The 288,358-nt window shown below is 42.8% G+C and overlaps 2 protein-coding genes across 7 annotated transcripts; both read right to left on the bottom strand.

Moving 5' to 3' along the window:
- Positions 1–23,092: 23,092 nt before the first annotated feature.
- Prps1 (phosphoribosyl pyrophosphate synthetase 1) lies at positions 23,093–45,143 on the bottom strand. The gene is made up of 7 exons (NM_017243.2): positions 44,908–45,143; positions 34,128–34,311; positions 31,963–32,061; positions 30,333–30,457; positions 27,411–27,584; positions 25,408–25,567; positions 23,093–24,099 (listed from the first exon to the last, which is right to left on the bottom strand). Exons 1-7 carry the CDS (start codon positions 45,027–45,029, stop codon positions 24,007–24,009), a joined length of 957 nt encoding a protein of 318 aa, NP_058939.1. The 5' UTR covers positions 45,030–45,143; the 3' UTR covers positions 23,093–24,006.
- An 18,269-nt stretch (positions 45,144–63,412) lies between these two features.
- Frmpd3 (FERM and PDZ domain containing 3) lies at positions 63,413–213,295 on the bottom strand. 6 transcript variants are annotated; one of them, XM_039100596.2, is made up of 15 exons: positions 212,693–213,295; positions 133,924–134,078; positions 130,381–130,483; positions 126,954–126,999; positions 112,221–112,325; positions 107,680–107,787; positions 104,847–104,978; positions 102,611–102,730; positions 97,454–97,590; positions 96,990–97,116; positions 94,804–94,893; positions 92,619–92,798; positions 79,686–79,830; positions 69,989–70,810; positions 63,413–68,357 (listed from the first exon to the last, which is right to left on the bottom strand). In XM_039100596.2, exons 2-15 carry the CDS (start codon positions 134,069–134,071, stop codon positions 65,311–65,313), a joined length of 5,310 nt encoding a protein of 1,769 aa, XP_038956524.1. In that variant the 5' UTR covers positions 134,072–134,078; positions 212,693–213,295; the 3' UTR covers positions 63,413–65,310. The 6 variants fall into 6 exon arrangements, with proteins under 6 accessions (XP_038956524.1, XP_038956523.1, XP_038956525.1 ...); XM_039100595.2 differs by lacking the exon at positions 212,693–213,295 and adding an exon at positions 152,758–159,052; XM_039100597.2 differs by lacking the exon at positions 212,693–213,295 and adding an exon at positions 128,592–128,697 and having other exon boundaries at positions 133,924–133,948.
- Positions 213,296–288,358: the final 75,063 nt, after the last annotated feature.

Genomic DNA, 288,358 nt, shown 5'->3' with positions numbered 1-288,358 from the left:
TTAATCCCAGCACTAGGGAGGCAGAGGCAGGTAGATCTCTGAGTTCGAGGCCAGCCTGGACTACATACCGAGTTCCAGGATAGCCAGGGCTACAAAGAGAAACCCTGCCTCAGAAAAGAAATAAAAACCACAACAAACAAACAAAGAGGCTAAAGAGATAGTTCAGTGGTGCGAGGAGCACATACTGTTGCACAGGACCTTAGCTGTCACTACAGGTGACCCAGGTGCCTGTCACTCTGAAACTCCACCGAATTCAACACCCTGCTCCATACCGGCGCACACTGACACACACATGTACACATAATTAAAAGTAAATCTTGAAAAGCAATCTTGTTAGAAACAAAGCAAAAATAAAACCATGGAATAGTTGCAGAGTACACACCGTGGGCTAACTGTTCGAAAGCATAAGAAACCCCACACTGACTGCCAACTTCCTGTTCCCAGTCGCCAACAACAAGAGGAGGGAACGGCAGCAGGAGGAGGGAGCATTGTTTCTGCAAGGGTTTCTTTCCTTTTTGGAGGCGAAATTATCCAAGGAATATGGAGCAGGTTGAGTCTGAGGAGGGGCTTCCTAGGTGACTACTAGAATGAGTCTAACCCTATTGCGTCATGGTGAGGAATGGGTTAATCCGTCTTAAGTGCTTCCGAAGGAGGGCACATTGCTATGACCAATAAACACAAACTATCTGAACCCACTTCTCTCATTTCTGCACATTGCTGTGTGAATAAAAACTTCATTTTTTTCACTCCTTTAAAAACTTCATTCTTAAAACATCTCTTCGGTACTCTCATGTTAACTGTATAAAATAGTGAGGCTTTTTTTTTTTTTTTGGCAGTTTCACAATGAATGTAACAGACTTTGCTCATTTAACTCCCTCACTGATTTTCTTGACCTTTCACCTTGACTCCCTTTGTTCTTCCAAGTGCCCTCCCTTGTGCTTCCAGGATTTCTAACATCTACACATGAGAGATGAAAACATTGAATATTTACCTTTCTGGGTCTGGCTTACTTTGCCTAACATGATCTTCGGCTCTGTCTGTTTGTCTGACCACACATGCCATGATTTTGTTCTTCTCCATAACTGAATAAAAATGCTCTCTCTGTGTCTGTCTCTCCATCTTTGTCTCTCTGTCTCCATCTCCGTCTCTCTCTCTGTCTGTCTCTGTCTGTCTCTGTCTCTGTCTCTGTCTCTCTCTCTCTCTCTCTCTCTCACACACACACACACACACACACACACACACACACACACACACACACACACTTCCTTTATCCATGTATCTGCTGATGACTCCTAAACTGATTCTGACTTGGCCATCATAAATACTCCCCAATAAACACTGACATGGGCCCATTGTTGTAGCACGCTGACTTACAGTCCTCGAACATTACAAGCAGAGCAGCTGGATCATATGTCTGCTCTAGTTTTGTTTTTTTAAGTAACATCCGTACTGATTTCTGCAGTAGCTGCCCTGAATTTATATTCCCCTTTCCTGCATCTTGGCTAGCATTTGTTGTCTTTTTTTTTCTTTCTTTCTTTTGTGTGTGTGTGTGTGTGTGTGTGTGTGTGTGTGTGTGTGTGTGTGCTGTACAAATGTGTGCATTGTAGAAGCCAGAAGATAACCCCATGAGAGTCACTCCTATAGTTGGTGCCACCTTCTGCAATTTTTTTTTTTGAAACAAGGTCCCTTATTGGAGCTCATCAAGCAAGCCTATCTGGGGGACTAGTGAGCCTCAGGAATCTGATGTGCCTCCACCTCTCCATTTCTAGAATACCACTTAAAGAAAACCTTGGGAATTGGAGAGATGGCTCAGTGGTTAAGAGCACTGACTGCTCTTCCAGAGTTCCTGAGTTCAAATCCCAGCAACCACATGGTGGCTCACAATCATGTGTAATGAGATCTGATGCCTTCTTCTGGTGTGTCTGAAGAGAGTTACAGTGTACTTATATACATAAAATATAAAAAATTTTAAAAAAACGTGGGTTTTGGTCCTTGTGCATGCAAGGCGAGTGCTTTACTGACTGAACTATCTTTTCAACCAGCTTTCCTGATGACTGTCATTGTCTTTAGACGGAGGCAGGATGTCAATGTAGTCATGGTTTACATTCCCGGATGAATAAGGATGTTGAGTATTTTCATGTATTTACTAGATTTTGTATGTTTGAGAGGTGTTTGTATTCCAAAATCTAGCTTTCTTTTTTTAAACCAGATAGGGCTTCCCAAGAGGCCCAGGATAAACTTGTTGTTTAGCCCAGGGTCATCCTGAACTCCTAATCTTCCTTCCTCCACTCTCTAAGTGCTAGGATGACAAGTGTATGTCACCAAGCCCAACAAAACACATCAATTTAAAATAAGACTTGCAGGTTGGTGAGATGGCACTTGGGTATAACGATATGAGTTTCATGGAACTCGCATGGTAAAAGGAGAGAAACAAGTCTCATAGATTCTCTTATGATTTCATGGGCTCCTCTGCATGTGTGTGCGCGCACGCACGCACGCACGCACGCACACACGCACGCGCGCGCACCCTCGGGGATAAGAGAAAGATTTTAAATGCAAATTTTCTTGTATAGAGGTTTATTCCTACAATCTCAGCACTAGGGGGGCTAAAGCAGAAGGATTACTGGGAGTCTGAGGGCAGCCTGAGCTACCATGGCAGGTACAAAGCCAACCAGGGTTGCATTGAGAGATCCTGTAGATGGAGGGAAAAAGTTGCCGTCATCCTCTAACTTCTGAGCACTGTCGGGCTCTATTGCAGCTGGTGGCTATTAACAGGCCAACAGCGAAACTGTTTCATCCTGAGTCATTCCATCTGCTGTTGCTAAGGCTGTTGGCACCCCAGAAGGACAAAGCAAACAGCTAAGTGCTGGTCCTATCAGAGCCTTGAGCTGGGCTTTCCTTAAACTTCAACTTGAATTTGGATCTGGGAGAAGTTACCAGTTTGGAAAATTTATAATTGCACAAAGCTCCCTTCTATGGTCAAGAAACAGAATCGTGAAGTTGTTTGGAGCCTGATCTTGCAAACAGATGGAGCTTGGGAGCTCACTCCCCTCATAGCAGGGCCCAGGCAGGAATGGGTAGAGGCAATAATGGATTGATAGGGGCTACTGGACATGGCAATACCAGAACGTAAGAGGTGAAAACAGGAGGATCAAAAGATCATCCTTGATTACACAGAGTTCAAGAGCAGCCTGGGATATATGAGACCCTGTCCCAACAACCCAAAGAATGCTATGGAGCATCTGTCTGTTCATAAACTGTCAAAGCCAGAAGGGCCCTTGGAGATCCTCTAACTTTGTTTTGTTGTGGTGGTTGTTGTTTTTGTTTGTTTTTCTGAATTAAAAACCCGAGGACCAGAGCTGGAAAGATGGCTCAGAGGTTAAGAGCACTGCCTGCCCTTGCAGAGGTCCTGAGTTCAATTCCCAGCAACCACATGGTGGCTCACAATCATCTGTAATGGGATGTGACTCCCTCTTCTGGTGTCTGAAGACATCGACTGTGTACTCACATAGATGAAGTGAATAAATACATAAATATACCTTTAAAAAAACTAGGGGCCAGGGGCAGAGAGGAAAGAGTAGATATGGCCTTGCTGCTCAGTGACAGGGCCTGGGAACACAAAGAAACATTACTGTTTCTATAGGATCTTCGTGCTCTTTTCTGCAGGGTACTTCATTTTCTTCATCATTCTAACTTTAGTTTCCCTGGAATACAGTCCCTTTCAAACACTCACCTCAGGGTTGCTGGTTTGGACAGATTCTTGTTGTGAAATTCAGGCTGACATGGAACCTGTGATCCTCTGCTTGAACCTTCTGAGAGCTGGCATAGCATCGTGGGTATTAAATGCATATGGGTTAGGAAGTTAAGAAAACAAATCCGTCTCTTCAGTATCAGTGGAAACTGGATCCAGCTTCACTCTGCTGTCCCTGTCCACTGCGGCCTGGCTGCAAGCTACAACCTTCACCCTTGGGTGGGTGGTAAATAATCCTAACCAGTTGGGCACTGGGGAGATGGCTCAGCAGTTAGGAATGAACACTCGTTTTTCCAGAAGACCTGGGTTTAACTCCCAACAACCAAATGGTAGTTTCTATCATCCATGACTTTAGTTCCAGGGGGTCCAACATCCTCTTCTGACTTCTGTGGGCACCAGGCTCACATGTAGTGCATTCACATGCATGCAAGCAAAACACTCATATATGTCTTTAAGCAAAATTTTAAACGTGATCCTAATGTAGAGCGAAGCCCCAGAGTCTCCCTTCTACAATGATGAAAACAAGCACAATTGTGCACAATGAATGTGGAAGTGGGTACAGGGGTGGGGAGGGGACAATGACAAACATAATAGTCCCATCAAAGCCTCAAAGAAGTAAAGGACAATTGAGATAAAATTTGGAGAGTAGATATCATAGCTAAGCAAGCCAGAGGGGAATGCGAAGAAACTGCTAGAAAGATATGGTGGGGTTAACGTAGGGGAATGTAGATAATGGTGGTAGTGAGCAAATAGCCAGGAAGTCATTTCATTATTCCAACCTCATCTCCCTTCAGAAAGTACTTCAGATACCTTATAAGGACACACATGATATGGCATAAATTCAAGGGCGGAAAACAGGAGGTGAACTCAGAGCACAGGCAAGCACAAGGCTCCAAACGCATACCACGCTGCCACCAAAGGGTGGGCCCAAAAGTTGGTTTTAAGCTTTCTAGCAGCCAACAGGAAAGGGGAAACCTTGCTGTTACACAATTCACAATGTCCAGGAGATAAAAAACAAACCTAATTGCTCAGAGGGTAACTGTTCTCAGTCTTAAGATCAGACAGGAATTCCTCCCAGGGGCCTCGGAGAGGATGCTGCGGGATACAATGAACAAGATCCTTGACAACATCCTCCCAATAGCGGCAGCAACACGTTTCAAAGGGCTGTTTTTCATAAGGGCCTTTAGGATCAGCCACTGATCAGTAGTCCAATAAAAGCAGGCCGTTAGAAACTAAAAATAGCATGTGAAGGTACAGAACAGAGACTCTAGTCCTCATATGGGTGGGAAAAAGAAGGTTTTATATATAGGCACATGCACACGTACAATGTCTCTGGAAGAATAAATTGGCAATGGTGGTTGCCTGGATGGAGAAGAAGTAGAGAAATGTGGCCTGGAACAGGAGAGACTTCCTTTTCACCCCATACCAGCTCATATTGCCTGGATTTCATTAAGCATGGTTTATCTTTTTGTCAATAGGAGCATTGATTAATCGCTAAAACAATAATGGCATTCAAGGGTCAGAGGGTCAGAGGCATTTTATCCCTGGGCTGCAAGCAGGGTGAAGATGTTCAAATATTAGCTTTTGTGTTCAAATAAGGAAGGGAAGTGAGATGGGCTGTCAAGCATGCCTCTATTTTCAATGCTTAGGACACTAAAGCAGGATGATTGTGAATTCAAAACCAGTCTGGACTGCGTGGTGAGATTTTTGTTGAGTAAGGGGAGGGAAGAGAGAGGAGAGAGGGGAGAGGGAGAGGGTGGGAAGAGAGGCAGAAGGAGGGAGGGACAGAGGGAGGGAGAAAGAGAAGGAAGGAGGGAGGGAGGGAAAAGGAGGGGAGGGAGGGAGGGAGGGAGGGAGAGAGAGAGAGAGAGAGAGAGAGAGAGAGAGAGAGAGAGAGAGAGAGAGAGAGAGAAAACGAACTCAGTGTCCTAGTGGTGTGGCTCACATCTGTGATTATCTGAGACCCCACACTCAGAAGGCTAAGGTAGGCTAATCAAGAGTTCCAAAAGAAGATCTTGGCAGAGATGAAGAGAGGAAATTGTGATCAGAATATACTATATGAATTTTCAATTAAAAAATGTTCCAGGAAAGTCTGGGGCTACAATAAGAAGGAAGAAAAGCCATATTTATTGAGAAACTCTGGCCACGAAGGGGCTTTTAATAATTTTTGCTTTATTTCATTTCCTCCACATAGTAATCCTGCAAGAGACATTTACCTTAGCAATCTTCCTTGGAGAAGTCACAGGAGTTGAGCTGCTTTTTGTGTTGCTGTTCTTCCCATAATTGATTTTTAGGATAGATGACCAAGAGGGAGCAAAATATGCATCTGCAAAGAATCTTAACAAGCTACCATGAAGGTGGAGGTACCCAGGAACTCCTCACTTGGTGCTGGCTCCAGAGAAACTTCTTTCCATTTCCTTGCTGGGGCTTGGAGTGGTGACAGATCACTAGACTTCAGGCTCAGGATCAGAATTCACTGAAAATTAGGAGAACCCAGTGAAACATTGAAAACAGGAGGTCCAGTGTTAAATGCATTTCAGAAAAAAAAAACAGCAAAGGTAATGGGTGTTGCCTGACCTTGCTACTTTAAAGCTACCTGCATACAAGGCCTTTTTCTAAAACCTGGTGTAGGTGGAAGAACAGATCCTGGTTTCCTGACCAGAGTGGAAATCTTGGTTTGTCATTCCATCCATGTTGGCCTGAATAAGTTGGGGCCATTTTTCTCTGTGCTGCTTGGCTGCAGCAGGGCATTGGTGTTGAAAGTGTTCTGTCTTGCCAGTGTGCCTCTTTCCTGATCCTTTGCCTAGAGAAGCTGGATTCTGTTCGACATTCTTCGGTTGGCATATCTGGAAACCTGTCTAGCACCCAAGCCAAGATATATGAAGCAAAAAGAGAACCCGAGGTGTCCACATAGTGAAGTTCCAGTGTCCCTAGTTAATCTTCCTTTTTCTTCCTGTCTTTAAGAATATTACATGTAAAAATGCATGATGCTCAGTGTCTTTATCTGTAAGTCCTGTTATCTTTATTTTCCAAACCTAGCGACCCTACCCAGGATCCTGATTACTAGCTGAGGTAGTGAGAACAATTTGGGGATTTTAGAAGAATTTTCAACCACTAAGAGGGGAACAATAAGAACGTTCTGTACAACCCCCATTGTCCTTTTTTTTTCCTAAACGGAATTGAGCTGACCAGTCAATTTTCTTGCCCAGTTCTGTTAAAGTTTTACTGAGCTTTCAGAACCTTGGCTAACTTCCCTTTTCATGTATTTTGCCAGTGACATTGAGTTTGTGCTAATGAGGCCCTCTGCTGTCCGCAGAGAGTAGGGCCCTGCCATAAATCCTGAAGCAGGAGCATTTTTCTCTGCAGTGAAACAAGTTCATGAATTATGTCCAATTATTAGAGTAGCCGATTCCCAAAGTCAGGAGATTTCTAATGCCCTGTGCTACTTAATTTCACAGCATTAGTTCCTTCTTCTCACAGAAGCCTGTAGTGACACACTTGGAAAATAAACATTATTTCAAACTATGTTTTAGACATTAAGTGACAAGTTCTTCCCTTAATATCCAAATGAGGATCTGGGGGGCACTTTGGGGTCTCACTGAAACATGACTGGGTGTGGTAATCTATACTGTTGGCCAAAAAGACGGGAATACTCAGAGATATAAAGCTAGGGAGACAGATAGCTCTGCTTGCCTGGACCTTTCTGGGACGTTTACTTCAGCATACCAAGACGAAAGTTGAATGTAGTTCAAGCTCAAGGGCAAGGCAGGCTTCAGTCTATTTGGAAGGGCATGGTTTTCTGATCAGGAGCCTCTTCTGATCCACTAAGGTCTGCATAGCATCTGGAGGAAGGCAAGGGTAACTAAGTGTCAAATCTCAGAGGCCCTGATAAGGACGCCAAGATACGGGCACTCTTCCACACAAGCTTCTGCCCATCTTCTGCCAACCTTCAGAACACAGTTATCATTGATGTTGACTCCCTGTTGTTCCTGAATAGGGAGGACAGAAGGGAACTAACACTTACTCTGGGTAAGGAATCTTATCGGGTCCTCTACACGATGTTTTATTATTTACAACCATCGTAGTAAACAGTACAAATGGAAAATCTTCCATGGACTCTTGGCCTGCTTCCACACTAGTGCTTCACATTGGTTGCATGTAACCTTACAGCGTTGGGAAGGTCCTCTTCTCCCACCTTGGGTTTCTGATCTTGAACCTGGGCTTGCATGGCACATATTTTTACCTGCTGAATATCCTGCTTGCCTGTGTGTGTCTATTGGTGTTTGACATGTTTGCAGTGTTTACTCGCCATCTTATATCATTTTTTTCTGAAGTTTCTCTGTGGGAGCTCTTATCTAAGTCTTGAGTTTTAGCTGGCTTTTTCTGGCTGTTCCAGTGACGGAAGTAGGGTAATGCTTCAGCTTTTCCACGTTCACCTGTGGTGGGATGAACACTATCTAAAAACTTCTCCGCAGGAGCACCGTGGCTCATGTGTGTATATGCACACACATGCCATCTACATAATCAGCAGCAGCAGCATCACCATCATCCCATCATCATCATCCTACCACCACCATCATCATCCTATCATCATCATCATCCCATCATCATCATCATATCATTATCATCATCATCATCACCACCACCACCACCATCACCACCACCACCACCACCACCACCACTACCACCTAAAGGTATTTAGGATTGGGAGTGATGTGTTAGCAGTTCAGAGCATCCCCTGCTCTTCCGAAGGACCCAACTTTGCTGTCTAGTACCTCTATTGGGCAGCACCCAACCTACATTTCTATTTCCAATGGATCTTATGCCTTCTTCTGACCTCAGTGAGCAACTACACACAAGACATACCTCACACAGACACACATATCTGCACACAGATGAAGAAAACCAGACAATTATTTAAAAAAATAAAAGAGAAAGACTTGAAAAGTATCCTGTCAGCTCTGGCAGTTAGAGTGAAATAAATAAATAAATAAATAAACAAATAAAAACTTTAAAAGCGAAAGAGCTGAGGATGTAGGTCACACAGTAAAGTGTTTGCATGGAGGTAGAGGCAGGAGGATCAGGAATCCAAGGTCATCCTTTGCTAATAACCAGTTCAAGGGCAGCCTGGCTACAGGAGACCTTGTCTCAGAAACCCAAAACAAATCAAAGAAAAAAACCTAAATTGCAGTGAAATATCACTGCACCCCTGTCAGGACCGTTGCGATGCACACAGTGGCCATAGCCCATGGACTGTGAATAGGAAGCATGCGCAGCAGTCTCCCTAGCTGGTGGGAATGCACCACATGAGCTGTCACTGGCACTCCTGAGCTCTAATCCCAGAGAAACATGACATCTTGGCAATGAATTCTCTTAGCAAGGTTTCATCTGTTGAGACAAGGTCCGGGAATGCAGCCCAAACTCTTCTCCTGATCTCAGCGATTCCACTGCCTCAGTCTCCCACCCTGGAATTCTGGGATTATGGGCATGACCTTCCTTTCATGTTTAGTTTCTCTCTCTCTCTCTCTCTCTCTCTCTCTCTCTCTCTCTCTCTCTCTCTCTCTCTGTTGTGGTGTGCATACATGTGTTTCCACATGAGCATACTATTCTATTACACTTTGCCTTACTCTCTTGAGACAGAGTCTCTCACTGAACCTGGAGCTCAGTGCTCTAGTTAGGCTGGGTACCTGTTGAACTCCACGATCCACCTGGTTCTGCCCTCCAGTGGATCTCTCTGGATACCAATGTGCTTTGTGTGTGTGTATGTGGGGTGGTGTTGAGGATTTGAACTCATATCTTCATGCTTACACAGGTAGAAATCATATCATTGTGCAATCTCTCCAAGCCCTTTTAAAACTTGACATATATTCTTTGTACACAGAAATGGGTTCTATAGACATTTACAGAGGCTCTTAAAAAACAAAAGTAAAATGAGAACTAAAACTGGACTGGGCTATGGTGGTGCATGCCTTTAATCTCAGTACTCAGGAGTCAGAGGATCTCTGAATTTGAGGCCAGACTAGTTTAAACAGCAAGTTCCAGGAGAGCCAGGGTTAAACAAAGAAATCCTGTCTTAACAAAATATAGCAAAACAAAACCTAAAAATGGAACTACCATATGACTCTGCTATACAACTCCTACACATATACCTGACGGACTCAAAAATCAGCTCACTACAGAGAAATTTGTGTATCTATCTTTTTAAAAGATTTATTTTATGTAAATGTGTTCCTGGTGTCCATAGAGATTAAAAGAGGGCGTCAGATCCCTTGGGAATAGTTACAGACGGTTGTGAGCCTCCACTAAGCCATCTCTCCAGTCCCGAGCATCCAACTTTATTGCTGCACTATTCCCAATAGAGAAACCAAGGAACAAGTTTAGATATCCTTCAATAGATTGAATAAACAAACTATGATATGGTGGCTGGAGAGATAGCTAAGTGGCTGAGAGCACGTGATGTTCTTCCACTGGATCAAAATTCAGTTCTCAGCACTAACACTGGGTGACTGAAAATAGCTAATAGCTTTGGTTCTAGGAAACTGACATTAGCTTCTGAACTCATGAACACCTGCACTCACAACACACACACACACACACACACACACACACACACACACACACACACACACAAATACATATATATATGTATAATCTTAAAAATTAAAATAAAAATGAAGAAGAAAATGTGGTGTGTACACATAAGAAAGCTTTGTTCAACCATGAAGAAAAAACTGTCCATTTTTTTCTTTTTAAGGAAATGGACTTATGATCATTGTCTTTGTCAATTTCACACAAATGCAGACATACTTGGGAAGAAGGAAATCTCAGTTCAGTCATTATTACATCAGTCAGCCGGGGCTGTGGGGCATTTTCTTGATTGAAAAGCCAAGCCCTTTATGGGCAGTGCCATCCCTTGGCTAATAGTCCTGGGTTATAAGAAAGCACGCTGAGCAAACCATGGGACGCAAGCCAGTAAGCAGCACCCTTCCATGGTCTGTTTCAGTTTCTGCCTTCAGGTTCCTGCCCTGACATACCTCAGTGATGGACTGCGACCTATAAAATAATAAACCCGACCTATAAAATAATAAACCCTCTTTCTCCTAAGTTGCTTTGGGTTAGAGTTTTATCCCAGCAACAGAGAGGCAAAGTGGAAGGATAAGCCAGACTTAGAGAAATCCTGCATGTTTTCTCTCATTTGTGGGCCATTGATTTTATAGGCACATAAAATCATGCATGTTTATAGACCATAAAAGTTGTATTCTCAATTGCCACAAACTGGAAGCATGCATGTTTGTCAGCAGGTGGATGTTTGAGCAGACTGTGGTGCACTCACATTATCCCGCTCGTTTAGTAAAAGAACAAACGACTGAAACACACCCCAACTTCAGTGTAGGTCCAGACAATCAGGCTGGGATGTAGCTCAGTGGCAGAGCACTTGACTAACATAAGCAAGGCCCTGGACTCAGTCCCTCACATTAAACAAACAAACAAAGACACAAACCAATAAAGCTATCTCTCAAAAGTCACGTGTTGCTCGATTCAATTCCGATGATTATATTTAGAATTAAAGAAGGGGCAGAGGTGGCTATAAAGGGATCTTTGTGTCTTTTTCTCGTTTGAGATAGGTTGCTCTTTGTAGTACTGGCTGTTCTGGAAGTCATTATGTAGATTAAGCTGGCCTGGAACTCACAATGATCTGACTCCTAAGTGCCAGGATCAAAGGTGTGCCCCACACTATCACCCAGCTCTGTATCGGTCTTTTTTATGTCTATTTTCTACATGTGTCTGGTACCCATAGAGTCTAGAATAAGATGATAGATCCCCCTGGAACTGGAATTATAATTACAAATGGTTGTGAGGCATCATGTGAGTGCTGAAATCAAACTTGGGTCCTCTGGAAAGAACAGTCACTGAGCCACCTCTTAGACCTGGGTATCTAGTATTTTGCTTATGCCATTTGCATAGTGCTCAATAATTCTTCAGATTAGTTACTATTTAGCCCAAGAGTCAATCAATGAGACTACATGATATTAAAGTTATCATGTAGGCACGGTAGCACACACCTTTAATCTCAGCACTTAGGAGGCAGAGGCAGGTAGATCTCTTAAGTTTGAGGCCAGCCTGGTCTACAGAGTGTGTTCAGGACAAACAAAGCTACACAGAAAAACCCTGTCTCGAAAACCAACCAACCAACCAACCAACCAAACAAACAAATCTTGATCTCAAAGAATAGAGGATCAGCAGGCATGATGCTTCCTGCCTGTGTTTGAACCTGATGCCGGAGGATTGTCAGATGGAGGCTAGCATTCACTACATAGTAAGGTCTGGGCCAGCCTGGAATACACGACAAGAACCTGTATCAGAAAAAGAAAGAAGGAAAAACCCAGGAGAAACTTAAGCCAAGAATGTCTCAAATTTAAGGACATAAAATGAACAGGACAGATTACCTGGGAAAGGTATGGGGGATTGAGGATGGTTAACAGAAGAGGGACCAATATAAGGAATCGCTTTTATTGTTCTGAAGCACAGTGCCTTCGGTTGACAACCACTCGTTGACTATTTTTAAAAAGCTAAGAGAGGATTGTAAATGTTCCCAGCCAAAGTAATGCTAAAGCTCTGAGGTGGTGGGTGTATGTGAATTACCCTGGTGTGACCGGTACACATTGTAGATCACCTCACACCTGATAAATAGGTACCAGGCTTATATCCCAGTTAAAAAAAGTAAAGAATGTCTCCCTTTTGCAACAAGAGTTCCTGTTTGCCAGTCCCCATTTGGTTCCTGGTGGCACCTTCTAAGTGTGGCTCTTGACTCTGTCAAGCTGTTACTTTAGATTATCTATCATTTCCTCGATGCTGCTGTGGTCTCAACCATTCATGGCTCCCAAATGCACGGAAACCATCATCACTGTGATGAGATGACAGGTTCTGAGAAAGGCTTCTTAGCTTCCCTTCCCAACATTTTTTTTTGTGACAGTTTAGTCCGGCATTTTGAAATGATGGGCATGTTTTTTTTTCCTTTAGAGCCTTCTCCATTGGTCTCTGTTTCTCCTTTTCTAGTAAATACCTCATAACCTCAGTTTTTAATCATGCTCACTTAATATATGCATTTAAAACAGTGCCCCACATTCCCTTGGTTTCACAATTTTCCTGTCCTTTCCAGACACTTTCTAAAGCCAGGCATGGTTGTATACACTCATACTTTTGAGAGGTAAAGGTAGGAAAATGTGTGCAAACTCATTCCCAGATACATAGAACATTTTAGGGCAGCCTGGGTTTCATGGCATCCTGTCTTTAAAAAGGCACAAACAGAGGGTGGGTGATGGCTCAGGGGTCAAGAGCACTGGCTGCTTTTTCAGGAGATCTGGGTTGGATTCCCAGAATTCCAATGGTGGCTCATGACCCTCCATCTGTACCTCTACTTCCTGGGGATACTCTCTCCTCTGGCCACCGAGGACACCAGGATTGCATGTGGTATTCAAACATGCATGCAGGCAAAACACTCATATGCAGAAAGCAAAACAAACACCTATGGAGATAAGGTAAAAACAATAAAACTGATAATCACTAAGTATACTTAAGGTTGGCCTGGTTCAGTAGCTCAACTTCACCTTCATGAATATCTGTGTGTATAAGCTACCTGTCCAAATATGGACAGCTATGGTTGCTGTTGTCCCAACACTCCAACACATGTATACATAGGCTTGCTATCTTTCTCTCTCTTGTCCTTGTTTTGTTATCAGACCCTAAGTCATAATCTTCTTGCCTCAGTTTCCCAAGTGCTGTGTACTGCAGGCACACACTACTATGGTTATTTTTAGCTATGACTTTTGCACCTTCAGTTCCAATCAATCTCTGATTAAAAATATTTAGGGGGGTAGAAATTATTCTAGAAAAATGCTTCTCCACAGAGCATGACGGTGTATATACTTTTACAATGCCAACCCTTGGGAAACTGGAGCAGGAGGCTTGAGGGTTCAGGCCATTTTGGGCTACAGCATGTAACTCTTAACAAACAACAATACAAAACAAAACAAACCACCCCCTCAAACCAACCAACCAATCAAAAAACAACTTGAATACTGAGTAGCCTTTTCCCCCCCTCTGCCATAAAACCCTCCATCCTGTAGGGTTGCTCTTTAACCTCAGGAAATAAGACACTCAAAGGCATCAAAAGTTCTGGAAGCTGACTAGATACAGTAGTAGGCCCCTCCCTCAGCAAGCGTATATAAGCTGGACTATGAAAGACATTCTCGTGGGGCTGGGGATTTAGCTCAGTGGTAGAGCCCTTACCTAGGAAGCGCAAGGCCCTGGGTTCGGTCCCCAGCTCCGAAAAAAAAAAAAGAACCAAAAAAAAAAGACATTCTCAGACCAGGTGAGCTGCCTAGATTAGGCTCAGACCAATCTAGTTTCCTCACCAGCTAAACTGCCTCCAAGAGTCAAATTAGCCACACAGCCGGAAGAAAAAGACGCTCTCCAGCACCTTTAGCTGCCTGCACACTGTGCAGTGTGCTCCAGAGTTCTAGCTTTCATAAGCCATGACACATGCTGGGGTGGGCTTTTGTGATACAGCTATTTCTGCCATTTATGCTCCTGTAAACCCTGTAGGTAACTCCAATAAAACTCATTGATCCACCAACTTGGATTTTGGTTTAAGTTGTTCTGTCATTGGTTCCCTATCTTGGATGAATAGGCTGTTTTCTTCACGTCTCCACAGGAATAGTATTACACAAGAGCCAACAAGATGATTCAGCAGATAAAAAGCACTTGCCTTTTGTCTGGCGATGTGAGTTTGAGCCCCCAAACCCATGTATGCTTGCTAGTTTTATGCACACTTGACAAGAAGCTAGAGTTACGTTAGAAAAGGGAACCTCAGAGGTTTGACAGATGGCTCCGCAGTTAAGAGTACCTCCTGCTCTTGCAGAAGACAGGTTCAGCCCTTAGCACCCACATAGTGGCTCACACCCATCTATAATCCCAGTTCCAGAGGATTTGATCTTTATGGGTACCAGGATTATATGTGATTCACATACACACATGCATGTCAACACTCATACACATAGAAACAAAATAAATAAATCTAAAAAGAGAACCTTTAAAAAAAAAAGGCTCCGCACCCCCAACTGCACTTTTGCTCTCCTTCCCCCTTTCTCTCTCCCTATGGTAACTTCCCTGGCTTCTGTCCTTGTAGCCAATGAACTCGCTCACCCAAGAGCAGCTTCCCAGAAAATCTACATTTAATATAAAAAAATAAAAGCGGAAATCTCAAGAGAGAATATACCCCTACCAGATAAGCCTATTGGCAAGCCCGTGGTATGTTTTCTTGATTATAATGTTTGATATGTGGGAGTGCCCAGCTCAAGGTAGATGGTGCCACCCATGGGCTGGTGGTCCTGGACTGTGTAAGAATGCAGGTTGTGCAACCCATGGGGAGTAAGCTAATAAGCAGTATCGTCTATGGCCTCTGCTTTAGTTCATGTTCTGATTTCCCTCAGTGACGGACTGTTACCTGGAGTGTAAACTGAAACAGACCCTTTCCTCCCCAAGTGGTTTTGCTTTTCAAGACAGGTTTGTCTGTGTAGCCCTGGCCGTCCTGGAACTCACTCTGTAGACATGACTCAAACTCACAAAGATCCATTTGCATCTTGCTGGGATTAAAGGCAGGCACTGCTGCTGCCCAGAAGCCATAGTGTTTTATAACAGCAATAGACACCCTAAGACACCAAGTAAAAGTAGAAAGCAAAACATATACTCCATAAGGTTTTCCTTGGTCATGTACATCACACACACACACACACACACACACACACACACACACAACATCCACATACATACAATAATAATAAAGATAAATAATTTGTAAAAATTTATTAGAGTGCTTGACTCCTGTGAATTCTGACAGAAAAAAAAGTTTGAGGGGGAAAATAAAAAAGGATATTGACTTGGGAATCTCCATCACTGAGCTGAGCAATGATTCCCCCAATGGAAAAATCACCAACGATTATGGATGAAGTCCAAGGCTTAGATCGGGTGAAGAACCACACAAGAAATGGTAGCTGACGAGCAAGCCAGAGACAAGGGAGGCAGAGCACCAAAGGAAAGGGTGAGGAATGTTGACAAAAGTGCCAGGTGATGGAAGACGGAAGCAGGAGGGTTGAGGGTCTTGAGTTCAAGATTCTGTCTTGAAAAAAATGGGGAGGGTGTCAAAATAATTGTCTCCCGGAAGCAGGAAGTCTTTCCTGAATCCTAAGGTTTAGGTACCTCCTCCAGGGTTTCCATAGCACCTGGTTTGCCCATCACTGTGTTCCGTATTATGGCAAGTCCTAATAATCCATTTACTTCTTTGTAGACAACAGCTTTGTAAATTATAGGTCTTGTGATCAAATTCAGGGTTGTGCAAGGTCTGACAGCAATTGTTTAGTGAACGTGCAACAACCCCAAATGAATTCCAAAAGGCCAGTGAGCCTGAGATGCTTTTGGTGACACTTGTCTGTGGTGCATTCTGTACCCTCACTGTAATCTTGGCACAACACCCACAAGTACACTTTTCACTGCTGCACAGGTCACCATGCTACACAATGCCAACGAACACTGCCTGAGCCATTCGGACTCAAATCTGAGATCACCGTAGGATATGAATTGCAGTGCGTTTACTGGACAGTTTTCTGTTCTTCCAGAAATGCAAAGGTTTAAATATGAAGAACAATGTTTTAATATTTTCCTGCCCTCGTTCCTTAGAATGTTAAGTATCATATTAGGGGTTTTTTTTTTTTTTTGGATGTACTGGTCAAAACACTTGATTTTTTAAAAAAAGTCCTTTGAGGCTGGAGAGATGGCTTATCACTCAGCTAGGGTCACTGTCCGTTCTTCCACAAGTCTGGCTCAATACCCAGCACACACATGGTGCTCCCAAACACCTATAATTCCAGTTTCAGGGACTCTAATGGCCTCTTCTGGCCTCACATTGCATCAGGCATACATGTGATACATGAAAATATATGCAGCTAAAACAGCCATACATGTAAAATAAAAAATGCAGAAAATCAAAAGTTGCTGTCTAAATTTCTGACTTGAGTCTTATAAACCCTTATTAAATAAATCTGGCTCGGAATTAGAACAGAATTTCAGGCAACCTCTGAAACGGTATCAATATGCTTGCCATTTTATGCCACATATTTAAGAAATGTGGCATTCTCAGTGTGACTAGCGTACAATCTAAATATCACCCCTGAAAAACCGTAAAGGTAGTCTAGATTCTGTAGTACCAAATATTTAGTTAAGTTTAATTCATGGAAAATGAATAAGCAATCTACTTCATTAATATTTAAATGTTCTTTCATCTTTAATAAGCACACATGCCTTGATCCTAGTACTCAGGAGGCAGAGGCAGGCAGATCTTTATGAGTTCAAGGTCAGTCTAATCAGAACAGTCAGAAAGACCCTGTCTCAAAAATTAAATAAAATTGTATGTAAAGATAAATTGAAATAAATTTATTATCATTATTACTTATTCTTAGTAAATATTTGATTTATATACTTATATACCCGGAGTCACCTAAAATTATTTTTCAAGGGCTGCCAGTGGAAAAGAAGTTTAAATGACCTGCTGTTAAGTCACCCCATCTACCATCCTGCCCAGTGGGTAAAGTGATGGTATAAGCGCATCTCTCAATCCTTGCCAGAGAAGCTTCTTCTTAGCTCGTGACTAAATACAGATACTCACAAATGTACAAACTGAGAGACTACAGAATATGCAACCTTAAATAGGCTTACATTATCATACCTCTCCTCAAAGCCTCTGCATCTTCACAGAAGAGGGGGCAAGAAAGTGTCCCAGACACAGGTGGTAACTTCAAAAAAAGTGTTTCCAGACACAACAAGCAGAGATGCGCATAGGAACTCGGTGTTTGTGACACCATGCAGAGGTGCTGCACAAGCTCAGGGAGGCCAGACCAAATCTCAGTAGTGTGTGTGTGTGTGTGTGTGTGTGTGTGTGTGTGTGTGTCTGTGTGTGTCTGTGTGTGTGTGTGCATCAGGGGTGGGTGGGCATGAATTAGCATTTTCTGGCTGCTAGGAGAGGGAGGAGTCAGTTGTCATTAATAGTATGACCCTTGGTAGTCAATCACACTCCAGGACAGCCCCCACACAGAAGGCAATGCAGTGTTTGATAGTGGACTTGAATTACTTGTAGATAACACATTGGTAACTCTGGCACAGCCACTAAAAATGTTGTAGGCAGATTTAAGTTCAAGGACAGCCTGCTCTACATACTGAGTTCCAAGACAGTCAGGGCTATGCAGAGAGACTCCATCTCTACCATCCCCTTCCAGGAAAAGAAAACTTGAAGATTGGTGGGTAATGAAATGAGAGTGGAGAGGGCGGACTTGGGAGGAGGGGTGGATGTGATTAAAATATATCAAATCCTCAAAGTTAATTAAAATGTTATTTAGAAGCCTCTGGGAGACTGAAGGTGCCTCAGGATCTGGGACCCTGTCACACTCACGCATGCTTATCAGCCAGCACACAGCCTGCTTATGACGATACTTTGAGCTAGTCACCTAAGGTGTTTGCGCTCAGTGTGTGTTCCCAGTGAGCATGCACTGGGCACTGTGTTGTTACCATGACTACTGGGGCCCTGGAAAGCTGACAGGTGCTTAGGCTATCTTACATCCCACTGCTGAGCCTCCAGTCATAGTGACTCCAAGTTGTCTGTCTCTTCCTTCTCTAAAACGGCTGCTTTACTCCCCCTGGTGGTAGCAGTTTTTGTTGCTTGGTTTGGTTTGGTTTTTAGAGGTAGGGTTTCCCTATGTAGCCTTGGCTGTCCTGGAACTCACTCTGCAGTCCAGGCTGGCCTTGAACTCAGAGATCTGCCTGTGTCTGCCTCCCAAGTGCTAGGACTAAAGGTGTGCACACTACTACTGCCCAGCACATTTCTTGAATGCTGTAAATGCAGCCAAGGATGACCTTGAACTCTTCCTGTCTTAACCTCCAAACTGCTAGGACTATAGACCTCTGCTACCGTACTCAATTTTGGCAATTTTCCCCCTATGTTCAAACCCAGGGCCTTGCGCATACTAGGTAAGCATTGAACCCACTGAACCATGTCCCCAGCCTGGAAGTTTTAAATAAGCAGTGTCCAGTTGCTCTTGTCACAAACAAGCATATATGAGACAATGGATGTGTTAATTTGCTGTACTGTAGTAATTTTAGAACTTATATGCATTTCATAACCTATATGTATCCGTATGCTGTAAAATTAAAATATATACAAATTATTTTTTAAAATTAAAATCTTATTTATTTTGTGTGGAAGGGCATATGCTATGGCCTGTATGTGGCAGCCAGAGGACAATTTATGGGCACAAAGCAGCTTGGGAGCAGACACCTTTACCTGGTGAGCTATTTTGTTAGCCCTATGAGATCATTTGAAAATTACACACATTTTGTTTTTTGACACAGGGTCTCCCTATGTAGCTTTCAATGTACTGGAACTTGCTATAAATACCAGATTAACTCAGAAATCTGCATGTATCTGCCTCCTGAGTACTTGGATTAATAGTATGGGCTACCACAGCTACCTTAAAAATAACCTTTAAAAAGAAAAAAAAAAAAAACAATTAAGCCAGGCATGGTGGGACCAGAGGAAGGATTGCCAGAATTTGAGATCCTACCTCAAAAAAAGCTGCCCCCTCTCCAAAACCAAACAAAACAACCCGAAAAACCCCAAGGGAAAAATTTTATAATAATGAGAAAACTTTTATAAAGTTATATGTTAACATGATTCCATTGAGCAGCATGCTTCTACCTGACATATTACTTGGCAGGATTTGCTTTTTCCTTCTCTATCACCTCTTCCTTCTGCCTCTCGTTTGTGGTTACCTTTTTGTTTTCTAAGCAACGGAACACTGGAATTACAGGTGTATGCCACCGTACCTGGATATTCTTAAACAAGGAATCTCAGGTGAACAGATTTACAAGAGCAAAATAGATCTCAAGGCATGGAGAGAGAAAGAGGCATTTCAGTCATTCAGATGCTTGCTGCTCTTGGTAACCTATCACTCCAACTCCAGGGGACCTGATGCCCTCTTGTGGCACCCATGGGTATCTGCATGTAAGTATGCAAACCGACATGCTCACACAGTTACATATAAATTAACATCTTAAACCAGGTGTGCTGCCACGTGCCCTTGATCACAGTACTCAGAAGTGGAGGTAGGCAGATCTCCAGGGAGTTCCAGGCTAGACAGGACTACATAGTGAGACCGTGTCTTAAAAAAAACAAAACACCTTCAAAAATGTTTTAAAGAGACAATCATTAGCTGTAGTCCATGTCACTAATGCCCCACTGTCTCAATAGCAGCCTTTTGTTAGGTACAAGACTATCAATTCTTGGCTTGGAAATGTGACAGGAATTAATTTCAAGTGTGTGCCTGCCTGTCACTGTGTTATCTGTTTCTTCTCCCATTTGCAGTTCCCAAGCAGTCAGCACATAGATGACTAAGGTGACATTACTACAGAGGACTCCAAAGAATCATGACCCTCTTGTATCCAAACTTGAGGCCCTAATATGCATGGGTTGCAAGAAGCCCGAGGAGGGTTAAGTCTTTCACAAAGCCGAGCAAAAAGCCAGGTGTTGACTTCAGGATGCTAATCAACTGAGGCTTCTGTAAAGACTGAAATAGAGACTAAAGTAAGACTCAGGAGCTGACTGCACTTCCGCTCCTCAGGTAATGGGTTCTCCACATAGAGCACTGTATCCCAATGGTCTCTAGACTGAGGACTTGGTCAGGGTGTGTGTGAAGCCACCTTCTCCAGCCTTAATTCTGTGTGTAGCGGGGAGCACCCATCACTGGATTCCCTTCTGCAGACCACTTCCTCAGCAGGGAGAGGCAGGAAGGCTAGCCAATAGACAGTGCTTTTCAAAATCTCAATTCTTGGATTTCCTAATAACCCTCAGTTTAAGGGTCATATAATATTAACTGACCCTAACACTTTTAAAAGGGAACACCTTTTTTTTTCTGAGGTAGAAAAGATGGCTCAAATTGATGGGAATTTTCCTATCTCAGTCTCTCAAGACTAGGCATACACTCCCACCTTAGTCTCCAGCAGAATACTTCCAGATCTGGGAGTAGGAGTCCCCGGCCTTATGTCTTACAGAGAAGCATTGGCTTTGCAACTTGTTCGTTCAATAGTTTAGGCACCTTTTCTCCTGCCAAATAACCAGTTAAGAAAGAACCCACTGCCAAGCCAGGTGGAGCACTGCCCCCTGTAATCCAGGACTCAGGAAGCTGGAGCACGATTGCCACAAAAATCCCGAGACACTGTTGTGTTCTAGGTCACTCTGGACTACAAGACCCTGATTCAAAAACCCAAAGGGGCTGGCCAGGTGGCTCAGCTTCGATGTGTGATGACCCAGTTTGATCCCCAGGACTCACATGGTAGAAGAATTCGAGAGAGCATGATTCAAAACAAAACAGAGTATAAATGGGAGCTGGGTACAGGATACACACACACACACACACACACACACACACACACACACACACACACACACACTCCCAGCACTCAAGAGGCAGATTTATAACTAGCCTGTTCCTGGCCAGCCAGTGCTATAGTGAGACCTTGCCTCAAAAATATGACAGATCCCACCAAAATAGGTGTTGGGGTGGATATAGGCACTCGCTGAGGAGCCTGACTTGAGTTGGATTCCAGAGACCTACATGGTAGGACAATTTTCGAGTTGTTCTCTGAGCTCCACATATACATGACATTTCACACACCCACGTGCACATAGATGGAAAAATGTAATTTTAAAATAAATTTAAAAAAACAACCATATAGTTGGGCACAAATAGTACATGACTTTAATCCCAGCATTCATGAGGAAGAGGCAGGAAGAACTCTTGAGAGGCGAGCCAGCTGAGAACATATCTCAAAAATCAACGAACAAATGTCCAAGTCACTGGCACTCACCCCTGCTCTCGCTTACAGCATTTCCCTCATTGTCCTAGGCACGGGCATGGCTCCAGGCATGTTTCAAAGTTGACGAGTGATGCTTTCTCCTGATGACCTCAAAGCTTCACCCTAAGTATTAGATTACAGAGTCCTATGTCTTATGTCAAAACCCCAAACTAAAGCAATTCTTAACATTTTAATTTGTGTTGTATGAGGTGTCATGCTATTGCAAAATCCTGCCCAGGACATAGGGATCCTTTTGTCCTGGACAGGCACAGTGCATATGCTAACAGCCTATTAGTTATTACACCAGACATATCTTACTTCACTTCATGGACCCAAGGTGACCAATAGTCCCAATGGAACAATAGTAATCTGGACAATTTTACTAGTGGAGCTATAATTGCTCTTACTAGTACCTAGTTTATAAATATCATAGGTATGCCTGTGGAGGGAAAAACCTAGTTTATATATAGTTACATATTACCTATGGTTTCAGATATTCAGTATAGTCTTGGGTAGTATTTGTGGAAAAGTAACCACTGTATACTAAAATGATGAACCTTGACCCACTGATCCAACACTTCAGGAAGTAGCACAATTACCTCCCTGCGCTCTTTCCAGGAAAAAACAAGATGTCATCCTTCTTGATTCACTTTTGTCAAAAAGTCTAAATAACACAGCTATCCCCATATTCAACAAAAGCACAATGAAATAAAAGGTAGATCTAGAGGTAGGGTGTGGTAGGTAGTGCATACCTTTAAACCCAGAGGCAGAGTCAGGAGAATCTCTCTGAGTTCTAGGCCAGCCTGATCTACAGAGTTCCTTGATAGCTAGGGCTGGTGCACAGAGAAAACCTGTGTCAAAAATCAAAAAACCCAAAACAAAAAAGCAAAACAAGAAAACCAACACTCTCTGGAAATATAAAAGTAGATCCTAGTTTAAACAAGGGAGTACTGTCCAAGGTCTATAATCAAGGAGTCTGAAAGGAAACTGTACATCTTATCCAGGCATGGACGAAGAACCTGACTTATGGTCTTGGAATGCATTATAATTTATGCTTAAATTCTGCATTCTTACAATCCCCAAAGTTTTATTTAGAAATTAAGCACTGGTGAAAGAAGAAAATTATCACATTAGACAAAATCAGCTTAAAAGAAATAGGAATTTAGATTTCCAGGAATAAGTGGCAGAAACCCAGAAGGCATTAATTATGCTTCATATAATTCAAGTATACTATACAGAATTAATTAGTTCTAATTCTCACTAAACCTCGGATACTTTAGTCTTGCTTTCTCTTAAGGTGGCTAAAATGGTTGGGAAAGAAAGAAAAAACACCTAAGACAAATGTCAGTGGGGAAATCAGCAGATAAGACAGCACACCCAAAATTGTACACATGACAGACATTTTATTAAGTTTCTTCTACATGAGACAATAAGATCAAATTGTTAAGCCAAACAGATCGAAGGAAGATAAAAATTAAATACTTAAATTAATCAAAAGGCACTACGACACACACACCACCTAAAACCCACTAACTCAGAGAGAGCGGGCTAAGGAAGATTGTGCTATAGCAAGTTACCTAATGTCAACGTTAGCAGTTACATAGCAAGAAGCAAGTCTGTCTTACAGAAGATTTTGTCACAAACAATGATCACTGAGTTCAAGATATTTGTCCAGGAAAGGGTCGAGATAGCTGAAGGTGAAGCCAACAGGAAAGGAATAGGCATAGAGGATCCAAGCTACAGAGAATTAAACAGATGATAATAGATCAGGCTTCTTCCTCCCAAAAATTAATTACTGCATTGAGCTACCCGCCCCTGCCGTACAGGGTGCTCAGCAGTGAACTCTGTTTAAGGATGCACAGGGAACTTGCTGCAGTGTAGCATAGACCTCTGAAAATGTATCACACGAGGGCTGGCTTTGTCGCTAGTTATTCTGAATGAAGGAAACTCCAAAGCCTTCACATGCAACGGAGTATGAGCTCCACAATTCCATCCTAAGGACCTTGGGGAATACTCTCTCTTTTAACAGTCTATGCAGCTTTCAACAGTGGAACTCAATTTAAAGCTGCAAGGATCACAAAATAAACAAGAAAGCCAGGCTGCAACAATGCACGTAGGGTGTCTTAGCAGTTAATAGCAGTCTGTCTTTCTCCAATTAGGATAAATCCTAATGTAGCTAATGTGGGCTGTAAAAAGCTACACTGAAGCAAGCCGGCTCTTCTGCCCAACTCACCAAATACAAGAAAAACAAGGGGTGGGGGTGGTTTCATTTTGAAAACGCTTCAGAATTTATGATATTATAGAGGAACATGGCTGAACAGGTAGGAGACAGATTCTCCATTGTGGGTTCTCCTGATGGCTTCTGCAAGGATCATAGAGATGTCGATCACCTAGAGAGGCAAAAAAATGCACGAGGTTAGAGTATGCAAGAACAGAGTCCATGGGCCTCTCTGCAGCCTATATGAGCAGCCTGGAAAGCAAACCTAACTAAGGATCTAGCACTCACCTCCTCTCCTTTACCATATCACTTAGGAAGGAGTTAAATGCTTAATATCACAGGACAAACCCTGACTCAAGGTCATTAAAAGAGTGATTCTATGCAGGCCAAGTTTATACTCTTAGCAGCTGACGAAGATGAAGATGGTTCAGCAGTTAAGAGCACTCACTGGCTGCTTGTCTACATGACTAGAGTTCAGTTCCCAATACATGTGAGGTGGCTCACAACCACCTTTAACTCTAGCTCCAGGGAATCTGATGCCCTTTTGGCTCTCTGCAGGAACCTCCCACACGTTGCACGAGTGCACGCACACACACCCACAATCAGTCGCTGGTGGTGACCCACACCTTTAATCCCAGCACTCAGGAGTTAGAGGCAGGCAGTTCTCAGAGTTTGAGGCCAGTCTGGTTTATGGAGCAAGTTTTAGGACAGCCAGGCTACACAGAAAACCCCTGTCTCTAAAAGCAAACAGATACTCACAAAAAAGAACATGCCTAGAATCTTAGCCCTGGGGTAAGAGATTGCAGTGAGTCTCAGGCTACCCTAGTCAAAAGCTGCCTTGTTTCAAAAGACCAAAGCAAAAGCAACAACAAAAATAACAAAGAGCCTAGGGAGGGGTAGCTCAACATTAAGACTGCTTACTGCTCTTCCTGAGGACCTGAATTCAGTTCCCTGCATTCCTGTGGAAGCTCCCTCACTACTACTACATTTAGCTCCAGTTTCACACAAGCACATACATACAAATACTTTTTAAATGGTAATTAAAAAGCTTTCAAAATATACAAAGTTGGATGTGGTTAGGCATACTCTTGATTCCAGCATTCAGGAAGCAGAGGCAGGTAGATTTTGAGTTTAAGGCCAGCCTGCTCTACACACCAAATTCTAGGTCAGTCGAGGCTACATAAAAGGACATTATATCAAGTAAGCAAGCAAAAATCCAAAGAGAGAAGCCAGGCCTTTAGCTACTTTAGAGGCTAAATAAAGTACAATGACTCCAAGTTCAAGGCCTGTCTGTATTATAGAATGAGTTCAAGGCCAATCTGGGTAACTTTTGAGACTATATCTTACCTACAGAAAGAAGACTTTGGGTTCCATTCCCAGAACAAAACAAAGGAAAACCCAAAGAAGTTAAGCTTCAGTATTGACATATCATCATCGAAACACTTAATGGAAATGTGCTTTTGCAGCAATGTCATCTCACCTGGATTTTGGAGCAGTGTTTCATCTTGTCCTCCTGAGGTATGGTATTGGTAACTACTACTGCTTCAAAGCATGCATTGTTGATGCGAGAAATGGCTGGGCCAGAAAAGATCCCATGCGTCAAAATGGCATAAACTCTGGTAGCTCCAGCTGAGAGAAGTCTGGAGGAAAAAAGATCTGATTAATCTGACATTTAAATACAGAATCTGAATTAGGAAGAAGGAAGAGTATTAATTTGTCATAGCAATATCACAGACAAGTTTGTTTCACAAACAAGGCTAAGATCAAGTATCTCACAGGACCTTCTAGTATATGTGTAAATAGTGTATCAAGCATTTTCTTCTAATAAGGTCACTAATCCTATCATGAGGGTTGTGCTCTCAAGATCTCACTATTTAAGTCTAAATACCTACCCCTCCAGGGTGAACCCACAAAATCACACCTGGGGCTAGAAGTCAACATGAATTTTGGGGGACACAGTTCTGGACTCATTAAAGAATAAAGCCTACACTAAGCCTTATTGTGCTAGAACCTATAAAAAAATTCCCAGGGGTAATCTGTGTCTTCTTTCTGGATGGCAAAAAGAGAAATGCTCTTCAATACGATCTGGAAAACTATATGATAAAAACATGTATGGTACCACAAGACTGAAAGCTTAACCCTGAAAGTAAGATTAATCAGAATACTTTGTGCTTGCTGCTCAGCCTGCTGACCTAAATTTGATCCCTGGGACCCACAGGGTAGAAGAAGAGAGCCAGTTTCAAAGTTGTCCTCTGACTTCCGCATGCTTGCCATGGCATATGCACATATTGAAAGACCCCAGCTTAGCAGCAGTAACGCCATTTTGCAAGGCTGTACTTAAGATGACTGGTTCAGAGAAAGGTTAAAACACTGAGTACAAAACAGCTGCCAAGCAGGATGTGTTTGGTTGAAGGCCTGGCAACAGGACGACTGCGGTTGAGCACCTGACAATGAAAAAAGCCCCGGGAGAGGTCCCACACCCTGGTGGGGGGCCGAGTCAGCCGTTATGTTCCAAGAAGGTAGCTAAGAAACTTGCCCCTGGGCTGAACCCTTGGGGGGCCGAGTCAGTCGTTATGTTTCAGAAAGGTAGCTAGGAAACTTGCCCCCGGGCTAAACCCTTGCCATATTAGAATCCACCAATTATATCCCTGTAACCATGCATCTGCTTCTGTATGCTTGCTTCTGCTCCCCAAAATCCTATAAAAGCCCATCCTTGGTTCCGTGGGGTGCGCCAGTCCCCCGAGTGACTGAAGCGCCCGCAGGTGCCTGTGCCTGTGTATCCCGACAATAAACCAAATCCTCTTGCTGATTGCATCCTGTGGTGTCTCGGTCTGGTCTTTGGAGTTGGAGGGTCTCCATCCCGAGGGAAAGTTCTCCCTGAGAGCTTTTCAATATGACACATACAAAATAAATAAATATATGTAAGGGATATCTAGGGATTCCTAACTCATCAAAACAAAAAGTGAGCAGTGTAAATATAATTAATGTCATTGAATTAGATGGTTAAAAGGGCAAACTTTACCTGCTTTACCTGAACTTACGATTTTGACTTTCTAATGACAGGAACATACTATGTATTCAGTAGAAAGCAGGTGTAGAATTTTGATCTTTCTCTGGTCTAGCATTCAATATGCAATCAAAATACTGTCTCAGCACAGCTTCCAGGCAGCCATGTGATTGTGAGGGGAGACAGCCCAGTCCATGGGAGATTGTGTTACTAAGTAAGGGCTTTTGAAAGGTAAAGCGCATGTGGCGGACTTAACTTTTGCTAACTTATTAAGGATACCCTGTATGTAAAAGCAGTGTCTGTTTATAAAAATTAAGAATCTGAAATGAGAAACACTTATTAACACTTTATATGCACTTAAAGCTAGCATGATCAAAATATCCCAAAGCTATTTCCCCCTTCAGCTGTGTTTCAAAAGGAATCAGTAAAGCATTAGTTTAGCTATTTCTAAATACTGCCCCCTACCCTGTACTCACTTGTCAGCAGCATGACAAATTGTACCACAAGTGTCAGCCATGTCATCCACAAGTATAGCCACACGATCCTTCACATCTCCTACTAGTACCATGCGGTCCACTTCATTGGCCTTCTTCCGTTCTTTGTGAATCAAAGCAAAATCCACATTCAATCGGTCTGCAATGGAGGTCACTCTGTAAAATAGGAGATGTTCAAAGTTAAGTTAAGGACAAAATCCAAAAGAGGCAAAAGTGGCTTCCAAGGCTGGGAGGAGTGTCTTTAGTGGTAGACAGCTGGCCTGGCATGCAGGAGGCCCTGGGTTCCATCACTTGTGCCCACTTGTACAAAATAATGGAATGTTTTTCCTAGGGGAGAATACTTCTTGAAACTAAAACAGATCCCAGAGCTAGAAGAAAGCAACTATCATTGACATCCCAAAAAACAAACATTACAAACTGGATTTTGTGGATTAATACTTCTCTAATGCCAACAGTAGTATAGGAATATAATACTTAAACTTTAACCATTCATTGTGTGGATGGGGTAGACATACCCTTCACCACTCCTGAGAAGCAGTATATACTAAGGTATATTAGTTTGCTAATTAAAAAGCAGAAGAGAAATCTTATTAGTTAGTGCAGGGAGTGCAGATTTCCATCATGGGAGACTTGTGAGTCTAGAAGTAGCAACATGTGAACCTGAAGGCAGGAGGAGTGGATTAAACCCTACCCTCTCCCATAATGGTGGTAAAACCCACCACAGATGGTACCTGGTCACCAACCTTGAGATTCCTTCTAGAAGGAAAATTAAGCCAATTAACCAGACAAACAAGGGCATGTTATTATGTTGCCAAAATTATCATCAATTGAAGAACACTTGTTTTCCAAAGGCAGGTTAAAAGACAAATCTGACGACAAAAGTACAAGATAATCCACTTATGCAGAAAGTCATTCAGTGGTTTTTGCTTTTCTCTCTCTCTTCCCTTTCTACCCCTTCTCTCCCCATTACCCTCCCTGCTCTCCCCCATGTGCTCATGGCCACTCTCCTCTCCTCTGCCTTTCTGTCTTTACTACTCCTCAACTCCCCTCCCATGCACTAAATAAACTCTATTCTATACTAAACTAAGAAAAAGAAAGCCATTCAGTGTAAATGACAATAGGCTACCTATGCGACACGTGTGCCCAGGCACCACTGTAATTCCTTGTCATAAAAAAAAGATTCATGCTTTACATGCTTTATGTTTTGTGGTATTAAGTGTAGCATTGATCAAACTTTAGCATTATGTCGTATTTCCCTTGTAACCATAGTTTTTGTTGAACAGGTCAAGAACTTGTGACCATATAAAGTTCGGACCACAACCCTAGGCAAGATTTCTACCTGGTTCTAAACTAACCATACCTTGTGTTCTCTATTACTACTGGTTAGGCACCTAACATCAGAGGTAACCAGTTTACTTGGAATGATGACAAAACAAATGCATCTTATCAGTTAAAGTGTTCCAAATTATTCATGCTCACTGGCCAAGACTCGAACACAGCAGAAAAGGGTTGGAAAAATACCCCGACCCCCTTGAGTGGAATGCTGTTGTACAAAAAAATAATCCCACTAGGGACCTTACCTACTCCCTAACTCTGCCAAGATACAAGTGAGTATCGCTCACTTGGGAAATACTCCATCACTATGAAGTAATTAGAATGTGAAAGAATGACAAAGAATAGTAAGTCATTTGCAGAAAATGGCATTCTTACACCAAGCTTTAAAAAAAGAGCAAAGCTGTTTGATTATTTCAAGTTAACTAATTTTTAAGTCCTGAGAAAGACATGAAGATAATGCTTCAGAAGTTAAACCAAATTGTGACAACTGTTGTTGACACAGATGGCAACTGCGGATTAAACACCATTAAACATGCATCTGGCTGGATGAACCAAGTTCTCAGTTTATTAATTCTACTGAAGTTACTGAAATTAAAGAGATGGTTGAGAAAGATTTGAACTGTTTGAATTCTTCATGATCTCTTATTACTTTGGAAAGGTTTACGCTGGTTTTATCTAGTTTATCTGAGTTTTGTAGCCCTTCACTCTATTTCCACAAGAACATGTGTTGTATTTCTATGTATTATTAACACACAATCCACTAAGAAAATCAAATCTGCACTATTTGAGCTATTGTAACCGCTAAACCCTGGCAATAAGTTTGGTTTAAAAGTTTAAGGTAGAGGGGCTGGGGATTTAGCTCAGTGGTAGAGCGCTTACCTAGGAAGCGCAAGGCCCTGGGTTCGGTCCCCAGCTCCGAAAAAAAAAAAAAAGGACCAAAAAAGTTTAAGGTACAAGCTTTAAATTCAAATACCATACACTTTATTTCCCTCTTTGTTTAATATTTTAATCCAGGCATCAAATGGTCTAACCAACAGCTTTGTAAAAGGATTTTAAACTTTAAATTTTTTATTAATCATTCCATTCCTTTATATCAAATGATATCCCCCTTCCCAGTTACCCCTACACAACTGCCCCCCTCCATCCCATCCACCCACTTCCGCCCCACTGCTCTCCAGCATCTACCTACGCTAGGAAGAACACGGGGTGGGCTGACCGGTCCACCCAGAGCTTCCAGGGACTGGACCACCAACCAAGGAATGTAAAGCTCCCTTATCTATTAATATTGGGTTTAAGAATAAATGCCTTTCATTGCAAATCTCGATAAAATCCAGCAGTGTTGTTTTGCTAATGTGGTAGTCAAGCATAACGCAAGGACTGTTGGTTTAAGAAAGGCTTTTTTTCTCTCTCTTTAACAGCTTCTCTGTCCTCAAAACCACTCTGTAGACCAGGCTGGCTTTGAAATCAGACATCCACTGCCTCTGCCTCCCAGGTGTTGAGATAAAAGCCTGTACTGCCAATGCCTGACACAGTCCATTATTTTAAGAACAACAGTAATCATTACCATACCTCTTGGCTCCGCCAGCGTCAGGTGAGACAATAGTACAGTTTCTCCACTCAGATATGTTCTCCCGAATCCACTTCAGGACAGCTGGCTCTGCGTATAAATTGTCCACTGGGATATCAAAGAAGCCCTGCAGAAAGAAAGTGGGTTAAGTTTTGTCTTATTTTTCTTTTCTTCCACTTATGAATGTCTAAAAATCAGATCCAGAGAGATGGCTCATCTGACAAAGGTCTCTGCTGTTAAGTCTGATGTCTTGAGGAGTTTGCTCCCTGGGACTCACACAGAAGAAGTGACTACTCAAAGTTATCTTCCCGACCTCCATTCACACGCTTTAGCATATGTGCACCCAATCAACAATCAATTAGTCAGGATAATAAAAGGGGGGGCTAGTGAGATGGTTTAACAGGTAAAGGAGCCTAAGTTTGATGTTGAGGACCCACTTGGTTAGAGAGCTCTTACAAGTTATTCTCTTACCGCCACAAGCATGCATATATCCATGTATACAACACACAATATACAAATGTTGAAACAATAATTTATAACTTACTACAATATTCAAAGTAATAGGAAGGCACACCCAAAGTGGTACCTATAAAAAGAGCCTCCTTCCTGGCAAATTCAGCAATATTAGCCATTAGCCAACTCATACCTGACCATAGGAACAGACATGGGCCCCTGTAAAGTTAAATTCAGCTAAGTACTATGAACTGCCAAACCAATAATGATCAGACTCCCAGTTTATATACGGTTTATACCACTTAGTGTTTGTGCTGGTCCAACTGATAAAGCAGCTAGAGTATGGCATATAAACTCAGTGGCAACTATTTATATTCAATGATTCTAGAGAATAACTAGAAATCATGAGACATGTGTCTTAATTCTAGTCTACATAAACAAGTTGTATTTCTCAATGAAGTTGTTGCTTTTTTATAAGACAAGTATATCCCTCTAGCCTATAAACATTATTGTATTGCCACAAGATCCAAATGGCATTTACTGGGAGTTTATATATACCCCCCCCGCCCCCCCGCCCCCCGGAGCTGGGGACCGAACCCAGGGCCTTGCGCTTGCTAGGCAAGCGCTCTACCACTGAGCTAAATCTCCAACCCCTGGGAGTTTATATTTTTAAAGTAGGTTTTACTCTCTAGGTCTTCCAGATGATAAGTATACACTACCATACGTATCAGAAAGTTTCTTTATATAATGTAAAATAAATGTGGCAGTTGATTTCCTGTGCTCTGGGCTTGTATGAAAAATCCCTAATGTCTGTAGCTCTAAATTTAAGACTTCTAGGGGGAAAATCCTGATAATAGCTACCATTATTAACAGCTACATCAACCAAGTGTATCACAGAGTTAATATTTTATAACCATAATATTGAACATACATTATGCTCAGAATCAATCTACCATGGTTAAAGTTAACGTGCTAGTATGTTTAAGAAGAAGCATCCACTAGAAATGTAAATAAGAAATACTCAAGTTAATAATAATAAAAGAAAAGAAGCATCCAGACTCGTTCTAATCTTAAAGCCTATGCTCTTCCCATACTCGCAAACCCTAAACTTCTTGCTTCATCTTTCAGCCTCCAGTTGCAGCGCCCTTCTAACTCTCGGTGTTTAGCTGTAACTTATACCTGAATCTGAGATGCATGTAGATCCATGGTGATAATATGATCCGCACCTGCTACAGATAGCATATTTGCAACAAGCTTAGCTGAGATTGGAGCCCGGCTCTGAATAGAAGGAAAGGAAAAAAAAAATCAAAAACCAAGATGAAAACAATTCATTTGCTTGAGAAACATTATCACTTACCTATATGCCACATATGGCATGTAAATCAGTGGTAACTATTTATATTTAATGATTATACAGAATAATTCTAATAATAATAACTAACATTATTCTACAGAATAATAATTTATACAAACTAGTTGTATTTCTCAGTTAAGTTGCTTCTCTTTTTATAGGACAAGTATACCCCTCTCCCCTATGCACATCATTGTATTGCCAGAAGATCCAAATGGTATTATTTGCTGGGACTTTAGACTTTAAAAACAGATTTTACTCTATAGCTTTTGTGTATTTCATGTATCTGATTTATTTACAGGAGGAGGTATATACATAAAGCTTTTAAGCTCTTTCTAATTAATTTTTACAAATGACACATACCTAGGGGGAATGCTATAGATTTTTCTGTTTATCATGACAAAGTATAGAGCAAAAGCATAGACTCTGTAGTAGTCTCATACTGCCAAAGGTATGTCAAGCTGACCTTCAGATGATTCATATTTAATAATTTTATTGTAATATAGGTTTTTAAACTATGATGTTTTAGGTGGTATAAGTACTGAGTATGTATGCATTAAAATATTTCAATAAAACAATTTTTAGAAATAGTGTGATTGAGCTTAATTGACCATAGTAAACACTTGAATACATTGAAAAATGTTTAAGAAAACAGCCAGGGACTGGCGTGGTGGTGGCACATGCCTTTGATCCCTGGAAACAACAGATCTCTTATGAGGCCAGCCTGATCTACAGAGTTCCAGGACAGCCAGAGCTACATAGGGAGACCCTGTCTTGAACAACAACAACAACAAAACAAAATAGTAGAATAAGACATGAAGTGGTGTCCCATACCTTTAGTCCCAACACTGGAGGCAGAGACAAGAATTCAAGGCCATCCTGATCTACCCAGTGAAAAACAAAACAAAATAACAACAAAAAAGACTATAAAGTCAGCAGTAGAGGGATGAGGTCACCAACCCATCTTCAAAAACTCTGACTAATCTGTCTGGAAGAACTGCAGGGATAAAAATGAAGATAATGAGAGAAAGGAGGTCCAGTGACCTGCCCAACTTGGTTGAGATCCATCCCATGGGTAGGTACCAAACCCTGACACTATTACCAAAGCTATGTTGTACTTGCAGAGAGGAGCCTAGCATGGCTGTCCTGAGAGGCTCTACCAGCAGCTGACTTGAGACAAATGCAGGTGCCCGCAGCCAAGCATTGGATAGAGGTTGGGACCCCTATGGATTTAGGGGAGGGACTGAAGGGGGTGTCAACCCCATAGGAAGAACAACAGTGTCAACTAACATGGACCTCCGGGAGCTCCCAAACACTGAGCCACCAACCAGGCATCATACACAGGTGGACCAAGGCCCTAGGGACATATATAGCAGAGAACAGTTGCCTTGTCTGGCCTTAGTGGGAGAGGATCCCCCAGGGTGGGAGGGATACCCAGGAAGGGGACATGGTCTCAGGTAAAGGGGAGGGGAGATGGGGGAAGAATTCTACAAGGGGGAACTAGGAGGAGAGGCAACCTTTAGGATGTAAATAAATAAGATAATGTATAAAAAGTAAGGCCATGCACTCCAATGTCAGTCATTTAACAACATTTGCTTACAAATGGATTTCTGTGGGATTTGAATTAAACTATCATACTTTTAGCTATGAAAACAATTCTTGTCATCTAACTGAAAGTTAAAATACTTAAGTAAAATATATAATATATACATACGTACTGCTTTTAAAATCAATTATATGACATTGATGTAAAGATAGGGAATACTTAAGGAAATATTTTGGAAGGCAGCAATATTCACCACTGTAACACCAATGGTGCATCTAACAAACATGTATATGTAACTGATAGCTAGGGACTTTGTGACTTTGGAGGATGTTCCTCTTTCCCCTACATTAGAAAGATTCTGAGCTGAAGGTATAACTCAGTGGTAGAGCACTAGCCTACCATTAAGGACTAGGTCTGATCAACACCAATAAAAAAATTCATTCCTACCTTATCCTTCTTATCCTGCCGGGCATAAGGGAAGCATGGGATGACCGCAGTAACCCGGCTGGCAGAAGCGATCTTGCAAGCATTGATCATGATCAAAAGCTCCATTAGATTGTCATTTATCTCACCGCAGCCACTCTGAACAATGTAGACATCCTCTCCACGAACACTCTCCCCAATTTCCACACTAAAATAGAAAAAAGGAGAATGAATATAAAGAACAGATTCTTCTAAGCACCATGGTCATAGGATCAGCATTAATATATGCTATGGGTGGGTTACAGCTACATGTGGGTATTGATTACTTCAGACTTTGGGAGAACACCTAAAGGAACCTGCATAGCAGAAGGAGCTTACCATCCAGTTCATTACAGCTCACTATATATATATTCTGAGTTTATAAGTGTGGCACAGATTGAAAAAGACTGGCTGACTTTACACATACTAAAGTATTTATAAAGATGTAATTGTATTGTAATTTTTTATGGTGGCCATCAGATATAATACCAAATCCGCTATTAATAGTGACTATTATAGTCCACACATAAGGAAGAAAATCCTCAGAAATGAATCACCACTGTTCTGTAAAGATGCTGCATATAGAGAAGACAGTACCCCTCTTATCAGAGTGTATGTTTGCTAAAGTATTCAATATTCACGTCAAACTAAGTACTCTACTAGGAATATGTAATGGTGAATGAAACAGATGTGGGCCCTGCCCTCTTTGTGCTAATTACTCTCAATTAAGCAGAAAGTCTTGCTAACTACTATGGTCTGGAGGGATGAGGTTGGTCAGTCTTAAGAACAGGAATTGGCTGGATGTGGTGGTCCAGTACTTGGGAGACAGAGAGACGCAGGCAGATCTCGTTATGAGTTTGACACTAGCCTGGTCCACAGAATTCTAGGACAGCTATAGATACATAGAGAAACTATCTCAAAAAGCCAAAACAAAACTACAAAGTTGGGCCAGTGTTGGTGGTATACATCTGCAATTCCAGGACTAAAGAAACTGAGGAAGGGTGATGGTGAGCTCAAAGACAAGGTAGCTACATAAAATTTTCTGAAAAAAAAAAGTCAAAGACTTTGGTGTAAAATGAAGAAAAACCAACAAAATAGAAGGCTAGTTTATACATGAGTGAGAAAAATCAATAGCATTGACAGAGAACCCTCTAAGATAACCAATGAATGCAGCTTTGTAGGTAGGGAGGTGGGAGGGTCTGGGAGGACTTGGGTGAGGAGAAAATATGATCAAAATATATTGTATGAAAAAAAGTAGGCAACAAAACTAACACCCAGCTAACCTGAGAATTCTACCAACATTTATACAGAATTAATGCTAATTTTGCAGTCTTTTCCAGAAATGGCTAAGAAGGAAACAGGTTCCAACTCAGTTGTATTGAGGCCAGTATTACTTACATACTAAAACCTGCCAAAGGCAGTATTAAAAGAAAACCATTGAAAGAAAAAGAGCAGGAGGAAAGTAGATGTAATCACCTCAAAGCATACAGAAAAGATCAATAGGGGTGCTTTATATATCTTGACTTTTGTTTGTTTGTTTTCTTCCTTTCTTTTTCCTTCTTGAGACAGGGTTTATTTGTTTCACAGAGCCCTGGCTGTCCTAGACTTGTTTTGTAGACCAGGCAGGTCTCAAACTCAGAGATCTGCCTGCCTCTGCCTCTGTGATTAAGTGGGGAGGGCGGCAATGGGGGGAGGGTTGGGAGGGGAACACCCATAAGGAAGGGGAGGGGGGAGGGGGATGTTTGCCCGGAAACCGGGAAAGGGAATAACACTCGAAATGTATATAAGAAATACTCAAGTTAATAAAAAAAAAAAAAAAAACAATGACACCATGAAATTCTTAGTTAAATAAATGGAACTTGAAAATATCAAAAAAAAAAAAAAAAGTGTGTGCCACCACTGCCCAGCCTCTCTTGACTTTTATCAGTGTAAAAATACTTATTGTTGCATTTACCATAGCTTTACAAGAAAACTATAGTTTGCAGAAAAAATAAACTATAATCAGAAAGTTATAAAACACAGTAAGACATATATTTTTCTCATTTTTTCCAACTGCTCATACGTCACAACTCAAAATTCATTTTTGTGACACAGGGAATAAAACTCATCATTTTCTACCTGCTGGGCAAGTGATCTACCACTAGCTATACTGTCTACTCTCAAAACTCAATTTTTTTATTTTTATTTTCTTTTTGGGGAGATAATAAAGGACTCATGTAATTCATGATGGCCTGCAATTTACTATAGAGCTGAGGATGAGCTCAAACATCTGATTCTCCCAACGCTACCTCCTAAGGCACCACCATGCCTGGCTCCAAATTCAATTTTCATGGCACACACTTATAATTAAGACAGAGTATGCTGAGGGCGGTTTAGGATAGACAGGGAGCTCCAGGGCAGTCTGGACCAACTAAACAAATAAATAGTAAAGAAAAGAATATAATTGTGTGCCATTATACCTGTGTATACTCAAGTAAACCATTACTGCATCTCTCAATTAAAGCTGAGGTAACAGAAGTATAAAAAATGAAAGACACTTCTGTGGTCAGTCAAAAGAATCTACTTTAATTCTGTATTTTCTGAGAAGTTGTAATGCTATGAGGGAACCTAGGAAACTTCCAATTTCTAGAGTTAGCATAAGAAATTGTCCATCTCTGAACCAGGTTTGGTGGTACACGCTTAGACTTCTATCCCTTAGGACATTGATGAAAGCCAAGGTTACATACCTTTTCTCAAAAAAAAAAAAGGGAAAATAGTTTAAAATATTTTCCTCCTAGCTTGTCATGCACCATTCTGTGTTTTTTTTTAATATTCTTTGGATATATCCTTTCACTTCCTGGCCTCTATGCTTCTTGCCGGTATCGGGAATATCCTTTTCTATAAGGACTTACCCATTTTTAGGTCTCCAATTACAATTCCTTCTCTGATAGTTCTTATTAAACTGTATTCAGAGAACCATTAAGAATAAAGATTCCAGCTAAGGTTGTAGCTCAGTTGGGAGTGTTTGCCTGGGAAGTCTTGGATTAGATCCTATCTAGGTGTGGGTACAGCCTTTAATTCCAGGTTGAGATAGGAAAATCAGGTTTTATAAGGAATTTGAAGACATCCTGAATTCTGTTTCAGATCAAAACCTAGTGTGTATGTATGCATGCATGAATGCCTGCGTGTATGCCAGTCTCAGTGGATAAGAGTACTTGTTCCCAGCTCCCACATACTGGCTCACAACCACCCCTTATTTCAGTTTAGGGATTCAATGTCTTCCTCTGGCCACCATAGGCACTGATGGGCATAGCATGTGTTGCATAGGCAGACATGCAGACAAACCCCTCATATGTAGAAAATAAAAGTGAAGAAAAACCATAAAACTAATATACTCAACTAGATCTTAATTTCATTCTAGTTCAAACATATTTAAAAATATACATATTTGCTGTATACCAGTAAATCTAATACTCAAGATGCTGCAGCAGGAGGATTTAGTTAGAGGCTAATCTAGGCTACAAATTAAAGACTATCTTAAATCGAAAGCAACAATAAAAATGTCCAACAAAGCCATGGTAAGATGGTTTAGCAGATCTGCTGCAGAGTCTCACATCTTGAGTTCAATCCCTAAACTGACCTGGTACAAGAAAATAGCCAAATGCATTATGTCCCCTCCTCAATAAATAAAGAAAACATAATAAAAGTTTGTAGGTGTCAGCAATAAAGAACTGTTAGTATCCAGCTGAGAAAGGTGCTTGCCATAAGCACTTCAATTCCATTCCTGGAACCCAACTTCCAAAAGCTGTCTTCTGACCTCCACACTTTTATTGTGCTACATGACATTCACACTGCCAAATATTTAGAGTAAATTTTTAATTTAATGATAGAACTGAACACTGACTAGCTCTTCAACTAGTATTAATTTTTATGTGTATAGGGTGTGCATGTAGTCAGGTCAGAAGACAGTCTTTTTGCTGTTCAACTGCTATGTACATGAGGCAAGCTAGCTATAAGCTTCCAGAGGTTCTTTGGTCTCTTACTTTTCCAGAGGAGCACTTGTGGGTGCACTCAGCTTTAAGTGGACTCTGGGGATTCAAATTCAAGCTATGTATATTTGGAGAGTTCTACCACAAAAAGTTAAATAGGGGTTAGGGGGATGGCTCAGTCATTCTTAAGAAGGACCGAAATCAAACACCTGTAGCTCCAGTTCCAGAAACATTCATACTCCCCCTCAGTTATTCTTACCACTCTGGCTATACCCTTCAAAACATTTGATCAGCATGCAACTCTTATTAATAATTGCATTTAAAAAATTCTTTAAAGTTCACATACGTCAGAGGTCCAAGGAAACCTTTCTACGAGAAGTACTTGCATGTTTTTCAAATAAGACCTAGAAAGTCATCGTTATTGTGCACTTGAAATATGGCTAAAGTAGCATTTAAGGGTCTGAGGCAAAAGGACCCCTGGACAACCAGCCTGGGCTACACAGCATGTTTGAGGCCAGCTTAGACTACATGAGACCTTGTCTGAATAAAAAAAAAAATTCCAACAAAACAGGACTCATATTACTAAGGAATTGAATTCATATGTGCTTTAAATGGAAAATACATACTATATCTTAAGGACAATGATACAAGGGAAAGCATTTCCATAATTTCTATAATGAAAACTTCTGAAATTATAGGTACGAATGAGGGTAAATAAAATATATTAAGACTAAAAGACCTTAGTGTTCTAGTCCACCACACCTATATTCCCAGCCTGAGGGAGCCTGAGGCAAGAGGATCACAATCTGGAGTTAATCTGTACTAAGCAGGAAAATAAAAAGCATTAACCAGGAATGATGACACACACTCTTGAGGCCTAAGTGTGACACCAGACTGGGCTACACATAGTGGAAGAAGGTTGTGGTGGTGGTGATGGTGGTGACAATGATGATGTTGATGATGTTGATGATGATGATGATGATGATGATGATGATGATGATTGTTGATGGCCAGGACAGGTTTAATAAATACCTCAAAGAATATTTTCTAAGTTACCCAATGTACTATGCCCCAAAGCAGCAATGATGTTTTAAAAATTAAATAAAATTATTTTCTTTTACTTATTCACTTTACATCCTGTTCACTGCCCCCCATCAACTCCTCCCACAATCCTTCCCCCCACCTTCTTTTCTGGGTGCTAGGTATTCCCCCCCTCCAGCACTTCAAGGCTCTTCGAGGTTAGGGGAAACAGGGATTTTTAAAAATGAATTCCTTGGGTCTTTTGGTATTCCTTTTCAGAGACAGTGTCTCACTGAGAATTCCTGGCTGGCCTGGAACTCCCTATATGGACCAGGTTGACTTTGCATCGAGATCAGATCAGCCTGCTTTATCTGGCTGAGACTAAAAGTGTGTTTTTTACTCTCACTTTCCTTGAAAGATTTCCTGATAAAAAAAAAAGGGCTTCTGTTTTGTGGCTCATGCAGTCTAGACCAAGTATTTCCAACAATTGAGCAACTTCAAACAAATGGCTAAATCTGTCTGCACTCCTCTTACACATCTCACCTCTTTGACCCAGATCTCTGTTCTCCTGGGGAGAGTAGAAGTTGGGTGCACTGATTTCCAATAAGGTCAGGTTTGTCTTCTACATGGTGCCAGAGGTCTAGCTACAGAGGTAGTTTCAGTAAAGGGCAGAGTAGCATGTGCTTCACAGATTCACTTCCTAGTGTTAGGTTGTTTGATTAGGAGTTAGAGAACAAATACAGAATTTCACAACTAACCCTAGAAAGCCTTACAGGCTTAAATTCCTCAAAGCATTTAGACCAAAGTGGCTTCTCACCTTATACAAAACTTCAAATGAGCTAGTAAAAAACCCCTAAAACATTATTATATTTTGCTCTCTATTCTTTATCACTGTGTAAAGGACCCATCCATAAAAACTTTAGGAGTTTGTAGTGTCTCTAAACAGCTGTTATTCATTACGTATAATATGCCTCTATCTTTCAAAGTACTAGAAGAAAAGATAACTCTAAACTTTAGCTTTTTTTGCGAAGTTCTTGGCAAAATTACTATAGTCCTCAGTTTTGTAAGATTTACCGATTTAATATATAATATATATATATAAATTTGTAAGTATATATATGTAAGATATACCGATATAATACCGATTTTAACAAAGCAGTTGCTTTTGTAACTACAGAATATATATATATATATGTATGTTGTATGTATGTATGTATGTATGTATGTATGTATGTATGTATGTATGTATATGACCTCACTATGTAGCCTGGAACTACTTCTGTAGATTACGCTGGCTTCTGACTCAGATCCTGCCTGTCTCTGCCTGGAGAGAGTACTAAGATTCCAGGTATGTGCCATCATGCCTGCATCAAATCTTTGGAGATCTGTGAGTTGGGAGGTCAGCCTTATCTACAGAGTGAATTGCAGGACAGCCAGGGCTAGAGAAAAATCTTGTCTCCAAAAAACACGAACTATTCTGAGGTCAGGCAGGATGGTGCAGGCTTAATTATACGGAGGAAGAAGAAACAGGTTTCTAAGTTCCAAGGACAGACTGGTCCACATAGCAAGTTTTAAAGCACCCAGGTATACTCACCACCCCCAGCAAAACACTTTAGCAACTCACCCAACTGTTACGATTTTTAAAAACTTTGCTTAATTACCAAAATTTCAGCCGTTTGTCAAAGCCAAACTTAGAGCTAAAACTTATATTTAGGGTTTGAGAGCCTGTTTATCAGTTAAGATCACAGGCTGCCCTAGTAGAGGACTGGGGTAGCACACAACCATCTGTGATTCCAGTCCCAGGCTAACACCCTCTTTTGACCTCAACAGCTAACATTCGTGCACAATATGCAGGCAAAATACCCATACTCGAAATAATTTTAAGAAACCGTAAAAAGCCTTATTATCCAAGTTGGGCTTAATCAAGATAAATCAGTAGAAAACTACATTGTTCTCTTCTCCCATGACCACCACCACAAATGTAATCCCAGTTTTTGGTGTGCTGCATTTTGCAGAGGGCAGAGGATTAACACAAGGACAAAACAGTCCTCACATTTTTTTTTCCAGAAAACAGAAGACTTAATAACCAGAGCGGTTAAAAAAAACAAACAAACAAACAAACAAAAAAAAACCTCTAAATGAGAAAAAAAATTTTTTTAACCCCCCCCCCCCGAGAAAAAAATTCTTATCCCTTAGCTAAGTTTTTCTTAAGGTCTGGGGCTGTTCTGCTTTCTTTATTGAGGCCCAGGAGTAATAACAGTATACCAGAGATAAAAACAGCAGCTTGCACACCTCTTTTGACTAAGGTATTGCCTGGTTACAGATGCTATCAGTGTTTGCCCTACCATTTGCATCACAATTAACAGCATACTAATCCAGGAAGAAGCCACCATTACAGACCAACTTTAACTAGCTAATACACACACATTTACAAACCATTTTAAAGGAAAAACATGAAACATTTAGAAATACCAGAAAAAATAAACCTTAGGTAATTTAATTGATCGTTGGCTTAAAAAAATTTGACCTCTAACAGGGGATGACTGTAAAATTGTAGGCTGTGAAGGTAGTGGTGGCTCATGTCTGCAACCCCAATACTAAGCAGGCAGAGAGAGAAGAGGATAAATGAGTCCTTTCGGAGATTACCCCTCAAAAAAGAACACTCAAACTAATAGAAGAAAAAGTGGGGAAGAATCTCAAACACATGGGCACTGGAGAAAATTTCCTGAACAAAACACCAAATGGCTTATGCCCTAAGATCAAGAATTGACAAATGGGATCTCATAAAACTGCAAAGCTTCTGTAAGGCAAAGGACACTGTGGTTAGGACAAAACAGCAACCAACAGATTGGGAAAAGATCTTTACCAATCCAACAACTGATAGAGGGCTTATATCCAAAATATACAAAGAACTCAAGGAGTTAGACCGCAGGGAGACAAATAACCCTATTAAAAAATGGGGTTCAGAGCTAAACAAAGAATTCACAGCTGAGGAATCCCAAATGGCTGAGAAACACCTAAAGAAATGTTCAACATCTTTAGTCATAAGGGAAATGCAAATCAAAACAACCCTGAGATTCCACCTCACATCAGTCAGAATGGCTAAGATCAAAAACTCAGGTGACAGCAGGTGCTGAAGAGGATGTGGAGAAAGAGGAACACTCTTCCATTGTTGGTGGGATTGCAGACTGGTACAACCATTCTGGAAATCAGTCTGGAGGTTCCTCAGAAAATTGGACATTGCACTACCTGAGGACCCAGCTATACCTCTCTTGGGCGTATACCCAAAAGATGCCCCAACATATAAAAAAGACACATGCTCCACTATGTTCATGGCAGTCTTATTTATAATATCCTGAAGCTGGAAAGAACCCTTCAACAGAGGAATGGATACAGAAAATGTGGTACATCTACACAATGGAATACTACTCAGATATCAAAAACAATGACTTCATGAAATTCATAGGCAAATGGATGGAACTGGAAAATATCATCCTGAGTGAGGTAACCCAATCACAGAAAAACACACATGGTATGCACTCATTGATAAGTGGATATTAGCCCAAATGCTTGAATTACCCTAGATGCACAGAACACATGAAACTCAAGATGGATGACCAAAATGTGAATGCTTCACTCCTTTAAAAGAGGAACAAGAATACCCTTGGCAGGGAATAGGGAGGCAAAGTTTAGAACAGAGGCAGAAGGAACACCCATTCAGAGCCTGCCCCACATGTGGCCCATACATATACAGCCACCAAAGTAGACAAGGTGGATAAAGCAAAGAAGTGCAGGCTGACAGGAGCCGGATGTAGATCTCTCCTGAGAGACACAGCCAGAATACAGCAAATACAGAGGCGAATGCCAGCAGCAAACCACTGAACTGAGAATGGGACCCCCATTGAAGGAATCAGAGAAAGGACTGGAAGAGCTTGAAGGGGCTCGAGACCCCACATGAACAACAATGTCAACCAACCAGGGCTTTCAGGGACTAAGCCACTACCCAAAGACTATACATGGACTGACCCTGGACTCTGACCTCATAGGTAGCAATGAATATCCTAGTAAGAGCACCAGTGGAAGGGGAAGCCCTTGGTCCTGCCAAGACTGAACCCCCAGTGAACGTGATTGTTGGGGGAGGGTGTTAATGGGGGGAGGATGGGGAGGGGAACACCCATATAGAAGGGGAGGGGGAGGGGTTAGGGGGATGTTGGCCTGGAAACCGGGAAAGGGAATAACAATTGAAATGTAAATAATAAATACCCAATAAAAATGAAAATGAAAAAAAAGGAAGGGGGCTGGAGAGATGGCTCAGCGGTTAAGAGCACTGGCTGCTCTTCCAGAGGTCCTGAGTTCAATTCCCAGCAACCACATGGTGGCTCACAACCATCTGTAATGGGATCCGATGCCCTCTTCTGGTTTGCATGAAGACAGCAACAGTGTACTTATATATAATAAGTGAATAAATCTTTTTAAAAAAAGAAAAAAGAAAAGAAAAAAAAGGAAGAAAAGAAAAATCTAAAAACAAAATTAAAATAAGCCACGGAAAATGATTATGGCCAGTGCTCTGATTTCATCTACTAAAGGAAAACAATAAAATACAGTGCATGAGATCCAGAAAATTCTGAATACAGCTGGAGGGGGTACTGGAAGAAGGATGTAACCAACCCTCTCACGTGGTCCAATAGTGCATGTGGACAAAGATTGAGGCTAGGAAGAGAGTTCTGTTACTAAGTTTACAGAGACCATCTCACTATGTAGTCCGGACTAGTCTAGAATTAGCTATGCAGTTCAAACTTGTGGCTATCTATCCTCCTGCTTCTGCCTAGTGGTCTGTGACATCATACCAGTGCTGGGCAACGAGTTTTAAGGCAAAGCATCAAAAAGAGGACATTCAAATTTCACTTCGCTGTTTGAGCTAGTTCTTTCCTTGCGTGTATTTTATCTTCCGTTATTAACATTCACGTATAAGCCGTCCCCTAAATCCTCACGCACTTAACACTGAGAAGAAGCTACAATGGAGGAGGGGCGGAGCGCGTGTATTATCTGTGCTAATAGCGGCATTGGAAAAAGGTCAAAAATTCCAATTCTACAACTAAGGTTTCCCTTTTCTTTTCGGGATGACTTAAGCTGATATGCTGCTGAAGATAAAGGATGATGAGCTAAAAAAGCAACCACTTTACCCCATCAACTGGATTTAACTTAAGGCTGGTTCAATTCCTCGACAGACAGGATAGGAACAGCCGACAGCGTGTCAGTCTAAGGGACCTGGTTACACATTTTCGCGCCTTCAGAACACAATGTTACCCTTAGGGTCAAACCAGAACGCTGCCATTTCCAACCACAAAGCTTCTCAATTCTAGAAAAAAGAACGTGATAGGTTCCCTGATGAACACCAGTCGACGCGCCGAAAGCGAACCGAATCCAATCTACTGTCTCCACAGTGAAGCGACAAGCCACGTGTCCCCACGCCGAAAGCTAAGCGCCCATACCCCTCCAGACATCCCAGGAGGCCATTTCCCCTCGACATTAGGTCCTCCATCCCCAATCTTCAAACATAGCGGCCTCACGTCCCCCCTCCATCTTGGCTCCACCTAACCGAGCGTGGGGAGGATGAAGGCGACCCTCCTAGGAGGTAAAATAACGGATCAGCCCGCTGGGCAAGCTGCCCCTTTCTACCCTCCCCCTGCGCCGGGAAATCCCAGGGTCGCTCCATCCCTCAAGGTGCCACTGCTTGGGGAGGTCAGGTACACTCAAGGTGCCAATTGCGTCCTTACCAGGTCTCCTGGTTGCTGAATTTCTTAGTCACCACCTTGCCTAGCTCCAGGCCCAGGCGGTCAGCAATTTTCTGGGATAAGTCCTGGTGGGAGCTCCCGCTGAAGATTTTGATATTCGGCATCTTGGACAACTACCCAAACGTGCTCAGTGCTTGCCGCTGCCGCTGCCGCCTCCGCCGCTGCCACTGGAAGGGAAGTCAGTAGGGAACCTGAACACCAACAGAACCGCGTTGCTACTCCGCCATCTTACATTCCCGCCCAGCGCGCGGCATTAAATTACCCAGGGGGCGGGATTACAAAGGAAGTTCTCCACCCAGCCTTTCCGGATTGGCTGGACCCGGGTGGGGGCGGAGTCTTCCAGCATTGTGCAAAGGCATGAGAGGGGTTAAATTAAAGCACTTTCACATCACAAAGACAGCCACAACGCAGGCGCAGCCCATCCTGAGGGCTTGTTTACTGACTCTAATTACCAAGTGTACGTCTTACCTGGAGGGCAAGCCCCAGGGGAAAGTGACTGAAGGTGAGTCACCCTGGAACAAAGCAAGAGAAAGTTACATTTCGTTCTTATCACTGGAATCTAGTTTGTTGAATTAGGGAAAGTGTGTGGCTTTCCCCCAAATATCTGGGTGATAATTCTGATGACCTAATGCCTGGAAGAAGTAAAAATAAAGTATTATCCATGAAGAGCACTGAAAGAATCAGCATAGTGTTTAAGTCTTCCACAATCACAACGTAATATTACTAACGTAGCCTTTTACACATGCTAACTGGACCAGTGCAAACCTGTATTTTTAGACTCCGTTTTCTTTAACAGTATTCTAGACGGCCATGAATTAGATGTCAAGGAAAAGTCACACAAGTTTAGAATAAAAATATCGGGACCAAGCTACTGGTGGTGGCATATACCTTTAGTCCTAGCACTGTGAGGGGGCAGGCAATCAGATCTATGTCAGTTCTAAGCCAGTCTGAAGTTCAAAGGGAGTGAACTGAAGTGCCAGAGATATATAGTGAGATCTTGTCAAAACAGCAACAATCCACAAAATCAAAATAATGACTATCAGGTATGGTGGTCCATGCCTATAATCTTAACACTGTGGAGACTGAGCCAGGGGGATCAGGAGTCCCAAGCTAGTCTCATACACATAATGAGAGATCCAGGGCAGTCAAGGAGACACAAAGAAACCCCAGTTTCTAGAATTAAAGGCATACGGCACCACCACCCAGCTAGAAATGAGGCTTTGAGAATTTGAGAGGCACATTGGAATTACCAGCACTTGTGAATTGGGATTATCTCTGTGAGTTCAAAGCCAGTCTTGTCTAGTGAGTTCCAGGACAGCTAGAGCTACATAGAGAGTCCCCTGCGCTCTCTCTCTCTCTCTCTCTCTCTCTCTCTCTCTCTCTCTCTCTCTCTCTCTGTTATTGCTCTTAAAACTGTCCAGCAAGGAGCTCTCCACAGGGCTGAAGAGATGGCTCTGCAGTTAAGAACAAGTATTGCTCTTGCAGAGGACCCACATTTTGTTCTTAGCACCCACAGGGCAAGTGGATCATAACTGCCTGTGATATCTCTGCCCACCAAGGGCATCTGTATTCATATGACATATTGAAAACAATTTTTAAAGATTTTTTATTTATATGAGTATATTGTAGCTGTCTCCAGACACACCAGAAGAGGGCATCAGACCTCATTACAGATGGTTGCGAGCCACCATGTGGTTGCTGGGATTTGAACTCAGGACTTCTGGAAGAGCAGTCAGTGCTCTTAAACGCTGAGTCATCTCTCCAGCCCTGGAACTAATTTTTTAAAAATGAGTCTTAGAAAAAAGTGGGGCTGAAGAGATGACTCAGTGGTTAAGGGCACTCGCTCCTTTTCCAGAGAGCCTGAGTCACAGGGCAGCTCACAACAGCCTGTAATGCTAGTTCCAGGGAGTCCAACAGCCTGACACAGACATACATGAAAGCAAAAACACCAATGCACATAAAATTTAAAAAAGTAATTTTTTAAAAAAAGAAGCCTTTGTGAAGTATAACAGTTATAGGTATGTTTCAGTGGGTTTTGTAAATTTAACATAATTCAGAATAAATGCTCTGATCACCTCTGGAGCATGCCCCTCTGGAGCATGGTGACATTAAAAAAAAAAGAACAATGCACAATCCTCTTCCTCTAAAAAGCATAAGATATGAAAAGCTTAATAGCCTGGTGTGGTGGTGCACCCCAATAATCCCAGCATTTGGAAGTAGGGAAACAAAATCAAATTGAGGATCTAGAAAGGAACTTGCAGGAAATGGGCTGGTGTCCTGAAGAGAAATAACAAAACAAAGCAAAAACAAAATCAAAGAAGAGGCTTGGCAAAGGCCAGGCATGGTGGATGAATGCATGGAGCGGAAGTGGGGAAGGGAAGGTGTGTTGAGAGCTCAGGCAAGATGAGCAACAAGAAGCACATATGACAGCTATGCTGTACTTCCTGTTACTAAAGCCAATGTAGTCTTAAAACTGAGCGTGGTGGCCCATATCTATAATCCTGCTGGCAAGAAGATTGAGTTCCAGGCCGGACTAGGCTCTATATAGTAGTGAGACCCTGTATCAGAAGGAATGAGGGAAGCAGCAAAAGAGGAAAAGAAGAAACAAAAGAGGAGGGTTGGGGATTTGGCTCAGTGGAAGAGCGCTTGCCTAGTAAGCACAAGGCCCTGGGTTCGGTCCCCAGCTCCGAAAAAAAAAAGAAAAGAAAAAAAAAAAAAGAAACAAAAGAGGAGAGCCAAACAAGTTGGGTGTGGTGCATGTGTTTAATCCCTGAGGTGGGGGATTCTCGAGTTCAAGGCCACTCTTGGCTTCTTAGCAAATTTGACACCAGCTTGAGTTACATGAGACACTGTCTCATAGAAGAAAAAGTACCTGTCAGATGGCTCAGCAATTCAAAGTGTTTGCTATGCAAACCTGTGTGATGGCTACTCCTGGTTGTCAACTTGACAATATCTGCAATGAACTACAATCCAGAATTGGAGCATTCACATGTGATCCAGATCTTGAGGCTGGAAGACACAGTTTCTGACCTGGATCTTGGCATGGAGATCTTGAGGCAAAGTGGCCATAAAAAGCTTAGGCACAGGCAAGATAGTACAGGCCTTTACTCCCAGGAGACTGAGGCAAGGAGATCTCTGAGTTCAAGGTCAGCCTGGGACAAAACAAGTCCCAGATCCAGGCGTGGTGGTACATTCCTTTAATCTGGGCCACACCTTTTGCTGGAGACATTGGAAAAAGGCAGATTCAATCTTCTTCATCTGCTTGCGTTTACTTGCTAGCACATCTGAGGGACCTCCTTCTACAGAAGACCAGCTGAAACGACTAGCCTCATGGGACTGAGCAACTACTAGAGTCTTGGACTTCCCATCCATAGCTGCCCATTGTTGGGGTAGTTGGACTACAGGCTATAAATCATCACAATAAATTCCCTCAAGATAGAGAGACATTCCATAACTTCTGTGACTCTAGAGAACCCTGACTAGGACAACCTGATTCTGCATTTTTGTCCCTGGAGCTCAGGGTAGAACTCCTAAAAGTTGTTCTCTGACCTTCACCCCGCACAAATATGTCTGGGTGTAGGTTTGTGCATTGAGTAAGGTGCTGATGGAATCCAGAGATGTTGGATCTCCCTGGAGCTAGAATTACTGGCAGTTGTTAGCTGCCCAGTGTGTGTTCTGGGACTGGAACTCTGACCCTTGCAAAAATCCACTTAACATCAAACTAAGCCATGTCTCTAGTCCCTAAAATTAAAAATTAAAAAATAATTATAAAAACATATTTGGGTGTTACAAAGGTAATTTATAAGTATGACTAATGACCAGGGTGGTTGGACATTAAGAAAAGTTTTCCTATTTCTGAATGGGCCTGATTTAATCAGTTGAAAAACCCTCTTTTAAAAGAACTAAGGTTTCCTTGAGGGGAAAAGCAAAACTCAGGTCAGGATTGGAGGTACATGCCTTTAGTTGCAGCACTTGGGACACTAAGCAGAGAGATTGTTAGTTTGAGGCCAGCCAATGCTATATTGTAGCTCTCCCTCTCAAACAAACAAACAAACAAACAAACAAACAAACACAAAACAAAAAACCCTGTAAACCCCTTAATATACATCTATCTGTCTCTGGCTGACAGTAGTTCATAAACCTAACTAGTGAAAGAGTTTGGATGGTTTTGATAGTGTGAATGGTTAAGAACTGGCATTTTTATGAGGGGAGATCTGATCTCTGACCTGGAGGGAAAAGGAGAGAGGCAGGGCAACTCATTTTGTTCTAGAAAATGCTAAGGGGTCCCCTCTAGCCTACATTTCATATTTCCAGCTAATTGCAAGGCTCAGGGCCACTGAGAGAATTGTGTAAACAGGCTTCCTTGAAAAAAAAATCTCTAACCACCCCCACCCAAAGGAGTGTTTTTGTCTGGTTTTACTTTGCTCTGGGTGTCAGATACCAAGGAGAGTCTGAATCCCTCTGCTCAGTCATTTCTTTTTTCTTTTTTTTAAACCTCATTTATTTATTTAATGTATATGAGTACACTATAGCTGTCATCAGATAGACCATTATAGGTGGTTGTGAGCCACCCTGTGGTTGCTGGGATTTGAACTCAGGACTCTGGGAGAGCAGTCAGTGCCCTTAACCACTGAGCCATCTCTCCAGCCCCCAGTCATTTCTTTTATAATCTTGCTATTGCTGTTCTTTTGAAACAGGGTCTCAATGTGTAGCTCCAGCCTGCCTGAAACTCGCTGTGTAGGTCAAACTGGCTTTGTACTCAACAGAGATCCATTTGTCTGCCGCTGGAGCTCTGGAATTAGGTGTGCACTGTTATGCCTGGGATTTCTTTAAAAATATTTGTTATAATCTTTAATAATGTGTGTGTGCCTTTGTGTGTGTACATCCACATGAGTGCAGGTATCTGTGGAGGTCAGAGGTGTTGGGTCTCCCTGGAGTTGGAGTTCCAGGACGTTGTGAGACAGCTGACTCAAGAGTGCTGAGAACTAAACTCAGGTTCTGTGGAAGAGTAACAAGTGCTCTCTCTCTCTTTTATTTATTTATTTATTTATTTATTTATTTATTTATTTATTTATTTATTTATTTAATGTATGTGAGTACACTGTCACACTGCCTTCAGACAGACCAGAAGAGGGCATTGGATCCCGTTACAGATGGTCGTGAGCCACCATGTGGTTGCTGGGAATTGAACTCAGGACCTCTGGAAGAGCAGTCAGTGCTCTTAACCACTGAGCCATCTCTCCAGCCTGTGCTCTCTCTTTTTTAAAAAAAAGATTTATTTATTATTCATAAGAACACCGTGGCTATCTTCAGACACACCAGAAGGGGGCATCAGATCTCATTACAGATGGTTGTGAGCCACCATGTGGTTGCTGGGATTTGAACTCAGGACCTCTGGAAGAGCAGTCAGTGCCCTCAACCCCTGAACCATCTCTCTAGCCCTCAGTCATTTCTCTTTTAGGCATCTCGTGAAAAGCTTTGGATAGAGTACAGCTGTCAATCTCTGGACTACAGATATAAATAAAACATAGCCTTCAAACTGAGCACTGTGATACATGCCTGTATTCATTCCCCAAACTCAGAGGGCAGAGGCCAGAAGATCACAGGTTTAAAGCCATCCTGAACTACATACATGGTGAGACCTCATATAAAAGAAAACAAACACAAAAACAAAAACCCCACTACCACCAACAGAAAACCAACACCAGGGCTGGGGCTATATAGTTCAGTGGTAGGACACTTGCCTAGTATCTGAGAGGCCTTCTTCCCAGTCCTGCAAAATAAAACAACACTAAAGCATGCCACCAGGGGCTGGGCAGATGGAGGGGTAGGGAAGAGGACAAACAGGAAGACCTAAATTTAAATGACCATTTTTCCATGCAAAAACCTGGAAATTTGTGATTAACCCCTAGATCAGATGCAGGTCAAAGGGCAGACCATTTGCCATATACCAACTTTACTGGAACAGTGAGGTTCCTGTTAAGTGAGGAGAGCCCCTGCCTAAGGCAGCTAGGCAGAAGAAGGCAGGTGATAGGGATAAAGACACCTGAAACTCCCCCAGGGGTCCACATGTGTTTGGTGGTCATATGCACCCACACAGTGATGTCCATAACCATACATACACAAACAGCTCTCATAGAGATAATGTTGAAAACAATCCCATCAAGCCGAGGCATAGCCCTTTCCCTTACAAAGCTTGCCAAACAGATTTGCAAATGACCAACTTTAACAGCTGAGAGGAAGAAAGCAACTCGCTACACTTTGCAGGACTAGGAGGGGGTTGACGAAGAACTTTCCTTTTCTGCTGTGGCTCTGGCTCCATGGTACAGTGCTTGTCTAGCATGAATAAAGTTCTGGGTTCCATCCCTGGACACCCTCAAACACACACACACACACACACACACACACACACACACACACACACACACACACACATACACACACACACACACAGACACACGTGTGTGATGATTTCTCCTGCAATTCCAGCATCCAGGTGAAGGATAAGGATATGGCGGACCAGCTTTAGCTCTATGAGACTCTGTCTTTAAAACAGGCAAACAAAATAAAATCTCCCTTTTGGGTGTCTGGTCTTTTGGCCCTAACATGCTAGCCTTCTTCCAGAATGTACTGTACTCGCTGGACTTTGGAGTTACCTTCTGGTGATTATTTCTAGCTTCTTCTGGTATCAGAATTCTTCCTCGGTTGTTCCCTCTTCTAGATCCTGTCTATATCTGATTTCTCACTCCTGAGGCTGACATGACCTGACCATTCTCAGCCATCTTAATTCAATGACCAAACTAAGGTGGATGTCTTACTTTAGTAAACTGGGTGTGGTGGTACACAGCTTTAATTCCAGCAAGTGTGAGACAGCAGCAGGTGAATCTCTGAGTTCAAAGCCACCCTGGTCTACATAGCAAGTTCCAGGACAGCCATAGCTACACAGGGAGAGTCTGTTTCGAAAACAAACAAGCAAATAAATAAAAAAGTAGACATCCTAGAAAGCTTTCAAAGGACACAGTCACAAAGCCTATCACATTTGTGGAAACAAGGAAACTTCAAAGACCCCTTTGAGTGTGTTTTCTGTTGGCCATCTACCATTGGGCATGTAGCCTACACTTCGGAGTACTTTCTTTCCCCTGTGAGACTCTCTTAGAAAAAAAAATTAATTTACATTTGCAAGTGGTTATCACAGGGAGATAGCTTCTAGTTTAGGGATGGGGTTATATATCCGCTTCTATTTCAGCTCTCGGACCTATTTTATTTTGTCACTGACTCTCAGAAGCCTGTTTGTTTTATAAGGAGAGACAGAAATGGGGTGTAACTAGATGTGAGTGGAGGTGGGGAGGAACTGGGAGAAGTAGAGGGAGGGGAACTCTAATGAAGATGTTTACCTGCTACTTAGCACAACCCTAAGCTCCTTTCCAGGAACCCAGAAGCCCAAGTTCCATCCCCTACAATGGTATGTGTGGGGGAAGTATAGAAGTTTTTTTTTTCTAAATAACAACAAAAATCATGGTTTTACTCCTTTTCTTAAAATTACTCCTGTTCTGAAATATTTGTCTCATATGCCTAGTTTTTTTTTTTAATTAAAAAGTGTTTATCTCAGTTGGGATTTAGCTGAATGCATTTTGTTCTAGGTTCATGTGAGTTCATTTTTCATGTGTGTCTGGGTCACTGTGTGTGGTCAGGGAGGGAGGGTCATCTCAGGATTTAAGGGATGACAGCCATAGTTAGGTGAAAGCAGCAGGAACAAGAGAGCTTTGCAGTTTGTTCTGGTGTTTTAATTTTTATGAACTGAAGGATTGTCCCGGGATAATCACTGACCTGTGGAATATTTGAATGATGTTCTTCTGACCTACCCTGGCACATGTGTGAACACGGTTTATTCATACATTCAGTCAGGTACCCCATCATATACATAAAAAAATAAAATAAGTAAAAACAAAATTAAGCACTCAACTAAGCAAACACAAAGACATTAAGAGTCATAGAGAAGCTAATGTTCAAAGCCACACAACTAATCCTTGGAAGAGCTTCAAGGATAGATGTCTGGGATTGGAGAGTTAGCACAATGGCTAACTCATCTGAGCCCTCATCATCTCCTTGGCCGCTTACTTATTACCCACAATTCCCTCTTCTTTCTCTCTCCTCCAGCCAAACAAGATGCCCAAAGAAGGCCAAGGGGAAGAAGGTGGCCTGGCCCCTGCTGTCGTGAAGAAACAGGAGGCCAAAAAGGTGGGTGGTCAATCCTTTGTTTGAGAAAAGGCTGGAGAACTTCAGCATTGGACAGGACACCCAGCCCAAAACATACCTCACTCTCATCGTCAAATGGCCCGGCTACAGGGCCCACTACAGGCTGCAACAGCAAATGGCCATCCTCTAGAAGCCGCTCAAAGTACCTCCTGCTGCTAACCAAGTTCCCCCAGGCCCTTCACAGGCAAACAGCTACTCAGCTGCTTAAGCACGCCCAAAAGTACAGGCCAGAGACAAAGCAAGAGAAGAAGCAAAGGCTGCTGGCCCGTGCTGAGAAGAAAGCTGCTGGCAAAGGGGACATCCCAACTGAGAGACCGCCTGTCCTCTGAGTCCTCAGAGCAGGGGTCAATACAGTCATCACCTTGGTGGAGAACAAGAAGGCTCAGATGGTGGTGATTGCCCATAATGTAGACCCCACTGAACTGGTGGTTTCCCTGCCTGCCCTGAGTCGAAAGATGGGGGTGCCCTACTGCTTCATCAAGGGAAAGGCCAGGCTGGGGCGCCTGGTCCACAGGAAGACAAGCACTGTTGCCTTCACACAGTTTAACTCGGAAGACAAGGTGGCTCTGGCTAAGCTGGTGGAAGCTTTTAGGACCAGTTATTAATGACAGATATGACGAGATCTGTCACCACTGGGGAGGCACCGTCCTGGGTCCTAAGTCTGTGGCTCGCATTGCCAAGCTGGAAAAGGCAAAGGCTAAAGAACTCGCCACTAAACTGGGTTAAATGTACACCGCTAAGTTTCGTGTACATAAATATGATTACAACATTAAAAAAAGAATGAATTCTGCTCTTGGAGAGGACTTGATTTTGGCTCCCAGCACCCACAAGTGCCAGCTCACAACCACCTCTGTGGATACTTGCTCTCATGCTCACACAAACACATTTCTTTAATATTTAAAATATATACAGCAAAATAAAAGAATCAAAGTTTATTTCTGCTCTAGGACTCTTCCAGGTCTGTTTCTGAGCTAAACTAGCTGTGGGCCAGCACTACAATAGCTGTGAATAAAATCAGTCTCTCTCAGCCAGGTGTGGCCATGTATATCGTAAGTCCTGTCTAAAACAACAACAACAACAACAACAACAACAAAATCTGTCTTTCCCACTGCTCAAAAATGAAATCTGTCATTTTCTACTTTGTTCTTTTAATGGAGGCCTTGTACATATCCACTGTGCTAGCTTGGTGGTCAAGGCCATGTAGCAATTGAGGTTTGTAGGTCATAACTGGAAGTAGGAATTGCATTTTCCTTCCAATCACTCCAACAGCTTGTCCATACTGAAAAGTGGCTGTCAAATGTGTACAGTAAAAGGGTGAGGCACATGAGAACTTAAAATCATTTTTATTTTTAGGACTTACAATTTTGGGGGGCTGGAGAGATGGCTCAGTGGTTAAGCGCACTGGCTGCTCTTCCAGAGGTCCTGAGTTCAAATCCCAGCAATCACATGGTGGCTCACAACCATCTGCAATGGGACCTGATGCCCTCTTCTGGTGTGTCTGAAGACAGCTACAGTGTGATCATAAAATAAAATAAATCTTTAAAAATAAAACAAAGGTCATAGGGCATGCATATTAGTTAAAAGATCAGATTCAAAGCTGGTGTGTTGGTGCAGGCTTATAATCCAGAACTAGAGAATTAGAGGGGTTGGGGATTTAGCTCAGTGGTAGAGCGCTTACCTAGGAAGCGCAAGGCCCTGGGTTCGGTCCCCAGCTCCGAAAAAAAGAACCAAAAAAAAAAAAAAAAGACACCCAAAGCTCAGGGCTGGAGAGATGGCTCAGCGGTTAAGAGCACCCGACTGCTCTTCCAGAGGTCCTGAGTTCAATTCCCAGCAACCACATGGTGGCTCACAACCATCTGTAAAGAGATCTGATGCCCTCTTCTGGTGTATCTGAGGACAGCTACAGTGTACTTATATATAATAAAATAAAAAAATAAATCTTTAAAAAAAAAAAAGAGAAGTAGAGGCAGGTAGATCTCTGTGAGTGGGAGGCCAGTGTGGTTTGTCTACCTAGTGAGTGCCAAGTGTTCTACATAGCAAGTTCCAGACCAGACAAGGCTGTGTAGTGAGAAACCTCACTAATAACAACAGTAGTGATGATGATGATGATGATGATGATGATAACAATAACAAATAATTGCACTTTGTAGGACGCTCTTTGTCCCAGTTCCCAAATGTCTTATTTAGCTAATCTTGTGGCTCACAACCTAGTGAAATTCTCTGCTTTTTGCTCAGAAAGACAAAATGGAGACATAAATCAGCTTAGAGGGAAGATAGGCACAGAAGGTTATCACCACAATGTTATTAAGAAGTTAGAGGAATGTCCGATGACTAGGAATGTCCTACTGAGGTAGGAGTAGAGAGAGCAATCAGTGGTTCTGAACTAAAGCTGAATTTGCTATCTAGGAAACTTGGCAGTGATCTTAGGAACACAATTTTCCCCCTCCCCCCTTCCCCATAATTCCTTGAAAATCATTATCCTACTACCATTTTACATAAGGCCATTTTGTTGGTAAACTGCCTAGATGAAAAGGGAAAAGATTTGAGGTAAACCATGACAGAATGGGTAATCTCAGGAAGTTGCCCTCTGAGAAGCTGATACTGATTTAGAGTTTAATTGGGTACAGTAGCGCATACCTATAATTGGTGAGGCTAAGGGAGGAGGATCACAAGTTTTTAGGCTAGCCTGGGCTACAAAGTGAGGCTGTGTTGAGAGAAAAGAAAGAAGGAGAGAAGGAAGTAAAAATAATGGATTTTGAGAAATTTTTTTTTTATCCGTGTGATTTAACATTTCCTCTTCTGGATTTATAGCAGAAGGAGTCGAGTGATCATACTGTAAGAATACTACATTTCTGTCTTCCTTACAGCCCTGTTCACAATATCCAAGCTATAGAACTAACCTCGATGTCTACCAATAGACAAATGAATAAAAATACCCTGCACAGGCACAATGGAGTGTTATTCAACAATAAAGAATAAGGATATTATATAATTTATAGGAAAATTAATTGACACAGAGATCACTACATTTAAAGACACAGAAATCACCATGCTAATTGAAATAAGCCAGACTCAGAAAGACACATGTCACACAAACATACTCATTAGGGGAAACTAAAACAAAACAATTCACTCCCAAAAGATAAAAGCCAAAACAGTGATTGTCAGGAGTGTGGAGTGGAGCAGAACTGCAGAGATGTTGGTTAGAGGTTGCATATAGGTAATATGTCGGATGAACAAGTTTAGAAGTCTAATACACAGCATACAGACCATTTAGTTAGTAAAAGTATACTGGGGTCAACAAGATGGGTCAGTAGGTAAAGGTGCTTGCTGTCAACCTGCAGACCCAAGTTCAGTCCACAGGATGCACGAGTTGTCCTCTGACCTGCACACACATGTTGTGTTATAAGCATGCATTCACACACAATTTTTTAAAATTTTTCTTTTTTTATTGGATATTTTATGTATTTACATTTCAAATGTTATCCCCTTTCCTGGTTCCCCTCTCCCCCTGCTTCTATTAAGATGCTCCCCCTCCCACCTCTACACCCTGGCATTCCTCTACACTGAGGAAAAGAGCCTTCACAGGACCAATGGCCTCTCCTCCCACTGATGCCAGACAAGGCCATCCTCTGCTATATATGCGGCTGGAGCCATGGGTGCTACCATGTGTACTCTTTGGTTGGTGATTTAGTCGCTGGAAGCTCTGGCGGGGGTCTGTTTGGTTATATTGTTGCAAACCCCTTCAGCTCCTCCAGGCCTTTCTCTAACTTCTCCATAGGGGTCCCCTGCTCAGTCTGATGGTTGGCTGCAAGCATCTTAATCTGTATCAGTAAGGCTCTGGCAGAGCCTCTCAGGAGTCATCCAAATCAGGCTCCTGTCAGCATGCACTTCTTGGCATCAGCATGAGTGACTGGGTTTGGTGGCTGCATATGGACTGGATCCCCAGGTGGAGCAGTCTCTGAATGGCCTTTCCTTCAGTCTGTGCTCCACGCTTTGTCTCTGTATTTCCTCCTAAGAATATTTTTGTTCTCTCTTCTAAGAAGGACTGAAACATCTTCACATTGGTCGTCCTTCTTCTTGAGTTTCATGTGGTCTGTAAATTGTATCTTGGGTAATCCAAGCTTTTGGGCTAATCACTTATCAATGAGTGTATATCAAGTGTGTTTTTCTGTGATTGGGTTGCCTCACTCAGGATGATATTTTCCAGTTCCATCCATTTGCCTATGAATTTCATGAAGTCATTGTTTTTAAGCACACACAATTTCTAAAACTAATAAAATATGCTATTTCAGAGAGGTAGATTTCATTTACCTGTAAAACACACACACACACACACACACACACACACACACACACACACACACAAATGTTTGAAAATGTGAGTACTTGGGGCTGGAGAAATGGCTCAGCACTTCAGAGAACTTGCCTGCTTTCTTATTGTTTTGGCCTGAGTTTGGATCCCAGCGCCCACACTGGGCACCTCAATCTGATTCATTCTTCTGAATTCCTCAGATGGACACACATACAGACACACAGAAACACACACACACACACACACACACACACACACACACACACACATCTATTTTTAAATGACTATTCTCTTTTTAACTAAATTAACACCCTTCTCTACTTTGCTTTTCTTGGCAGTGCTGAGAGTTGAACCTAAAGCAGCACTTGTGCTAGGCAAGTGCTTTGCCAACTGAGAAACCCTTTCCAACCCACCCTTTGCTTTAAGCCTCCATGTTGAAGTAGGCTAAGAAATTCAAGTCTCCTTCAGTTGAACCTGCTTCTAGCACAGGAAGAAGATGAAGAAAGAGCAGGGGTATGGGTGTCAAGGAAACGAGTCAGGGTGTTGGCCAGGGGCCAGGAAAAGCCTCCAGTCTGCCTGCCTGCTCCTGAAAGGTAGTAATACTCCACTGGGCTGGAGTCCCGGAGCTTCGTGGTTTCAGAAGAAAGGCTGGGAGGGCGCAGGTTGTGAACGTTCCATTTGAGGGGAACTGATAGAAGCCAGTTTTGCCTGACAGGGATGGATATGTGAAGGAAACAGGCCCTCGGTCTTGTTCGGGCCAAGTTTCTAGTTCCAGGCATTTAATGGAAGCATAATTAGTTTCTGTGGTCCAACTGCAAACGGGGAAGCTTGATTTGCACTTGTTAAGCTTGTACCACTAGGAAGGAGGATTTTTTAGAGCTGCTTTTCAGCACCACCTCATTAATCCTCACAGCCGCAGAGGGAGGCTGAAGACACAGTCATCTTCATTTTAAAGACGAGTTCCGACGAGGTAAAATTACTTGAACCCCATCATACGGCAAGTCAGTCAATGTGCTGAAAATAGAGCCAAGCTATGATTCCGGGGTGAACTGCTCAAGTTAGTCTACAAGTCATCCTTGCTTTGTTCATTGCAGATACCACAAGCTCCTTCTTGCAGGGGACCAGTATCACCTTACTCTCTGCCCCCCGGCTGACCCTCTGCTTAAGTACATCATAGAGCCAGCATGATGGCTATATAACCCTTTATATAGCATTAAGGAGGCTAAGGCAGGAAGGTCAAGAGTTTCAGGCTATGCTCGGCTACATAGAAAGAGGGAGATCTTGTTTCAAAAATGGGTCGTAGGTAACACTGGGGTTTAGAGCAGTGGTTCTCAACCTGTGGGTTGTTACTCCTTTTGGTGTTGAATCACTCCTTCACAGGGCTTGCCTGAGACCATTGGACAATGAAGGTATTTACATTACTACTGTTAAGTAGTAGTAACAAAAATGACTTTATGGTGGTAGTGGGGTCACCACAGCATGAGGAGCTGTATTAAAGGGTCGCTGCATTAGGAAGGTTGAGAACCACTCACCTGGTCTAGAGAGTGGAGAGAGGGAGGCTTGCTTTGTGTTAGCATCTGTTGCTGGTTCATCCCTCTAGCCCCTGTATCTCTGAGGTTTTTGATGTCTACTTGGGTCCAGATTGTCAGAAACAGGACAGTCCTAGACAGCCTCCCCTTGGGGTTTGTGCCACTGGCTCATCTCGTTCATCTGATAGAAACAGAGCATCTACACCATTCCTGTCAAAGCATGTCTAGGAGTTGAGAAGAAAAAAGGCGGATGCCAAGTAGTAAGGAAGAAAATGTAGCTGGAGTTAGGTAACACAGTTGGGGTATATTTGAAATGCTCAGTAGTCTTTAAAAGTATGCAAAGTAACCAAAATGAAACAAAAGGAAGAAAGAAAACCCAAAATCTGTCAGGGTTTGCGATTTCCTCCATGATTTTGTTGTCGTTTTTAGTATTTGCTGGGTGAGTTGTTAGTGGTGACTGAGTCTCGCTCCTGCGTCCACTTCCTGAGTACTAGGATTATAGATGTGAGCCACATCTAACTTTTTTATCTCCTGTTACTTTTGGCATCATGGTATCTCTATTTATAAAAATATTTAAGATGTCACATAAATGATCTTTTTCTTCTAGATCTTTTGAGACAATGTCATGTGTTAAGAATATGAGCCTCACTGTGGTGCTTGAACATGTCAGTCAGCATGTACGTACCCTTGGAGACTCAGAGCCTAGGTTGAGGATCATAAACTCACATGCATATTTTGAGTGTGGCTTTGGAGGACAGAACTATTGAATTCATGAAAGAGCAAATATATAAGAAGCTTGCATCACCCCTGGCTCTGTGAAAGACAACTGGCACAAGCACAGGCTGGTGGACAGGGGTCAGGGGCACATTGGCTCCCAGCAGTCTGCATTTCATAGTCTGGCTATCCACACCCGCTGCAGTCTGCCTGGACCCAGGACATTAATTCCACTTCCAATGAGAGTGACTCTGCATCCATGAGAAGGAAGTACTTTGAGGCTGAGTACTGTGGAGTAGCCATTGAAAGCATGGACTAGGTAGAAAAACTCACTGGCTTGTTACCATCTGCGGGATCTTGAGATAGTGACTAAACCTTTCTAGGATTCAGCTTTCTTCGCTGAGACGTGGAGGTAGATGATGACCATCACCTCTCTCCTCAGAATGTTGTGAAGATTAAAAGAAATCATGCATGTAAAACTCTTAGGTGAGTGCCCAACATATGACAAATGTTCATACACGTTTTTTAAATTTAAGGGGAGGGGTAATTTTGTTACGTGTGTGTGTGTGTGTGTGTGTGTGTGTGTGTGTGTGTGTGTGTAAGAAGGAAATAAGAATAAACCATCAACATCTAGAGGATACGGTGTCACAGACAAGAAAGCGGGGAAACTGCAAGTGAGCTCACCCCTGAGGGCTAGGTCTGACTGAAAACTTCATGCTAATCCACCAGACACTTGGTACGTGGGTATGTGGGTGCCTTTGGTAGTCACGGGCAGTACCAATGCCAGTAAAATAAGGAGTCTGTCCCTGTGAGAAGACATGCCTTCACCATTCCCACCTAATCGTGGCATGCAGCAGGATAGAGTTTTCCACCTGAGAAATCCTTGTAGACCTATAGTGCAGCCCTCAAAACTCACATCCTCCTGCTTCAGGGAGAATGTCCTCCTTGTTCCAGATGCATCCACAGTCTGGCTTTCAGGCTGCAGGATGAGGAATGGGAGAGTTATTTCTCCTACCCTCTTGACTGCCGGGAAATATTTGATCCTAAGTTATAAACGTCCACCCCTTTCCAATGCTGGCAATTGATTTTCTCCTATCCCATTGGCAGCAAAAATTCTGGCTGAGGCAGGTCTCTTCGATTTATAGCTGATGAAATTGCCTATTACCCACAATGTCTTGACAAAAATGTGATTGTGCCAGCCCCACCAGGACTCTGGGCTTATGCCAACATTCCGAAGCCATTTTCAGTTAATGGGCTGAGGTCAGAAAGGCTCTGGGGAAGTTGCCTTGGGTGGTTGGAAAATATCAACACCAGGTTCCAGCTTCTACCGGAGATGGCCAGGAAGATGCTACTGGGGATATGGCCTCTCTCAGTGCTCCATGTTCCTGCAGGGAATGGCCTTGGGTCCACAGAAAAGAGAGACCAATGACATCTCGGGAGAGCTTCAGAAGCTTAGGAAAAATACTTGTTGAAACTCAGCTGAATTGCTGGGATGCTGGGTTCCAACACCTGTGTTGTTGTGTTTTCAGCAGGGTTAGCTATACATCCCTGATTCACCGTTTAAACTAGGCTAGCCTCAGGTTTGTGGTTCCAGCTTCCAGAGTGCTGGGATTCCAATTGTGGTCCACCATGCCTGGTTTCCAGCTCCTCTCCTCTCTTCTCCTCTCCCCTCCCCTCCTTTCTCCTCCCCTCCTATCCCCCCCCCCTCTGAGACAAGGTCATATATGTTCCAAGCCTAGCATACTTCCTTTGTCAGGATGACCCTGAACTGATTCTTCTATCTCTATCTCCCACGTGTTGGGTTGAGATTACAGGCAAGCAACCACCACACCCAATTTTTTTTAGAGATTTTTTTTTATTTCTCTGCATGCCCCCTGTATGTGTGTGTGTGTGCTCTCGCATGCGCATGCATGCACCCCCACGCCCCCACACCCTGTACCCTCACACCCCTGCGCCCACGAGTATACAATAATGTCCACAGAGGCAAGAAGTGGGTGTCAGATTCCTTGGATCTGTAGTTGCAAATGGTTGTGAGCCACCTTACATGGGTGCTGGGAACTGAGGTTCTTTGGAAGAGCAGTATTGTGCTCTTAACTGCTGAACCATCTCTCCAGTCCCTATGCCCAGTTTTTATGCAGTGCTGATGATTTATCAAACCTGGGGGTTTGTGCATAATAACAAGTACTCTATCAACTAAGTCATAACTTTAGCCCTCCCCTCTTTTAATAGGATGCCAGGCTGCACAGCCATGCCTCAATGCACTACCCTGGATTACTGATTCCCAGAAGAGAGTGTGCCCTTCTTACATTGTGTAGAAGACTGAAGGGGTTCTTTCATGATACTCTTCTAATTTGACATCCATTTACACGACAAACATTTTGAAGACTTACTTTGTGTCATCTCTATGCGTGCAAATACCCAAATATAGAGCCAAGTAAGGTTATCAGTTCCTAGCAGCATAATTGGTGTAGGGCTGTGTGTGTGTGTGTGTGTGTGTGTGTGTGTGTGTGTGTGTGTGCATGCGCGTGTGCGCACGCATGCGCAAGCGCACGCGTATGTATAGTCTCAAACTCTGGATTATTCATTGTGTCATTTTGAGCATCAGCTCACTTCACTTTATATGAGCATTCCAGTAAACTCAAACACAGAAGAGTTCTGCTTTCGGGGTCCATGACTTCGCCCATATATGCACTGGGGAACTTGCATAGTGGCTCAAGGTGACTTAGCCTCTGGCTCTTCCTCTCTCAAGCTTTTGCTTCCAAGCTGTTTAGCCGGACCTTTGCAGACAAAACAAAAGTACATCGTTGTGAGAAAGTGACCCCTTAATGAAGCAGTGGGGCTGGATGGAGCTGAAATTACCGTCATGTGCCCTTAGGGTTATCATGACCCAGGATTTTTTTTTCTACCTCATTATGAGTGAGTGTGCAGAGAAATAACTTGCCTGCATTTGCACAAAGGCACCTCAGAGACTGCTGGGAACCTGGGTTTAATGAAAGAAATGAAGAGAATGGGAGGAGGGAGGGAGAAGGTAAGGAATTCTTTTTTTTTCTTTTTTTTTTTCTTTTCCGGAGCTGGGGACCGAACCCAGGGCCTTGCGCTCGCTAGGCAAGTGCTCTACCACTGAGCTAAATCCCCAACCCCAAGGTAAGGAATTCTTAATGTAAATACCTCTGAAAAGCTAGAGAGGCTGACCATGTTTGGGGTCCTGATGTTTCTATCCTCTCTAAATCAACCTCACCACCACTGCACAATCCGCTGGAGACTGTTGCAGAGGATTCCCCATCCTAAAACATCAGAAGACAACACTAACAGTCCGTTTCAGAACTGGCGCCCTAACTCCCAGGCCCTCTGGTGCCCTAGAAACGGAGCACATTGTGATTTTTGTCTAGCCTCAATCCTTCACTTTTGAGGTCACAGCCATGGTGTCCAGGTAACCCAGAAGTCCCATGACCAATAGAAAGGGATAAACATCTCACCCCATGTGGCGGGTGTTTTCCAAGAGAAGCAAGGAGGATCCTCTGTGTTGGAGGAACATGGGAGAAGTGGAATCCTTAGCTCTCATCACCCCTATGAGCCCATGTATCAGGGAATGAAGGCGCAGGTGGAGCGAAGGACTGCTACTAACCAATAATTCAAAGACACAAGGACATCCACAGAGAGACACTCCAAAGACTTATTGGGAGAGTAAGATGAATAGATTTAATCATTCTTGTTCGAAAAACAAGACATAAATTAGTGTAATATATAATTTATATATTTATGTAGTATATATACTATATACAGACATTAGAAAATGTATCCTCTCCATGAGGCTGAGGGAGAGGTGAGTGAATGACAGCGATGAAATGACAACAGGCAGGGTCTGAGTGGCGAAGGTGTAGGATCAAGAAGTTGGGAGAAGAGGAAGACCATGCCAACATTCTGAGGGCAGTGGTCGTGGGGGAAAGGGTTCCCCACTGGCTGCATCTCTGGCCCATTAAACATCTTGGTCCTGTGGGAGGAGAGGCAAGGAAGGGGGGCTGGCTTCTGTAGAAGGATACCCCTCCTCCTTGCTGGGAGACCTTGCCACTCAGGAGGCTTTATTGCGCTTAGGATCACCAAGGATAGGCAGGGGCTCTGCACAGTGTACATCTTATAAAACTCACATAAGAACGAGAGATTTCACACAGGCCTCTCACACAGTGATGAAAAAGAGACCAACGCTGGCTGGGAGGGTGTGGGAAACAAGCAGCTATGGAGAAGTGGACAAGAAGCAATCTATACAGAAGAAACATTGGCTTTCTTTGTTCCCTACAGTGGGATAACTGTAGGGGACTCCGTGTCTTCACTCCCAGAAGGGCTGGGGAAGGGGTGGTGGTGGTGATGGCAGCAGTGGCAGCAGCGGCGGCAGCGGTGGCAGCGGTGACAGCGGTGACAGTGACGGTGGTGGTGGTGGTGGTGGTGGTGGTGGTGGTAGCAGCGGCAATACATGAGTGTCAAAGAGGATGCTAAACAGTGTGAATTCCCTTCCAGATGGTTCCAGAGAGGGAGAGAGGTGCAGGACTGCACCGGGTAAGGCGCTCAGCTTCTTTTCTTAGAGAGACAAATCCACAGGGTCAATACACAGCCAAAAGCATATACTCAGGATTAACATATCACGCTAGCTTCCAGAAGTTTAAGATATAGTCATCAACACCCCCACCCCTCCCCCCTCCCCCCACCCCCCATCCCAATCCATAGCTACATCGAACTCCTAAAGACAGTCTATCTGGTAGAGATGTTGAGAGAGGAGCCCATGCCTCTGGCAACAGCTCCTGCACAGGGCTGGACTGAACCGGGCAGGCTCTGATACCTGCGCTGGGTCTTCCCAGAGCAGACATTTTCACCAGGTACCTTACCCAAAACACGTGATCTCAGAGGCTTGCTCCCTAGTGGACTGAGCTGCCCTGCCCATCAGTAAGGGGCAGGGCACTTTGGGGATGGCTGGTGTGGAGCTACTGAACCTGGGGGCAAGGGCTCCCAAGGCTGCCAACTGGTTGAGCCAGCCCCTGACAGCCGGACATGGCTGTATTCTGCGCATATCCAACCTGGGCATTGGCCCTTGAGGTGGCTCCTGCCAGGTACAAGGGAGCCCCTGGTGGGTGGGCGCATCTGGAAGGAGCGCCCTCTCTCCTTGCCTTGGCGCTATGGCCTACCGCTACTGCTACTGCCCTCCTTGGGGCAGCAGATGCTAGGAGGAGCTCGAGGTCCTGGCTCCCCCGGTGCCCAACTCAGAGCAGGAGGTGAACTTGATGTCACCTATCAGCCCCAGAGTAGAGATAGATAAAATACAGCTCTGTGGTGGGCATAATGGCAAGGGACCTTTGCCCTCACAGTGACGCCCAGAGGCCAAGAAGGGGTGAGGACACCCAGGGCGGCAGCTAAGCCTGCAGCCCTTAATAAAGAGCCCAGTCTAGGGGTTAGCCTTGGAGACTGATAGGCTCTTGGACCCTGACTGGCCCAGCAGAAACACACAATCACCACGAGATGCAAAGACCACAAAGCTCAAACCTGGGACCGTGGATGGGGAGGGGACAAGCCTGGGCAAGCGCCCTACTTAATAAGGGTTTTTAAGGAGCGTGAGAATGTGCTCATAACAGTCGATGACGGGGAGCCGGGTGGGTGCCCTGTGGCTGCTGGCAGCGGTGGTGGTGGCAGCGGTTGCTGCTGCTGTTGCTGCTGTTGTTGCTGCTGCTGCTGTTGCTGCTGCTGGTTAAGGTTCCGGGCTGTGGACTCTTCAGCGGCACGCAGCAGGAAGGTGTAATTCCTCACTACCTCTTCTACTTTGGCCAGCAGCTCCTGGCGCTGGGCCTCAGAGCGCACGATGAACACTAGCCGCACAAAGGTCTCAATGAGGCTGCTCAGCACCTGGAAGCTGCCTGTAATGGCTGCCAGCATATGAGTCGGACTCTTGTCCACATTGGCTACCCGGCGGCAGGAGGCCCGGAGCTCCTTGAACTTGAGAGCTAGCTCTAGCTTGTACTCGGAAATCTGAGAGACATAGGGCTTGGGAGCACGAGCCTCGGGGCTGGCCACACACTGCCGCAAGACTGTTAGCAGCTCATTGGTATCCAGACGGGCAGCCAGGAAGCCATCAGGGAGGCCGTAGGCATGGGCCCGCAGGGCATTGATCTTAGCCAGGCTCCCCTCAAAGGTGGATACCCGAAGGTCGATCTCCTGGGTGTGAGGGGCCTCAGGGCTGCTGCTGCAGGTGGCAGCATCCAGTACCTGCAGGGTTCTGCTCACTACAGGCACCACCTGCTCATCCAACTTCATGCCAGGCAGGATCTTCATGGGGATGGAGTAGGAGAGCTCATCTTTGCCATCGCTGGCATCATCTGCCATGTCGCACTTGCGGTAGTAGAAGCAGTAGCGGATGGAACAGCACTTGCTACTTTCACTGTCCTCATCCAGATCAGCTGGCCTCCGGTACACCTCCTCTGGGAGTGAAAACACAGCCATTTGTCTGGGGCCTTTGCTCTCAGGGGCTACTTGGACGTAGGAGGGCTCTCCTAGAGTTGGTGACTCTGCACACTTGGCTTTTGGACCCAAACCTAGTGGGAGGCCTGACTCTATCTCCTTGACCTCTCTAGGCAGCATTCCCAGGGGTGGGTGTGGGTAGACATCAGAGGTCAGCGACACCGTGTCACCCTGGTCCAGCTCACTGATACTGTAGTGGCGCATCAGTTTCCTGTAGTTGGGATCTCCCAAACATTCACCCCCTGAGGCACACGTGCTCAGGCACGAAACCCCACTTTCAGGGTCTGACCGGCACTCACGGGACTCCAGACTGGTGGAGCGGATGCGTTGGATGTTGATGGGACTATTAAGGCTCAAGCCTGGGCCAGCCTCTGGCTGCCTCTGGGTAGGGGCGACCCTCTCCCTCTCCCGGAGGCCAGGTGCAGGGGTCTGGGCAGCCTGTGGCCGTCCCCCTCGGCAGATACGCTTGCAGTCACAGCTGCGTCTCTGTTCGCGAGACATCCCTGGTCCCTGCTGCACGGGGCTACTGCGTAGCTGGCAGCTGCAGCGGCCAGGTGCTGGAGGTTGCAGGTACTCTGTGCCTGGGAGTTCCCCCTGGCTTGGTGGCTTTAGAAGTTCCTCAAGGAACTCCAATTCATACTGCTTTACCTTCTGCAGCTGAGCCTGTCGCTCATCTGTCTCTTTCTTCTGGCGGGTAGGGAAGGTGGCAGAAAATAAGTTGCGTAGTCTGAAAGGACCTCGGGATGACTTGGGCTTTGTGGGGCCTTCAGAGGCCGAGTGGGCTCCATCCAGGGTCGTTTCAAGCTTTCTCGAGGGCATGGTGCTAACCTGCCGGCTGGTGGCCAGAGGCCTGAGTGGGCTCTGGCTTCTAGGTTGGCAGCTGGGGCTCTGGCCTCTGGACTGGCTGCTGGGGCTCGGCCCACGGGGCTGGCAGCTAGGGCTGTGGCTTCGGGACTGGCAGCTTGGGCTCTGCAGAGCCATGGGATAGCCAGCTCGGGGAAGCAGGCTGGCTTCTTCAAGCTTGCTGCTTTTAGATATGCTCTCCAGCTGCCCTTTCTCCCCCTGGCCAGAGACTGTGCTCTGCTTGTTTGGGGGAGGCTTAGCACCCTCTGGCCCACCCTTGCCTGCCACATCTCCAGTAGCTTGCTTGCCCATGGAGTCTCGACTCATTCTGGATAGATAGCTCTTAGGAGGGAAACTTTGAACAGGAAACCTGTCCTCTTGTAGGGAAAGGTGGAGGTTATCACCCCTGCTGCCTGTAGATGCTCTGGGGCTGGCAGAGACCTCTGGGCCCAGCTGCTGCTGAGAATTTCGTGTGGTCTCCAGAGCACCAGGGCTCATTTTAAACTTCAGATTTTTGCTGGCACTGCTGCTAACTTCTGGCCTGCCCATGGTGACCTCAGGCCTCACCATGCTAGCCTCTAGCCTTCTCTCCCCCCTATTGGAGGGTGTTGCCAAGGCTGTGCCAGGAGTGGCTAGACTTTTACTGTGTACCACCTGCTGTAGGGCAGCTGAGATTATAGCTGGGGTCACACTGCCTTTTGGGTCCAGGATAAGCTTAGGGCTCAACCTGACTTCCTTGGGCAGGTTTTCCCTAAGCTCTGAGACCTGCTCTTCACTGAGGGATGGTGTGGCTGACCTCAGTGACATCTCTAGGCCAGCCCTACTGTGGCCTGGCCCTCTGTCCTCAGGAACTGGAGGAAGCAGGCTCAGATTTTTCTGCTCACTAAGCTGTGGGGACAGCGCTGGGTGCACTGCCAAGGAGTATGTTCTGTCTCCCTGCACCTGGGCTTCTGACTGAGGTATCTTTCTGCGAGCGCCAGCAGGGGCAGGACTCTGGCCAGTGACAGCTGGCTGGAGGGATGGGTTGGGATCTGGGGGCCCGAGAGCATACGGAGCAGTGAGAACAGCCTGAGCTGCACAGCCCTGGATCCTGAAGGGCAGGTCCTTTCGGGCCAGGAGGCTGTCCTTGTTGAGGTGCTGGGCCAGGAAGTAGGTGGTGTTTTGGTGCTGCTTCATGGCCGACATCATCTCGGACATATCTGTGAGCTCTGACGAGTTGGTTTCATGGCCCGAGTCCAGTGATGACTCAGGAGTGATTGTGGCCAGCACAATCAGACCTGGAAGAACAAGAGTGGGGCTTGTTATGACATCAAGGTCTTCTCCAACTGTATCTAGAGTGTTCAGGGAGAAATGTTAGGTAGCGGCGGTATTTCAAGCTGGGCAAAAGTAGTCAAGGAGGAGAAGCCAAGAGCACACAAAAAGGAACAAGATGTGAGAAGGGGGTGGGAAAGGTTGGAATCCAAAAAAGGAATACCAAAAAAGAAGATCTGGGCTGTTTTGGTGGGAAATTAACATGTAAAACAGCATGCCAATCAACACCATTTTTAGATTCAACGGCTAGGAAATTTCTGTTAATTGTCCTGAAGAGAGCTGGCAAAAAGAGGTGCTGTTCTGTTTCTCCTCATCTGGCCAGCCCTTGCAGCTGAAGCTATTTAGCTGAGCCTCTTCTCTCTCTGGCAGCCACTCGGGCCTTGGATGTGAAAACAATCAGTATTGGAGCACCAGATGATGAGAGAAGACAGATGCCAGCCTGGGTAGGGGGCAGACATACAGGGGTTGCCCGATGATAAGGCATCCCTTTGGTATAGAAAAGACAGGCTTCCTTTGATCCCAGTCCCTTTTCTTGCTCTGTCTATCCTTGACCCGGACTCACATGCTTGCAAATATTCCTTGTGCTTCTTTATTGATTTTTGTCACTGTTGTTGTTGTTGTTGTGTGTGTGTGTATGTGTGTGTGTGTGTGTGTGTGTGTGTGTGTGTGTGTGTGTGTGTGGTACATGTTGTGCCTTTCAGAAGATGGATTTTCATGCCTCTATAATAGAGAATAGCAAGCATATTGCATGATTCTATTAATTAACAGGTAAGAGAATTACTGATTACTGGGCTTTCACTGTGTGTGACGTAGTGCTTAAGTATTTTGGCTGAGTGATGTCATTTAATCTTCATGTGATGTGAGTACTGTTATAAGACCAGTTTTGGATGACAACAGTGACCCACAGAAGAGTGTGTCTTGCCATGAGTTCCACTGCCTGTGAGTGAAGGACTCTGGTGTATCTGCCCAAGAGTTTATGTTTGGGGCTGGTTAAGAGCACTGGCTGCTCTTCCAGAGGTTCTGAGTTCAATTCCCAGCAACCACATGGTGGCTCATGACACCTATAAAGGGATCTGATGCCCTCTTCTGGCATGCACATGTATATACAGATAGCACTCATACATAAATAAATTTTAAAAATTATTTAAAAATGAGTTTATGTTCTCAGATAGCCTAAAGACCCCAGCTCCGAGTAGAGATGGCCCATGGCTGTCCTGATCACAGGCCATTTTGGAAGTTAGTTGGCTTTTTGGAGCATGCTGAGATTCTTTGTCTATTTCCATGTCTCTTCTATATTCCTATTCCTCAATCCTGGCCTTGATTTATGTTACGGCTCCAAATCCTTGGATTTCATCTGCAAGAACTGTCCAGAGGTATGGAATTATGAGGAATAGAGCTCTAACTACAGACGAATCACATCTTTGGTGCACAGCTTCCTTGTTCCTGAGCCTTACTGTGAACTATTATTGCTGCCCAGTTATTGCCTTTGATATAGCAGTCACTGTAGCACCTGCTTGAAATGAAGCAGTGCCGCCTAGTGGACATTCCTGGAGGAGAAGAAGGAAGAGGGCGAGAAGGAGGAGGAATGGGCTATTACCTGCAGTCTGTGGGGGTGGGGGATGGGGTCCATCCTCTGAAGCAGCCAGGGCCTCCAGAGCCTGCAGAGTAGACACGAGAGCATCATCCAGCTCCTGGGCATGATCGCGTACTGTCCGAGTCTGTACACTGTCAATCAGTGTTACAGGAATCTCATCATACAGAAGTCCACGCAGGTGACGTCCTTGCTCCTGACTTTGAACAGCTCTGCGCTTGGGATCATCCTCATCAGAGCTGTTGTCTCGGAAACCAGGGGGTGGGGCAGCGATGGCAGGCAACAGAGAAGTTGTCTCATCTTCCTCTTCCTCCTCTTCCTCACTTCCTGGTGGTGGGAGGGACATTAAGTCTACCATGTTGTCCCTAGAGGAACCAGGCCTCCCACCTTTGCGAGGCCCCATCTGCTCCTGGAGTTTGACTTTGCAAGAGTCACAGTAGAAATTCAGGGCTTCTGCCCCAAGGGAATTGTCCAAAGTATAAGACCTGGCCCTGCTGGCACAAGGCTCATGGTCTAGGCTGGTTGCATCAAAGTCATCAGGAATCACCTCGTAACCTTGGCCAGAGCTTTTGGATGTGGGGTCAGATTTGGTCCGGGGCCTGGTTTCTTCAAAGAAGATTAGGTTCTCATTGACATCTGTCCTGCTTTCTTGCTCCTTCCTTTGTTCCCGCATGTGGAGGTAGCAGAAGCTGACAAGCTCAGAGTCGGCAGGTGGGGTCGTGCATCGGCTCGACTTCCTAGGGCTGGTGCCCATGCTGCCCACATAACTACTCTCCTTTTTCCCCAGGTGGCCCCCAGTGACAGGGCGGTGGGCACTGTGCATGTGATCTAAACCCAAAAACAGAATGCACAGGTAAACCTGCTGCTGAGGACTGGAGCAAAGCCCCTTTGGCATCTCTGGCCCATAGGCAATGGGACTGGGTGACAGATACCAAGAGAGAGCTTTGCCTGGGTGCTAGAGATTAGGGGGAGGGGAGCCAATGAACCATTCCATGGCTGAAAGTGCAAGCAGAGTGAATAGAATGTGATGGCCAGAGATGCAAAAGCCTCATCACCTCTGAAAAGGGGGAAAGCATGGTCTGATGAGGTTTGTCTTGTGCTACTTTGTTTCTTCCTGTTTCTGTCATTGTCCCCACACCTTTGTGGCCAGTACTCTGGAGCTCCTGTGTTACCTTGGATCTCTTCTAGTCCAAGAACTTGATATGAGAAATGACTGTGTTCACCAAGAAGGTGTTAAATTGGCTCGTGAAGCCGAGCGTAGTGGCTCACACTTAGAACACATGGAGAAGGACTGAATGTGTTTGAAGCTAGCCTAAGCTACACCTTAGACTCCAGCCTGGGATATGGTTTGAGCCTGGGTCTCAAAAAATGGACTGACGAAAATCAAAATTAAACAGACAAAACCCCAACCCAGCTAGTACAATTCCTGAGAGTTTACATTTCAAAACTGCTTATTGCCAGGAGCACAGCGTTCCTAAAAGGATAGTTACCTGCTGGGCAAATTTTAGGTATCTGAATGTGTAGTGTGTACAAGAGATATGGTGGATGTGCTATAAGGAATGAGCATGGGACATGATTCTTATGACTCCTCAAAGCTGGCTACCATCCTGTATCCATACGGTGGCAAAACGCTCCTATCAACAGCTCTTGATAGTGGATGTGTACATCTGAGCCCTGACTACAGCAAATTTCATCTTCTCTATCAGGCTTCCTTGGAAGCTCATCTCATATCATCTGTGAGATTATACTCAGATAATGCCAGCTTGATCTGCTATTGGCAGACAGACCAAAAGCCAGCACAAAGCTGGGCATGGGAGCCTGTGCCTGTAATCCCAGCTCTGGTGAAAGTGTAGACAGAATGCTTGGGGGTTCAAGGTAGTTCTCAGCTACAGAGTGAGTTTGAAGCCAGCCTGAGATTCAAGTGACCATGCTTCAAACGAACACAACAAACAAAATAACAACAAAAACAGTCAGGATAAATTCCATATAATCCCATTCTATTTTCACAAACCAGTATTTGCAAAATAGTATCAGTATGTGGACAGGTATCAGTATCCCTATTTAGCAAAGGAAGAAACAGACATAAATAGTTATATGATTTCCTTAAGGTCATATGGGTTGTAGGTGGCCCCTGGGATTGAGTCTATGTTGGAGAAACCATGGTGGCCAAGATATTAGAAAACAAGACTTTAAATGCTTTCAAACTCCAGTTTGACAAGGCTAGATCAATGTGCCAGTGTTACTTTTCACTAGCACTTAGGGCTAGGACAAAAACCACAGCACTGGCACCCAGCAACTGAGTTCCAGATACATGACGTAAACACCAATCTGAATTGAAAGAAGTATATGCAATTCAACCGTGGTTAGAGCCTTAAGTATACCACTTTCTTGAAGACATAACCTGACCATATTGCCCTGGCTAGCTTGGAATTAATAAGGTATGTCAAGATGAACATAAACTTATGGTGATCCTCCAGCCTGTTTTCTAAGTGTTGGAGTTGCAAGTATATAACGCTATGTCTGACTCTAATACTCTACCTTTTTATTTGAGACAGGGTGTCTTATAGCCTAGGCTACCCTCTAACTCACTATGTTCTGAAACTGGCCTTGAACTCCTGACCCTCTTGCTTTTAGCTCCCAGAATTTCAGAGATTGAGGCAGGAAGATCACCATGAACCAGAGGACAGGGCAGTCTTGGCTATAGCAAGGCACTGTTTTCAAAACAAAGAGAGAAGAATACATTTCAGTTCATTCGGTGGCCAGTATTATCTTAATATAAAAGAGAAAGGAAAGACACCACATTAAAAATACAGACAACTGGGCTGGAGAGATGGCTCAGTGGTTAAGAGCACCGACTGCTCTTCCAGAGGTCCTGAGTTCAAATCCCAGCAACCACATGGTGGCTCACAACCATCTGTAATAGGATCTGATGTCCCCTTCTGGTGTGTCTGAAGACAGCTACAGTGTACTCATATACGAAATAAATAAATAAATCTTTAAAAAAAAATACAGACAACTGGGGCTGGAGAGATGGCTCAGTGGTTAAGAGCACCGACTGCTCTTCCAGAGGTCCTGAGTTCAATTCCCAGCAACCACATGGTGGCTCACAACCATCTGAAATGGGATCTGGTGCCCTCTTCTGGTGTGCCTGGAGACAGCAACAGTGTGCTCATATACATTAAATAAATAAATAAATCTTAAAAAAAAAAGGTGTGTGCCAACATGCCCAGCTGGCAAAAATAAAAAAAAAATACAGACAAGTATCTTATGATTGCAACGTCTATAAATATAGACACAAAACCCTAACAAATGGAACCCAGAAACACATAGAAAGATTTTCATACTAGTAATTACGTATCAGTGGTGGATTTGCTACATTCATGCAAAGTTGTTTTGACATGGAAAAATTATTTAAAAATTTTACTTTTATTTTAAGTGTATGGGTGCTTGCCTGCATATGTGCCTGTGTATCATTTGAGAGCCCGGTATCCATGGAGGTCAGAAGAGGGTATTAGGTCCCCTGAAACTGCAGTTACAGATGGGCTTAGGATGTAGATGGTAGGCAATCGCTTTGCATGTATGAAACTCTGGGTTTGATTGCTGGCATCACATTGAAAAGAAACAGATAGGGGCTGGAGAGATTGCTCAGTTGTTAAGAGCACTGACTGCTCTTCCAGAGGTCCTGAGTTCAAATCCCAGCAACCACATGGTGGCTCACAACCATCTGTAATGAGATCTGATGCCTTCTTCTGGTGAGTCTGAAGACAGCTACAGTGTACTTATGTACACAAAATAAATAAAATAAATTTTTAACAAAAAAGAAGAAAGAAAGAAAAAGAAAATAGTTAAGGTGACACATGCTTGAAATCCCAGAAGTTGGCAGATAAGAGGCAAAAGGATCAGGAGTTCAGAGTCATCCTGTTATCTTTGGCTATCTAGAGCAAGTCAAGTTCATTTTACAATATATAAGACTGTTCTCAAATGGAGAAATTAAATTACATTTATACCTCCATTTGTGCATATGCATGTGCGTGCGTGCGTTTGTGTGTGTGTGTGTGTGTGTGTGTGTGTGTGTGTGTGTGTTTGAGATGGGGTCTTTGTACATGTCCTTGGCTGTCCTGGACCTCACTAAATAGTCCAAACTGGCCTCAAACTCAGAGATACCCCTGCCTCTGCCTTTTAAATGCTGGGGTTAAAGGTATGAACCACCACACCTGACATTAAAAACAATTTTTAAAAGTAAAATATGTGAAAGTATTTGGTAAATTCTTAAATATTACACATGACCCATATAACCCCAGATATTACAAGGCTAGTGGAGAGGGAAGATAGGTTCGTGAGACTTTGCAAGTGAGCGAAGAACTCAAGTTAGGAAATCTGGCCTAGGGCAGGAGGTGACTTTACTGGAGGAAGAGTTTGCTACTCTTGTGTTTGTTTATGTAGTTTAGGCCAACCGTGAACTTGCTGTAAGGCAGAGGATGGTCTTGAACTCCTGGTTCTTCTGTCTCTTAATTGACGAGCTCACTGGCATGCATACCTACTTTTGCTTGATTTAGGATTTCAGTTCTCTCTGACTCCTAAACCTCTGTGTGTTTACTGTGCCCCTTCATCATCCCACAATTATTGACCATGATATTATTGTTGCCAGTTTCTTATAGTCTGCTATACTTTCTTTTGAGACAGTGTATCATTATCCAACACTGGCTGACCTGGAATGTGCTGTGTAGTCTACTTTGGCCTTGAATTCATGCAGATCTGCCTGCCTCTGCCTCCTAGGTGGAGGTATTAATGTTGTATCCCATCATTCAGAATCTAAAATATATTATTTATAAATTCACAGCAATATAAGAAAATGATTTTTGAACTCATGGTTCTATGAAACTCTGAGCTCAAAAGTTCAGAGGATAATTAAATGACTTAATAGACACAAAAAGAGTTTCAAGCACTAATATAAATTTTAAAAAGAAGAGCAAGACATGTATACTGAATTCTGTAAAACATTTGAGAGATGCATTAGAGACTTAAATAAGGGAAAGACTCCATGTTCGTGGACTAGCAGGCTTCATACTGCACACAACTTATGATCACACTATTTCTCACACTGATCTATTGACTCAACATAATCGACATCAGAATCCTGGCTGACTTTGTGGAAAATTGCTAAGTCCATTATAAAATTCACATAGAATCTCAAAGTACCCAGAATAACTAAAAACCCTGAATAGGAAGAAAAAATAATGAAGATAATTTATATTTCAAAGTTTGCTACAAAGCAGTAATAATAAAGATAGTGTAGTATTGGTATAAAGATAGGTGTATAGATCAATGCAACAGAATTAAATGTGCAGAAATAAAGTATCATATTTATGGGTAAATGGTCCAGCTTAAAAATGGATTTGAATGGGTATTTCACTAAAGAAGATATACAAAAGGTCAATGAGCACATGAAAGATGTTCAATATCATTGGCCATTCATAAACTGTGAATAAACATCAGGAGATCCCTCTTCTACCCACTATGATGGATGTAACAAGACAGGTAATAACAAATACCGGTGAAGCTATACTTCTCCACTATTGATGGTAGGAATATATAAAATGGTGGAGTCAGTTTAGAAAATAGGCAGTTCCTCTAAAAATTCAACATAGTTATCATTTGACTGACTGCTCTACACCTAGGCTTATAATGAAAAGAAACAAAAAATCTAACAAAAATGGGATATGAATGTTTACCATCATTATTCATAATAAGTTAAAAGGTAAAAACAAACTCAAATGTCTGTCAACTGATGAAATGATAAATAATATGTATTCTATACGTAGCATATTATATGATAATTAAAAGAAACAGTATTTCTATATGCTATAACATGAATAACCCTGGTATATTTTTATAGTGTTTTGTTAATTGGTCATGATCATGATATAGAGGCCCGGTGAGGACCTCCTGATCTTTCTGAATCCTAAAAAAGAAAGAATGCTGTGCTCAGTCTAACTTGTTGCTGGGTGTTTTTGGGGGATGGGGGCAGGATCTCATTTTGTATTCTATGCTGGTCTTGAATGTGTAATCCTCCTACATCAGCCTCCTAGGTGCTGTGATTACAGACATGAATCACTGCACTTAGCTTGCTAGCTTGTATGTACATGAAAACTGGTGAAGTCTGCATATACATATATACACATGTATATATGTATATAAAATAAGAATATTCTATTCAGTACAGTAAACTGTTCCTAAACATGGTAGACTATGTATAGTTTCTCTAACTGAGGTCGTAAATGGGGTCAGCAGATACAGGGAGTTCATGGCTGGGGAGAAATTGCAGCTGCTACTGGATCTTTCTTGCTGTCTTCTTTTCCTGTTCTTATTTCTTTCCACTATTTATTCAGTATGTGTGTGTGTGTGTGTGTGTGTGTGTGTGTGTGTGTGTCTGCCTGCCTGTCTGCCTGTCTGTCTTTGTACATACTTGTGTGCATTCATGTAGTTATATGGATGACCATATATCTGCATGGTGGGGGTTGGCTCTCTCCTTCCACTTTGTGGGTCTTGGGGGTTTGAGTTAGGTTATCAAGCTTGGTGGCATGTTACCTATACTTACTGAGCCATCTTGCTGGTCCTGCCTCTGGATTTTTTGCTACCTCAGGGTATTTTTGCTTCTCGAATACAGGTGCTATTATGACTGATGCACTTTCTCCGTGTTAATGACATGCTGCTTTACTATACTGGCATCATTGAGGAATTATCTATCCATATTTCCCCTACTAGACTGTAAGCTATGTGAAGGCAACTACCAAAAGAATCATAACTGTTATGCCCAGCTGAATTGCCAGTGTCTGTCATGATGGGTCCTTGAGAAACATCTGTTTAGTAAATAAAGTAAAATACTTGCTTTGGTGAAGCACTGTGAGGGCAAGGTTCCCCTCCCCACTCCCACCCCCATTCTCCGGTTTTCCAGGTTTGCAAGACATGGTGCCCTTCCATTGTTGCTGGTTTAACAGCATCGCTTTGGCCTGATAGGCTGAGCACTGAGCTGGGCTACCAGGCAACAGCTTCCATGAGGCAAAAAATATAGCCCTGACCAGATGTCTTCTTCCTTTCCATGGAGACTACGGCTGGAGTGGATTGTGGCTTTGGTCCCTGGGAAAAACTCGGCTGAAGATGTGAGATACCCCTTTTCTCTACAGCCCTGGTGTTAAGGCAGACTTTGAATCTTCAACCTTTGTGCCTCTACCTTCCAAGAAGCTGGGATTTATATGCCTGCGCCACCAGGATGGCTAGGTGCCTGTCTACTATGGCTTTAGCTAAAGGACTGGAGCTCCTGTTCTAGAATGAAAGTGAGATATGATGGAGGAATGTCGTCTCAGCTTTGGATGGTGATCAAAAGTGGGAAGGGACAGGTAATCCACTACAGCTTGGGCTGAGGCCTCTTCAGTGGCACTCTTCTATTCTTAGGGGGCACAAGAACAGATGTGTTTATCAGCCCAGCACTTTGCTGGATTTGAGCCAAGCCAGGAGGGTTGGTTACCTTACACAGCAAGAGCATTCTGTCATGGGCTGCTATCAACCTGGTACCCAGCAGTTTAGAAGGCCACCCCCCCCAACACCTATATAATCAGCCTCTATAGAGGCAGTATCAAACTCAGAAGAGGAAAGAGAAACAGATAATTTTTCTAGTTGCTTCTGCCTCCAAGCTGATCGATTGTTTCCACGTTAAGAAGCAGGTGTGATAGGCAGTGACACTACAGTGGTCCATTTGGCTCCTAAATGGAGACAGAGACCCATTTGCTAGCTTCTGCCACTCTGCAGGTGTGTAAGGAGCCTCTTGGGGCCTGGAGCCTTGGAAACGGGTTGTGAAAGTCATGCCTAGCTTCAAGAGAATATAATAAAGCAGACCTAACTTTGAAAAAGCAACAGGGGGGCTAAATGGAAGGCATTCAGTGAGGCCTCAGGAACACACGCAACCCATGTCTTGGGCTCCGTGCCACAATCTCCACAGTAGGGAGGATACTTGCAACCAGCATTGGCTAGGGTGCTGCTGGCATGGCTGATAATTGTCCCACAGAGTGGGACTACACAATGCCTACTGCTCTCTCAAAATGGACTCCTAAATAGCTCTCACTGTTTCACCTGCTCTTTCCTTGACCAGCTCCAGGTTCATCCTTCTGCCTTCTACTCCCCCCCCCCACCGCAGCCCCCCACAACCCAGTAAGAGGTACAGTTTACTTGGATGTGATTAGCCAGAAGATCACAGATGACACTGAGAATGCTAATAAAGGTTTTTCTAACATTTGACCATCTGTAAGTTTGCAAAGCACAGCTGCGTCTTTGAGTTAGTCATCTGGAGCCATGCGAACTCTCACCCGCTAGTGTCTTCCTGTTCCAATTCAGTTCCTTTCATCTATTATGTGGCCAACCCTTCCTTTGGGACCACCAATCCTTTCTCAAATCTGCATAGGATGAACTGCCTTTCAATTGCTGAGAACAGTGATGGGAGGTCAAAAGTTGGGCCTGCTGTGCATGGGATTGACTCGTTCCTGATAAAGAACACTGCTTAAAGTGGGTGTTACTCAGCTTTCTGAGGGCTGTGTCATCTGCCAGGAATGTGTTTCTGGTGATGCTACAAACAAGAGACCTTCAGGGGAAGCTGTCCAGCCTAGGTGCTCCTGCCCTGAGGGTGCAGATGATGATGACATAGGTACCATAGTCTCCATCAGATAGAGTGACCCGAAGCCAAGAAAGTCTCGAAGGTTTAATAATGTTGTCAAGTGGCAAGGGGCACGTGGGTTAAGTGTTCAGTTTATGACAAGGGTAAATCCTGGGTGCTGCTCCCATTCTGTCTGTGATGCTTGGGGTTAGAGAGACTTCCTGTGCATAGTTGAGCCTGAGAACTACCACATGAAGGATATAGTTCTCTGTCATCGTCATCTGCACCCTCAGGGCAGGAGCACCTAGGCTGGACAGCTTCCCCTGAAGGTGTCTTGTTTGTAGCATCACCAGAATGCTTCTGAGTCGTCATACTACGTAGACTAACTGGGAAGCCATTTGCTTCACGGCTGCATTTGCTCTTTACTGGCCTCTCCCTTTTATATTCAGGCTTTCTTTTGGGCATGCCCAGTCTCCCTCACCCCTAGCCTTCAGTGAGAGTCAAATTTCAGACTCTCTGCCAATCCTGCATGTGATGAACAAAAAAAGGAAGTCTTATTTAATTTTCAACCTTACTTCAGCAAAGCCAGAACAGGCCGAAATCTCTCCTAGACCACCAAAGCTCTGCCTTAGAATCAATATAATCCTTTTCAAGAAAAGCTTTTTTTAAAAAATGTAGCCTTGGCTGACCTTGAACTCTTTCTGCTGCTACCTCCTTGGTAGCTAGCATTGTAAGCATGCGCCATTACAAGTATGTGCTATCATACGTGGACAATGCAATTCTTTAATTGGCTCTATCACATGATTGCTACTTTCATCTTACATACATCCACTGATTCAACCGTAGCGTGTTCTCACAGGCATCCTTTGTGGAACAGGGGCATGTGGATGCTATACGTGCTCGACAGTGAGGTGTGTCCATAGGGTATATGTTCTGGCTGCTGCCACAAAGTCTGGCGCTGCTTGAACAGACTATGAACAAGGGTGGTAGAACCCCTTCCTCTATGACTTCAGAGTCCAGAGGGCCTCAGACACACCAAAAACCGAGGCTGAGCCCTACCTGCCTTTATCATTGGAGGTGGAAGAGGCTGGCTGGCAGGCCTGGAGAAGATCATCTTCCTGGAATCCAGCAGAAGGCGGCAGTACCCCGCAATCAGGCAGGCAAAGTTGGTGGCTTCAGGCCACTCCATCAACAGCACCAGAGGCTGTGGAAGAGATGGTTCAAAACATAAAGACATGAGAAGGTAGAAGGGAGACATTTCTGGGGGGAGAGGAACAAAGAAAAGTCAGTAGTTATAGTTACCCAAACCATACATTCCCAACCTACTTGAGGTCCATGGCCAGGCAGTTTCCTCTGACGTGGACATTCCTTTGTAGTATTGGCATTAAATAAACCTTTCCTTGAGCATTTAATGAGCCACCTTTACTGAAAAAGACTAAAATTATGTAACATCATGTGACTGCTCTGTGGCTCTTTTTGCATTTGTCAGAGCTCAGCAGATGTGTGGGCCAGCTGGGAGAGTGGGGGTGAAACTGCAAATCTAGGCTAGGCTGAGGGATGGCCCGGAATATCCTTGAATGTAAGCACCTTGGCTGCATGAAGTCTCCTTTGCTCTTCTCCATATGTCCTGACAACATCCAAATGAGTTCCCTGGATACACACTCCATAGAATGGAGTCCTGTGACTTTAGGGACAAAACTTTTCTGATAAGCCCTGCTTGGACATTCCAAAGTGGCCTGGAAATGGCCCCTGTTTTTGTTTGTTTGTTGTTTGTTTGTTTCTGTTTTGTTTTGACACAGAATTCTCACTTTGTAGCTCTGGTTAGCCTCGAATTTACTTTACTTTTTGCCTCTTTTTTTCATTCATTAATTAATTTATTCACTTTACATCCTGATCGCAGCACCCCCCTCCCCTTTCTATGAAGAAGGGGAGGCCCCTGCTGAGTACAAACCCACCCTGGCACATCAATTCTCATCAGGACTAAGCACATTCTCTCCCACTGAGGTCAGACAAGGCAGCCCAGCTAGGGCAAAGAGATCCAAAGGCAGGCAACAGAGTCTGAGTTCGAGACTTTATAACCCAGGCTGTCCTCAGACGCCTTCTGTCGTCATTTTAAAAGTGCTGTAAGTACGTGCATGAACCACTGAGCCAGTTTATTGATATTTTTATAAACAATATTTATGTGTGTATATGGATGCTTCTTCTACACACCAGAAGAGGGCATCAGATCCTGTTACAGTCAGTTGTGAGTTGCTATATGAGTTCTTCAGGATTGCTAAAAGAGCAACCATTCCTCTTAACCTTTTCTGTCTGGTTCTCTCTCTCTCTCTCTCTCTCTCTCTCTCTCTCTCTCTCTCTCTCTCTTTCTCTCTCTCCCTCCCTCCCTCCCTCCCTCCCTCCCTCCCTCCCTCCCTCTCTCCTCCCTCCCTCCAGGTTTTCTCTGTGTAACACTGGCTGTCCTGGAACTTACAGTGTAGACCAGGCTGGCCTTGAACTCATAGATCCACCTACCTCTATGCCCCCCAAGTGCTGTGATTAAGTGTGTGTATGACCACTGCCCTGCTGTATATTGGTGCCTCTTAAAAGAACTTCCTTGGTCTGGAGTTAAGGGTAGTAGGTAAACAAGCTATGCAGATAATTTTGTTATGGGAATTACAGATCTTATGGTATATTAACTATCATACTCCATGCAATGTCAAAGGAAATTTTAGTATTCCAAATTCATTTGGCCCCAATGATTCATTTTTACTGAAAATCTCATGTCAAGAAAGTTCTTGTTATTTCTTTTTCAGTGCTAGAAATGGAATGTAGGACTTTGTGCATTCTGGGCAAGCACTCTACTATTGAAGTAGTTCTCTGGTCCCAAATGTTGCTGTTTTTAATCCACTTTGGGAAATATTATCACACTCTGTTGACTGATCCTTGAGTTCCCTGCTTAACTGTTTCAGAGATTCCTACAATGATAAACAAAACAGAAACCTTCAGATTTCTCCTACCATTTTAAACATGTCACTTAGGTAAGTTGGAACAAGTCGAAGTGAGAGACTAATTTGTGGAGACTGACTGAGAAGGGAACCATGGACTATGGGGAGCTGTGACCTTTGGGTTAATAGTGGACTTTCCTAAGGGCTAAGCTGGAGAGATGGCTCAGAGGTTAAGAGCACCGACTGTTCTTCCGGAGGTCCTGAGTTCAAATCCCAGCAACCACATGGTGGCTCACAACCATCTGTAATGGGATCTGATGCCCTCTTCTGGTGTCTGAAGACAGCTACAGTGTACTTATGTATAATAAATAAATATTTTAAAAAATGAAGGGCCTTCACGAGCATTCAATAAAACTCAAGCAACAAGTAAATCATCTGCCTTTGGCTGTTACTATCACCTTAGGAACAGTTTTGAATCCAAACTAGTTCAGCTGGAGCCTGAAATCAGATCAGTTTTCCTTGCTAATTCTCAGGGAGTCAATATATATAGGTTGAGTTGAACATATCCTAGTTCATTCAGACCAGAGATCAGCACTTGTTTGTATGTTATGTTTTATTTATAGATGTATTTAAATCTTTCTTTTATTTTATGCATTTGATTGTTTTGCCTGCATGCATATCTATGTACATCGTGCTTGTCTGATATCCTTGGAGATCAGAAGGCTTTGGATCCCCAAGAACTGGAGTTATGAATTCATTTTAAGCTGTCATGTGGGTACTGAGAATCAAACCTGTGTCTTCTAGGAGAGCAGCCAGAGTTCTTAATTTCTGAGCCATGTCTCCAGTCAATTTGTATGTATTGTTCATACAGGATGATAACTCAATTTTGTTTCTGAATTGAGACCCTCCTACATCAGCCTCCACCACCATACCCTACTTCATGCATATTTTTTTAGGGTTAGAGTAAAAATATTTTAGCACTTACAGGCCACTCAGGTTTTGTTGAAACAGCACTGCCACCACAGTGTGGTGGAACTGAAATTGCAAGCTATGAAAATAGCCATAGATAATCTGTAAACCAAACAAATGGCTATGATTGTGTTATAATAAATATTTATAGAGGAAGGTGGTGGGTTAAAGTCAGCTTAGTTTGATCTATTCAACACACCTTTTAACTTGCTACATTTTGTTTGTTTGAGACAGTGTTTTGCTATGTAGCCCAGGCTAGCCTCGAAATCCTGGTAATTCTCATACTTCAGATTCCCAAGTGCTGGCACTAGAAGCATGCACAACCATTCGTGAACATGATACATTTTTTTTTGTTGGGTTTGGTTTTGAAAGAAGATTTCACTATGTAGCCCAGGCTAGACTGGAATTCATAATCCTTCCCCTTTAGCTTCTTGGGAACCTTTTGCCAACGGTGATTACCCTCTGCTTTCAACCATCTTCTCCTGGCTTCTGTTTCTGTGAGGTGTTACTACGCTTTGGTTCTGTGATCCCTGGCCATCATTGCATGGAGCTCTTTGTTTTTAAAATTTATATCTATATGTCTGCATGATAGTATTCACTCATTTGTGCAGGTGTCCAAGGAAGCGACAGAAGATGGAACTAAAATTACAGGTGGTCATGGCCTGTTGCCTGGTGTGGTTGCTGGGAACTGAACTCAGGTCCTCTGGAAGAGCAGCAAGTACACTTAACCACTGAGCCATCTTTCCAGTCCAGCCTGCATTGCTTTGTAGCTGGCTTTTCTTGTGTAGCTTTCTACCTTCTGTAGGTTGCAGGCTTCATCTCCTACCTTTGATTCTCCCCAAGGCGAATGAGCTTTTATTTCTGGGTTGGGGTCCCTGGATCAGTGTTTCCTTTAACCACCCCTCCAAGCTCTTACCCTTTCTCACAACACATATAATGCCACGAGTCAAATACCTTTATTTTGAGATAAGGTCTCATCTTGTAGTCTAGATTGTCCTGTATTATGTTGCCCATACTGGTCTGATATTGCAGCAGTCCTCCAGCCCCAGTCTCTAGATTGCTACCACATCCAGTTTCATTCGTTAAATAGTTTTTGAATATCCAGTTCCAATGCTTGTCACAGTAAGGCATTTGTACTGTCACTGAAGGAGCAAGTTAATGACTAATGATGCTTCTATTAAATTCATGAAATACCATGGGGAGGAAAAAGGAACAGTCTATATACATGGAGGAGAAATGGCTCTTTTCTCATGAGAGGAACCACAGATTAAATGTTATCCAATCAAGTAGAAAATATCATCCTGAGGGGGTAACCCAGACCCAAAAGGACATGCATGGTATGTACTCACTGATAAGTGGATATTAGCTATAAAGTACAGAATACCCAGGATACACCCCATAGACCCAAAGAAGGTAAACAAGAAGGAAGTCCAAGTGAGGATGTGTGAATCCCACTTAGATGGGTTGGGCGGGAGTGACAAAATAGTCATGGGAGGGAAGAACCTGGGTAGGAGAGGGGAGCAGAATAGGGGGACAGGATCAGGTATGGGAAGAGACAGGAGAGAGCCCCAGAGGGCCAAGAGAATGAATAGAAATCTGTAGCTGCTGAGGGTGGGAGTGTGGGGAGGAATCTCTAGGTACTCCCTGAAACCTGAGATGGGGAGGCTCCCAGGAGTCAGTGCGGGTGACCTTAGTAGAGATGTGTAATAGTGGGGACATAGAACCTGAAGAGGTCACCTCTTTAAGCCTAGCAGGACCCCCAAGTGGAGGAATAGGAACACCAATCCATCCATAAAATGTTCTACCTAAAATCTGTCCTGTATTATGCGCCTGAGTGGGAGCAGATGTGCCTAAGCCTGCAGTGACTTCATATGACGTTTCGATTAACTGAAGGAACAAACATCACCAGAGTCCCTTCCTAATAATGACTGGAAAACATAGGTGAATGGGAGTGGATGGGGGAGGGACTCTGTAATGGGGGACCAGAAAAGGGGGCAGCATATAAATAAATAAATAAATAAATAAATAAATAAAAAAAAATAAACGAATATTTTCCAGTCAGAACAGAATGGTCAGCCATATATAAGACAGACAGAAAAAAAGGTAGAATGGGGGCAGGGGAGCCAGAAAGACTTGAAGAAGTTTGGATGCTGACAACTGCTGCCATCATTCCTGGGAGGACACAGGAGTCACTAGGTCTGCCTCAGGGCATTCATGAACATCATGGCAAGTCCCACTGCTATGACCGTAGTTTAGGACTCCACTGACTTCTTCATATTGCTCAAGATATGTGATGATGCTGAGAAAAGGGGCAGGGGAGGCAGGCTTTCAGCCTTGCATTGTATCTTCGGTCTCAAATTACTTCATCTCTGTGTGTTTATGCCTCATTTGTAGGTGTGTTTTGGCATTTCATACTCTGGAAGAGGTTGGATTACGATAAGTTAAGGGTCTCCAGTAGCCCCCTAATTGTCTTTATCTGCCTCTAGTATTTTCCTATTTTACTTCCTTACTACCAGCTAAGGGTTTTTTCTAATGCACAACAACTGAACACAGTCAATAATGATGACATCCAACTATCTTACAACAGGATGTGGACCTACATCTTCCTACTACATGGGCCCTACCGCATATGTCTTAGCTTGGCTTATGCCTTCTTCCCATATCACCAGCACCCACTTTAAGGTCAAACAAAGACATATAATTTAATTTGCCAAGCTATTTCATCCCTTTCATACTGTAACCTGTGCTGTTCCCTCTAGCTAAAATGTACCTCTTACTAAAATGTACCTGTGTTTTGTCCTGTCACCCAGCAAGCCATGATACGTTGATGAGCCCCTCCTGAAGAGCAAGGCCAGCTGCCAGCTATAGCCACTCATTCCAGAATAGAACTACATGGTCCTTGCCTTTCTGGAGCTTATGATGTAACTGGCAATAAATCATATGTCAAATAATCTCAAAAACAAATATGACCACAAGGTGTGAGAAGAACCGTGAAGGGAAATTACAGAGCTGTCAGAACATAGATTGTCCTAGAGCAATGTGGGGTGGGCATGAACATGTGTATATGTGACATTTGGTTTTAGAAGCTAGAAGAAGCTTCTTTGAGGAAATGATATTGGCTGATGATTAGAATATAGAACTATTTTGCCCAGGATGAGGGACTGACTGATGGAGCGATGAACTGATGTGTTTCCTGACCCTGGCTGACAAACTGGCAGCAAGAATGCCAGACAGCCTCACAGTCCCCCCACCCCCCGCCCTCTGTTACTTGGCTAGTGGGTTGGCTGACTATGGACAGAATTACTGACTGGAGTTTGACTAATTGGTTTAACTGATTTCTCTTCAGTTTCTCCTTACCCCCAGGTAGTCCAGTATCATCAATAAAACAGCAAGAGGCCAAAATCTTGTGCTTTAAGAAGGCCAAGCACATCAATAGGTGGCTTGAGAAGCAATGCCTGACCCATCAGTAGCTTTTCTTCCAGATACCCAACTGGGCTCCACTGTGGGCTAAGCGTGGCGCATGAAAAGGAACAAAGATAAGCTTTTGACAACAGGTAGAAATTGAATTAAGGAATGCTAGAGCTATGGCTCAGAGGTTAAGAGTACTGACTGCTCTTCCAGAGGTCCTGAGTTCAATTCCCAACAATCAAAGGCAGCTCATAACCATCTGTAATGAGACCTGGTGCCCTCTTCTAGCCTACAAGCATACATGCAAGCAGAACATTGTATTCATAATACAGAATTTTTTTTAAACAAAGAAAGATGTTTGTAAGATAACATTGAAGTAAGGGAAGGTGAGCAGGGGTTGGATGGGTTTCTCAGAAAAGTTTGAAAACAACCATTTACCTTTAATAGAACTTCAATGATCACGATACCTCATGTAACACTCGTCCATACAGAAACCAGAGCAATAAAGCTCAAGCAGGAGAACTGGAGAAGTGCTGGGCCACAAGAGACTCCACGGGACATTCCTCTGATTGTTTCCTTTTTGACCTTATGTGCTTCTATAGTAATGGAGTACGGTTATGGCCCAGAGGTGTCTGTTTCAGTGTGTTGTCTCTGGGAGAACAATTTTTGAACACTACCTCATGTTCTCTCTACTATGAACAAGGAAGCTGAGGGAAAGCTGTAACTAAATATGCCCAGGCCATCTTCAAGTGGAAAATGAGATAAGGAGAATGGAGTTTAAGGCATTAGGCAGCCAGGAGAAGCTACAGCAGGGATTAATTTGACATGCTCCAGCTGTATCTCCTTCCTGGGGTGCCCTGGTATAGAATTGGCTCACTCCAGCAACTCTGACAAGAGAAAAAGGATGGGAAGCCAAGTCCTGAAGAGGCAAGGGTACCAGATGGGGGTCCTTGACTGGTCCCTCAGGGAACCAGTCCATTTGAGTTCTTTCCTCCACAGCACTAGGAAAGGCTAATTAGGCATAGCCAGACAATTTTGGGGTGAGGCAGAATATCACTTTAAAGCAATGGTTTCCAAGCTGGCTGTACAGCAGAGTCACCCGGGAGCCTATAAAGACTTAGCTATCCCTGCATCCACCTCTAGCAGTGCCAACTTAAATGGTCTGGAGGAACAGTAGGAGTAGTCCGAGAGTTTAAGTATTTACAGGAGCCAGGTGTTGGCGAGAAAGGCCTGCCCATGACCCCATTATTTGAGAGGGTAGAAGAAGTAGGATCGGAAGTTCAAGGTCATCCTTTGAGGTCAGTATGGATTACATTTCAAAAACCAAACCAAAACTAAAATCTTCGGACATGATTCTTACAGTTAGTTATGGGTGAGAAATATGGCTTCAAGTGAGTAATCTATTTTAGCAGACCCTTCCAGAATATTCTCAGGCCAGAGTGGGATATCTAGGAGGAAATGGGCCAAGTTTGATTTCTAACTTCCATCTCCACTGCTAAGGAAATTCAGGCAGCTGAAATAGATGTATAATCGATGTTTCATGGGTAGTAGTAGTGTACTGGCCTTCCAACTGGCTGCTCTCCTGTTTGTTTATTTTACATTTATTGATTATGTATGTATATGTGTGTGCCAGGACATGAGGGCGGAGGTCAGAGGACAACTTACAGAAGTTTGTTCTCTTTTTCCATTGTGTGAGATCTGAGGGTTAAATTCAGGTCCCCAGGATTGGACAGAAAGCTACTTTACCTGCTGAACCATCTCACCTGCCCTCCTTCCTTCCTTTTGAGCTAGGATCTCCCTATATAACCCAGGCTGGCTTTAAACTCCTGATCCACCTGCATTGTAACCTAAGTGCTCCATTGGATTCTAGGCATCTGTTCTCATGCACAAAAGCAACCCGCTCTTTTAAACTGTAATAAGTGCATGTGTTAATTTCTGAGGTATCTATTCTCCAACCAAGCTATTAGTATGATATGTAATTCATTTTTCATTATCATGTAGAAAAAGATTGAATGTTGTTGTGTCCATTTTTTAGAGCATGAGTTAGTAACCCACACCGCAGACATCACTGATGCCTTTTGGTAACAAAAGCTGGCATTGAATAGCATGCTTATCAGTCAAATAATATCTTTATGGTATCGTATGAAAGCTGGGAATGTACCTCAGTTTGTGGAGTGCATACACAATTTGCCTACCATACATAAGACCCTGGGTATGGTGGCACATAAACTGTGCATTGTGGCACCCACTGTGATCATAGCACTTGGGAGGTAGAGGTAGGAAAATCATCAGTTCATGGGCTTCTTGTTATCTCGGCTGTATAGCAAGTTTGAAGCCAGCCTGAGTGAGATACACGAGACCCTGTCTCAAAAGTAAAATAAAGGAAGGAAAGGAGGAAAAAGAAAAATGTAATGAGTACTTGCTATTTTAAACATTTCCTGGCATTAATTTCTTATTGTTGCTATAGCACATGACTCCAAATTTAGTAGCTTGAATAATATACATCTATTCCTTTACAGTCTTGGAGGTCAGAGGTCCAATACAAATGTTACTGGGTTAAAAGTCTGTTTGTGTCATTTTTGGTGGTCTAGAGTTGAATCTATTTCCTTGTCTTCCCTGGTCCTGGAAGTCACCCCCACTCCTTGGTCCTTGACTTCTTCCCTAATCAAAACCAGCAAGGGTGAGCTGAGTCCTCTCATTAAATCCCTCCAACTTTCTTTCCAGATTCTCTCACATAGAGCAACTCTATTGACTGCATTAGTCCCCCTTGACTAATTCATGCTAATCTCCCTATTTTAAGGTCAGCCGATTAGCAATCTTAATTGCATCTGCACTTCTTCTTCTTCCTTTTTTTTTTTTTTTGGTTCTTTTTTTCCGGAGCTGGGGACCGAACCCAGGGCCTTGCGCTTCCTAGGCAAGCGCTCTACCACTGAGCTAAATCCCCAGCCCCGCATCTGCCCTTCTTATTCCATTCTGTCATAGCATATTCCCAGGTTTGGAGGATTATGGAATAGACATATTTAGGAGGGGATTATTCTACCCATTGTATGTGGTAAATCCTATTACAACTTATAACAATAATGACACCTAGTGGATAATTTTCTCCAAGTTTTCTTTTGCATTATGTTAATTGTTCCTAATAGGGCGTACCTGAAGCATTTATCACGTGGCTACGCCTTTGAGCACTCATATCATCTACCTGGCCATTGCTCACAGCTGACTCCTAAACTGCAACCTTTTAGCCCCATCTACTCGCCAGTACAATCTTCGATTTATCCCCAAAGGTAGTGTTATCTCACCACCTACTCATGCTCTGTCAGCGTTCTCGACACTGGGACTCTGCTCTTTCCTGCCCATTGGATATGTGCAGTAGGCAGCAGTGCTGGGAATGAGAAAATGCACGCATTGTGTGCAACAAAGAAGGGGACTGCCCATGCCCATCCCGCATTTCACATCTGTTCCTTGGCCTCGCAGCTGTCTTGTTTCTGCTCATCTTTCATGCTGGTCCAAATCAGCCTTCATTCTGTTACCCCTCTGCTCAAGAACTACAGGGAATTCCTACTAATCAACCACATTGAATCGAAATTCCTCAAACTGGCCTGGGAGGCTTTTAACTGACTTGCTCTGCCTGCCCCTAATCTCTCCAATCTCTTCTCTCCTTATTTTCCTCTCCAGCCAAGCAACTATGCTTATCGACCTGCACATATGGCTTGCTTATTTCCGTGCTTGCTCCTTGTCTTTGAACACATCCCACTTCTCTCTGCTAATTCATGCCTATCACTTCAAGATCCAGCTTAAAACACCCTGTCGAGAGAGCTAGTTCTGGTTAACTCCTTCTTGTTCTTTTCCTTCTATATTCCATACCACATTTATCTCTGACATTTACTTTGTACTGCTTTTTTAGAAAGAGACTTTAGTTTTTTTTTTTAATTTGTGTGCATGAGTGTGCGTGTGCCTGTGTGTGTCTTCCCCGAGAGGGTGGACATTGTTTGATTCCAGAGTTATGTAGGCTCTGATGCTGTGTCAAGTTGGGTCATGTGTCCTTATGATTCTAGAAATATTCATTCATGCTCACTGATATGGGTGGATCACCCCACATAAGCAGATGGCTCTTCACTCAGGAGAAAAAAAATATATATATATATATACATACACCCTGGTTCAGCCTCTTTCCTCCCAGGCCTCTGGTCATATAGGTATGCTCATTCCAATTAGTTATATTACAAAGTCATTTAGAGAAAATGAAAAATTAAATAAATCCTGAAAGTCAATGAAATCAGTGTTTGTTGAGCAGTGGTGGCATGCATACGCCTTTAATCCCAGAACTCCAGAGGCAGACTCAGGCAGATCTCTGTTGAGTTTGAGGTCAGCCCAGTCTACAGAGAGAGTTCTAGGACAGCCAGGGCCACACAGAGAAACCCTGTCTTAAAAAAATTGGCACTTTTCAGAGTAGGGCACAGGTGTGTTTATTTTTAAAAAACCTCTTATGGAATTTCTATTGTGCTACTAATGTGGAAAATTCACTCATGGAATATTGAAAGGTTAAAAAAAAAAACCCAAAACCAACCTCTGTTTTAACCCCCTTCTATATCTCTCTGAGCCACACTCCCCTGCTCACTCTATCTTTCCTCCCCTTTCCTTACTAGTTCATCTGGCTTTTTACCCAACAAATATCTGAGGAGAGTAGCACCAAATGGTTGGGAGAGTGGCCACAGCCAATTAAACAGCAGCACCAGGCAGGTTCCCAAGCCAATGGGGGGGCCTGTGAATCACAGGTGGAAAAATTAACATATTAAAGCTTCCTGGGTTTTCAAACACAAAAAAGAAATGATTGGCTCTTTTTAGAAACAGCAAACACTCCACCTCTTAATCTGTTAACAACACGTCCTCCTGGGAGACCCTTTAAGACAGGAAAGCTGTCCCTCCTCCTGAGTGTTTTTGCCAGCTGGCAGGCCTGCCCGGGCCCACAATGGTCACTGTATTCAAACAGGAGAAGCTCTGGAGGGGGTGGCTGATCATTCCTGCCAGACTTGCAGAGGCAATGACAGCTGCCTGCCAGTCAGAAAGTCTCGGTCTATGGCGGAAAATGCTGAGGTTCTAAGAGAGCTGGGCTCTGGGAAATGAAACCGGAAGTTGGCTCGGTTTCTTCCTCCACTCCCCAGACCCCCTGAGTCTATGCTCAGACACTCCTCTTCCCTAGTTCAAAGAGGGTGTTCCCCAATCAATATACCTGTGGGATGGGCAGAGGTGGGTTAAGGCATTCATTTCTTTAATTTCGGAGGCAGACCGGCAGGGTCTAGGGGTGGTCAGATTCTCTAAGGCTGCTCCATTTATCTTGAAGTTCCGTGTGAGTGGGATTGTCTTTTTTTTTTTTTACTTTTGGCAGTGCTAGGAATGGAACCTAGGGGCTGGCTCAAGCTAATTAATTGCTCCATTATTGAGCTTCCTCGCCAGCCCCAAGAGCTGGGAAGATGGCTCAGTTAGCAGAGTGCAAGCAGGATGACCCAAGGCCCATCCCTAGCATCCATGCAAACAGTTCGGTAGCAATGCACCTGCAAGCCAAGCACTAGGAAGAGAAAGACAGGATTTCTGAGCCTTGCTGGCCAGAAGTGTCGCTGATTAGGAAAGCTCTTGGTTTGGTAAGAGACCCTATGTCAAAAAAGTAAGGCAGAGAGCAATTAAGGAGGATATCTCTGGATTCCGCTTGCATGTGCACATACACCAGTATACCTTGAATGCCCACAATCATTTTGAGACATGGATTCCCTCCTTATGTAGTCAAAGAACGCTGTGAAATTTAATCATTCACACGGCCTACCAAGTGGCTATGAATACAGACAGGTACACCACACCATGCCCAGTTATATGAATTTTATTTTCTTCCTTTCTTTTTTCATTTGAAACATGAGCTAGCTACATAGCCTAGGCTGGACTTGGACTTACTGTGAAGGCAGTCATGCTTCTGCTTCAGCCTTCTGAATACTGTGTTTATAAGCACAAACCACCATGATATGAATAAATTCAAATTTCTCTGCGTGGTGTGACAAGAATAATTGCAAAACGATGGCTTGGGTTGCACCCAGTGCTCCATTTTTCTGTGGAGTACTGACTCAGGTTGACCTGAGAGTTCTTAGTACTACATAGTGCTGTGTGGTAGTTTGAATGAGAAAGGTCCCCCTATGTTTGAATAGGTGGTCATTTCCAATTGACAGAACTGTTTGGGAAGGATTGGAAGGTATGGCCTTCTTAGAGGAGATGTGTCATTAGGGGGTGGATTTTGAAGTTTCAAAAGCCCACACCATTCTCACTTAGTTCTCTCTTTCTTGTTCTTGTGTCTCAAGATGTAAGTGTTCAGTTACTGCGATAGTACCACACAGGCCTGCCTGCTGCCATGTTCCACGGCATGATGCTCATAGACTCTAGCCCTCTGAAACTGTAAATCCCAAGTAAATGAATTATTTTTATGAGTTGTCTTTGTGATTGTGGTGTCTTAATCACAGCAATAGAATAGTAACTATGGTGTGCTGAGCATCTTAGGTGGGCTAACTCTGAGAAGGGGCAGAGGAAGACAGGGAGTTCTAGGGAGAAGCCACTTCAGAATCTCCAAGCCTCACTTCACATGCTCCAATTCTTTTTCCTTGCCCCTTGGGGCTGTTTCTGGAGAGAAGCAGCACATCAAAGCAGGGCTTACCTTGGCATCCATGATGCTGGTCTCCACACGGGCCACTCCCTGGTTCTCCCGGAACAGCTGGATCTTGCTGATCTTGCTGAACTCGGACAGCACAGTGGTGAGGTTGGTTTTGAGGTCAATAACATGGCTGATGCCGTGACGGGGTCCCACCAGCAGAGTGGTGGCTGACTGCTTCTCGTCCTAGTGCCCAAGTGTGCAAAGCAGACAACATTCACAGTTAGAAGTGGAGGGAAAGTCCAGTAGCAGAAGAGGCATTGAAAAAGAGAAAATATGTGCTATGTTGGTTCTTAAGGGGTATGTGAGGAGTGAGAGTAAGGGAGGAGGAATACCTGGGGCTCAGTGCCAGGGTATAAAAGGTAATCTTGAGGGGAAAATGGTCTGGAACTTTCCTAGTACAGAATTCTAGATCCTCAGTCTAAATCACATCTTAGCTACAGCAGTATGTTAAGTGAGCTGCATCAGGGCTGGCTCTAACAAAATTGTGAGGTAGGTGAAGTATGCTTTATTCTGGTGCCTTTGGAGAACTTTCTCTTATCAAGCCTGGAGGTTCTTTCCACAGTTGCTGTGAGCCAGTGCTTTTGCCTGGCTAGGCAGCATTATGCCTGCCTTTTTCTCACCCTTCACCAACTTGTCCTAAGGCCTTCACTGGTTGTTTAGTTGCTTAATGAACCCCAGATTGACACTTTAATAGGTGGGCTAGCAACTTGGACTCAAAGGAAGGACCAATAGGCATCTGAGCAATGGCAGGATGGTGGAAGAGAGATTTGAGGGTGTGTGAAGGGAGGAGCCAGGGGGCTTTTCAGTGTTCTACAAATTCCCCATGTTCAAATGGCTGCTTCCAGATCTGACACACTGGATTCCCTTCAATGGAGCTGACAAACTCCCTGAAGCCATCAAGACTGAGCCTTCTGCTGGCCAAGTCCCTGCAATTAGCATCACCCCAGGAACCTCCTATGTCTGCCTACAGGCACTTCCATAAGCAGATTTTCTCCAGTATGCCACGCTAGCTCGACAGCGTGTTCCACAGAGCATGGCAAGTACCTGGAGCCAACCAGTAAGATGATTTGATTTTCTTTTTACCAGGGTCAACTAGACTGGAGCAGTCTTAGGGATTGTGCCAGCTGAGCTCTGCCCCAGAGCATTGCTCTGCAGTTCAGGTGCTGGGTAGGCAGGGGGCAGTATGGTCACTCAGGAAACCTGGGCTAGAGGACTGTGGGAGGATGTGTATGTAGAGGCAAAGAGACAGAGCGAGGGTTGGCACATTATGGCCCATGGGTCAAATATGGACCACATCACCTGTTTTCTATGTCCCCATGGCTAAAAATAAGATTTCAAAACATTTTAAGAGGTTGGAAAGAGGTCAAAAGAACCATATTTCTGACACATGAAAATTCTAGGAAATTCAAATATTTTTGTGCCTTTAATTAGTTAGTGGCACAGGGCAACACACATTTGTTAATACAGTGTAGTTTTTTTCATGCTAAGACAGCAAGGCTGACTGGCTGTTACAGATATCCATTTGCTCTATCAACAAAAGGCAAAAAATTTACTATCTGGCCCTTTATAGACAAGGGTTATCGAAGTCTGGAATATAGGAAGAGGGGCAGAAAAGGATGGATAAGGGTCACTGAAAGCAGATTTATCTGTAGGGGATTGGTTTCAGGACTCTGTTGTACATACTAAAATCCATGGCTGCTTAGTTCCTTTTATAAAATGACAGAGTATTTGCATATCATCTGCACAACATCCTTGTGTACTTTTGAGACACAGTCTTATATATCCCAGAATGACCTCAATCTTGAACTCATAATCCTTGTTCTTCAGCCTCTAGAATGCTGAGATTCCAAGCATACAGCATCACATCTGACTCTAATGTATGCTTTAAAATCACCTCAAGATTACTTACAAAGCCTAACGCAGTGCAAATATTGTGTAAATAGCTGTTATACTGTTATGTCTAGAGAATAATGACAAGAAAAATGTCTATACATGCTCAGTAGGAACACATTTTTTTCCTTAGACTAATTTTGACTTGCAGTTGGTTGAATCCATAGATGTAGTGGATGCTTTGAATATGAGAGCTGACTGGCATCATCCCTCCAACAAAGAGCTGGTCCCCAGCCTCAGCCCCCACCCCATGCAACACAGATACTTTGCCCCTCCCCCATCCCACTGTCTCACTGACCAGGCCTACAGTGTTGAATAAAACACCAGTGAAGGTCGGAAGTTCATTCAGAATTCGAAGGTACTGGAGCTTTGCTTGAATTGCGGAGCCCTGTGGAAACAACCCACCCTGTAATGAGAATCCAGAGGAGAACAGAGAAGGAAGCCCACAGCCTCCAAGCGGAGTCTCAGCTTCTTATATGGTAGGTACCAGTCATCAGCCTACTCCATAGAAATGAGAAGGGGCCTGCGTAAACCTGAAAGGAAGTTCCAGTTTGGGTGGTTCTACTTCTAGTATTCTACCTGCCTTTCTAAGCCAGCCTCACATCTCTGGATTCCTCATGCCTAAAGCATCAGTTGACTCCATTTATTCTTGTATTAATTCAATCATTTTCCCCACACTCTGACACCCACCTAATCGATGCATCTCTCTTAAGATCCTTAGAGTCCTACTGGCACTGCCACATGCAATCTTGGGGTCCCACTCTGTGCTTACATACTGAGCACTCTCAAGCCTCAAGTCTGTTCTTCCGCTGGACTTCCAGGTTTCTGGAAGCGCCTGAGCTTGTGTGGGGCAACTGAGCCAGAAACCTGTGACCTCTTCCTTTGTCCTCTCATCTGAGGGCCACCAGTCACCAAATCATGTTTATTTTACCCCTTGGTTTTTCTCTTGAATGATCTGTCTGTATCATTTGTCCTATACCATTGCTTTGACATTCCTTTCTATGCCAGGGCTTTGGGTGCTCTGTTTCTTTCCCTCAGTTACCTCCACCTAGTGCTAGTGGAAACATCCTAAAACATAGTAACTTCAGTCACATCAGCTTCCTGCTTCAACTCCTCCATGGGTCACTGCTACCTGTTAGGATTACATGGAACCCTTTCTATGGTACAGAAAGTCCTTCAATAACTGGTTCCTGTGAACCTCCCTAGTCTCCTCCCCGTCTCTACCTTCACCAGCTCCATATCTTTAATATTCTGTAGCTTCCATGGGCTCAATTGTCTTGTTCTTTTCCCTGCTATCATGACTCTCATTTCTGGGCTTCAGTAGAGATGGCTCTCCCAGCTCAGGGACATCTTCCTTTTAGTACTGTTTCTAGCAATTCATCTAGACAAGCTCCTATCTGTCCATCTTTCAAGTCTCAGCTCTGGCACTAAATATACCAGTTCTTCCTCTCCTAGCCTGGGCTTGGCACCTGTCTCTCCGGAACATATTCAGAGTGCCAGTGCCTGGTGCTTTGGGTAGCGGATGATAGTTTTATTTCCCTGCTTGACTATGTCTGACTCAAGGGCTAAAGCCAGGTTTTCTTCAGCAGAGCACTGGGGATGCATAGAAGAAAAAAAAATCTTTGCTATGGAGATGGTGGTGAGCACTGGTGCTCTCAGCCAAGGGGGTGGGGGTGGGGGTGGGGAACCAATCTGATTAAACATGCACAGTAAGGTGGGAATGGCTTAGCTCTCTGGGGAAATTTGCATCTTAAAAGGGAAGCTAGTTGGTAATTCAAGAAATCTGGAATGGGTGGCAGATATGGGGGTGATTGTGTCTCCTGTCTACATCTGCATGCTGATTCTAGTATTTGTCACCATCCTCCAGCCTCTTGGGCAGGAAGCACAAGCAGATGGAGTGTTAGCAGCCTAAGAAGGCTCAGCAGGGCCAGGAGAGGTGGGGAAAGAAGCCCCTTAAGAGGTAAAGACTTCTGTGTCCGTGTCCTAAAATGCAGAGGACAGTGCAGTAGTGGCCCCAGCTCTATGTTGGGCTTTTATCTCCTCAGATTTCTTCCTCTAGGACTGGTAGGCTTGAAAACTAGGGAGGGACAGTGCAGTCACTCGCATGAAAAGCATGTGCATCCCTTTGGCCAATGCCTTCCATAGGACAGGTGTTCAATTGGCACTAATTGGTGAAAGACCCCAAGGAATGACCTTCCTCATTGCTTCTTTGCTTCAAGGACACAGTGGCTTGCAGTGACGTGCTGCTAAGCCTATTTGGGCTAAGTTTGGATTTGGAGCAAACTCCTTTCTATAACTGCCACATCCCTGGCTAACCCAGATATGTACCTGAGTCAGAAAGAATAATGGATTGTTCACCTAAGTAAGAAAGAGTGACAGTGTGTGTACTTAAGTCAGGAATGGTGGGGATCCCCAGAGTACCACCCAGGACCCTTCTGAGGCCTTTAGTTTTGATCATGGTACTCGATGGCTTCCTCTGGATACCTTGGTGCTGCTAGAAGGATGCATTTGGTGGGCCTTCAGCTGTTGAGAGAGAGACTTCCGAAGGTTCTTCTCTTTGATGCCCTGCAGGAGGGAGGGGGGAAGAAAGGGTTCCAAGCCCCACTCCTTCCTAAAAACAGAAGAAATTCAAGAGATTAGTGAGAGAGACAAAGTGTGATCAAGGGAGGGAGATGATCAGAGAGATGCTGAGCAACTCTGAGAGGCAGGGATGGAGGAACAGAGACTAGGAAAAAGAGAAAGAAGGATAAAGACAGGCAAACTGTGGATCTGTACACAGAAGAAACTATAGCTCTAAAGTATGGGACTTGGGTGGGGTAGAACTCAGGAACTCGAATTCCTATCCCCATAGAATGCCCATGACTTTGAAAAACAGAACACAGCTCAATAATTGCACCTTCTTACGCAAAGCTATTTGTCCCCTCCAGAAGGACCCTTTCGCAACTCACTCCACATTCTTGAGTGTGATCTTCTGACTAGGCCGAGTGGCTGAGACAGTGATATAGATGTGAAGGGCAGCAAGACCCAAAAGCATCTCTGGCTTAGGGTCCATTCCAAAGCGTTCTCGGATAACATCATTACGACTCTGTGAGAGAGGGCAGACCAAATCCATCAGTTAAAGGCAACATCCCTTCCCTGACTGCTTCCCGGCTATGCCCTTGGATCCCAACAAGGCATGGTAGATAAAGGAAGAGGGGGCTACTGCCCTTGGGGAAGAGACAACAGGGTAGCCTTGGGCCACAGGGACATTATTTGCTTGGTTTAGCAAATATTAGACACTTTCTAGTGGCAGGTCACATAACAAGACACAGAGTGCAGAAAATTCTAGGTTACTGTGCAAGTGGGACCTGGTTCATTCCCTTTCATTTTTCTGTTATAAGAGATACCTCACCTTTTCAGGGGTCCTGTACTCAATCACAAGCCATACCAGGCTCTTCTACTAGTCCAGATGAGAATAAGGACAGAAAGACACTGGGAGAGTATCTCTGTGGGGCTCTAATTCAGAAGCCCAGGGTGAGAGGTTGATTGCAGGGATGGATCAAACATTGTTTCTTGAGGTCCAGAGGACAAAAAATTGATGAGTCAATATTTCCTTATACTGACTTAGAAGGAATACCTTGTAGTTCATAGTCAAGTGAATGGCAATGTTCTAAATGCTAAGGGTACCCTAGCTATCAATGACTCCAACTTCACCATTGTCCTTTGGTTGAGGTTGTAACACAATGGGCAATGGGACTAGGGAGCCATAGTACTACTGCTATAGCAAAGGAAAAGACACACACACACACACACACACACACACACACACACACACACACACACACTAAGGATACTTCAGCTGAGAGTGAAGGCTCATGCTTGTAAATCCAGTAATTTGGAGGCTGAGGCATGAGGATCAGAAGGTCAGCCTCCTGGTCAAGATCAAGACTGTATCCAAAAAGGGGAGTGAGAGGAAAACCAATAGTCAATATTCATCTATACAGAAAATCCAGTAGAGTCTACAAAAACTTACTAAAACAGTTCACTGAGTACAGCAAAGTTGCAAGGCATAAAATTACAATAAGAGTGTATTTCTACATGCTACCCATAAATGACTGGATATTGAATTACAAATCTAAATTATTGCTGGGTATGCTGGCTCATAGCTATAATTCCAGTACTTAGAAGGCTAGGGTAGGAAGGCACGGATCTCAAGTTCAATAATAGTGTGGACCAAACAGTTCCAGACCAGCCAGAGTTACAGAATCAAACTGTTCAAAAACAGTAGCAGCAGCAGCAGCAACAAAAATAAAAAAGTCATTTATAATGATATCAAAATGAATAATAATTTGGTATAAACCCGACAAAATATGTGAAAAAATTATATGCCACAAAACTTAGGAAACGTCACTGAGAAAAATTAAAGACACAAATCAATGTAGAAATACTTTGCTCATGGGCTGAAAGACAGTATTGTTAAGCTATCGATTCTATCTTAATCAATGTACAGCTTCTGTGCAATTCCAATCCAAATCATATTAAGATTTTTAGTAGGAAACCAACAAGCCAGTCCTACAATTCCCATGAAGAAATGCAGAGGACCTCTAATAAAACCAATTTTCAAAAGAGAGCAAAGTTGGGTACAAATGCTACTTGATTTGAAGACTTATTATAAAGCTTTAGTTATCAACAGAATGTTTTGTTGGCATTGGGGTAGACAGGTAGATCAATGGAATAGAATAGGGGTTGGGCAATAGATCTACAGATACACAGATAAGTGTTTTCCCACTAGATTTAGGTGTTTTATTACTTATACAGGCTGCTTTTAAATAAAGGTATGAAGGGAATTCATTGAGGAAAAGACATGGTTTTTAATGAGTGGAGCCTTAACACACTCACTCTCTCTCTCTCTCTCTCTCTCTCTCTCTCTCTCTGTCTCTCTCTCTCTCTGTCTCTCTCTCTCTGTCTCTGTCTCTGTCTCTGTCTCTCTCTCTCTGTCTGTCTGCCTTTGTCTGTCTGTCTCTATCTCTCTGTCTGTCTGTCTGTCTGTCTGTCTGTCTGTCTGTCTCTCTCTCTCTCTCTCTCTCTCTCTCTCACACACACACACACACACACACACACACACACTGAATGACCATATATTTTCTAGATATGACACTTGAAATGCTATCCATAAAAGAAAAGAATAACAAACTGGACTTCATCAAAATTCAAACATCTGCTCTGTGAAAGACACTGTTTAGACACCAAAAAGGCCAGACACAGACTGGGAGGAAATAATTGCAAATAACATATCCAACAAATGACTTGTTTCCAGAATACATAAAGAACTCTCAAAACTTGATAATCAGAAAACAAATAAGCCAATAAAAAGACAGGCAAATGAGTTGGACACACATTTCATCACAGAAGATACACAAAAGTGAACACATGGAAAATTATCCAATACCATTAGTTACTAGGATAATGCAAACAGAAAGCTTAGAGATACTACTATATACGATTAGAATGACTAAAGTAAAAGAAAAAGACTGACTATACCAAAAATTGACAAGATCGTGGAGAAGCTAGAACTACAACTACTTCTATACCTACATGATGGGTAGCAATGTTAGATGGTACAGCCACTTGGAAAAATAGTATTAACTTTTTTTTCCAGAAAACCAATCACATCATTCTGTTATTAGCTATTTACCCAAGATCAAAGAAAGCACATGTCTATGTGAAGACTAGAACATGAATACTCATACATGTTGCATTTGTAATAGTACAAATCTGGAAACAGCCCAAATGTCTGTCAATATGTGTAACAAATTCTGGTACCATGACTATTACTCAACAAGAAAAATAAACTACAGATACATTCAACAATATGGATGGATCTCAAAATCTTTATACTGAGGAAAATCAGCCAGATCAAAATAAGTAGACATATTGTATGGTTTAATTTACATAAACCCTTGGAAATGAAAACAAATCTATAGTAACAGAAAACCAATCAGAAGTTGCCTGGGGGATGAATTACAAAGGACCCTGAGGAAATGTCAGTGAATATTGGAATTTTCAATATTTTGATTGTGGTGATGACTGCGGGTGAAAGTTTATCACAGTATTCACTTTAAACATGTGTAGTTTATGTGCTAATTAGACTTCAGTAAAAAAACACCTGATTTTTTTAAAGAAGGAAAAATCCAGATGAAGTCCACATTATCACAAAGTGGAGAAATATGCTGGGCACAAACTTGTCATCAAATTCCAAAATATTAGAACCAAGGCAATCTCCAGAAGGTTGAATGAATAAATTCAAGGCAAACAAAATGAGAACTAAACTATACAACCCATTGTCCCCCTAGAGGTTTGGCAAAGGAACTTGAGGCTGAGAAATGTTCCTAACATTTTAGGTTGCCAGAAAGGGCAGAAAGGACAATCACAATGTCCCTCATCACACAGTCCCAGGTGTCACCCTCAGAGACAGATGAAGTTTTTCTCTTATCAAGTGCTGCATATGTTCTGTGTGCACCTAAAACCCAACATGACCTAAAATGGACTTATTTTAGCTCCAAATTCATGAGATTTTATTCACTTACATGATGACGGATACCATCTCTACTGATACTTAGGAAATCAAACCTTTAAACTTCCCTGGGACCCCACTCCATATACCCATCAACCCCAGCCTTGATTCTGGACATCATTTTTCCTTGGGATGATGACCAGGTGACTCTCCTTTAAGTCTTCTTACCCACTCCTCAGTGTGATTTCTTTACCTTGACTGTATATATCCTAGATATTCCCTAGATATGTGTGCTTTGCCTGCATAATTGTTTGTTCTCCACATAAGCTAGGCCTTGGATCCCCTGAAATTGGCATTACAGATAGCTGGGCACTACCGTGGTGGATACTGGGAATTGAACTCAGGTCTTCTGGAAGAGCACCCAGTGTTCTTAACCACTCAGCTATCACTCCACCACCCTCCCAGGTAATTATGATGTGCAGACATGGTTAAGAAACCACTGTCCTGAAGTAGTTCCACCATCTCAAAGGCTTTGGCAGGGAGAGTACAAAACTCTCACAGGCAACTGAATGTGGAGATGCTTGCCTGTAGACCCAGCACCTGCACCTGGTCTACCTGGTGGCAGGAATATCAGAGGTTCGAGGTTATCTTCAAGGCACACAGTGTACTTGTACATGAGGCCCTGACATTTGTTTTGTTTTGTTTTTTAATTTCATTGAGATTGTTAAAACAAACAACTAGGATAAGGACCAAGAATTTGCATCTCTAACTAATATCCAGTTGATGATGATGCTATTGGTTCAGGTCCCACATTCTGAGAAACACTGCCCAGCTTCCAGAATAAACTCAATTCTGTCCATGGCCTACCAACCATTCACTCCCCGTTTCCTAGCTCTCCGATTTCATTTTCTATTGCTTCTTACATCCTGCACTGAAGCTGCAATAAATCACTTGCATTTTTTTTCTTGTCAGCATTGCCTTTGGAAGTGCAAGGGCTCCTGCTTGGAATACTTCCCCTCTTTTCCATCTTGCTACACCGCAAACATTTACCTCACAGCTAAGGGTATACACATAGCTTTCCTTCTGTGACACCTTCATTGCCTCTCTCTCATGTAGGTCTGGCAGACTGCTTCTTGGATGTCATTGACACCAAACCCTGTTGAGGTTATATCTATAGATATATGAACAGTAGTGAAAGAAGTCTATCCTTTCTTCATCTCTGATTGTCAGGACTTAACCCAGAGTGTGGCTTCCATAAATGTTTCTGGATTGAGTAAGCTCAAAACCATCTCCTTCCTCATCCTAGGTATTGGGAATTAAGGGTTTCTGAACCCAAAAGAACGTGTCAAACCTTGGAATTCTGTGGAAGTACCAGAGTTACTGGGGTTTGCTTGTTTCTGAAAACAGATGGGCTCTGGGTAGACAAATAGACAGTATTTTGACAGTCAAATTCAAGTCAACAGATCAGCTAACTTGACCATGGACCTTCAGAAAGGAAAGGGCCTTTAGAGCAAGCTAAAGGTTGTACTTACATAGCAACTTCACCGTGACGACAGAACATAATGTTTGTTTCCTCACTGGTCTAACTTTGTGTTCCCAAGTTACACCCTACCTGGATGTATAGGTACTCGAAAGCAGCAGGATCCCGACGTAGCAGCTCCACTGGGTCCTTGGGAAAGAAGCTTATTCGGAAGAGGCATTTCATTCCATGGTAGTGTGTCCGCTGCACGACCTGAGACCCAGTGGGGAGAGGGTGGGGGAGAAACCACAGAATCAGTAACTGGGAGGTGGCAGGCAGCTTGGTGGTTTCTTAAAGCTTATAGATGAGCTAGGCTATTGTTTCCTACTCTTATCTCAAGCATGGCAAATTCATATTGAGCATTCTTTCATCCTGGGTTTTACTTTCCCAAGTTTGAGTTATCCATGGACAACCTCAGTCTAAATAGGAAATTCATAACTTTTATTATAGTATAGCTTTATAATTACTCTATATTTTATTAACTTATCAATGAAGCTGGGGCTTTTTTTTTTTTGCTTGTTTGTTTTGTTTTTTGGACAGGAACTCACTTTATAGACCTGGTTGGCCTGGATTTTGCTATGTAGATTGGCTGGCCTTGAACTCATAGAGATCTCCCTTTCTCTGTTTCCTAGGTGCTAGAATTAAAGGTGTGTTTTACCATGCCTGGCTGTGCCTAGTATTTTTTTAATCATTTATTTAGCACATGGACTTTATCAAGAATGGGGTCGATGTGGTAGCCCATGCCTACAATCCCACTGGTGAGGATCATCACAAGTTTGAGGGCAGTTTGGGCAAGAGCCTGTTGTCTCAGTGCCCCTAAAAAAGAACTGAGTCTAAGTGCCAAGATGAGAGGTAGGAAGAGAAGGCTCCTGAGAATTTATCAACTTCCTCCTGCAGATATGCTTAGTGTCTAACAGACTATTTGGTTTCTAGAAAGTTCAAAGAGTGAAAACCACATTCGGAGATACAGATGAAACCTGCTGTCAACACACTGGTAATTGTTGAACCTGGAGAAGGATGATATAGTCCATTATACTATATTCCATATATAGTGTTTATATACAAATTTTCATAATTAAGAAATGTGAAATCCCATTTGGAACAGGAAGCCAATTTGGCTCAGAGGATTATTTATTGGGTATGATAGGAGGTGCTTCAGCTTTCTAGTAAAGCCGAATATTTCTTTGGAAAAATGCATTCTTTTTCTGTGTGTCTCTGTCTTCTTTGTCTTGAGACAGGATCTCATGTATGCCAGGCATGCCTTTCGCTTAAACTCAATGTCTAGTCAAGGATGACCTTGAATTTCTCATCCTCCTGCCTCTACCCAAGGGTTGAGCTTAAGGTATGTGTCACCATACCCAACAACAGGAAGATCAATAGGGTCTGGTACATGCTCATTCCACCAACGAGCTGCATCCCAGCCTTGTTTCTTCTTTTTGTAGTTCAGGCTACTGTAGGTAGAGCCTAGGCTGACTCCAGATGATCCTGCCTACTTTCTCAAGTGTGCTATCGTGCTGGGCTAAGTTTATGAGTTTTGTTTGTCTTCTACACTTTCTAAATGGTATATCTATATCTTCCTAATTTGCCCCCTTCTGCTCTTTCCCACCCTACCACAGCATACTGACTGGCCCTGCTCACCTCTGTGATGTTTCCTGGTGGTTTGCTATAGGTGCAATCCCAGATTTCAACAGTCTTTTCCCATACAGTGTAGCTAGGGGGATGAGATAATTTTTTTCTCTTCTACTTTGGAAGATGATGGAGGCCACCTGTTCTTGATACTATGCAGTCCATTCCTAATTACCATTTGATTCTAATTCTGACCTTTCTATCTCACAACCCTCATCTAAGAGGCCAAGTTTCTTATTAGGAATCAGAAGGGTCTAGCAGGCAGTATTTCTCGGAAAAAGGACAGTGGCCAATAGAGACCAAGACAAATGCCTTTGTCGGGTCACAAAGGGCATCAGGGCTCTCTGGAGATGGATAGTAACTCTCTCAGGTGAGGCTAGTTTGTGGCTCAGAGGAAGAGTGATGTACAAGTCCTTTGGTTCCATTCATAGAAGAACACATACACACATAAATACATATATACACACATATATATATATAGGCACATACATACACACATGCATACACAAATATACATACACACATGCACATACATACATATGCACACACACATACACACTCATACACACATATCCACATATACGTATACATACATGCCTCCCCCTCAGATTGGAACTATGACTTCTGGGAGCCGGCTAACTCCATCATGATAAATTTTCCAGATAAGCAGTGCCATAGATGCTAGAATAAAAGGGTGACTTACATAAGCCAGGGGCTGCTTGTCCTGGAGAATCAGGAACTTGTGGTTCTGTTCTGGCCCGGTATACTCAAGCACAAGAGCAAAATGCTCAATGTACCTCAGGGAGAGACGGTCCTGCAGAGTCGCCATCACATCCTGTAGAAGGAAAAGAGTCTTGAGGAGGGGATCTTTTCTGATTCTAAGTCACTCAAAGGAAAGAATAAATGAGGAAATATTGGAGATGAAGCACAATAGTCCTGCAGAAGCTTTTGTGGTGGCCCAGCCACTGAGTTATGGGACTAGTAAATGGCTTCATGTTACACAGTGGCCTGGGCCCTGAGGAGCACCAAAAGTTCAGGAAGGGCAAGTATGTGTTCCTGAATCCCCCCATCCTGACATATGGTAAATAAAGGCTGCTTCCTTCCTCCTTCGGTACCCTCATCTCTCCATCTTCCCACTCTCTCCTCTCTATTAGATAAATCATTTCCTGAATGCTTATGGGGGGGGGGCTGGCACTGTGTTGGTTCTCCACTCACCTCTCTTAGGTCAGAATGTCCATTTGAGTTCATTTGTCAATGCTTAGGAATGAGCAAAAGCCAAAGCTACATTTCTGTGATTAAAAAGTATACTATTTCCAGATTCATAATCTAAATCAAATGACTTGAGCTACTGGCAAAATGTTCATTTTGGGCCATAGCTAGCTTTTATAGACGATCAATTTAGCAACTTGAAAAATGTGTCCACAAAGAGGAACAATGTCACGTGTCTGGAGCACAGTCATAGATCTGACTACTTTTGGGCTCCGTCTGCTCTGCTGCCCTACTTTTAATACTAGGGCGTCTGAGAGCGTATTCATGGGGGCTGCTCAAATGTCAGTTTTGAGGCTCTTGCCATCTATTTGCTGTGGCTTCAGCATACACACTGCAGTGTGTACGTTTACACAGTCAGCGTGTCTCAATCCCCAAAGGCTGGAGGGAAGCAGGCTTGGGAGTTCAGAGCTCTCTGATGGCCAGAGCTGCCAAAGCATCCCTTCTGTGTGAGATGCTCAGTCATTTGAACAGAGGGCTGCAAAGTGCTGGGTACTTGAGAGGATTTCTTTGTGCTATTCATGTAGTTACAGAGGCTCAAGTGTTACTAGAACCCTGGCATAGACAGATGCGATTTTCTTTGCAGTTAAGTTGCATTGAGATTGTGGACAGCCAAGCCAGTGATTGTCAACTGGTGTTAAATGAGTAACTGCCACCATACCAGACTGTCATTTCATCCAGGCTCTTCTTCAGGACAAGTGGCTTGGAAGACGGTCAAAGTTCTAATGAATAGCCATGCACTTTTGCTGAAGTTCAAAGTAAGACTGAGTGACAAAGGTTGGCACTGCCTAGATGCCACAAATGTAGTAGCATTGTGAGGTAAGGAGTGCTCTGAGCTCTATGACTAAGAAAGGTTGGTCAGTGTACTTAAGGTATTGACAAATTGACAATGGGTATAGTAACCTTGAATGAACACCAAGGGAGATTCTGGTACCTGGATGGCCTATTTATGTTTCAATGTTTCCTTTCATAACTTAAGATGTTCATAACCAAGAGACCAAGTCATAGCTTCCTAAGGAGTACATTTGGGTCTTACTTAGGCTCCTTAGAGATCCCTACATAGGTCTAAGTCTTTCAAAGAAACTTTGGGCAGGGCAATTAATCATTCAGGAACTGTTCTGTTCTCTGAAGGACACTTAGCACCTCTGACCTTGAGATACTAAGTGCCAGTAGCATGATACATCATGGGATGACCCCAAAACAGACTTAGCTATTCCTCAAACCGATATAAGAATGATCAGTAAACTCTGGTAGAAAATACTGGTAAGGCCATTCAAGCACCTGATCATTCCTCCAAACAAGAGTTTTCTGGCTAAGATTGTTCCCTCTCCCCTCTCTCTTATTTCCTTCCAAAAGGATCTCCCCTTGTAGCACAGGCTGATGTAGAACCTGTAATTCTCCAGATTTAACCTCCTGAGTACTAGGCTTACAGGCCTGTGTCACCATACTTGATGGTATACTTTACTTGTAGTGTCATCTTGATCCTTGCATGGAAGGAACTACAGGACAACCGTGGAAAAGGTAAGTTTCCTGCCCAGCAATGTGGGCAGCCTTGGTTGCAGAAGAACATTCATTCTTGCAATGGTGTTCTCCTTCTGGCAAGAGTCCAGAAAAATCAGGGATAGATATTTACATCCCAGTGCAGAGTTAACCTCGGGTAAAACATATCACCGCCTCTACTCTTCAGGACTGAGAATCGCTAGGACTTTTTGACGCCTGGCTGAGCTGTTAAGAATCACAGTTCAGTAATTGCTCTTCCTGTGAAAAGAATAGCCAAAGGGCTGTGACTGGACTTCTCAAATCTTGCTTCAGTGCCCAAGATTTGGTTGTTATTTAAAAAGCAAGACATGGGTAAGCTAATCTCCCAAGAGATCACATTTGTTTATTTCTCTGTGTAAACTTGTGTAGGTGTTATTGTATCAATATAAATCACTTTGGCTTTATAAATGGCTTAATGATCTTCCTATTGCTTAGCTCCTAAGAGTCCTGAAGGACCCGGTGTATGAACATAAAGTAGTTGACCAGCAGATGTGCATTCATGTGCACGCACTTGCGCGTGTGCGGGCACACACATTTTTACAATAATTAGCCCACAGCTGGCCATGCAATTACCCACTACCAGCCTCATCTGAGGATTATGCTTGTGCAGCCGTGCACTCCAGAGCATAGAGAGATCAAAAGCAATCCTGTTCCAGCAGTGAAGCCATTGTGGGCCATCTCAGAGGAACACAGACAAACAGGTACCCCAGGTAAAGGGATTCCTTATGTACCTTAACAGTGGTCCGGCCATCAAATGTGAATGACTTGATCTGCCCATTTTCTAGGAAAACCTTCAGGACATTGGGGATGAGGAGGAGAGCTTCCTTCTTCATCATTTTCTATGGATACATAGGAAAGCGGGAGGAAGACAGGGGGATTGTAAAAAGGAAAGGAAAGAAGGTGATGGAGGTAGGGGGCCAAAAGGGTATGAGAAGAGACAGAGGAAGGACCAGATCAATAATAATGCTATGTACAGACAAGAACAAAATCCCCAAGATGCTGAGCCTTATCCAAAACCATTCCTCTTTTTTTCTAGCATGGTATATTTGCATTCTACTGAAGCTCTGGATCAGTAGAGACCATCATACATAGTGTGGATTACTCATGGAGGGTTTTCTTTGGAGACCACTTCATACACCCCAGTCTATCTCCAGACATTTTTCCCTACCAAGCCCTCACACACCCATCCTTTGCTTTTCTTCTAACATTCTCTGATGCTTGCGATGGTGTTCAAAGCCTCTATGCTAGGCAAACACTCTACCATTGAACCACTTTGCTAGCTTCTTTGGGTCCTTTTCTTTCTTTTCTGCCTTTTGGAGACAGGTTCTTATTAAGTAGCCCCAGTCTGGAACTCACTGAGTGGAGCAGGCTAGCCAGAACTCACAGAGATCTACCTGCCTCTGCTTCTCCAGTGCCGAGATTAAACGTGTATATCGCCAGGCCTGGTTCTTTAGGCCGTTTTTAGATCTGGATCCTGTCTGATTCTCTGGCTTCATGTGTCACCATTGCTAGAAACCGCACTTCTTCCATTTCCCCATATCTGACAGTTCGTCATTCAGGGACTGCCTTACTAGCTTCAGGGCTCTCAGTGTCTCCTACACTGAGACGCTAAGTGCTCATATCATACACGCACAAAAATCATTGTGATAACCAAAAATACTCTGAAACACTTCCAAAAGCCTTTGAAAGTGGGCTGCATTGATCCTGGTTCCAAAGCACTCACTGGCCAAGCTCATTTTTGAACGACTGAGAATTCCTTAGCGGAAGTGTTCCTGGAAATGGGGGTTCATTTATAAATAGTGAATGCGAATTTCTCAATTAACAAACAATCAATTAAATAATGGCCATTTTTTCCTGTCTTCTTTCTCTTCCTGGCAAGCACAAATGGGTGTTTTATAAAACTGTGAATCTAGTCTTCCCATGTTTTTCTATAGTAACCTATATACTCCTTTCTTAGTCTCTCTCTCTCTCTCTCTCTCTCTCTCTCTCTCTCTCTCTCTCACCCACACACACACCCACACATACACATACACATACACATACACATACACATACACATACACATACACATACACATACACACACACACACACCTCCTTTTTTGTTTTTTCAAGGTAGTGTTTTCTCTGTGTAGCCCTGACTGTCCTGGAACTCACTCTGTAGACCAGGGTGGCCTCAAACTCACAGAGATCTGTCTGCCTCTGCCTCCCAAGTGTTGGGATGAAAGGTGTGTGCCACCAATGCCCAGCAACACACACATTTTTTGTGAGTGTCACAGGGTCTTCCAATGTTGCCCGGGCTAGCCACCAACTCACAACTCTCTTTTTTTCTAACTCCCAAGTACTAAGATAAAACTATTTGCTACCAGGCTGGTTTCTTTTTCCCCCTCTGAATACTAGGACTACAAACAAGCATCACTATGCCTAGCTTTCAACAATATTTAGAAGATCTGTCATTTAGAATCAAACAATAAACTCAGAGCAGAAAGACCACCACATCTAGTCATCGTTATGGTGCCAACAACGAATAGCATGCCTGGCACATAGTGTTAAATAAGTGACTGCTAAATGAATGAACAGTAGGCTCTTACTATATGCTTACTTGAGTAGACTCACAAGGAGGATGCACACATTTCCTGGGCCAGCATCATCTGTTTTATGGGTAATTGCAGTGTATAGGTGGCCACAGTCTTTAACTCAGTGGAAGGCACGGGGCCTCTATTGTACACTTAGCTCATGCTAAACATCCAGAGAGATGCAGGAAAGTTAAGAGTCCTAAGATGGTCCTGGTGGGTGGCATACATCCTTAGTCCCAACATTGGAGAGGTATAGGCTGATAGATCTCTATGAGTTAGAGGTCAGCCTGGTCTACAGAAAGAATTCTGGGACAGCCAGGGCTACAAAGTGAGACCCTGTCTCAGATAGATAGATAGATAGATAGATAGATAGATAGATAGATAGATAGATAGAGATAGATAAGTAGATAGATAGAGTCCAACTTGAATTCTTGCTGCTATTCCATGTCATATATGAACATTATGAACCTCAAACAAAGTGCCTGGTATAAGGAGGGTAAGGCTACTGTGCAAGGCCAATTGTGTTCTGAGTTTTGGATGACATAGATTATCAGAGAAGTCTGAGTAGGAAAGTTCAGAACCAGCAGCTGTTGTGGACAAAGCATCAGAGATGCAATTCCTGAGCTTGGGTGTGGCTGACAGTGATGGGGAGCTAGGAGGCAAGTTGGATGGGATCCAATCAAGGAGGAAAGTCATGGATGTCAACTTGGAAAGGTGTGATGATGATGATGTCCAGGCCTTGCTGCTCCTAAGGCGCCCCACTCCTGCCAGGCCCAGAGGCCCAGGCTCCCCAGGCTGATGAAGCTCAGCAGTGGCAAGTTTTATTTAGCACACTGGTTCGGACTCAGATAATTACTTAATTGATTTTGCTTAAAAATAGAGTTGGCAAGGAACGCCCACAGGATTTATTTTTGTTCTGGCTGCTTAATAAAGCCTTGGAACAAAAGGGGAAGGGGACGATGGGGCAGGCTGGAGTCACCTGGACTTGGTCTCTCCAGGTCTGAACAGACTGCTATGGTCCACACAGGCAGCAACTGAGAGGGTTGGAAGATGGATGTGTTTTCTCTCCTAGACAAAGAGTCTCAAAGCAAGCTTGGGGCCTGTCCGAGAGATAGGTGAACTCTGGGTAGGTTCTAGCTGCCCTGAGGCACTCAGTTGCTATTCTGGTTGAATTGGAGATAGCTTTTCAATCTGCCTGTGGCCTGTGAGGTATGGAACTTGAAGGCTGGTAGGAAGAAGAAGGAAGAGCCACAGAAGAGAAAAGAGGTAAAGGACGGCAGGGCATTGTGTGTCCTGACCTTGACTGTGATTTAGAGGTGGGATCACATACATCTGTCCATATTCTGCAAACTCAACACTTATGTCCTCAGAATTTTCATCACTTCAGGACCCCAAAGTCTCACTGGTGAGTTGGACCTTGTGATCTCTTTCACTCCGAGCCACAGGGACTCAGTCCCGTTCCCTCTTCTCTCTGAGCATCAGTCCTTTAACCATTTAACGGTCTCTTTAACTGTTTCTCTTGGGATTGACATCGGATCCTAAGTGTTAATTATTTAGACAGGCTTTGAGGCGTCATTTGAACTTCCTAGTCTTCCTCGCAAAGGGATGCATGAAGGCGTAAGCTGGGTTTGGGGAAAAGAGGCAGGGAATAGATGGAAGACACCTGTGTTCTTGCTCCTTTTTTCCGGGTGGCTCTACCTCAGAGAACTACAAAAATGCCTGGCATCCTGTTGACTTCTCTGCTTAGTCTGGGATTGCTGTTATGTCTCACAACTGCAGCTGTGTCTCAGTACATAAATGATCAGGCTTCCTGACAGCCCAGCCCATCCTACAAAAACACACCAGTGCCTTTTTATCTCTACTCCCACTAGGACATCACCAAATTCTGCAGATTTCTGCCTGATCAGAATTCATGACTGCACTACACACTGACTTCTGCTCTCCACCTACCTCTTCTCATCTGCACATCTAGCTAGGGTAGGGCTCACTGCATGCATTCCTGAAGAACAGCAAGAAACCTGTGGCCTAGCCAGGAATCCCTGGATTGGCAGTTGCATGGCATGGGGTGACCTAGCTGCTTTTTGAGATGATATCACACAGCAGAAGATTTGCTATAGTCTCAGTCTATACCACTTGGCCCTGTAACTCTCACACTGTAGAAAGGTTGCCGGTAGCAAGGAGCAGGTCTTTCTTTTAGATCCCTTCTGGTGCCAGGGGAAAAGTGACTTAAAGCAGAGTCTGTATCATTGCTGCTAGGCAGCTACCCATCAGCACAGTCTTCTTCAGTCAAGATGTGGAATTGCAGGGCCACTTAAATGTGAAGAGAGTTCAATTTCACCAGCCACTTGTTCTCTGGGTCTTCACAAAACCATTACTTCCTCCCTGCTTCTGACAAGCAGCCAAAAGATGTTTATGGAACACTTGCCCTGAGTGTACACTATTGTGCTAGGGACGGAAATTTCTCTAAGTACCGTGAAGATTCAGAAGGAATCAATATGTTGTTTTTCCTTCTCCCTCCCAATCCACTCTGGATGTCACACACTCTTCTCTCCTCGGTACCCACTCACTCAGAGCACCAGGATCCTTGTGCTACAACCCTTTCATAAAAGCATCCACTGCCAGAAGCCCCTGATTGAGACTCAATAGCCAGGTTGATTCTGGCCAAAGAGAGAGGAGGGAAGCCAAGACAGCACTTACTGCATCTGTTTCTCCAATTGCCACCTGCTCAGAGAATCGGACCTTCACAGGATTGGACCTCAGCTTGGCCTTCTTTGCAGCACTGATGAAGGCAGATTTAGGGGACTAGAAAAAAACAAAGGACTGGTTAATTCTCAATTCCTATGTAATATTAGAGTTAAGATGTCTCTTTCAATATAACTGAATCTGGTAGTTCGCACCTGTAATCCCAAGACCTCAGGAGTCTGAGCCGGCACATTGTGATTTTGAGACCAGCCTGAACTACCACTGTGAGACACTATCTCAACAAAAATAATATACCAGTACAGAGATATTTGGGTTTACTGATCAATGAGTCAATAGACAAGTATTGATTACCTGTTAAGTGCAAGGCAATGTGCTAATTATCTCCCTGTATGATTGGTGTGTTGTGTAAAAGCTGGGCATGAATTGAATTTGGATAAAGTGAATCCCATTATAAATTCTCTAAGCTTAAGGTGGTTTGAAAAAAAATCCTCAGTAATCATATACATTAAAATTTTACATATTCAGTTTTCTTAATATGAGATTGACTTGAATAGTAGACTTCGTTGTATGTGAATACAAATGTCCCACAGGATCTCCAGAAATAATCTTATTGTCTCACAAGTATGCCCCTAGAAAAAAGACTTATAAATAATATTTTTGAGATCTGAGTGAGAGTAAGGCCAGCCCTCCAAAATGACTCATCCATACTTTCTGAACTATTCAGGAATAGAGCGATGAGCCCCTGGCTTTAGCTCAGTGCTCCTGGCTTTCTACTTCCAAATGCTGCATCACTTTGTGGATTCAATTCTGCATGAAATGCCCAAAGAATCAGTCAGGCTCTCTTATTCTTGAAACCTTTTCCAGAAAATTCAGCAGGAAGCATGATTAGCAAACACTGTAAACTACAGTTAGCCTTTGTTACCCACAGCTTTGCATCCGTGTGTTCAACCAAGCCCAGATTAAAAATACATGAAACAACAACAATACCAAACCCTCTGTCTCCGTGGAACATGCACAGACATTTTTCTCGCCTCCATTTCTTAAAGAACACAGTGTAACAACTATATGCCTGTAGCGTTCACCGTGTATTCAGAATCTTAAGTCATCTAGAAATGACTTGACGTATTTGGGATGACGTGTATAGGTACCATGTAAATACTATGCCAATATATAGATATATAAAGAACTGGAGAATCCATAGATTTCGGTATCTATGGGGGCATGCTGGGCCCAACCCCCCTATGGAAAACAAGGGAACTGTTCTTCTGATTCTAGTCTTCCATTGAGCTGCAGACAGCCTAGCACTTAGGAAATGCAAGAGTCATGCTGAAGTCTCTTGTCTTTAGGAGGACTTATTTATGCATTTGATTAATTTAACATTGGTTTACTGCATGTCTGGCAGTGTTCTAGATAATGAGGGATACAGGAGCAAAACTGGCCAAATTCCATGGCATTTCGGTATGTCTATTTTATAAAGAACAAAGAGACAATTATTAAAAATAAGGTTTTTTTTTAGATAGAGTCTTGCTATATATTCCAGGCTGGCCTTGAACCTGTAATATTGATACTCTTGTCTTAGCTTCCCAAGTGCTAGAATTACAAATGTGCAGCACTGTGTTGGGTTAATAAATATTTTTTGTAGCACATAACTACAGTAGTACTCTCTTCTGTAATTTTACTTTTTTATTCAGGGCCTCATGTAGCCCAGACAGGCCTCGAACTCGTAATGTAGCCAAAGATGACCTTGAACTTCTGGTCCTCCTAACGCCACTATCTAAATTCTGGGATTATAGGCAAGTGCCACCATGACCAGCTTGCAGTTTCACTTGTGGTTTCATCACTGATTATTAACTTTAGTTTAAGAATGACACATGAAAAATTCCAGAAACAAATAAATGCATTTTAAAATAAACTTTATTATATAGTACATTGTTATAATTGCTCTCTCTGTCCCTCCCTCTTTCTTCCTTCCTTCCTCCCTTCCTTCCTTCCTTTCTTTTTTTCTTTCTCTTCCTGTTTTTCGAGATAGTTTTTCTTTGTGGCCCCACCTGTTCTGGAGCTAGCTCCTTAGAGCAGGCTGGACTTGACCAAAGAGATCAGTCTGCCTCTGCCTTCCCAATGCTAAGATTAAAGGGGTGTGCCACACCTAGCTCTTTAATCATTTCATTTTATTATTTTATTGTTGTTGTTCTCTTACTATGCCTAATTTATAAATAAAACCTTAATATATATATATATATATTACACACATATGTATATATATATCAGTACTATGCATGAGGTCTTGGAATATCCCTGCAGATCAGGGCGGGTGGGGGGGGGAACTACTGTAAGAAAAGAAAAACATGGTAAAGGACTACACAAGAGAATGACAAGGATGGACTCAGTAGGATTATATTTTAGCAGTTTTGAAAACTCCAATTGCATTATTATTAACTAGTAAAATGTCTTTGCAGCAGATCTAAAAAGTAATGTATTCCACCTATCTAAACAACACTTTGGAGCCGGAGAGATGGCTCAGCGGTTAAGAGCACTGACTGCTCTTCCAGAGGTCCTGAGTTCAAATCCCAGCAACTACATGGTGGCTCACAACCATCTGTAATGGGATCTAATGCCCTCTTCTGGTGTGTCTGAAGACAGTTACAGTGTACTCATATACATAAGATAAATAAATCTTAAAAAGAAAAACACCCACAACACTTTGTTCTCTGAACAGCATCTCCCCACCCACCCACCCACCCACTCTTCTTGCCCCCAGCTTTTGGTAACCACAATTCCACTTTGCTTTTGTAACTCTGCTGCTTTTGGATTTCATTTATCAATGAGATCATGAGGTTTTTAATCTTTCTGTGCCTTGCTTATTTCGTGTAACACAATGTCCTCCAGGTTCATCCATGTAACAAATGACAGAATTTGATTTTGATTCTCCTTGCAATGCTGGAGACTGACCCTCGGGTCATCTGACAGTTTCCTTCTTTTAGAACCATAATAATATTCTGTTGTATGTAGGTACCATATTTCCTTTGCATATTCCTCTGTCTATAGTCTCTTAGATTGATTCCATATCTTGAGTATTGTCAACAATTCTACAGGGAACATGGGTGTGAGTATCTCTTCAAGACATTGGTTTCAATTCCTTTGGGGACCTATGTATTGGTTACAACCACATATGTACACACACATACACAAACATGTTTTAGGGGAGGAGGAAGTGTTTACATATTATAGTTAGGGAGTGACTATCATGGACCCAAAAGAAAATAATGCTAATGAGGCTACCTGGAGAGTGAAGCTTCTGGACAAAAATAATGATAAAGTCCGTAGGGCAGGCATAGGATTGAGGTGTATAGGAAACCCCTGTACCTGGAATACAGTGATAGAATGGGGACCAGAGGGAGTGTGCTCTAAGAAACAGCTGAGAGCTGAGTCGTGTAGGGCCTTGGAAGTCATGATGAGGACTCTGGAATTCATTCCACTCATGAGTTTTAAGTAGACAGGTTTTTATGTGTGTGTGAGCCTCTGGCTGCTGTGAGGAAAATAGAGTGTAGGAGGTTAATGGTAAGGCCAGTTAGGTGTGTCTTAATGCAGTATTTGTGATTGCAGTGAGACACTTAAAATAGAATGCTGGCATGGGCTAGGGAGATGATGGTAATGAAGATGACCAAAGTAAGTACATTCTGGAAATACTTTGAAGACTGAATCAAGATCATATACTGATGGGTTAGACATGGGAAGTGAGAAAAAGAGAAGTCCATAGGAGAATCAGGGTTGCTATTTACTGAAAATGAGCTCTGAGGGATATACTAGGTTTGGGGGCATTTTAAATGACCTCCTCTATGGGCCTTGCCTTGCCATAAAGCCTGTGAATCCTTCAATCAGGAATTGCTTTGTATTAAGCCCCTGAAGGTTCAGACTAGCTGGAAAAGCAGTGCATTATACCACTATTTGCCATTTACACTGTGGCTAGGATACTTTTACTGTATCAGCCACAGGAGGGCTGGGCCCTGAGATAAAGACACATCAGAAACAAATTGTCCTCATCAAGTCAGCCTTGGACCTAGCTCCGTCTGATGGGGTCAGCAATCACATCTCCCACAGAGTACAGATTATGAAAATTCACTTGTTCTACCTGAGTCCAGCAGGAACTCCAGCACTGGGACTTGGTTCTGGCTGCAAAGAAGAAATACTTGCAAGAGCTTTTAAAAGCCTCCAAGGACCAGGCCCTACCATAGGCCAATTACATAAGTCAAGGTGGAGCATCAGTGTACGTGTGTGTGTGTGTGTGTGTGTGTGTGTGTGTGTGTGTGTGTGTGTGTGTGTATGGTGTGTGTGTATGGTGTGTGTGTGTATGGTGTGTGTGTGTATGGTGTGTGTGTGTATGGTGTGTGTGTGTGTGTGTGTGTGTGTGTGTGTGTGTGTGTGTGTATTTTAAAACAGGGTCACATATCCAGGATTTTTATTAAACCTTCTGATGTTTTTAAACTACAGTGAAGACTGAGAACCATCAAGCTGAAGGTATCCTGGACTTCTCCTCATTGGGCACAGGGGCGGGGCCCAGTTTGTTGGCAGCAGACAATATAAAATCCAGGACTGGAGATCTCCGCCGAAAGCAATTACAGTAGTGATTGTGGTGATTGTTTAGGAGGTCAATGGCTTTGTATGTCGCACAGCTGGATGCTCAAATCCTGGGTGGGGGATTCAGGCAGAGATGGAAGCGAAAGGAATGGGTCAGCCAGAGCTATAGCTCTCTCTGTTTGGGCAACTCTGCTTGACTCAAGTTTTCAGTCAGATATTTTTGCACTAATGCACCACAAACACAAAGATGGTGGACTCTTTGTTCAACCTGATAGTCTTCCATTCACCTTTCTTCTCTATAGTCATATGCTGTCAGTTTTCTGCATGGCTTAGTGTGGAGCAAGGCATCCTAGGGACTTGAGTGGGCCATGCAGTCCTCCATTCAGTTTTACCTGTGAAACAGGGGCTCAGAAAAGGAGGATAAGGCTCCCTTGGTATAGCCAAAGAAGCTGAACTCCAATGTCCTGAATCCTGATTTAATGACCATCCTCCCTACAGCAGGCTGAAGTTGGCAGTCCACTCCTGACCTTTCATTCATAGATTCCGGTTCTACCTTAGTCCTGGGCAAGGAACAAACTGTTTTATGTATATATACACTGTGGAGATGACGACAATTTTGCTGTACCTACGAGAATCTACATCCAGTCCTTGAAACATTTATACCACCACAAGGAAAATATTCAGGTATTTACAGCCGCAAACCCACAAAGGAAGTAGAACGGCTCGGGCTTTCAGGGATTACCATCTAGTCGCTGTGTCTGTTTCAGAGCTATTTTCAGCTTGTTTATGCCTCATTCCTCATCGACCTTTGTCTTCTCAGTCTCGAAGCCTCCGTCCTATTCTCAGTCTTCAGTCTCCGCTGCTGATGGTGACTCACTTATTGCCAGCTGCTCTCTGCTAGATGTCACAGAGTCATGTCTAGCCTGATGCTCACATACAGGTGAGGTCTGATTTCCAGACCAACACAAAGTGGCTCTAAAAGGTCTCCATGACCCCAGTAGAAGAGTTAGGGGAAGGACTGAAAGAGCCAAAGGAGATTTAAACCCCATGGAAAGAACAACAATATCAACCCCTCATAGCTCCCAGGGACTAAACCACCAACCAAAAGTATATACATGGGTGGGGTTCATGGCTCCAGTTATATATGTAGCAGAGGACTTCCTTATCTTGCCTCAAATGGGAGGGGAGGAGCTTGGTCCTACGGAGGCTTGTTACAGAGAAGGTGAGCTGGGCACCTTCTTAGACGCAAAGGGGAGGGGGGTGAGTGGAGTGGGATGTTTGTGGAGGATAGACATGGAAGGGGGACAACATTTGAAATGTAAATAAATAAAATAATTAATAAAGAAAAGAAATAGAAAGGGAATTTAAATTGACAGTCTATGAAACAGTAATATTTATGACTATCATAAGGACTGAGTTAAATGGTAATATACCATAATGAATTTCCTTGATACATGTAGAACTCCATTCCACAGTTTTTCACACCATAGACACCTGATGTGGAAACTTCTAGTCTCTTTGGAAAGTCAGTTATGTCAAATGATGTTTTACTGGGGCATGCACTTGAAGGGATGTCTTGCTAAAGCAGACACGGGAAGGGTTGTCCTGAGGCAGACACAGGTGAAAGGAACTTTGGATACAGCAGACATGTGAAAGGCTACATGATGAAAGAGTATAAATGTTACCCCACAGACCGTGGGGGCAGGATCATTGGTTTGATTTGTTCAACCTTGCAATTCTTTGCTAACACCAGGTATGTATTGGCTCTGCTGTAGTAACACCATTGAGAGGAATTCGTCCAAGAATAGCTCCTGAGGTTCCTTTGACTTCTTGCCACTTCAGTGGCCTTGGACCAGTTGGTCAGCCTTGTGGCTCCTTCAGGATTGGACTATAGTTGCTGGTTCCTGCCTGGTGTCTGCCTGCCTAGAGGACTGGTCTGCAGCTGTTAAATCATATTTGTTGTTTGCTATGGGACTGAACTGCTGCCAAAGAAGACCGAGTTTGCCTCCCCCCTTTGAAGAACGATTGCTAAATATGTCCACTTCCCCCATATCCTAATAACTTTTCTCACCCACTAGTGGGTGGTGGGCAAGAGGAGAGGTTGAATGTTTATTAAAATAGGCTGTAAAAATTTATGTCTACAAACACCAAAATCTCAGATGCTGAATTCTCTTAAATGAAATCTCATAGTAACTGATTATAACTTCTGGCCATCTTTCTGCCTTCTTGAAATACTTTTTTTTAACTCACTTATGATAACTAATGCAATGCAAATGTGATAGAAATGGTTATGCTGCTATATTCAATTAATAAAAAATCTGTGAATCTTCAATATAGAAAAATAAATAAATAAATAAATAATCTCCCTGTCTAATGTCATCTTCAAAGCTTAGCTGTGGGGCCTGAAGTCTTTACTAGTGTGATCCCTTTGACCTAAAACACTGCAACATGTAAACCAATGCTTTAGGGCCCAGTGAGTTACAGGCGTGCCTGGGCCAAATCTTGTCTACTACATGTTTTTGTAAATAAATTTTTATTTACAAAGTCATGATTCTCATTTATGTACTGCCCATGGCTGCTTTGGGGTTACTATGTTACAAATATGAAAATATTTACTAGATAGTTCTTTACAAACACGTTCATGCCTTTAGTAACATTAGCATGTACTAACTCACCACTTCTAAAACTGTACCCCCAATAAGAACCACTGGAGAATGGTTATTAAAATACAAAATCCGAGGCCCATTCCCACACCACTTAGAAATCAGAATCCCTCAAAGATTGGGGCCCAAGAATCTATACTGGTGAAGATGTCCTAACCCATTAAACATAGATTAATTGAGTACCTTAAAGTTGAGACATCTGATCTCTTCACTGACCCTATTTCTCCTCCTAGCATCTGGGAGGGTAATTTTGCAACAAGCACCCTTTCTGGCTAAGATGAATTTTGGCTTGAAACACGGGACTAGAATTGCTAAGTACCTCTGGGGCTACTGCAAGCCCCTTGAAGCACAAATGAAGGCAGAAGCTAGGTGAAATAAGGAATCGGGAAGAGAGCCTGCCTTTCCCTCAGGGCTAAATTCAGCAGCTGCTGATTCTCTGAGCATTTTTTAGTTTGGTGGCTCTATTAGCACAGATTTCAGGGCTGTGATCACTCATATTTTGGTTGAAGTCAAGTATATAGGGCCAAACATTAATATTTCATGGCAAGATAGGGCCCCAATCTTGTAAAATTTTATTCTACTTGATGCACAGTAGTTATACATATTTAGAAGAGCCATGTGATAGTTGATGCGTGTATATATTATATAATGATCAGACCATAGTAGCCAGCACCTCAAACTCTTGTCATTTCTTTGTGGTAAACCTATCATGTATTGTACTGTGTTGCAATGTATATTATTATTAACTATAGTCACTCTGTGCAATTGAATGCCAGAACTCATTACTTCTGCATAACTACAGAATCCAAAAAGGTTGCCGTCATAGGAGTAGAGAAGAAACCAGTGGCTACCATAAAGGCTGCATTTCCATACTTGCTTCAGGTTCTTTACTGGTTTCCTGATTGGCCTTTCTGTTGCCTCATTGTCTTTGACACCCCGAGCCTGCTTACAATCAATTCCCATAGCAACGGGCTGTGGACTCCTAGGATAAAGGAAGGCCATCTAGGTTTCCCCAGATGGGAACCACAATGCCAGCCTTTCAGCATCCAGGATAACCTAGTGGTTAATATACCCTCTCCTGACCTGCAAGTTTCCTTCAAGCTACATTTTATCTAGCCTCATCCCTCACCTACCTCCAATATCAACACTGGTGGTACTTGGTAATTCCGCTCCACTTCCTGCACACAGTGGGCTTGTCTCTACTTCTAGTCTCACTTCATACCATCCTCTACTTATCCCTACCTTTAGAGCATCCCAATATTCCTTTTGACCAGCTAAATATGATCCCTTCATCAAAACCTGGTTCCAGCAGAGTATGAAACACATACCTGTAACTCTAGAATTTAGGAGGCTAAGGCAGGAAGGAGGGTGGTTAAGTTTAAGTCCAGCCTGTGCTACATAGGGAGAGCCTAATCTTAGCAACCAAACAAAATTGGAAAACAAGACAAGACAAAACAAAACAAAGCAGTAGTGATAAAAATCATTCCAATTATATGTTCTGGATTCTTCCTTGGTTCATCTGTTTACTTCAGTATTTTGGTTGATACACACTGCCATAGTTTATCTGCTCAATCAGGTTATAAGAGGTAGTATTTAATATCACTATGTCTCTTAGCATCAAGTTCAGGTGGACTTAGCATAAAAATATTAGTTTGATTGTTTATTGTTAATAATGAATTAGTTCATGGAACCAGAAAGTATGTCTGGGTGCTCACCATCTTTATACCTTAAAAACAGGTAAGTCCCTCGGAGTGCTCTGTGGGAAACCATTTCTACAGTCATTTTCAGCCTTCTGAGTTTTCTTGGGAAAATGACTCTAAGCAGATGTAATTCTTGCTCTTTGGTTTGCTCTGATTTGGCCCTACTTTGGAGGGGACTATCTTTCCTTGTGGCAGCTTATTTAAAGTACTTTATTTAAAATCTAACATTTGTTGAGGACCTACCATGTGATAGAGTCAACAGATACCATGATTAGTAACAGTCATGGGGATATAGTTGATTACCAAAAAGGTAAAGAAAGCCTTCATACATGGCTATACATGCAGACTAGGTGGAAGGGTGGTGGTGGCTGAAACTACTTCCCACAATGGCCTGTTGTAGTACAATTCATTCTGTTATTCTGTTAAGAGGAAAATGTCAAATGAACGAGATTAGAATCATTTGGGCAGCCTTTTCAAAAGTCCAATATCAAGGCCCCATCCCCAGAGCTTGTAATTCAATTAGTCAGGGCTAAAACTTGAATGCAAATGTTTTAAGAGCTTCTCTTGTAGTTCTAATGAATAGTTAGGGCCAGGAACCATTACCAGGTACCAAATGACCATTATCATCTGGAGCAGGGAGGACCCTTAGAGATTATCTGGTCCACTGTTTCCTAAATCCCATTGACCATCAGAATCACCTATGGGATTAGTAAAAGTACTGAATTGTCTGCCACATCTTGATCTATTGGGGAACTGTCTCCTGGAAGATTTGGTCATCAAACTTTAACATGGCAAGATTCCATTAAGAAGCAGTAGCCCCCTGCACCTACAAAATGTTAAATGCCTGCTTGATATGGGGGTATAATATTGAGTATATATTGGGGTCTCTAAGAAATTTTCTCGATAGCTTGAGAGAGGATTCTCTCAGTTGAATATTGTTACATATACAGTTCTATACAGCTATAAACACTGAATTAGTGCATGGCAAACAGTTGCTCCAATATTTCGGAGATTGTCCTCTTAAAATCTTAAAATAACTCATTCTGGTAGAGTCTATTTTCTTTATTCCAGGAGGAGAAACTGGGAATCAGGACTGTTAAGTTTCTTACTTGAGGCTACCTCACAGGTTCCTGACTTAGGATGCAAACTCTGATTAAGTAGTCGTACAGCAGAAGCATTTCCCAGGATGCACTGTGCCCTTTCTTCATCCTTTAGAAACTCTCTCACTCTCACTCTCTTTCAGCATGTCTCTATTCCTATCTCAGGGTCTCACTTTGTAACTCATGCAGGCCTAGAACTATGTAGTGAGGGCTGACCTCAAACTCAAAGTGATCATTCTGCCTCAGCTTCTCAATACGAAACAACGTGCCTAGTTTCTCTGAGTACCTCTGTATGACAGCTGACTTAAGGAAGAAGAATGTTCATTGCCTTGCTTTACCTCAGTTGGGAACCATGTATCAAACAATTCAAACTTTTTGTGTCCCATGCATGGTCACAAGTAACCAGGACAGCACCATGGATATTTGGGAAGTTACAAATAAAAATCCAAGCACTGGACAATTTTATGTACATAGAGTCTTTAGGAAGGATGAAATGTACATGTATGTATGCAAGGCTGCCATTCAGTTGGGATGTACTAATTTGGCAATACTGGTTGTCAGATATTTAGGTATTCTTTTACACTGGTTGGTAAGTAATAGCTTCCCTAAGATTCCTAGGCGTCACTTGACATTTCCCATGAGAACATTTTAAAAATGTAAACCAGATAAAGGGTTAACAACTGACCCAACTAGGAGGCTTCCAAGACTGGTTGGTTCCTAAAGGTTTTGATTACTATACCACCTGTGTATTTGCCTTCCCACTTCTATGCTCCAAGGATCTGGAGAGAACAAAGCGGAGAACTAGAATGTGAGCTACCCGAGGGCAGGAGCTTTGCAGCCATACCTGTTTTATGAACCACAATATCCCTATCCTATACAAGTGGCCAGAATAGCAGGAATTTAATAAATGCTTCATGAATTACTGAATGAGTTAGAAGCTCTCAGCAGGGCAGGTAATTCTGTTTGGAAGATAGGCATAATCAGCTAGGTTTTAGAGGAAATGGACATTATTAGAAAGCATGTCAAGTAACATTAAGAACGCTCAAAAGGCAACAAGAACTAAGAAATGCACAAGGAGAAAGAAAGCAGCCTAGCCATTACAAAGGGGCCACGAAGTGGAGAAGTTGTGCCATTAGATGTGGGAGGGATGGGAGGGGAAGGTTAGGATGGATATGACGAAAATGCTAGTTTCTTTGTTCTGCACATCGGTCTAGACGGTTGGAACCTGGGCTTCCTTCCTTCGAGCAGTATTTATGAATACCTCTTCTGTGTCAGCTGTTGTTCCAGGTACTTGGGAAACAGCAGTAAAGAACAGTCACCACCATTTTTGAGGTGATAGTCTAATGAGGGACATAGATAACAAACATATTAACATAACGTTTCAAGGGAATTTGAGATGATAAAGGCATTCTGGAAAAACAATCTGGCAGTTATTTAAACTGAACACACACTTACTATATGACCCAGCAATCACGCTCTTGAGCGTTTATCCCAGAGGAATGAGGACTTATGCTCACAAGAAACACAAATGTTTATAGCAGCTTTACTCATAATAGCCTCAAATTAGATGCAACCCAGATGCCCTTCAATGGTGGATGATTAACTAAACTGGTGCATTCACACCATGGGATACCATTCTACAATAAAGGCAACAAAATATTGCTACACACAATTTGAATGAATCTCAAGGGCAATATGCCGAATGAAACAGAGCTAAGCCCCAAAGGTTCCACGTAATTTTATGCCATATTGTTCCATTTCATAGTATTATTAAAAGAACACAGATATGGAGAACAGATTAGTGGTTAACAGGGATTTTAGATGGAGTGGGAGGGGTGAGTGTATCTGTTTAAGGACATCATAAGGAATCTTTTTTGGTGGTAGATCTTTCCAGTGTTTTGATCATATTGATGGATGTGTAAGTATACTGCTGATAAATTCACATGAAATTGTGTATATGTATAAGATCAATGCTGATTTCTTAAAAAAAAAACTTATGTGTTTATTCTTTTTGGCACAGGGTCTCCCTATCTGTGATGACGACTATTGGCTGATAACTTGAGCTCATCTAGAATGAACTAAAACACAGGTGGTTGATTACACACCTGGGAGGTTTCTTTCCTTAATGAAATCTTTTGAGGTGGGAAGACCCACCTTTAGTCTGGGCCGCATCTTCTGTTGGCAGCCTATAGAAATGACATGGAAGAAGGAAACTTCCTCTTTTTGCCTGCTTGCTCTCACTGGCAAGTCTGTTCTTCACTGGCATTACAGCCTATGTCTTTTGAGATTCCAGTGTATACTGAAGACCAGATGAGACATCCAGCCTCAAGGGTTGAACTGAATATGTATATTCATATATATTATATATGTATATGTATTCATTCTATTAAGTCTTTTCCTCTAGGGAACCGTGACTAATACATCATGCTGCTCGCCTGTTACTCAAGATTTCTTGACTTTTGAAGTGCTGAGGCTGCAGGCATGAGACATTGCTCTGATTTCCTGACTATGATATTACGTTTTATACTTACGGAAGATGTACCCATTACTAACAACAGGCTATAGAATACGTATGAAGCGTCTCTATACTAATTTTGCAACTTTCTGTGGTTACAATTAGTTCGAAAGAAAAGCTTTTAAAATACAGTTGTTTGAGCTTTGAGGAAAATTAATCAGTAGCCAGAGATAATGATGGATAGATGCTGATTCAGAAACAGGAGTCAAGCCAGGCATGGTGGTGCACACTTTTAATCCCAGCACTCTGGAGGCAGAGGCAGGGGAATTTCTGAGTCTGACAACAGAGTGTCACACTCAGTGTCACACAGAGTGAGTTCCAGGACAGCCAGGACTACACAGAGAAACCCAGTCTCTGAACACCAAAAAAGGGTCAGGGGTAGTCAAGAAAAGCATTTTCGAAAAGGTGACATTTGAAAAGATCACATTAACAGAGCAACCGTGCACCTCTAATTGTAGACAGGGCAAATGGATACAAGATCTCATGTAACCCAAGCTGGCCTAGAAAACACTATGTAGCCGAGACTGCCCTTCAACGGATCCTCTTGTCTCTGCCTTCTGAGTGTTGGAATTACAGGTGTGGCCTACTATGCCTCAATCATCATAATAAATGTTAACCTTACAAAATGCCTGTTTTGAGTTGTTATTTTCAAGACAGGATAGGTAGGGATTGACTGCCCACTGCTCACTAGGCAATACACATTGTGCAGTAAAGTGGGGGAAAGGACTATTCTTAATGCTCACAGAGGCCCAGGGCTTGTTTTCTCAGAGGTAGAGAGATGCAAGAAAGAAAGGCCTGTTTGCCTGGGGTATTGTGCACATTGTTGTAGTGTGGGAATGCTATGTGCAGGTGCTGAGTGAGTGTGTATATGCAAATATGTGTGTTCATATATATGTGTAAGCCTGGAAAGAGCTGCATACCATAGAGCAAGGTAGCGGGTTCCAGGTTCGAGTTGAACCATGCTTCTTGACTTGTGAGCCCAGGCTTGCCCCAGTGCTCCATTTCTGGCTTTACAGAAAAATCCTCCCCCCTACCCCCATCTGTATCTGGTGCCTGGGTATCTGAGAAGGAAATTCTGCTCTTCTCTCATGGTGCAGATTTGGTTCTGTCTCCTTCAATGGGGTGCACCATCAGTGCTGTGGTACCAGAGAGTTTTGTGACACTAGAAAAGGGCATACAGGCTGGAGGTAGAGTGAGGTTTAGAAGTTTTGCATCTGGGTTGATTTAAGTCAAGGTTGCTATCAAGATATATGCTAGTAATGGACACTGATCTAATCCAACATCTAGGAGAGGGAAATTGGAGCTTTTTACTTCTAATAGCAGTAGTGTTGATTATTATTATTATGATAATGCATGCTTAGGAAACATTCAAAACTTCAAACCTCAATTTACAGATTAGAAAAGGGGACTCACAGAGCCAGTTCCTGAATGTATCAGGAGAAAATGGAAGCTCTGGTCCAACAGTGTCTCACTAGATAACTTTGGCTGGCCTGAAATTGGCTATGTACACTAGGCCGGCTTAGAAATCTCAGAGATCTACCTTCCTCTGACTTCCAAGTGCTGGGATTAATGGTGTGAGCTAGCCCATCTGGCACAACTTTGGTTTTTAATTAATTGTGTGATACCAGGAGTCTAACCCAGGACAGTGAGCATGGTAGACAAGTATTCTATTGTTTTCATCTCCAGCCATCCCAACCATTTTTATGAAATGCTTCAATGTAGTATCAGGTCTCACACATCATAGGCCAGCCACTCAGTCTTCATGTGGATGAATAAAAGTAGTACCCACTGCTTGCCAGGACATTATGGGAGATGGGCGCATTCAAGTGGAGCATAGCAAAAACATGGTGGGAAACAGACTCTAAACTGTGGCAGTGAGCAATTTAACTTGATAAAGCAGAGGACATGTTTCTAGAGCACAGCTCTACCCAGCTCTTCAAAAACTTCAGCCTTGGGTATGGGAGTAGATAAGCATGTTTAAGTTCACTCCTAAATCCGTGCCTCTCGTGTCTGCCCTACTTTCTGACCCCTCTTCCTTCCTAGATTTCTGATCTCTCATCCTTCCTAGGTTTCTGATCCCTCTTTTCACCCTAGAGTGCTGATTTCCATGATGGAGTCATGTCTTCTTAGGCAGGAGGCAGGATGAAGGGCAGATGGCACAGAGGCTCACTCACCTGATGAGTGTGCAGAACTGTAAGAACGATGGATTCCTTAGCACTCCTACGGAGAGAAGAGGGAACAGGAGAGCAGTATATCATGCACTAGGTATTCATCTAGTACAAGAAGCAACACCGGAATGTTCCCTTGGGTTGCATTCAGGTATATGGATTAGGACAGAGGGTAATCTGAGGATCTGCATGGATGCCTCACTTCTCATCATTTGTGGAGGCTGACACAAAAACCATCCATATTGGTTCATACGGGGGCTCAGCAACGGTATTAGCATTACCTCTGGGTTTGACATTTCTCAGGTTTTTTTTTTCATATTCCTTCTTACATGCTCCGTAGAAATCACCAAACCTTAGGTACAATTTTATCTGTAGACTAGAAAATTCTCAAGGAAAACTACAGACCTGAATTATAGAACTCAAAGGGCACACAGCCAGAGAGTCCTGGGAACCATGTACGACGGTTATTGGCAATTTGGTATTTAAGTGAGAAGAGAAACTCAAAGAAAAAACCCAAAGGAGGTCATTTGGTCATTGTGACTCATACTCAGCAGATTTGTTTTAATTGAGGGATGAAGAAATGAGAGCCAGGGAGCAACAGATGGAAACCCAGACTCTCCACATAGCAAATATTCAAAAGGATGAAGAATCCAAAACTCTTCCGACAAGAATTATGCCAACATTCAAAGAGGCTGTGGGTTATGAAAATTCTCTCCCAGGAATATATAATTTTTTAAAATAACTGAGTGAAATGGGACTAGTTTTTCCTGAAGGAGTTTTCCCTCTTCTTGTTGGCCTTTTTCAAATGTTTATTCAAAGGCATTCAAGGAGAGTCATGCTGGGTCTAACCCATACACCTATAATTCTAGTGCTTAGGTGGCAGAGGCAGGAAGATCATGAGTTTGAGGCCAGCATGGACTACACAGTAAGACCCTCTTTCAAATACCATCACTACCACAACCAGCAGGAGCAACAATATGAAATCTATCTTGATTTTGGTTATTCATGTTTTGCCTAAGACTCTTGCCTAAGAACTTCTAGTGAACATTTCCCACATTTGTTGAGGCAAAGTCCATTGACCAATCAACTCTGAGATCTAGAAAGTTACCAGAGCAAAGATCTGGATTATAGGGAGAATCTTCAGGAAGCAGTTCATCTTGAATAGAGAAGGGACATTTGGTCACCTGCTCCAGTCCTTGCCAGGTCTCCCCATTCCATTACAAAGAAAAACAGTTTTTACAGTGAATTATAGGACTCTCCACAATCTTGACTTTTCTTCCACAATGTTTCATCCTTTATCTTACCAGATTCCTGGGGCATCTCCCCTGTTCCTCCTTCAGGGATGACATAGTACTGTCTTAAGAACCTTTACACTAGCTCTTCTTTCGCCAATGGCTTTGCCACCTCCAAGTCTTTCTTCACATGACACCTTCTCCCCCTCCCCCCAGAGCTGAGGACCAAACCCAGGGCCTTGCACTTGCTAGGCAAGCATTCTACCACTGAGCTGAATCCCCAACCCCAACAGCTTCTCAATGAAGCCAATAGTGGACACCATTTAAGTTTACATTCTTCACTCTTGTGCCCAGAAATCTGACCTTCAAAATCTTTACTTATTTCTTATATATTGCACATACAATTACTTACCCTGTTCACTGTTAGTGGAGTTTCTTTTCACTAGATTGCAAATGCTAATGAGCCAAGAAGTTTTGTCTCTTATTCATTGCTGTGTCTTCAATGCCTAAAGTAGTATCTGGTACATAGTAGACAATAATGCATATTCATTGGGCAAATGGATGAATGAATGAATGAGCCATTAGCACCTGAGTTATCAAAAGAGTAAGGTTTGTTTTTACACTGAAGGAGCTCCAGAATTCCTCTCAAAATTGGACTACTTGGCTCTAGGGTATGAAGATATCTACTAGAAACAAAGAAGGACTTCTGAGGGGCCTGGCTGAAAGAACTCCAGCATACGTAACAATGGGGTAAAGGGGAGTTCTCTCTGTACTGGTGTAGTAGTGGAGGGTGAAGGGGATAGTGTGAGGAGTAGGGCAATATAAAAGAGAGTTGAACTTGAAGAAGAGACAAACAAGGGTCATTAGGGACCAGAGGTATTTGGAGCTACAGGGGGTATATGACAAAGAAGACAGAGCCCAGAATTCCAAAACCCATCAAGCAGATAGGAGCCTGTTGTATTGTACACAGAGTGCAAAGTCAGCCTCTGAAAGTTAGGGAGTGTCTCTGGGAACAGGTGGGCTGTGGAGACTTTCGAAAAGATAGAAGAGAAGAAAAACACTCTGAACCAAGTACAGGAGAAGGCAGATGCAAAGATGAAGGAAGATTACATACGGCAGAGAGAGAGAGAGAGAGAGAGAGAGAGAGAGAGAGAGAGAGAGAGAGAGAGAAACCAAAGTTCTCCAAACTGAAGTTAGTTCACTGAATTTAGTTAGTCCTCACTTTTATCCTATTTCTTATGAAGAAAACTATGCAAAGGTGTGAGCATGTAGTATGGGACAAGGTGTGTGTGTGTGTGTGTGTGTGTGTGTGTGTGTGTGTATCTGTATGCACATGTGTGAATGTAAGGGGTGGGCAAATAGATTGATTACTCTGAATTCACGAATGACTGAGACTTTTCTTTCTCAGTGGCTCCCATCATCTGTTGAAGACATTACGGTGGCATGAATACTGAGGACAGAATCAACCAACCAACCAACCAATCAATCAACCAACCAACCAACCAACCAACCAACCAGACAGCCAACCAATCAACCAACCAACCAACCAACCAACCAACCAACCAACCAACCAGACAGCCAACCAACCAGACAGCCAACCAACCAACCAACCAACCAGACAGCCAACCAACCAGACAGCCAACCAACCAACCAACCAACCAACCAACCAACCAACCAACCAACCAGACAGCCAACCAACCAACCAACCAATCAACCAACCAACCAACCAATCTCTCTCTCTCTCTCTCTCTCTCTCTCTCTCTCTCTCTCTCTCTCTCTCCACCCCCCTCTGGTGTGTGTGTGCATGTATGTGTGTGTGTGTGTGTGTGTGTGTGTGTGTGTGTGTGTGTGTGCGTGTCGGATTCTCATCAATCACTTGGCACGTCCCACTGCACAGTAACTCCAAAAACTTCAAAATTCCAAAGCAAAAGGGCTTGGGTGCAGAGAAAAGTTGGGTAGAACAGAGCAGCAAGGCACATCATTTTGTCTACTCATGTCACTGGCAGAGTATATGAGGCCTGTGGTGACTTCTATTGGCTGATACCCACAGTTGTAGTTGGCCAGAAGCTCTAGCTGGAACTGTTCTTCCTCAGAGGGTTTTTCCCTAAGGCCTTGAAGAATACAGGTAGCCCTTTGCTACTGGTGGGACCGGGGTAGAGACACTGCTCAGTTCCTGTCAAGGCCCCAGAGGCCCCTGTTACCTGATGAGTTCTATGAACCTCTCCCTGGGGGCTTCACTCACGTCCTCCTCATTAATAGCCACAATCTGGTCACCAGCCAGGAGCTTGTCCTCAGAGGGGCCTCCTGCAGAGGAGAGGAGAGAGGCATGAGGGCTCAGAGCTACTGCCAGGAAAGTGCACATCTAGGCAAAAGCCATGGTGCCTGAGGGAGTCAAGCCAATAAAGAGAGAGAACTCCAGTGGAGGAATTCTGAGGTGATGATGGAGACTGAGGTGTGGTGGCAGAGCTGTTCTACTTCTGGCTTCTGCCCATAGAGGACAGAGGAATGAAGAAAGAGAATGGAGTATAGCTCCTTTAGCAAAGCGTGGTATCGGAGCCCATGTCTCCAAACTCACACATGGTTGGTAAGTGCCTGACTGGCTCTAAAGAGGAACAGAGACTTGTGTCTCATTTGAAAGATTTACTCAGGTACAACGAATGGCTTCCAGACTGCTAGAGGTGGGTACAATGACAAGAGCAGAGGGAAGAATATTCTCACTTCAATATTATTCATATTTATTCCTATGCTTGGAGAGGGGGAATGGATTTTGAGACTTATAGGGTTTAACAGTTTCCAACATTGAGGGACACTATCCATTACAAATGTGTAAACAAAGTACAGGTCCCTTAGGCAGCAGGAAATCCGCTTGCTGCCTTTCCCAGTTTCCCTTCCTGTCTCCTGTGGTGAGGTTAAGAACAGATCTGTGGGGAAGCTTTATGCCTTGGTTAGGGTAAAGTGTGGGACAGAGCGGTATCATGGGCTGTGCTGCCTCTGCTATCTAGGAAAATGTTCTTCCTTCCTTTTTTTCCTTCTTTTTCTTTCTTGAAAAAAAAATCTTTTCAGAAACTGGGAGAGAGTAAGGAGTCAGATCCAGCATGACCTTGATTGTTATTTATAGCCATTTTAATAGGCCAGCTTCCAACTTTTCTCTCTACAAGGAAATGTGCTGCCTATTTATCCCCCCAAAACATACACACAGCAAATATGTCACTCAAGACCAGGTGTGATGGCACAGGCCTACAATCCCACCTGCTAGGGAGGCTGAGATGGGAAGATCTGAAGTTCAAGAGTGCCAGAGCTACTAAGTAAGTTCAAAGCCAGTCTGGGAAAATTAGCAAGACCCTGTGACAAGACCCGGTGTGAAGACAGTCGAGAATTAAGGATTTGTTCTAGCCCAGCATAAGTGAGGTCCAAAATACAAGTACAAAAATAAAAAGAGTCACCTGAGCATATATCAATGGCTCTGGAGCCAGGGACTCATGTGCTGGCACAGCAAGAAGGAGTCACCAATGGAACAGCGAGGGAATTTAGTAGGGCATGCGTCCTGCCAGCTCAGTGACTTCAGGAATTGTAGGCGTGCAGTTGACAGTCATACTCTTTGCAGCCACTGAACTGGACTCTAATCCTGCAGTTGCTAACTGTGTGACCTTGAGTGAGACTTTGAATTGTCTCCTAGTCGCTTATCTGTTAACTGAGAAAATGACAGCACCCATACATCATAAGAATGGTGGGAAGATAAATGAGATGATGAATGTCTAGTACTTAAAATAGCTGACTAAGCCAGGTAGAGCAGCTCACACCTGCGATCCTAGTACTTGGGAAGTGGAGGTAGGCAGATCAGGAGTTGAAGGCCAGTCTGAATCCCACATCATGTTAAAGGCCACCTTGGGCTGCATAAAAGGTTGTCTCACCAATAGAACAAAACAAAGGTTACAAAACAGATGATCACTGTTCGTGAGAAATGGATAAATGGTGGTTATTGGATCTTCCATTTGCTGTATTCCTTCTATCCATTTCTGTCAAAAACAACTATTTGTCTAGGGATATAACTCTGTTAGTAGAGTGTTTGTTTAGCATGCACTGGGTCCTGGGCTCACTCTGCAGGACCACATCAACTGGATGTGGTGGTGCATGCCTATAACCCTAACACTGGAGAGAGACTGAGGCAGGACAATTATTTAAGTCCAAAGCCAGTCTGGGCTACATAGCTGATATCAAGCCATCCAGGGCTGTGCAAGACCCTGTCTCCAAAACAAACAAAAAGCCAATAAAATGAAAATCACAGTCTCTTAGGAGGAGGCTACTTTAACCTATTTCCTTTCCTTTTTCAGGGATGGGATTCAGGGAGGGCTTTTTTCCAGTCTTGAAATTCTGTTAACTTTGAAGTTAAAGTAGGGTTTCCTTGTGGTCTGTTGTTATACTAAGATTTACCTATGCCTTCTTTCCAAGACAAATATGATTCCCGATCAGAAGACAAAACCATTTTTTGCCAAACTGCATGACTGACTCAGGAGCCGTACGTTACCACAAACTCCTGTATTGAATTTTGTTTGCTTGTGCCCTCCAGTTGAAGAGAGTTTACAGAAAAATATTTTTTCCTTTCCTTTGAGGATAGTGAAATTCATCAAATTTCTGCAAGACCGGTTCGTACTCTGGCTGCTCCTTTTGACTGAGTGAGAAACCATTGTAAACATCTCAAGCCTCAGGCCTAGCAAGGGAGAAATAAAGGTCTTTTCTGTCAGTGCATAGGAGATTCAAACAGAACCATGCTCTGGCTCTATTTCATTCATGATAGCAGGGCTTACTGCTTGTGGGCAGGGTGCTCATTCCTTTTTCTATCCCATGTGGTCCCTTTCAAGCCCAACTTGCCCCTCACCTACTCGACAGACTCTGAGCAAACACTTGTCCAGCTGCTTCCTAGGTGACCGATCCTGCTCTGCCTCAGTTTCCACATTTTTAAAATGGTAGTGGTGCCTCTTACCTTGTAGATTTTGCCCTGAGAACTAAAGAAAAAGAAATAAAGAATATGGGAGATGCTTCATCAATGGCAGCTTTTGTGCCAGTCTGGCCTGGAGACAGTTGGTCCTGCTTTCCTTTTCCCATCCCACCAGTGGTCTTGATCTTATTTTCTTGTCTTCACTGGCTCATCTTTCTCAGTCTTCACAGACTAGAGACTCCTCCTCACCCATCTGAGTCTCTGTCTCTCTCTGTCTCTCTCTCTCTCTCTCTGAGTGTGTGTGTGCATCAGAGAACACAGAGACCATCTTTGTGGAGTTGATTCTTCCATGTTTATGTGGGTTCCAGAGATCAAACTTAGGTCATCAGCCTGCACAGCAAGTGCTTTGATGCACTAAGACATCTCTCTGGCCCCCAGATTCTTGAGGACAGGAGCTGTGTCTTGCGCTTCCCTGCAACACTGCTGGGCTTAGAGTAGGCATTCTATAAATACTCATTGAATTAAATTGAATGGTACTTTCTCGTCCAAGGTATGACATCTCTCCTATGCATATTCAGTGCAAAGGGAAGGTTTGTTTTGTTTTGTTTTTCCTCAAAATTTCTTAACTGCAGTTTTCGTCTCAGGCTCCAAGTCACCTCAGTGGTTTGTCATTAGTTGGTAAATCTTTACCTACTCTTGGTAAATTACCCTGTAATCCCATATACTTGGATGCTCCGCTTTCTTGGAAGATAGGTAGGTATCGAAGATAAAAGCCAGGGGCTGGACGTACCCTCTGAGGGACACCTACCTGGCCTCACAGATCGAACCACCACAGGCCTCTCACTGCCAGCCACGAAGCCAAAGCCATTTATAGGGTCTCGGTGAATGGTCACTTGTCGCAGTGTCTTTGCTGGCAGCTGCACACATTCCATATCATTTGCGCTCTCTTCCTGCATCACATGACTGGGGGAAGGGGAAGATGGGAGCAAAAAAGATGCAAAGGGAACTAAGCCTCAAAACCAGCTGGGAGGGACATCAATTATGGTTCTGGCTATGATACCTGGGAGATCACAACTTAATTTCCTACATGCTTTGGGACAAGCTGAAGCGATGACTACCATCATAGCTCATACTGGAGTAAGAGGGAGCTAGGAAGGAGAAGCTACTTGTCTTCAGGAGAAACTGGTGCCACGGGAATTACAAGTCACACTCATTCTCTATGGTGTTGGGACTCTAGAAGAAGCCCACATGCACATGTATTGTTCTGAAGTTAACTGGTATCACCTATCTTAATTGGCTATTAACTCCCTAAAGAAATCTAACCCCCCCTCCAGGGAATAGGCCACAAAAGCAGGCAAATAACTGGGGAAGGAAATGTGAAGTCATTCGAGAATAGGGAACATTTCATGAAGTCCTTGTGCAATTTTAAACTTTAATGTCTATTAGGTAATATATAAAAAGGAACTATTTAGGTGGCATATATAAACGAGCGTGCTAATGTTCGGGACCATTACTTTACACAATGGTATATAATGCCAACTTATTTCACTTAATGGGACAGCTGGAAAATGGCTCCTGTGGGCCAGAAGCGGAGGTTCTTGAGGCTCCTGACAGATCTGAAACCCAGCCAAGGCTGGGGAAGAGGAAACACTTCCCTCACACCTGGGGAAGATTCCAGGTTGTTCTCTTGACGCTTACAACGTAAGCTCCTGGAGGTTATCACTTCACAAAGCTGAATAAAAGCTTCTACGCCAAGGGCTAGAGTGACCGTACTTCAGGCTGATAGGCCCAGGTGTAGCATTTGGATGAAGAGCCCTGAGGAATGTGGGTTTAAGGACAGTGGAGTTTGTGGAACACTGGGTCCCAGGGACAAGGGAGTTAGTAAGACAGGAAATGAGGGTCTAGGAGAAGGACAAATCAGGCAGAGATGGAAGAGAGAGGGCCAGAGAGAAGGGGCGCTGCATCTTAGCAACCTGATTGGTTCCCCTGTATCCTCAGAATTTCAGGCATAGCAGATGAATCTAGGTTCCTTACCTCAGTATATCTATTCTCTAAAATTCTATCCAGGGTCCTTCAAAATAGAGGAGTAGGAGTTAATTAATCAAAACTAGTACAAGGTCTGTAAAGGATGTGGGAGGCTTTGACATTGTAAGAGCGATGCATTGTTGACTGAGAATACCAAATACTTCAGTGGCAGGTGGGTTCAAGCAGTTAGGTTGTTTATCAGGAACCAACTAATTAGAGTAAGCTTTTGACTATTTGTGGAGGAGATGAGATCTGGAACAATTGTATACAAGGTAAATGATAGTCCAGCAAAGACCTTGCAGCTAGTTCTCTCCGCCACCAGGGTTGATATGATTGCAGCCACATGTACTCTAACTGTACCTAACATGGCCTGGAGACCATGGAGGTCTCTTATCCCTTATGGAGGTAGAAAGGGATGCTAGGATAGGGCAAGCCTCTACAAGGCAAATCTAGAAGCTGGCTCCCTCCTTTCTTCCTACCATAGTAAGACGAAATGAACTCTTTCTAACTGAAAGGCACAAAGCAGCAGTGGTTTGGCTATTGTCCTGGATACGGATGTTTTGGAGACAGGAGCTCTTTGAGAGTGTGACCTGAGTTGTTTTTCTGACTTCAGTGTCTGCTGGTAGGCACAAGTTTGGATTTAAAGTGAGCCAGAGAACACTGTCTTGGGCTACCATCTTGCCTCAGTCTTGAGGTTGCTGCTCAAATGAGCCTTTGTCTCCCGTCATCCAGTCTCCGAGACAATAAGCAGCCTCTTCCTGGAATGACATAAACTGGTTGCCAATGTGGGTACCAAGTGGGGCAGAGTGGATGATTGAGAACCTGTTGGGCTGCACAGACCGTGGTGTGGGCACCAAAGAGGCTGCAAGTATGACAAGGAAGTATTTTGTAGTGTTCTCAACTCAGCTTCCCATCCCAACCACTAATAATCCAGATTCTCCCCACTTTTCTTTTTCTGAAGCTGGAGACACTTCAGTCTTCAGTGGTCCTTGAGGTACCACACCACCAGTACTGATGAAAACATAGTAACAGCTGTTGGAGCCAGAGCAACAAATGAGCTGAGAGCCTTTAGTGACATGTTTTGCTTTATTCTTCTCACCCACAATTTTCAGTCAATGAGTATTTATTGAGTACCTACTCAGACAGCCCATCCCTGAGAACACTGAGGAGCTTTAGGTCTTTGGCTATGAAGAGCTACAAGTCTCACCAGTCTAGCTGGAAGAGAAAGGACAAGCATCTGATGTGTAGAAAAATTAGAGTGCGATTGAGACCAGTGGATAAATTTGACAACTAAGTCAACCTTGTACATTCAGTGAAAGGTTGGAAAGGGTGGAGAAGGGGCCATGGAGGATATGGAAGATGTTTCTGGCTGGCCAGGAAAGGACAGAGTGTGGAGAGAGATGGGAACCCAAGCTCTCTCTTTCTCTCACAGGGGACAAAGCTACTCTTCATCACAGAAGTGATGGCTCCAGGTGAAATGTAATCACATTTCATTCCTCATTAAGGTTGTTCCAGAGCTGAACTAACTATCCCTAACTGGATCCTTCTCAATTCTACAAGTATGTGATGCCTCTCAGTACCTACGCCTTCCCACACATCTTGGGTCATGGGGAAAACCTCTATTAACAGACCCAGGAGGCCATTTTAGAATCCACATGGAAGGTCTTCCTTTCCTCCTGAGGTTTGCATTTTTTAGTGTCTGAAGCCCAGTCCCTCTGAAATTTGCTAAGTGTCTGGAGACTTGGGGGTGTCACTGAAGGCAAGCAGTGATAGATGAGAGGAGCTCAGCTCTCCAAAGGCCATATGACTGCCTTCCTGGGGAAACTAGGCTTCTGACTTGGCTTCTGGTGTCTCCAAACAGGGTAACTCTGAGAAAATTATGAAGCAACCAGAGCTCATAAGCCCTTCACTGCTTTATTTCTGGCATAGGCTATTTACTTCTGTCCTTTGCTCCCAAACATGCAACACCTTCATTCTGTCCCTTTTGCTACCCAATGTCTCTTCAGTACCTGCTCATCTTACACTAGGGTAGTTGTCTCCATTCAGTGATCCAAGAACAAGTTCTAGCCTTTTCCTTCTGTTTCATAGTAACAACCTTTTAGACCCATGTGCTTCTTTGCATATTGACACCTATTACCTCATTTGAGAAAAAGTACTTTCACATCCATTATCCCCTCACAGCTGCTATCTGTCCTGCCAAAGAGGTAAGGTGACTGCTCCTCCCCCAGCCCTCAAGGTAGAGGAGCAGACATCCTCAGAAGCTGAGCACATCCGTGATCCAGCTGGAGCCAAATCTCCTTGGCAGGTCCCGAAATCCCAGCACTACCAGCTACATGCTGTCAGACTTTGGTACCCTTGACCACCCAGAATTTCCATTGCAAGACAGCTCAAACCCAGTAAATAATAGAATGCCACATCTTGGCTAGGCCTGGGTGCTCAGCATACATTATAATTAACCTGTCTCTGATCCTGTTCACTTTGAGTTGTTGGGGAGAATGAAATGAGATCATGGTCACAGACAAGAAGCACTTAGAAGGTTAAGTATATGACATGAATGTAGAGGTGACAATATTATGGGTAGCATTATTCAGGGTGACCAGAAGAACAGAGAAAGGGAGCCAAAAATGAACCTTCACCCAAAGTCACACCCTTTCATTTCAAGAAACAGCCTCACAATGCGTTCTGCTTCTTCGTTAGCCAGGTAGCCCATTTTTTGGTCCAATTATCAGTCAATCTGACTGCAGCTGAATGCCTTGATTCCTCTGCGGACCAACCTGACCTCTATCACTGACCAAAGAGAAACCAAGAGCTGGAGTTCAAGCTAACAACTGTTGCTAGGCTGGATGAGGCTAAAGACAGATGAACTGACAGGGCAATGAAATGGTTCTGAGCGAATGCTCTATCTTTTTACGCTTTGGGGCATGAGAACTAAAATGTTACAGTTACATTTCCAGGCATTGGCTTTTACTTCTCCATCCTTCCTTGCCTTTGGCTCCTTTTTCTTTACATTTGGTTGGCTCCTTGGGGAGCCTTGTCATTCTCCTTGAAACTGGCAGGATTTGGAGCCATGTGGCGCCAATTAGCCCTCTGATTCCAGTAACTGGAGCCTGACTCTTCTGGAAGCTCCAAAAATCCAGCACAGCAGGTAAGCAGCTGGGTCCCTATGAGACGCCACAGACTCCAGGTGGCAGTAATGGGAGTCCTATCCCTGGAGCTCTGAAATAGTTCCTCTGGGTGTAGAAGTCTTTCCCCTTGTAAAGGTGCCCTCACCCCTCATTTCAGCTGAACGCTTCTTACTGTGGATTGCTCTTCAAATTTTAACGTGCACATGGGCCATGTGTGGGTATTACCAAATTATTCTGAGGCAGCAGGTCTGCAGTCAGCTCTGACAATCTGACATTCTCCAGGGCGATACCACTACTAACTATAATTTGGGATTCAAGGACATTATCCTTAGACAGTAGGAGGACCCCAGTCAGGTTGGGGGAGTTGAGGTGTTTTTATTCTGTTTTGTTGCACCATTGAAGGTCCCAGTTACAACACAACTGTCGCCAGGGGTGGTGGTACACGTGTACAATCTAAAGAACTGGAACAAAGAAACAGGAACAAGAGTTCAAGGTCATCTTCAGCTACAGAAGCCAGTCAAGTCTACATGAGACCTTCGTTCAAAAATACTAAAAACCATATCAGTAAAAAAAAACAAACATTATCATCTCTGAGGAATACATTAATTTATGTAAACAAAGCTCTGGATGGCTGAGTCAGATTTATCTGAGGGATGAATATGGAGAGCTCTAAACAGTAGTGAAATGAGACAGGAAAGGGTAAGGAGAAGAAAAGTAGGGATAGATCTATTTGGCTCTACTGGAGAATTTGGTCAGTCGAGGATTAGCTCAATTACTAGAGACGTCTGGGAGTCAGGTTAGATGTTGAAAGGAAGGATACAGTAAAGCATTAGGTGTTTACTGAGGATTTGCCATGCTCTAGGGTCTAGCCACATGTTATCCCCGTCCATCTTTATGGCAAGCCCCTGAGCTAGGCATAGTATGAATATTTTACAGATAAGGAAACAGACAAGAGAGATACATACAACCTGCTAAAGAATATACACTTATAAGCCACGTGGACCTGCAACATGAACACAGCTCTGCCAATTTTGCTATGATTATTTTTTGACAAGAACCTATGGACCTAGTAGATTCTCAAATTGTAGTGAGGTCAACTCAATGGACCGTTCCTTCCAGGTTGAATCGAGGGATGTTTCAGTGCTGTCTTTAAGAGCAGCCATCTTTGAAGCCACCATACCAGTAAATGACATCAGGGACATTGGGCACAGAACTGACTTCCTCTTACTCACAGGATATATTCTAAGGCAACCCCCTCATCCAGTGTTACCTTAAATCAAAGATAATACCAAACTATATATTGTAGTTATTTTCTTGTACCTACATCCCTATGATGTTTAATTTAAAAAGTGAGGCACAGTAGAAGATTAACAACAATAAAAGAGAAGATGGTTTTATCGGTGTCCAACTGTAATCCCAGTACTCCAGAGGTTAAGGCTACAGGATGAGGAGTTTGTGATCACTCTGCGCTACCATAACAACTTTCAGGCCATCCTTGGGTATACAATGAGAATCCTGACTCAAGAAAAGAAATGAAATGAAACCAGATAACTGTAACAATGTATTTGCGGTGGTTTGAGTGAGAATGGCTCACACAGGCTCATATATTTGAATACTTGGTGCCCAGTTGGTAGAACTCTTTTAGGGACTGTTTAGGAGGTGTGGCCTAGTTGAAGGTGTGTCACTGCGGGGTGGGCTCTGAAGTTTCAGAAAGCCTTTGCCAGCTCCCCACCCCCGACTTGCCTCCGACTGACTTGTAGAACAGATGTAGAACTCTCAGGTATTTCTCCTGCACCATGCTTGCCTACCTGCTGCTATTCTACCCACTGTGGACTCACCCTCTGAAACTGTAAGAAGTCTCCAGTTAAATCATTTACCCTGCATGCCACCTTGTTCATAGTGTCTCTACATAGCAATAGAACAGTAACTAAGGTGGTACTACCATAAAATTATTTTGGAAATTTGAATTGTTTACTTTTGGAATTTTTCATTTAGTGGTGTTGGGCTCGGGTTGAATGAAGGGAACTAAAACTGCAGAAGGTAAAATCATTGACTGAGAGGGGTTTCCTGTCCTGACCTCTCTATGATTGAGTACCACCTGTCTTCTCCCTTCCCTTGTGGCTTCTGGAGCTCATAGTTAACAGCAAAGTCTCCTGTGCTCTCCATTTCACTTTTGAAACCATCTGCCGTCTTTCTGAATTGAGACCTGGTCCTTCCCACCCATCCTTCCAGTACTGTGAAAGTGGGAAGGGGCTGAAGAAATCAAAATCCGACCCCCTTGGTGTCTGGAAGTTTCAAGTGTTTTTAGTTGTCTTGAATGGCTCCCCATCCCTCATTTTGGATTGGTTAGCTTTGACAAAGAAAGGTGAAATGGCAGACCAATGGCTTCAGGTAAACTTGTTTAGGACTGGTCAGCTGGTGGGGGTCAGGGGGTGGTGAGGGTGGGGAGAATCTCCTGGCAGAAGGAAAAGTCCACCAGGTCTTTATCTCAGATCAGGAGGCTGAGGAAGAGCTCAGAGGTTTGCTATCTTTCTTATGTTTCTATTTGCTCATCATCAGAGATCTGTCTTAGCTCCTAGTTTCTCATTTTTTTAAGTGGAAGCTGCTTATATTTTAAATTATTTTTTGTTTCTTTCTCTGAATCTCATGTCCTTCCAGGCCTGCAGAGGCGGTAGGGTCTCTGTACTTATCAGTGTTGTCTCTAGGACATTAGTTCTTTCTTCTGAAATGCCCCCATCTTTTGAGCCTTCACACGTCTTCAGTGTCACCTGCAGATTGTCTATGTAGGTCCCAAGGTTACTGAGGACTTTAGCTCCTAATCATATGTGGTCTCCAACTCCAGTCTTTTAAAAAAAGAAATCTTGGTACAATATGAATAACATGAAATTTACAAGTTCAGCCATTTTGACTTGTATAGTTAGTTCTGTGACATTAAAATCACTCACATTGTTTTGCATCCCTTACAACCATCCATCTCCAGAATGCTTTCCTCTTCAGAAACAGAAATGTATGTGTTTGGCATATTTTATGGAGTATAATGTCTTCAGGATTCATCCATATTGTAGCCTGTGTCAGCACCTCCTTCCTTTTAAGACTCAATAATATTCTATGTATGTGCCACATTTTATTTGTCTGTTGATGGACACTTAGATTGTTCCTAACATTTGGTTACTTCGAATAATGTTGTTTTGAATACAGATGTATAAATATCTGCTGAAGCTTTGATTTCACTTTTGGGGAGGATTATACCCACGTTTTAGTTTCTCCTAAAGGCTCATACCTCCAGGACTTGGTTGCTTTTTGGAAACTAATTGAATTCCAGGAATCAGAATCACTCAATGGATTGATCTCGTGCTGGATATATAATATGATGGTGTTGCTGAGAGGTGGTAGGAAGTAGGAGGAGTGGCCTTGTTTGGATAAATAAGGATGTCAGTAGAGTGCCATGGAGAAATTCAATCTTGTCTCTTTTCTGTCTTTGTTTCCTGGTTGCCACGATGTATGCAGTTTTCCTTTGTTGTGACATTCCTCCACGGTGTTTCTGCTGCGCCATGGACCAAAAGTCAGTGGAATCAGCCGATTGTGCACTGAAATCTATGAAACCATGGTCCAAAACCAATTCCATCCTCTTTTAAAATTCCTTCTCTGAGATATTTGGTACAGCAATGAACAATGGACTAATTTAACTTAGAAATGGGATTGCTAGACATTATGAGAACTCTATGATTGATTTTTTTGAGGATTGGCCATGAAGCTTCCTATAATGGCTGTACCACTTCCTTTTAGATAACATGTTATTTTCTCTTTGTGTTTTGTTTTTATAATAGCTATCCCAATGGTGTGCCCACTCCTGCTTTTGATGTCACTATTAGTGAATCCAACATCTACAAGGTGGTGAGGATGTCACTGAAAATAACTCCCTCCACTTAACATACTTCACTATCTTACCTAGACATTATCACTCATTGTACGAACTCGAGTGCTAAGACTCCACTACATATTATGCTATCTACTAGACCTCCAACTTCCTTCCAAAAGGTTCCCATTGCAGGAGTCACCAGAATGCATGATGATCACCTATTCATTCCCACATTCCCTGGAAATTTCTTTATTCATTGTTCCTGAGTCATCTGTACATTTTTTTTAGCTCTCTAAATATCAAATTGTCCAGCTTATTCGCTATTTTTCTCCTCCAAGCACTTCCTTAGCTTCAAGTCCCCTCTTCTCCAGATTGTAAGTTCTTGGTCTTCCATTATGACCATACGATCATTCTCTCCCAAATCTCTCTCTCTCTCTCTCTCTCTCTCTCTCTCTATATATATATATATATATATATATATATATATATATATATATATATATATATATATATATCTCACTACCACTAAATGCAAAGAGCACCACATGTATACAACTTTACCTTGCTAAAGTAGAGGATGAGTATTTTTTTTTCACCAATGGAAAACCTTGTCACTTATGTTCTGGTACCAACCTGCCTTACCTTATCAAGCATTTTACTCCTTTGGGCATCCACTCTTTTCCTTAAAATATCCACTTCCCAAACCATGTTGCCATACTGATGGAAGCTATCTACCCTTACAGAAACAAACCAAACCCACCTCCCCCCACTACACAATCTCTTGGAAGTTACTGATCTATTCTCCTGCTCCCTTTCACAGAAAAAAAATGTCAAAAAAACACCCACTAGCAACACATTTCTACACACACGTTCTCTCATTTCCCCTGTTCAATCACTTATCATATGGCTTTCACTCCTCTCATTCTACATTTGCTCTTTTAAGGGACTCTTCTGTCTTTTGTGGATATAAACCCCCCAGTCCTGCTCTTGTACCATGTCTACATTTACCACTAACCAAATGGAGACAAAGATGGCTCCTCTCTTCCTCTGGAAATACTCTCTTGCTCGTTTTCTGTGAATATCTCCTGTTTGTCTTTCTACTTCTTTGGTTACTTTCCACAGTCTCTTCTATCATTTTCTTCCTTTCGTTAGCACTAGATATTTGGATTCTGGGGCTCCCTGCCTGTATTTCTCTTATAGTCCTCTTCTCTTTCTTGAGGTGGTGCTATGCTTTAAATACAACCAACATGTAGATATTGTCTCCAAACGTACATTTTCCTTTCTCTTCTTCAGGAGTTCCCAAACTCTTAGACATTGACATTTCTATTTTTATATCGCTCAGGAATCTCAGACTTAACATGGCTGAAACTGAACCCTTGATTTTCGCCCCCGTCTAAAACCTCATTCAGCATTCTTCATTTTAGTACATGGCACTGAGTCAAGCTGAAAAACACAGTCCTTCTTGAAGCCTGTCTTTCTTCCTTCATCCTTGACATCCAATTTCTCAATAAGTATTGTCAGCTGTCACTTCAAAACACATCCAGAATCAGTCCAATTCTCTCCATCTCCATGGCTGTCACTGATGCAAGCCACCATCACTTCTCCTGTGGATTGCTGCAGCTGCCTCCTTATTGGCCTTCCTGTATCACTTCTAAATTTGGCATCTATGGGTGCTGCAATAGTTGAGATTAGAACCAGTCTCTCCCTTGCTTAAACCCTTCAGACACTGTCCATTGATGGTAAATAACATTGAAATGCATTTTCCATGGCTCTTAGGTCCTTTGTGATCCCCCAGTGTTCTATTCTTATTATTGACCGTTACAATCTGGTCCCATTAGCTACTTTTGAGTTTCTCACTATACCAAGTTCTTTGCTCTCTCAAGGCTAGCCCACTTGCTATTCTATTTTCCTGGAAACCTCTTTCCTTATTTTCCACATGGTTGATCTTTCATCCTTTATGTCTATTCTTAAATATCACTCTCCAGCAAAGGCCTTTTTTGAAAACTGTCCTAATCTTGTGACCTATTATTTCCTTTATGAGACTTATTGCAATTTGTAATTATGTATTCTGTGGCTATTTTGCTATATACTCTATGAGTTAGGACTAGGTCTCTTTTGTTTATTAGTATACCTACTATGGTGTTTGGCACATAGTTGGTGCTTAGTGTTTTCCAAGTGAACCAATGCATAAATGAACAGGAGAATTTTGAGGTACACAGAAAAGAGGTCTCTGGCCATTCTATGCAAGTCATTGTCAAATGGCTACTGGCTGTAGTTCATCCTGGGTAAATCATATTTATAGTTGGTGATTGTATTGGTCAGACTTTTGTTCCTATAGACAGATACCTGAGAAAATCAGCTTATACAAGGAAGACATATTTTTGGTCCATAGCCTTGCAGGTTTCATTGTATGTTCACTTGGTATTCCATTATTACATGGAAATCTCTTTCTTCATTCTTTACATGGATGCTCTTTCACCATTTAAGCTCTGAGTAAATATCACCTCCTTACAAAGGCCTTTCCAAGAAACTCAGCCCTGCTGCTTCTAGGTCTGTGTTGAGGAGAGGCTTGTAGCAGAGAATGCATAGCAGAACAAAGCAGCTCTCTGATGGCAAATAAGGAGAAAGAGAGGAAGGGACAGACAACAGGACACATCTTTGCAGCACATATACCCATTGATCCACTTCTACCAACTAGGCCTTTCTATTTGTCACCTTCTCTTAAACGATTGATTTATGAATCCATCAGGTATTAATGCATGGATTAGAAGAGATAATTTATGATCCAGTCAGATCTTCAACACATGCATCTTTGGGGGATGTGGTGTTTTGAATATGCTTGGCCCAGGAAGTGGCACTATTTGGAGGTGTGGCCTTGTTGGAGGAAGTGTATCATTGTGGGGGTGGGCTTTAAGACCCTTGTCCTAACTGCCTGGAAGACAGTCTTCTCCTATTGGCCTTTAGCTTCTCCTAAACCATGCCTGTCTGGATGCTACCATATTTCTGCCTTAATGATACTGGACTGAACCTTTGAACCTGTAAGCCAGCCCCAATCAAATGTTGTCCAACCAAGAGTTGCCTTGGTTATAGTGTCTATTCACAGCAATAAAACCTTAAGTATGATAGGGGACATGTATCATATCCAAGCCATGGCAGTGTATCTGACCCAAGGGAGGTACTCAATGTATCTGGCCAAAGACCAATGTAGGTAGAAAATGTAGTCCAAGAAAGGGTCCAAGACTACAGTACAGGAAGGAACAGGAGACAGTAGAGCTCCAAGTCCTTTGCCTTATAGGGAAGGAATTTTCTTTAAAGGATACGCAATCATCTTTTTAGAATGGCCAAAAGCAGTAGGGTGGGTAGGAAAGTCAATGATTCTTTCCACTCCTGAGTATCTCTGGATGACTGAGTTGGTTACTTTCACTGGGCTAGCTCCACCTTTCTTCTTAGGTCTTTATGGCCCTGAAATTTCCTCTTCAGTTGAGCTTAAAGAAGCATCTTTGGGAACACTTGATGGTATCTGAATTCTTTGATTGTCTCAACTAGCTTTCTCCCAGTGGGGCAGAATGCAGGTGCTGTCTCCTGTCAGAAGGGGGCAAGCATAGAGACTAAAGTAATCTGTTCTTCTACAAAGATTTGTCCAATACCAAGTCTCTTAAAGGAAGCTGTAGAGAACCTTTTCTGCAGCTGCCCCCACTTCCCTTGTTTTCCTCAAGGGCTACACATTCAGTAGATTCCGACATGCTGTCTAATAGGTCCAGACACACTCCTAAACCCTCCTTGCTGGGCCTGCCAGTCTGGTGACAGATGTTAGGGCTGTTCCAGATGTGAGGCTGATGCCATATGGCATTCTGGGTCACAAGGTCTGAGGCTGCTGCCATTGAGCTGTGGCAGAGTTAGTAGTGGGGAGAGCCTTTCAGTTTTGCTCTCACTCGCCTGTCACTGGCTGAGGCAGTGAGGAGGAACTAGAGCAGTAGAATATTCCTGGGGGCTTAAAGAAGTTGTCATGTCATTCTAAAGTACCCTGGACATCCCAGCCCCCACTTTCTATCTATGACACCAAGTATTTCTCTGAAGGAGGCCAAGATGGATTGACTGAGCCAGAGGGAAAGATATAAGGAATGAAGGGAAAGATAAGCAAAAAGGGAAGATAGCTAGACAGGAAAGAGGAACTGCCAAAGCCAAGAGGCAGAGAGGCAATGACAAGAAGACAGAGGAGAAATAGAACAAAAAAGCCTTGGAGACCTTGAAGGGAAAAAAAACAGGCTCGAGGAAGGCAACCACTAGGTACCAACTCTAATCCCTTGTCCTCTAAATGCCTGCCAGCTGCCCTCATTGTTACCCTTAGGGCATCCACCATTGCTCAAGGACCATATGGTAATGAGAGCCTTCAGATAGAGTACTTCTGAGGACAGAACTCTTCTGGGAGGAGGATTGCTCTTATGCCATACAGACAGCATGATGCATCTTCCCAGTTCACAGATAGAGATGCACTGGGTTAGTGACAAATGGGAAACATTATGAGGAAAAGGCCCGGGACACTTTCCTGATTAGGCCAATTTTCCAGTCACTAGAGGCTGGATTTTTGTTGTGAAAGAGGAGATCAAGGAAGCCAAAGAGGACTGGGAGAGACCCTCAGCAAATAGGAGAACATAACCATGTTAGGAAAAGTAGAGGTGGCAGGGAAAGGAACAGCAGAACTGGATTCTTCCCCTCAATACATTCTCTCTGAGTCCAGGCTGGACCATAGGACTCTGGCACAAAATGCCAAGCCAGAAGAGGGTCTCTTGCCACTCTTCTCTTGGATCTTAGCCTGTAGTCTGTCAAAGGCTGAACTGTAAACAAAGCTTGAAGGACAGACTTGAGGAGCAGGTGTGGCCAGGAGTTTCTGGGAACTTCCCAAGTAGCTGTTTCCAGCAGCCAAAGACCCAGTAGCATCTCCCTAGGGGCTGGTTGGCAGGCACTGACTGCATAGCGCTCTAGGCAAAACCTCTTGAAGCCAAAAGAGGGCCTATTCAGCTGTTGGGCTGTGCCAAGACCTTCCTCTTTATGAAACTGCTAAGCATCATGGCCTGAGCCATCAGCCTTGGATGACCCCAGCCTTGCATGCCCCCAGCCTCTGATTTTGGTCAACTCTAGGACATTCTCAGAGTTGGCAAGAACCATGCAAGTTATTGACTTGCTCCTGTTGCACCCTTGCTGATTTCCAGAAACAGGAGGGGAAGGCTAGGACTGCAGCTGGGTCCTGGATGAAGTGCCAGACTTGGACCAGTTGAGAGGGAGGGGATGAAGAACAGGTCCAGAGACCAAAGCATCTAGGAACTACTTAGCCAAAGGCATGAAGGTGAACCCAAGTACAGGCTAACAGGAAAGAAAAAGGGTATAGATAAATCAGACTGTGTTCTAATCAGACAGTGTTCTACCTGTCATGTGTGACTTTGCATGGGGCACAGGATCCTTCTTCCTCAGTGTTCTCTTGGAGACCTCCTGAGAGGACAAGAAAGTGCATCTATCCTACTTCCTTGCTTTAAATGTCTGAAATGGGTCTCTTCATCATAGGATTCATGACCAACAGGTACCAGGCTGATCTGGGAGAGAGAGAAGCCCCTATCTCCTTCCTGTGTGTCATCTTGGACCTATTCAATCAGTTCATCCCAGATGCAAGGCAGAAATTAGGTCAAGAAACCACTAGGCAAAGGAAAGTGTGTGAACAGAGGCCTAGTTAACTCATTACACCCTGCCAGGAGGTGTCCAGAGATGTTAACTGCAGATTCAGGACAATGAGATACCTTTTATTCTGCCTAATTGCATCTTCCTGCTGAGACAGAAGAAGGAATTTTTAGGTCTTTCCCAAACTTGGGTCAGAAAATAAGAGTGAGGTTGATTAATTCTCTACCTAAGAATTAAAGCCACAGGCAGAAAATAACAGGCTCAAGGCTAGGATGAATACAGAGGTTAGGTGTAGAGTAAGGGACTAGAAAGGAATGAAACATCTCCTCAGAAAGGAGATATAGAATATATAGTTATGGAGAGACAGAAGACAGACTGGAATAGGAGGATAAAATGGGGGAAAGGGAAGGAAGAGGAGGGTAGGGAGGAAATACAAGGAGGGACAACTAACACTAAGGACCATCTGAAGGCCACATAGAAACTTACTACAGTAGAAGCTTCTTAAAATAAATACATATAGGGGAGAAATCTAAAAGGAGTTATGAAATAATGGGGGAGGCAGTGCTCCAATTAGACATCTTTCATCAAGTGAAACCTCCAATACCAGAAATGGGTTACATCTACTTGACTCATTGGCCAAACGGGAACCCGGGGGAACCCCCAAACAACCTACGCTATTGCCAAAGCTACTGGTTACTCTACAAATTGATGGTAAGGTCCTATTGCTAAAGAAAAAAACCTACACAAGTCATTGAACACAGAAATGTTGAAGCTGGTGCCCACCTAGAGCCTTCACCCTTACTGACTAGTGTTCATGGTATTGGAAGGTATTCTACACGCTATCTGAGGAGAAAGGTAACCACAAATTTAGCCACAAACCCTGTGACCTACAGTGGTGATCTGCCCGCAATTGTGGCACAAGAGTTGTGGAATTAACCAACCAGAATCTGATTGGATTTAAGGCCTACTCCATGAAATGGAACCCATTCCTGACACTGCTTTGGTGGCCAAGAACTTGAGATTAGATAGGGCATGGACCTGGGGGAAAACGAAATACTACTATTCTGCTGAGGGAACACAGCAATAAAATGACTCCTACTGACATTCTGCTATGCTCATAGATAAATGTCATGCTCAGCCAACATCTGAGAAACTTCTCCCTGAGGTAGATGGAAATAAATACAGAGATTCACAATACAACTGGACAATGCTCAGAGAAAGAGACCTTGTAACAATAAGTCCTAAATTGAATGTCTACATCAAATCTCTATCCTCGGGGCTCAGGGAACCCTGCAGAAGGGGCAGGAAGAGTCTACGAGCTAGAAGAGATGGAGAATTCCAATGAAACAAGGTCTTCTAGACACAGCAGGACTGATACACATATGAACTAATGGAGAGTGTGGCAGCAAGCACTGGGTCTGTATAGGTTCAAGCCAGATGGGGTTCCAGCACTGAGATGAAATGGACACATACCCCACCTCTAACCAAGAGGTTATCTAACTGATGACAGGAGAAAACACAAGATTTCTCTAATGGAGTCTCATTGTGTATATCAACTACACTTAAGATAAGTCCCATGACAAATTCTATGGTGGTTTTATAGATTATTTTTACCTTATGTTGCTTTGTTGGGGGCATGTTTTTATGTCAGTAGTCTTTTGCATAATATATTATGGCTTCCGGTTTTGTGGGGGTTGTGTGTGTGTGTGTGTGTGTGTGTGTGTGTGTGTGTGGTGCTTCTTTGCACGTTTTATTTTATGTTTTTATCTGCTTGTTTGTTTTCTAAAGAGATAAAGAAGGGTGGAGTTAAATATGAGGGGTGGTAGAAAGGATGTAGGAAGCAATGAGAGGAGAACTGTGATCAGAACATTGTGTATGACTTTTCAATTTAAAGAAGATCAAGAAAAGTGATCATTTTTGAGAACTTTTAGTTACTGTACCCCAATAACCTATTAAAAGCAAAGGCCCCTCCTTAAGCCTTCAGGTTTTTGGCATTATAGTGTATTTTATTGTGGTTGATTAAAACCCACAGAGCCAGGGTGTTCTTGGAGAACAATGCAAGTTCTCTTTCTGCTCTACCTTCTTATAAAAGGAAGGATGGCAAAGTCCATTGCTGTGAAGGAGGGGCTCTCCTCTGCAGCTTTTGGATAGCATTAACTAATTCCTTCATCCGTATATGTACTGAAATAATCTACTGTATACCTACTATGTACTCACCTCTCCCTCCAGGGAGATTGCAGTCAAATGTAAACAAACACAAAGCCACATGTCACCTGACTGCACAGAGGGCAGCAGAAGACGCTGTGGGAGCACAGAGGAAGGTATCTCCCAGCAGATCTCCCTTACCCTTGCAGAGTAGTGAAGGTGAGAAGGACATTCCAGGAAAAGAATGTTAATTTTGACAGCAAATGAATAGTAAGGAAGAGTCAGCACAGAGGGACACCCCTGGGTATTTAAGCCACTGCAATTAGACGAAATTACAGAATAAATTCAAGCAAAAGTTTCATTTGAGCACAGTCCCCCACTGACTCCTTTCATGTGGCCTTATGAAACGCTGCAACGTACTCTGATGAGGCCATAGAGATGAGAGTCAGAGCCCTGCAAACACTGGGGTGACCAGAGCACTTCTCATGTACCACTCTGAAACTATACTTGGAAGCCCCCAGTTACAGGAGTAGCAGGAAAGGTTGGCTTTCAGCAGGTTCAATAAGATCCAGCCATAGTCCCAGACACTAAAGGCATGGAGCTCACTTGCCCCACTTTGTTTACATTGAAGAGGATCTATTAAATGCCAGCTCTCTCAATGGGCTGGGGAAATAGGAAATTACAAGGACCTCATTGAAGGGTTAGATATAACCTAGGAACAGCCCAAAGGGGTTTAGTTACACATAGGTTTCAGCTCACAGGGATCATTCTGGAATGGGGCACAAGAATATTATGCATATATGGGCTGCAGCTTCAAAACAAGTCCTCTTCCCTCCTTTGGGAGTACAAAGAGAGTTTTGCCCATCATTGCAATTTTTTTTAAATTAACTCCTAACAGAGGTACTCAGATAGAGCCATAATACCGGATTAACAACTCCAAGCCAGCAAACCAGATACTTGTTTAATTAATAAAACTTATAAAGCATAACAACTTATTCATGTTACAGGCACAGCGCTTAGTACAACAAAACCCAAATCCATCTGAAACACTGTCTTCTCCTAGAAGCCTGCTCTCCACCAATCTATGCAATTTGCTCTTTAGTGTAAAGGGAGCAACGAGTAAAGAGAAAGATCATGTAGGGTTTTTGGGTATAGGCTGGGGACTGTGGTAAATCCAAATCACTCTTTTCGTGAACAGATCTATCCAAAACAGCTATGATTTTGGAGTTATTGGATGTGGGTTGGAACTCCCATGGAAGTCTCATTTCTTTACCTATATAGAGAGACTCATTACAGGGCTCATTTCAGATTCCCAAACAAAGATTTAATACATGATACATGCTGGCAAAGTAACTTCTCATTTATAGGATCTACTAGCAATTACTATTACCATTGGGCATCCAGTAATAGAAACTCATATGTTCTAACCCACAGTTTGTCTTTCTCCACTTTGTGGATAATTTGAAAAATTGATTCAACATTCTTTGGGACTGGGCCCTGAGTTCAGAAATACAGAATTAAAATGAGTTTTGCCACAGGGAAATCAACCTGGTTTTTATTAGCCCATTAAAGCCAGCTTGTTACCAATATTTCCAATAGTTACCAGTGGGGATATGTATGAAGAAAGACTGGGTTGAATTCCTAGCTCCACCCCTCACTAGTTGTTGGAGCATAGTCTTGACCTGCCTTTCTATGCCTCGATTTCTTCGTTTGTCAAACATAAATATTAGTATTTACCCTACAGGATTTTTGTGAGGAATGAATAAAATACTACATGTAAAGTACTTAGAACTGTGCCAAGCAAATGACAGCCAGTGTTGTTTTTATTGCATATGACTTGTTAGTACTGCGAGGTAAGATTAACCAACACAGCTGAGGATGGAAAAACAGAGGGGAGATACGGGTCTTGTTATGTCAGACCTAACACCATCTGAATTTTACACAGACCAGAGAAAATAATCACCAGAATGTTCCTGCCAGTCTCCCTTGCTAATGGATGATATTTCTGTAAATAATGCACCACCAGGTGGGTACAGTGGTCATGTTTCTCAGCCTGGCTGTGGCTCAGAGAACACTAAGGTCTCAACTGCCCCCTCCTCACAATGCAACAGCACGTCAGCATCCCCTGTGCACCTCCCCCACCGTCAAAGAGCACAACCTAGCCACTATGCCCCGGGAACGGAGGAGGGAGGCTAGAAGCCCAGATCTTTTCCCACTGGACTCAGTTGCCCGCAGGGGACCAAAGCTCTCACCTGGAAGGGATCCTGGAGGATCTGGCTGCTGGCTGGGGGCTTTGGTTCCAACCCCTAGAAGCGCTGCCCTCCCTCCCCTCCAGCCTTCTGCTCTCCTCGCCTTTCTACGACGTCTTCGCTCCCCGCCCCCCACCCTCAGCAGGAAAACTTCCCGCTCCTGCAGCCACTTTGCCATCCTTAACCAAACCTCTGCCCCGCGTGCATCTTCCTTGCCATTTCCTCGTCCGTGGCACCGCGAACCGACCCGAGGACCGCTTGGCAACTAAAAGGAATTCTTGGGGGCTCGAGGTGGAGGATGGAGAAGAATGTCACCCCCCCCACCAAGCGCGAACTCTGTAATCCTCTGTCCCCCCCACCCCTCCCTGCCCTGTCCCCCTCCGTCCCTGTAAAAAGCGAGGAAGGGGCACTCACCCAGAAGGGGCATGTGCTAGAGCCGCCCCCAAGTCACTCTGAGACGCCAGTGAGGACCCTAGCAATTTCTGCGGACTTCACAACCCTACGCAGGGCCAGCTATATGACCCTTTCCCAAGCCAGCCCTAGCCTGGCTGCTGGGGCACAGTACTTACTGTCGGGGACCCTTTCCAGGCCGGGTCTGCGTGGTTGCTGAGCCGGGAACCCTCCCGCCGCCTCTCCCGCGCACTGCCCCTGCCTGTGCCCAGCGCAGACACTGGCGGCAGCGGCGTCTGTAGGAAGAGAAAGATCACGCCTGCCTTAGAAACCCAGCCCCTGCTGTGACCAGAATCTTAAAGAACGAGGCGACTGGCTCGGCCCCAGAGCTGAGGCTGAGGTGATGGACTAAGCAGAGAGCTGAGAAACAGCCCCTCTTTTGCACCTGGATTCTGGACCTCGTGAGCAGTGTGGTGTCCCTGGGGGACCCCTCCCTCTGGGAACAGAGGAGAATGGATAATCCAGCTGCCGCTTGGCTGAGCACTTGCTAAGAGCCGGACACTGTGCTTTGCATGCGTTTTCTCATCCAGCGCCCTTTCCATTGTACAGAAAACAAAACCAAGGCTCTGGGAAAGCCACACAAATCCCCCTGGAGATGCAGGAGAGAACTGGTGGGCTCAAGAAAGAAACCATGAGGAACTTAAATTGGGGGGTACCCGGCACAGATGCTGCTTGTATTACTGCAAAGTGGCATCTGAAAACCAGCGTCTCTATCTCTCCTTTCCCCATTTTTCTAACTGGACTTAAAAAATTGCAACTCCAGACATTCTTCTTTAGCAGAGACAGCTCATTTCTTAATATTTGATAGGTACCTACTATGTGCTAGGCTCCAGGGGAAATAGAAAAGGGAGGAGGAGGATGTTTGGATTCAGTTTGTCCTCTCTGAGACAAGTTCAGAGTCTCTGAAGCCTGGGTTGTTATGCTTGGAGTTCTTCAAGGGGAGGGGAATGCTCAGGTCCTAAATGAGAGAGCAGTGTTCTCAAGTAACTCTCAACAGCAAAACTTCAGAGAGTCACTGGTGGGGGACCAGAGAAAAGCTTGTAGAGACAACTTGAGGAGGATCTTCTGGTAGTGGGGCTGATGCTGACTCCTCTCTGCTAATGCTTTAAAGACCCATGGGATCAATTCCTCTGAAGGATGAGTGGAAGGCAGCTTTGTTAGGAAATCAAGTCCCATTGGCTTCTCTGTGGCTGTCACCCTAGCCTTTCTTTGGCATTGACATCTGTGAATTGGGAAAGATCTCATAGTCCTTCCTTCCTGGCCAAAATGATCAAATAGCATAGCACTCGTGTCCTATTTTAATTACTTAAAAAGATCAGAAGAGCTATGTGTGGTTGGCCTTATCTATAATCTCTGACATCTGCGAAGCTGAGTACAGAAGATCACTTGAGCCCAGGAATTCAAGAGCAGCCTGGGCGACATGGTGAGGCCATTTTTCAAAACAACAACAATTAAAAGCATCATTGTAGAGCTTGTTTCTTCCTTCCTTGCAGCAAATGTTTATTAGCATCTATGTGTGTTGGGTACTGTGGTAGGAGTACATACTTCCACAGTCCTGTAGGAGAGTCTGTCTTGCAAAGCAGAAAGATCACAAGACTGGAAGTTAGAAAACGTTTAAAGCCCTGTTCTTTGACTAAACGGCTATGTGACCCTGAATGAGTCATGTGTCCTTTGGTACTTCAGTTTTCTTGTTGGTCAAACAGGGATGATAACGCCTTCCAGTCCTACTTTCTGGGGGTGTTTGTGATGCTGGAGGGAGGTAATGGATGTGAGGAGCTTTGACAAGTATAAAGTCACTAGACAAATGTCAGGGATTAGTCTGTCTCCGAGGTGGGAGGGGGCTACTGGGAGGTAAAGCAGAAAAGAAATCCTGGCTGACTCTCCTAGATTGATTGCACTTAATTTCATCTTGCCAGAACTACTGAGCCTGCACCTAAGCAGGCCCTGCTCTGTGAAATAGCATTCTCCCTCAGTGGTGCCTATGACACACTGGTTAGTGATGGCTTAGCATTAAGCTGAAGAGATTGTTTCAAGGACTTGAATGGAACAAGCAGAACTGTCTGGGCTCTGGGTCTCTAAAGCAGCCTCCTCCTCTCGAGAGATTATCCAATCCCAGTATTGCAGGTGTCTGGGTCAAAACCTCTTGGGGCCCCCATGACACTTCCCTTCAGAAAACACAGATCCTCAAACAGCAGAGTGTGGTCAAGAGGGGAAAGGCTTCCTTGTGCTGATAGCTGGGGTTCTACCCAAGTTGCTGAGATGGGCAGCAGAACTAGTAGAAACCTCGGGAGAGTCTTTGGCTTGTTTAGGCATCCCACGGACCACCCCAACTATCTTTACAATCTACAACACAGTTGTCTCTTGGTATCCACAGAGAAGGTTTCAGGATCCCAGGCAGATACCAAAATATAAGGATGCTCCTCCCCCTTATTTAAAACAGCCAGTGTGTGCTTATATTCTATGCAATTCTCTTGTATACTTTAAATTATCTCTAGATTATTTAAAAAATCTAATACAATGTAAAAGTTATGTAAGTACTTGTCAGACCACATTGGTTAGTGACTAATGACAAGGAATAAAATTCAACACAAACACAATTCTCCTCAGAATTTCTTTTTTTGGAAAAGAAGCGAGATAATTATATTCCACAGAATATTTTGATTTACAGCTGGTTAAATCTGAGAACATAGAACCCAAGGGTACAAGAGAATGACTGTAGTATGCTTGCTATGTAACTGTATCTTCAAGACAGTTTTCCAAAGTTCCAGAGCACTTACCTTTACCCTCAGCTACCCGAGGGAAACACTCTAAGGAAACACAGGCTCCTGATGGGCAGTTTCTAGACAAATCTCATAGCTTTCCCCCTTCCAGGATCACTTTCAGTCAGATCGTTTTGTTGTCAAGAGTGGCTCTAAGAGCGTCAGAGCTGATAGAGACTAAGGAAAGTCTGAGGGACCTAGGAAGCAGAGCTAAGCTCCGAGCTGCCATGAACAGCTCTAGAAGAACCAGAAAGAAAGCCAAAGGGAGGAAGAGAAGCACTTTGGCCTTGGGCCAGGGCACCTGCAGCAAGTAGGTCCCTAGAGAAGACACAGAAAAGACACATCCCACACCCAGCCTTGCTTGCCAGCCATAGAGCCCATCCCTCTTGTGGCTGGGGCTCTTCTTGATGTCCTCAGAGATTCCCTTGTCACATCCATCTCACCCAGACTGCTTCTCTTAATAAAGTGCCCTGCCGCCACTCCAGACAGCCTGATGTTATCCTTCACTCTCACATCCTCCCTAGCATGGACCACCCAGCAGACATTCCGGCTTCCTGGGTCATAGTATAGTTTTCTGGCTGAAAAGCTTCTTGAGTGTCCACGCTTGTGACTTGATGGTAGCTTTGGGTACATTCATAATCATATCCTCTTTCTTTGTCCCACAGGGGTGGTCTAATCCTGATTCAGATCCTTGCCCTGAGTTTTTCTCCTTCTCTGCCTGGTCTATATCATGTCCTCTAGACCAGCTGCTGCTGCTCTCTTCAAACATAAAGCTTGGCTCTAATTTACAATGCCGGTTGGTCTCTTGGTTGTCAATAGACCTCCCCGACTCCCTTGTTTATACCTACCCCTAAAGGGCAGAAAGCCCAAAGCTCCAAAGGAATGAATCATGATGGTAAAATTTCAGGCACAGTGACAGGCATTTGTGGAGACACATTTGATCACATGATGTTTACCTATGTGTAAGACTGGCCCTCAAGATATTCTGGCATTTTTCTCTCAAATATAATGAAGACTTGGGATAATAGCAAATAAGGAAAGAGAAAACACCCTGGACTGAGAGCAGGGACAGATTGCTGTTCACTTCAGCTCCTGCAGTTATTAAACCTATGTGGCCTCATGCCTTCCCAGCCTCAATTTCCCCACACATCGAATGAGAATGCTGTATTCACTGATTCTGTGGTTCCTTCTTGTTAGATCAACAGACTTTAAAGTCTCTGAGACTGGAACTGCTGTTCTTCAAAGGTTAGGTTCTGATAACAGGGCACAGGTATATTAGCATTATGTGTGCAGAAGAGTTAGACAAAGAGTTAGCACTCTGGACATGGACCTGATACTGCTACTCAACAGTATATGCAGTATCTAATGCACCCTTTGCTATGGGAGCAAAGTGAGAAAACAGGACTCCTATGGTTTCCAGAGGTAGCTATCTGCTTGAGTATCCCCTAGACCAGTGAGTGGTTCTTAACTTTCCTAATGCTATGACCCTTTAATAGAGTTCCTCATGTTGTGGTGACCTCAACCATAAAATTATTTTCATTGCTACTGCCTAACTGTAATTTTCTACTGTTACAAATCCCAATGTTAATATCTGTGTGTGTTTCTGATGGTCTTAGGCTACCCCTGTGAAAGGGTTTATTTGATTCTCAAAGGGGTCTGGAACCACATGTTGAGAACCATTGTCCTGAGCCCTCAAGACTGGTTCCACTGATGGTGGATCAGCTGAATTTCTCCAGAAAAAACAAATAACACCATCTGGCCTATTAAGATCTTACATTTCTTACTTAGGGACTGGTGAACAACTGCTCCCCCCAGGGCCTCTGAGGGCCTCATTTCTTTCCTGCCACTGCAGATTGGCTTCTGACCCAACGTCACATTCAGATTCTTGGAGCTGCTCTCTTGGATGGGTCAGTGCCCTCTGAAATGGAGGCCATGCAAGAAGTTTGTTTTAACGTTGCCATGATCTAGGATTCCACTCTACTTCACTGGACCTCACTTTCCAATTTTCTTCCTTCTGAAGATGGGTTTGGGGCTTCTGTGAACTGAGGGATGCTTGATTGCCTCTGAGTCCAGTGGACTCTGATTGTTTTACACAATGGTGAGAAAGGATATGTATGTGGTGGGAGGAGGGAACTGGTTATGTAGTTTGCAGCTCCTGCCTTGGTGACCCTCTGCTTGGTGACCTGAGTCCAGTTGCTAGAGGATGAGGTCAACCATGTTGACATTGGAAGGATATGACTTCCTTGCTACCCTGCTGCCTTCCCCAGGCCAGATGTTCCCATTTCTCTCCAGCTCCAGGCACGTATCTTTCCCTCCTGTCTTTTTCTCATTTCCTCCTATCCTTCCCTCCTTGGTAGCTGACACCTTTCCCTCTGCTTCCAGCCAGATAAGCTCCATGGCACTGGAAATCCCCCTCACTGGGCCCCTCTCCTTCCTCCCTCTGAGATCCTATTTCCTTCTCCTTGTCAAGGCCTAGCAGCTCCAATAGGTGCTTTGCCCCCGTTGTGTGAATGTTCTGTTCTCCCTGGGCCCAGTATTAATTTGCTCTCATTTGCGAGCTGCATTGTTAACGTGCATGGCCTTTTCTCCATGTGTAATGCTGCTCCCTGCTGCCTCTGTTGCCTCCCCACCCACACCCTTCTTAACCTTGTAATCGCAGGCCCTCTCTTGTGGAGAGGGGGCTGGGCTTTTGTAAAACAAACTCTTATACACGATGCAGTGGGTGAGTCACTGCATCCTCACAAACACCAGAGGAAACCATTCCTGTAGGATGGTGAGGAAGCCAAAGCTCAGAGAGGTAAGAAAGCTTCTGTGTGTGTGTGTGTGTGTGTGTGTGTGTGTGTGTGTGTGTGTGTGTGTACAAGAAACCATGATGTACAATGGCCAAGAGGGGCTAGAAACACAGCTCCCACACATTACTTTCTGAGGGCCAGATAGAGTTCTCAGAAAAGTACATACTCAGTTACAAATTTAGATTATGATTGTGTGCAGTGGGGTCACAGAATCTCTGTGGGACAGGCCCCTATGTGGATAGTTTTGAAAACCTCCTTCAGGCAATTCCTATGTGCAGCCAGGGTGAGAGCCAAGGCCTGAAATGAGGAAGTTGGGAGGAAAAGAATAGAGGAGAGAAAGGAGAGGAGAAATGAAAGGGAGACAGGGGCAGGAGTCAGGGGGCAGGGGGCAGGGGAAAATAGTGAACAGAAGAAAAAGAAAGAGAAGAGATTGGTTTAGCAGCCAACAGCTTTCTCAAAAACCTTGGGCATCTCTAGTAAGAAGTGAGGGTAGAGTGGGTAAAAATTATGGCCACAGTCTCCCCCCTGCATTCTTCCTAAAACCATTCTTCAGGCCTATTTAGTCCATCCTCAGCCTTGGCCTGACTTTGTACATCATGGCACAAAGAGTAAAGGAACCCCTCTCCGTGCATGTGCTATCCAGGTGTCTAAGCGTGTTTAGCATCTTTTGTCTGCAAGCTAAATTGCCTGGGTTACAACCTATGGGTATCAGGAGCTGAAGGGTCAAGTCTTCCCTGTTCGTCAATTAGAACAGCTGATCTTCATATTATAGATTGAAAATCCTAGGAATAATAATCATCTAAATAGTTACAATGCATTAATCACTTATATGTGACAGGTATCCCAGTGACATGACCTCAGCATGTTCTCATAATTATCTTCGAAAGCAGGTAGTGCTTTTATACCTATTTTACATATTGGCGAAATGAGACACCAGTTACTTTATTTAAAGGTCACTCAGCTAGGCAAGCAGGGGTACTTTGTTAAGCTTACTCCATGTTTTCAATCACTTTTAAATTATTTATTGAAAAAATGTACATACAATATATTTTGATCATATTGTCCCCTCCCCCAACTCTTCCCAGATCCTCCTTACCTCCCTAACCATCTAACTTTACATTCTTTCCCCCTTTCTCTTCACTCCCTTCCTCCCATAAAACCACCACAGCAAACAAGGTCAGAACAAACAATATGTGTGGACTTGTCTGTTTGTATAAAATATGTGTGTATTGTTCACAGAGGCCAAGGAAGGTGTTGTATTCCCTCGATCTGGAGTTACAGATAGTTGTGAGTCAGCCACTGCCAGTGCTGGGAATTGAACCCAGGTCCTAGGCAAGAGCAGCATGTGCTCTTAATCTCTGCTCCATCTCTCCATTCCCTTGATGATATTCATTCTCCCCAATGAATTAATAAATCAACGTTATTTAAAAATTTAGAAACCCTCAGATCGCGCAAGAGGATCCAGATTTTTGGCTTCTCTTAAACATATGTAGCAGACATAGCAGATGTGCAGCTTGGCCTTCATGAGGGATCCAAACAACTGGAGCGGGGGCTATTCCAAAAGCTGTTGCCTGCACATGGGATATGTTCTACTAGCTGGGCTGCCTTGTCTGACCTTCGTGGGAGAGGAAGCAGAGACTTGAAGTGCCAGGGTTGAGGGGATACCTAGGGAGACCAAACCCACTCAGAGGAGAAGGGGAGGGGAGAGGGGGGAAAGGATTGTGGAGGGGACAGAATGGGAACAGTGAGTGGGATGTAAAGTGAATAAGAAAAGAATATTTTAATTAAAAAATCCAACTGGTAACCCGGTGTTTTAAGGATCCAGCAAATAACAATTTGATAGAACTAAGTGGTAGTGTCCCATTTGGATGAGAGGCTCTCTGGGTCACCCCAGTACCCAACATGCCTTCTGTAGCCTCATTATAGGGCCAAATGTCAGTTTCCATTTAATATTTCACCTAGACTCCTGGCTTGTTTTATTAAAAGAACAATACAAAAAGGGAAAGTGAACATTTCTTGGCCATTGCATCGGGTATTCTCCTAATGAGTCCACTGACTCAGATTTGGCCCTGTGGGCATCTGAGCTTATAATCCCATCTCTCCCCTCGGCTATTTCTTAACACAGTGAGAAGATGAGCTGAGTGTCCTTGTCACATACTGGTCCAGAATTTCTGTGATGGAGGCAACACCCTTGTAGGCACATGGTGTTACAGACAACCTCTGGCCCATGGAACCAGGAAGAAAATCGAGTCTCCAGAGCCTCAGCAATGGAAGACAGTTGGTTCTACCTTCTAAGACTGACTGACTAGGTCAGCTTCCTGTTCATCATCTGTGAAATGGGTAGAGCAGGAGTAACATTACCTATTATTCTTATTTTGTTACTAAATTCTGTCGCTAACGTAGACACTCCATGGGATTATTATGAAGAGTGTATGTATACTCACAAAGGTGCCTGGCTCCAAGGAAATGCTTAATAAATGCTAGCTAATTTTTAGTCCCTTTATTCTTCATATTTGTTTCCTTTGTTGCTGCCACCGAGCTGCTTTTGTCCCCTCTCTCTTCTCTATGGTTTCTATTGTACTGAGGACAGATCTCAGGGACTCATGCATACCCAACCTACACTCCTGCCTTTAACACATGGTTTTGTTTGAATAAAGTCATTTGTAGATAATGGTGTCGTGTATCCAATGACTCTGTGTTGGGTCAGTGTTATCGAAGCAGGACAATGTTACAGATGCTTCTTTCTGGGACAATCTTCTTTCAGGGCCACTTGTGGAAATTTGGGGTGATGTTTATAAGAAGAATGGCATTTTCTGCTTTAGGAGGAAGGCAGTATTACAGTGGGGATCATACTAAGTTTTTAACCCTCTCATACTTATACTCCCTTTGCTATTTCTTCTCTCAGAGTGTTCACTGCCTGGCAATGTCCAACTTCACCCCTTGGACTTAACTGAAGTCACCTTGCCTGTGGAAGCCTCTGAAACCCGTCTTCCCTTAGGCAGAATTAACTTAAAACTCTAGCCTCCATTAGAATGTGTGTCCATGGAGGGTAGGGTAAGACCTTTGGTGTGTGTGTGTGTGTGTGTGTGTGTGTGTGTGTGTGTGTGTGTGTGTAAAGTTTTTAGACAGGGTTTCCCTATATAGACCTGACTGGCCTGTAGTTCAACATGTACCCAAGGCCGGCCTGTAACTCACCATCCTCCTTCCTCACCCTCACTATTGCTGGAATTGCAGGCATGAACCACTATCCTGCTCAGTTAAAACTTTATTTTTTAAATTTAAACTTACTTATTTTATGTTATGGGTATGAATGTTTTCCCTGCATGTGTCTGTACATCATTTCTTTTTGCCCTGTGCTCTTGGAAGCCAAAAGAGGGTGCTGGGTTCCTTGGAACAGCATGATAGGTAGCTGTGAATCACCATGTGGGGGGATGGGAATTGAATGGGGGTCCTCTGGAAGAGCAGCCAGTTCTCTTAACTGCTAACTCATCTTGCTAGCCCTAGTAAATGACGTTTGAATGAATGGGCAGGGGAGATTGTGGTGAAGAAAACTGCTGAAAAAGATGCCTTAGTAGTCACACTTTCTGGGTCTTAGTAGCCCTGTTAACTGTCTCTGTGAGCACTCCATGTTCTTCCATCTAACGTAAGTTCTCTGTTCTAAGGTTTCTTTGTAGGGTCAGTAAGCAAAACCATTTTGGAGCCTTTCCAAATGTTTAGCATGTCCTTTTTCCTTTGGGTAGACACCACTGTGATGACAACACCTGCTTCTCCCACCTAGCTTTTTAGAGTGTTCTCTGAAGTATTAGGAGTTTGCTGAAGACTCCCCCCCCAAACCCACCCAATCATCAAAGAATGGGCATTTCATATTCCCATCCTCTTTAAAGTCTCCTCCTAGGTTTTTCTTCTCAGAAACATATTTGAATCTCCCAAGCTTCTACCCAAAGATTTGTCACCCTGAGAGGTCACCTACTGACACCTTCAGTACACTTCTGAGTGGAGTTCTAATACCCTTTCAGTCACACCCTACAGCTTGTCCTCAAAATCAGGAGAGAATTTTCTTTAAATGGTTGTAGGCACTGGTCTCTTGTGGAGAATAGGCTCACACAGTTTGGGTCACCAGTCATAATGTAGGATAGCCATGCTCAAGAGTTGTCCCATCCTCCAGGGTGGTCTGGTCACCATCACCAATCACAATGCAATTTTCCTATCGTTTTTCTTCCAGACACAGTCTATGAGCACACAGAACCAACTTGAGAGCCATTAAGTCAAAAGTACATTTTCCCCAAAAGCCAGATAATTTGGAGGCATTAGTAGATACCTTGGTGCTTCTGTTTCAGGAGGAACTAATGTCCTATAAGGTGGCTGGCACTAGGCCAAGAAGTATTCTGTGCAGGAGCTCTATAAGTTGAAGAACATGCATTCTAGGACCCAGGGTGTGCTTGAAGATCCAAGATTGGGAGACATCAGGAAAACCCAGGAAGTAAGTTTCCTAGGTACCTATCCTAGTACTGTGTGTATGCATGGTTGCATGCCCACACACAAGTGTGCATGCTCACATACCGAAACACAGGCAGGGCCACAAGTTGGCAGGAAAACACCACCTACACTCTTGCTATAAGACCCACATGTGATTTGCCAACAAATTGCAAATTAACCTCCTAGTGAACAGATTAATGGTATTCATGGTAATTTACGCTCCAAGTTTCATAGCAACAGACTTTGAACATTCTGGTTGCATAAGAATTCAAGGGTTTTTAAGTTCCTGGAGACATTGTAGTAATTAACCTGATAAGCCTATGCAAATTAGCCCCAATTTGACACTGTCATTTCTTCAGTATCCAAAGTATTGGCTCAGAAGGTTGACGATTGCTGCTCCAGATCCTTGGCTTGAGGTGCTAAGCTGACAGATGCCAGTCTGCATTTGTAGATGCAAATGAGGCCACAGAGCAGAACTCCCTATCAGACCAAGGAAAGGACCAGACAATTACAAATGGTCTACTGCATGACAAGGAGAATGGAATTGATGTTTTGGGAAAAATGATGATGGGTCCCCAGTGAATCTGGACAAGACTGACAGGGATATCTTTAAGGTCCTTGGTTTGGGACACAAATTCCTGATGTGTTCAGGAGTTTGGACTGAAGGTCAAGAAGAAGTAGCCTTTTTGTGGCATATTGCCATGTGCTACTGAAGGTGTTTTTTTCCCTCAGAAAGATCAGTTTCCTAAAATAAACCCAGAAGCTGGGATTCCCAGTTTCTTCCCTAGGAAGGTGAGGTTTAATTGGCTCTGTTGCCCATTCTGAGGGAAAAAAAATCACAGAATATGCTCAACTCCCTCATCAAATTAATCAGCCTAGAGCACAGCTTGTGAGCTATCTCTGTGGGTGAACTAGTTCCTATCCAATAATATGTAGCTTCAGGGGGTGGCCACTTTTCCATACCCCCATGGGTCTCCATCCTTGACCTCCTTGTTGGATCTCTTGAACCTTCAAGACTCGCCGGGTTCCTTGATTAATCTATCCTATGATTTGAGCTCTTCAGGGCAGAGCAATGACAGACAGAGGAGAAAGCATCACTACCTGTTGACTACCAACTGCAGCTGTGTAGCTTAGCAGTCCAGGACTTTTTCAAAAGCTTTCTTGAGTTTTCATTTGGGGTAGGAGGTGAGCAGAGATATGTTGAAGAGAAACTGTTCAGGTCACTCATAAACAACCTTCTAGCAATGGGCTACTGCCTGGCACTAAGGCTTCTTTCTACAGTGCAATGCCAGATAAGGTGAAAATCAACGCAACCTCACTACAGTTGAAGAGCTAACACTCCAGGGTGATAACTTACAGCAAGGGCCTTCAGTGATAACTATCTGTGACTGTCTTCCTCGACAACTGTTAGCTAAGTCTATATTTGAAAGCACTGGAAGGCCTCTTTGTAGCTTTTGGCTTCCTCTCTAAATGTGTACATCTAGCTAGCCTGAAATGATGCCTATCACCACCCTTGCTCTGATATCTCTCCATAGTCTCACTATGTTTAGGTCCTCTAGCTAGACAAGGCTTAACCCACTCTTAAAAATGTTTTATAATGTGGCAGTGCTGGTGGGTTACTATATAGTCCTAGTTGACCTGGAATTCACTGTGTAGCCCAGGCTGGCCTAGAACTAGCAATTTTCCTAATTCAGCCTCTCAGGTGCTAGGAAGGTGCTACAAGAGGGATGCAAATTTAAATATATGGAGTTTTCAAATAATAACCAATAATAGTGATGATGATGATGGCAATGATGATGGCGAAGACAATTTTCAATTGGGAAGCATTTACTACATGCCAGTCACTTTATAGGAGCTGTCCATGCAGTGTTTCATTAAAATTTCATAACACATCTATGAACTTGAGTCTCTTCCTAGCGTCCTTCTAAAGATAAGGACATACATTGAGGCAAAGGTTTAATTAACTTCCTCAAGATCACACAGATAATAAGAGACAATACCACAAGTCAAACTCTGGCCAGGAGATGCCAGACACTTAGGCATTTATCCTGAGACATAGCACCAAATTACATATCAGTGTTTCCCAAGCATTAGGCCAGTGCCAGAATGATTAACAAAATCTATTATTTATTTTAAGACATGTCTCAGCGTGGTAGCTCATACCTGTAATCTCAGCTTTCAGGTGGCTGAGGCAGAAGGACTGCCAATTTGAAGTCAGATTGTACTACACAATTAGACTGTTTAAAAATGTATACGGCCACAAATTTAGATTAATTCATCATCACTACTCATTTCTCAATCAGTAGATGGTAAGAAGAAAGCGGCTGTGAAGAGGAAGTAGAATATTTGCCTTGGCTTTTGTCATTTTGTATGTAAAATCCTCTTCCTCTGTGTTTTCTCACCTGTGAAGCTGCACGTCTCCTATCTGATCACCTGCTAGTTTATCTCCAAGGCCATGGCTGACTCTGTAGATATGACACAGGCAGGGAACGGTGTCAAAAGCTGACTTCATATTCAATCACTCATCATACAAATATTTATTGAGATTCTACAGCATACCAGAGGTAGTGCTAGACCCTCAGGATACTACAGTGAATAAAAGAGATTCTTTAAAAAACCCTGCCCTTGGGGTTGGGGATTTAGCTCAGTAGTAGAGCGCTTGCCTAGCGAGCGCAAGGTCCTGGGTTCGGTCCCCAGCTCCAAAAAAAAAAAAAAAAAGACAAAAAAAACCCCAACAACAACAACAACAACAACAACAAAAACAAAACAAAAAAACCCTGCCCTTGTATACCTTGCATTGTAGTGAAGACACAGACAATAAACACATTTGTAGGTAAAATTCTGTGCTAGCTTAGAAAGTCAGTCTTTGTGGGACAGGGGATACAAAGCAAGAGAAAAGAGAACAGGTTCAGGAACGGACTGTTGCTATTTAAATAAGGTGGTCAGAAAAGATACCACTGAGAAGGTAACAACTGAAAAGTGTTGAAGGAAGAGGGGGAGTGGGTGCTGTAAACATAAGGAGCAGCATGTGTAAAGGATCAGGTGGAGCATGTCTAGTGGAAGCAAGCACCGTGAAGACAGGCATTGCTGGATGACGGGGTATAGAGGTAGATTTAAGGAATTAACTCTGTTGGTAATTCTTCAAGTGGGCTACACAGGTTACTGTAGTCTCAATTGCCTTTAGGGCTATTTCCTAGGTTAGCTGATGAGGCAAACCTAAGTCTCCAGTAATCTCCAAGGTTCCCGTCCCTCCTTTTAGACTCCAGTGATTTTTGGGATCTTCCAGCCCAAGGATTAAAGCGTATACAACTTGAGACGTCTACAAATTGGGGCTTGCTCCCAGGTTCTGCCTCTTACTTACATGCTGTACAGCTTTCTACTTCTCTGAACCTTGGCTTTTTTTATCTGTGCATAGAGATGATAAGACATTCTGAGGATTGGATGATAACATAAAGTGATAATGTAGAAAAAAATGTGCCAACAACAGTGTCAAGTATGCAGAAAGTGCTCAGTAGAGAGCGGTTACTAGTATTTATTCATACCTAGGAATGGATGACAGATTTCGATCAGTGTGACCTTGGTTACTTGAAAGCTGTGGATTTCTAGCAGAGGAAAAATTCTTTTTTTTTTTTTTTTTTTTTTTTGGAGCTGGGGACCGAACCCAGGGCCTTGCGCTTGCCACTCTACCACTGAGCTAAATCCCCAACCCAGAGGAAAAATTCTTAATCCATCTGTAATGGTTTGTATATACGCATCCCAGGGAGTGGCACTATTAGGAGGTGTGGCCCTGTTGGAGTAGGTGTTTCACTGTGGGTGTGAGCTTTAAGACCCTCCTCCTAGCTGCCTGGAAGTCAGTATTCTGCTAGCAGCCTTCAGATGAAGATGTAGAACTCTCAGGTCCTCCTGCACCATGCCTGCCTGGATGCTGCCATGTTCCTGCTTGATGATACTGGACTGAACCTCTCTCTAAACCTATAAGTCAGTCCCAATTAAATGTTGTTTTTATAAGAAGAGTTCTGGGTCATGGTATCTGTGCACATAAACAAAACCTGAACTAAAACAGAAGTTGGTACCAGGGACTGCGGTATTGCTGTGATAAGCCTGACCATGCTTTTCTTTGGAAGAATATGGATTTGGGGACTTTGGATTTGGAATGTTTTAATAGGGCTTAATAGGCTACCCTAGTAGGAATATGGAAGACTTTGTTACTAAGAAAGGTTTGAATTGTGTGGACCTGACCTAAGAGGTTTCAGTGGAGAATTTCAATATGTGGCCTAGAGACTGTTTTTGTTGTATTTTGATGAAGAATGTGCCTACCTTTTGCCCTTGTCTGAAGAGTCTGCCTGAGGCTAAGGTGAAGAGACTCAGATTAGTTACATTGACAAAGGAAGTCTCAGACATGCCCATCATAGACTTTGTTCTCTGGTTAAGTCTCCTAAAGAGCATTTCAAACAATTATAACAAATTAAGAAAGGAAAAATATAAAATATATGGTTCAAGTATTAAAGGGACACCAGGAAGTGAAATGGAGCTAAATCCTGTGTTCAAGGATATTAAATTGAATTAAGGGGCAAGATCCCACCCAGCTAAATTTAGGTCCAGGCATGGTAGTACAAGCTTTTAATCTCAGGAAGCAAAGAAAAGCAGATCTTTGAGTTCAAGACCAGCCTAGAACAAGTTCAAGGTCAAGAAAAACTTAAATCCATCCTTGGTGGACCACACCTTTAATCCTAGTGCTTAGGAGATATGCATAAAACTCTGAGTTGAAAGTCAGTCTACAGAGCAAGTTCCAGGACAGCCAAGCTTAGGCAGTGAAGGAGTTGGAAAACAGAAAGCTAATGACAATGTAATAGAAAAAGGGGGTCATGTTTCAGCCCCAGCAAGCAGCAGAACTCATCAGCTTTGGTCACATGGTTCTGGCTTTAGAGTCCAGAATAGAAGGGACTACTGGGACAATTGATGCTGGTTTGCTGGAGCTAAGAAATTAGTAGTGATTAAAAAAAGACCAGCATCACTGAGGTAAAATCTTCTAGGAAGTGTTTCTGAGAGCACTAAGAAGCTGTGTTCTGGAGATAGCCAAGGGTGTACCTCGTGCTGCAGCTGTACTTGGTAATTTGTAAGAGTCACCTATGTGGTACTGGTTTTGAAGGCATGAAGGGGCCATGTGAGCAGCAAAGACCTGGCAGTGTGAGAGGCCAGGAAAGACCATTAGTAAAGGTACAGCCTCAGTTGCAGTTGAGGCCCCCTGAACTGAAGGAGTTATGCAAAGGAGTTGAGGATTGGCACTATGAAAAGAATCTTTGAGAGGCTGTTGGTGAAGCCCAGTTGTGGTGGAAGACCCCAGTGTATTGGAGATGCCAGTACCATGGGATAATCACCAAGAATAGCTGCAGCACTGGAGTGGATCAACCTGAGCTTAGAGTGCTACAGAGGGCAGAGCTGGAGAAGTGACACCAGCCCTTTGGGGGAGTCCAGAAGATCATGTGTGGATCCCAGATATTGAAACAAAAAGCTGTAACATTGAGTTTCCTTGGAGACCCCAAGATATTCCAGAGGCCGGAACTGTGGGCTACCTGCTGAGGAAAGCTGCTAACAGGGAGTGGAACCAGCCCAGGAGAACGAAATTTGTTGCAGTCAACAAACATGAAAAAGGAGTTGGAGATCTGAAGACTGCTTTGACATCAGCCATGGAGATGCAGAGTTTGGAGTGTGCCCAGCTGGTTTCCTGTCTTGCTTTGGGGATTGCAGTTAAGTGTTTGGATGAATCTCAGAAGAGACTTTGAACTTTGGACTTTTAACATTGTCAAGACTGCTATAGACTATGAGGACTTTTGAAGTTGGACTAACTGTATTTTGCATTGTGCTATGTTTATGTATGGTCCCCATAGATTCATATGTTTGAACAAGCCTATGGGGGTCAGGGAGTGGAATGTGATGGTTTGTATATGCCCAGCCCAGGGAGTGGCAGTCTTAGGAGGTGTGGCCTTGTTGGAGTAAGTGTGTAACTGTGTGTGGGGGTTTAATACCCTAGTTCTAAATGCCTGGAAGTCAGTCTTCTCCTAGCAGCCTTCAGATGGAGATATAGAACTTTCAGCTCCTCCTGAGCCATGTCTACCTGGATGCTACCATGTTCCTGTCTTGACGATAACTAAGACACCATACCAGCTGTGGATTTTCAGTAGAACAATCCACACCGATGGGTTAGGAATTACTGCCATGCATGATTACCTCTTTCAGGTAAGTTTGCATCTCCCTTTAAAAGAATGAGATCCTGGACCATGGCACTTCTTGTATCATTGACCTAGTGAGAAATTCAAATGAAGCCTCAGATCTCCTGCATCATGAGGAGTCTCTCCACACTCTTGTTTCTGCTTAAATGGGAGTATGAGACAGGTCAGTCAGTCAGAGTATGGAAAAAGTCAGAAACACTGTTCACCCCCACATTGGGCACCCTCAGTGTTTGGCAGTGTTCCTCAAGCTCAAATATCTCTAAGTGCTATCCTTCTCGTCATTTCACGTAGTCTACCTGGTCTCTAAACACACAATCCTGGCTGGCAGCAAAAAGTGGCCAAAGCAAAGACACTGAGTGAGATGTTAGACCACTTGTTGTATCATTGACTAAAAAACTAATTTTCACATTACCAAAACTGAGTTTTCTTTTAACTTTTGACATAAAACTGGAGATGTTTTTGCCCTCTGAGGGAGGAAAGAAAAACAAAAGAAAACCAAAAATGGGGCCCCAAGATTTAATAAAAATCATGTTTATGAATGCAACAGAGCAACACACTTGAAAAATCACAAATATGAATGGAAAAAAAGGAGCATTTTCTTATAAAATATTAACAATGCCCCCAAATGAGTTGCAAGATCTGAATATAAAGTAGCTAGTGTTATTTTGATGTTTGGCACAATAGCTTAAAGGCCTAAAAGAAAAACAATGACAGCTTAACTGAACAGAACACACCAGACTAAAAAGTTGCCTAGCTTTGGAGAAAATTGTCTTTGTAATGATTTACAGCAGGGGATCATGGAACATTCTTTAGATGCTCTGATTCTGAGCTTGGGTACCCAGGAGAAGCTGCTGGGTTTAAGAAATGAACAAGGTGATCTGGGCCAGAGAACAGGCCAAGAAGCACAGCCGTGGCACTGCTTAAAATGCCCCGGGAAATGAGTTAATTGGGAACAAGGGGCTATGGAAAGATTTTCTAGTGACACAAGATTCAGAGGCTGTGAAGGTACTCTAAAGCATATCTTTGGGTGCTGTACAACCAACCACTGCCCCAATTTATAAATGTGTTAGCTCCTGTTCCTTTAGAAAAAAAAATCTATGAAGGACTTTCTAGCTTTGGTATTTCTCTGAAGAATGTTCCAGAAGAGGGGGTATAAAGGGGTACTATGGACTATAAAGGTTTGAGAAATTCTATGCACTCTACATTGGTGCCAGTCAGACTTTAATGCACAGACAACTCCCCTGATGATCTTGTCACAATGCCAATTTTGGCTGGGAAAGTATGGGATGGAGACTTGAGATCCTGCAAGTCTAACAAGCTCCCAGGTGAGGTCTATTCTGCCAGTCCTCAGACCACACTTCAGATGGAAAAACCTCTAAATGTCCTTTTGGAGATTCATGATGCTCATTAGTGTATTAAAAGCTTGGCAAAATCCTGTAGTAAAACTTAGCTTATCTAACTCAGTACTTATCAAAGTCATTTGTACCCAGAAACCCTCTTCTCCCTGTGGTACCTATTAATCCCTCACAAGTGGAGTACCATAGAAGTCAATTTGGGAAATGCTAATCCAGCTAATACTACCTCACCTAGTGTGACTTTTCACCCCTCCTCCCCACCACACCCAAGAACTGTACATTTGGGGGTCATGGTCACAACCGCAATCTACAGTTACCCAATAGCTCTGTAAACACAAAGATATGCCAGGGCTGTGACTTTCCAATGGTTTACAAAACCCAATAAAAGAAAAAATACCCCCAAACTCTATTTACCAACTTGCCATACTCACTACTTTTCAAAGTGCTTCTCAGCCTTAATGTGGCTTGAGCTGAAATAAAAGAAGGGGGAAAAGTAATGAGATTTGCAGTGGAACGGAGCTGGCATTTTCAAAAGGAGAAAAATGGAAGAATGAACAAATAACATTGAAACTAGACAGGAGGTAAGGGATTCAGGTGAGTTAGGGTAAGGCAGAAGGAGGCCCCAGGAAGAGAAGCTAGTGAGCAGAGCATCTAGCCATTGTCATGAAGATAGTTTGTATTCACAGAGTTGAACTAAATCAAATGCAGAGGAAGAAAATACAGAGTCATCTTGTTTACCAGGCTTACACCTACAGGTCTTAGCTACTATATTTTTTCCCCAAAGTTCTTTTATACAAATCGATTGGCCCAGAGGCCCTCCCTATTCTTATGGTAATGGCTGCCAGATGGAAATAGCCCTGGTTCATTTGGAGGCCATATCTATTCACATCTGCAGTGGCCTGTTCCCCCAACCCTTATCCCAGTTAGCAGATGGGTTTGAGACATTCCCAATGATCAGAAGCCAATGGTAGGCAGATACTGCAAGTAAGGCATAAAAAGGGAGAAATGCGGTTTCATGTAGGACATACGGTTCTAGAGTCAGACAAAGGTTGTGTCCTAGCTCTGGTATTGCCTGGCTATGAGGTCATGGGTAAACTGGCCGATATAAACCTCCATTTCTTCTTCTCTCAAGTAGACTAAGAGGCAGGGTGCCATGACACATACCTATAATCCTAGCACTTGGGCAACTGAGACAGGAAAATTCTGAGTTTGAGACCAGCCTGGGCTACTTAGTGAGTTCAAGTCTAGCCCGTGATGCATAGATTCTGTCTAAAAAATAGGGGACAGTAAAAATAAACACAGCTAAGAATAGAATCTATCCCTAAGCCATATGACAGATAACAAGGTTCAAATAACTATCAAGTATTCTTACCATCCCTTATTATTGTTATTAAGGGAGTTTTAGCACAAAGAACAGCTTTGAGAGCTAACATGGTGACAAGATGACAATGACCACTTTGGTACTTGACCTCAGGAAGCATTCTGCTTTGAAAGGTGCTAGGGAACTGGGTTTGAATCCTCATGCTGGTATCCAATAGAAGTATCAGTTTTCCCAATTGTAAAACACAGTCCTACCATTGTGAAGATGAAATGAAATGGCATTCATTCGTGAAATAGGGACCCAGTGCCTGGTCCCTTGGAAGCACCAGCAGCTCTCAATGAATTCCATAATGATCTGGCATGTTTGAAATTTTTTGAGACAGAGTCTTTCTCTGTAACCCATTCTGGAATGGAACTCACTATAACCCAGGCTGGCCCAGAACTTATGGAAATCCCTCTGACTCATCTTCCTGAGTGCTGGGGTTACTGGTGAGAGCCACCATGCTGGACCCCTGTCTAGGAATTGGAGAGAGCTCTGGGAAGGGAAGTATGGAGGCAACAGTTATCTCACACTCCTATTTGAGAATCATGCACAGGTCTATAGGACTTATGTACATACAATGTGCCTTTCTATATATAACCATTTCAGATACATATTAAAGAAGCCTGTTTGTTGGTAGAATTTCCATTATATATAGAGATTCATGACTTAGGACTTAATATGTGTTTTTCTTCCTACATAGTACCTTTTATTTCAAGAAGCATTGTTCAAAAGGTAAGTTAACAAAGTCTTCCAGGCCAAGCTGCTAATGTCAGATTCGAAAGTTTGAGTCAACATCAAATTCAAATCCCAGAGGATAGAACATAGCAGTGCACATTGAATATCTACTGTATAAAACATCACATTTTCATCACAAAATATTTTTGTCACAATCTTCTTCTTCTCCACTTTCCTCATTCTCTCTCCCCTTTCCCCATCTTATGAAATAATGATGCTTTTCTCTACACTTGGAAAAGTCATGTCAATCTGAAAATGCTTTCTTTGCCAATTTCTGGGTCTCCCTTGCAAGATTTTGGGCCCTGCCTCTTTGGATGGGAATGGCTGAGCATGCCTCTGTGATGATTTCCAGAGACAATGGAGACCATTTGGGGGTCCTTGTCAAAACTGTGTGTATCTGCAGTGAACTTTCAGTCATCCTGCCAGATGGTTTCAGAATCCTTTCTGGGAAGGGGACTGGGACTATCTTTAGAGAAAGCTGATTACCTTGACTATGTGGAGAGGCACAGGCACGAGACAGGGTCAAACAAAGAGAGCTTAAAGATACTGTGAAGGAATCCTGTGTGGGGAGGAGGGAATTGAGGCTGGGGGAGAAAGAAGAGGTTAGTGCTGACAGAGGAGGAAGGGGGGAAGCGAAGGAGAAAGAAAAAGAGAGAGGGGAAGGAAGAAGAGGGGAGTGAAGGGGAGGAGAATTGAGGAACAGAATGGGTAGCTAGAACCTAACTAAATAAATGGCCAAGGGATTTCTTAGGCCCAAGATTCTAAACTTTAATGCGGTTGTTTGCACTACTGTAAAACAAATCATCCTGTCTTCCCAAAGCCTTCTTTCTATATCCAGTCCTAGGGGAAATGGTTATTTGGGTGGAGTTAAGGAAGACAGTAAACCTCCACATATTGGTGGGCATGGAAAACATGTAACAGGCAAACCATTCAAAGTTGCATTTCTTAAACTCTGGCTGGACATTAGAATCACCCAGGGGAAGTATTTACAACCTAGCAATGTACCCTAGGGCCTCTCCTCAGAGACTCAGATATAACTGATCTGGGGTGTTGCCTGGTACTTTTAAGAGTGCACTGACAGTCTTAAAAACTCCAGGGATGCTTCTCACTGACAGTCAAGGTATAGTACCATGCTGCAAGCAGGCTCTTGGAGCCAGCAGTTATCATTAGGGATAAGGAGAATAGAAATCCTCTCTGGGAACACTCAGGACATAGGTCTTGAATAAATCTTAATGCCTAGCTTCAGGGAGGGCTAAGTGGTGTCATCTGTCTAGGAGTTCTCTCTCAGCTGTCCAGTTTTCACTCCCTGCCTGAGAGACGACAACCCTCTGCTCAGTTTATGATGTTTCATTCCATGGTGGACATCTCCTTTTCTCGTTTCCTATTATTTGTGCTGGAGTCTCTCTCTCTCTCTCTCTCTCTCTCTCTCTCTCTCTCTCTCTCTCTCTCCCTTCCTCCCTCTGCCTTCCTCTCTTGATCCCTCTGTGTTGCATGTGTATATGTTTATATATGTATGAGTGTATGTTTGAAATCCTGAAGATGTTGGATTTAAGCAACATGATAGATTAATTTGCTAGCAAGGATGAGGGCAAGCAGGTAAAAGAATGAAATTTCCTTCTTCCATGTTTTCTTATATAGGCAACCACCAGAAGGTGTGGCTCAGATTTGAATGAGTCTTCCTGTTTCAAATAACCACCTTAAGAAAAGTCCTCCCAATAGTGTCCAGCAGCTTGGGTTTTAGTTGATTCTAGTCAAGTTGACAACCAAGATTAGCCATTACACAAGGCAATCGTTTTTTTCAAATATCTTTGTGATCAGAGGAACCTGGGACAGTCCTTAGAGAACTTCCACCACTGTCAGGCTAAGCAGACTGTTAAAGGAGGGAACTTGGAAATCTAGCAACTTCAGCTCCTCAGAGGTGGCAAAGAGACTGTCCCTGGACTCTTCAAAACACACCTGCTTGTCCATGGTCTATCTGGAGTTGGACTATTCTGGTCTTCACAGTGCCTAAAGCAATGCTGAAGCTCAACATCTGAGAAATGTCTAGAACGCCTAAGCTTATTTTATGAGGTTACTGGAAATGGCACCCAGGGAAGCTAGCTCCCTGGGGCTTTTTCCCACATCCATTCATAGTGCCTTCCCCATCACTTCAACAGAGCCTGTTAAAATCCCCCCACCCCACCCCCAGCATTTTATGCTGCTCTGAGTAAAGTAAGCTTCACAGGCCAAGCTACCCACCAGTTAAAAGCTCACTCCATCACTGGCAAGGCAGGAGTCAGCATTTTAGTGCAGTTTAGCTGCAAACAGAGAAGGCAAAAGCAGAGAATGGCAGATTGCAGATGCCAATTCCCCAGTTTTTATAGGCCCAGGCCTGAGGGATGGATCATCCTGTCTCACCTCCTGAAGCTAAATGTGACAAATGAGTGCTCTGCTGTGGGAAGCCATTCACTGAGCTAGAGCCAAAGAGGAACAGTCCTTTTGCCCCTATTCCATGTCTTCCTCCACTCCTGCCCCTTTACTGGGGCAATTGCCTGACTTAAGCAATTACAGCTGATAAAATAAGCCCAGCCTAGAGCTACCCAAAGGGACAGGGTTGCCACAACTCCCTTTCCGAGGATAATTTGCTCAGGGTCACAAGTATGAGTCAAGTAGACTGGAAACCACAACAGAGTCAAGCTTGATAATTTCATTGACCCATTTTAGAACTTCACAGATACCTTTCTTTTAAAAAAAATACTATTTATTTGCTTATTATTTTACATCTACGTATAAAATATAGGTCTGTATATGGGCTGTGGTGCTTCTGTAGGGGTCAGAGGACAACTAGGTGGGATATGTTCTCTTCTTCTACCTTTATATAGGACACAGGGACTGAACTCAGGTCCCCAGGCCTAGGAAACAAGCAGTTTACCCACTGAGTCATCGAGACGGCCGCCACATACTTCACTGGCTCCCAGAATCTGTTATAATGAACAAAATAATTAATTAAAAGAACTTAAAAGTAGTTTTATTTTCTCTGAGAATTTCATACATGTATACAATGTGTTTTCATCCAACCCACCCCAACTCCTTTGCCAGAACCACCCCACCACATGTCTCCCAATTTCATGTACTCTTTTAAATTGTAATTTAAAAGAATGTTCTTCAAGGAAATGAAACGTGATGATGGCCATTTTGCTCCCTGGTCTTCATGTTTCCCTCAGAATTCTCAATGTGTTCTCCCAGCTCTTCCATTGTGTGCCACAGGAGGCAGCGCAGGCCAAGAGGCTGCCATAGTGGGTCTTGCCCCACATTGGGTGTTCATATGTGGTTTATCATTCCCATCGTTGCTTCCTGTCCTTTCCATCCACGTCTTGCTCCATTTCCCATCTTCCCATTCAGTAATGAGCCCTTTGGGATGTTTTTCTTTTTAAGAATTTATTTACATTATTTCTATCCTTCCCCCTTTCCCCTCCACTTTTAACTCATCGGGTCCAATTGTAGTACTACCAGTATGTATATGGATGAAGGACCGTCTGCTAGAGTGTTGTCAACCTACCAAGGGCCACATTCCAGATGAACGACTGTCCCTCCCCCAGCATCCGTGAACTATGAATAGCTCTTCATCTTGGTAAGCCTTGCGTCCATCCATGGCAGAATTCAGACTTCTTACTGTGGATAAGCTGCTGTTAGTTCAAGTATGCAGTGGTCCTGTCATGTCCAGAAGACACTGATTCTCAGCAGTCTTCCACAGCCTCTGCCTCTTGCGGTCTTTCTGTACCCTCTCCCTTGATGATCTTGAAAGTTTTTTTTCCTTCCATTTTTATTAAATTGGGTATTTTTGTTTACATTTCAAATGTTATTCCCTCTCCCGGTTTACTGTCCATCAACCGCCTAACCCTCCCCCTCCCCTTCTATATGGGAGTTCCCCAAGTTTTAATTAATTTTCTTTATTTTGCTGCTGCTGGGGATTGAACCTAGAACCTTTGATATGCTGGGCAAGCACTCTGCCATTAAACTATTATTTGTAACCCCAAAGATGTTTTTATTTAAATTTATTTATTATGGATGTGTGTGTAAAATGTATGTGCATGAATGTTGTCCTATGACTTTCACATCACATATGTGGAGGAGGTCAGAGGACAACCTAGGGAACTGGTCCTTTCCTTCCTCTTTGGGTCTGAGTATTGAAGTTAGGCTTTTGCAGCATCTTTGCCCATGAAACCTTTGCTCTTTTAAAATAATTTTAAATTTTTATTATTTATTTTATGGGCATTGGTGTTTTGCCTGCATTTATGTGTGTGTGACAGTGTCAGATCTTCTCTAACCAGAGTGACAGCCAGTTGGGAGTTGCCAAGTGGGTGCTGGAAATTAAATCCTGGTCCTCTGCAAGAGCAGTCAGTGCTCTTAGTAGCTGAGCTATGTCTTCAGCAACAACCCCCATACACACACACACACACACACACACACACACACACACACACACACACACACACACACACACATCGAACCTGCCTGCCATCCCCTAGAGCTATGTTTGAAAACCTAGTAAACCAATTAAACTAAAGAAGAAACCTGCATGTTTTGTAACGTAAGTAACTATTGTATCAGAACAGGCTTGAAACATTTGATTTGGTGTAGGATCCTTCTCTCTGTAGCTGAGAAAGGCTTCTTTGGGAAATTTCTCTTTGGCCTCAATCACCTCCCAATCTACTCCACTTCCCCAGAAGAAAATCTCAACTGCATTGGGGCCTCTGCAAAAACCCACAAACCCTAACCAAGCAAGGTTTCTGAAGATTGTCCTTCCTAGCAGAGGAACCCACCAGCAGCTCCTTCACTCCCGAGCGCCATCCCTTGGCTTCCTGCTCACCAAATTTCTTGGTTGACATGACTAAACTGTAATATTCTTGTCAGGTATATAGTTCTTTCCATAGACTTCAGAAGAATTGGGAGGCGGACGTTTTTAATGGAAAACAAACAGAAGCTGGATCTCTGTCTTCCACCCACCCTCCCTCTCCCTCCCTTCCCCCTCTGTTTTTTAAGACAGGGTTTCTTTGCATAGCTCTGAAAATTGCTCTGTAGACCAGGCTGGCCTTGAACGCAGAGATTCATCTGCTTCTGCCTCCTGAGTAGTGGAAGTAAATGCATACCCTACCACTTAACAGTTCTTATATCTTCTCCTGAAGAGATCCTTGGTCTTCTTGCGAGGTCATTTAGAATTTATCCCCAGTCTAGGAGGTTATCTGCACCATTAGGGGATGCTGCTGAGAACAGATATTGCCATGTGCTAGACAACAATAATAGTAGCAATAGATACTGTTAGTCTTGGATTTATCTGGAGTTGGATTGCCCTGAAGAATATCATTCCCAGAGCTCTCTGACTGCTTATGGACACTTTGGAATAGTGCTTGGTCTGTTTCCTACTGGTCTCTTTTTCCTCTGGCTTCTTGGGGCCAGGAGATTTGCTCCCATTAGACCTCCTATCCCTTGCTCTAGGACTGACATCAAGGCTGAAGATTGATGGCAGGTGCTGCTGGATTTCTGCACCCTTTTCCACTGTCGTCTTCTTTGTGGCTCTGGGATCTGAGGAGAATGCTTTGTGTTCCATCAATAGTCTTATTTCTTCAAGGTTTTTGATAGTCCTCCCTTGAATTGGCTAAGAGGAGGAAGAGGAAGAAGAAAAGGAAGGGGAGAAGGAACAGGAGGAGGAGGACAGGGTGGGGGGAGGAGGAGGAGCCACCATTGGTCTCCCTTTCCCAGTGCAGAGTTCTAGGAAGGCTGGCTTCTTCTTTGTGACCTCCCCACTGACTGAGCCAGCCCTGGTCTTATCCCAAGGCCATTTTTCTTCTCCAGATTGACTCTACTGAGCAGTTTGCTTCAGGTCCATTTGACTGCACAATCTTCAGGCTGCGGGGACAGTACAAGCAGCTTGTTGGAAGGCTGTAGTGTCTGGAAGGTGGGATGGACAGAGGCTTTGAGTATAGCCAGAAGGAGATACACTGATCTCAAGGAACCATCTGCTTCATCAGCCACCTTTATACCATGCACAACTCACCAGCTTGATCCAATCTCTTCCCTACAGTGCAGAGGGAGTCTTAGCACAGTACTACATGGACATAATTAAGCTCTGTAGGTGACAGTCTCTATCCACTGTTATTCTTTGTGCACCGGATGTCTATGTAGTTTTGCAGTGAAATGCAGTGCCACCCTTTATTCAGACAGGCAAGGAAGAAGCAAAAGGAGGGGGCTCCATGGAGAGTCCTACCCCACTTGCCCTATATTTGGGCCCTACCAGCAGAGTGGAAGGATGTGTTCTCCTTGATACAGTAGATAGCAGGGGGGGGGGTCTGGGAGGACAGGGCACAGCAAACAGTGGCCATGACAGTCAGAGTTTGAATTCTGACACACAGGTAGCACATTTTTGCCAGATGAACAAGAAGCTTCTAAGATGTGGGGTGGCTGGGGTAAACAGGGGAGCAGGACCCAAGGGCAGAATATCCCAGGCTGAGTGAGAGTTGCTAAGGAACATGGACAGCAGCAGAATGAGGCGATCCAACCTGGCCAAGATGGTAAATGGGAATGAAAATCCAGTCTGTGCTCTGCTCTTCAAACTATGTGCCCCCAGAAGAACTAAGTCCCTTTGGACTTTCTGTGTGGGTACATGATTTGGGGAGTGGAGCATAGTCTTGGTGAAGGCTCTTCAATTGTGTGGGATAGCTCAAGTACAGCCCATCAGTGTTATCCTCCTCCATACTGGGACTCACAGGACTGAGCTGTTGACTGACTGGCCTACACCCTGTCATCTCTTGTTTTGGAGCATGAATAAGGCTGGGTCTATGAGTAGGGACAATGGGTCACCAGACCAATGGGGAGCTGTAAGTCTGAGATGAAGATGCAATTTTCATTTTTGAGGGAATTATTTTCCAGAACTTTCTGCTCACCAAAAATAGTTTAACTGTGCTTTATGTTTTGGTAAAAGTAATGCATGTCTTTTATGTCTTTCAACACATCCAGTGGACTCCCCTTCATACCACTGCTACTTAATTACTCTGCCCAATATTGGGTGGAACTCCTAGCCAAGCATGCTCTTTGGAGATGCTGTTCTTTTATGTTGTGTACTGGGGTGACAGTGAAGTTATGATACCATAATAGTAATCCTCAGTTTCTCTATCTGTGTAATGGAGATAGATCAAGGCCCCTCCTGTTCTTAGATATTTTGACCCTTAAAAGCCTGTTTTAGGTTTGCTTCTTGGCTCCTCTTCCACAGAAACCAGGTAGAGGAATCTGAGGTGGACCTTTGGGCAGAATCTGGCGAGCCCTGTGCTCAGCATTCCAGGTAAGAACCAGGATAGTGAAACCCAGATCAAATGGCTCAGGCAAGGCCAAGGGACATGGCCAAGCCTGAAGTCAGCCAGCAGCTACCTACTAACAAGCACTCCACAGACATTATCTTCATTTCAGAGTGGCCTTTCCAGTAAGCCTCTGCTGACAAAAGAGGGAGGGGGAGCAGGCTGGAAAGAGAGTGAAGCCCTACTGGACCTTGGCTTGACTCCAGAGCATGGCCACCTTGCTGTGGGAAGACAGGCAAGGGTGGATGGGGGATGCTTTCTCAAGGCCACATTTCAATTAGGACTGCCTGGCAAAGGTACATGAAAAGAAACGAGCTCTTCACTTGGGGGGTTTCCTTGCACAATGCATCCTATATTATGAATTCTTGTAAAAAGAACTGGATTAAACCAGACATGGCAATACATTCTTATAATCCCATCACTTAGGAGGTGGAGACAAGAAGATCATGAGTTCGAGGCCATCCTCAGTTGCACAGTGAGTACAAGATCAGCTACGGCTACTTGAGACCCTCACCCCTTTTAAAGACTGGATTAGGATTCTGGGGCCCTGCTTCAACTAACTATCGGGTTGCATTGGGTCAGTCCCTTCCCTTCAGTAAGTCCTGCCTTATTTACATGCAATTACATAAAATACCAGGAAGAAAATGGAACTAAAAAAGCACTGCATTTGGGTCTATCTCTATCACTTTTGTTATACTCATTCTGCACTGGCCCTTGTGAGCAGCCAGATTTCTTCCAGACCCGGACTCAACGGTTTTGGAACAGAGCTATCAAACATGACACAGGAGGAGATTTAATTTCCTAGAGGCTGAAGTCCCAGAGATTCAGGAGAATCTCCAAGGATTCTCTCTGGCTAGCTTTCCTGTGACCAGCTTGCTCCCTCTATCAGGAGTCCGGCATGTTTATTCAGTCTAGCTCACCTTCTATATTTGCACTCTCTCTCTCTCTCTCTCTCTCTCTCTCTCTCTCTCTCTCCCTCTCTCTCTCATTTGTTCTCCCTCTCTCTCCATTCTCTTGGTGGCATTTATCCCTTATAGTGATTGATGTAGACACCAGGCAAAAGCTTGCCAAGGGAAATGCAAATTATGTCCCTGTCCCTTTCCCTCCTGCACTGGGGATGGTCGAGAGCCCTTCTGTCTGGTGGTACTGAAGCTGGGAGGTATAGCAAAGTAGAGGCAGGGACAAAGTGATCTCCACAAAGTACCATTCATTGCAGGGTTGGGAGAGCTTGCCTGCAACCTAATGACTCTATTTGTTGAGCTCTGAACTAAGCCTCACAGTCTGCCAGCAGGAAGATGGGTGACTCTCTGGGTGTGTGATCTGGAAGGTGCTACTGCCTTGTTAGGTTCTTCCTTCTTCCTCATGAGCAAAACCTCAAATGACCAATAGATCATATAGAAATAAAACCAAGCTACTGGTCCTTTCTGCTGATGTCTCCTTTTTATCAAAGCCTGGCCCATTTACCACCGCCATCATGCCATGGCAGGCCAATTTTTGAGAGCCCTGCTGAGTTCCAGATATGCATGAGATGTGAAGCTCAGAGCTGGATGGTACAAAGATAATGTAAATGAGCTGATGGAAATGTCAGTCACGTTGTCTCCACTCTCCACTTTCATGGGTGACTGACAAGTACCACCATGACCTGTAGGGGGCATGGGACCAAAATGTATCTTCCACTGAATAATTCAGAACGTGTAAGATAACCCTAATCATGAGCTGTGGTAGCTGTAACCTCGGAACTGTCTGTATAACAACTTGCCCATCGCTCATTCCAATCAACCACAGTAGACAACTGGCACAGCTCTGCCATCTTACCTGTCAACGAACCAGGAATGCAGAGCCACACAGTGACTCAGCCATTGCCTCCTCTCCATCACTGTGCTCCACTCTTCCAAGTGCTTTTGGGACACATGACTCATCTTCAGTACGATCTGGGTTAGCTACAGAAAGCTATGTGCCCATTTCTCTACCAGCCTGCTCACATTGATTCTGTCCATTTGTGGTGATAGATACCTTGAACTATACAGAGCCTCTAAATTTAGACTTAAGACAAGTACTGAGTTTTATATAGACAACTTTCATATAAGTATACAAGGTGTGTTGATCATTTTAGTAATTTCTTTTATATTCATCACCAAGGCTCAACATTTATAAAGATGTTTTCCAGTTTTGTCTCCTATGTCTGTCTCTTCCTTCTCATATAATTGTGGTTGAATAACATTTCCCACTGTAACTTTTTCAGTGTAACACATAGTGACATTAGATTTTTGTTTTTTAAACAATGGTAAGCCATCTCCAGAAACCAACTCATTAAGCAACAACTCTCTTTTCCTTTGGCCCTAGTTATGTTATTTAAATGCTATATCATCTTAACGTTTCCAACATCAGTGACACATCATTCTCTAAATAGTTGATAATTTACCTCCTAATATGAGAACAGTCCTACGTAACCACAATACCATCCTCACATTTGAGAAATTAACAACCATCTACTCTCTGGTTGGCAGGATCTTTTTAAATAAACAAAGGAATCTACACCTAAAGTCAAAAGAATGAGTCACAGTCATTTCATAAACTATGAAATGCTGCTTAAATATGAGGCATAAATAAGCTTGTTAGATAATTTTGAGTGTTTGTTGCAGTTCGAAAATTCAATTAGTGTTTATGATTTTTCCCAAGGGTTCTGCCTCCCTAGCAGCTGATGTGGCCAGAGGCTGCACTGAGACAGAGACAATCCCTGTGGGTGGAGGTAATGGCCTTCATTTTAGCCCAGTCTCCTCTCCCCTCACAACTGATTAATAAGAAACAAATACATCAAATAAATCTATACAAGTCTCAGCACCATTATGCCACAAAGGAATATCATGACCATAAAGCAGGTTCTCAGGAAGCGAGAGGAGCCTTAAGCCCTTGGCTGAAGCCAATGGAGGCTTCAGCAGCATTGTGTGAGGAGGGGACAGACTGCAGCAGCTGACTTGACCATTAGTCTTGCAGAGTGGAAGGCTTAAGAGCTGATGCACCCAAGGCCCTCAATCCTACTTCCAGAATAGTTCTGACCCCACCCTAAGGCAGACTCACAGCTCCCTTAGCACAGTGCAGAGCACACATCTCTCACCCATTCAAGCTTTTTGTCTCTGCCTTCAGTTATCTGTACAAAGCTACCAATCGCTTAAGACTTCAGCTGCATTTTTTTTTACCCTAGCCATCTTAACAATCAATTTCTGTATGATGGCATGGCTCAGCGTTCCAGTCTAGTGAAGCCAGGCACCGAGTCAAACATTTTCTTTTTCTTTATTTATACTGGAGCTTGTTTCAGAGAGGAGTTAAAAGGAGGAGACAAACATTTAGTAAATAGCCTGGACCAGATGCTCAAATCTGTGCTAGGTGTTGTGAGAAATGCAAGGGAGAACACATGGGTTGTTCCTGCCACCCCATCCCCCTTGGGTGAGTTTACAGTTCACTTGGGGACAGAAGACTCTCAGGAAGCAACTAAGCCACCATTTTACTAGGCTGGGAACTGGGATCCTGAGCACCAGGGTCCTATTTTCAACTCAGCTCCTAGCCAACTGTGTGATCTCAGAAAAATTATGTCCCTTTCTGGGCTTCAATGTTTTTAACAGTATCAATGGAGAGACTACATGTGTATAGCTGTCTGTTTGAGCAGAGATAGAATACTGATTCTGAGAATATTGGTTTTCTGAGATGACATAAGATGCGAGGAGTCAAGGGAGGGATTAATTGCTTTTTAGAACCTTTGTGTACCATTTGACTTGTTATGATGAACATTTTGCCTTTGTGATGAGACAAATCTAACATTTACAGATGTGGTTGGATAGAACTAGCTACCTTCTGGTTCAGCTCTACCCATGATCTGTGATTATCAGGGATTGGGACAAACATTAGAAGCAGGGAAAGGGAATGCTTCCTAGACTTCATAATCAGGGAAAGCTTCCTGGAGGAGGTGAGGCTCTAGGCAGACCTTGAAAGCTGACATGCTTTACATTGGTAGATACAAGGACAAGGCATCTTTGGCACAAGGTTGGGATGAGTAATAAATTGGCAAGGACCACATAAGGAGTGGAGGGCAAAGATGAGAATAACTCTGAAGGCCCAGATGCATCCGAGGTTGGGGAGCATCTTGAGCTGGAGAGCAAGAATGCATTAGCTCAGCCCTCCTCTCTAGGGGGCGGTCCCCAGGCCCACCTGCTATTGGAGCAGCTGTGCAGCAGAAAGTCTAGAGGCCCCAGCCTGGTGCTCTTGGATCACGGAGTAAGCACAGCACTTGGGGATTAGCTAATCAATCTCGTAAATTCATCTCCCTTTTACTGGGATCTGTCAGGAAGCTGATTAAATGCTGTGCGAGTGGGATTTGGCTCAGATGCAAGTCGGGAGCTTGGGGCTGAAGTTTTTCAATGTTCAGCTCATGCATAAAATTCATAGTTTATCATTACCCAGACTTGCTTCTCTAGAACTATCCAGATGGGAATATTTCTATATGACAGTCCCACTCTGGGTGGGTTGGTTGCCTGGCCTCTGCCCACAGTTCTGTCGGTAGTAGGTGCCTACAGCTGTCTCTGTCTACAGCATCACCAAACCATGATCATAACTCTAGCTTAGGGCACCCAGTTAGCTCTTCCCATTTCAGGGAGCCCCAGTGGTGTTCCCTGGAGCAAGGCCAATGCCCTGTGCCTCCAGAATTCTCAAGTACACATGCTACTGCTCCCTACTCTTCTGCACCAAGCATGGCTAGACTCCATCTGGCTGTCTTTGCTCTCTACCATTAAGGCTCAGGCTCTCAGAAGTCACCAAAAATGGGAATCCTACCATAGGACTGTGTGTGTGTGTGTGTGTGTGTGTGTGTGTGTGTGTGTGTGTGTGTGTGTGTGTGTGTGTTCAGCAAGTTATTCCTGTAGCCCAAACCCTCAGCCTGATCAGATGAAATTATTCCAGCCAATGGGCACATGAGAAATGGCCAAGAGAGGAAATCAGGACAAGACTACTAACTTCTTCAGCACTTTGCTACCTGTTTTCTTTTCCTATATTTGTTCAAAAGTCAGTGGCCTCTTTCATATGCCCTGATTTAGGATTGTCCAGCACTCAACTCCTCATTGATCACAACTTTTCATGCTTAACTTCCCTCTAGCTGTAGTTTTGCTCACAACTCCAGCAACTGCAATGGAATGGGAAAGCTTGCATTCTCAAAAGAATAATACCAGCTCCAGCAGCTACCATTTATTCCATAACCTCCCAAAGCTACATTCCTTAAGAGTCCAGAGACAAGAAGGGTGGATCCCATCTGAGCCTGCAATTTGGCCAACTGGTGGAGACACAGAGACACCAACATTGGCATTGGCACATTTATTGAACATGACTGTCAGCGAGGACATTTGCCACTATTATGGGATATAATGGTTGAATGGTTTGGGTGGAAGCAGTACATCCTGTCCTCAGGGTTCACAAACCAGGAGAAGATGAGTCTCACATTAAAATTTCAGCCAACAAAATTCCAGTTTATCTTATCTTATTTATCGATTGACTATATGCAATTCTTCACTCTGCTGTTTGAAGTAAAAAGCAAAGGACAATGAAATAGCATGCACAAAGCAGTATTTCAAGAGACCATCTGGGTTCAGTGCATGTTTTCCATGTTGTATAAAACATAACGCCATTCCACCATACAGTAGAGGATATCAAGATTCGGAAAGAGTAAGGCACTGTCTAAAGTTACCTGCTAATAAGTGGCTTCACTGTGAATGGAGACCATGTGTATTAGCTGGCTCCTAGAATTTAGTGTTTGTTCTGCCTGCTACCACCTCTCTTGGATCCTTAGCACTAAGGCAGATATTTAGAAAGCAAAGTCCTTAATCACCAAACACAGAATCTATTTCACTGAGCCACCCATTCTAAGGCAAGAGCAGAGGCTTCATATTGGGAAGAATTTCATCAATGAATCAAAGTGAAAAACCCTTCATTCACTAGAAAACTGAGTTCTCTGTCCATTCTCAAATATTCTGCTCAACAGAATTTGCTTTGTCTTATAGACCAGTCTCCTTTAGGCATCTGGAAACAATAGCTGAGCTGACATTTCATTGGCTCAGGGATTCTTCTCAAACCAATGACTGCTTTCTCCTTTGGATGTTGTTGAGGAAACAGCAAAGCAGGCAGGCTCTGGCTCTGGCAGTGGGCAAAAGAGCCACGGAAAACAAAAATGCATCATCCAGTCATTGCCCAGTTCTATTGATTTTGTGAAGACCTACACACACCAGGACATAACCCACACCCACCCCAAATGCATACTGTATGTATCATCCAAGTATGTACAATGCATCTGCACCTCAGGAGAGAACAATGCTCCTCTCTATGAATAGACATAAATGAGGCTTCAGAGAAGCCCATAACCCCCCTGCTACCAATAAGAACATTGACCCAAAGCTCTTCCTGTTTGACAACACACACACACACACACACACACACACACACACACACACACACACACACACACGTATGCATGCACACCCCACAGAGGCATTTGGTATTTTCTACCCTAGATTCAGGGCTTTTCCTGATTATTGATGGAGGTGGGCCTGATCATTCTCCAAAGTAAGATTCTGGCATACACACCTATTTTCTTCTTGGAGTTTTTCACTTCGGGCTATGGGACACAGAGTACCCACAACAACTCCTACCTGAACTTACTGAAGCTTTCACCCAGTTTTTCCCCCCGTCTTTACTTTCTGGTGTTTGATCTTTTACCTTCTCTTTCCTGGCACAGAGCAGGCACTTTGTAAGTGCCGTTCATTAGTAGCAACAGTGCCAAAAGGTGGCTTGCGGAGGAATTAATTGGCCTTCCTCTGTTAATCCCCAGCATCACCTGGCCTCAGGCAAGCTTCTCCCAAGGAATGTGCAACCTAAGTATAAAGCATGCATGCAGAGAGAGATTTCAGACAGGCTGCATAGCCCTGCTACCAATAATACTGTTGATCTTTAAGCTCTTCCTGGTGTGGCGATTCTGGCAGACAGTGTTTTAGTATTGCTCTCCTCTGGGCTCTTTGCATTGACCATCCTAAAGTCTCTTCCATTCCGTGAGGATTCTCTAATTCCTCTTCTTCCTCAATTTCCTCTTGGATTTCCCTTATCCTTTCTCTTTGTCTTTGTGCCTTTTAGTCTGTCTTTGCTCTACCCTTTTATTCTTTTCCCTCCTTCTTTCCAAGCCAGACTTCAATTCTGGAATTTTCCTTATCTAATTCAAACTCCAGGGATTCCAGGCTTTTCCTTTCTCAAAGCTTTTGTAAATGAAGAAGATGTCCTGAGCTTTGAGATCAGGACAAGTTTTGACTAGGACAGATCCTACTTCATGATGCAGGACTTGGAATCCCATGGTAACAGGAAAAGGAGCTGTGCCTGCATGTTTGGGACATATTTGCTCATGGAGCCTAGTATTAGCAACGGACACTCAAATAGTGACAGCTGCACTTGCTCCCAGTTCTTCACTTTAGAAATTGGTCATGTGTCAGAAAATGCTCTGTCTCCTTCTTTCTGTGTCTGTCTGTCTCTCTCTCTGACTCTCTGACTGACTCTCTCTCTCTCTCTCTCTCTCTCTCTCTCTCTCTCTCTCTGTGTGTGTGTGTGTGTGTGTGTGTGTGTGTGTTGTGTGTTGAGGATGAGGGTGCCATTATACAAATTAGAACCTCAACTTCTGCCTCATGGAGGTTGAGTAGAAATGTCTGTCACTGTAGGGTTAAGTTTGTAAGCTCTTTTAAAAGGTTACAGGATCTGGATTACAAAGCCTTTCACTTTTGTTAGCTAACTTGTAGTACAGTTGTCTGCCCCATGCCATTTTGAAATCATGTTGAGAGCTAATTGACTCTTGAGTAGAAAAGAACAAGGATAGATTTGAGACTATGATAGATCCCAGTGAGGTTCCCCACTCTTGTTATTTATTAGCTGTGTGTTCCTGGGCAAGACATCTCACCTCTCTGAGTTGCATTTCCTTCTTAAATAGACTCACAATCATTAGAGTGCCCAGTTCCCTATACAGTATAAATGCTGGCATAGCCTCAGCAAAATAAGCACGCACGCATGCGCGCGCGCGCGCGCGCGCGCACACACACACACACACACACACACAGAGACAGAGACAGAGAGACAGAGACAGAGACAGAGAGACAGAGATAGAGACAGAGAAAGAATATGCAGATGTGTTTCCATACACATATTTATGTGAAGGTAAATTGGTAAGGTTTTTTTTTTATGTTTCTTGACTGGGGAGGGGAGATAGATAGATGGATAGATAGATAGATAGACAGACAGACAGACAGACAGACCTGACTCAGAGCTGGGTATGTCTTCATTGTTTCTTTATCCTCACTAGTCCACTGGTTTGTCTCACAAGCCTGTAAGCCAGAGACTATCTTCATTTTACAGATAAGGAAATAAAGACACTGAAAAAGAAAACAATTTACCCTATCCTACAAGATCAGCCAGTGGCAGAGCCATGATGAGAACATGGGCAGGATTTAAAAGTGGGAAGCCATTTCCAGAAGGCTCTTCTGCATTGTTTTGCCCAGGGTCATATGCCCTCCCCCAGTCAGTGTATTAGAATGATGGGGCCTAAACCCGCACACATAGTCTTTCATTCTAGTTAGGGGAACTTGACACTCTGAAAACAGTGTCTTGGAGTTAATGGGATGGCCAAGGCTAACTCAGCAGAAATGACACACTATCCTGTTTCAGCCCCTTGCATGAAACAAAAGCAAAAAACCGAAAAGCATTAACAAAAGCAGCTGCCGAACCTTCATTCCTCTTACCTATTTCTGCTACTCCTCAGCTTCCTAAGCCCCATCTCATCTCCTGCCTCTTTCCCTGGCCATGCCTAGAGGACAAGGCCTTTTGGAAAATACAAGTAATACCTCTGTATGATGAACTTGGACTAGGATCCAAGGAAGGTTCTGGGACATTTCACAATCCCAATAGTTAGACGTCTTCCAGATATCACCCACCTCACACTTTGGATCCATTCTGCCCTGTTGAGACTACTTTGGCTACTACTAAGTCTGGTAACCAATTATACTGGTCTCTGGTCAGACAGATTTACTCTAAGTTTCTACTTTACTGGCTGTTTTCCCCACACCCATTTTGGTTTTTTGAGACAGTTTCTTTTTGTAGCCCTGGCTGTCCTGGAACTCTCTCTATAGAGCAGGTTGGCCTTGAACTCAGAGATCTACCTGCTTCTGACTGCCCAAGTGCTGGGATTAAGGACGTGTGCCACCACCACCCAGCCTGTCCTCTGCCCCCTTTTAAACTCCCTATCTTCACTACTTATCTAATTGTGGTAGGTAGCAACTTAAAAGGACCCAAGTAATTCCTACCATGTGTCATATATATCTTTGCAATCCCCTCCTAGTATGGGTGAACTGGGCCTGGAGACTCATTTGAAATGAGGATGGAAAGAACATGGTTTTTATTAGGGGGGATTTCCACTACCTGGAAATCACATGCAGAGCAGGCTAGCCCTCAAGTTCATAGAGATCTGTTTCTATCTATGGATCATGAATTTTAGGATTAAAGGCATGTACCATCACCCCTGGCAAGAACATGCTTTTGTAAGTACATTTTTATCGCCACATAGTCATTATATAGTGATAGGTTTCCAGGTTGTGTTTATACAACTATATTTAATAGTTTGACTGTATATATTCACCGCCCCCCTTTGTCACAGACTTCTGTTCCTTAATTCACCTCTCATTCATTCCTCCAGATAGTCTCATGTCTTATAGGTATATGACTTTTTGAAAGCTTTTTGGGATTTTTTTTTTGTGTGAGAGTGTGCATACATGCCTACATGCGAATATGTGGAGGTCAGAAGACAACTTTCTGGAACCGTTTCTCTCCTTCTACTCCATGAATGAATGGGAACGCATCAGGTCCTTAGGCTTGCGGCAGGCTCCTTTTACCTGCTATGACATCTTCCTGGCCATACACCTGATTTTAAGTATCATATATAGAGGACTCAAGAAAACCCCTAAACAAATATAGACAAATGTTGTTGCCTTTTTAAAAATAAAGACACCAATCCCACCCACACATACATATTGGAGACTTACTTTTACTATATAGAGTAATGCAGGTGATGTGTCCTGACTCCTGAGATAAGGTTATAAAATGACTGTGGCTTTGCTTTCGACAAGCTTGGGCTTACTTGTGCAGTCTTTGCCTCTCTCCAATCCTTTTAATCAATCATAGCAGAGGAAGCCAGCTGCCATGTTGTGAGCATCATAGCAGAGGTACCCATGTGGCAGAGCAAGGCATAGAAAACCTCAGTCGACCCGCCTGTGGGAAACCAAAGCTTGTAACCACCACATGAGTGAGTTTGAAGGCAGACCAATCATTCCAGCTGGTGTCTATGTACTTAGAGACCTTACCCACACTGCGAGGGCAACCTCATGAGGGACTTCCCTTTCAGAACCACACAATAAGCTGCTCCTACATTTCTGACCCACAGAAATGTAAGGTAAGGGTTTGTTGTAACTGTCTGAATATGGAAATTTGTTACACAATAGTAGAGTTAACATGTTATCTTGTGTCTATTCCTTCAAAGTTCTGCTTTATTCTGAGTTATAATGATTAAAGACCCAATATCCAACCTTTATTAATGTGAGATGAGAACATATGCTAGTTCAATTAAAATGTATGACTCTCTAGATTGCAACTAATGAGCGGGGGTGGGTTGGGTGCTGATGGGAGGCTAATTGAAAAGATTATTGGGGGGCTAGAGAAATGGCTCAGAGGTTAAGAGCACTGGATGCTCTTCCAAAGGTCCTGAGTTCAATTTCCAGCAACCAAATGCTGGCTTATAACCCTCTGTTATGTGATGTGGTGCCCTCTTCTGGTCTACAAGCATACATGCAAGCAGAGCACTATACATAATAAACAAATCCATTAAAAAGAAAAGATTGTTGACCAGAGGTCTCATATTACTTTGTATACACTATGTCCCGGCCCCAGATGATATAGCTTCTTCACCCCATAGATGATCAAATCTAACCCCAAATAATCTGAATTCATGACAATAACAAGTTTCTTCATTGGGTAATGATAACAAAAGGTTTTTTGAGTACTAAATAATTGTCAAGCACTATTCAAAAGTACTTCACAATCATTAACTCGCGAGGAAATGGAAACATAGAGCACTTAAATAATTTGTCCAAGTCCAGAGCTAGTAATGGACAGAGCTAGGATTTGGGCTCAAATTCATAGGCATATTACACTAGGGGAGTGCTCATGGTTTCAGCAAGAGGAACAACAGTTACTGAGATAAAAGGAATTCTCCTTTTCTTTCCCTCCTTGTATTTGCTTGTTCAGAAACTTGCAGCGGTTTCTCCAGTTGACTGCACCAAGCTCAAAGTAATCTCGATCCTTACCATAGTACAGCCCCACCCTACATAGTGTCCTGTCCTCTACTACACATTCTCTAGCTGTAGCTCTAACAGCATCATTTTCCCAACTCAGAAACCGTTTGTTTGATTTGATCTGACTGGAAAGCCTCAATGTGTTTTGCAAAATACTAGATATGTCAGCCCAAAGGGTTGTCCAGACAGCGCATCTAGAAAAATCTTGAAGTGATTTCCTCTTATAGCGATTAATTCAGATTTCAAGATTAGTATGAATCCTCTGTCTAAGTGAGAGTGTGACCCTCACTTTCTCCAAAATGAATCGAGTGTTGCAAATGTAGTGGTTGAAGCCCTGTTCCATGTACTGTGTCCAGTCTTTACAGTTTTTAAGAAATTAATTTCATTATCACCATCATCATCAATATATGAATAGGCATTTTTTGACAGAGGGGCTCTTATTAGGTCAGGTTTGCCTAGAATTCCTTGTGTAGCTGAGGCTGGCCTTGAACTCCTGATCCTACTGTCTCCCAGGTGCTGGGATTACAGGTATATGCTACTATGCATAGCTAGAGAAGTCTTTTTCAAGACTGGTGTAAGTGATGTAGTTCCCGGTTACTTTCTATCATGGTCCTGTGTTTCTTTCCTTTTTTTAAAAAAAGCATTTAAAATGTATTATAATAGTGATTAGTTATGTGTTTACTGTTGTTTTTGTACTGCTGGTGACTGAGACTAAGTTCTCTTGTACATTAGGAAAGCACTTCATCTTCAGTTATTTGTTTACTTCGGCTTTATTACATTTAAAGTGTGTGTGTGTGTGTGTGTGTTCATACACTTAAGTTCTCTCCTTCCACCACACGCGGCTCAAACTCGGGTCCTCAGATCTGAACTGCCTTTACTCACTGAGCCACCTTGCTGGTCCTTGTTGAATTTTCAACATAAGCTGCTATTGCATTTGTTTGTTCCAAGGCCACTGTGTTCCCACTATCTAGAACAGAGCCTGGTACATAAGAAGTATTCAAGGAGTATTTGTTGGTTAAGAGGGGATAAAAATCACCAGGAAGTTTGTGACTTTGTGCATTTTCTTTTCAGAGTAAAGCCCACATCATAGTCTGCAGTGGTTCCAGAGACCCAGTAAAGTCCGAGACCATGATTTTGAGTCAAATTATTGGGATGTGTTTCCTATGTCTCAGCATCTTCAGCCCTATAATCACACTACACTCCTGGCCAGGCTGCCAAGGGTTGAAAGAAATAACAATGGGCATAGATGTTTCTACTGCCCCAAATTCTAACCTAGACCTTCCTGAAGATGTTATCAAGAGAAGCTTAAGGTGGCAAGTAAGAGGTGCTGTTAAATCCCCCATATCTAGGTAGTGGGGAATCTTTTCAGTGGTGCATAGAGAGCACAAATGAAAGGATAGAAGGTCATACCGATGGGTCAAGCTAAAGCCTATCTATGTAAGTATGTCTGAAAAGAACTCTTGGTCCTGCAGCAGAAGGAAGCATTGTGGTGTCAGAATTGTAAGATAACCAGGGTATTTTGAAGCTGCAAAGAAAACTCTGGGTGTCTGTGTAGGAATATGGGGCTACTATTGCATGCCTCTGTGTGGGAGGGGGGAGGGAAAGAGACAGAAAGGAAGGGGAGGGGGAACACAAAGGAGAGAGAAAGAGAAAGAAAGAGAACACAGTGAGCCTAGGTTTTTCATCTCTAAAAATAGAAGAATCTAGTGTACGGTGGGAACGCATTTCCTAACCTTAATGCAGTTAGGTGACAGAATAAACTGCCTAGCAAGGACGTTGAGTCACTGGTGTTAGAGGCATTCGAACATCGTGAACAAATCCTAGAGGCTTTATCAGTACCATCAAAGCCTCCTGGCTGTTGGCAATGGGAAGAGGTGGTGGATTCAGTCTTCACATGCCACTCTTCACACATGTATATATGCCCCACCCCATATTTGCACCCTGAATAGAAAAAAATGAGGCTGTCTCATCTCCTTGCAGTTAATTCATTTCATTGATGGTGAAATAGCTACCGCACTACAGCAATTGAATTTCTTCTCCCCAGTGACAAGTCACATCTGTGATCTTGATACACCTCTGCAAAGGTCCTTGTGTCCCCCTAGACCTCCTTAGTCAAGAAACATCAAAAATCCTAACTGTTTATCTTCATAAACAGGCATTATTACATATTCTCTGCATATTCTGTCTGTCTCTTTGTTTTTGTGTCTTTCTATCTGTCTGCCTCTCTGTCTGTCTCTCTGTATGTCTGTCTCAGTCAATTTCAACGGCTCTTAGCGGGACTCTTTCTGCCTGATAACCTCTGGGATTGATTACCCCGTCCTTTCTGAGTGGCTTCTCTAGTACTATATTTTCTTGGAGACCGGTTGGAGATTCCTTTACCTCCAGAAGTATGGGTGACACTTCCTCAAATCCTGAGGATAGCCACAGAAAAGATCATTCTTGCTCAGAGGTCTCAAGAAAGCAGCCCCAAGCCCTGCAAAATGGGCCTCGCCCTTTGTCCATGGCTTTTCTCCCACCCCTTCCTTCTATTCAGACTTCTAGTTGGCAGCAGTGAACTCAGAGGTCTCCTGAGTCTCCCTGAAAGGAAAAGGGAAAGAACAAGACCCAAATGAAATGGATCAACTAGTAGACTGAGAAATTGAAAATGTGCCAGAGGCTCGGGGAAGGAGATGGCGATCAGCAGTGCGGGGAATGAAAGTGGAAAGGCCCCAGCTGAGAAGCCAATGACCACAAATGGCCCTGCAGGGGCCATGCCCGGGCAAAGCCACTCTGCTTTGCTGTCCATTGTTGGCCCAGGACCAAAAGCATGCCATCTATTGGGACTGGTCAGCAGCAAATTGTGAGGTAGAGGGATCTGGTCTGCAGCAGCATCCTTTCTCTTGCTCTCAACTCCATTTTAAGGCTCTTTCTCCCTGTCTCATGAGCCTCGTTCAACAGCTCCTTCAACAAAATTCACCCCTCCCTGTCTCATTTGTGCAGATTCTTGAATGCTTGGGGCATTTGTGTACTCAGGTATGAAATAGGAGGGTGGTGTTGTGGCTGAAAGATGCATTCTCCACAGCCATTACTATGGTATATTAAAGGATGAAGAGAAGAGGATGGTGATCAGTGGACAAACAGATATTGGAAGCCTTAAGTGACATCAACAGGCTTCTTTATAACAGGTCTTCTCAGAGCCTTTGATATGGCAGTGTGCATTTGGAAGTTCTAAAATGGGTATGTAGCATTTCTCAAACATACTTCTCCAGAGACTCTTGCAGGTAGGGAATCAGAGCGTCTTATCTGACTGTCATATAACTTAGTTGAATTTTCTCAATAGTCCTTAAAACCCCAAACCTAAAACAATGTCTGCAATGGTTAGAGAAAACAGTGTTTGTTACATTGGATCAGCTATGATGCCATATGGAAGATATTAGTTACAAAAGGACCCCAGTGATGTACCTCTGCTTTGTCACAGAGGCGATTGTCATTTACCAAATATATTCTATAGGTCTCATCTACACTTAATATGTTTTGGGGCTACTTGAGGCACACATATGCAGAGAGAGCAGAGACAGAGAGAACTATGCTTTCCTGACACATTCCTTTTTCATATCAAATGATAGCTAGTCCTTTCGAAAGCATCTGACTTTTGTGACATTGTTCTTCAATAATGCTAGTAGTTCCCCAAATTTCACTTTAGAAAGCTTCCTGTAAGCATAGCCTCTCCCTGAGCCTGAGGTCTTCTAATATGGCTCTGTGAATTAATCACTGCTTTCCAGTTGAACAGAATCAGACAAATAGAGACACAGGGGAGAACTCGAGGGCTGTGCTTAGTCACACAGCTCCTCTGCTAGCCTACAAAGCAGCCTAACTAGATGGATCCCCACCAGGGACATCCACTAGCTCCCTTTGAAATAGCTGCGGTGTTCTTCAACTAGTAAGCTGGGTAGAATAGGCACTAAGGTGCCTAGACTTGAGTAAGGTGACTACTATTGTTTCAATCTAAATGTCCTGTGATCACCAGCTCATGTTAAAAATGTGACTGCTTAGCCCCTCCCCTGGGACTCTTTTTTAAAATGATGTGGGACCGTTAGCAGGTAGGACCTGGCAGGTAGATGGAAAAACACTGGAGCAGAGTGGAGCATGATTCTGCTTGAGGGGTGAGAAAGATTGCTCAGCGTTGCCCTTAAGAATGTGTACTGCTTTTGCAGAGGATGGAGTGAGTTGGAATCTCACACCCCAATTGGCCTATAACTCTAGCTCCAGGGAACTCCACAGGCACCTATGCTCACATGCACATACCCACAGCCTCGCACATGTATGCACAATTTAAAATATTTAAAAATCTCTGCTTTGGGCCAGCTCTCGTATGAGGAGTCCTTGCCACATGCTCCTGCTGCAACGAGCACCACCATACATTCCTTGCCAAAATGGACTGAAAAGCCCCTGAAACCATGAGTCAGAATAAATCCTTCTTCCCTCAAAATTCTTTTTTCCCACCCATATCATTTTAGTTATAGTAATGACACAAATACAGAGATGTAATCCTGGCAGGGATTTCCTAGCTACCTGAGAAAAAGAGATTTTTGTTTGCTAAACACTGAGATTTCCAAAGGATTGATTAGGCTGCTAATCCAAGCTGCCTGGCTTCTGTGCTCAGTGCTGCTCAGAGCCCGCAAAAGTACCATGTTCAGTGCTATAAAGGACCCTGAAGAGCAGCCTCACAGATTAGAGTGTTGCCAAAGGGAAATGATTAAACCACTGTCAGGCTGATGGTTGGGATCTTTTCTAGGATGTAGACCCCATGGAGAGCTGTAGCTTCTGGGATAAGACACGCAAAGACTACTGGCAAAGTTGCACACAAAACTTCAGGAAGTCCATAGGCCTCTAGGTTTGACTGTGGAAACATGCCACAAAAGGACTCATTAAGCAAACTGGGAAATTTAGCATTTGCCCCACCATGAGAGAAAAAAAATAAAAAGACACATAAGATTGAGAAAATGGGCTAGTTATATTTGGATAGTGTCTTAGTTAGGGTTTTATTGCTGAGAAGAGACACCATGGCCAAGGCAACTCTTACAGGGACAGCATTTAATTGGGGTTGACTTACAAGTTCAGAGGTTCAGTTCATTATCATCATGGCAGGAAGCATGGCAGCATCCAGGATGACAAGGCGCTACAGGAGCTGAAAGTATACATTCTGATCCAAAGGCAGTCAGGAGAAGACTGTCCCTGGCAGCTAGGAGGAGGGTGTCAAAGCCCATGCTCATAGTGACACACTTCCTCCAATAAGGCCACATCCACTCCAATAAGACCACACCTCCCAATAGTGCTACTCCATGTGCCAAGCATATTCAAACCACCATAGACAGTTTTAAAGTGGCTGTTGTTTCTAAGGTTGGTGGCACATACCTCTAATCCCACCGGTCTGGAGTTCGATGCAGAAAGATTGCGAGCTCAAGTCCAGCCTGGACTACATGGCAAAAACCAGCTTAAAATAACAGTAAAGAGACTGCCAAGAGAGAGAGGGAAAGAAGAAGTTAGTACAAGAGTGTTTTCTGTTCCATATCAAAGGTTTTTTTCTAGACATGGTGGTGCATACACATAGTCCCAGCATTCAGGGATTTGAGGCCAGCCTGGGCTACATAGTGACACTTATTTTAAAACAACAACAACAACGACAACAACAACAGCAAAAACCAAAGGCAAACAAAACCAAAATCTTCTAATGTGATTTTAACAATAGTTTGGGGAATCTTGGGGAGCACATAACGTTCTGCTGATGAGAGATATTTGAGAGGGAGACTAGACTAGGTGATTCCTCTGGTCCCTTCTGGCTTCCCGTTGTTGCTATCCTCTCCTATTCACATGTGTTTCTGTCGTATCACTGATGTGCATCCTACTTTACTGCAGACAACTGTCAGAATCCCACCCATGATCAAAGCTCAAAAAGGCAAGAAAGAGTTAGTCAGGGGTAGCCAGAAACTCAGGAAGGTCTAACCTCTCACTCATTTCCCTCCTTAAATCATTGCATCTCACCAGCCCCATCACTAGGGCTTTCAGGGTTTGCCTGGTGACAGCTAAGTTAATCTGATAAACTAATCTGCACTAATGGGATCATGAATGCTAATGAATTAATGCGTTACTTTCCCAAGTGACATATTTGCATTTTAACAGAGGTCTTCTGGAGATAATGCTTTAACACAGAGGAGTGATTAATGTTGAAATTTGGACTGTTTGGCAGTCTAACAGAGGAGATATTTTCGGGAAGGAAAGTGTCTTTCCACCTTTCACAACAGACCATCTGCTAGAAAGAGAGAAGGGGAAAAAAGCATATCCCTGCCCTTGAGGGGTTTATAGTTTATATAGTTGGGAAATTACAATGGCTAACATTTATTGAGTCTCCACCGAAGTGCTGGCCATTTGCTAAGTGCTGAATAAATATTATCTTTGAATCCTCACAACAAAGCTCTCTGAGGTGGGTACTTTGGAGATAAGGAGCTGGCCTCACGGAGGTTAAATAAGTTGGTACTGCATTTCATTGACTCTAAGAAGCTGCTGGCAGCTGCAAGGAGCAACATGGTTGTTTTCTCCACCCCAGGTTTCCTTAAGAAAGGGAAAAATGGTGCCAATTAAGTGACAGTGGGCTACCGATAGTAAGACACATCTTTCAGAAAGGCTCAAACTATGTCTTTGAAATCATGAAATACATTTCAGGAAGTGGCAAGAGCACACTTTCTGCTTAATGCTGTTTATACATAGGAAATAACAGGGGAACACTCAGATATAAGAATATAATAGCAAGTACATATTAATATTTTAAAACGGACCGAGTCCGGGGTCAATGGCAGAATCTGTTGATGGGGGTTGTGAAGTACAGTGAACATGGGTAGAAAGATGGGGCAGCACTTACTTCCAGTAGGGGAACCAGGCTGAGCTTTATCTAGGGCTGAAGTGAGAAGTGACAGGTAGCAAATTGCTCTCAAATCAGTTTTGAGACTACTGCATATTGGCTGTATTGGTTCAATCCCAGCACTCATGAGGCAGAGGCAGGTGGATTTCTGTGAGTTTAAGGCCAGCCTGGTCTACATAGTGAGTTCCAGGACAGCCAAATTACACAAAGAAACCTTGTCTTGGAAAAGATGGTCCTGAAAGTGCTGTGGTTGGAATATGGGCACTGTTTTCACAGAGGTCCATTAAAAACTTAGTTCCCAGGGTGGCTGCACCAAGAGGTCAATGGACCTTTAAGAGGTAGGGTCTTATGGGAGGCTTTTATGCCCTGAAAGGGGATTATGAGACTCCTCCATCTTTTCCTGTCTTTCTCCCTTTCTATCTCACCCCTCCACTCTGCTTCTTGGTTCATGGTTCCTTTATGTACTCCAGGGTGTGCTGTTCTTTCAAAAGCCAAGGCAATGAAGCTACACAAGCTTGGGCTGAAGTTTCTAGAACCTTAAGCCAAATAAACCTTCTCTCTTTATAAGGTAATTGCTTCAGGTATTTCATTATAGTTTATGGTAAGCTGACTATTCTGTCCAGGAAGAAAGGTTTCCAATTTAATATATTGGACACAGGAGATAATTATGGATTCTTGCTGGTTAATTCACACATTAGGAAAAGCTCATTGTGACTAGTAACCTTGAAACTAGAGGCTTCCTAAAATGGTAAATAAATAGCATCAAGGGCCTGGAGAGATGGCTCAGCAGTTAAGAGCACTGGCTGCTCTTCCAGAGGTCCTGAGTTCAATTCCCAGCAACCACATGGCAGGTCAAAAGGCTCTGTAACTCCTGTTTCAGGGGAACCAAACACCCTCAAATAGACATATATACAGACAAACACCAACACAATGACATAAAATAAAAAAAGGAACAGTATAAAAATAGTCCTGAAAACATATAACATACAGAATGAACAGAAAATTTTATGTGTGTGTGTGTGTGTGTGTGTGTGTGTGTGTGTGTGTGTTGAAAGAGAGTGAGAGTGGAGAGGGGATATAGGAGAATTTGGAGGGAAGAAAGGGAAAAGACTACAAGTGCTGTGATTAAAATACAATCTTAAAAAGAAAAAAAAAGAAACTGATTCCAAATTCCAGGGCATTGTGTATATTGGCTTCTCCATCTTCTCTTGATGTCCATTTCTGTCTTATGTGGAAGAGGAAGGTGCAGTACCATAATGGCTTCATAAAGCTTGAAACCTCCAGTCCAGCTGTTTAAATATGGCCCCTTCTTCCCTCAACAATGGGTAGCCCTAGACCCTGAATAATGCATATAAAGATTTCGTTGAGGTCTTGTAATACCTTGGAGGACACATACCGGGAGAGTTCACTCCCTAGCTGGGGAGGAAAGTAAATACAGAAAAATCGAAGCATATAAGATAGTAGAATCTGGAGCTTGAATGTGTTCAGGTTCCAAACAGAGGTGGAATTATGGGTGCCTTGTTTGGTTTTTCTATATTTGAGTGTTTTCTCAGTTTCCCATTACCTATAGGTATTACTTTATAGTCAAGGAAAGCTGTTGTTAAAGAAGAAGAGGCAGCTAATAAGGGCTAGAATAGTCAGGAAAGGCTTCACCGCAGATGCTAGATTCCAGCTCATTGGGTATGGGATATGATGCAAATATTGGTCACTGCTGGCAAAGGACACAGCAGAAACAAAACTGTAGAAGGAAGTAAGCCAGAAGTGAGGTACACTAAAGGTAGAGAGAAGATAGAAAAGAGGGGAGCTTGGGAGTGAGAAATGTTAGACAATGATTTTTAAAATAATGCTAATGTATAATCATCAGTGTTTTTCATTGCTAGAGCAAAATACCAGAGACAGGCTATTCTCTAAATAAAAGAGGTTTATTTAGTTCAGAGTTCTCTAAGTTCAAGTGCCTGTATCTGGTGATAGATTTCTTGCTGGCCAAAATCTGATCTGAGGTGATACAGTATTATTACATGGCAAGAGAAAAGGAGTGTGTGTGTGTGTGTGTGTGTGTGTGTGTGTGTGTGTGTGTGTCCCTTTCCCCTCTATCCTCATTAAGTCATCAGCATTTATTCACTGAGGTGCTGCCCTGATGAACTTACTAAATCCTAATCAATGTCTAAATAAATGCCCCACTTCTAAACACCATAGTCACATTGTGTCCTCACAGTGGGGATGAATACCTCAGAAAGGGGACTGATTCAATTTCAACACAGAAGCCCTTTGGATGGGTGGCAGGGCACACTCAAACCATATCCAAATCCAAGCAAACTCTGAATTCCAGCTGTTGTGGGAGGCAGGCTGTGGATACCAGAGAATGAAACCCCTAGGAGTACCATGTGAAAGATATCTTTAGGAGATCCTTTGGGGTAGCAGCACTGGAAGAAAGGCCCAGGGTTTAGGGAGATGGATGCAAAGGGATTATTTAGAGATTGATGTAGCAATCTATTTGTGAGCTTATGAGAGATTGTCTAGGGCAATGATAATAATGGCTAAGAAAGGATAGATTCATGGGATAGCCGTGGGAGAGTGCTAGTGAATGTCTGGTTAAGAAAGCAGGGATGGGTTGGGGATTTAGCTCAGTGGTAGAGCGCTTGCCTAGAAAGCGCAAGGCCCTGGGTTCGGTCCCCAGCTCCGGAAAAAAAAAAGAAAAAAAGAAAAAAAGAGAAGAAAGCAGGGATGGATCCAAGGCTCAACTCTTGGGCTATTGGCAAGTGATGATGAAGAGAAAGGCTGGAAAAGAGATCCTGAATTTGGTTTTAGCTGTGGTAAATTTAAAATGCTGATAAGGACCAGCAGGATAGCTCTGTAGGTAAATGCATTTGCCACCAAGCCTGGTGGCCTGAGTTTAATCCCCTAAATCCACAGGATGGTAAGAGAACCAACTCTTGCAAGTTGTCTTCTGAGTGGACATGCGTGCCATGGCACATGTACCCCTACATAAATAAATAAATAAATGTAAATATATTTGCATATATCCTGAAGTGTGTGTATACATGTATGTATGTATGTGTATGTATATATATATATATACATGTATTACATATATATATATATATGTATATATGTAATAATGAAATGGAACTGGGACCTGGGTCAAAGGTTAGATTGGAATATTTTCATCAATCATCTAGAATTTCACCAAGACAAGCTATATGTATAATCCCATAATGGGCAAGGGTAAAGAAAGGAAAAACAGTAGGTCTAACTGCCAGCTTTGATTTGGATGTTGTGGGTGGCAGCCTCTAAAGTGTGCAGAGGCAGCAAGCTGATGGGTCTGTTTTTCCCCTTTTATCTCTGTCAGTGAGCGATTTCCGATTTCTGTACATATTAGGTATGTACAGTAATGTAGGTAACTGTAGGTAACGCGATGAATCCGGAACATTTGCTTCATTAATCATACCTGAATTGTCTGATTTCACTGATGGTGGCAACAGATTCAGCATTACATGTGACACCCTTGCCAACCACGTGACATGGCAAGTTCTCTGAGCCCAACTCATAACAGCAAGGTGCAGACTTCTGGCCATGTTCATGTAGGATTCGAGACAAGTCTCATTTTAAATTCGACTAGGCACTTCAGTTTCCCCTGTGTTAATACTTAAGCATCTGAAACTAACTTGCTTGGGTCCAGCTGAAAAGCAGAATGATATGCAGAACGATTATTGTAATATATGTTAATATATAGTAGGTTGTAATACGTATATTACAAAGGGAGCCAAACCATGAGAACATATTTTTTCAAAATGGGGACACCTTCACACTGATGTGGTCCGATCTTAAGCCAGTTGCTGCCACCGTTCCCTTTCCTTTAATCAGCTTCCAGTGGGTTTTTCCATGAGAAAGGTAATAAACATGATAACCGTCCTAGTCAGCGACTTGTATTTTTCTCTTCCCAGGCCCTCACCTGCATAAGCGTTTTTCAATTTGGACACCTGCCCACTTCTCAGCCACCCTCCTCCCACCCACCCCCAAAGCTCAAATCAGCAACCAAAACACTGAACGGAAACCTTCAGCAGGGAAGTGATGGGAGCTGCTGGTTGACAGACTCTGCGGTGCATGTGTGTATACGCGCACATTCCTGCGTGTGCGTGCATGTGCTCATCCACCAGTCTAGCCATCTGTTCCTCTGTTTCCCCAGTGGATTTGTAGAAAAATCAAAGACAGGCCTGTTTGGCTGGGTGGTCCTGCCTCCAAAGCAGAGTTCCCTTGGTGGTTAGGAATCTCCAGACTGGGCAGACCTGCTCCACTTATTCATCTTTATAAGGTGTCATAACCTTTCACAAGAGCCTGACAAAGAGGGCTAAAACCTCACGCATACCACATTGTCTATAGTTCCCTCCTTTCGACAGTGCAAAGAAAGCTAGGGGACTTGGCACAGGCAACTGGCCAGAGTTGACATTCAGCAGGTTGGACAGGCAGGGGAAGACTGGTGGGGGAAACGAAAGGCTTTTCACATCACTCTCTCACCCACCTGTGGACTCCTCACTTAGCTCTTCACACCAGCTGGAACACCAGGGCTCCAGCTGGCATCAAAGTGCTGTGGCAGCTCTTGCCATACCCAGGCACAGGTGTGACCTCCACTGGGACCATTCCCAAGCGCTCAGAGGACTTTTCAAACCGATTCTACCCAGAAGTTCAACCATGTATCTTACTCCCAACAGCTCTCAGAGGTCCTAGGCTTGAAACAGAGCAGACTCTATGTAGTCCCGGCCTCTGACCTCTTTGTCGGGGAGGGCAGGGGGGAGACAAAGTGTTCTGCACCTCGGCTTAGCTGTCATCTTTATATGATTCTGCAGCCAGATTCTTCATGGCTCCCTTTTTAGGTCTTAACAATGAAGGCTCCTCTTCGAATCTTTTTCCCCCCTGTGGCATGATTAACCCGTTATCCCTTTGCCATCCGAACTCCAATGGCATTCTGGCCCATGCAGAGCCTAAGAGTAGGTAAAGGCTAAGGCTAAGAAGATGAAATAAGTGAGGTAAAACCCAGCTAAGAGAAAGTGTCAGTGCTTCACTTGTCACACCAATCTTTCAGATACCCTTTGGATTTGATGCTCTTTTTTTTTTCTTTTTTCCCCATCTTTATTAATTTGGGTATTTCTTTTTTTTTTTTATTAACTTGAGTATTTCTTATATACATTTCGAGTGTTATTCCCTTTCCCGGTTTCCGGGCAAACATCCCCCTCCCCCCTCCCCTTCCTTATGGGTGTTCCCTTCCCAACCCTCCCCCCATTGCCGCCCTCCCCCCATAGACTAGTTCACTGGGGGTTCAGTCTTAGCAGGACCCAGGGCTTCCCCTTCCACTGGTGCTCTTACTAGGATATTCATTGCTACCTATGGGGTCAGAGTCCAGGGTCAGTCCATGTATAGTCTTTAGGTAGTGGCTTAGTCCCTGGAAGCTCTGGTTGCTTGGCATTGTTGTACTTTTGGGGTCTCGAGCCCCTTCAAGCTCTTCCAGTTCTTTCTCTGATTCCTTCAATAGGGGACCTATTCTCAGTTCAGTGGTTTGCTGCTGGCATTCGCCTCTATATTTGCTGTATTCTGGCTGTGTCTCTCAGGAGCGATCTACATCCGGCTCCTGTCGGTCTGCACTTCTTTGCTTCATCCATCTTGTCTAATTGGGTGGCTGTATATGTATGGGCCACATGTGGGGCAGGCTCTGAATGGGTGTTCCTTCAGTCTCTGTTTTAATCTTTGCCTCTCCCTTCCCTGCCAAGGGTATTCTTTTTCCTCATTTAAAGAAGGAGTGAAGCATTCACATTTTGATCATCCGTCTTGAGTTTCGTTTGTTCTAGGGATCTAGGGTAATTCAAGCATTTGGGCTAATAGCCACTTATCAATGAGTGCATACCATGTATGTCTTTCTGTGATTGGGTTAGCTCACTCAGGATGATATTTTCCAGTTCCAACCATTTGCCTACGAATTTCATAAACTCGTTGTTTTTGATAGCTGAGTAATATTCCATTGTGTAGATGTACCACATTTTCTGTATCCATTCCTCTGTTGAAGGGCATCTGGGTTCTTTCCATTTTCTGGCTATTATAAATAAGGCTGCGATGAACATAGTGGAGCACGTGTCTCTTTTATATGTTGAGGCATCTTTTGGGTATATGCCCAAGAGAGGTATAGCTGGATCCTCAGGCAGTTCAATGTCCAATTTTCTGAGGAACCTCCAGACTGATTTCCAGAATGGTTTTACCAGTCTGCAATCCCACCAACAATGGAGGAGTGTTCCTCTTTCTCCACATCCTTGCCAGCATCTGCTGTCACCTGAGTTTTTGATCTTAGCCAATCGCACTGGTGTGAGGTGAAATCTCAGGGTTGTTTTGATTTGGTGCTCTTTACAGTCCCCACCACCAGCTCTCAGTTGAATTGCCACAGCATCTAACAAGTTGCCCCCCACCCCCTGAATTCTCCCAGTTCAGTCTCCTCCTTCCAACATCAAAAGCCTTTCCAAATCTGGGGGCTCTTTCCCCAGCCAAGCATTGCAGACATAGGGCATCTCCACTCCCAGCCTTCCTTCTAAGCAGATCTCCTTTAACCCTTCTTTGATTCCCCGATGGTCCCCCCTTCAGCCTCCTCCCTGCATTTCCCCCCTTGAAAGTCTGCTTTTCCCTTAGTCGGGCATCTCAGTCTCAAATGTTATGTAAAAGCCAACTCACGTTAAACCTCTTTGGGGAAAACCTTCTATTTCTGTTCCAGCCCACAGTCTCATTCTCTCTAAACTTTGAAGCCCTATAGTATTTCCTCTTTAGAGTAAATAATGTGACATCTATTGTTTTCCGTCTTGTATTATTTGTAGATGCTTCCTCTGATTAAGAATTCTTTTTCTGATAAATTATAAATTTCTATAGGGCAAGGTCTTTGCTTTTCTCTTTTAACATAGGGCTAGACCCAGGAGTCCATCATCACCTTCTGTTGCCCTGCCTTGCCTCCAAATGAAGGGAAGAAAATATAAATGAAGACCCTCTAAGGATCCCCCTTTTCTGCTTCCCCTCCCCTTCCTAAAAATGTTCTTGCAGCAGAGCAGTGGAAGCTTCCAGAGAGGCCTCAGCAGCCAACCCACTGTCAGATCTCAGCTTTCTGAATACTCCTACTTTCTAAGGTTTGCTGGGCAATCAATAATTCTGCTTAAGTGATCAATCAGCGACACAATGGGCTGCAAGGGCCACTGTTTGATTAACTGGAGAGAATAAATGTATGCAGGCAGAGATGGAGGAGAGAGAGAGGGGGAGAGAGAGAGAGAGAGAGAGAGAGAGAGAGAGAGAGAGAGAAGAGAGAGAGAGGGAGAGAGAGAGAGGGAGAGAGAGAGAGGAGAGAGAGAGAGAGAGAGAGAGAGAGAGAGAGAGAGAGAGAGAGAGGAGAGAGAGAGAGAATGAGCTGGGAGAAGGCAGAGGAAGAGTATGTGTATAAGAATGATCCTATTCAGCAGCCTCATCATGTTTCTTACCAATAGCTAAATAACCCTGGTGCTTTCTGGGATCCTACTAACGATCTTGGGGCCACTGGGCAATTTTGTACCTTGACCTAAACTGTTGTTAAGGTCCACTGAGGTCTACACAAACTCCATGTTGGATGGAGAAAGGGTGGGGTGTGAAGACTTCTATCTCCTGGAAGGAGTCTGAGGTCTTGGGCTCTTGAGCTGTGCTCACCTGCTGAGTCTATAAGAAAACCAAAGGTCTGGAATCATTTACTCTCCTACCCAAGTCTTATGACTCAGAAACCCATGATGTTATGGGAGACAGGCTGATCCTTACAGGGTATTTCAACATTGCTCTCTACCCAGAGGTATGCATACTGTCCTTCTCAAGGCTGTGAGGCTGAAGATTTAATTGGTTTGTTAAAAATAAGGAGTGCCTTTCAGTTTTTTTTGATAGGGTCCAAATATCTAAGCTGTACTCGAGCAAAATTTTTTTTTCATGGAAATATAATGTTATCTGGAAAAAACAGCAGATGGCTTCTTACTGTGTGAAAGTTCCTCCTTTAATCTAACCCTGATTCCTGCTGCTCTCATTAAAAACACATTCTTCACATATGATGGCGTCCCTATTCTCTCAGTGATGCAGACTCAAAGCCTTGGAATCATCTTTCATTCCTCTTTCTTCCTCACTCACTTGTCATTGGTAGGTAAATCAGTTTCCTTTGTCTCCAACTCTACTTATCTCCTTCATTCTGTTTCCATCTGGCTACTATAACAACCCCTCATTTCCGGGATGAGTCCATTTTAATCTACTGAATGGAGGTGGGGAGAAGACAAAAAGAAAAAAGAATCCTATGTGACTCTAATGAAGCCAAGAATTAATTCCCAGGTGGATTAATAACCAGGTGAAATGACAATAAGAAGCCCAAGCAGGATGCTAAAAAGCAAAGCAGAATGTGGGGCGCTGTGCAATACAACCGGCCTGGTTTCTCTGACAAGTCACAGAAAGGGGACTGTTGAAAGGGCCTGCGAAGACAGAATGACCAAATGCAATGAGTGAAATTCTCTAGGATCTCGACTCAAACAAGTACAACAAGTACATAATAATTTGAGACAATTAAGGATTGGGTAATGAGTACTAAAAAAAAAAAACTGTTACCTTTGTCAGCCCTGTGAACGGTACTGTGATTATGTAAGAAAAACATGCTTACTGTTAAGAGCTACAGTAGGGGTGAAATGACGTGACTGACGGTTGAAATTTCTTCTCAAATATTGCTGTGAAAGAAAGGATAGATGAAGCAAACCTAGCCAAATCCCAGTGATTGCTTGAATGTGGATAATGATTATATGAGAATTATTATTATATTTCTCTCCCCCTCTTTAGAGGTTGAGAATGCTCAGAAGTAAAGACGGAAACATACTCATTCACTGTACTCCAGTCCTCCTTCTAGCTTTACTGTGCGTACCTAGCCTCTTCCTCCCAGGCACAACTATTCCATGTCCTTGTTCACGTGTTTTCTGACTGAATTTAATTACTTCACTCACGTGCCCCACAGTCCGCTGAGCACCTCGGTCAACATTAATTGCTTCTTCGGTGCAGCATGCGATATAAAAACAAAGACGACCAAGAATAAGGACAAAGATCCTCTTTATTCTTTCGATTCTCCATGGCAGCCATCACCGTGCTTGCATTAATAGATGCTCAACAGCTGTTTATTGCACTGATACATGTGAAGAGATGTAATAAATCCCCTCCTCATATGAATCAACAAATACCCAATCCAATATAACAATGCCGATTGAGCACCTGATATGTGTTAGGCCTTGCAAGCTTTGAGGGCAAAAGAACAAAAACAAAAGATGAAAAATATTAAATCCACTGAAGTCATAATGTAAACAAGACCCATAAGCTGTGCTAGTGGAGTGTCCCAGTGATGTAGTCACCAAACACATTTTACAGATGGCCAGGAGGGACAGAGAGAGACAGAGAATCCCTTTAGTACAGTAATCAGAGGACATTTCACAGAGGATGTAGAGTTCACACTGCACGTAGAGTCAAAGGACAAGTATGGTGTCATTTGGATAGGTGAAGAGAAGACTTTCCTGGTAAGGGAGCGGCAGGACACATACAAATGCAACGATTGTCTATAAGGCATGCTTTGGAGAATGTGCCTGGACTCAAGAATCCATATGGAGCACCTCTTGGGAGAGCTTGTTAAAATTCATATTCCTGGACTCCAACTGCCAGACCTACTGACTCAGAAGCCCAGGCAGCTGCATTATAATAAGTGCCCTGAAGTCATTTTGAGACACATTAAAAATTGAGAATCAATGATGGGGATAAAAAGTGAGAAATAAGGTTGGAAGAGTACATAGGATGGGGCCAACTCAAGGAAGGCCTTCAATGTCATGCTAAGGAAGTTAAAGATTTTCCCACAGGCAATCAGCTATCAGTCTCAAGCACATAGACCAGACGTGTCAATGAATAATGGATATTTTGAATATTAATCTGGCAGTGGGTGTATATCCCAGGTGGGAAGAGAAAGAGACTGGTGAAGGATAGGCATCCAATAGGGGCGGAGGCTGAAGTCAGAGGTGGTCTGGGGTTCTAGGTTGGGAGACTAGAAGGCTTGTGGTAACAGGAAGGTCAGAAGAGCCAGTCATTGTTGGCAGTGAATGAGGTCAGCTTGTGAATCCGGAATGTAATGTTAAGTCTAAGATGATGGCAGACCACTTAAGTCAGGTGAGTCATTCAGCAAGTAACTGTGGGTACATGTGCAGACCTCAGAGGGAGGTGAAAGTCTGTGCTACACAACTGAATAGCCAGGAAAGAAGCCCAAGGGTAAAGTGTTGATGCAGCAGTGTGTCTAGACCAGAAAAGACATGGGAAACGACTCAGCTAAAGGGCCACACAGATCTGAGGAGAGGAGGAGGAACTAGAAAGAGAGAGGAATAAGGAAGGGTCACATGAGTAGAAGGAGGTCTAGATAGTATAACCAGGCAAATGGCTCTTTCAATAGCTTGGGGTGACAGTGTGGCTACTGTCAGTGACACTGGTGCTCAGAGAGGAGTTACTACTGATGCAAGACACACACCTGCTTCTTCTTAGATTCATTAACACAAATGTAAAAATAGATCTATCTCTCTACCCATCTGTTCATCTATTTGTCTATGTATGTATGTATGTATGTATGTATGTATGTATGATTGACCTATCTCTCTCCCTATATATATATATATGTCTGTATGTATATATGTATGATCTATGTATGTATGTATGTTTTATCTATGTATCTATCTATGTATCTATTTATGTATGCATGCGTGTATGTATGTATTATCTATCTGTCTGTCTGTCTGTCTGTCTGTCTGTCTGTCTATCTATGCAGGTATCCACCTTTCTTTAATCCTGTTGCTATGTCATATGTGCATTACGATTTTCAGACACTTTCTGACTAGAAGGGAGAAGGCACTACAATGCGCTAGGCTGTTACTGTTCCACTGTAAGGTTGGTGCTCCTGGTCTGAAAAGGAAAAAAGGATGGCCAGTTTCTCTTCCATTTCCCACCCCTGTCCCATGGCCCTTAGTCTTCGGATTTCTCTGCAGGTGGCAAGGTTCAGCTCATTTTTGAGAATGCTTCATGTTGGCTGCAGAAAACACAAGAGAATGTTTATCTTTTTGAATTTATGGCAAGGAGGCAAACAGAAGTCCTTGAAAGAGAAGGCAGATCAGAGTTTTCTGCTGCGAATGCTAATGGCTTCAAGGCTGGCTCATTGACGTTGACTTGGGTGTAGCTAGCTCATGGTCTTTGGTCAGCATCCATAGTTACCACCCTAGTCCCTCCTCTGAGAAGTGATTGCTAGGTTCCATGGGAAGGTATGGACCCCTATGATCCAGTTCTATTGGGCTACTTGTTTACAAATTTAATCCAGATATGTGGATGGAGGAAGGGAGAATGGAAGAGAGAAAGGGAGAGAGAGAAAATTGTGTGTAATTTGTGTATGTGCAAGTGTGTGTGTGTGTGTGTGTGTGTGTGTGTGTGTGTGTGTGGTTTCAATTACTTTGGAGGCTCAGAAAGAATAAGAGAACCTTTCCTTTGCATCTGTGCTGTCCCTTCAGGGTGCTGTGCCAGAGTAACCCTGGAGCCCAGTCATTTATGCAGAGTGGGGATGGGTGGGAGGGGAAGGTACTTCTCACGTCCTGCACCCAGCCATGCTCCCTCCAAGAGCTGTCTTGGGATTACTGTAGTGAGGCATTACTGGTCCAGTGTTTTCCTTTACTGTTTCTCCTTGAGGCTGCTTCATTTTAACTCCTCCCCCTGCCCCACACTCTCAACTCCAGTGTTTCTCCTAGCCCACAGCTGTTGTCTGCAGTCCCAGAGATTTCTTGTTGCACTTTTCAATCTACTACTAGTCCTTAAAAAGGAGGGTGATGCTAGCAAATCCCCCCAGTCACGCCATGCACCTCACTTCTTGAGATGGGTGGACTTAATCACTTACCAGGGGTGGGGGTGGGGTGGGGCAAATCCCCTGCCTCATTCAAAATGGAGTTTGCCGCCTGCTAAGAGTTTCCAGACCTTTCTCTCAGGGTAGCAGAAGCTTCACTGCACTGTCTGAAGCCAGCAATACCAAGACATCATTAGCTTGTGCATATGGGGGCACTTGCTGGCTTCGGGCCCATATATTGGCCATTCTGCAGGCTAGCGCAGATCTGCAATATGTCCAGAGCCAGGAGCCCAAAACACCCATCCCCTATTTTTGCCAGGCTTTTTTCTCTCTCTCTGGTGGCCTTCAGCCCACACTTGCAAGGCAGTTGTGGTGGTGGGTGTGACATCTACACACACAGCAGTGTGTCTCTCCTGCTTAGATCATATACCCCTCCCTTCTCAGGATCCTGCAGTGGTTCCCAAATGCCTCTCAAATACATTTGAATCTTCTCTATGTGGGCCTTAAAGCCCTCCATAATGTATCCTCTGCCCCCCCCCACATATGTCCTGAACAATTCAGGTTCTAACATAGACAAACAAACAGCAAACGACACTGTCCACAAATGCTTCTGGCCTGGATCCTGCCACAGGTGCTTGCAAAACCTCAACCAAAGACTCACTCCTCTACCTCCTTTTAAAATGGTAAATGTTACCTGTGAGGTATAGGCAGCAAAGTCCTATCAGCTATTAACAGCTTGCCCTGGCGCGGATTCTGTCATCAGTTTTGACAGAGAACGGAGCAAAGCCCCGCCTTAATAGTCTAAGGGGGCGGGGGAAGGGACTCAGAGGAGCTCAGAGCAGTCCGGGAGGGGCGGGAGGAGGAAAGGGGCTCTGACGTCGAAGCTATCTCTGTCACGATTTTACCCTGGGCTACAGTCTCCGTGTTTCTACTTAAATCAGTCAGACACACTAATCCTTGCTCCTCCAACCTTGCTTCCCTCTCCACACACACATGACGTCTTATTTCACCTTAAGGCTTCAATCCTCAGGCCAACCTACTAATTGGTTCCCTAGCATGGGAGGAAAAAGACATGAAATTGAGTAGACGCAGCATGTTTGCTTGGGCATGACCGAGTGTTGTTTTGTTGAGGGTGCTTCTGCTGGAGCCCTCTGATCAGTGGAAACACTGAAGACTTCCCAGGAAAAGCTCTCTCCTTTGCTCACTCTCTCTGGTCCCAGAAAGCTGAGAACTGAGTTTCTCCCGCAGTGAGCTTGACCAGCAGCAGGCTCCTGGGCTAAAGTGACACATTATGAGGGACCCCCTAGGTTAAAGTGTGCACACTGCTTACCCCATCTCCAGCTGGGAATAATACTCACTTGGTGCTTTATTCTGAGTCAGCAGAGTTCCCCACCCTCTCTTGAAAAGGGCGCCCCCAAGGGAACCTTGCTCTTATAGCACTTTCTCCCTTGGGCAGCGGTCCAGAGACAGCCCCGCCCTCCCCCAGAGCTGCAGGATGCTGAGGGACCCCCCCCCCCCAGGTTCAGGGCTCTGCAGCTGGGCCAAGATGCCAAGGGAGGGGCAAGCCTGTCAGAATTCACCCTTCACTGTAACCAAACGCTTACTAGTGGCAGCTGTGGGGAGGGGGTTACCACCTGCTTCTTAAGAAAAGTATCAAACATTTGCCTGTGCAGACCTTTTAATGTGTGTATCCAATTGCTCAGGTGTGAAGGGGCCCGAATATAAGACCTGGGTGTGCTTTTTTTTTTTCCCCAGGAGGGAGTTCTTAAGGGCCCTGGTGGCATTCTCTCTCTCTCTCTCTCTCTCTCTCTCTCTCTCTCTCTCTCTCTCTCTCTCTCTCTCTCTCTCTCTCTCTCTCTCTTTCTCTGCACCCCCTTACCCTGTGTGTGTCTGTGTGTATTTGTGGAGAGCAGCAGGTACTGGATCTGCAGTAATGTGCGGTTACCATGTAGTTTCTCAGGGACACTCAGAGAAAATGCACACACACACACACACACACACACACACACACACACACACACACACACACACACCAAGCTCCAAAGCACCAGACTGGGAAGGAGTGTGTGTGTACACATTTCAGCAGAGCTGGAGGGGTGCATGTAGTTGCATATGTTTTGGTGACTGCTTTGTTAGCATCCCGGTGGAAAGGCAAGTCCAGAGGTGTGTGTTGTGTGTGTATGTGTGTGTGTCTGCCTCTGTGTGTGTTTGTGTGTGTGCGCGCGCCAGCGCGCCTGTATGTTTCGTCTTTGGATGGGGGTGACTGTGGTTGAGCGCAGCGAATGTGGTGCGGCTATGTGTGCGTGAGAGTGTGCGTCTGTGTCCGCTTGTGAACATGGCCCCAGGAACCACGCACATGCTTCAGACAGCTGTTTCTGGCATCCCCAGGGCTTGGGCTTCGCCGGACACCCTGGCTAAGTGACCACCTTCCAGCAGCCAGGCCCCGCATCTCACCAGCTCTCCCAAAGGTGCCCACAGCCCCAGCGCGCACACAAAGGCTCCATAATGAACGCGCTGCATTCCCCTGCGCTGGGTTCCTCACCCTGCACCCGGGGCGGCCAAGGCGAGCCCGCCAAGCCCGAGACTCACCGAGCACTGGGTGCTCAGCCCGCCGCTCCCCTCGGCCGCGCAAACTCCAGGCGGCCCGACGCTCGGCTCCCCCAACCCTGTCCCTGTCTCCCGGGGGCGCCCAAGCGCCCGTCGACCCCCGAGGCGGACCGGGGCGACCCGCCACAGTCACGACCCACCCTTGGCCAGGCTGAGCCTGCGGGCGCGCCCCCCTAGAAGCAGCGCGCTTCTTACCTTCCTCCTCCTCCTTCTCCTCCTCCGCCTCGGCGGCGCGGCAGCGGCGGCGCAGAGGCGGCGGCGACGGCGGCGGGACTAGGGCGCCGGTGCCCCGGAGCCCGGCACGGGCGTGGGGCTCAGTGGCGAGGGGCGGTGGGGCGGGCGGAGGTTGGTGGGGCGGCAGCAGCTGGCCCGGGACGCGGGGAGCTGGCGCGCAGGCAGCGGGCTGCGGACAGGCTGGCAGCGGCGCGCGCGGGCTCCTCGGGCGGGCTCCATGGCTGCGCCGCGGGCGGCACCATCTCCGTGGCTCGCTCGTCACTCTCTCGCTCCAGGAGTGCGGCAGGCTGCGAGGTGACGGATTGCGCCGAGGCGGCCGGACGGCCGAGGAGGGGAGGGGAGGGGAGGGGAGGGGAGGGGAGGGGAGGGGAGGGGAGAAGGGGCGGGGGAGGGGGAGGAGGAAGGAAAGAGGGGAGTGCAGAACTCCGGGTTGGGGGGGAGCCTCTCCCGCGCCTCTCGACCCTCGAGTGCTGGCGTCGGTTTCCCCGAAAGGGAAAGCAGCTTAAAGGCGCAGCAACTGGCTCGGGTCACAACTAAAAATAAACACAAAATTGACAATTGGGGAAAGATTCTCCCAAGACACGACCCAGCAACCCTGCCACCCAAGCTCGGCGCTGCCTCACTTCTTGAACGCGACCGTTCAGGCTGGGCTTTGCCGGGAACTGCTGGCAGCGAAGAGGGCAAGCCAATTTCTAAAGTGAACCCAGGAAAGGGGGTGGAGGGAGGAGAGAGGAAACTGCTGAGAAGAGGCAGCAGCTTCACGGCCTCCATTCTCTGCCCCCTGACCTTGCTTCTCTCTCCTCCTTTGCTTGCCTTCTGTAAGGGATGCCCTCCCTGCAGCTCCCCTCCTGGTAACCATCGCCAGCATCCTCACACACCTTGAGTTTCAGCTCAGGTTCCTGCAAGCAGTGCCTCGCCCCAGCAGCTCAGAGCCCTGGTCCAGTCAGGGAGCCCACCTCTGGGAGCGCAGTCTGGCAGTTGGCAGAGGTCTGCTTGGAGCATGCGATTGGCTTGGGGAGAAGGGAAGGAGATTAAGGTGTGTGTGTGTGTGTGTGTGTGTGTGTGTGTGTGTGTGTGTTCACCAAAAGATGGAGGGAGGGTCGTAGATGAACACACACACACACACACACACACACACACACACACACACACACACCATACACACACTCTAAAGGAAAGCAGCTTAGGCAAGGCACAGCACAGTGCCTGATGTATGATCTCAGGGCATTTTTAAGAGACACGCTGTGAATACTAAATGCTCATGATAGAGATTCTACAGAGAGCTCTTGATAGCCCAGTTGGCACCAGCCCCTCTAGAGGAGTTTTAAGGACCAAGGAGAAAATCTACTCTTCTTTTTCTCAAAAGGCATTCTCAGTGTGGACCCAGAGAAGCAGGAGGCTGGAGTTATGAGATGGTAGGTGTGATTGAGGCCAGACGAAGCAATGGAGTTTAAGATCCTCTGGCGATACCAGATCCACCATGCAAATTTGTAAATTTCCAAGTGTCAGAGGCACCTCCTTTAATACCGACCCCTCTGGGCCTTAGGAATTCTAAGATAAAAAAAATGAGTCCTCCTCTATCTCCCTATGTTTCTGGATCATGGGAGCCAGTTTGTTAATAAACCAAGGCCTATTACAGTTGGACTCGTTTCCTGCTCTCTAGTTTTACTGAAGCACCTGAGAGAAAGGGATGCTGAGAGGCAACTGTTGGGTAAGAGGATATTCTTGTAGGCAGCATGGGATGCCCAGGATACTAGAGGAGATTTCTGGGCTTGAGCTTGGAGTGCTGTGTCTCCCTGCAGCTGGGGTCAGCTGAAGAGTAGCTGACAAGCAGATTTGACCATCTTTCTACTGAGCACACTTTTCGCTGTCTTCCTGGCAGTTTCTACCTTGGAAGAAAGGGCAGAAATTCTCTGCATCTGGAGGTGTGTGTGTGTGTGTGTGTGTGTGTGTGTGTGTGTTGTGTTGTGTGTGTGTGTGTGTGTGTGTGTGTGTGTGTGTGCCTGGGCTGGAAAAGCAAGCTGATGGAATTTTCAAAGGCAGATGAAGAGAGAAAGTGAAACATTCCATATTCTGGGAGAAAAACACTTCACATTCCTGGCAGATGTAAGGCAGACTCTCAAAAAAAGAAGATGGTCTTAGAGACATGACATGCATACGATGGGACACATGCAGAGGTCATACATGGAGCCACAGACACGCCAAGCTACTGCATACACATGTGTGTATTTGTCCATGCTCATGCGCATGCACGCACTCATGAACACACACACACACACACACACACACACACACACACACACACACACCTAGTTACAGAAGGATGCAGAGAAGCAAGAAAGACCTGGCCTCTTCCCAGGGCCTAGGGAAAGAGCAGAAACCAGTTTTCCAGTGTGAACAAGACAGGGACTGGCTCCCTACTTTCAAGGTAGTGTTTCTTGTGACAAAATCCCCATGTAAGGTCTCCCGATCTGCATCCAGCTCAGTCTTTGCTATCAAGAGCAGATAGCCCAAACTGGTGTGTGTCTGTCCTTATCAGTGAATCTCACCAGCTAGGAACGGCATCAAATGCATTTTCTGATTCCGATCAAGCTCTCCTTCGACACAGACTTGGCTCATTCTAAGCATATGCTTAAGCTCCAGTCAATCTGTTGTGTGGTAAATAAAAGTAAAGAAGGTGTGGTGAAGAGAAGAGAGAACTGGGGGTGGGGCAGTGTCAATACAGAAGGCACGAGTGAAGGCTCCTGAGTGACAACTGAGGGGCACTGACTGGTTTAGAATAAATGATTAAACATTTACTGTTTGGAATTGGTTTATAGGGATGTGACCTAAAGTAGGTTTTCTCACCACTCTAAAACCTTACCTGTGGAATGAAAGGGAACCTGCTCATACAGTTGAAGTGCTCAATGATGTAATGGATGCTGGACATGGTTGCCTACTTACTAGTCCAGTCCACTGAGTAAGGATACCAGATTGTGTTTTTCATTATGCCTCATTCCTACTGGGAGGGATGTAGTATTTACATTGATTCTTCTGGTCAAAGGGAGTTCCAAAGCAGGCTGGCCGCAGGCCATACTGGTTGGATTCACTTCCAAATGAGTCTAGTGCTGAGAGAAATCTTGTAGATAGCGTCTTTGTTTGTCTTATTTGAGACATTGTATGTATTCCTCACGCTCACCAGAAGGGAGAGAAGAAGGAATGCATGAGGTGTGGTATAGAGAGGAGAGGGCAGGGTGAAGATTTAACTTCTCTACCCTGTGCCCAGTGCAGCAAAAATAAACACCAGCACGTCTAACTGAGGACCCTGATTTAGTCACTCTATAAAACTTGGTGAGGAGGGGACTTTATTGTCTTCAAATCACATGACAGATGACAAACACATTCCTGCTGTAATTCCATTTGAAGTTGAAATCAATACATTGAGATGAAGTTAGTAAGTAACACTATTTTTTAAGAGGGAGGTGAAGGCAGCTCAATTTCATTGGCACCTTAGTCTAGTTTATAATCAGTACTTAACAAACAAGCAACCAATTCACCTATAACCAAGAATCCAGGGATAGTCTTTTGGCTGCCAATAATAATAGCATATTGACTACTAGTTGCTGTCCTATCACAACTGGGTTCTTTGCTAATTCTTGGAAAAGGAGAGTGATTCTTCATCTTCGGGATACAATAAGCTCTGCTCTCTCAGTAGAACCCCCACTTCCATGGATTAATTAATTTCATAATCACTAACACCCTCTTAGTGGTTAGCATCATTACTCCATAAAGGAGGCAGAGAAGGAAGAAAATGAAGAAGGAAGAGGAGGAGGAAGAGGAGGAGGAGGAGGAGGAGGAGAAGGAGAAGAAGAAGAAGAAGAAGAAGAAGAAGAAGAAGAAGAAGAAGAAGAAGAAGAAGAAGAAGAAGAAGAAGAAATCAAGATTCAAGCAGCAATAAATAGTAGAATCTGGATTCTAACCCCATGTTGACAATAGTAATTGTTATTATTGTTGTTGCTAGGTTTCATTCAACACTTACTATGAAACTGATCGCATTTTATTACATTACTACATTTAATCCTCACAGTAAACCCAGGAGGGTAGGCACTTTATTATTAGATTTATTTTAAAAGAAACTGAAGGCTTGGTGATGCTAAATCATTTCTACAAGATCACACAACTAGTAGGGTCTAATTCAGAATTTGAATCCATGCCTATTACACTAGGGTGATAATTTCTCTAAAATTTTTTTTTAGCCTTCAACTACCACATGACAGAGACACATGGCTAGCTTTTTCCAGAGTCATTACTAAGCTGCCTGTCTTTGTTGGGACTACCCACCCACCCATCCACCCACCCACCCATTAGCACCCAAGAGAAGATACACGATGAAGAGCAGAATATCAACAAGGTCTGGCAATATGAAGTGCATTTGCCGAAGGCTCCAGAAAGATCCATTCAAAGTGTCCAGGGAGGCCCCAAGACAATAGAAACACGAATGATGTAATCTGAAAGAACCATGAGGAAACTCCCATCATAATTTTTCAGCCCCTAACTATTTCTGCCTTGCCCTTCAACAAGATATATTCCCACCCTCAAGCATTTGATATAAACTAAGACCCTGATTTCAGGGATGTGATGGCTGGAGGAAAGGGTAAAGAAACTTCCTGCACTACTGGGGAAAACTAGGAGCTACCAGGAAGGCAGAGTGTCAGAGAGAATGCCAGAGAAAGGAGCGAGTAGAGCCTTTCAAAGGATGTGCCCTAGGAGTGTGGAGGACAAAAGGCTGGGCAATTATGCCAAGAAGGCGTTTTAGTGGCCCTTTGTATACTAGGAGAGCCTGCTCACAGCCTGTGTGCTGAAGACACTGAAGAGCCAGCTATGGGACAAGATGGAACAACAGCAGCTGACAAACAATAAACTGGCAGCCAGCAGCTTCACAAGGAGCCTGGCAGGCTGACTGGCAGGCAGGCACCCTCTTCCCTCGGCTGCAGCTGCTGATCAGGACCTGCCATGACACTAGCGCCAGGCTACCTTATTAACAAGTGTCCCTGTTCTCCCAATTTGCCAGGGAAACATCCAGTCACAGAAGAGAGGTCGTTGTGTCAGAACTGGGGTTCATTCTATAGTGGTGCTTCAGTGACTGAGAGGGGGTGTCACTATTCCTACCTCCTCTCTGACACAGCTGAAGCCCAGATTTCTCTGCTGCTGCTGAAGAGGTGTTTAGTTCCTTCCCTCAGCCTCCCCTGCTTTTGCCTATCTCACTCACAGAGGAAGGACTGGAGTGATGGTGATTCTCCTGAGACATACACACACCCACACCCACTCACACACACACCCCCATATACCAGAGGAGGGGGGCATGCAGATCTCTCTTCAAGAAGCACTTTCCTCTAAAGGTCCTGAGTAATGTCCTCCCCTACATAGCTCCTTTGACTCTGATATATTCCTCTCCCTCTCATTTCAAAAATGTTTTGTATGTGAGTATACAAGTTGTGTGTGTGTGTGTGTGTGTGTGTGTGTGTGTGTGTGTGTGTGTGTATCTTCAATTGTTCACCCCGTATTTATTGGGATAGGGTTTCACTATGTAGCCCTAGATGGCCAAGAATTCACTAAGCAGACCAGGTTGGCTTCAAACTGTAGAAATCCACCTGAGTCTGCCTCCTGAGCATATGTTGGTTATCCATCTGCCTTACTTTTATAGTTTTTTTAATTACATTTTGTTTATGTGTTCCACAGGGGGTGAGAAGTTCAGCGAGCAACTTGTGGTAGTCAGTTGTCTTCTACTGTGTAGGTCTGGGTGAACTGAACTTAGGTCACCTGACTTGGCAGTCAAGCCCCTTTACCCATGGAGCCATTTTGACAGCCCACCTGTCCTTTTCTTTTGAGATAGGGTCTCTCCCTAAACCTCTAGCTCATCAATTTGCCTAGGTTGGTTGTCTAATGAGCTCTCAGCACTGCTTTTATGTGGTGCTAGCAATACTCATGTTCTCATGCTTGCACGACAAACTCTTTACCAACTGAGATTCCTGTTCAGCACCTTCCCTTTTGAGACAGGACAGCTGTCCTAACTAGCTAAGGCTGGCTTCCAATTCCCCGTACAGTTCAGATGGCTCTCAAACCCATGACCCTTCAACCTAGGCCTTCTGAGTGTTGGGATGATTGGCTCTGTGTGTTTTCTGAAATCACTCTCTGACCTCTGGCTCCGAGTTGATGAACAAGTCCAGTCTCAGGCGAACACACAGGAAGTAATTGGTAATGTAATCGCTAATCTTTCAAGCGACCAAACACAAAACCCTTATCCGTGAAGTAAATGGAGACTCTGGAGGTAGAGGCCCAAATGCCAAAAGGTATAATAAGTTTTCTTTGAAGTCTCACATTTTGCTTTGAACACAAGCAAAATTTGACATTCTGCTCTACTGTAGTAGAGTTCAATCTGCCATGAAAACACTGTATATCTCCAAAATTGGTGCATAAATTAAAGCTCTAGAAAGCTGCACAGCATGCTCAGGGTCAGGGGATCTCGCGTGGTTTGGCATTGCTCAGAAGAGGTACAGAGGTTCTCCTCTGAGAAGTGCTTAGTGATCAGGTCACCCTGGAACATGTTTGCCTCTTGCCTTGTTGTCTCTGTGGAAGACATTGATAAAGCAGGAAGGATGGCTGGAAGAGTTTGCAGTGTGGGCATGTGTGGCTGTGGCTGAGGAGCCTGTCTTCTTGTCAGGCTTCATCTCCCCCACAGGACTCTCAGCAGAGCTGGCTCTAGTCCTAGGTCCTAGAGGGTACGGGCAGTTAGATCCTTACTGTGGTGCCAACTTTCCCCTTACTCAAATTCACCTGCCCTCCAGCTGTGTGAGCTGAAAATTCTCTTTTGGGTTAAGGCCCAGTCTCCAGAAGGTCCTGGTAAATTGCACATGTTATCTGAAATGGACAGCACATTAAGTCATTAGCGCCCATTAATGCACTTGCCTGAATAAATCTATCAGATTGCCTGTCACCTCTCAGAGGGCAGAGCTGCTGGGGAATGAGACACTGACCAGGGATACCTCACTGGGGTTCTGTAGGGTGTAGGGGCTCTAGTGTGGTGCTTCCCCCACTACGGGTCCTAACCCAGCTACATCAGAATCACCCCAGTAGCTATGAAAAGAAAGGCTGATTCCTGGGCCCCCGCTGATAAAGCTCTGGACTTTATTCTGTGCCCCTTTGCCTGGGAAGCACCTGCTTCCATGCATAGCCAAAGCAGGCCTGCAGAGAGAAGGGCTGTGACGGAAGACACAGAGCCAGGACCAGAGAACCTAGTGGATACTAGTCTGAGACATTCCTTCCCCCACCTCCCTCCCTCCCTTCATCCCTCCCTCCCACCTCTTCCTCTTCCTCCATTTTCATCTTTGCCTTTTTTGTCTGTCTAGAAAGAAAGAGCTGCTGAGATGCTGCTTCGTCCTCATCTCCCTCTTTCAGACAGAGGGAACCTCACAGAGGGGCCAGTGACTAGGAAGGTCTTAGAATGGAAGCTAGATTGACAGGATCTAGGGAATTGTCCACCCTTCCCTGTATGCCTTCCTTTTCTTCCCCCTACTGGCATTGTAGGCATGTTTGCCCTCCTGGAGTTAGGAAGAAAAATACCAATTTAAATGGATGCTGACGGAGCCTGTCAGATGCCAAGAGCTTGCTGCAATTGCTACTGGTCCAGCTCTTCCCCAGGAGAAGAGAGTTCAGAAGTGCTTGGTGCCAGTGCTGCCAGGAGCTAGGTTCTTCCCTCCTCCCGCTCTCCTTGGGAGAATATGTAGGCAGATGCTGTGTGCATGGGAAAAAGCAGAGGGACTAGGTGCCTCCTATAGACTGTTTATCCTGGGTAATTAAAAGTACTTTAATTTTTCTGTACCCATGGTTCTCCCAGTGTGTGTGTGTGTGTCTGTGTGTCTGTATGTGTGTCTCTCTGTGTGTGTGTGTCTGTGTGTGTCTGTATGTGTCTCTCTCTGTGTATGTGTCTGTGTGTGTGTCTGTGTGTCTGTATGTGTGTGTGTGTCTGTATGTGTCTCTGTGTGTGTGTCTGTATGTGTCTCTGTGTGTGTGTATCTGTGTGTGTCTCTGTGTGTGTGTGTGTCTGTGTGTCTGTATGTGTCTCTGTGTGTGTGTGTGTCTGTCTGTCTGTATGTGTGTCTGTGTGTGTGTCTGTGTGTGTGTCTGTGTGTGTGTCTGTATGTGTCTCTGTGTGTGTGTCTGTGTGTGTCTCTGTGTGTGTGTGTGTGTGTGTGTGTGTGTGTGTGTGTGTCTGTGAGTGTGTACATGCACATGCCCATTTAGGGACACAGGAAAGAAAATATGTCTACCTGACGCTTTTCACAGGGGTATCGATATACCTGGGGCTTTTGTTTTTTTCTTAAGGAAACCACCACAGAGAGACAAGCAGTCTTTAAAAGATCATAAAGATGAGTGTTAAAATGCACGTTCTGCAAAGCCCTTGAGATCCCTATGGATCTAACAAATGACTTTTTGCTACCGTGCTGGGTAGTGCTAGTGGACCAGCATGTTAACCTTCCAACCGACGCATCTTGTCCCAAACTAATTTCTCCAGTTCTTTCTTCAGAGGTGTGAAGAAGCAGTGGGAAGGCAAGAAGCCAAAGTGCTTAGGAGCATTTTTTCTACAAAGGCACACTGCCACTAATGTCTCTTTTCTCTACCTTTTCTAGACCCTACTTCTGTGTCGGTGACTGCTGTTCTCCAAAGAGGGAGAACATAGGAAGCAAAAGCCAGGCTTGGATTATAAGTCTTGGTGAACTAGAGCAATACCCTCCAGCAAGGCATGGCACGACCATTCTCACCACTGGGCTGTCAGTAACATGCTGGGTTTGACTCCTGTAGCCTTTTCATCCTGGGTAGTCAGAAGTACTTTATTTAAGTTCCATCAACTGATTTACCTTTCTGCCCGTGAATTCTCATATTTTCAACCTGTGTAAACCTTGCCAGGCTCATGGAAAGAGCTCTGGTGCAAGAAAAAGAGGGAGAGATTAGAGCAGGTGGGAGATAGGGACAGCTACTGAATAACAAGGGCTGCAAAACACCTTACAACCATTCAGAAGTGATGCATAGACATTTAATGGCATTTCCCTGCCTCAAAAGCCATGGCTTAAAATGCTTAAAAAATTGGAAGCCTTCATTAAGGCACTGCAAGCAGGGCTCTGGTAGTCCAAGAAGGATCCTATTTAGAGGGGGAAGGCCTAATTATAGTTTCTTTTGCGTCTTATCTCCTTCTCTTGTTCATTAAGACCAAAGGACATTTGCTCAGGAAATCAGATCTTGGTTTCAGAAGATTTCATCTGCTCCCACAAATTGAATTTCCCACCTGGAGTCAAATTCTCTATTTATAACAGAGATATCATCTGCCCAGAAATCTGTCCTGGGTGCGGGCCTAAGCTGGTCGAGATGTGCTCCGAATGCTGACAGGTTCCATGGGCTAGGTAGGCCTCTGAGAATAGAGGCTGTGATCACAGTGTCTGGAACCCAGATGATACCTTTCCCAGAGATAGCTGGGCCCTGGCTGGCTTTGTCAACGAAGGCCCAACCCTAATCAGTTCGTCAGCACCTTTTTGGTTGCTACAGTTACAAGATAATGCTTATGGGCTGGTCTCTTGACCTCCACTTCCAATCCGCCATTCTCACAGAGACAGATTTTTCCAAAAGCATGATTGGTAGCCTGACACTTCTGCTCAAAAGCTGTTAGTGCCTGCCTCTCCTCAACTTGCAGCATAGAATCCAGATGCCTTGCTGTACAGCCTCCTTCTAAGAGCCGCTTACTCCTGCCAGATGTGACAGGTCAGGCTTCCCTTGTCTGTATCCTGGATCTTGCCTTTTAGTTTTGTTGTTTTCATTTTGCTCCCAGGATCCAGCCCCATTGTAAGGGGCCCTAAGAATTAGCCTGCATAGAGGAAATAACATGTTGGAAGTATAAATGCTTTCTCTCCCCCTGATGGATAATTTGGACTCACAATTAAATCTCTCTAGGCACATTTTTCTGTTAGTTGTTTTTTTTTTCTATTAGCTATAACACAACTATGAACATAGCAGAGACAGACTCAGAATTTCTCCCTAGTTCTTAAAAAAACCATAAATAAAATAGTTCTTCAGTTTTCTATATAGGTTCTGCTAAAATAAATTCCATTAATAGGTTAAAATTAATTTATTTGAGAGGGGTAAGGAGGACAGGGGGGAAGAGAGGGGTCATGGGGAGAGGAAGAGGGGAGGGAGGAGGAGAGGAAGAAGGAGAAGGAGCAGAGGCACATGTGCTGTGGTGTGGTGATCAGAGGACACATTTCAAGTGTTGGTTCTCTCCTTCCACAGTGGGTTCCAGGAATCAAACTCAGATCGCCAGGCTTTTGCTTGCTGAGCCCTCTCACTTGCCCCGGTATGGTATTTTTTGAAGACAGTAAGTGATTAGACTCCATGTGCCAGGCCTTGTGCACCTGGGGAGCTCCATGTCTCTTGGGGACTACTCAGCACTTCTCACTGCACCAGACATTTGGCACAAAGCAGAGAGCAAGTGCCTTGTTGCAGCATTGTGTTCTTGGCTTGAGCGGAAATGCATCCTTTTGTGGGCATAGCCCTGTCCTGCCTCCGTGGGCATGGAATAAGCTTTAGCATTTGTTTGCTTTCTCCAAGTACCTTGGGCCTATTCATAAATGTTCAGCTGATGGAGGTAGTTAGGCCCCGGTTTCCCATTTTAATTTCTGCTCCCTGCAGCTCTATAGTCTCTGCGAGATGCTTTGTTCTCAGCTTTCCCAGCCTCCCTCTCTCCATCTTATTTTCTTGTCCTTCACTCGATGCTCCTAGCACCATCCAGTAGCGTCTTCCTTTTATTAATCATTTTGATGGTTCTTCCTTGGACCCTCTTCAGTTTCTCTGAAATTAATCATCCTGGAGGCAGCCAAGAAAAATCTGGGAAGTTGGAGAAGTTTGTCTTTCATGTGACCAAGCCCTTCCTTCCAAGGAGTTCAGCATCCTCTAGTGAGGTGCGTGGTCATCATCTTCACCTTCTGTTTCCTGAGATTGAACTTCATGTCAAGAGATGTCTCAATAATCTTTCTATAATTTATGAAAAAATTTGTAAGTGCTCATCAGGATAACCCTGAGTGGCTATAAGCTGAGACAAAATGATTATTATGAAATGATCAGAAATGCAGTTCCTATGGTAGAAATGTATTCATTTCTGTTTTGTTTCCTTTCTCTCTGTCTCTCTGTCTCTCTGTCTCTCTGTCTCTCTGTCTCTCTATCTCTCTGTCTCTCTGTCTCTCTCTCTCTCTCTCTCTGTGTGTGTGTGTGTGTGTGTGTGTGTGTGTGTGTGTGTGTGTGTGTACGGTGTTGAGGGGAGTATCAATATTTATTCACATGTTCCCCTGGCACCTGAAGTTATTTAGACACACTCCAAGCTGTCCTGGAAAACCTCTTTAATTAGAAGGTGGGGTTAGGCTACCTGGTATCTTTTTAGGTCTGAATCTCTGTGAAATCATCAGGTAGACATTTCTTCCTTTCTTGCCTCCCCCTCCAGGGAGATTTTAGGTAAAGGGAGTTATGTGATGTATCTGTAGCCACTGGTTGTTGGGGGGAACAAAGTCAATATTTTCTTAACACTTACTGGGTACCAGATCTGCCACATAGGTTCCATCAAAGAGCTCATTAAATCCTCATCGATGCTTTTATGCTTTGCTATGGATGAGGAAGTTGAGGCACAGAGAATCTAAAGAACTTGCCTAAGGTCGCCGTCCAATGGGTTGCATAGCCGAAGTCTCAGTTCAGATGTAGCTCATGTCAGAGAGCATAGACTGTACTACCAATGTGCTCTGACCCAAGAAATAAAACTGCATTCATAGAGCAAGCCCATAAACAATGGACCCCTTTTGGTTTCTTTCCTCATACTTATAAGGCATACTTCTGTGCCTTATCTTGTCACCATGCAGTTAATGATCAGAACATACCCTTACCTTGTCTAAGTTTCCCTCTTTTCTAACTCAGAGGCAGTACAAGGCAGTAGATGAGGCCATGGACTGGGAAGTCCCACTGCCAAGTTCAAATATCCAGGCTCTGCCACTTGATAGCTTTGTGAGTTTGCACAAGTTGTATAACCTCTTCGTGTCTTGGATTCCTCATTTATAAGTGAAGATAATTAATACTTAGAATGCAAGAAAACTAAGAGAAGAATGAAATGAAGCAACACAGTGTCAGGTTTAGTGCACTACTTTGTATCTAGAAAGTTCTTGACAAAGCTAAAGGTACCCTGAAGGCCTGCACTCCTCTGAACCTTAACCTTCCCATCTCATGCTTTATGCTGAACTCAAGACTCTCCCTTTAAATGCAATTTAACTTTCTCCAAATTAAAAAGTAAAAATAAAAAAAACGTTGGGCATAGAAGGACATGATCAACAGAGTGAAAAGGCGATCTATAAAATGGGAAAACGTTTGCAATTAATATGTCTAATAAGGGATTAATTTTCTGAATTGGTAAATGACTTCTACTTAACAAGTAAACAACATAACTATAATTGGTCAAAGGATTGGATGGTCACTTCTCCAAAGAAGGCCTACAGATGACCAAGGGGCACATCAAAAGCTGCTCTAGATCACTAATTACTGGGGACGGCGAATTAAAAACGCAACAAGATACCACTTTGTACCCATTATTGAAGTTACTGTGGAGAAGTAATAAGAAAATAATAAATGTTGGCCAGGCCATGCAGAATCCAAAACTCATGTGTATGCTGCTGCTAGGAAAGTAAATGGTTTCCAAAAAAAAATTAAACACGGATTTACTACACCATACAATGATACCATTTCTGTAATAAATACCCCAAAGAACTGAAAACAGCATCAGACAGGTATTTTTATAACTATTTATGTAGCAGCTTTATTAAAAAAAAAGCCAAATATAGAAACAGCTCAAATGACCATCAGCTAGTGAGTGAGTAAACATAAAGGGATATTTTTCAACCTCAAAAAGACAGAAATTCTGACAAATACGACACTGTCAATGGACCTTGAGGACATTATGCTAGGGAAATGAACCGGATGCAAAGGACAAATACTGTAAATTCCACTAGTGTGTGTGTTAGGGCTCCCTAGAGGGACAAAGCCGATAGAATGAATATATATCAAACGCGAATCTGTTAGACTGGCTTACATGATGGCTGTTGAGTAGTCTAACAGAAGCCGTCTGTATGTTTGATAGGCTGAGGACCAGAAGATGCTCAGTTCTTGAGGCTGGATGTCGGAAGCGAGAGGGAATTCGGATTTAATGCGTACAGAGATTTAATTTTGCAACATGAAAACAGATCTGGAAGTGGGTGGTGGCGGTAGTTGCAGAGCCCTGTGACTGTACTTAGCTGTCAACCTAAACATAAATAAAATGGTAAATTTTAGGCTATACATATTTTTTATCACACTTTTTGAGATAAATAACCCAACAGGAATGGTGGTGCACACCTTTAACCTCAGCACTTGGGAGACAAAGGAAGAGAGTCTTCTGAGTTTGAGGTCAGCCTGGTAAGCAAAGTGAGTTCTAGGATGGCCGAGTGTCTGTTTAAGTTGTTTTGTGAAAGCAAGTCTCACCAACCAAGGGAGAGGAGGAGGAGGATGGGGGAGGAGGAGGGGAAGGAGAAGGCGGAGGAAGAGGAAAAAGAGGAGGAGGAGAAGGAAGAGAAAGAGGCAGAGAAAGAAAAGCAAGTTATTTAACTCTGTAAAACATCCAGGGCCTGTACATGATAATAAACAAGGCAGATGAAACTTCTGATCTCACAGAACTTCCATTGATACACTAAATGAATAAGATCTTTCCACATAGCCATAAATCCTTTAGAGAGGAAGAGAAAACCAGCAGGGCATAGTAGTATTCATCTATAACCTCAAAACTTGGGAAGTAGAGGCAGGAAGATCAAAAAATTCAAGGCCATCTTCAGCTACACAGTGGGTTTTAAGTAAGAACTCATTCACACATGTGACATATGTGGCTGTTTTGACTGCCTGCATGTCCCTACATTGTTTTTCTAGTCCCAGTACCCTTAGCAGTCAAAAGAGGGCACCAGATCTTCCAGGACTAAAGTGCAGTTGTTGGTGCATGGCCCTGTGTGTGTTGAGAATTGAACCTGGGTCCTCTCAAAGAGCAGCCACAGTAATCTTAACCAATGACCCATCCCTCTAGTTCCTACATAGTGAGTTTGATGCTAGCCTATGTCATATAAGACTGCCTCAGGAAATTCCGATTTAAAAAAAAAAAGAAACAAAATAGTGTGATTAGTTTTGATCATGCACTTGGTGTGCAGTTGAACCCCCTGGGAAAGGACTCTCCATGAGGAATTGTCTAGATTAGGTTGGAAGGTGCCTGTGCTTATGACGGATTTTCTTAGGTTAATTGAGATAGAAAAACCCACTCAACTCGGGCAGCGTCATTTCACAGGTTTGGCCCTGGACTGAAGAAAAAGAGGAGACTACACATGCTCCACTGCTCTCTGCTCTTGACTGTGGATGTAATTTGACTAGCTGTTTCAGCCTCCTGCCTCCTTCTTGAATTTCCCTTCAATGGTAAACTGTATGTTGAATTGTGAGCTAAAATAAACCCTTTCTCCCCTAAGTTTCTTTTGTCAGAGTATTTTTCTCACAGCAACAAGAAATGAAACTTAGATGTCCAGTTATGGAGAAAATTAAACAGTTAAGTTTTCCAAGTAAGTGATGTGGCTTTATCCTAAATTCTGAATGGAAAAAAAAGGAGGACTTGGCTATTTGAGGCTCTTGGGGAGGTCTCTCTGGCTACCAGGAGCATAGCTAGAGTAAAAGTCCCTGAGGCTGGTAAATTTAGACCCTAAAGAAGGACTGTGAATATAATGATGAGTTTGAGGGGAGGGAGGGAGGGAGGGAGGGAGAGAGAGAGAGAGAGACAGAGAGACAGACAGAGACAGACAGAGAGACAAGGGCTTAACCCTGGCATGCTATGGTGAGGATTTTGATTCTAGCCAAATTACATAGCAAATAATTAAAGAGCTTTAAGCAGAGAACAACTGATCCAAAAAGATCATTGTGACCTGTTTGGGAATGAACCTAGAGAAGAGATGCTGCTGGCTCAGGATGAGAGAGTGGCAGTGGAGATAGAAATAAGTGGCTACATTCCAGTGATTGAGGTCTTATTGATAGGCTGGATCAAGAAGTAAGAACAACACAAAGGTTGATACTTGCAATTTTACTGAGCAGCTAGATGCTCAGTACTGCTTACCTGAGTGGAGGAAAAGTGGGAGACCAGAGAGTTGGAGAGTAGAATTATGTCCCATTCTGGCCCCGTTTAAGTCTGAGATTCTTACAAGGCATCCGAGAGAAGGTACCAAGTAACGCAGGTGCTATCATCAAGAGCACAATCACTGTGTCCCAAATATTATCTTATTATTATTATAATACGGTTTTTATGTGTATGTTTAATAGTTATAGATCTCTGTACATCCCACAAGAGTCAGGAGTCTCCCCATTCCCAAGACAAACAGTACTTTAGGTTTCCTGAGAACCAAGTTTTCAGCAGAACAAGTGAGTTGGTTCTTTGTATCTCTCCTGGCACTTGGTATCTTATCACACAAAGACATGTACTCATGGTAGGTCATTACTGGATATCTATCTATCTATCTATCTATCTATCTATCTATCTATCTATCTATCTATCTATCTATCCATCTATCTATTAGATATCTATATATCTATCTATTTCACTAGATTTATTTAATTCACTGGAATTAAATGGGGTGTGCCCTGCAGGGGACCTGAAATTGCTAATATCTATAAAACTAGGTTGGGATCTCTACTAAGTCATTTTACCTTTCTAGATTCAACCTCAGAGGATCCAGTAAAGGAGTAAATTTAACCAATTACTTAAAAGAGGATTTCTAATTGGGGTAATCAATTATTACCTGGGACTGGGGGCATATTGACAATGAAAAGGACCAAGGGAAACCCATTCTTTAAGAAAATTTAGCAACGAAAGGCTCACAATGTCTGGAGAAGGATCAAATTAGTTGTGAGAGAGGAGAAGGACCAGGTATCTGAAGCTGATAGTGTCCAATATGAAAATAACTAGCTACAAGATGCCATTCTCTCTTTCCCTGTCTCTCTCATTTTTTAAGGATAGATCACAGAATAGAAACTGGTCTTAAGTGAGAGGCTTTCTGCTAGACCCTTTTTTGTGTGTGGAGAAGAGATCAAGGTCTCACTAAATAGTCCTGACTTCCCTGAAACTTGCTATGTAGACCAGGCTGGCCTTGAACTTACAGAGATCTGTCTGTCTCTGTCTCTGGGGTGTTGTGATTACAGGCATGAGCCACACTGTCCAGCTCAGTACAATCTCATTGAATTCTCAGCACTCTGTGAGTCAAGTGTTAGTATCATTTTTGTTTTAGAGATGAAAAACTAGTACCAGATGGTAAAGGAACTGCGCATGCTACCCAGCTAGCAAATGGCAGAGATGGGCTCAGTTCAGAACATTTACCCTTAAAATCCACTCTACTGCCTCTAGCGACAGGGAAGGGAGAATATGTGAGATCATATGCATACTGGTAACATTACATATACTGAGCAGGTTGTATTTATGATTTAGAGTTGTACACGTCTTTGTCTCTGGCTTTGAAAACTATGTCCAGTGCATAAGGGGCATTGGTCATTCTTTCCATTCCAAGACCTCGTCACTTGCAAAATCTATGGCTTTGTTGCCTCTCCTTTCCTGTATCCCCCAATCTTTCCCTATTTGAATGCATCTGCCAGCTGACCCTAGAGCACACAACACCCCCACTCTCTTAGCTTACTTGGAAGTCTCCTGGGAAAGAGCAACAGCTTCGGCTCCACATAGTGCTATTTCAAAATGGAGCACACAAACCCTTGTGCTTCCCTTATTCATTCCAGCAAGATTTCAGACAGACTACAGTTGCCTAGTGATTGCTCACCCCTGGAATCTGGCCAGGATGAGGTTCCAGCACTCAGGAGACAATCTGAACCCCTGAGACACTTGCATCCTTAGAAAGAGACAAGGCACAATTGCAGGTAAAAAGCTTCGTAGGCCCGCAAAGCAAGGATTGTTTCCACCATGAGCCAGCTTCCTCTTCTTCATCTCCTCTGTGTCTCCAGTATAATAATATAATATTGTTGTTCTACTATGAATTACCTTTGTAACACTACACAGTCTAAGAACATACTATACCCTATCATTTCTTTATGGTAAAAACATTGCAAATCTTTTCTTCTTTTTGATACGTGCACTATATAATTAATCTCGAGTCGCCCTTCTTTGTAATAGCACACAGGAACGTCTTGGTTCTATCTAACTGTAATTTAGCACCTCTATTAGTTACTTTACACATTGCTGGCACAAAATACCTCAAGAAAAGCAACTTAAAGAACAAAGGGATTATTTTTGGCTCAGAGGTCCAGGGGAAGTCAACCAAAGCTGGGGAGGTATAGCAGCAGGACCTTGAGGCAGCTACACTCCTTGGGGTGGGGTCCTGGGCTGAATAAGGAGGAGAGTTAATGGAGCACAACCTAAGAAACAAAAAAAATTTTTATAAACAATATGTATGGAGGAGTTTTATTCAGAACTTATGAAAAACTTCCAATATTCAACAATATGAAAATAAAGACTTCAATTAAAACAGAAGCAAGAGACAAACAGATTCTCCATCAAGAATCTCTAGAGTTAGGAACCACACATGTGAGATTATCTTTAGTAATAGAAGGAATGCCAGCTGAGGGCAGGCACGAGCAGCTGGACCTCTCCTCCACTACAGGTGAGGATTCAAAATAAGCACCCTTTGAAACAAAAACTTTTTATGTCCCATCGCAGTTAATCTCATCTAGAAACTGCCTCAGAAGTGTGTCTAGAAGGTTATGTCCTAGAAGATTCTAGGTCCTATCAAATTGACAATCAGTATTAGTCACCACGGTACAGCACACATTGATTAACCTTTCCCCACCCCTACCTTACTCCACTCTCCGAAGCCTCTAGTAATCTCCATTCTCCTCTCAGTTTCAGTCATGTCAACTATTTTTGCATCCAATGTGCGTGTACTCATGTGACATTTATCTTTCTGCGCTTCACTTGATACCATGATCTCCAGTTCTTTATGCTATCACAAAAGATTGCAATTTTATTTTTTAACATTCTTGTTTATTATAAATTAAGTTATTGTTGTGTAGTGCTGGTGGTGAAACTCCAGGACCTTGAGCGTTCTGAGTAACCAGGTGCTCTACCTCTGAGCTATACCCTTAGCTCCAATTATTATTGTTAATCTTTTTGCTGTAACTGATTTTCAAATTGAACTTTATCATATGTATGTGTAGAGAGGGAAAAGCCATGTGTATAGCACTTAATAATGAATACAATTCAGCCATCCACCACAGGGTTTAGAATATATTCCCCACTAATAAAAGCAAACAACTCTATCCATTTCATAGAAGTTGAAGTTAGGAGGCTGGGGAAATGGCTTCATGGCTTCATGGCTGACAGAGTATCAGAGTTTGGTTCCTAGCACCATGTTACATGTAACTTTAGCTTCAGGAGATCCAAGAAAATCCTCTGATCTTCAAAGGCACATTAATAGCACACAGTCTTTCTCTCTCTCTCTCTCTCTCTCTCTCTCTCTCTCTCCTCTCTGTCACACACACACACACACAGTGACACACACACACAGTCACACACACACACAGTCACACACACACACACACACACAGCCACACACATTCAAACATAAAACAAATTAGAATCAGAATAGAGGAAAGGATATGAAGTTAAATAATTCCATGCAATAAAAGAAATGGAGTCAACATGTGACCCAGAAATTCAATTTCTAGAACTATTATCTATAGAAACATTGATTCACTGGGTGTGGTGGTGACCTTTAATCTCAGTACTTGGGTGGCAGAGACAGGCAGGTCTTTGTAAGTTCAATACCTGCCAGGCCTACATAATGAGTTCAAGGCCAACCTGGACTACATAGTGAAACACTGTCTCAAAAAAGTAAAGAAGTCAAGAGATTCTGTCTAGTTAATAGCACAAAATATATGGGTATTTTATAAATGGTGTTGCACTCCCTTAAGTACATACAATTTTCATGTTTTTATTTAGTATTTCACAACTGATTTACATTTGAAAGTAAATAGAACAATTATAGCAATATAGTTTAATAAAGGTTAGGTGAATGTTGTCTATCTCCATTTCTGATGAGCAGAAGTAAACTAATTCATGCAGGCATTGTGAGGTAGCATTAGGGCACTACATTATGGTTAGTGAATACAAGCACTGTAGTGCTTTGACTGTAGATATGGTCACCAAGGTAGGTGGTTTTTAAGTGACTGAAGGATAACAGCATGTATCTTGTGATTGTGTTGGGAAAGGCATGATTCCCAGCTGGGGAAGGATTGGTGTAGGACTGTGCAAAAATCTCTTCACATTCTCCTGAACAGCAAACAATTGAAAACTTTTATAAAATGGTCAATTTCTGGAATTTTCCATGTATTATTTTCTGACTGTGTCTAATGGCGAGTAACCGGAACTATGGAAAGTAAAATGACCACCCTATGGGGCTGGGCAGAACTCTGTGATGACTTTTCCATTGTCAATGTTTATAACATTTACATTCTCTTCTATAACTATGATTATAACTCCCACGCTTTATTTATAGGTTGACTTTAAGAGCTAACAAGCAATAAATAATGTTTATATTATTGTGACTTTGAAAATTTAATTCACTGCAGACAGAGATGTATTATGATTTGCATGGGTCCTAGGCACTTCTTCCTGCCCCTTTATTATATTAAAATGGATTCCAAACTGTATTTTATGATTGCATTTGTATAAAGATAACTATACTAATATTATCTAAAAAGGCTTTGGGGACCTAAAAGTTCATTTCCACCTATTTTTTAAAATAAAAAATTCATGTTCACAAATGTCATATAAGGTATACTTTTATGTGTAATTTTTCTTGGCATGATTTTTATATTTTAAAATAGTTTTATTAAGATGTAAATGGCCTACAATAGACTGCACATATTTAAAGTGAACAAGCTGATAGGTTTTGACATATGTTCATATGCGTGAAACCATCATCATAATCAACATATTGAATCCATCTTATGCCTTCAAAACCTTTCCTTATGTCCCTTTGGAAACCATTCCATCTCAACCTAATTAAATCACTAATCTAATTTTTGTCACCCTAGATTAGAGTTCCTTTGTATCTGGCTTCTTTTACAGTCATAATTTTTATCAGAGTCATTTATATTGTTGCATGTATCAGTACTCAATTCTCCCTCTCTCTCTGAATCTGTAATATTCCATGATATGGATAAACCAAAATGTGTTTACCCATTTAATTTCACTACATGTTTGGGTTCATTTTTGGGAACTTTTGAATATAAACTATGAATATAGAAAGGAGATTCTATGTATACTGGGAAATGGGGTCTCAAGGGTAGAGGGGGATGAAGATGAGAGGGAAAAGCAGAAAATCAAATACTCTGTTCTTTCTCAGATGTGAAATATGTGTACATACATACATATATGACAGGAATAAAGAAGGATGACTACTCAGGAGGAATAGGACCAGAGGTGGAGGGCAAGTTAGGTTGATGAAAAGTGGGAAAATGAAGAAAGTTTGATTATAGATGTGTATAAAAATGTCACCACAAAACTTATTGTTTTATTTGTTAAGAAATTAATTAAATGTTGCTCAGAATTTTCATGTGCAAATTTTTTGTATGGACTTCTTTCTCTCTATGAACTGGCAGCCTGGGTCACATGTTAGATATATGTTAACTTTTCTAAAAATTGATTTTTATTTATGTGTATGTGCCCCCATGTCTGCCGCATGTACACCAGTACCTGCAGAGGCCAGGCAAGGGCATCAGATTCCCTGGATGTAAGCAATTAGGAGCTGCCCGACATGTGTGCTTGGCAGGGTTAACCACTGAGCAATCTCTCCTGCCCCGGAGTTTACTTTTATGACATTGCCAAAGTGCTTTCCAAAGTGGATGTATCCTTTTAAGATCTTACAGCAATGAGGGTTGGGGATTTAGCTCAGTGGTAGAGCGCTTGCCTAGGAAGCGCAAGGCCCTGGGTTCGGTCCCCAGCTCCGAAAAAAAGAACCAAAAAAAAAAAAAAAAAAAAAAAAGATCTTACAGCAATGAATCAGACTTCCAATTGCTCCGTATCCTTGCCAAAAGTTGGAGTTCTTATTCGCTTCAATTACTAGTGGCTATGTAGTTGTACATTGTTGAAGTGCTAATTCTCATTTCATGAATGATGAATTTCATGTGATTATGGGCTATTTTACATCTTTTAAATTTTTTTCAGTAAAGTGGCTCTTCAAAATATTTTAGCTCTAAAATAATTGGTTTGTTTCAATATGTCTTATCATTGGAGCTCTTTGTATATTCTGCATATAAATCCTCTGTCCAATATGTGATTTTCAAGTGAGGCATTTTCATAGAGCAAAAGTTTTATATTTTATGAAGTCCACTGTGCCATCTTTTTAAATGAATCAAGCTTTGGCACTGCGTAAAGGCCTTGCTTCTCCCTTCTCTCTTATCCAAATTCTCCATATTTTAAGGAGAATCCTGTGAAAGCTGCCCAGATTCTTGGATTCAGCTCTTTATAAGCTCTATTTCTTTCTTTCCCATCTCCTGTGTGTTGGGACTTTTAGTTTCTTTTATTGAAATAGATTCTTTTCTCATACAATATACCCCAATTATAGTTTTCCCTCCCTCTACTCCTCCCAGTTCCTCTCCACCTTTTGCCCTTCAGGATCCATTCCCTTTCTCTATTTAGAAAAGAACAGGCTTCTAGGAGATAACAGCCAAACACGAAAACAAAATATATAATAATACAAAGCAAAAGCTTCACATAGAAATTGGATACATAAAAGCTCTTTTTCTTAAGGGCGAATATGATGGGATCTCTTCCACCTACCCATAATTAGGTTATATGGCAGAAGTGAAAGGGTTTTTGCAGATGTTAGTAATGTCGTAAGCCAGCTTAGGTCAAATAGAAGAGATGTTCTCCTGGGCCTGACTTAATCAACAGAAGTGCTTTAAAGGAAGTTTAACTGTCAAGGAGATGGACTTGAGGAACTTTGAACAAGAGCTATGCCAAGGACTGCCTCTGGAGAGGGATACCTTCCTCATTTCTTTTCGGGGATGGGATCCAACACAAGACCTCATGCACATTGTTAGAGCCTAACATTGATCCTTGTCACTAACATACAACTAATACCTGCTAAGATTCTTATTGTCACAACTTTAAGGAATTGAGTTCTGATAATAGTATGAATAAGTTTTGAAAAGACCCCAAGGTCCAAATGAAAATCCATCTTGGGAACATCATGATTTTCAGCCTCATGAGACGTGGAGTAGACTACCCTATTATCCTATCCTCAGAGTCCTGACCTGCAGACATGCTTGACAGTGAATTGTATTAGACCAACTTACCTTTCGTGGTCATTTCTTAGGCAGAAAAAGAAAGCAACACACCTTTGATGTCTGTTTTTTCTATTTTGTCAACTGCAGCCTTCTTTTTTACAAGCTCATAATTTAACAAAAAACAACTCATACTTCAAGTAAGTAATATTTCCATGTGTTTCAGAGATCTGAGCACTATATGAAGGCTTACATTGCAAAAGGCCCGACTGTCTACTTTCTTTTTATCTTTTATAGAATTCTATTCTTGTTTTACAGATGTAATATATTTTCAAATGTTCCCATGGATGCTCTTTGGAATTTTATTTAAATCTAGTTGTAACTTTTTGGACTAAATCTACTATGTCTTGTTCATTTTGTGACTTTTCTCGTGTTCCAGTCCTTCCTTGTGTTTTATGTTCTTTTGCTTCTTGTCCATCTATTTTTTTAAGATTGATTTATTTTTATGTGCATTGATATTGTGCCTCTATGCCTGTGCAAAGGTATCAGGAATTCTCTGGAACGGCAGTTACAGACAGTTATGAGCTGCTATGTGGGTACTGGGAATTGAACCCGAGTCCTCTGGATGAGCAGCCAGTGCTCTTAACCATCTCTCTAATCTCTTCATCATTTTAAATAAGGCTGCTGAAAAAGGCGGGGTCAATTATTAAACTGCCAAAAGACTGCTGCATTAAGATTCAGCCAGCTGCTTTAATTCTTTCTAAATACTCAGTTCAATTTCTGTGATACAGAAATCCTTTGGTCTCAAACTGATAAATATTTGGCTTCCATCTCATCTGCATGTAGGAGCTAAAGGGTTGCCTCTCCTATGTATAGATCTCACAGTTAGTCCTATTGCCAGCCCACTTGTCTCCTGTCCCTTCTGCACATGTGGTTTGGTTAAGGTCTGAAGGATAGACATGTTGCCTCTTTTACTTCTGTTTATGTTCATTCATTTGTGAATGAATGTGTATATGCGGGGGAGGAAGCACATGCCACAGCACCCTTGTGGAGGACAGAGGACAATTTTCAGGAGTCAGTGTTCTCTCCTTTTATGTGGGCTCTGGCAATCAAATGAAGTAGTCCAGTTTGGCAGCAAGAGCCTTTATCCACCGAGCCATCTCATTGGCCCAGAGCTGTCTCTTGCAGCTGCAGTCCTTCCACATAGAATTCATGTAGGTCTGCTCCTGCCCTCTGCCTTATTAGTTAGCAAAATGCTCCACATTTTTTTCTTCTGATTTTTAGAAATGTCTTCAAATTTCTTAGGCTCTGGTGTCCCCTCTCCTTTTCCCTTTGTTATCGTGGGTTTATAACTGCATCATTGTTTTAAAAGAGGTCTCCAGAGGGACAGGACTTAAATATTTGTGTCAGTTTAGCATCTTGAACTGAAACGTGTAGAGCGGGGTCATCGTGATGCTTGTCGTGTGAGCTTCGTTGAGAATTAAATGATACTTGTGTAGAAATCATCTGGCACAATGCCGCCCCCCAATACTTCATTTATTTATGTATATATGAGTTGTTATTACTGTTGTGGTTATTTCTGTGACACGTGGTTGAGGAATAGAGTTTACTTTAATTTTTAATGCAATATTGTAATGAATTCTCTGAGAATTTCATATATGCAAACTATATTTCAATTATATTCCCACACACATACTCTTCCTTTTGACTTCTCAAAGTCTACCCACCATCCTCCACCACTTCCTACCTTACAACCTCGTTTTTTTTATAGCCCTGTGAGTCCAACTGGTACTGCCCATTTACTCATTCAAAGATGTGTAGGGTCATCCACTGGAGTGTGACCGACCTACTGGGGCCTACATGCCCGGAGAAAACAGACTCTCCCTGCACTAGCATGCACCAATTGCCAATAGCTTCCCAGCCAGGGCAGGGGAGGATCTTTCCATTAATGTCCCTGAAGAGCATGCCAGGCAGGTGACCACTGAGGCTGATAGTCAAGCTTGGTTTGAGTTTTAATGCTTTTTGCTCCCGAAGACTATAGAAATAGGTGTTTGGATAAGCTGCTACCTCAATGGGGCAAGCATAGCAATGGAAGCAGTTAAGCAGAACTGCCGCACAGCAATAAGACCCTCAATTTTCCCTGGCAGATAACTGGGGGAGCCAGCGGTGCAGACGCATGGGAGGTGGTCATCATCTGCCACTGCCACTGCCACCGCTTCTGCAGGATCAAGCAGAGGCCAGAACAAAGGCAAAGATGATAATTAAAAAGGGTTCAGAGTTGCTAATGACCCAAGGAAACTATAAAGATTGGAGAGTCAAGCTGGAAGTTAGAGAGAGATCAGATTTGTTTTTATTCAAGGGAGTTGAAAATCTTCTCACTAGGAGCTCATTCTTATCACTGTCCATCAGGATCCTTCATTTCCTCCCATGTGACTGTGGCATTTGAGGATGCTCATGTCTTCTTTGACAGAAGAATGGAAGACCAGCCACTTACATCCTCTCTTTCCCTCCAGGAGAGCCAGCTACAGGAGGATGGGACTAATTGCAAATGCATTAGAAGCCAGTAGCTTAGTAGGTTTCATAAATTCTTTAGTAGATTTGCCAAATCCTAATCCTGTCCAGTGAGACATTTCTAGTGAACTTAGTATACTGTTTAAAAGCACATGATTACTTGTAGGTTGGCGTTATTTTACTGAGGACGGGGTACCTAGACTGATCTCAAATTCAAATTCCAGTCACACCTTCCTCATAGAATTATAAGCATTGCCACCATGCCCACTGAGTTTTGTGTCTTCAGAATTAAAATAGTGTTTAGTATCAGGGCCCTGAGTGTATTACAAGCCAGAAGAGTTTAGGCCTAATTTTCTTATTCAGTCAATAAACTGTCTAGTCACCTTCCCCAAAGAGATGAAAGGGACAAAAAGCAGAGGAACCTGGCCTGTGATGGGTGAGGAGGGTGCAGATGGAGAGAGACAGCGACAGAAAGACAGAGACATATCAGGAGAAATCTCAATCTATACATGAAACTAGTATGATTTTCAAGGTCTCCTTCCATCTGCATAACAGTCTGCAACTCTAGAATTTCAAGAAGGTAGAGGCAAAAACCATTGCTCTCTTACTCATTTATTTGGTCACTTGAAGATCAAAGGGAAACTGAATAAAGCTAGATAGTGGCAGAGACCACTAAGAAAGAAATTTGTATCTGTATGAAACCTTACAAGGCCCCTTTCCTTCACAATACCCTTCCAGCAACACATTCAAGACTACACTTATCTCTGCCCTACTAAACTCGGCAGCATTGTTGAGAGCTTGGGATGGGTAGCCGTGGAAGTGGTCCAAATCATCGAGAGTCCATTAAGTATAAGATGTTTTTGTGTATTAGATGTAATAAGGGTATGATAGCTGACCTCAGTTTGGAACAAGAAAATAAGCAGAAAGCCACTTTAATTTTTCTGAAATAGGGCTTCACTGTGCAGATTAGGCTGGCTTTAACCTCCTCTCCTCCTGCTTCTGTGTCTCAAGTACTGAGTTTATAGGACTATCTTCCCAGGCCTGATTAAATTTTTGTTTGCAATAAAAATTTTCCTCATTACAAAAATAATACATAATTATTGGAAATATACAGAGATGACAAGGAAAAAACCTGACTCATATTATATTTAAGCCCATCCAAACACAGGTAGCTCGAGCAATTAGGATTTCGGCCTATTTTCTTCCAGTCTCTTTTCCTCCTTGAGGGCAAGGACTGTGCCTGTTTGGTTTACTTTATTTTCAGAATCTAGCACTATGCCAAACACAGAGATTATCCATAAATATTTTTAATCAATGGCTATATTTGTCCAAACATGTTTTCTATCCACTTTATCTGCTTCATCCTGGGAATATTTTTTTGATAATAACATTCTTTCAAAACATCTTTTAAAATATTTCCCCTGGATTTCATCATATCGCCGCGCCAACTCTCTATTATAAGATATTTAGATTGCTTCCAGCCTTCCACTATTACAATCAATCAGAGCCGAGATAAATATCCCCAAAGTTCGTGTCGCGTCCATACATATTTGTTTCCTTTGGATAAATTCCTAGCAGTGGGGTTCTCGGGTAAGCATAGTTGAAAGGTTTCTAATACATACATCATTTTGTCTTCCACAAAAGTTGTACCAATTTACTTATCCTCCAGCAATATCGACATTTTCCTTTTAAATGGGCTTGCTTTTGATTTTGACTTTGTCACATCTACCTATATTTTTTTCCTTCCATTGCATTTATGCTGAGGAAGTCCTCAGGGAAGACCCTTTAAGATGATAAAAGGTCAATTTGTATGCAGTTCTTGCTTTTGCAATGCAATGTATTCATGAAAGCTTTATCATAAGATGGCCTCCATACTGGGAAACAGACCAAGCTCATGCATACCCATGGCTGTATTCATCTATCCCAAGGTGATCAGTTTCATCATCAGAAATGAATGAATGTATGGATTAAGACCGCAAGCAAGTGAATTATAAGGTGTTCAGAAAGCAGAATTTCAGGGGGTGTGGGAAAGAACAGCAGTTGCCTTTTAAATGGTTCTGATATCTTGACTTTTAGGGAATTTTGAGGTCAGGTAAACTCCTTTAAAAACCCCCTTTACAAAGTTCAAAGGACCCTATTGTATAGGCCTGTTTGACCAGCAGGTGGGAGCGAGGGTTAAGGAAGACCGAAAATCAGCCAACTTCAGATGTGTGGGCCAATCAACATCTTAAACAGTCCTGCCCTTGACTCTGACCCCAGCCCCTGGCTGAATATCTTGGGTGATTTTAAGGCTACTTAGATGACTGAGTTTTAGAATGAAAAAATAAAAAAAGGCTTTGATGGGAAGTTAGGACAATATATTTGGTCGGTGTTGTCCTAAAACACTACGTATGATTTCTGCCCCCCTAGGGCACAGAAGAGAGGTTCCAAAAACAAAGTTTGGTCATTAATCTTTTCTGTGCCTACAACACCCAGAAGATTGCCAGGCAAGCTTGTAATGTACAATACACATATGTAGAATGAGTCGAATGAACAGTTGCTTTGTAAGTTCGAGCATTTTGTCTAGTAACTGGTGTTTCTTGTCTAGTTCCTGCTATTTTCTTTGCCTGGATTGCACCTTTCTCTTCCAACCTTCTTTATTCTATTTTACGTTCTTTCAAGGTCCATAGACTGGATGTCCTCTATACCCTTGACTAAGAGGATGTTCTCTAAGGTCATGTGGATTTGGGTTAACCCCCACTTATTTGGTGTGTGTGATATTGGACAAGTTATTTATCATTTCTGAACCTCAGCTTCTCTATCTGTAAAATGAAGCTGATAAAGTTTACCTCTTTAGGCTGTTGTGAGCAGGAAATGAAATAATGTATGCAAATTAGCATTGTAATTGGCATGAAATAAACACTGTGTGGTTGGTAGCTATATTGGTTTCCCTGTGGCTTCTGTAATAAATTGCCACAAGTTTAGTTGCTTAAAATAACAGAATTTATTCTTTCATACTTACTTCTGGAGGCTAGAAATCCGAAATCAGTTTCAGTGGGCTGAAATCAAAGCGTTGGCAGGGTTTTACTCCCTCTGGGAAATCCAGGGGAGAATCTATTTCTTGCTTCTTCCAGCTTATGGTGGCTTCCAGAACTCTATGGTTTGTCGTTAGATCACTGTTCTATGACTCTGTGGTCATTTTGGCCTTTCTTCCTTATGTGTACCTAATTTCCTTTTGGTTTGCCTTTAAGGGGACACAGACTGTATTTACGAGTTGCTCAAATAATCCAAGATGATCTACAGTATATGGTCTAGAACTTCCTGTGCTGTTTTGATAGTTCTGAGCCACAGAAAGTTCAGGGGCCTATTTGTGATTCCCTTTGCTCTTGCTGGGGAAGGGCCCCTTTCATCAGGAAGCGCTCCCTACTCAGCTAGTCTCCCTATCAGCTAGTGCGGCTACACCTACCTGGTCATCAGTCCATGAAATTATTCACATTTTTCCATGGGTACCTAAGATCTATCTTACCTATTTTAGTCAGGATTCCTATTGCTGTGCTTAAACATCATGTCCATAAACAATTTTTGGAGGAAAGGATTTATTTATTTATTTTATCGTACAACTCCATTGCTCAGGGAAGTCAGGGCAGGAACTTGGAGGCAGCAAGTGCAACAGAAGGTATGGATGAGCGAGCGATGCTTACTGGTTTGCTCTCCATACCTTGCTCAACTTGCTTTCTTCTACCATCCAGGACCACCTACCCAGGGGTAGCCCTGACCTCTGTGACCTGGGTACACCCACATCAATCATTGATCAAGAAAATATCCTTCAGGATTGCCTACAGGGCAATCTGGTGGAGGCATTTTCTCAATTAAGCATTTCACATCCCAGATATATCTAGATTTGTGTCAAGGTGACAAAAGCCAACCAGCACATTACCTTCCTCTTGCTGCAGAGCCTGCCTCCCACAGTCTCTTCTGGCTTACTCTGTTTCCGAGTATAGTCCTGTGGAGCTCTTAGTGTCATGTGGTGTATGCTCCCTCCTCCCAGTTATGAATGTCACTAATAAACTATTGCCCCTTTCATGCATGCAGTGTCATGTATCATTGTGATCGCAGCGATTGTTTGTCAACCTGATATACCTAGGAAAAGGAAACCTCGATTGAGAAACTACCTCCATCAGTTTGGCCTGTGGGCATGTTGGTAGGGCATTTTCTTATAATTTTATTTTTAATAATTGTAATAATTCTTATAATTTCTTATAATGGGTGGTGAGTGGTATGTCCTCAGTAGGTGGGTCTGGGCTGTCTGAGAAGGCATGAGCAAGCCAGTGGGAGCAAGATTATAAGCCTATAAGTTCTCTTTCCTGGTTCCTGCTTCAAGCTCTTGTCTTAAGCTTTTTGCCTTGGTTTCCCCTTGTACTGTAACTTGGAAGCTGAAATAAACCCTTTCCTTTCCTAAGTTGCTTTTAATCATGCTGTTTATCACAACAACAGAGAACAGATGAGGACAGTCATGTATTTGTCTGTCCCCAGGAACTCAGGGAAGAATTTCTACCCTTACTAACAGGATGAGCAGAAAGCAACAAAAGCACTTCCCATGTCAAGCTCCTTACCGTAATCCTGCATATACAAGACCCACTCCTCTTTGTTCTGGGTACCAGGGGATACCAATACCATATACCATAGAGAGCAGAGATTAGGATGCAGGGGCACTGGGAATATTTTTCACTTATCAGAGTAGCTGCTATTTTTTCAAAGAAAATTCATACACCTCTTGGCAACTTCAAAGGACTTATTCCTCAATTCAGCATATCTGAGTTCTGCTAAGGAACACTAACAACTTATTCCTTTCTATTTTCTAATAAAATGAGGTAGCACTAAAAGAAAGAATTTAAGTGGGTTTTTGTACATGACTTTGTGGTAAAAATATTTCTAGCTGCTCAATAAGTTTTCACTCTAAATAGCTCTCCCATACTCACTTCCAGGGCTGTGGAATAGCTGACTGTTTCCCCTTTGTCCTAGATCTAGAAATTTTACTTCGATACATGGCTTCTTTGAAAAAATGCTTTATTTCCTAGCTTCCTGTCTAGCCAGGAGTGGTTGCAAGGTCTAAGCCAATGGTATGGAAAGCTCAGTCCAGTGGAATGTAAGCTTAAGAGATATGCGTTAGCTTCTTAGCAACTTCCTAAAGAAAACTGTCCATGTGCCTTGTCTCTTTCCTGAAACTTGCTATGCCCCATTATGTAGAATGCAGATTTGCTGAATGGCACACAAGACCACTACCTTGGCTCACAAGGAGAAGGTAAATACCATAGGGATGACAGGATATTGTGTTTGATGTAGCCCGGATTCCTGGATATCAGAGGACAGAAACACCACGAGCTTGACATTTACATGAGAGGAAATAATATGTGTTGTTTAAATCATGCTTATTTTGGGCTTTTCTGTTCATAGAAGTTGAGCCAATTCCTAACTAAAACAGATTCTGTCTCTCCCCTGCCTACCCTTTCTTTCTGTGTGTCATGGTTTGAATGTGAAATGACCCCCTCAGGCTCACATGTTTGACATTTGGTTGCCAGCTGCTGATGCTGTTTTGTGGAGGTTGTAGAGAAATCGGGGCATTGTGGGATGGGGTCTTTTTTTTTTTTTGGTTCTTTTTTTTTCGGAGCTGGTGGGATGGGGTCTTAATATTTTATAGCCCGCTCCACTTTCTGTCCTTTGCTGGCATTCTGATCCATTGTGAGCAAGAAGTGTCATGCTCCTGCTGTCATGTCATCGCTGGCTCCCTGGACGGGACATTCTGACGGTGAGTCAAAATCAACCCTTCCTCCATTTCAACTTAGTTCATGGTAATGAAATGTGATGAATGCTCCATTACCCCTCTTCTCACGGTGGTTAATTTTGTTGATAAGAAGAAACACTGCCTTCAAATGTAATAAACCTTGCTCATTATCAAGTATGGTTTTTCCCAGCCACGTGGCCTCATCAGACATCTCAGTTATTTGGTGTCTCATCCCAGTGACCTTGCTCTCTATACCACTTTAAGTACCATGATGTTTGTTTCTGCTCCTCAAATTACTACTTCCAATAGCCTACTTTAAAAATTGTTCTTGTTTATTTACTCAACTATTCCCATCGTGACCTTATTTTTAAAATAGTGTATTCAAGGACCCCATTCTATTGCTTTCATTTATGGTGTGTAGTTCTAAAGATGGGACCCAAGGCCTTATGAGTGCTAAGCGAATATTCTCCCACCAAGCTACAGCCCCAGCTAGCCCTGCCCTTCCCTGACCTCCCTTCCCCTCCCCTTCCCTACTCATTTAGCTTACATTACATGATTCATCATTTCAATATCTTGTCATTATTCACAACTATTCTTTGCTTTGAATTTTGCTGCATGCATCTAATAAAATTCCAAGTATAGATGATTTATTGATTTATTGATTTATTTATTGATTTATTTATTTATTTATTTATCAACACAGTTTCATTATGCATCCAAGGGTGTCCTCAATATTGGGATCCTTTTCCTTTTGTCTTCCAGTTGTTCACTTGAACACTTAGCCTTTCAGTCAAAGGAAACATACTAAGACAGAGTGCAATTATTATAAATTTGTGATAATTGGACATATCGGTTTAGTATAGCACACCAAAAACCTATTTTTTGATAAAATCCACTAAAATGGAGTAGGAAAATAAAAGCCACTTTCGAAGTTCATGAGAATAAGCTGAGCAGAAAAGCAGACCATGGAGGATAAGAAACGTGAATAAATATTTGGAAGATGAAAAACAAATTAAAAAGCATGTCTGAAAAGACAAAAACAAAAAACCAAACAAAACCATGCACAGGGTAATACCAATGAGAATCAAAACAATACAGCTGTAGAATCCCTGAAAAGCTTAGAAATTTGAGCAAAACTGGGAAAAGAGTAGAATTGAAAAGGTTTGCTTCGTCTTCTTTTCCTGCAAGTTTGTATGAGGAAGAGCCATGCTCTGAATTTCTTTCCCTCACCCAGGCAATACACAGAAGATTCATGTTATGGAGAAACTGAACCAGGGAGACTTTGAAGCGGAGAAAAGGACACACAGAGGAAGGCACCATTGAAAACTACTCAATTAAGTAACTAAGTCTTCAGTGTTGAGACCCAGTAACTCCTGTACTCCCAAGTTCTAAAAATATTAGCAGCTTTATGTATAACTGACTGGAAGGTTGTTTCCTAAAAAAAACCCAATAATCCAGAGAAGAGCGGGTCTTACTTTTATACTAGTACAGTACAAATATGGCAAGTGCAAGCTAGAACCACAGAAAGTGATCTCGGGAATCAATGGGAAGTACTATAATTATTCTATGACCTTTACAATTAAAACCTCTCACTGTTAGGTATGCATGTATAAGGACACGAGATGATGAAATAGTAAGGCAGATATTTATTTAGTGCATGGCAATTGAAACCATTAAGGACTTTCAGCATTATGTGTGCTCTTTTAATTTAAGTAATTTGAACGGCTTTTCTCTTCTTGTAGTATAGTATCATTTACAATACAAAGCAAACCTCCTTTCTATGCCTTGACATGGAAATTGTCACAGTCCTTTCCAAGTTCGGATGAGCTTCCAGCACTTTATCTTTTGTACTTTCAATCTTGTGAAACACTGGAGAATTCCTTTAATTTAATATTTTTCTTCCAGCATCAGTTCTGCTGGAGGTATCTTTGTTCTTTTTTGTCACCACCATTTCCCTCATTTATGTTGATAAATTCATCTTCAATACATTTCTGTGGTTGCATTTCTTGAAATTTTCCTTTCCTGTCACTTGATGGTCCTTTTTCTTTTTTTCATCTAAGTTATGGATGGGATTACCTCTTTAAGTACTTGATGACCAGCCATAACCATCCACCTTAGTTAATCCTTGAAATCGAGGTGCAGGTTTTACAGCGGTAACCTTACCTATGTGTGTAGCTTCACCATACAGAGCAACATTAGTCAAATCATGCAGACTTCTAAAATGATTAAAGCAGGCTTTACTGGAAATAACTTCACTTCCTTGGCCTGAACAGTAGCCAGAATGATTGGAATATTTTTTATTATAGTTTTCATTTCAGACTAGAGGCAAACACAGCATTTCAACAACAAGAAGCTTTTTGTCTCCAGCACCATTTTAACTAAAGATGCCTGCGCAAGTTTATCTCATTTTTGGTAGCATTCATTGAACTTTTCAAAATTATTCACACCACAGCTTCATGCAGGCCCCATCTATCTTAGCTTTGCTGTTGCCATTTTCAAATTATATCCAATTTTACTTCAGGCATTTTTACTTTCTAAGTCTTTGCATACTTTTATCTTTGTTAGCCAATTCCCTCTTTGGATTACCCATCTTTTAAACAAAAAAATATCATGAGGGTTTATCACTGGGAGATAAATAAGAAAAAAACTAGAGCAATACTTTGTGGTCTGTGAGTCAACTGACTAAAAGACGTATAGTAACCACTCACCAACAGGCTTTGAAAGAGGTGATATGGTCTCCATGCATACCTGTCATTTATAATATATAATGATTTATGGGCTGATGAGCCAGCAGCAACATTTTCACTTAACGCAATTACTCTCAGTTAAAATACTGTGATGACTGAAATCTGAACTGTGTTACTGGGAGACTAGTGGTAACTGAAATTCTTGTACAATGAAGATCACTTCCCTTGATGATTGTCATTCACCGGATGAAACATCTGGCTTTTTGCCTATTGCTTGCATTAAAACCTGCCACTTAATAAATCTTAAAAGACCTTCCATTAAACATTTAAATAGAAACTACAATACAAGCACTTAAGAAGCAGAGACAGAAAGATCATGCGTTCAAAGCTATTCTAGGTTACATAGTCTCAAAAAAAATTAAAAGTGTAAATTAAAAGGGCTCTCTAGTCACTAGAAAAAGCCTCAAACATGAAAGCAAGAAACTACGCGGGTGTGTGAGCGCGCGCGCGCGCGCGCGCGCACACACACACACACACACACACACACACACACACCGAGTAAAAAATAGACTCCAAGGAAGGAAACAGGTAATACAGAAAACACAAAAATATAAAACCCAGATAATTAATACCCTTAGAGAGGGTTGTGTGTTTTATCCAAGGAACAGAAATAGGACTATTAAAAATAAACAGAACGGGGCTGGGGATTTAGCTCAGTGGTAGAGCGCTTACCTAGGAAGCGCAAGGCCCTGGGTTCGGTCCCAAGCTCCGAAAAAAAGAACCAAAAAATAAATAAATAAATAAATAAATAAATAAATAAATAAATAAATAAATAAATAAATATAAATAAACAGAACAAGAGATAGCTATTAGAAATTAAAAATAATCTGAACTGATTATAAAACACGACTGGTAGTTTTGTAACATGAAGACTCTTACCACAAAAACTAAAGCAAAGATAGTAATTGAAAATTGGAGAGAAAAACAAAAAGAGAATCAATTCAGAAGGCCAAATTTAATCAATAAAAGTTATAAGAAGTGAGAAGAGAGAAAATGGGTAGCAGATTTAAAAATAAATAGCGTCAAGTTCCCAGAAATGAAGGACATGCGTATCTAGATTGTAACTTCCAGCAACTGCCCAGTTCTGTTAATGAAAAAAGTCTCACCAATGGCAAATTATCAGGACAGCTTAGAACACTGTAGATGACAGAAAGATATTAAAAGCTTCAGAAAGAAAAAAAAAGCTTCAGGAAGGAAAAGTCAGGTCATAGACAAAGGTTTACAAGACCAAAAAGGTATTTTAGAACAGGTATTTTTCAACAGGTATATTAGAAGTTAGAAAACAGGGGAATATAGTTAGAGTTTTAAAATTCTGAGGTGAATTTATTTTTATTTTCAATATATTGGTTTTTTGTTAGATTTTTTTTTTTTGAGACAGGGTCCTGCTATGTAGCTGAAGCCAGCTTTGAACTCGTGGTCTTCCTGCCCCATTTCCTTAAGTGTTGAGATTACATGTTCATGCTATCACATTGCAGATGGTAAAATTTAATTCTAAGTAAGAAATTTATACTTAGTAAGGGTATTAATCAAGATTTAGGAATAAATGTTTTCTTATATGTAAAGTCTAGTCTAAGCAAACTTCCCTCCCTCCTGTGGATAATCTCATAGGAAGCCACTAATGGAAGTGCTCAGAGAGCCAAAATAGTTTGGACCCAGGAAATAGGAGATGCCTCATATGAAAAGATAACAGTAAGTAGTAATATTAAATAGCTCTGCTATGATCTTAGTGGTTATTCACTCCGGGATGGAGACCTGCATGACAGTTACCACCATTTAGATAATGAAATAAACAGGGTTCCTGATGTCTTTCGATAAAATGACCAGGAATGGGAGTGGGCTATTTACTTTTCCCTGTGTTAGGACTGAGCACACACTAGACAAATGCTCTACCATCATTCTATGTCCCCAGCCCTAGTCTTCCTTTTTGTTTTGAGACAGGAGCTCACTGTATAGTTCAGACTGACCTGAAAATTATGTTGATCCTGCTGCTCCAGACTGCCGAGTAGTTAGAATTATGGTCCTGTGCCATCAGGCCTGGTTAGTGAAGGGGCTTTAAGAAATATTTGTTATAGGTATGTTGGAAATCAAGAAAAATACTCTTACAAATTATAGTTAGTCTAGGGAGAATAAAAGGAATATAGAAGAAAAGAAATAATGCTATATAATTTGGCTGGTAGTAAAAGACACCAACAGGCATGAAAATACAAAGTGTGGAAGGGAAGTTCAGGAGCTCTTAGACCTACAAAAAGAACTACAGGCAACTAAGGAATGCCGAGAATGGGAGAAACAGTCTTCCCCAGGGAAGAATACAGCAAGTGTTTATCTAATACCAAATAGTCAGCCTTGGACATATATATATATATATATATATATATATATATATATATATATATGTGTGTGTGTGTGTGTGTGTGTGTGTGTGTGTGTGTATGTGGTGTGTGTGTATATAAATATATATGTGTGTGTATATATATGTGTGTATATATATATGTGTGTGTATATTTATGTGTGTGTGTATATATGTGTGTGTGTATATGTGTGTATATATATATGTGTGTGTATATTTATGTGTGTGTGTATATATGTGTGTGTGTATATGTGTGTATATATATATATGTAACATTATATGTACTGAACTGGTTGTATTTATGTATTTAGAAACACACACACACACACACACACACACACACACGCATGCATACCACAATTAATGAAGAGAGAGCCTGTAAATTTCATGGTAGCATTTGGAGATAGGAAATAGAAGGGAGAAATGATGCTATTATGTTTCACTATCAAAAAATGACTTTTTAAAAAAAATAATGTGAACTGTAATAGCGCTACAATTATTGCAACAATGGAGGGTAAGAGGTGAGCTCATGTGTGTGAAATACAATTTTGACAAGCTGGCTGCTGTTGTAATTCTCTGTAAGACAACTGTCCTTTTCTATTGGACCTTTCAGATTGCAAACACTTCAAGCCCTTTCTTATTAAGGAAATTAAATACAAAGCAAAACTAAAATGAACCAACCACCAAGCCAAACAAAGTACATTTCTCCAGCTTATCAACACCTGAGCTAATTGTCTCATCTCTCTCCTACTCCTTATTAGAATCCAATGTCTTGAAAGAATAAAATGGTTTATATTTACTCCCTGTATTTTCTCTGGCAATAGCTAATTCCTCTGCAAAATGAGGTGGCTTGGCATAGTTTCAGGGCACAAGACCTATATACATAAAATCAATTATCTGCCTATAAGATATCTATTTTCTGAGAAATGATCTAATATAATCCCAACCAAATTTCAATATGGATTGTCAAGTTTCATATATATATATGTATGTATATATGTATATATGTGTATATGTGTATATATATATATATATAGTCTCAGGAGCTAGAATATGAAAATAATTTTTAAAAATAAAAATGATTGAAACAGAAAATTTTGAGTATTAATACTGATGCCAAATCTTACTATTGAATTATGCTAATCTAGATAGTGCAGTATTATATATGAATAGATATATGAATTTAACATACACATTCAAGTTATTTTTGATGAAAATAATACACTGTAGAGATTCGGCTGCTGAAACATCTGACTCTCCCAGCACACAAACTGAAGTCATATCACAGCATACCAGAAATGGATCATACATCTAAAATGAAAAACCTAAACTACAAAGCTTCTATAAGAAACACCATGGCTAGAGATGGCTCAGCAGTTAAGAGCTCTTGCTGCTCTTGCAGAGGACCTGAGTTCCAACTCTCAACATGCACATGGCAACTCACTACCATCTACACATCCAGTTACAGAGCAATGGACACCCTCTTTTCACCTCTGTGGGTACCTGGCACATCCATAGAGCACATATATACATGTTGGTAAAACTGTATACATAAAATACATACATAATACATACATACATACATAATACATACATAATACATACATACATACATACATACATACATACATACATGTGTATATTTAAAGAAACCTAATAGAAGGGAATGGGGAGATAGTTCAGGAACTTAGAGTGCTTACTGCTCTTCCAAATGACCTGAGTTCTCTCTCCAGTACCCACATTGGAGAGCTCATAATTGCCTGTAACTCTCACTCCAGGGGCTCAGTACTTGAACTCACATGCATATATCACCCATCCAGACAGACACAGTTTTATACATATAATGAAAATATCAAAAATAAATAACCACAAGCAAAAGTTTCTTAGGATATAAGAACATGAATGATCCAAGAAATGTGTTATTGTGGTTTACCCTGGAGTTATCTGTATTTTGATGCTAATTCCACTGCCCTAAGGATGGCTGCTTAGTCATATAGTCAGGACTCAGGTGACTTCCTCAGAACCTTCTCCCCATTTAATTGTAAAATACAGGTGAGGGCCAGTAGAGGATAGAACAAGGCCTGTCATTGGATGAGAAGGAAGGATGGGCAGGAGAAAAGTTTAAGGAAAGAGGAGGAGAGAGGAGGAAGGGGCATAGTAGCTGCAGGGCAACATGGAGGCTGACGTTAAGATTCCACGCTGTACCTTTACAGGTTGTTATGAATGTTCTTAAGGGATGGATGTGTACAGGGCTTTGTATGTTTAGGTGGGCAATTATATCTCATCAATTGGATCAGAGGTTATTTTGTTGTGTGTTCTTTCTTGTGCAGATTTAAGTGTAAGAGAGTGTGGGGCGGCTGGTCTGGGCCACCACGGAATTGGGATGTGTGCTTCTGGCATGGAAACCTGCCTTGGGAACTAGATAGGTAGAGAGATTGTTGCCAGACTCAGAGAGAGGCCTTCAGCAGTGTGATATGAGATGGAGCAAATCGGGTGAGAGACTTTGCTATTTGAGGCAAGATATTTAGCAGATATCTTGGGGCACCACAGTGCCGAATCTAGCAGAGTAAAGGACAGCATTTTATTTTTTATAATTTTACAACAACAGTCAGTCAATTTTATCAAACTTTTTTCCTTCACAAGATACATTAAGAAATATTAGAGAAATGGATCTGGAAGGAATTAGGGGGAGAACTGAGGGGCAAATATGATCAAAATATATTGCATGGAATTCTTAAATAATTGCATGGAATTCTTAAATAATTAATAAAACTATTTAATAATGAAAATGCAAAGAAAGCTCAGAGAGGTACCACATGTCTACAGTGTCAGCACTCAGGATGCTGAGGTGCAAAGTTTATGTCCAGACCAAGTTGGGCTACATACCTTGCTTAAGAAACCAAACTAGTAAGAACAAAAAAAGGATTAAAAGAAAAGAAGGTTACAGACCTAGAGAAAATGTTCATAGTATATAGATCAGATAAAGGACATGCACCCAGATTACATAAGAAGCATTTATAGATCAACATTGAAAAAGGAACACTGTAGGCACTGCTGATGAAAAATGTAAATTAGTGTAGCCTCAATGGAAATCTGTATGGGGGTTTTTAAACCCTAAAAGTAGATAAATTACATGATCTAGCTATATAATTCCTGAAAAATGTACTTAAAGGAATGTATGTCAGCATATGTAAGATATTTGCATATCAAAGTACACTGTGGCACTATTTACAATAGCTAAGATATAGAATCAGTCTATAGGACTGCCAATGGGTGAATGGATAAGAAACATAGCATGTGTACAATGTGAGAAATATTCAGCAACAACGAAAGCATAAAATCATGCCACATATAAAAATGGGTGGAATTTGAGATTATCGAGTTAAGCAAAATAAAGCGAGACACAGAGAAACAATTTTCTCTTTTAAGTAGGATCTAGAAAAAACCTGCAGCTAGTAGAGGAGCTGGATATAAAAGAAGTGCTGGGATGTGCTTTACTGGTAAACTACTCGCTGAGCATTTGTGAGGCTGTAGGTCAAATCGTAGAACTGAAGGAAAAAAACTCTGAAATGTATTATTATAGAACATTTATGAATAAAATTTTTATGCCAAGTGTATTAGTTATTTTTATTATTGCTGTAATTAAATACCTGACAATAAGTGACAGGAGTGGAAGGATCAGTTTTGTCTTATAATTTAAGAAAGAATAGAACTCATGATTTTGGGGATGGCATTATGGAAGGAGCCTGAATTGGATGGTCACATTGCATCCACAGTCAGGAAGCAGAAAATAGGAAGTAGGATTGAGCTATTAAATTTTAAGGCCTGCCTCCCAGTGACTCACTTCCTTCAACAAGGCTCCACATTGTTTGGGGATGGGGCAGGGTTTCTCTGTGTAACCCTGGCTGTCCTGGAACTTGCTCTATAGACCAGGATGTCTTCAAATCCACAGAGATCTGCGTGCTTCTGCCTCCCAAGTGCTGGGATTAAAGGTATGCATGGCCACTGTCAGACTGAAGACTCCACATTCTTTTTTTTTTTTTTTTTTGGTTCTTTTTTTCGGAGCTGGGGACCGAACCCAGGGCCTTGCGCTTCCTAGGCAAGCGCTCTACCACTGAGCTAAATCCCCAGCCCAAGACTCCACATTCTTAAAGGCCCCACACCCTTCTAAATAATGCCACCAACTTGAGACCAAGTGTTTAAAGATATGAGTCTATAAGAAACATTCAAACCACAGCAACAAATCAAAGATCAACATCCAAAGTTATATGTTGGATGATTCTATTCATAGAAAGTGTCTCACTTGAGCTGATTGTGTCAAAGAGTACATATTTGTCCAAATGCATCAACTCTTCCTTTAAAATTGGTGCATTTTAATGTATAATTTGTAGTTCCACAAAGTTGATTAAAAGTAAAAATCATCATTTTCTGATGATAAATGTGATCATCTAGAAAATTCACTATAACATACAGGTTACCTATGAAAATTACTGTGTTTTATCAGTACGGTCTATACATACTTGTATTTCCTTGCGATACAAAACTTACAAAAAGCAACTGTGAAACTTCTATTATTATTCTGGGTTAAATCTTGAGATAAGAAGTGATGAATGGAAACTTGGTAAGATCCAAATAGAACTAGGGGTTTCTTTAACATTATTGTAATATCTGTTTTTATCTGTTTTTTAATCTTGACAAGAGTCCATGGAAATATAAAAATGCTTAAAACTATAAAACCAAGGACATCAATGTGAATTTCCTTCTAAAGAAATAATTATTCAAAAATTGAAAAAACCAGCACTTCAACTATATGTCTTTGGTGGGGTCTACACTAAGAGAAAAATAATTAAAGATAAATCAACAACTGCTTGTTTAATTTTCAATGTATCAGCAAAGATATTCCTCATTTACCATCTGGCCCTGAATTGTATAATACTAATACTAATACTAATACTAATACTAATACTAATAATAATGCAAAAATGTATAGCAGAACAAAAGCATAATGAAAAAAAATAGCATGTGGTAGAGTGTTTAATCTGGAAGCACCGAGTTCTATGCCAGCATGGAATGAAAGAATGAAACCCAGTGTGGTGCTATGGACCTGCAAGCCCAGGTACATCTTTTGGGAGATCAAGCCAGGAGGATAAAGAAAGTATCTGCTACATAGCAAATTTGAAACCAGCCTGGGATGCATGAGACCCTGTTTTCTAAATAACAGTAACTGTATTCGTTACTTTTCTATTATTGGGATAAAATACCATGATCATGGCAACTTGTGAATGAAATCATCTAATTTGGCTTACGTTTTCTGAGGATTAAGAGCCCATCTTGTCAAGACAGCATGGAGGCAAGAAGTATGCGTGTTGGTTGGAGCAACAGCAGAGAGCTCACATCTCAAAACTGAAAATAAGGAGGCAGGCTAGGAATAGCCCTCATCTTTTGAACCCTCAAAGTCCCTATTGACACACTTCCTCTAACAAGGCTACACATGTTAATCCTTCCCAAACTGCCAATACCCAGGAACCAAGTATCCAAATGCACCAGACTTTTGGAGGAACATTTTATTCAAACCATCACCACTACAACCACATTTAAGAAGATATTTGATATAACAATTTGTATAAAGTGAAGCCTGACATAAAATCTTAAACAGTACAGAATGTGGTCTCATGGTCTTTCTTTTATCAGAAAGGGGTAATTGTGTGAAGAGTACTCCCTATTACACAATTCATTCTTTTTACTGTGAAACCTTTTGTATTCTCTGTTCTTCCTTTATGTCTTTTAAAATATATTGCTCATTTATTCCGGAGTCTGAAAAAAAAATCCTCTAAGATAGCTCTGAATGAGGTTTCACCAATGTAATCAGTTTTGTTCTCATTAGAGTCTGAAGTGCTGTTATCTTTCTTCCAGTCTTTGCATTCTGATTCACTTAATAATTGTAAAACACACCCCTTTGTCAATTTCCTTTTTGTCATTATGGGAAGAAAAATGTTAAAAAAATGATTTTATTAAAAGCTAAGAAGACACTATGAAACAAAAACAAAACAGCATCTGATGCCTACGAGAAAGATGAAGGAAACATTCAAGACTCCTAAGCAGACAATTGTAAAACCATTTATGAAAGGACACCTAAATAAATGGGCAGGTTGTAAGTGTCAGTACTGTAAGAATGTCAGTTCTTGATAATTTGATCTATAGATTTCAATCTCAAACTTCAACAGGATTCTTTTCACATATGGAAATTGACAAGTCAATTCTAAAATCGCTATGTATTTTAGTAACTTTCTCCCCTCCCTTATAATAGCCAAAGAGAAATCAAGAAAAAACTTACAGCATGAGAGGTTTAGCTTTTGCTCATGCTTTCAGGGGATATGGTCGCTAAAGGTGAGGGAGGCATGACAACAAGTGCTGGGAGTATGTGACAGGAATCAGATCAATGAACGTTAGTGTCTAATTTTAGCCCTTTGGATAAAGTCCCTTTCATTCATTGTGGAGTCTTCCTTCCTTAATTAAACCTTTCTAGAAACACCCCCAGAGTATACCCAGAAGCATGGCTGCATGTTGATTCTACTCAACTTGGCCATGAAAATTAGCCATTACAATGTGAAATTTAAAAAAAAAAATCAGAAAAGCCATTAGAAGTCATAAGCTCTGTGGATAGAGCCATTAAGATAATGTGATATTGACACAGGATATAACAGAGTAGGAACTCTAAAATCAAACCCAAAATAGATCAAAGAAGACAATGCAGCTCAGTGAGGGGGAAAGAGTCTTTTCGATAACTACAGTGCCTTTTAGAAAAGTATCACTTGGTTGTTTATCCAGGGGAGACTGCATGTTAACCCCTTCTTATCCTACATACAGGAATGAACTCCGAATAGTTTTCAGTTGCAAATGTGAAAGGTAAATCAAGAAACCGTTCAGGAAAAGGTTTAGTAGCGTTTCGTTACAGAATACATGCATGGAAGGAACTCTCAAAACTGGGACAATCTGAGTAAGAAAAAAACATGATAATAATGAATTCCAACTTACAGGATAAAATAACCAGACCTGGGTCTATATTGTTGTAAACAAATAATTGAATTAAAACTTGGGGGCTATCTCTGACTCAGTTGCCTGCCTTTAGATCCCTTTCTCCTACCTGGGCTGCCTTGCCTGGCCTCAGTGGAGAGGATGTTTTCAGTCCTGATGAGACATGATGTGCCAGGACAAGTTGTTAGCATGGGAGGGAGAAGGGAAGGGGAAGATTGGGGGAATTGTGGTACGCCAGTGGGACTTAGAGGAGAAGAGGGAGGGGGTCTCCACTAGGATGTAAAGTGAATAAATACATTAATGAAAAAAATAGTAAAAAGTTAAAAAAATAATAGTATGGGGGAAGACATCTCTTTCTTATAGAAGAATTCCAATTATTAAATAATAACTGAAACTCATAATTGTCATAGGCAAACACCACAGTAATAATTATTACAAGCAAGAAACTTTCATGGACCAAAACTAGTGGGCACAAGTTTAAGGAGAAGCAAGGTTCCAGAGTACTCTCAAACTAACTTCCCCAAATATTTAACAATCACAAAGGCTGAAAAGAGAGACTTCATAGTGATGAAACCTAGCAAACACCACGTTCACTAATCAACTAGGTTGTTTTCACCCGTAGTAAGGGATATTGACACCATGTACTACTGAAGTGATACACAGAGACAGACATGCTATCACATGAACAGTTCTTATAATTAATATATATATTATTAATATACATTTGTAATCTCAAGCTAACCAGGAGAATAGATAAAAGGTCTTGAGGAAGCAGTAGTTTGTAGCGGTCACTTGAAATCAAAAGAAGGAGAAACATCTCCACACACACACACACACACACACACACACACACACACACACACACTCGCACACCAAAAACATGGAAGAGTAGGAAATTTTCAAACAGACAAACTATATAGAACCACGTAGCTGAAGCACTGAGCTTGAAATTACCACTGGGAAAAATTCTCTGAAATGTCGAGACCTTCTTCAGCACTTCCTCATAAAGCTATTTGAAACAGCATGTCATATTAAGCTTGATAGATGACAGATAATAGTGGAAATCATCGTGCAGGGATACAAATTGAGTCACATAGTTCATCTGAACTTTGAATCGACGCACATTTTTCATTGATTTTTCTCCCTCATATTCACCATTCCATTTCCACCTACTTCTAGTACCACCCACATACTAAGCATAATGATTGACTCATGCATATGAATTAAATCATCATTGTACACAGCTTAACTTTGTCTTTTTCAATAGCATTCCTCTTAATTTGAACATTTCAACTTGAACATTTCAAAGAGCTTTGGTATTTTCTTGTCACTTTGAAATATCACATACACCTTCCCCATAAACAGTAGCTGAGATTATCCTGTGAACTCACGGCTATTAACACAGTCTATCACACATTGAGCTTCATATATAGAGAGATAGGGAATGAGAACATGCACTGGTCTAGTGCCGGAGGCTCGGTAAATAATACTGACAGAAATTATTAAAGAATGCGGTCACATGTTTAATTGTATTTCAAGTACATGAAATATTTTTCTAATAAAATCCTAGTGAGCTGTTTTCTAGCTGTATCAAAGAGTATGCAGGGTGGACAATGGTTTAAATAGTAGTACATTTATTTTAGTTAGAAGCAAGTGAAGCGTTGTGGTAAGGAGTCTGAAGGCTTGGAGATCTGTAAAGAAGTGGTGTAGTTGGAAAGTGTTTTGGGTAAATGGTTAGAAACAAAAATGTGTCAGCTCTTGCTTACTGTAAATGTCACTACATGCAAATCACCTACCTTTAGTCATTCTTTTTCCTCATTTCTAAAATAACATAATAGACTTAAAAGTTAGTGTCTTAATTTTTAAATTATGTTAGCTACATCTAGTGAGATCTTTCTTGAAAGAAATTCCCTTACAAGATACATGGTCAACAATCATTTTTAATGTAACACAATATTATCCACAGTTATAACTGCTGCTATATGAAACTTGCCTTTTCCATTTGCTGTTTATTTTTGACCGAAATGTATTGTCACTTTGTTTCTCTGTAAAATAAAGGTTTGAGCCAAGCAAGATGGTGCATGCCTCTAATCCTAGCACTCTGGTACCTGAGGGGGGGAGGAGTTCAAGTTCAAGGCTAGCCTGGGCTACACAAGATTTGTACCAAAATTAAATAAATGAAATAATGTTTGTTATGTATCATTATGCCACAAGAATACAGATATAAATGTTCTCAACAAAATACTTACAAATGATTCTGATACCATCTTAAAGGATTGTGGGCCATGACCAAGTGGAATTCATCCTAAGAATGCAAAGATTTTAATATAAGAAAATCAATCAATGTAAAATGTCACATTCATAAAAAGAAGGATAAAGTACATGATTATAGCAATTACATCAGAAGAGCCTTGTAAGATAACTTATGAGAAGAGAGAAAGTATTTGTAGTTATATAACTAATAATGACATAGTATCCAGAAGACATATAGAACCACCTCTTACAGCTCAATATAAAAAGACAGGGCATTTTAAAAACTGACAAAATATTTAAAGAGACATCCCTTCAAGGAATATTTGCAAATATCTGTAAATGGTACACTGATGCGCAATCTCTTTGGTAATTGGGAATTCAAATCCACAATGAGGTTTTCACACCTACCATGATGGTTATTATAAACCAAAACAAAACAAACCACAACTAGCATATGTTGTGGAGGACATGTAGCAATTGGCTTAAATTATGGAACACTTTGTATATCAGTGGTGAAAATATGAAGCAATGCAGCCACTGTGTGAAACAGTTTGTCAGTTCCTCAAAAAAATTGAATATCGCATGATTATATGACTGAATAATTTCACTCCTAGGTACATAGTCAAAATAATTGAAAACAGGGACTCAAAAGAATACACAGAACTCTCATTTTCATAGCAGTACTATTTATAATATCCAAAAGGCCCAAATGTCTGTCAATGAATGGTTAGCTAAACAAATTGTTGTGTGTTCATACAATGAAATATTATTCAGCCATAAAATAGAACGAAGCACTGATGCATACTACAGTGTATAGACAAATCTCAAAACCCATGGAAAGACGCCAGATAAAAATTCTATGCTGTGTGATTAACATATGAAATATCAAAAATAAATAAATCCATGGTAGTTGTCAGGATTATAAGAGGGGAAGGGAATAAGGAGGAAGCATCAGCTTAATGGCTAATGCATTTTCTTTAGGGGGATAAAAATGTATTGACACTAGAGAGATGGAGTACACAGCACTGTGAATGTGCTTAGTGCCACTTGGATCATTAAAAATTATTTGTTAGTCTTTTCAAGACAGAGTTTCACTGTGTACCTCTGGCTGCCCTGAAAGTCTTTGTGCAGACTCAGCTGGACTTGAACTCACAGGGATCAGTCTGCCTCTTCCCTGTGAGTGCTTGAATTAAAGGTGTGTGTCACTATGCCATTCTTAGATTACTTTAAAATGTTTACCTATGCAGCTGAATGCAAGTGGTGTGTCTGCGGTTCCAGCACTTGAGAGGCTGAGCCAGGAGGATTGTTTGAATCCTGGGATTCCGGGCCAGACTGAGCCTCAGAGAAAAACTATATCAATAAAATAGGAGTTAATTAAATAAATGGTTAACTTTTACAACAAATCAAGATTTTGCATAGAAGTTGCAAGTAGGGTGATAGTTAAAAGAGGTTGAAGAGATAGAAGTAGGGAGGGCTAAGGAAAAGGACTCAGCTATAGGCACATAAGAGAACACTCTTGTGTCTTTTTTTGCATTTTTATTGGATAATTTATATGTTTATTTGCATTTCTTTTTTTTTATTAACTTGAGTATTTCTTATATACATTTCGAGTGTTATTCCCTTTCCCGGTTTCCGGGCAAACATCCCCCTCCCCCTCCCCTTCCTTATGGGTGTCCCCCTCCCAACCCTCCCCCCATTGCCGCCCTCCCCCCATAGTCTAGTTCACTGGGGGTTCAGTCTTAGCAGGACCCAGGGCTTCCCCTTCCACTGGTGCTCTTACTAGGATATTCATTGCTACCTATGGGGTCAGAGTCCAGGGTCAGTCCATGTATAGTCTTTAGGTAGTGGCTTAGTCCCTGGAAGCTCTGGTTGCTTGGCATTGTTGTACTTTTGGGGTCTCGAGCCCCTTCAAGCTCTTCCAGTTCTTTCTCTGATTCCTTCAACGGGGGTCCTATTCTCAGTTCAGTGGTTTGCTGCTGGCATTCGCCTCTGTATTTGCTGTATTCTGGCTGTGTCTCTCAGGAGCGATCTACATCCCGCTCCTGTTGGTCTGCACTTCTTTGCTTCATCCATCTTGTCTAATTGGGTGGCTATATATGTATGGGCCACATGTGGGGCAGGCTCTGAATGGGTGTTCCTTCAGTCTATGTTTTAATCTTTGCCTCTCTCTTCCCTGCCAAGGGTATTCTTTTTCCTCATTTAAAGAAGGAGTGAAGCATTCACATTTTGATCATCCGTCTTGAGTTTCCTTTGTTCTAGGGATCTAGGGTAATTCAAGCATTTGGGCTAATAGCCACTTATCAATGAGTGCATACCATGTATGTCTTTCTGTGATTGGGTTAGCTCACTCAGGATGATATTTTCCAGTTCCAACCATTTGCCTACGAATTTCATAAAGTCATTGTTTTTGATAGCTGAGTAATATTCCATTGTGTAGATGTACCACATTTTCTGTATCCATTCCACTGTTGAAGGGCATCTGGGTTCTTTCCATTTTCTGGCTATTATAAATAAGGCTGCGATGAACATAGTGGAGCACGTGTCTCTTTTATATGTTGAGGCATCTTTTGGGTATATGCCCAAGAGAGGTATGGCTGGATCCTCAGGCAGTTCAATGTCCAATTTTCTGAGGAACCTCCAGACTGATTTCCAGAATGGTTTTACCAGTCTGCAATCCCACCAACAATGGAGGAGTGTTCCTCTTTCTCCACATCCTCGCCAGCATCTGCTGTCACCTGAGTTTTTGATCTTAGCCATTCTGACTGGTGTGAGGTGAAATCTCAGGGTTGTTTTGATTTGCATTTCCCTTATGACTAAAGATGTTGAACATTTCTTTAGGTGTTTCTCAGCCATTTGGCATTCCTCAGCTGTGAATTCTTTGTTTAGCTCTGAACCCCATTGTTTAATAGGGTTATTTGTCTCCCTGCGGTCTAACTTCTTGAGTTCTTTGTATATTTTGGATATAAGGCCTCTATCTGTTGTAGGATTGGTAAAGATCTTTTCCCAATCTGTTGGTTGCCGTTTTGTCCTAACCACAGTGTCCTTTGCCTTACAGAAGCTTTGCAGTTTTATGAGATCCCATTTGTCGATTCTTGATCTTAGAGCATAAGCCATTGGTGTTTTGTTCAGGAAATTTTTTCCAGTGCCCATGTGTTCCAGATGCTTCCCTAGTTTTTCTTCTATTCGTTTGAGTATGTCTGGTTTGATGTGGAGGTCCTTGATCCACTTGGACTTAAGCTTTGTACAGGGTGATAAGCATGGATCGATCTGCACTCTTCTACATGTTGCCCTCCAGTTGAACCAGCACCATTTGCTGAAAATGCTATCTTTTTTCCATTGGATGGTTTTGGCTCCTTTGTCAAAAATCAAGTGACCATAGGTGTGTGGGTTCATTTCTGGGTCTTCAATTCTATTCCATTGGTCTATCTGTCTGTCTCTGTACCAATACCATGCAGTTTTTATCACTATTGCTCTGTAATACTGCTTGAGTTCAGGGATAGTGATTCCCCCTGAAGTCCTTTTATTGTTGAGGATAGCTTTAGCTATCCTGGGTTTTTGGTTATTCCAGATGAATTTGCAAATTGTTCTGTCTAACTTTTTGAAGAATTGGATTGGTATTTTGCTGGGGATTGCATTGAATCTGTAGATTGCTTTTGGTAAAATGGCCATTTTTACTATATTAATCTTGCCAATCCATGAGCATGGGAGATCTTTCCATCTTCTGAGGTCTTCTTCAATTTCTTTCCTCAGTGTCTTGAAGTTCTTATTGTACAGATCTTTTACTTGCTTGTTTAAAGTCACACCGAGGTACTTTATATTATTTGGGTCTATTATGAAGGGTGTCGTTTCCCTAATTTCTTTCTCGGCTTGTTTCTCTTTTGTATAGAGGAAGGCAACTGATTTATTTGAGTTAATTTTATACCCAGCCACTTTGCTGAAGTTGTCTATCAGCTTTAGTAGTTCTCTGGTGGAACTTTTGGGATCACTTAAATATACTATCATGTCATCTGCAAATAGTGATATTTTGACCTCTTCTTTTCCGATCTGTATCCCTTTGATCTCCTTTTGTTGTCTGATTGCTCTGGCTAGAACTTCAAGAACTATATTGAATAAGTATGGAGAGAGTGGGCAGCCTTGTCTAGTCCCTGATTTTAGTGGGATTGCTTCAAGTTTCTCTCCATTTAGTTTAATGTTAGCCACTGGTTTGCTGTATATGGCTTTTACTATGTTTAGGTATGGGCCTTGAATTCCTATTCTTTCCAGGACTTTTATCATGAAGGGGTGTTGAATTTTGTCAAATGCTTTCTCAGCATCTAATGAAATGATCATGTGGTTCTGTTCTTTCAGTTTGTTTATATGATGGATCACGTTGATGGTTTTCCGTATATTAAACCATCCCTGCATGCCTGGGATGAAGCCTACTTGATCATGGTGGATGATTGTTTTTTTTTTTTATTTTATTTATCTTTTTTTATTATCTTGAGTATTTCTTATATACATTTCAAGTGTTATTCCCTTTCCCGGTTTCCGGACAGACATCACCCTCCCCCCTCCCCTTCCTTGTGGGTGTTCCCCTCCCAAACCTCCCCCCATTGCCACCCTCCCCGCATAGTCTAGTTCACTGGGGGTTCAGTCTTAGCAGGACCCAGGGCTTCCCCTTCCACTGGTGCTCTTACTAGGATATTCATTGCTACCTATGGGGACAGAGTCCAGGGTCAGTCCATGTATAGTCTTTAGGTAGTGGCTTAGTCCCTGGAAGCTCTGGTTGCTTGACATTGTTGTACTTTTGGGGTCTCGAGCACCTTCAAGCTCTTCCAGTTCTTTCTCTGATTCCTTCAACGGGGGACCTATTCTCAGTTCAGTGGTTTGCTGCTGGCATTCGCCTCTGTATTTGCTGTATTCTGGCTGTGTCTCTCAGGAGCGATCTACATCCGGCTCCTGTCGGTCTGCACTTCTTTGCTTCATCCATCTTGTCTAATTGGGTGGCTGTATATGTATGGGCCACATGTGGGGCAGGCTCTGAATGGGTGTTCCTTCAGTCTCTGTTTTAATCTTTGCCTCTCCCTTCCCTGCCAAGGGTATTCTTTTTCCTCATTTAAAGAAGGAGTGAAGCATTCACATTTTGATCATCCGTCTTGAGTTTCCTTTGTTCTAGGGATCTAGGGTAATTCAAGCATTTGGGCTAATAGCCACTTATCAATGAGTGCATACCATGTATGTCTTTCTGTGATTGGGTTAGCTCACTCAGGATGATATTTTCCAGTTCCAACCATTTGCCTACGAATTTCATAAAGTCATTGTTTTTGATAGCTGAGTAATATTCCATTGTGTAGATGTACCACATTTTCTGTATCCATTCCACTGTTGAAGGGCATCTGGGTTCTTTCCATTTTCTGGCTATTATAAATAAGGCTGCGATGAACATAGTGGAGCACGTGTCTCTTTTATATGTTGAGGCATCTTTTGGGTATATGCCCAAGAGAGGTATAGCTGGATCCTCAGGCAGTTCAATGTCCAATTTTCTGAGGAACCTCCAGACTGATTTCCAGAATGGTTGTACCAGTCTGCAATCCCACCAACAATGGAGGAGTGTTCCTCTTTCTCCACATCCTCGCCAGCATCTGCTGTCACCTGAGTTTTTGATCTTAGCCATTCTGACTGGTGTGAGGTGAAATCTCAGGGTTGTTTTGATTTGCATTTCCCTTATGACTAAAGATGTTGAACATTTCTTTAGGTGTTTCTCAGCCATTTGGCATTCCTCAGCTGTGAATTCTTTGTTCAGCTCTGAACCCCATTTTTTAATAGGGTTATTTGTTTCCCTGCGGTCTAACTTCTTGAGTTCTTTGTATATTTTGGATATAAGGCCTCTATCTGTTATAGGATTGGTAAAGATCTTTTCCCAATCTGTTGGTTGTCGTTTTGTCCTAACCACAGTGTCCTTTGCCTTACAGAAGCTTTGCAGTTTTATGAGATCCCATTTGTCGATTCTTGATCTTAGAGCATAAGCCATTGGTGTTTTGTTCAGGAAATTTTTTCCAGTGCCCATGTGTTCCAGATGCTTCCCTAGTTTTTCTTCTATTAGTGTGAGTGTGTCTGGTTTGATGTGGAGGTCCTTGATCCACTTGGACTTAAGCTTTGTACAGGGTGATAAGCATGGATCGATCTGCATTCTTCTACATGTTGCCCTCCAGTTGAACCAGCACCATTTGCTGAAAATGCTATCTTTTTTCCATTGGATGGTTTTGGCTCCTTTGTCAAAAATCAAGTGACCATAGGTGTGTGGGTTCATTTCTGGGTCTTCAATTCTATTCCATTGGTCTATCTGTCTGTCTCTGTACCAATACCATGCAGTTTTTATCACTATTGCTCTGTAATACTGCTTGAGTTCACAGATAGTGATTCCCCCTGAAGTCCTCGTATTGTTGAGGATAGCTTTAGCTATCCTGGGTTTTTTGTTATTCCAGATGAATTTGCAAATTGTTCTGTCTAACTCTTTGAAGAATTGGATTGGTATTTTGATGGGGATTGCATTGAATCTGTAGATTGCTTTTGGTAAAATGGCCATTTTTACTATATTAATCCTGCCAATCCATGAGCATGAGAGATCTTTCCATCTTCTGAGGTCTTCTTCAATTTCTTTCCTCAGTGTCTTGAAGTTCTTATTGTACAGATCTTTTACTTGTTTGGTTAAAGTCACACCGAGGTACTTTATATTATTTGGGTCTATTATGAAGGGTGTCGTTTCCCTAATTTCTTTCTCGGCTTGTTTCTCTTTTGTATAGAGGAAGGCAACTGATTTATTTGAGTTAATTTTATACCCAGCCACTTTGCTGAAGTTGTTTATCAGCTTTAGTAGTTCTCTGGTGGAACTTTTGGGATCACTTAAATATACTATCATGTCATCTGCAAATAGTGATATTTTGACTCCTTCTTTTCCGATCTGTATCCCCTTGATTTCCTTTTGTTGTCTGATTGCTCTGGCTAGAACTTCAAGAACTATATTGAATAAGTAGGGAGAGAGTGGGCAGCCTTGTCTAGTCCCTGATTTTAGTGGGATTGCTTCAAGTTTCTCTCCATTTAGTTTAATGTTAGCAACTGGTTTGCTGTATATGGCTTTTACTATGTTTAGGTATGGGCCTTGAATACCTATTCTTTCCAGGACTTTTATCATGAAGGGGTGTTGAATTTTGTCAAATGCTTTCTCAGCATCTAATGAAATGATCATGTGGTTCTGTTCTTTCAGTTTGTTTATATGATGGATCACGTTGATGGTTTTCCGTATATTAAACCATCCCTGCATGCCTGGGATGAAGCCTACTTGATCATGGTGGATGATTGTTTTGATGTGCTCTTGAATTCGGTTTGCCAGAATTTTATTGAGTATTTTTGCGTCGATATTCATAAGGGAAATTGGTCTGAAGTTCTCTTTCTTTGTTGTGTCTTTGTGTGGTTTAGGTATAAGAGTAATTGTGGCTTCATAGAAGGAATTCGGTAGGGCTCCATCTGTTTCAATTTTGTGGAATAGTTTGGATAATATTGGTATAAGGTCTTCTATGAAGGTTTGATAGAATTCTGCACTAAACCCGTCTGGACCTGGGCTCTTTTTGGTTGGGAGACCTTTAATGACTGCTTCTATTTCCTTAGGAGTTATGGGGTTGTTTAACTGGTTTATCTGTTCCTGATTTAACTTCGATACCTGGTATCTGTCTAGGAAATTGTCCATTTCCTGAAGATTTTCAAGTTTTGTTGAATATAGGTTTTTATAGTAAGATCTGATGATTTTTTGAATTTCCTCTGAATCTGTAGTTATGTCTCCCTTTTCATTTCTGATTTTGTTAATTTGGACGCACTCTCTGTGTCCTCTCGTTAGTCTGGCTAAGGGTTTATCTATCTTGTTGATTTTCTCAAAGAACCAACTTTTGGTTCTGTTGATTCTTTCTATGGTCCTTTTTGTTTCTACTTGGTTGATTTCAGCTCTGAGTTTGATTATTTCCTGCCTTCTACTCCTCCTGGGTGTATTTGCTTCTTTTTGTTCTAGAGCTTTTAGGTGTGCTGTCAAGCTGCTGACATATGCTCTTTCCTGTTTCTTTCTGCAGGCTCTCAGCGCTATGAGTTTTCCTCTTAGCACAGCTTTCATTGTGTGCCATAAGTTTGGGTATGTTGTATCTTCATTTTCATTAAATTCTAAAAAGTTTTTAATTTCTTTCTTTATTTCTTCCTTGACCAGGTTATCATTGAGTAGAGCATTGTTCAATTTCCACGTATATGTGGGCATTCTTCCCTTATTGTTATTGAAGACCAGTTTTAGGCCGTGGTGGTCTGATAGCACGCATGGGATTATTTCTATCTTTCTGTACCTGTTGAGGCCCGTTTTTTGACCAATTATATGGTCAATTTTGGAGAAAGTACCATGAGGAGCTGAGAAGAAGGTATATCCTTTTGCTTTAGGATAGAATGTTCTATAAATATCCGTTAAGTCCATTTGGCTCATGACTTCTCTTAGTCTGTCGACATCACTGTTTAATTTCTGATTCCATGATCTGTCCATTGATGAGAGTGGGGTGTTGAAATCTCCCACTATTATTGTGTGAGGTGCAATGTGTGTTTTGAGCTTTAGTAAGGTTTCTTTTACGTATGTAGGTGCCCTTGTATTTGGGGCATAGATATTTAGGATTGAGAGTTCATCTTGGTGGATTTTTCCTTTGATGAATATGAAGTGTCCTTCCTTATCTTTTTTGATGACTTTTAGTTGGAAATTGATTTTATTTGATATTAGAATGGCTACTCCAGCTTGCTTCTTCTGACCATTTGCTTGGAAAGTTGTTTTCCAGCCTTTCACTCTGAGGTAGTGTCTGTCTTTGTCTCTGAGGTGTGTTTCCTGTAGGCAGCAGAATGCAGGGTCCTCGTTGCGTATCCAGTTTGTTAATCTATGTCTTTTTATTGGGGAGTTGAGGCCATTGATATTGAGAGATATTAAGGAATAGTGATTATTGTTTCCCTTTATATTCATATTTGGATGTGAGGTTATGTTTGTGTGCTTTCATTCTCTTTGTTTTGTTGCCAAGACGATTAGTTTCTTGCTTCTTCTAGGGTATAGCTTGCCTCCTTATGTTGGGCTTTACCATTTATTATCCTTTGTAGTGCTGGATTTGTAGAAAGATATTGTGTAAATTTGGTTTTGTCATGGAATATCTTGGTTTCTCCATCAATGTTAATTGAGAGTTTTGCTGGATACAGTAACCTGGGCTGGCATTTGTGTTCTCTTAGGGTCTGTATGACATCAGTCCAGGATCTTCTGGCCTTCATATTTTCTGGCGAGAAGTATGGTGTGATTCTGATAGGTCTCCCTTTATATGTTACTTGACCTTTTTCCCTTACTGCTTTTAATATTCTTTCTTTATTTTGTGCGTTTGGTGTTTTGACAATTATGTGACGGGAGGTGTTTCTTTTCTGGTCCAATCTATTTGGAGTTCTGTAGGCTTCTTGTATGTCTATGGGTATCTCTTTTTTTAGGTTAGGGAAGTTTTCTTCTATGATTTTGTTGAAGATATTTACTGGTCCTTTGAGCTGGGAGTCTTCACTCTCTTCTATACCTATTATCCTTAGGTTTGATCTTCTCATTGAGTCCTGGATTTCCTGTATGTTTTGGACCAGTAGCTTTTTCCGCTTTACATTATCTTTGACAGTTGAGTCAATGATTTCTATGGAATCTTCTGCTCCTGAGATTCTCTCTTCCATCTCTTGTATTCTGTTGGTGAAGCTTGTATCTACAGCTCCTTGTCTCTTCTTTTGGTTTTCTATATCCAGGGTTGTTTCCATGTGTTCTTTCTTGATTGCTTCTATTTCCATTTTTAATTCCTTCAACTGTTTGATTGTGTTTTCCTGGAATTCTTTCAGGGATTTTTGCGATTCCTCTCTGTAGGCTTCTACTTGTTTATTAATGTTTTCCTGTGTTTCCCTAAGTGTGTTCATGTCTTTCTTGAAGTCCTCCAGCATCATGATCAAATATGATTTTGAAACTAGATCTTGCTTTTCTGGTGTGTTTGGATATTCCATGTTTGTTTTGGTGGGAGAATTGGGCTCCGATGATGGCATGTAGTCTTGGTTTCTGTTGCTTGGGTTCCTGCGCTTCCCTCTCGCCATCAGATTATCTCTAGTGTTACTTTGTTCTGCTATTTCTGACAGTGGCTAGACTGTCCTATAAGCCTGTGTGTCAGGAGTGCTGTAGACCTGTTTTCCTCTCTTTCAGTCAGTTATGGGGACAGTGTGTTCTGCTTTCGGGCGTGTAGTTTTTCCTCTCTACAGGTCTTCAGCTGTTCCTGTGGGCCTGTGTCTTGAGTTCACCAGGCAGCTTTCTTGCAGCAGAAAATTTGGTCTTACCTGTGGTCCCGAGGCTCAGGTTCGCTCGTGGGGTCCTGCCCAGGGGCTCTCTGCAGTGGCAGCAACCAGGAAGACCTGTGCCGCCCCTTCCGGGAACTTCAGTGCACCAGGGTTCCAGATGGTCTTTGGCTTTTTCCTCTGGCGTCCGAGATGTGTGTGCAGGGAGCAGTCTCTTCTGGTTTCCCAGGCTTGTCTGCCTCTCTGAAGGTTTAGCTCTCCCTCCCACGGGATTTGGGTGCAGAGAACTGTTTATCCGGTCTGTTTCTTTCAGGTTCTGGCGGTGTCTCAGGCAGGTGTCCTGCCGCTCCTGGGCCCTCCCCCACGGGAGCCCAGAGGCCTTATACAGTTTCCTCTTGGGCCAGGGATGTGGGCAGGGGTGAGCAGTGTTGGTGGTCTCTTCCGCTCTGCAGCCTCAGGAGTGCCCACCTGACCAGGCGGTTGGGTCTCTCTCTCACCGGGTCTGGGAGCAGAGAGCTGCTGCAGGCTGGGATCCGAGGGTCTTATTTGCATTTCAAATGTTATCCCCTTTCCTGGTTCCCCCCTCCCATTTCCCCTCTACCTGCTTCTATGAGGGTGCTCTCCCAATTCCCTGCCCTGGCATTCCCCTAAGCTGGGCATTGAGCTTTCACAGGACCAAGGGCCTCTCTTTCCATTGATGCCCAACAAGGCTATCTTTTTCTACATATGCGGCTGGAGCCATGGGTCTGTCCATTTGTATTCTGTGGTTGGTGATTTAGTCCCTGACAGCTCTGGGGGGGTATGGTTGGCTGATAACAGGATGACTACAGAAAACAATAACTTGCTGTGGATTTTATAAAATCTAGTGAGTTAGGTTAGCTTGGCCATAAAGTAAGGCTTGTTTGAGATGATAGATAAATTTAATCTGATTACATAATGTATATATGGATTGAAGTATCTCATAGTATTTAATTAATACACATAGCCCCAATCCTTCTGTATCAGTTAAAAATACAATAAATAGAAAGTACTTAGATTTCTCAAAAATGCTTTCATAATCAAAAGAAGTCAACTGCTTCTTCCTGATGCTATCAACAATAAATCTAAGTTGTACAGAGAATATAAAGAGGAAAGTAAAATAAAAGTCATCCCTGGGAAATATGGGAGCCAAAGAGAGTTAGGAAGGTTTGAATGAAGGAAAGAGAAATGTAGAAATGATGCAATTACATTATAATCTCAAAAAAAAGAAATATTTTTTAAAAGGCTAAGGGATGCAAGCTGTGTGTGTGTGTGTGTGTGTGTGTGTGTGTGTGTTTGTGTGTGTGTGTGTGTGTGTGTGCGCACGCATGTGTGCCTCGTGTGAATGTGTGAATATGTAGGTGGGTGGGTGAGGGTATGGGTGTCACAGATCAACCCCTGGTATTGGTCCGTATCTTCCACCGTGATTGAAACAGGGTTCCTTGTTCACAATTTGGTACCTCAGGCTAGATGGGCTGTAAGCTTCTAGGGAGTCTCTGTCCCTCATCTCAACACAGGGGCACCGCAATGACAGAAGCATGCATTGTTGTGTCCAGCTTTATATGGGTTCTGCAGATCTGAACTTAGATCCTCATCTTTGGATAGCAAAAGTTCTATATAGTGAGCCACGTCTCCAGCCCTCCACCTTATTTCTTGAGAGCAGATCTCATGTGAATCTTGAAATCACCTTTTCGCCTTAAGAGTCCTTCTGTCTCTGCTTGCTCAGAGTTGGCATTGCAGATATACACTATGGGGCTCAGCTTTTACACAGGTTCTTGGGATTGAACTCAGGCCCACACGGGCGAGGGGCAAGCCCATTGCTCCCTGAGCCATCTCTCTAGCCACAGCACATTATTTGTAAGGATGAAAACAATTCTGAACATATTATTTTGTTAAAGAATTTTTTATAAAATATTTTAAATTCACTTTATTTATTTTTTGTTTTATTTAATCCTTTTTTTTATAGTCCAGACTTTATTCCCCTCCTGGTTTACCCTTTAACTGTTCGACATCCCATACCTCCCCTCTCCATCTCCAAGAGGATGTCCCCAACCCCAAGTCCCCACCCCACCAGACCTCCCCACTCCCTAGGGCCTCCAGTCTCTTGAGGGTTAGGTGCATCTTCTCTGACTGAACCCAGACCAGGAGTCCTCTGCTGTATATGTGTTGGAGGCCTCATCTCAGCTGGTGTATGCTGCCTGTTTGGTGGCTCAGTACCTCTTTATACCCCAAAAAAGGACAGAAAGTGCTGATCCCTGGGGTTGAATTAGGGAAAAGCTGGAAGAAGCTGAGGAGGAGGGTAACTCCATAAGAAGACCAGCAGTCTCAACTAACCTGGATATATTTCTATTAAAAGCTATTGTCTATAATATAATTATAAGGGACAAACCATTGCTATATAGATTTTTTTACTTCAAGTCATTTCATTTTTTGTTTTTTATACAATATATTTTGATCATATTCTTTTCATCTTCCAACTCCTCCCAGATCATCCTTATCTCCCTACCCACCCAACTTGCTGGTTTTTTTTTTTATTTACATTTCAAATGTTATTCCCTTTCCAGTTTCCTGTCCATAAGTCCTCCATTCCACCCTCTCCCCCTCTTCTATAAGGGTGTTCCCTCCCCACCCACCCCTTTCCAGCCCCCCCCCAAATTACCCTACACTGGGAGGTCCAACCTTGGCAGAACCAACAGCTTCTCCTTCCACTGATGCCTAGCAAGGCCACCCTCTGCTACATATGCAGCTGGAGCCATGAGTCTGTCCTTGTGTACTCTTTGGGTAGTGGATTAGTCCCTGGGAGCTCTGGTTGGTTAGTACTGTTGTTCTTATGGGGTTGCAAGCCTCTTGAGCTCTTTCAGTCCTTTCTCTAATTCCTCCAATGGGGATCTCATTCTCAGTTCAGTGGTTTGCTGCTAACATTCAGCTCTCTATTTGACATGATCTGGCTGTGCCTCTCAGGAGACAGCTATATCCTGTTCCTGTCAGCCTGCACTTCTTAGCTTCATCAATCTTATGTAGTTTTGGTGGCTGTATCTTTATGGGCTGTATACCCATGTGGGGCAGGCTCATGAATGGCTGTTCCTTCAGTCTCTGCTCCAAACTTTGCCGCCATATCCCTTCCTATGAATATTTTTGCTTCCCATTTTAAGGAGTGAGGCATCCGCACTTTGGTCATCCTTCTTTTTTTTTTTCTTTTCTTTTTTTTTTCTTTTTTTTCGGAGCTGGGGACCGAACCCAGGGCCTTGCGCTCACTAGGCAAGCGCTCTACCACTGAGCTAAATCCCCAACCCCATTTTTTTAAAATTTTTATTAGTTTTTATTTATATAAGTACACTGTAGCCATCTGCAGACACACCAGAGGGCATCGGATCCCATTACAGATGGTTGTGAGTCACCATGTGGTTGCTGGGAATTGAACTCAGGACCTCTGGAAGAGCAGTCAGTGCCCTTAACCGCTGAGCCATCTCTCCAGCCCTCTTGGTCATCCTTCTTATTGAGGTTCCTGTAGTCTGTAGATTGTATTTTGGGATAATATCCAATTATTAGTGAGTGCATACCATGTGTGCTTTTCTGTGATTGGGTTGCCTCACTCAGGATGATATTTTCCAGTTCCCTCCATTTGCCTAAGAATTTCATAAAGTCATTGTTTTTGATAGCTGAGTAGTATTCCATTGTGTAGATGTACCACATTTTCTGTATCCATTCCTCTGTTGAAGGGCATCTGGGTTCTTTCCAGCTTCTGGCTATTATAAATAAGGCTGCTATGAACAGATTGGAGCATGTGTTTTTGTTATATGTTAGGGCATCTTTTGGGTATATGCCCAAGAGGGGTATAGCTGGGTCCTCAGGTAGTTCAATGTCCAATTTTCTGAGGAACCTCCAGACTGATTTCCAGAATGGTTGTACCAGTCTGCAATCCCACCAACAATGGAGGAGTGTTCCTCTTTTTCCACATCCTCACCTGAGTTTTTGATCTTAGCCATTCTGACTGATGTGAGGTGGAATCTCAGAGTTGTTTTGATTTGCATTTCCCTTATGACTAAAGATGTTGAACATTTCTTTAGGTGTTTCTCAGCTATTCAATATTCCTCAGATGAGAATTCTTTGTTTAGCTCTGTACCCCATTTTTAATAGGGTTATTTGGCTCTCTGGACTCTAACTCCTTGAGTTCTTTGTATATATTAGATATTAGCCCTCTATCAGATGTAAAATTGGTAAAGATCTTTTCCCAATCTGTTGGTTGCCGTTTTGTCCTAACCACAGTGTCCTTTGCCTTACAGAAGCTTTGCAGTTTTATGAGGTCCCATTTGTCAATTCTTGATCTTAGAGCATAAGCCATTGGTGTTTTGTTCAGGAAATTTTCCCCAGTGCTTGTGTGATCGAGATTCTTCCCCACTTTTTCTTCGATTAGTTTGAGTGTATCTGGTTTGATGTGGAGGTCCTTGATCCACTTGGACTTAAGCTTTGTACAGGGCAATAAGAATGGATCAATTTGCATTCTTCTACATGCTGACCTCCAGTTGAACCAGCACCATAAGTTCAAAACGCTATCTTTTGTCCACTGGATGATTTTATCTCTTTTGTCAAAGATCAAGGGACCATAGGTGTGTGGGTTCATTTCTGGGTCTTTAATTCTGTTCCACTGATCTGTCTGCCTGTCTCTGTACCAATACCATACAGTTTTTTTATCACTATTGCTCTGTAATACTGCTTGAGGTCAGGGATGGTGAATCCCCCAGAAGTTCTTTTATTGATAAATATAGTTTTAGCTATCCTGGGTTTTTTGTTATTCTAAATGGATTTGCAAATTGCTCTTTCAAACTCTATGAAGAATTGAGTTGGAATTTTGATGGGGATTTCACTGAATCTATAGATTGCTTTTGGCAAAATGGCCATTTCTACTATATTAATTCTGCCAATCCATGAGCATGGGAGATCTTTCCATCTTCTGAGATCTTCTTTAATTTCTTTCTTCAGAGACTTGACGTTCTTCTCATACAGATCTTTCACTTGCTTGGTTAAAGTCACACCGAGGTATTTTATATTATTTGGGACTATTGTGAAGGGTGTCATTTCCCTAATTTCTTTCTCAGCCTGTTTATCCTTTGAGTAGAGGAAGGCTACTGATTTGTTTGAGTTAAGTTTATACCCAGCCACTTTGCTGAAGTTTATCAGGCTTATTAGTTCTTTGATGGAACTTTTGGGGTCACTTAAATATACTATCATATTATCTGCAAATAGTGATATTTTGACTTCTTCCTTTCCACTCTGTATTCGTTTGGCCTCCTTTTGCTGTCTGATTGCTCTGGCTAGGACTTCAAGAACTATATTGAATAAATAGGGAGAGAGTGGGCAGCCTTGTCTAGTCCCTGATTTTAGTGGGATTGCTTCAAGTTTCTCTCCATTTAGTTTAATGTTAGCTACTGGTTTGCTGTATATGGCTTTTACTATGCTTAGGTATGGGCCTTGAATTCCTGAACTTTCCAGGACTTTTATCATGAAGCCTACTTAATCATGATGGATGATTGTTTTAATGTGTTCTTGGATTTGGTTTGCGAGAATTTTACTGAGTATTTTCATGTAGATATTCATAAGATAAATTGTTTTGAAGTTCTCTTTCTTTTTTGGGTCTTTGTGTGGTTTAGGTGTAAGTGTAATTATGGCTTCATACAGAATTTGATAGTGTTCCTTCTGTTTATATTTTGTGGAATAATTTGGACAATATTTGTAGGAGGTCTTCTATGAAGTTCTGGCAGAATTCTGTACTAAACCCATCTGGTCCTGGGCCCTTTTTGGTTGGGAGACTTTTAATAACTGCTTCTATTTCTTTAGGTATTATGAGATTGTTTAGATGGTTTATCTGATCCTCGTTAAACTTTGGTACCTGATATTTTTCTAGAAAACTGTCCATTTCATCCAGATTTTTTTAGTTTTGTTGAATATAGTCTTTTTTAGTGGGATCTGATGATTATTTGGATTTCCTCAGATTCTGTTGTTGTTTCCCTTTCCATTTCTGATTTTGTTACTTTCGATATCTGTGCCCCAATCTAGCTAAGGGTTTATCTATCTTGTTGATTTTTTTCAAAGAACCAGCTCCTGGTTTTGTTGATTCTTTGTATAGTCCTTATTGTTTCTACTTGGTTGATTTCAGCCCTGAGTTTATTTCCTGCTGTTTATTCCTCTTCAGTGTATTTGCTTCTTTTTGTTCTAGAGCTTTTAGGTATGCTGTCAAGTTGCTCTCCTGTTTCTTTTTGCAGGCACTCAGAGCTATGAGTTTTCCTCTTAGCATTGTTTTCATTGTGTCCCACAAGTTTGGGTATGTTGTGCCTTCATTTTTATTAAATTCCAAAAAGTCTTTAATTCTTTCTTTATTTCTTCCTTGACCAAATTAACATTGAGTAGACCATTGTTCAACTTCCATTCGTATGTGGGCTTTCTGTCATTTTTGTTGTTATTGAAGACCAGCCTTAGTCCGTGGTGATCTGATAGGATGCATGGGGTTATTTCAGTCTTCTTGTATCTGTTGAGGCCTGTTTTGTGACCAATTATATGGTCAATTTTGGAGAAGGTACCATGAGATGGCTGAGAAGAAAGTATATTCTTTTGTTTTTAGGATGAAATGTTCTATAGGTAACTGTTAAATCCACTTGGTTCTTAACTTCTGCTAGTTTCTCTATGTCTCTGTTTAGTTTCTGTTTTCATTATCTGTCCATTGATGAGAGTGGAGTTTTGAATACTCCTACTATTATTGTGTGGGGAGCAATGTGTGCTTTGATCTTTAGTAAGGTTTCTTTTATGAATGTAGGTGCCCTTGCATTTGGAGCATAGATATTTAGGATTGAGAGTTCATCTTGGTGGATTTTTCCTTTGATGAATATGAAGTGTCCTTCCTTATCTTTTTTGATGACTTTTAGTTGAAAATTGATTTTATTTGATATTAGAATGGCTACTCCAACTTGTTTCTCTGGACCATCTGCTTGGAAATTTGTTTTCCAGTCTTTTACTCTGAGGTGGTGTCTGTCTTTGTCTCTGAGGTACGTTTCCTGTATACAGCAAAATGCTGGGTCCTCTTTACATATCCAGTCTGTTTGTCTATGCCTTTTTATTGGGGAATTGAGTCAATTGATGTTAAGAGATATTAAGTGATAGTTATTGTTGTTTCCTGCTATTTTTGTTCTTTTAGGTGGAATTATGTTTGTGTGTCTCTTTTCTTCTTGTTTCTTTGCAAGGAGATTGCTTTCTTGCTTTTTCTAAGGTGTAATTTCCCTCCTTGTGTGGGAATTTTCCATTTATTATGCTTTGTAGGGCTGGATTTGTAGCAAGATATTGTGTCAATTTGGTTTTGTTATGGAATATCTTGGTTTCTCCATCTATGTTAATTGAAAGTTTTGCTGGATATAGTAGCCTGGGCTGGCATTCGTGTTCTCTTAGGGTCTGTATGACATCTGCCCAGGATCTTGTGACTTTCATAGTCTCTGGTGAGAAGTATGGTGTAATTCTGATAGGTCTGCCTTGTATGTTACTTGACCTTTTACCCTTACTATTTTTAATATTCTTTCTTTGTTTTGTCAATTTGGTGTTTTGAATATTATTTGACTGGAGAAATTTCTTTTGTATTCCAATCTATTTGGAGTTCTGTATGCTTTTTGTATGTTTATGAGCATTCCTTTCTTTAGGTTAGGGAAGTTTTCTTCTATAATTTTGTTGAATATATTTACTGTCCTTTTAAGTTGTAAGTCTTCACTCTCTTCTATACCTATTAACCTTAGGTTTGATCTTCTCCTTGTGTCCTGGATTTCCTGTATGTTTTGTGCTAGGAGCTTTATGCATTTTACATTATCTTTGATGGTTGTGTCAATGCTTTCTATGGTATCTTCTGCCCCTGAAATTCTCTCTTCTATCTTTTGTATTCTGTTGGTGATGCTTGCCTTTGTGACTCCTGATCTTGTTCCTAGGTTTTCTATCTCCAGGGTTGTCTCCCTTTGTGCTTTCTTTATTGTTTCTGTTTTCAAAATCCTGGAGTTTTTTCAATTCTTTCAAATGTTTGGTTGTGTTTTCCTTTAATTCTTTAAGGGATTTTTGTTTCTTCTTTAAGGGCTTCTACTTGTTTACTTGTGTTGTCCTGTATTTATTTAAGGGAGTTATTTATGTCCTTCTTAAAGTCCTCTATCAGCATCATAAGATGTGATTTTTAAATCCAAATCTTGCTTTTCTGGTGTGTTTGGATATCCAATATTTGATTTGGTGGGAGAATTGGACTCTGATGATGCTAAATAGTCTTGGTTTTTATTGCTTAGGTTCCTGCACTTGCCTCTCACCATCAGGTTGTCTCTGATGTTAGCTTGTCTTGCTGTTTCTGAGAGCGGCTTGACCCTCCTGTATGCCTGTGTACCAGCACTCCTGTAGACCTGTTTTCTTTCAGCCTGATCTGGGAACAGAGAGCTGCTCCTGAGTTTGTGTGACCTGAAGCCTACAGGTGGGTTGCTTGGCGCAGAAGAGTTGGTCTTACCTCTGTTCTCAGGTGTGTAGGCGCTCCTGGAGACTGACTTACAGTTCTCTGCGCAGGCAGAAACCCAAAGGGTCCTGCCCCTGACTGCTCCAAAGTTCTTGTGCCAAGAGGGCACAGATGGTACTAGGCAATTATCTTTTGGGTCAGGAATATGGGCAAAAAGTAGTTGTCTCCTCTGAGTTCTTAGGATTGTCCAGCTCTCTCCTCCATGGGTTTTGGGTGCAGGGAGCTGTGGGACCAGTTCAGTTCAGGTCCAGGCGCAAGCAGAAACCAGCAGTTTCCTGCTGCTGACTGCTTCTATATTCCTGTATCCAGATACCACTATACAGATTCCTCTTGGGCCTGGAATGTGAGGAAAAGTAGGCAGACATGGCATTCTCTCCTGAGCTCTTAGGATTGTCCGCACTTCTTGGAGTTCAGCTCCCCCGTCCCACCTGCCAACTTCATGTCCCATCAAACAAAAAAGAAAATCGAACAAACAGACAATCAAACAAAAATAAAACCCAATAACACACTCATACATAAATACCAAATGAAGCATAAAGGCTACACACTGAGGTCTAGTTTGTGTTGAAGACAGAGCCTACCTCTGGAGTGTGGTTGATTTACCCAGGGTCAGTGCATTGGAGAAACTCGATTTCCCCTTTCCCACCAGGCAGCAATTGCAAATAGCTTCTTGGTTCTGAGTTTTTCTTTGTGACCATTTCCCTCTTTCAGTGCTGAGAATTTTTCTGGCATGAACCTGTGTACATATGAACTCACAGGGATTGCAACAGCTAAATAGCTTTTTTATTATTACATGAAAAATAAACAAAGTGTTTTGATATCCACTCTTTTATATAACATTTTATGTTACTTTTTTTGGTAGTTGCTGGTTTCTTTGGGTAGGGGCAGTATATAGTCTCACTCTGTATTCCAGCGTGGCCTTTAACTCAAGGAGAGTCTCCTGCCTCAGCCAAGATCTTGAATATTGGGATTATAGGTATGAGCAATTATACTCTGATTCCATTTCCGAAAAAAAGCACATATGCACATGCAATTTTTATTGTGAAAAAATCGTTAATTTTCATTAAGTGAGTTTCACCTTAATTTAAAAAAGTAGGGGCCTGGGAGCACTGCCACCAAGGGTAGGAGCACTGCCACCAAGTGTGAAGACCTGAATTTGGTCCTCAGACTCCATATTGGGAAAGGAGTGAACCAACTGCCATAGTTGTCCTTGGACACCACACATACACTAGGGCATGCACAAAACATGTGTGTACACAATCGATGAATGCAAATTTAAAAAGAAATCTATTTAGACTCAGGTTCTGGAAATAAATGTTTCTGTCTAGCACCTAACTGCTAGTTTATCCTGTAGCAAACATTTGAGGAAAGTGGCTGTAAACAGGCTCATGAATTATTAGATGTTAGAAAAATATTTGGAGACTTGCACCAAGAATTTGCTTTTAAGTGAGTCTCTTGTTTTAATGTTTAAATGGAATTCTTAGTAGGAACATTTTGTGAATATTTAGAATTTTAACAAATCACTCTGAGATTCATGATGTTGCTCTTTTTGAATCAGATCTGTTTTTTAAAAATATATATTTGTTTTGGTGTCTAGATGTGGTGATGTATAGTTGTAATCTCAACATTAGGGAGCTAAGCATAAGTTTGTGGCCCATCTGAGCTAGGTCCTAAAATTCTGCCTCAAGCAAGCTAACCAATAAAAAAAGATTAATTTACTTTCTTTACTTTTGTTACAAAACTATATTTTAAAAAATTGGCTCCACACCTATCATTTTAGCATTTGGGAGACTAAGGCAGGAGAATTACCATGAGTTTGAAGCTAGCCTGATTTGTGTAATTATGCCTAGGCTGGCTTAAGATGCAGAGTGAAACCCTGTCTCAAAGCAAACAAGCTAAAGAAGAAGGAGGAGGGGGAGAAGGAGGAGGAGGAGGAGGAGGAGGAGGAGGAGGGGGGGGAGGAGGAGGAGGAGGGGGAGGAGAAGAGAAAAGAAGAAAGAAAGAAAGAAAGAAATTTGAGTGTTTTATAAAGTGATTTGCTTGAAATACATTAAAGGGCATTGGAGTATTTTTAAAAAGAGAAATCCACAACAATGTAATGGTGCCAAACTGAAAACTACTCTAATGTCCTTCAATAGGAGAATGGATAAATTAACACAATGGATAAATATGCTGTAATGAGACTGAATGCACTGCTCCTACACACAATTGTATAGGTCTCCTAAGCAATGGCATGGTGATAAAAGCCAGACATAAAAGAGCCACACTGGAAGGCTCTATTAGAGTTCAAAAATAAGGAAAATTACTCTGCATTGTTAGAAGTTAGGATAATGTTTAGCATTGTTGGGGCTCGTTAAAAGAATGGGTCACAGGGGTTGTTCTGAGATGTTATCTTTTATTTTTTTTCCAATTTGGATGCTAGTTATCCAAGTGTGTTAAGACAGTGGGACTCCATCAAGATGTACACCTGTTTTTGGCTTCTCTGTATGTACGCTGTACTTCAATTAAAATTTACCAAAACAAGCAATCAAGCAAGTAAACAAACAAATCCCTCAAACTCACATATCCTTTCTGTTAACTATCCAGAATTTCTTTCCTTCTTAATCACACACAACCAACTTCTGAAACCTCTGACACTTGCTGTTTCTATTTTCTCTCTTTCCCCTGCTCATGCTAATGTGTCTTTTTCTCCAAAGCTGTTTTCACAGCAATCACCAATATCTTCTCATGTTAAACCCAAAGGCAATGCATGTGTGTGTGTGTGTGTGTGTGTATTATCTTTAATTTGATTGATCTTTTCAGAAATATTTAATACCAGTAGTTATGTCTTTATTGTTTAAAATATTCTCTTTGTATGGCTTCTGTGACACAACACTTGCTGGGTACTTTCCCTATATCTCTATGACTCCACCCTTGCCTAGTCATTCTCCTCCCTCTGGCCATTAGATGTTGGTCATCCCATAAACTCACAGCTTTAGATTTTCACTCCACATTTTATGCTCCCCTTTTAAGTGGTCTCATCCATTTCTATAGCTTTCAGCACGATTTATATTCAACTCCAGTTAGCAGAAATATCCTCGACTTCTCTAAGTTCCACAGTCATATATCTAATTACTTAGCACACATCTCCATTTGAACATTTTATAGCCATTGCAAAGCTCATTTGTTCAAGATGAAATCTTAGTTTCTTCCTGCCCCCAGTGTATTCCTTATCTGTCCTAATCAATTCTACCAACATCCATCCAATTACTCAAATTGGGGACATTTAAAAAGTTAAGTCTTCTTCTCTCTCTCTCTCTCTCTCTCTCTCTCTCTCTCTCTCTCTCTCTCTCTGTGTGTGTGTGTGTGTGTGTGTGTGTGCGCACGCGCGCGCGTGCACACATGCACAGTGGCAAACATCAGAGGACACCTTTGGGAGTAAGGTTTTATTTTTCTTCATATGACTCCCGGGGATTGAATTCAAGTAGTCAGGATTGCCAGTAGGTGCCTTTATCCACAGAGCCATCTCCCTGGGTCCTGGTGACATTTTTTAACAGTCCTCAATTTCTCACATCCAAAATCTAAGAATGCTAAACTTACTTCACACTTGGCAATACGAGCCATGGGAGCATATGGGAAGGTAGGTTGAAGAATTCTCAGCAACCTGTTCTGAAGGCTTCTCTAAGTTCAATGAGGGAGGAAGTGACTCCAGTGACTATTGTAGTGCACCACTTAGATCCCCCTCTGCTACTCAAAGTAGTGAGCAATGACTCCCGGTTATGTCTTTCTTTGGACATCACCCTTAACCACAGGTGACTGTCTAACACTGCAGCAGAGTAGACACAGTGAGCAGCATCCAATGAGGGTACAAAGGTTCAACACCAACTTCGGACAACTTATCAGAGAAGCCACCACAGCTCCAGAGCTCCCTTAAGAACACCGAGGCTTTCCATTTCTCATCCTTCCTTCTCTGGCCCTGCTTTTCCCCACTTCCTCACTGTCACTCTCAGCACCAACTGTCCTCATTCAATCATCTATATTCAAATCTGTGAATCCGTCTAGTTCCAGGAAACCTAAGGTAAGTTTTCAAATGTATCTTCCTAGGTGAGCAAGGAAGTGGCAGCTCCAATTGAACACAAAGGGTATTCTATTCTCTTAATATAAGAGAAGGTAGAACATTTTTATAAGGAAGAAGGGAAGGTGCCTGTAGCTCAAGTGATAATTTCAGAAGACTGTACATCTTTAATTGTTTGAAAATTTTGTACAAGCATATAATGTGTTTTGATCAAGTCCACTGCCCATTCCTTATCTTAAGGAATGAGAACCATTATGAACTATTTCCTCCCAATGTCACATTTTCTCTTTTAATTCCCTGAGTTTACTCGGTGCTGCCAGCATGCCTGGGTATAGAACCATCTATGGGAGCAAGGTACCATCTCGGGGATATCATCCTTAAAGAAAACCAACTTTTCCTCAGTCAGCATTTGGCAATAGTTCTATAGCTATGGATGACTCATTCATGTCCTTTTCACTCCTCATGCTGGTATTTTTTGTGGATTGATCTCAAGAAGGTCTTGTGTGTGCTTTTACGACTGCTATAATATGTGCAACTGCCCTATTGTGTCTGGGCAACACTGCTTTTTTGTAGTCATTTACATCTCTTAAATCTTTCAGGACCCCTCTTCCATGATGACCCTGGAACTTTGCGATAAGGGTTGTGATGTATATATCCCACTCAGGACCGGAAATAGCAGAGACTTCTACTCTTTGCATATCATCAGTGTGTGTCTCTGTGAACCGATGTCTACTGAAAGGAAAGAAGCTTTTGCTGATTAAGGAATGCTATACTTTTATGATTGAAGCCAAGAATGATTTCATCTTTGCTTGTGAAAATTCTTAGGATATTGATGAACTAGACCCATTTGTAAGTATCCGGTCTAAGTTCTTGTTTCTTTTCCTGTTGCTGTGATAAAATACTTTACCATGAGTAACTTGAAGGACAAAGGATTTACTCTTGCTTACAATGCAAAGGTACAGTCCATCATGGCAGAGGCATCAAGGTAGTAGGAACTTGACGTGGCTTGTTACATCACATCACAGTGAGAAAGCAGAGAGGGTTGGAAATGTTCTATTGCTTAGCTCACTTTCCCCATCTTAAAGCCTAGAGAGAAAGCTCATGGTTAAGATCACATGTTGCCTTTGTGGACCTGGACTATGCTCCAAGCACCAATAAAGCAACTGTAACTCCAGTTCCAGTGAGCTCTGATGCCCTTGTCTGATCTCTGCAGGCACTAGGCATGCACATACATGCAGGTAAAACACTCATATGCTTTCTTCATTTTATGCCATCTAGGGAAGCCCTGCCTGGGGAATGGTCCTATCCACAATTAAAATGGGTCTTCCAACATATCACATCAATTAATGTAACCAAGACAGCACCCTTTAGGCATGTGCAGAGGCTCTTCTCCTAGGTGATACCAGACTGATAAACTCACACTTAACCACTATTCCTATTCCTTAACCCTATTCCTTTTCCTTAGGAAAGTAAACTCTTGGCTTGATAAGCCCTGAAAATTGCAGTTGTTCAGATGTACTATAAAGAAGAGTGGTAGAAGTAGTCGCTTTATAATCTGTGAATACCTATTTCCAATATATGCAAATGTACATGTGTATCATACACACAGAGAGAGAGACAGAGAGAGAGAGACAGAGAGAGAACTGTGTGTCACAGTCATATGAATATTTTGTTTTAGACATCTGAAAGCATGTGTAGTCTTAAAAAATCGCAAACATGAAACACAACACTTCAAACTCCAAGAATAAGAACATTTATAAATAGTTTATGCACAATATTTCATTGTTTACCTCTTACTTTTAGATCTTGGGGAATCACTTTGAGTTAGTTTCTATGTATAGTGTAGGTAAGGGTTCAAATTCATTCTTCTCTGGATATATGAGTGCATATCAATGTAGTGTATACATTTGGATGTGACTTGGTCATTGATGACAGAGCGGAACTTCAACTGTCCAACTCTGTCACTTCTCACTGAGCCAGGACCAGCAAGCCACAGTTCCTACTCTCTATGCCCCACTCCTATCAGACACACAGGATCATGCGCATCTTTTTGCTGGAGATTTGAACTCAGGTTTTATATGCTTGTACAATAAGTGCTCTTATACCCTGAACCATCACCCCAGACCTTCAAATCCATTCCTTTGTATGTGGATACTCAGCCTCTTCGGCACCATTTGTTGAAAAGATAATTCTGGGGCCATTCAGATGTTTCAGCACTCTTGTCAAAAATCCATTGACCATAAATGTCAGGGTTTGGATTCATTTCTTTCATTGAAAATTGTTTGTTTTGTATTTTTCTTAACACAAAAGTAATATTGCAGAAAAATACATGTAAGCCCAAACAAAGATCACATGGTTTTCTATCAGTTTCAAGGTCATACATTTCACTACTGTCAACACTGAAAAAAGTAAAAAAAAACAAAAACAAAACAAAACAGTCCTTCCACACTATTTTCTGAAGTATAAATGTCATTCTGTAATAGTGATTTGTATCTTGTTTTCTAAAAAAGTCATCACAATGTTCTGAATGTAGTTCCATCCAATAAATATAGATGTACATTAAATCATTACTTTTATTGAGTTGATCCTGATTTATAGTATGGATATGACAATTGTTTTTATCCTATTCCCTATGTTAGACTCAGTGATGTAGCTGTCATAGACCTCCTTATGCATCTATCTTTAACTACCTGTCCAATATTTCAGAGGTATCAAACTGCCAACACAATTTTTGTTCACAGGTAAGTTATATCACACACACACACACACACACACACACACACACACACACACACACTATTTTAAATTTGTAATATTTGTTTGTATACATTCTTAGGAATAGGATTGGTAGGTCTTCTAGCATTTAGTTCTGATTTGGCAAGGTTCTGCTACTTGCTTGCCCTGGAATGATGATTGGATTCTCTCCCTGGGCCAGTGCCATAATAAGTGGGTGGAAGACAGAGAGGATGGTGTGAAGCAAGCTTTAGAATTGTTCTCTGTGGTTACTGATGACCCAACTCCCAAAGGCATCTTTGGGGATGCAGTACATAAAACTGGAAGGACTAATGTATTAGGCATCCAGAGATCTGGATCTAGTTCCAAGTGTATTATAATATTGCCCTGTGACTTTGAGCCAGTTATTTAATCCCCCTGTTGCTAGCTGGTTTAATCCCTCTAAATTTCATTTCCTTACACGGATTTTCTGAGAATCAAATGTGGTATTGTATGATACGTGTTTGGAAAACCAAAATCCTATATAATTTTATGGCAGTTCTATTCATCTTAGTTTCCCAGATTGTTTTGCATCAGGTCAAACAGACCTAAGCTTGTGGGTGTAAACTACTGTCTGCTCATAGGACCTCGCTTTTAGAAGTGCTGATTTCCAAGGGTAGACATGATTCTGGGCTGCAAGGATCTAATTCGGTTCGCTTGTGTTCCACAATCATTTCTGGATGATTGCACATGCCAGACATTTTGGATACAAAGATGACTGTGATTAGTCCTTGTCTTTGCAGTGCTTTGTAGTCCACTAGAAAGAGACAATCACGTACTGAAATCATCAGGGAACATGGGGGAAGATATACAAAAGAAGAGAGAGCCAAAAGTGCAATAAGAGAAGCAATCAAGGCCTCAAGGCACAGGGTTTATAGAGGCAGGCTTGAGGAGGAGAAAGAACCAGGTGTGTGTGTGTGTGTGTGTGTGTGTGTGTGTGTGTGTGTGTGTGTGTGTGTGTGCACGTGGGTGCCTGGTAGTCTCTGCCAGTGCAGTAAATCTGGGGCTAGACTTTATCTTAGAATCTGTGCTCATTTCTATGCATTTACATTTTCTTTTTTTAGCTTTGTATTTCTCTTCATTTTCTAGTCGAGTTCTTTTTGAAAAATGCTAATCTGGTGTTAGCTGTACTAACAGGAAAAGAGATTTGTCTACACTCATGCCAAGAGACTTGGAGAACCCAGAGTGTTCTCAAAGCCAATAGTGCTGGTAAAAGTAAAGAGCCTATTTGGAAACCAGGGAAGAGCTTGGAGGTGCTCCTTCCTCCCTGCTGCCTGCATCATCTGGCGTTCTTCTTGGATCATTTCCAAACCCATCACCTTGCAACCATTTGTCTGCTGCCACTGTGGCAGCAATAACCACAGACTTTAGAAAAGGCCAACTAAACGTCTTTCTGCCCTTTTTCCCAGCCTGCCTCTCTTCTTCAGTTTGTATGTCTAAGCATTTCTATTCCAGATTAAAAACCATCAAATGCAATGATTATTGAAACCAGAGGAAATAAGGGATAGTGTTCTACTCTTAATGCTTATTAAATTTGTACTTAATCTTCTTCATCACAATTAAGCCTTTAAACCAGCCAATATACTTAAACGAGGCGAAATGAAAAGACTTACTGTAAGAGATGACACGAGGCTCTTTGGGAAATTAAAATCTCCAGAGATTCCCAAAGTGACAGTTACTGAGCCAAGAAAGCGAAATAAAGAAAATGACTTTTAACGCTTAATAAACAGAATGCCAATTATGCCTTTGACTGAAAGCTAGATGACGTCAGTATTACCAATGGGGGAATGGGTTAACTGGAGCCAGGGAGTTAAACACTGTGTTTGTTCCAGGTCTTCGTCCTCCTCCTCTTTTTTGTGGGTAGGTAGGGTACCCAGTTTTTTGAGGCAAGGTCTCATTATGAAGTTCAAGCTACTCTGGAACTCCTTATGTAGACCAGGCTGGCCTCTAATTTGCAGCAATCCTCCTACTTCTGCCCCCAGATCCATCTTTCATTCAGTCTTTTAAACTGGCTCAGTGTACTCTCCTTTTCTCGGGTTTTCCTTCTGTGACATGGGAAGAAACACAGGATGCTGTAGAAACACATGCTTGCTTATGTGAAGATTTTCAAAGGGTCTTTCCTTATTTTCCATGCCACCCATGATGCTTCAAGAGGTGTCACTCAAGTGAAGGCTTTGTGTCGTCACTATAGACTGAAACTATACCATATACAGATGGTGGAGCTAAAGTCATTTAACAACTCAGCACAGACATAGGACAAAAAATGACCATGGCAGTTCCACAAGCTCATGATTTTTGTTATCTTTTTGGACACAGAGCCTATTCCCAGCAGCTCTTTCTTCTCCACACTTTCTCCCAGGACAGAAAAGCAGCAGCCCTAAGTCGTGGGAAGGACACCACCCAAGTTGGGAGGGTTTCCAGGTCCCAGTTTCTACCAGCCAGAAGTTTGATTTACCGGCACCATCTGTGTGAAGACAAATGGCCCCTTCTGGCTGTGCTGGCCAGATGCAGAGAAGGAAGGAAAGAAGAAAAAAAATGGAGGAAGGCAGATTAGTAAATCAATAAATATTCGAGTGGCATATAACAAATGAACAAATAAAAATTCCTCATAGGAAGGTGGTGGGTGTCCTGAGATGGTGATGTTGAATTGAAAGAGGTGACACTTTTTTTAGACCAAGGATAATCTCTTAAATTCTGGCTACAAACAATACAGTATAACTCTTATGGTTGCCATGACAACGTGAATCCCTCTCCTCTGATGTCAGCTGGTTCTCCCTCCTCCTTTGGAAACTGGAATGCCAGTTTTCTTTCTGCTGTAAATGTTGTGCCTGGTTTCAAGGACTCAATGATGGGCTCACCCAATAACTCCCTGTCTCTCAGGACTGTTTGTTCCAGAGCCCTAAGGTCACATTTCTTATGGACAAAAGGGAGCCTGACGTGTAGACGACTAGACGAGGGCAGACAGACTGTTCCAGTTAGGCATGTGAACTATTTCAACTGATGTCAGGACCAGCCTCTGACCAGTCTAAGGTCCATACCTCTCCCCTCTCCACTTTACCCTGGTGCCACACTGGACTTTGGGAGAGTACAGGTTTAAGAATTGCTTTAGGGAGTAGGGTGAGGACTATGGTAGAATTTGAAGTCCTTCTGCTGAAACTCTCTTCCCCAGTTGGCTCGCCTGAAGCTCCTATTATTAGGACCATTTTAACAGACGAAAGCCTTGAAAACAGCTGCCAAATGAAAATTCTCCCTGTGCAGAGTATTAACAGCTAGTTTGTAGTATGCGAGAATGAATTGTAGCGAAAAGGGTTCTGGAGGGCCCAGGACACAGGTAGGTCAGTTTGGATGCAGGGTAGCACCAGGGATTCTATATCCACTGTCTTCATCTTATTCCTAAACCTAACCTTCTTTTACCCTAGTTAGGCTAGCTTGAACATATTTTATTATTATTATTATTATTATTATTATTAAACTGTATGCAGTTTAGATAATGTGTAATGATCAAATCAGAGATTACTAAGAGTTGTATCTCTTTATACAGTATTATTTTTCATTAGCATACTAATTGTGCATATTTATGGAGTACAGTATGATATTTCAATACATATATGCAATATGTACTGATCTAATCAGGGTAATCAACATTTCCCATCTCTCTATCACTATTTTCTGTGTGGAGTCTTCAAGTGCCTATCTCCTTGTTATTCATAAAACACACAATAGGTTATTGTGAGCTGTAGTCTTCCTGCTGTGCTATAGAAAATGAGGTCTTATTTCTTTGATCACACTGTGTTTGGGTACCTGTTATTCATCTTCTTTCAATTCCTGCCTCCCATGGCCTTCCCAACCTCCGGCAATCACTCTTCTATACTTACTTATATACTCTTATGTTCTCCATGCTTCCTCTCACTATTCAAACCCAACTAATCACGAAGAGTGCAGACATGTTGCTCTTCTGCTAGAGACACTTAATGAAGTCCCTCTGACAGCTTATCTATCATAGCACTCAAAACTATCCACATATGACCCAGATCCTGTGTCTCTAGCCATATGTCGACCTCCCATCCCACTTCACCACTTCTCCCACATCCGACACTCTAACCACTACTAACTATTCCTTTGATTTGTCCAGCATCTCCTGTTTTTAATTTACATAGACAGCTTCTTTCCTCTAGAACGTCTTTCTGTGGCTCTTGCCTCCACCTAGCTTACTTCTCTAGTCCTTCAAGATTTAGCCAAGATACTTCCAGGTCTTTCCTGATCTCTTCCCCTCAAGCCTCCCAAGTTAGTTTCAGCTATGCATTCACAGTACTTAGGCACTAACTAAATTCTATTATAATTACTTATTGACTTCTCTGAATCTCCCAGTAGGCCATTAGTTTCCCGAGGACAAGGATTATGTCCTTATTTGTCATTGTGGCTCTAGTCTCTGACAATATCTGTGAATGAACAGAACTCTAAATGGTTGTTGAACAAGTGGAAAAACACAGATAGTGTGGGTGTTAGAGGACTAGCTGCTCTTCTTAGTGGAGAAAAGGCAATGGGGGAGAAGAATCAGTAAAAGTCATGAAAATTAGTACAGAAGAGGAGTAAGAGCCATCATATATTGAGGCCCATTATGATCTACATTAATGTAGTTGAGTTTTATAGAAAAAAACAGACCAATGTTTATTAACACTACTCAATGTTCGTGTGTGTGTGTGTGTGTGTGTGTGTGTGTGTGTGTGTGTGTGTATTGAAGTTAGTCTCTCACATGAATGGGAGAAAGGATTAATCATTCCAAATTTATGCCTGGGTCCCAGACTAGCTGAATTCTTTAATTTACTTATATGCAAATTAAATAAGAGAGGAGTCAAGCATCTTAATGTGAAAAGTGAA

The sequence above is a fragment of the Rattus norvegicus genome, chromosome X (assembly GCF_036323735.1).
Source record: "Rattus norvegicus strain BN/NHsdMcwi chromosome X, GRCr8, whole genome shotgun sequence".
Taxonomy (NCBI): Eukaryota; Metazoa; Chordata; class Mammalia; order Rodentia; family Muridae; genus Rattus; species Rattus norvegicus.
This window is presented reverse-complemented; position numbering and strand designations above follow the sequence as displayed.

Bases quoted from the DNA above. Each gene is read 5' to 3' on its own strand.
- Prps1 (NM_017243.2), bottom strand. From the start codon at position 45,029: ATGCCGAATATCAAAATCTTCAGCGGGAGCTCCCACCAGGACTTATCC. The intron at 30,458-31,962 runs GTATAAGTTACA...TTCTTTCTGCAG, and splicing joins TACATGCATCTCAGATTCAG to GGCTTCTTTGATATCCCAGT. The intron at 24,100-25,407 runs GTGAGATGACAT...TTGCCTCTCTAG, and splicing joins AACACTGCTCCAAAATCCAG to GTGATCGACATCTCTATGAT.
- Frmpd3 (XM_039100596.2), bottom strand. From the start codon at position 134,071: ATGCAGGAAGAGAGCGCAAATGATATGGAATGTGTGCAGCTGCCAGCA. The intron at 130,484-133,923 runs GTAGGTGTCCCT...TCTCCTCTGCAG, and splicing joins GGTTCGATCTGTGAGGCCAG to GAGGCCCCTCTGAGGACAAG. The intron at 79,831-92,618 runs GTAAGCCCTGCT...TCTCTTCCACAG, and splicing joins CCAGCATCATGGATGCCAAG to CCTCTGGTGCTGTTGATGGA.